This window comes from Pipra filicauda, unplaced genomic scaffold (genome assembly GCF_003945595.2).
Source record: "Pipra filicauda isolate LSUMZ 115617 unplaced genomic scaffold, ASM394559v2 scaffold552_size545530_pilon, whole genome shotgun sequence".
In the NCBI taxonomy this organism is placed as follows: Eukaryota; Metazoa; Chordata; class Aves; order Passeriformes; family Pipridae; genus Pipra; species Pipra filicauda.
In genome coordinates this window covers 240,398-528,755 of record NW_024104701.1, presented here as the reverse complement: position 1 = coordinate 528,755, position 288,358 = coordinate 240,398, and the positions used below count along the sequence as shown (strand labels likewise).

The following is a 288,358-nucleotide window of genomic DNA, read 5'->3' as shown; positions in this document are numbered from 1 at the left end:
AGACACAGTGAAAAGAAAAGAAATCTCTTTTTCCTTCAGGACTGTAGAACTTGAAGACAACAGTGCTGGGATAAAGAATATTGGAAGTGACTGTATGGGAGTGAAGAGGGAATGTGGGAAAATGAGGATTTTAGCATCCTGCAAAACGGCAGGGCAGAAATAGTAAGGGCTGATCTCTCCTAATGGCTGGTGGGGTAGAAAAGACCAATCCCTGCTCTGTAACTATTGTCTTATGAATTCACACTGCCTTTTTCCTCAACAAAATGTGTTCAAAAACATTTCAAGAATCTTCTAAGTAGTGGTTTGGATCTAATCAATTAATTTGGTTTGAGAGTCAAGTCTTCTTGCCTTATGAGAACAGTCGAAGTACTCACCCTGCAGTCCAAGAGTTTTACTCTAATGCAAACCCTGTGACTGATTGGACTGACCCTGTATTTCATCCACTGAATGTTCTCCTGTTCCACATTTGTCCTAAATCCATCTTTTGCAGTCCACTCCAAAAATTCTTTTTAATTCAACAGGGACTGGACAAAATTTCTCCTGCCATATTTGTTGTTTTCTGACCAGTATTTCACCACACAAATAGCAAACTCAAACTAATGTGGTAACAGAGCAAAAACTGGGACCTTCTGGGTTGGTTTCCCATCGTGTTCAGTTCCCAGCTGGAAATTCATGGCATCTTCCTTGCAGCTGCTCTGTGACTGCTTTAGCTTTTGGAGTGGGGGGGGTGAGATGGTGGTGAGAGGGGAACAAAGAGGGCAGCCAGTGGCACAGAACCTGAATATTTCCTTCCTACAGCTTGTTTCATGTGAACTGTAAACTTCATTTTATGGCTAGAAATGGTTGCAAACAGGTAGTCATAGATAAAGCAGTGTATTTGTTCAGCTCAAATACCAAGATAGGTCTGTGTGGATGGGCCCAACATTTAACTCAAGGGACTAAGGCAGAAGAGATGAGCCCTTATTTTGGAGAAGTTCTCCCTCGAAGGACAAATACATCACAGAATTAATGATTACAGAGCTTTTCCTTAAAGACAGTGCAAGGTTGATACACTAAAGGAACTGGGCAATTTTCTGTGAGCCCTGCCCCTCCATCTGGTTTAACTGATAATAAAAGGATAATAATCCAGCTGAGGAATATTTAAAATCCTTCTGGATTTCGTGTGACTAATTGCTTGCTGAATGTTGCACATGAAGGCTTCTTTACAAACAGCTCACTCCTGCAGCTAATAAGGGAATAATAATAGTGCTAATAAGGGAATCTCTACAAGAGTGTGAAAACTCACAGCCTGGGCTTGAATTCACGTCCTCAAACACTGTAAGTGGATCCTTCTATATAATAAGGGCTTTTACAAATCATCTCCTTCCTCTTGGGAAAAGGAGGAATATGAGAAAACCCTCAGCTACCACCACTGCTAAGCACACACTTCAGTTTGCTTTCCAACAGGGAAGGATTTGAGGATCTGCCTTCTCTTCCACACAAATTAATTATCATCTCTTTTATCTCTGAGCAAACTTAGAATAGACCCAAGGAGAAGGACAGAAATATTGTACTGCAAAGGCAATATTGACCTAATTATTAAAGCTGTAAAAGTCAAGCCATGTGGAATGAAGGTGGAAAAAGCTGTCTTTACCTCATCAATCAGACACAGGGATTTGCAGCAGCACCTCCTGCCTGCAAAAGGAGGGGTGAGGAACAACAGCTCTCACTCAGACTCATGATGTGTTACATTTTGGGGGGGTTGGTTTTAATTCCTCTTCTTTTCTGCTACAGTGAAAGGTATTAAACTGTGCCTAGTTCAAGTCCCTTTCCTCTTGCACCCTTTATCCAGGTATGTAGTGACAGGCAGTTAAATCAGCAATATCTTTGTGAACAACAATAATCACATACATTTCCTACCACACACATTCATTTCAGGTGTGTGCATGAGCACACTGGAAGAACAAGTGTCCCACTTCTTCAAAATTTAGCTCAACCTTGAAAATTTGACACCAAACAGAAAACATCGAGTTTTGCAGCAGGTGTTTTTAGCCCACACCAAGGATTTGGGCAGTTCAGTACTTCAGGAAGATTAGGTGCAGCATGGGAGGCATCAGAAATTAAGTTCAGGTATTATTAGGTTTGTTACAGACCTTTTACCCTTTAAGGTTTAGGATCAAGGCCACAGGCTGGGAAACAGAGGTGCCTGACCTGTTTGGGTTGCTAAGCTGGAGAGTCCTCAGCTCTGGGAATTTAAATTGGGAATTTAAATGCAGAAGAGAGTGGGGAGAAGCAGGTTGAGGCTTAGTCTTTCTGAATTTGGGGGAAGGAGGGTTAGCATGTATAATAATTATATCATTAACTTACCTCTCCTTGTAAGGGCTCTGCTCAACACAGGAGTTTTAAAGTTCCCCAGTCTTCCAGCCTTAACTGAGCCAAGCCAAGCTGCTTTGTAGCTGCAATGAAAGCTCATGTGAGTATGGGTTTGGTTCTCAGGTCCCTTTATACTGTTTTTAATGTTTGCTTTCTGTTCTTCCCAGAACCTAAAACAGAAGGGATTTTTCTCTGCTCATCTCTTTGGGGACAACAAAGCAACCTAAGCCAAGGAAATTTGGGGACAGGGGGTTGTAAGCAGTAACCTGTGGTATTTTTTTTTCCTTAGGAAGCTGAGGGGGTTTTGAACAATTGGTGTATAGGATGAGATGTCAGTTTGACAGGATAAGGGGACACAGCCCCAAGCTGTGCCAGGGGAGGCTCAGGTTGGCCAGGAGGAGGAATTTGCTGCTGGAAAGGGTGTTCAGGTCTTGTCAGAGGCTGCCCAGGGAGGTTTGGAGTGCCCAGCCCTGGAGGTGTCCCAGGAAGGCCTGGCCGTGGCACTCAGTGCTCTGGGCTGGGGGACAAGGTGGGGATGGGGCACAGGGGGGATCCATGGGCTGGGAGGGCTTTTCCAACCTCACTGATTATGGGATTTTAAGTAAATACACTTTACTAAGAAGTGTACTTAAAAATCTTGTTTCCTGCAGATCATCCCTGTGGTGACTCCATGTAGTAAACGCAGTTCTGCCGCTGCCTTTCTTATGCTGGAAGCATTCCAGGGTCAGTTTTCTCTCTGCCTGGCTGCTTATTTTCATAAAATGCTTAGAAATATCATATCTCAGAAGCTTCTGCTCCCTCAAGTGAGGCTGAAGTTGGCTGATGAGTCCAGAATTAACCTTCAGTGTGTATTTTCAAACATGGTCCCAACTGCTCTGCTCTGCTCTGGGGGAGAAGCAACATCCAGGTCGTGGGTTTGTCCTGAGCAATGATCTAACAGGCAATGCTTGCCAGAGACAAATGCAGCTTTATTGATGGCATTTGCTATTTCAATCATATAATTATGTATATGACTCAGGAACTGAGATGCCCTTGTGTCCTGATTTTCTGTAAGTACTGAGGACTTGTGAAGGAAGTTTGGTTATTGCTTAAAAAAAGAGAAATACAGCCTGAGCAGAGAAGAAAGGCACGGTGATCCCTCAGAGGCTTACTTTTGTATTGGGTTTGCCTCTATTATAAAAATGCTGACATATTCTCTCCCTCCCATGGAAGTGTAACAGCAATGTTAAAGCCAGTTTTGCAGTTTTCATCCTGTACCTAAATCCTCCCCCATCCTGCTCGCTTCTCAGAGCAGACTTTTTCTGCCTGACCTTTCATGCAGTATACATTACTCCTCTCTAGCTCTCCCTCACAAATAAACACCCCACACCTGCGAGTGGAATTTCATCTGGGCAGGAAAAGTGGAAACTTTCTCCTCCTGGAGGAGGGTTTGTGCTTGTCTGGCTGTGCCACCGCGGCTCTGAGTGGGCACTGCTGCAGGAGGGCAGGGAGCTGAGCACCACCAAGGTGTTAAATTGAATAAATTGAATAAATTGAATAGCCTGCACTGGCAGAGAGCTCGGAAAATAATGCAGTGGGGTTCAGGTTACTGCACCAGCACTTCCCTCCAGCAGAAATGTAAACCACTGGATCTTAATAAGGTGGATGTTCCCTTTCACTGGCTGCTGTAATAACTGGAGAGAGGTTTTTTGCAGTTTTTTGTGGCTGGAGAGTGTGAACTTAATACCCTCATTTCTTGAGTTGCCTTGCTAATTACAGCTCACTTCATCACTGCATTGTAAAGGTGGGTTTTACCCCAGCACCTAAATGAGAGGGGGAAAAACTCTCACGAGGGCAGCACAACCCAAACCTGCAGAAGGAGCAGACTCACAGCACCTGCTCCTGCTCTCTGTGAATTAATAACTTCTTGGGCTTTATTACAGGCTGGCTCTGTTTAGGTTAGTACTTGGCAGAGATGTGTTCAATATGTACTCAAGAGTGTGTGAACCAGCTTTCTGGATCCTTTCAAGCAGTTTCTGCTGGTCAGAACTGTCTGCACTCGCCCAAAAGCTAGGAAGGCTCCAAGAAACTTTGGCAACATGTGATGTGAACAGAACAAGAAAACGCTCTCCAAAAACCCCAAAGTCTGAGCAGAAATAAGGTAAATGCCGTGTGGCAATTACTGTAAAATGAAACTTTGCACATCTGGGCATCTTTGGCCTGATTTTTCGTTTGGATGTGGAGGACCCTGTGCTATTTTTATTATTGTTATTCTTTAAAAAACCTGAGCCTTTCACAGCTGGAACTGAAACTCAGTGTAAACTCCTGATGTTGACTTGTGCAGCCGTGGAAGGGAAGCTGTTTAGAAGCAATCAGCAAGGTACCAAAAAATGTCTTTGGCTGGTGCTATTTAGTTACAAACAACAGGAACAGGGCCAAACATCTAAAACAGCCCTCTGTGTTCACAGCGGGCTTGAATAGACGCTGGTTTGCCTCAGGTGAAAATAAAACATCTTAAAATCGCTCCCCTCCCTCCTTCCCTGAAGTTTCATACCTTCTAAAAACACGGTGTTGCCCCAATTTTTTCCCCCCAGTTACTGGGAGGAGAGGAACCTCCGTTTGAAGCAGCACTAAATAAACATCCCACTCTTGCAAACTCAAACCGGTGCGGGAGGTGGGATTTTTTTTAAACCCCTGGCAGATTAAAAAAAAGTCGAGCTTTCATATTTCATTCTGCAAATAATCAGCTTTATGTGCCTCGCTCAGGAAAACACGACAAGAAGGCTTTTTTAAAAATCCATTCTCCGTTTGTTATCCATTCTCTCCCGCCCGCGCGTTTCGTAGGAAAGACAAGAAGCGCCTGTTCTCCACTTACTCTCTCTGTGCAGCCCTCTGACATCCCAGACCTGGCCTCTGGTGCTTCAGAAGCATCAGCACAGCAGCTCGTGGTGGCAATCCCTGCTGGGTTACGAGAGCTAAGGAGTGACACCATCACAAGCCTGGTTAGAGCTGAGACTTCCCGTGTCGCCAAGGGAGACAGAAAATCCGCGGCTGCGGAGCCACGGACAGGGAATGAGTTGCTCACCCCCAGCATAGGACTGTCCTGCTGCGTGATAGGGGAAGAGCAGATCCACTCTCTGCATCAGCTGGTTTCCTACAGGACTCTCACAGCATCTGACATGGATCCCTAGGAGATGACATGGATCCCTAGGAGATGACACGGATCAGTAGTTGATGCCACGGAAGACAAGCCCAACAGCCCCCAGAGGACAAACCCAGCAGCTCCCAGAGGACAAGCCCAGCAGCTCCCAGAGGGCAACGGTCAAGGAGACCTTGAAAGCAGGAATTAGAAATGCATCTTCCCACCTCTAAATGCTCCGGGCAGATCCTTTGCTGAGGAGGAGTCTTGTGTCAGCGACCAGCTGGTGGGACACGACCCGAGCTGCCTTAATTTGTCATGGCAGGGGAGGTGTCGGAAAGCAGAGCGTGCCTGAGGGTTTGGTGGAGGATGCAGGGATGGAAAATGGAGCATCAGGTTCAGCTGACTATTTACAGTCTCCTGGAGACGAGGAGCCTGGGAGTTTTGGAGCGATGGTCAGCGAAATGGAGACAACAGTGCAGCTGGGCATGACTGGCTAAAATGGGGTCCTTTCAGTCCAACACACATCATCAGCTCCCTTTTTATCTCCAGCATCATGCTTTACACAGAGACCTCAGCCTGCAGGGTCAGACCAGGATGAGTAATTAGTTTTCCTATCCCACTCCCCCTCAAACCCAACACCAGAGCCCCTGGTTTTTTTGTAACATGAACTTGGAGGGATGTAGCTGAACTATGGAAGAAAGTCATATCATAAGTATGTATCTGAAAGTATTTTGCCTCCATTTTTCCTTGTCCCTTTCTCTTGCTACATTCCTCTCCAGGGAGTCAATTCCTTTTGCAGGAAGATATGTTGGGATGTTTATAACCTTTGGAGTTGTCTTTTCCCTCTCAGACCCTAAATGGGTATTTGTTGCCCGTACCTGAAAAGTAGGTGGGAACTGTGGCCAAAATAGAGATGGGACAAGGAAGAGGCTCATCTTTCCCTCTGTTAATGCCAGAGCTGTTGGAGAAACAGTCCAGCTTTGGGAAGTTTAAATATTCTTCTCCTTGAGAGCTGGATGTGGGATGGAGTGGGAGGAGGAGAAAGGCTGCAAAAGGAGGCACAGGGCAAACTTCTTCTCTTTGGGAGCTGCTTCTGTGGGAAACTGTGGTGAAAGTGAACTTCATTGGCACTTAGGAAAAATTATGGGTATAGGAACAAGAGATGTTGGCTTTAAGCTGGCAGAGAATAGGGTTAGATGGGATATTGGGAAGGAATTCTTCCCTGTGAGGGTGGGGAGGCCCTGACACAGGTTGCCCAGAGAAGCTGTGGCTGCCCCTGGATCCCTGGAAGTGTCCAAGACCAGGTTGGATGGAGCTCTGAGCAACCTGGAATAGTGGAAGGTGTCCCTGCCCATGGCAGGAGGTTGGAACTGGATGATATTTTAGGCCCTTTCCAACCCAAACCCTTCCATGAATTCTATGATAGTGATAAGTGTCCTTGGTTTTCTTTTCTTCTAACTCCCAGTCCTTAAATATGTGCTTTAAATGAAAGAAGACAAAATCACCTGTGTTGTAGTGTTGAACTTTGGAGAACACATCAACTCCCAACCCAGAAAGCCTTGGAGGGCTCTGAGGAGCTGTGGTTCCTTGCAGACACCATTTCATCAGGGAATCAGAGAATCAAACTTCCCTTTCCCATAAGGAATACTTTGCAACTTTTATTTGTTGAGACTTGAAAGGCAAACCGGTGGGGAGGAATGTGCTATGGGAATTTTATCTGCACTCAAACACATGTGAGGTTAGAGGTGGATGCCCTCTTGTCAAGCATCCCAGAGTGGGAGCAGGAAAGCCAAGTGTCTCAGCAGAGCCCTCAAGAGCCCTTTTCATTGAATCATGGAATGGTTTGGAAAGGACCTTAAAGATACCCAATTCCAACGCCCTGCCATGGGCAGGGACACCTTCCACCAGCCCAGGTTGCTCCAAGCCCCGTCCAACCTGGCCTTGGACATTTCCAGGGATGGGGCAGACACGTGTTCAGAGCTCTCCCCGATGGCTGAAAACGAGCGAGCTGCAAAGCGCTTCTGTGTCATTTTTTTTTTTGAGGGGGGATTGTGGCAAGCACGGGGGACAACCGAGCACTTTCCCAAAATCCCACTAGATGTCAGTGTGCTCTGCCGGTTCTCGTGCCCCCGATCCCGCCGCCCGCATCCCGCATCCCGCATCCCGCCCGGCCCCGGGAGCGCCCCCGGGATCGGGACTGCGGCTGGGGCCGGACCGCGGGGAGATGCCCCAGGGCTGAGCTCTCCTGCCGCCGAACCTCTCCAGTTTTCCGGGAAAGAAGCTTGGGCGGCTGTTGCGTTATTGCCTTCGGGAATCACGGAACCACCGAGGTTGGAAGAGCCCCTCCAGGATCATCCAGTGCCACCCTCACCCTGCACCACCACAATCATCCCTCATCCATGGCCCCAAGGGACACATCCAGACACTTCTGGGACACTCCCAGACACAGGGACTCCATCACCTCCCTGGGACACTTATTCCAAGGCCTGACCACTCCTGCAGGGAGAAATTGTTTCTAGTCTGAACCTCATCTGACCCTGCCCTGGTGCAGTTTGAGGCCATTTCCTCTCCTCCTTTCCCTCGGGACATGGCAGCAGAGCCCGACCCCCCTCCCTGCCCCCTCCTGTCAGGGAGTTGGGGAGAGCAATGAGGTCCCCCCTGAGCCTCCTCTTCTCCAGATAACCCCCCCCCAGCTCCCTCAGCTGCTCCTCACAGGACATGTTCTCCAGACCCTTCAGCCCCTCCATGTCCTTTTGGAAGTGAGGGGCCCAGAACTGGACACAGGAGTGGAGGTGCAGTGTCGAGTATAGTGGGAATGGGCACTTGGGGCTGTTGGATGGATGAGTTCAGATTTGGGGATGCCTTTGGCAGGCTGAGTCTTGTAGATGCCCACCCCTTCCTAAAAAAAATGGGGTTGAATTGTTAGATTGCCTTGGGGACCTTGAAGACATCAATATCTGAATTAGAAACTGGTTTATTTACCACCAGGCTGCATCAACAACAAGCATTTATTAAATGACTTACCCGATATGTTTATTGAACAAGAAGCCCTAAATTTTCACTCGGTTTTGTGAATGCTGTCACTGGCAAAGGTCCTTTAGGAAGTGCCAAGCCTGCAAAAGGCAGATCTCTGCATCAGCCTTTAAGCTCCCTCTTCCCTTGCCTCTCTGGAAAGGTCATGGATGTTTCAGCCTGATGCCTTTGGTGCCAATCACTCCAAAGAGAAGAACTGGCCCAACATTGAATCCAGATGTGGTCTCAGAGTCACCCAGCCCCTCTGTCCGTGCTCACACGTGTTGGAGGTTTCCTCATCCCGTGTTCTGGGCCTGTCTCAATCGCACACATTTCACTCTTGATTTATTTTTTTTTAAAAATAAAAAAAATCCTGCTGCCAGTATATCATCAAGTCCTGACAGATCTATAAAAATCTACTTGTTGTACTGTTTCAAGGGACTGTCTCCCAAATAATATTAATATTCCTGAGGTTTAGTATTTAACCAAAAAAATGTGGAACAAGCCCTTGCAGGTGATGAGGCAAGAGAGAATCTCCCCCTCAGATGTTTGATACACATCTGAACTGGAAGTCTGGCAGAGCCTTCACAAAGCCTGAACAAGCAGGTCAGGTATTTGAGCATTTTTCTGTTTTATTTATTCTGTGATGGATGTACAGGGCTTTCCCCTCAGCTTTTCTCTAAGGGAAGAGTAGTGCTGTTCAATGTAAAGGGGATTGGAGGATGTAAATTAAAACTGAAATGCATTGCATCAGGGGACCCAGCAACAGCCTTTATTATGGCAAGCCAGATATCCACCCTATTGATCTCATCATTACATCAAACGTTATTAGGAAAAATTCCTTAGCTGGCCAGTCTTGCTGAACTGTGCAAGGGTCTCCCCAGGGCGATGATGGTGCAGCAGGTCCCACTGCCTGACAAACCAGCAACAAATTTGGGGGACAGATCTGGGTTGGCAGAGGATGAACCAAATGATCTAATAGTCTTTTTTTTTTTTATGTCTCTAAATTTAGGTTGAAATTCTTTCTGTTTCAGCAAACAGCACATAAGTATGTGACCAACTATTTCTAGAATGGTACAATGATTGTACTCTGAAGTGAGAGAGACGTTAGAAAATAATAATTATTTAACATATCTCATTAAAACCTGGTCCTTCCACAAGGCACAGAAGTCTTCTTCTGTCCATCAGAAGATGGATATGTTCATTTCTTTGAACCCTGAAACCCTTTTCCAGAATCACAGAATCACTGAGGTTGGAAAAGAGCTCCAAGACCATCCAGTCCACCCTGTGCCCAATGCCCACCTTGTCCCCCAGCCCAGAGCACTGAGTGCCACATCCAGTCCTTCCTTGGACACCTCCAGGGGTGGTGGTTACCCACAACAATTGCAGTTTTGTTGCTGTACAATTACTACAACACAGTAATAGTTCTTGTTCCTGGTGTTGCTGTGACAGGATTTTCCTCTGGGGGGGGATTTTCCTGCAAGGGAATCCTGTGAACTGTAGAGGCTACAGGTGCTGACTTACAGCAGATATCGAAATACTTATGAATAATTATAATTTTAATTAGAAAATCAGACTTGTGAGTAAGGTCAAGAGTGGACAAAGTCAAGCAGAAGAAAGCACAGCAGTATTTTCATTATGTGAAAGGACTAAAGCTTTTGTGACCTAAGGCAAATTGTCTGCTCTGGCTCCCTAAACCTTGGTACGTGGTCATAGCTCAGCTGACTTCTCATTAATTGCCCTGGGGTAGCTGCCAAAACAAAATGTTCTGCTTCTGAAAACAAATTCCAAGAGTGGAGGTTAAAATGGAGAAGGGAGGAATTTTGCAGCCCCGTGGAGTGTCAATCAGCCAGGGATGGGGCTGCTCAGGAAAATGCTGCTCAGGAAGACGATGGGGCTGCTGGAAGGCAGAGGATCCTCGAGAGGCTCAAGCACAAATATGTGGATTCTGGGCCTGAGGAAACTCTCTTTGAGACTCTTTGGCCTGAACCTCTGAGTGGATGAAGTGCTCTCCTGGAGGAGCTCGGACGTTGCACCAGAGCAGGACTCTCACGTGGTACCTGCAGTTTATCTGTTTTAAATCTTAATTATAGCTTGGGAAAGTGGAAATCAGCTGAAACCAAGTGGTTTGCCTGAGGACCATGGCTGGGAGACAGCTGTTCATCCTCACCTTGAAGGCTTGTGCCTTAGCCAGGGAGCTCCAGTTGAGTGTTGTCTGCAACTGTGGAATTTGGGAAGGGAGAGAGGGAACAGCTGCCCTTAAAAATCTCTGAACTAACTATTTTTGGGAAAGACATACAACATGCTGAATGACATCAGCAGGGAAGAAGAGAGAAAGAAATGGAGCAGACCTCACCCATACAAAAGGCATGTTCTACTCATGTCCTCAGGATCCATCCAGGATTTAACTCCCTACAAGGAGCTGAGAGGTTTAATTTCCCCCAGGCTTTTCTACCTTCCAATTTGGAGTCATTTTACTTTAAAATGGGCAGCTGGGGCATCAGGACTGACCTCCCCCTGTTTTCCCTGAAATGCTTCTTGGAACTAGTGAGAAACTTGGGATCTGCCCATCAAGAAACTTAGAAAGGGCAAGTTGGACAAGCCTTGTTTCAATCTGCTCCTGCCAACCACCACTGCAGGTAGTTCAAGAAGGTTTGAAAAATCCTTGCTGACATGAATCCCAGGTGAAGAGCCCCAAATTCTCACACATGTGCAGACAAAAATGGGAGAGGTGTGCATGTTTTGTTTGTTGGTTTTTTGGTTTTTTTTAATGCTGTATCCAGTGGCAAAGCAGACAAGCTCAGAGAGGTTTGTAGCACAGAGGTTTGAATCTTCAGGTAATGAAGGGAGGAGTGGAAATGTCTGTATTCACTCTGAGGTGTCTCTCTTGCCTTAGAACAGCCAAACAAACTTCACAGCTGCCTCATGGTCGACTCCTTCCAAATCTTTGTGGTTTTTCTACAAGCACTACTTGCAAACAAGTTCTTAATGTCACCCCTTGCCCTCATTTGATCAAGTTATTAATGCACACCTACTTTTAGTTAGGTAAAAGAAAAGAGTCTTGTGATAGGTTCAGCAGAAGTTAAAAATGACATTTTGCTAACTGGGTGAATGAAACCCTTTTTAGTCTATGATACCAACCCATGTGTGTGACCTCTGTTTGCCCTTTCACATCCCTGCTTTCCTGCAGACTTGCTCATCTTCCCCACAAAAGATCCTGCTCATCTTCCCCACTTAATCCCTCACAGAACTCCTCTGGGGTGTTGCTTATGCCCCCTGTAGTCCACATTTATGTGATAAGCTCTGCACACTTTGTTACCAGATATATTTTGTTGCAAAAAGTGGATTTTTAAGATGTGCCATTAGTGGCTTGTGACCACGCCTGGCCTTGGCCATGCTGCCTTGTCACAGTCAAGTAGCTGAGCTGGAATATCCCTTTGGTCAGTTTGTGTCACCTCTCCTGGTCGTGTCCCCTCCCAACCTCCCACACCCCCCAACTTCCTCACCAACGTGGCAGTAGGAAAAGCAGAAAAGGCCTTGGCTCTGTCTGAGCCCTGCTCAGCAACAACAAAAACATCTCTGTATTATCAACCCTGTGCTCAGCACAAATACAAAACTCAGCCCCCTACCAGCCACTGGGAAGAAAATCAACTCTACCCCAGCCAAACCCAGCAGAGATGCTAATAATGACAGTTCCAAGTTCTGGGATCCAAGGGGGGTTTACAGATTATAGTCCATATTTAGTCACCTGGTAACTATGACACAGATTTCCCCTGAGAATTGTCAGACTTGACTATTAGCCAGCTCTTAGTAAAATAGCTTTTATATCACTAAGAGTTGTCTCAGGGTATCAAACCTATGAAGAAATCTGTAGGTGGAGATCTTATAGATGTATTTTTTAAATAATTTAATCTCCTTGCAGGTTATTTGAAAAGTAAAACCAAGAGTTTCTGATTTACTTTCTGAATGGTACCTGGTCAATAAGGTTTGTTATATCACCAGTCCCAGAAGTCAATATGCCTGTTAAGGTTGGCAGTGCCTGTTAAATACACATTTGGTCAAGCTCTATCACCCAGAAACAAGAGAGAATAAAGCTGGTCCTGGCCTCAATTTCAGTTCTAAGAACTGCAGCATTCATGGTCTTCTGTATTATCCTAACAGGCACCAACCTGGTTACACGTTGGGATCAGGGTTATGCAGAAATCTCCTCAGTAAAGCAATTTCTGAGCCAAAAATTCCGTTCTTGTTCGGGTTATTCTTAAAGGTTATTGGATAATTTTGAAGTGTAGTCCCAGCTTTAACATCAGACCAATGGTCCACAAAGAGATATAGGCACATGTGAGGGTAATGAATGTAATGATTCCATCCCAGAGCCTAAAATTCATGGAATCATAGAATGCTTCGGGTTGGAAGGGACCTTAAGAATCATCTAGTTCCAACCCCCTGCCATGGACAGGGAACGTTCCACTGGAGCAGGTTTCTCCAAGCCCTGTCCAACGTGTCCATTTTCTGAGGATCTTGCACAGAAACTTTCCAGCTTGTTGTTGAGGACAGGCCTGTGCAGTCTGGCTAAAAATTGCTGAGGATGGAGGAAGAAAGGGAGCAAAAGTAGCTACAGAATCAACTCCTCTGATTGACAGGGTCTCACTCCTGCTTTTCAGCAATCCACGTGCCAGTGGAGGAGAAGTCACAAAAAGAAAACCTCTCTCTGAGGTATAGCCAATAATCCTCACATTACATGCTGAAACTGAGGCTGGTTTATTGTGATCCTAATCTCAGTCCTCTGCTTCCACATCCAAACCCTGTCTGCAGAGTCCAACCAAGGGCCAGGACTGCAGCAGACACACTGTGAGCTTGTTTCAGCTGTTTTAACCTATTATCTTCATTTTTTCTGTCTTTTTCTTTTCGTGCTTTAGAGCTTGAGTCTCAACCTCAGCAGCTATTCAGACTGTTGGTGCAGTTTGAAGGTTCCTCAGAGGGTTCCTCCTTTACAAAGGCCGTATTACAAACATAAAATCTGTAATTATATACAAAATTAGTTGCTGGGCACAAAGCCTATCTCTAAATCAAACTGGCGTGAGGCAGGGTGGTGTTACTGGAACAGGCTCAAAATCAAGTTATGAACCATGACTTGGCTCAAATTCTCTTCCTCGTCCTCAGTCATTAGGTTTGATATATACAGGAATTTTGCAAGGACACACTGGAATTTCCAATTTATTTTTGATCAAAGCACTCATAGAACGGGACAGGAAAGTTTTGGCAATTCAGAGACAAGCTCTATTATCGCCGAGATCTTCTCAGCCCCACAAATACAACTATTTCAATTAAATTTGCTAATAAATTAGGAAACACGAATTCAAACCTTCCCGGTGGATCAGGCTGACACTTAATTAGGGTGCAGCTACTTTTGTGATCTCCTGATCATTGCCACTTACCACGCTTTGGCTCAGAGCACAGAGCAGCCCCTGAGTACACAAACTGGTTTCCTTTTGGATTAAATGAAACCAGACAATGCGCCCCAGTGTTGCTCTTAATGCTCTCCAATTATTTCTACATGTTCAGTCCACGGGCCCAGACTAAAACCCGCCTGAAGTCAACTCCCTTGAACATGTATCATCTGCACATCAGATACTCAGCACCGTTTTTTCACTCCATAAATCCACCCTTATCAGCCTGATGTAGATGTAGCCTTGGATTTGCAGTTTGTTTAACAAAAGTCACTCGGAGAATATTCCTGAGAGGTCCTCAGACTCCAGGGGACGAAGCCCTTGGCCACGGAACCGTCCCCCTGCGCGAGCATTTTGGGTTTAAAAGCTGCCTTTTGAAACACTCGTGCCGTGGCATTTGTTGTTGGAACTTGCCAAAGGCTGAAGGAAGCGGGTCTGAAGTCTGAGAGTGCGAATTTGCAAGTTGTCTCCTTTTGACAATTGATAACGAATTAGCATCTAACGATTCCTGCTCTGCCACTGGCGCCTGGGAAGCACAGCGGGATTTCAGGATGTAAACGAAGCTTAAAGGCTTGGATGGAAAAGGATAAATGTCCAAAAATAGAGGCTGTGTTGTGCAAGTGGTCGCATCTGAGTGTACAGCAGTTGGATTTCTAAAACTTCTGGTGTTCTTGTAACATCAAAATTATAAGGGAAAGAGATGATTTGTCAAAATATCCAAACCTTTTGTTTTTTAATGGACGGGGAAAGACAGTAGGGGAGAGGAGCAGGGGAAGAAAGTGGGCAAAAATGAGGGAAGTAAGCACTTGTGATGAACTTGCTGAAGGGAACAGGGACAAAATAGAATCATTGAATGGCTTGGGTTGGAAGGGACCTTAAAGATCACCCAGTTCCAATCCCCTGCCATGGGCAGGGACACCTTCCACTAGTCCAGGTTGCTCAGAGCTCCATCCAACCTGGCCTGGAACACTTCCAAGGATGGGGCAGCCACAGATTCTCTGGGCAAATAAAGACCAGAGGGTAAAAACAACACTTTGCTCCTTTTTTGTGTGTTTGAGAGCAAACAGCAGTAACACCCCTCGCCCTGTCCTGTTTTTGTTAGCAAACATTTGAGGGAATTAAGAGTCAAGTCTAAGTGTGGCACCAGGTACAGAAGCTTTCAGACAAATCACTCAGTCAAATCTTTCTGCCTGTGTGACTAAACATCATCTTGAACTCTTGTATATGTCCCATTCCCTGGTTTATGAATGAAGCAAACTCAGTAAAACAGTGGGTAGTTCACACATTGAGTCTTTCACTTCATATCACCCAAAACTTTTGTGTTCTCCCCGTCTCATATTTAGCCACAGTCAAATTATTTGCCAGGGAAGTGCAAAGGGTGTTTCCTAAACACATTACTCTGGTGTTTAGATGCTGTTTGGAAATGCCAACTGCCCCCTGGGAGCTGGCTTGCCTGGTGGGATGCTCCTACATGCTCAGGGTCCATGTTCAAAGCCTTTCTGCAGTTCCTCACTCTCTTGTACATGAGTCCCTGAACAACAACTTACATCCAACACAAACCTGGAGGAAGCTTTCTCCTGAATTGAAGTATCCAAAACAGAAGCCATTCCCAAACCATCTGTACATGCAGCTGGTATTTGTTCTGAGTTTAATAGAAAAATACGTCTAAAGGAATTCCAGGATTTGCTCACTTGTACATTGAGTAGTGGCTTAGTTACATTAAGGAGTGGCTTGAGAATCGTAGAATCATGGAATATCTGAGTTGGAAGGAACCCACCAGGTCATCCAGTCCAAGCCCTGGCCCTGCCCAGGACACCCCAACAATCTTCAGATTTACCACCTGATTTGCTGTTCACTGGACAGTTTTTAACCTTTTCATGTCAACTTGCTCTGAAATAAATAAAGCCCAAATGCGCCTTTTCCTTCAGATGGCTCTTTTGTGAAAGGCTTTGGGGAATCACCACAAGGGGTTGCACAATGAAATTTTTTCCTCTGTGTAACAATAACAAGTCGTCTTCAATTTGGCAAACACTGAATTTCAACCACTTGTCTGGGCAGTAAATTCAGTTCAGACTTAAAAAAAAAAAAAAAGAAAAAAGGGCCTTTGTTTTTGTACAAGTTCTTGTTAAAGTGACTCCAACAATTACTACTGTAATTGTGCAAAGCTTGGCTGTTCATCACAGATGTGATAATGTCACAGACCTGGACCACCCCGTCGGCTTGTCAGCTTTAAAATATTACTCCTGGAATAATGAAAAATTGCCAGTTTCTCAGTGTGGCTTTATGATTTATGGGCAGCTCCTCAGAGGTTGATTAGTTGTTTTGTTTCGTTACCTGGAATGAATGATGAATATTTTAAAAAACACTTAATGCTGGATCTGGTGCAAATGAGATAATTGTACAGTGACTTGTTCAGTTGTTTCCAGAATAACTGGACATTATTACCTGCCCACCATGCGTGAACTATAGGTCTCTGGAGGGGTTAAATTGCTTCAGTTGATGTTTCCTTAATATTTCCATGTAGTTCATCTGCACTGTTCATACAGGAGCTTTCCCCAGATGCTTCCCCAGCCCCGTAATGACATTTCCCATTTCCCACCTATTACCAGTGGAAAATGGTGCAATTCCATTTGCTGCTCAGTGTAACTTTTGACTGGCTCACTTGTGTCCCTGCCCCAAAAAATCATGTCCAAGTGTCCCAGGGAGGTTAAATTGAAGGGGAGTTTGCTGTTACCTGGAGTGGGATCAGTACTGACATCCACAACACTGGAGCAAAGAAGTCGCTCTCTTTTTAACCATTTAAGAACAAACTGGGGTTTCTAAGGCTTTTCCTGGCATGATTTGGCAAATAAGGCAGTTGGGCACCTGCCTTGAGAGTAATTTTTTAAAAATTCATGAAGAATCCACTATGATTTGAAACCACTCCTGGGAGACAACCAGGAACAGAGGTTGTCTCTTAGTGCTTTTCGTGCAGGGAGGATTCGAGGGCAATACATAATCCAAATTTTTATCTCCCCTGGGCAAGGAAATGGCCACTTTTAAGAAGATATTCAGAAAACTGCTGTTTCAAACCATAATCCTGCCTGGGTGCTGTTCGGAGGTTGCACACCTGGAGCTGGATCTGAAGACAAACAGGACTGTCCTCTGCTCCTGCTCTCCTTGTTGTTCTCCTTTGAAGCAACACTCCCTTAAATTCTTCCATTTTGGAAGGGCGTCATCCTGTTGGAGTGAGTCCAGAGAAGACACAAAGACGATCAGAGGGATGGAGCAGCTCTGCTATGGGAGAACTGGGATTGTTCAGCTTGGAGAAGAGAAGATTTGGGGTGACCTAACTGTGGCCTTCCAGGACTTAAAGGGAGCTCCAAGAAAGATGGAGAGAGACTATTTCCAAGGGCTGGAGTGACAGAATAAGGGGGAATGGGTTCACACTGACAGAGGGCAGGGTTAGATGGGATATTGGGAAGAAATTCTTCCCTTTAGGGGCTGGGATAGAATTCCCAGAGAAACTGTGGCTGCCCCTGGATCCCTGGAAGTGTCCAAGGCCGGGTTGGATGGGGCTTGGAGCAACCTGGGCTGGTGGAAGGTGTCCCTGCCCATGGAAGGGGGGTGGAACAGATGATCTTTAAGGTCCCTTCCAACCCAAACCATTCCATAATTCTCTGATTCTGTCTCAACACCATTTCCAGTTTGACCTTGTTTTTCCTCCTCTGGGCTATTCACGTTGGTTGGAGGCTCCCACACCCCTGTTTGTTCTATACCACTCCAGGTTTGCAGACTCTTGTCTTCCCTATTTGATCTCCATCCCCTGTCAGAGTGAAGAAAAATGTCATTGCAGGAACCTGCAGCCTTTGCTCTGTTGGTAGCAGCTCTGAGGAGACTCCTGGGATCAGAGAGCCCAATCTCCTACTTGTAGGAACAAGCAGGAAACAGGTACTTGGTCTGGAAGGCCAAATAAAAAAAAATACTCAAGCCCCAAAATATTTCTCAGGATACCTTAAAAAACTCCATATGTAAACACAAGAGACCTGGAGCAGCTTCAGCTCTTACAGCGTGTCCCAAGAAGAGAATTGACTTAAGACACTGCCCTAAGAGAAAGAATTCCATAATTTGAAGAAGTGGACCATGTATTGAGCTGGAAAAGGAGGGAACAGGAGGAAGACTTCCTCACTTTCTGGAGCTTGCCCAGACTTGTTGGGGTGCCTGAAAAAGTCTCCACTTTTTAGTGACCTGATTGTACAAAACCCTTTCGTTCCAGCATTTCTTCCCTGGTTAATGCCCACTTTGCTGCTTGACAAAGTGGGTTACACTTCTCTCCAGTTTTCTTTCTTTGCTCAGGAGCTGTCTGGCCTCTTAAAATCTTCTTGACTGGAATCTTCGGGGTCTCTCTGAACTCAACTGCCCGTAGGAGTCTTTCTGATAAATGTATATGCTGGGAAATCATTCTGTTCCGATGGCAAGGAAACGGGTGCGGGGTGAATGCTGCTGATTATTTGAATTGTGCTACTTTATTGGGTTGGTCTGTTTTATTTCCATCCCTGTCTTGTCCTTTTAGGCAATTTGGGGCCATGACTACCTACTTATTGTGTGTGCTTTCCCAAATGCCTCACTGGAGTCTCTAAGTGTTGCTGAAGTCTGTTATGAAAGTTTGACATGGTAAAAATCAAAGAGAGGAGAAGATCATATTCAGAGTTGCACCATATTATTTTGATGTCGGAAAATCAAACTGAAAGACCCTTTTTCCACTTTTCTGAAAGGAAAAAAAAAAAGAAAAAGAAAAACTCATTTTTATTCATAAAAGAGGCTGCTTCTTTAGCTGGAAAGAATTTTTCCCCTCTCACTAGGAATATAAATAATGCAAGCAGAAGAGAACAGAGAAGCCACATTAATCATCCATGTATGGATATATTTTATTTCAAAATTATTTTCTTAAATCTAAAAAACATTCATGACTGTCTCATTCAAATACAGTAGTTTTCATAATATAGTGGACATATATAAGTATTTATTTCTTTCCTTAGAGACTTGGGGTTTTAAAACATTTTTCTTTTTAATATCCAAAATTCATGTAAGGTTTAGGATTGACTTAGGCTGAAGCCATAATTCTTAAAACGCTTGTGCATATGCCTGACTTCAGGAATGTAAGTCCCTTTCAGTTCAATAGAACAACTTTGTCTAAGTTATATGCTTAAAGAAGATCAAAGCCCCAGCCTAACTTTCCAAATACAAGTTATGAACATTAGTTATAATGATCTAAGCCATGAAAAAAAATAAAAAAAAATAAAAATAGCCTTTTTAAAAGCCACTGCAGTTTCAAACATGACAGGATAAACTGTAGGTGAGAGGCGGAGCCTGGTCCTGTGTTATCCCTGCATGAAAACCAGCTTTTGCAGGAGAACTGGGGGGCAAAACTGGGCAATGGAACTGGAGAGATGGCAGAGAATGGCAAAGGGCTGAGCATGGTGAGGGCTCAGAGAGTTTCCAGCTCTTTCTGCAGAAAGAGGCAGAGAACCACCCATAACCCTCCTGACTGGGACTTTCTTCACCAGCCCAGCCTCCTCCCCATGCTTGTGAAAACTTCAGCAAAGAGCCCGTTGCACCCCTTGAGTGTTGGTAAATATTTATTTTGACTTGAGAAAATTCCAAGGGCTGCACAGCCACGGTTGGGACACACACAGTGCCTCGCTCTGCACCTCGGCTCCAAGCAAAGCGAGACGGCCGCGGAGCCTCTGTGGTGTCTCTGTGGTGAGCAGGGAGGAGGCTTTCCAGGAGGAATTCAGCAGACAGCGAATTTTAGAGAGGCATCCTCTCCTCTTTGTGCTGGTCAGAATATTTTCCATCTGCCTTTTCCACGCTGAGGTTATCAGAGAGTTCATGTGGCCGCTAAAGGGAGTCGAGGGCTGATTTAAGGGAGGGGCGTGCTGGAAACTTTGAAAAAATATTAATTTCCTGTCGAAATATGTTTTGTGCCTTGGTGAAATACCAGGACCTGAACACACACTTCTGCTTTTAATAAAAATGTTTAGGGCTTGGTTTTTTGTCTACAAAGCGTCTCCTCCGTGTGAGGGAGCAGATGGGAGGGTTTGGATTCCCAGATGGCGGGCAGGGATTTTGCAGGAGTGGACGGTCATTCCCGCTGCTCCCCCGTGGAGATCTGAGCTGTACACGAGGGAGGGAAGGAAAAGCTCCAGGAGCAGCTACCGAGCGCCGTGTGAGGCGACGGAAACGGGGAGGAAGGAAGAGCCGAGCGAGGCAGCGAAGGCCGGAGGAAGAGGAAGAGGGAACATCTCCAAAGTCATGCAGCAGCAGGAAGAGCATCTGAAGGAGTGGAGATGAGATCACACACAGCCCAACAGACCCTCTCTGGGATGCCAGTGAAACCCCGGAATGGTGGCTCTTACCCAAAAAAGTGTTCTTGTATTTGTCTCGTCACTGACTTTATGCACATATATTTGTGCAGGGAGAGAGACAGTTATTACAGCATCTCCTCGAAGCACACCAGGAAATATTTTCTCCACAGTCTTTATAATATGCAGAGAGCCTTGGTATAGGTGAGGGTGATGTGCTCATTTACCATTGTCTTGCAGGGGACTCTGGGATGGGTTTTTGCTCAGCCCTTCCTCCACTGCCACTAAATTGCATTTATTTGCTACTGAAACCCCTTTTTTCGTTCTTAAATATTTGCAACCTAACATGGGTGGTAAAAGATTTTTAATGCAGTGCTGTGCTTAACAGGAGGACTGGTTTCTTAGTTCTTTATTAGAAATAAACCAAATAAAATGAGGGAAAATGTACTGAGTTTATCAGCTTTCCTGGTTCCTGAACACCCCTTAGCAATTTGTAATTACTTAACACCTTCTTGTTTTAATATTTTAGTCCTTCTTGCAGTCTTTCTCTTGAAGTGTTTCTTGAAGAGTTTGATGTAAACTTTCAGTACTTCACATTCAAAATCTGAAGTCTAAGCTGTGACTTAGCACCTACATAAATATATATTCTCTATTACACCACCAAATAAGTGCAGTTTTTCAGCTTGGGGTGGAGGAATGAAGAACTTGATGCCTCTGAAGGTTTCCCCCAAGAATTTCTTTGAGTTTTCTTTAAGAATAAGTAGCAAAAAAACCCTGAGAGAGGCACATGCTGACCTAGATTTAAAGATAACAAGCACAAGCCATTTTGTTTTATACCTTTTAGAGGTTTAGTTACAAGGGTCACTGTAAGACTTGTCTGAAAAAATGGACTTTCAGCATATTTGCAGGAAAAGAGTGTGTGACAGGAGTATCTTGGCTATGCAAGTTATGGAACATCATCTACAGGGTGGAAGCTCGAATGTGCAGAGCAGATTTTCAGCTGTTTTGAACTGTTGTGGTGCCAGCAAAATAAAGTTTTGACAGTGAGAAATAGCTGCGTCTGAGCTCCTGTTTTGAGGCAGAAAATTTAGGAATGCCAAAGAGCAGCAGCGAGGAAGATGAGGGAATATCTGTACAGCAACTTGTTGCAAAGTTCATCTGGGCACAGAAATAGATGAGTTTTATTTTTAAAGTGTGGTAGTGCCCCAAAAAACCTACAGCCAGCAGGTCAAGGGAGGGGATTGTGCCCCTCTGCTCCCTCAGGGGAGACCTCCCTGCAGAGCTGCTCCAGCCCTGGGGAACAGCCCAGCAAGGACATGGAGCTGCTGGAGAGAGGCCAGAGCAGGAACCAAGAGGATCCCAGGGCTGGAGCAGCTCTGCTGGGAGGAAAGGCTGGGAGAGCTGGGATTGTTCAGCCTGGAGAAGCTTTGGGGTGACCTGATTGTGGCCTTGCAGGACTTAAAGGAAGTGACAAGAAAAATGGAGAGAGACTAATTCCAAGGGCTGGAGTGACAGGATAAGGGAGAATGGGTTCACACTGACAGAGGGCAGGGCTAGATGGGATATTGGGAAGAAATTCTTCCCTGTGAGGGTGGGGAGGGCTTGGGATAGAATTCCCAGAGAAGCTGTGACTGCCCCTGGATCCCTGGAAGTGTCCAAGGCCAGGTTGGACGGGGCTTGGAGCAACCTGGGCTAGTGGAAGGTGTCCCTGCTCATGGCAGGGGGTGGCACTGGGTGATCTTTAAGGTCCCTTCCAACCCAAACCATTCCATAATTCCAGCCCAAACAGGTGCCTGTTCCTACCCTGTATCTGGAGCTTCTCAAAGAGACATCCTTTGCCTCCAAGAGTCTGCGGTTTAAATATAAGACAAAAGATAAGACTCAGAGACAGAGTGAGGCACAGCAATTTCCCCCCCTTTTTTCCAGCAGATCAGCATCAACACCAAAGTGGAACCTGGTCTTTAGGCTGCTGGAGCCCTCAGTGTCATGCTGTGACTGAGGCTGAACTGCCCATTGGGACACAGATGCAAAAATACTCAGGTAATTGTATTTTAGATCCTTCCTGTCATTAAAATGACGTTATCTGGGGACACGAGGGAGCAGAGAATCGAAATCCTTTACCTGAAGGATGGTTTTGTTTTACTTCATTGCTGCAGTGCTCAATAATTCCGAAAATACCAGTTAATGCATCGCGGACACGTCGAGATCCTGCAGTGGTAGAATTGTGTTTTAAACGCTGCAAAATGAGAAAGATGTATTTGGTGTTGAAATACAAATGGAAGAGAAAAATCTCTGACTTCCAGTCCTCAAAATAAGGCGGGATAACTTTACCAACTGGAGGGGTAGATCCCAAATAAATGGTTCCTGCAGGTGTTCTGCCAGGGATTCCTTTCCCCGAGGTGGAAGCAGTCTGACAACACACTTGCCAAACCATTGATGCAGCAACATGTATTTGTTCTTCAGGGACATTTTGGTTTTTGCTCCTCGTTTGCAAACTGAGGAAGAAATTCTTGAACACGCCCCTAAATAAATTGTAACCACCTGAATAATCTCCTGTGGAATTTTTGTGGCAGAGCAGAGCAGTGTCCGTGCTCACCCTGAGCGTGGCCACAATGGAGGAGCTGCAAAATATTCCAGCTCAAGCTGTTGGTGTAAAAACAGCTCCTAATTACTTAGGCCTTGGCTTAGTACCCTGATGTACAAGGCTTTAGACACCTTCCAAAATGCACAAGTCCTCACCAATGCACCTCTGGCTGGTTTTATTACTCATATAAATCACAAGTGACATGATGAATGGAGAAAAAAAAAACCAACAAAGTGAACTACTCTAAATGATGAGCAAGTTTAAAAGTGAAAAGAAAGTGGATGAATGAACCAGGGTTGTGTAGGAACTGTTTTGTGAGCCACTGTTTTTTTTTCCTGAAAGGATGAAGTGTATCATTATGAGGGGAAGAGACTGAACTGAGAATGCAGGAAAGAAAATGGGGTTTATAAAGTGTAAAGAACGGCAGTAACTGTATTTTGACACTGTGTTTTCTTCTAGTAGAAATTATCCTATTATGTTAGGAAAGGTCATCATTGTAACACCACTGCTCTATTTATTATGAGCAGCAAGCCAATCCACGTGTTAAACAGCTATTTTGATAATTTTAAAAAATTTTTGATTTTTTTTTTTTTTTTTAAATCATAAAAAAAAGGGAAAGTGCTGCTGTCCTGAAAATATCCAAGATTCGCTAATGGCAAAAAATAAGATAAATGATAAAGTTACTGCATTCATCAGTCAACCACCCCAAAACATTTGCAACCGATTATATATTTCAAAACTTGGCTGGGACTCATGAGGTTCCTTGTAAGCAACTTCTTGTACTGTGCCAAATGTAGGAAAACTAGAAGGTACTTCTGAAACATGTGCTGAGAAAAATACGTTCCTGTTGTTCCTGCTGTAGTAGTAATAGCAGCAACAATTATAATTATAATAGGACAGAAGCACAGGAATAGGTTTTGATTAGTAATAAGAAGACTGCAAAGTTATAAAAACTAAGACCATAATAAAAATGTCTCATGTACGCACCATTTCCTATTTTATTGTCTATGAGTTGCTATTAAACCGTGCTCAGGTTGTGTCTCTTCCTGCTTTTGCTGGAATATTTATCATGAGAATGAGGTGCCAGAACCTGAAGGATTGTCCTGGGAGAGGGAATTGTCAGTCGGGGTTTATTGCAAGAGTCTCCACAAATGGTGGTCTTCAAGTTAATCGTGTTTTTCTTCCTCCTCTTTCCTCTCTGTGACTCATGTCTGGTGCGTCCTGGCTTTTTAAAAAGGTTTGTTACCCCACACACTGGACATCACTCATTCCTTTCCCACTCTGTTACACCTTTTTTTCCCCCCTTCCTTCCCCTCACTGTTGCTCTTTCAGGAATGTCAGACTCCCACCCAGACTTTGTTCCATCAGGTCTTTGTTCTTTCTTCCTGACAGTTGGTTGTATTGACACCAGGGATGGAAGGAGAGAGCTGATCCCCTTGGACAACAGCCCTGTGTATGGCTCACCACAGCATTTCTTGGTCACTGGGACCTGGGATGATGCTTTTTTCTGTCCTTTTTCAATGAACGAAAAAATTTAAATTACTGGTACTTCTTAGGTTGCACCCTTCCCATCCTGTGTTGTTCCTAATTGATGCTGCCATTTCTAGTCCAGGAGGGTGGGATGATCTTGGGACACACTTCACTATCACAGCTGCACAGAATATTTTGAATAATATGCAGAAGATCATCTGTGTGTGGGAAATATGTGGGACTTGCACGTGCAGTGGTTTCCGAGTAATTACGACTCAACTTTTATTACCTGTGATATTTTTTTTTCCTATAATTCTCTGCATCAAATGCATCTTTTAAAACTCAAGGCAAGGCTTTGTCTATTATAATATAGACTTTGTTGCTGTCTACTTTGAACAAGTGTCATTAGATTGGTATTCTGACCCTGTGACAATTTACTGTCACTGTTTTTGCTGTTTTCTCCCCTCTGCTCAGGTCCTCCTGCTACATTAAGGGCTCTCCAAACCTCTACTTGCTGTCTATTACCTCTGGTTCCAATCAAATTCCCATCACAGCCTACAGAAGTATTTTCAGCAATATCAGAGGGGTTGGAATTGAGCCCCAACCGAGAGCAAGGCAGACATTAGTGAGCTAAGAACTATGTCAAATATTGGCTCATGGAAGTCACAGTCCGTGCAAGAACAACCCAGGAAAGAAGGGGTTTGCAGCTTTCAGCTCCTTGGTGCTTTGTGCTGAGATAGTCAGGGCACCTGTTTGGTTATGGGGTTTTTTTTAAATGTGTGTTTTATGTTCCCCTCTATATTGGGCAGCTGGTTTCACTTGAAACTTCACTGACTTGTGGTCACACCTTCATACTCCTCTCATCCTACCTGGAGGAGCAGGGAAGGCAGCAAGCTGGAGACCTGGTGGATATTCTTTTTCCACTGTGTAGTTGCTCCCACTGTTCATCTGGAATCTGTCCCTGGAGAAAAGGAGGCTCAGGGGGGACCTTCTGGCTCTGCAACCCCCTGACAGCAGGGGAGAGCCGAGGGGGGGTCGGGCTCTGCTGCCAGGGAACAAGGGACAGGAGGAGAGGGAACGGCCTCCAGCTGTGCCAGGAGAGGCTCAGGTGGGACAGGAGGAGGAATTTCCAGCTGGAAAGGGTGGTGAGGCCTTGGCAGGGGCTGCCCAGGGAGGTTTGGAGTGCCCAGCCCTGGAGGTGTCCCAGGAAGGCCTGGCCGTGGCACTCAGTGCTCTGGGCTGGGGGACAAGGTGGGGATGGGGCACAGGGTGGGCTCAATGGTCTTGGAAGCCTTTTCCAACCTGATTCTATGACCCCTATTTTTAAACCAAACCACTGTCCTGGCCTCGAGGGAGGGAAGCTTCAGGGAAAAGCAATGGTTGGCACCAAGTCTGGGCAGAGCTCACCTGCTCACGGCACCTGAGTGGAACATGGGCCACGTTTTGCGTGGACGATGCAACTTGTTGCCTCACTGAGTTCATTAACCATTAATAAAGAAAAAAATTAACAAGCCCAAGTGCTGCACTAGGCCATCATCTATATTACAATTAAAACTTGTGGGCAGAAATAGTCTGGAAGGCAATGAAGAGGAAGCTGTTCCTGAGGGAACCTCTGCTCCTGCTCTGTTATGTCAAAGATTTCTTCAAGTCCCCTAGTGCTGACTTCTGCAGTATTCATTAAAACTGGTTTAAATTAATGGTCAAAATTACAGGGGACATCACAAGCCACATGTAAAATGAGGAGAATATATTGGCTTGTGTTACTTTTTGAAAAAAAAAAAAAAAAGTCTATGTGAAAACCTTTCTAGTTTTCTAAAATCCACCCAAACCGAATGTAATTCCTGAGTCATGACAACTAGATACTAATCCCAAATATCTTATATCCTGTTTCTAAGAGAGTTTGGTTTAGACAATACGTAAGCTGTGCTGTCACCTATGTTGAATGGCTTCCTAGGCTTGGTTGTTGTGTCTTTAAGGCAAGTTCAGCAGCAAAAATGCAGATAAATGCAATTTAATGGCCATCATACCTATTGGCTGGAACAAAGAGCCCCAGAAACAGATGCTTCCAGCTTCCTCATATGCATTCTGGGGGATTTTTTTTCTTGCACTGCATCTTATAGGTGCTGAACTTGAGGAACAGGATATGGAACATAAGGCCATCATTCTTCCTAACGTGATCACAAAAATCTTATTGTATTAGCAGCATTCCAGCTTTACTTACAGAGTGCTTAACTGAATTAGGGAGTTTTATTCTCATGTGAGATTCTATCATTGTTTAACCCTGTAATTTGCTATGAAATCCTTATTGCTTTTGCCACAGGAGCTTTATGATCATTTTTCTTAATGATAAGAGTCGCCTTTGCACCAAGGAAGTTTGAGGTTGGGTTGTTTTGGTTGTTTTGTTTTTTTTTTTATTTAACCGTGGCCTTAAGAGATTTGAAACTTCAGGGATTAATAAAGCATCCCCCAAATCATAAAGCAAATCACAGCATACCAAATCATTTCTCCTTTGAGACCAGAGCCAAGCATTTTCCGTGGTGTTCCAGTGAAACTGGACACTTCCAGCTCAGTGGCCAGTAAAGTCAGCAAAGGGGGGGGGGGAAATAAAAAAAAGGGAGGCACTATGTGACCAAACTTTTATTTTCGGTGCATAGCTGGAATTTCAGCCTCTCTGCACAAGCCCCTGCCATTACAATTTATTAGATGTTTTATGTAGCAGATTTTATTGAATGATTTAGGTAGCCCTGACTTGATCCTTTCCAAATGTGTCGGACGCTATTCTGCTACATGGAAAAAGTGTTTTTGTATTCTCGCTTTCGTGCAACCAAACCTCTGAAATCTAAAGTTACCAGCCTGATGCATGGGTTGTTTTGCTTTCAGAATTCATTTGGAAAAGCCCCTGTACGGCCCTGGACTCTGCAGGCCTTTTGGGAAGATTTAGGATTATAAATCAGACTGTCCCTCGGCATTCCGGCCCGGAAGAAGAAGGGCACTGGAACCCACCAAGCTGACTCAGAGCTGTGAAGCTCCTGGGACTGGGAAGGTCAGGATAAAAGGAAATGGAGAATATTAAAGACGCAGGGAACTACATTTTCCAGAGCATCTCTTGATTCCGCGGTGTATTGATCCGAAGTCCTGGGTTTTGTCAGAGGTAATACCTCATCTTCGAGGAGCTCATGGAAAACGCCACGGGAACGAGGGAGACAGCCCCAAGTATTTGCTCTCCACAAAACCCTGGGAATGGCTCTGCTTCTGTGCTAAGTGTGGAATACAAATGTTTTGATTTGCATTCACGCTGCAGCAGGATTTATAATCTTTGTTCCGAAGGGAAAGAAGAAGCTTTCTTCTCCTAAATCACCTTTTAACCATAATTCCTCTGGAAAAACAGTTTTTATGAGATGTAGAATCCTCTATGGCAGGCTTTATGTACTTGTTTTGAGAGTCATCAGTGGCAGATCAGAGGATATTTAAAAAGAAATAAATAAAAAGCTTCAAAATATAGGAATGCCAATTAATGTATTTTCAGGTGTTATGAATCCCTTATCTAATGGTAACTCCCAAATTTTAATCCATACTTTGAATTATTTTCTTGTCATTCACACATATAAACTAATTAACTTTATATGTACACAGTGCAAATGCACACCCCTGCACATATTCTATAGGTCAATTTGAAACAACATGACACTATTTGGTGAGTTAGATCTCTCTGAAAATTTAATACCCTTTTTTCTTCCTACCACGTCTGATTTAAGCCTTAATTTTTAACTTTAACCAGAGCATCTTTCTGATTTTCAGTATAATGAGTTAAATTGCCCAGAGAAATTGTGGATGTCCCATCCCTGGAAGTGTCCAAGGCCAGGTTGGATGGGGCTTGGAGCAACCTGGAATAGTGGAAGGTGTCCCTGCCCATGGCAGGGGGTTGGATTAGATGATCTTTAAGGTTCTTCCAACCCAAACCATTCTGTGATTCTTTATTTCTATGATTCTATGATTTTATGATTCTAATCACATTATGCTCCTGTAGCAGTTCCAGATGGCATAAAGAATGATACTAAATACCAAAAGATTTCATTCATAAAGCCAGTTCTGGTAGGAATGAGCAACAATCTGAAATAAGCTTCACTTTCCCTACTTGATTACTCTTCAGCAACAACACCTGACGAACAATAAGCAAATTAAATATCAAAATAACTTGTAAAACCCTTGGATTTTGAAGCTGTGTATGGTCACCACTGTGATTTAAAGGTGACTTGAAGCACAGGAAGGTCTTGAAAGTATAGAGTCTGTAATTCCAAAACCCTTCCAGGCATTTGGAAGATTGCAAAAGACCTTTGAGGGGATGGAAATGGTCTCCCTCAGTAGCATGTCATTTGCAAATACTTTCACCAGCTATGTCTGTCCTGTTCTCACCTCCTTTATTTCACTACAAACATTTCTTATCAGCATATTTCCAAAACACTTACTAATTATTTTTGGTTGCTAGTGCCTTGTATTCTAATTTATTTCACTTACCTGACTTCTGGAAGAAAAAAAAAATCAAAATAATAAAAAAAAAAATCTCCGTTTTCAGCTATTTTGGAGCTCTGCCTGAAGGGATGCAAAGTGAAAGGGGTAAATGTCAGGTTCATCAGAAACACCTCCCTTCCCAGTTGAACTGCAAGCCTTGCCAAATGTTTCCAGTATTTCTTGTCTTGCACTAAATCTACGCATCATTCACTTTTACAATTTCGTTACGTTTCAGTAAATTGCATCTTTTTTTTTTTTTTTTTAATGTGTGTGTGTGTGTGTTTGAACCATTCCAGGTCAGGCATGGAAAGCTGAGGGCTTAATGTGGATGTGGCAGGGGGATATTTCTGGAAAAATCAGTGACATTGTCTTCTTCAGGGCCAGTGCTGCAACCTCATTTGTGGTATATTTTCTGTTAGACCCTGTATGCCAGGTCAGCTTATTTATCCTCCTATTCCATTTTATTTTGTGATGGAAGGGATGAAAGAGAGAGAGAAAGAGCAGTTTAGAGGCTTCATTATTGCTGTTATTGTAATGAGGTGTTTAAATGAAGTGCTGGCCCTTTTAAGGTCCCATTTTCAGCCACATAAACTCAAATGATCCTTGTGCTGGGTTACAACCGTCACAAAGAGCGCTCTCAAACGATCATTTAAAATAAATGTGTAATCTTTTAATCACTCTGAGGTTTATATACAAGAGTAATTGCTCTGGCATGAATCCAAGTCGTCCCTATCAAGGCACGTAATTAATACACTAATTGGAGTAGCTGGAACACCCCCGTGGATTGGTAGGACTCCATGGGCTAAGCCCAGGAGAAATGTGGGCTCTGTGCCATGGAATTCTTTCCCAGTCTGGAATAAGACATTGCATTCAGGTCTAACACACAAAGTTAGATTTCTCAGAAGCAAGGCAATAGTCTGAACTCTTCATACCAGCAGTAAACTTAATTCTGAGACAACCTGATGATCCTCCCCATACTCCACTGTCAGATTTGCACACGGGGCTTCTCTTTCATTGCAATTAGTGATTTCTTTGGCCTGTGGAAAGTATTAAGAGCAAAGACTGTTTCAGACTCCCTAAAAATATCATTACAGTGTGTATTTTTAATTTCTGAATTATTTCACACCGGGCTGTCTCGCTGAGGTGTTTGTGTTGGAAAGCAGAGCATCTTCTGCATGACTGAAAAACAGAGATCACTTAGATCAGAGATCTGTCTTCTCTCCTGGAAATGGCTTCAAACTGAAAGAGGGCAGGGTTGGATGGGATATTGGGAAGAAATTCTTCCCTGTGGGGGTGAGGAGGCCCTGGCACAGGTTCCAGAGAAGCTGTGGCTGCCCCTGGATTTCTGGAAGTGTCCAAGGCCAGGTTGGACAGGACTTGGAGCAACCTGGGCTGGTGGAAGGTGTCCCTGCCCATGGCAGGAGATGGAACTGGATGATCTTTAAGATTCCAACCCAAACCATTCTATGACTCTACATGGAATAGAAGAGGATCTCCTGTATTTCCAGCCCTGCCTGTATCAAACTATCCAGGTTTATTCCTGCAGATTTCATCAAGTGCCTCCTTATGGGATTGAAATGGTCCCAGTTCTAATAGGATTCAGAAAGATCCTAAATCTGCTAAACCACCTGAATCACTAAACTTTGTCTTCATCTGCTGAAATGTTACAAACTTGGAAGCACAGATTTAACAGAGAGGACCCTCCTGAGCACTGGGTCTCCCTTCAACCCACAACTACAGCAGTTCCTTCTCGTGATCTGGGGACCCTGTTCAGCTTTGCTGCTTAGATGGAGGAGAATCTGTTTCAGTAGCTGCACACTGCCTTTCCAAAGCACAGAATCCCAGAATCCCAGGATCACTGAGGTTGGAAAAGACTTCCAAGATCATGGAGTCCACCCTGTGCCTGATGCCCACCTTGTCCCCCAGCCCAGAGCTCTGAGTGCCACAGCCAGGCCTTCCTTGGACACCTCCAGGGATGGGCACTCCAAACCTCCCCGAGCAGCCCTTCCCAATGCTTGGCAAAGCATGCACCTTAAAACAAAATAAAATTAAAGAAAAAGTCTCTTTTGCTCTCAGACAGCCCCAGTTCCCCACTGGAGTGACAGTGATGGACAATTATTTGGCTGTGAGTAGATCGAAAATCCGAAGCACCAGTCAAGTCCATGTCACACCAGGGGCACCAACAGGCCTTGGGTGTTTGCAGTGGTAGAACCTGAACTTGCTGAACATCCCTCAGGTGCTGTTGGGGAAGTTGGGAATATTTTCCTTGACTCTCAGGAGTGCTGTGAGACCAAATATGTCAAAGCTTCCCCAGCAACTTGCCTGTTTCTTCGAAGATAATTTAAACATTCGATGTACCATGAGTTTAACTTTGTTTTAAGGCTCTGTCATTTGGCTGATAACAAAAGATTTTCTCTCTCTGTTGCTCAATTTCTTCTCTTTACCCATCAGTTTTCAATAAAAAGAATCTTTAGCACTTACTCCTCCCAAAACACAGGATGTTTTGCTCTGTGGTACCAACCCAGTTTAAAGCTCCACTTCTGGAATGTTCTGTCCCTCCTGTGTGTTGACAATGCCCACTGACATTTTGGTGTAGTTCCTACTTTCTGTGAGATAATTACTTGTATGAATAAAGAATTCTTTAAAGAATTATCCTGGTAGTTTCCTTCTGGCTTGATGCTTGTTTTCATTGCAATGTGGTTTTGTCTCTCTGGCAGATAATTCTTTACTTCATTTCCATATTCGAATTCATCCCCCTCTTTTCTACTTCCTAAAGGTCACCCATTTATCAACGTGTTTTATACCTTTCCAAGGCCAGCCAGAGCAGATATAATAGGCTTGTTTTATCTAAAATATCAGTTATCAGAGTTTAAAAGTCTGACACCATCTATAAAATGAACCCTTTTCACGTATTTTTATGTCCCGTTGTACTTATTTCTTATTGAAATGAGGCCACTGGACTCAAAGATGCCCCTGCTCTGCCATCTCTTATAAAATATAGATGCCACTTGGTACAACCCCATGGTTTTGTGGTCCCACTCCTTCATTTGATCAATTTGATAAAATTTCTTCACTGAAATTCCAATTTAATTTTCAAGGCCATTTCCATTTTTACAGACACCTTCCCATCTGGCCTCTCATTATCAACAACAGCATGTTTCTCAGAAGATGAGGAAAGATATTAAAGTTCATTTGAATCTCAAATGAATGATCTTTAGTGCTTGACTTATTCCCACTGGCTGTGGGGTGTTTTTTTTTTTTCTTTTATGGATATTCTGGATGAATCTGTTGCTACTTGTTTGGGGGTTTTTTCCCCCCAAAAAAATTTTTCCTCAGCTTGACGCTTGGAAAAATCTCACTTTATAATTAGACTTTCCTACTCAGAACACAATTCCCAACCTTTTTTTCCCCCTTGCTCTTTGCAATCCATCCTTGCATCCATTTCCATCTACTCTCTTTTTGTAAATAAATTTTATTTATTTATCCATTTGGTCTGACGACCTTCCTTAAGAAAATTTTCTCTTTCACTAGGATAGCCTTGGGCCACTTTTTTTTGTACCTTTGCTTTAAAGAAATTTAAAGCCTCCTCCACCCTGAAGTTCCAGAGATCTCCAGCTGAAATGCCTTCACTGAATACTCTCAGATCAGTCACTTTGAATAACTGATCCTTTAAGTAGCCAAGATCTCCATTATTTTCCCGAGGGTTTCTATCCCATATTTCAGCTTTCCCTCCCTATGGAACAAGAAGCACATGGAATTGTTTCCACATCTCAGTGTGTCACCATCCCATTTCAGAACTGGGTGTGTTTATCTCCTTTTTTTTTTTTTTTTTCCTATGGAATTCAACTACAGACATCTTGATTTTTGTTCCTAACTAGTTCTTGAAGCACTGATTCTGCAGGAATCACAGTAATTTAATTTTTTTAACTGGTTTTCTCAGAGTGCTCATCTCACCCCAGCCTGCCTGGGGTTAGATTAGTGCAGAGCACTTCTAAATCTTCTGGGTTTAGCTTTTTATATAACAGAGTCAAGGCTTTTAGCTTTATATATAACAGAGTCAATGTTTTAACCTGGAAAGCACTGGAGTAAAACCCCCGAAAGATGGAAATATTGATGGAACACAAATATAGATGCTTTACAGCTCCCAGGTATCCTCAGTGCTGATAGGAAACATGTGCAAGTTCTGTGTGTTGCACAATATGCGACTTTTAATGACTGTTTTATGTGCATGGGGAGAAGGGAAGGTTTGAATTGCACTTTGTTTCATTTATTCATTTATCAGCAGATTCGTTTCCATGTGCACATAAGCAATGGGTGCTATATATACACACATATATCTATATTCATGATGGAAACCCCCCAAAGAGGCAGGTTTAGAGCATCATCCCCTTTCCACACAAAGGGGAAAATCTGCAGTTTAGAAACAAACCCCTGTCATAACAAAGTGGTTTAATTTTAGTTACAGCCCGAGCTTAAAACAGACCCAATCCAGGGCAAAGCCCAGCTCTGAAGTGCACAGCCTGAGGCAAATTGATACATTCATTCCCAGACTTCTCTGACACTGATTACTGGTCTCTACTAACAGTGTTTGCAGGAGGGCTTATCTATTCTCCTCTTCTATAAGAGACACTGTTCAAAGAGCTTGAAACACAGCTGCCTCTTTACAGGCTTTACCTAGTGCTGAAAAGCAGGGGCATCACGTGGCTGGGGGGTGGATGCCACAGCAATAGAAAATCTAAATTAATCTGCCTAGAAAGTGGGGAGCCTTGTTTGGATCCATCAGAAAAGGAAAGCACTTGTAGGTGAAATCTTCTTAAGACCAAAGTGAAAACTTTTGGAGGGAACCCTGTGAAAAACGCTGGGCTGGGGGGCTTCCTGGGCATTTTGGACAAAGGAAATTAGCTCTGGGGATAAAAGGTGCCCTGGGTGAAATGGGAAAAGGGAAATTTTCACCATGAAGAGGCAGTGCAGCGCTGAAAGTCTGAGCAAGCTGGGAGTTTAATGTCGAGCCTCTGTGCCGGCAAAAAAACCCTCCTCTTCCTCTCCCTTTCCTTCAGAGCAGGAGCTGTGACATCAAACACGCATTCTCTTCATCCTGCCGAGGAAACAAGTGGTGGGTTTAAGCATATCCTGACCTCTGTGGGTGATATTTCAATAACTTCCAGCTTTTGAACGATGATTTTGGTCAGCTGGGCAAGCACAAGGCTGGAAAATATGTCACAGGGACACCTTTTCCAGTGTTTCTATCTCAGTCCTATTTCTTACCAGTGTGAGAAGGCTGTGCTGTGGCAGGAGGGAGGGTCTGGTGCTGTCTGACACGTTTAGGATGTCTGACACGTTTAGGATCTTGCAGACCACCCTCGGTCTGGGAAGCACAGCACTCATCCCTCTCACCCTGGCCAGTGCTTCCCTGTACTCCAAGAAAAGGAGCAGCAACAGACTGGAGTGGGATGACCAAAGTCTGGGGAAAGAAACATCCAAGTAAGAACAGGAGAAGGTGAGGAAGAGGGTCTTGCAAAAAGGAACAGCATCTTCATATTAACACATAACCCAAAGGTGTGGTTTAGTGAAGACCAACAACTTTTGCCTTCCATTTTAATGGACTTCCATGGGATCAAATAATACTCCTTTTCTTTGTGCAAGACTTGGGAGAGCACAGAGCTCTTCCCACACGCTGCTGTTGTTTGCAGTCTGACCTTCCCTGTTGCTCAAGTATATGTAAGAGAAGAGAAATTTTTCTTTTTCTTCTTTATAGAGCTCTGCTAACTGAGCGTTTTTGGTATCTGAGGCACTTGCAAGATGTAAAAACCCACTGAACCAAAATCACCACAGGTTTTTAGTGCAAAACATACCATAAATTTTCTAATAATGTAATTCACCTTTGATTTACCATCACTTGTTTTTCCTCAGCCTGTTGGAGAAACAAACTTACTGATGGATGAACCAACTTCTGGCCCGGGCAGCACTGGATGTAAAATCCATTGGCTTTTCCAAACTGACCAACACTTGTTCTTCCCATTCTTGGGAAGTGTAATATCCCACTGGAAAAATTCATGCAGCTGTTTCTTGTTCTAAAATGTTAATTCACTCGAACTTGGAGATCTGGAGTGTAAAAGTGGGTGAAAAGGAGGTGATGTACCCATAACCCTGGGATAAATCTGTTACAACAAGGCTGTGGCTCGTCCTGCTTTTAAAAAAAAAGCAACTGTTTTGCAATATCTGGAATTAAGTGTACTACAGACATAACTATCTGCATTTCTAATAAGCGAAGAGAGTCTTAGATATTCTTATTTTCCATCCAAACACTTTGTGTGTGCGTGTGTTTGTAGCAGCAGAGTTGCTCCCAAAATACGAGGTTTCTGTGTGCAAAGCTCAACACCTGAGAGAGTGAGGTTTGCTTTCTTTTTTCGTGCTGGTTTTCATTTCAAAAGCAGGTCTCTGGTGAGAAGGAAAACAGCAGAACTTGTGATATGAGTGGGGCCCACAGATTAGTGTGCAAGTTCCCCCGGGGTTTTCCGTGTTCCAGTTTTGCACCTCAACAGGCCTCAGGCAGCAGAAGTTGTCAGAGTCTGGTTTTTCTTCGATGATGTGCAAGATGTGCAACCCAACCTTCCTGTAAAAGGCACCCAACACCCAAGCTCACGTGATTCCCCCATCCCAGGGAATTTGCTTTTATGGAGACTGGCCTAATGTGTGAAATCAGACATTAATGACCCTTTGCCCAAAACTCCCAAGTGCTGGTCTCGAGTATTCCTAAAGTCCAGTGGATGTGGCTGCAAGCAAAGCAACTTCCCACCTCCAAGTATAATCCATTTCCCCAGCATTATTACAGCAAAATCTCACTGTGTTTTTGGAAGCAAGACCACCCAGGTCCACCTCTGAAATTATTCACCTCTAAATTACTTGAGTAGTTTAATACAAGGTCAACGATTCTGACTTCTTTAATTATTTCGTTTTCCCTATTTATTGCATCTCTTCTTCCTTCCTCCCATTTCCTAATTGTGGAAAAAAACCCAATTTGACTTCAAACTGCAATCCCACCCAATATTCTTCTTTGCACAAGGCAAAAGAAGAAATTGTTCACTCAGGGAATGAAAATGCTTATGAGTAGCAGTTTTATGTGGTCTTTGACTTGTTTTAAGTACCTGATATTTTAAAATGTGCCATCTTCACTCTGTTTCTGGTCTTTGCAGAGGGAGCAGCATTTTTGGCCAGGGTCTCTGCCAGTAGATGCTTTTTCTCACTGGACTCAATAGAAATCTTTCTTATGGCTGTAAAGGCAACCTGACTGAATATAAATTATCAGGCATGGGGGATTAGCTGCTGCAATAAATGGAAGTAATGATCACAGGTAAAAGAAATATTTTTGTAAGTAAATTCTTTTCTGGAAAGATTTTTAAAAAAAAAAACAACAAAAACAAGCAATTAAGATAAATGAATGATTAATTCAAATACTTCTTCAAAGGATGAAAGGGATTAATACTTTCTCCTGCACAGAAATTCATTGAATGGGCAATTATCAAATGCAGCATTTAGTGCGTGGAGCCCAGACAAATTACTGAATTCAGTGGCAGCCTTTTTAACTTTCATTTCCTACACAAGAGGAGAACCAGCCTGTGGGACTGGAGAAAGAGAAGATTAATAAACGGTAGAATGAAAGAAGAAAAGGAATAATTGTATTATTTTGACTGCAAGACATTCCTCAGCTGCTTGGTCCCACTGCTGATTCTCACAAGGAACATTTTAAGAGACTTTTGCCACGTTCAACACTCAGCTTGGATCTGTCCCTGCAGCCACGTGGAGCACAAGGATTCACAGGGAAATCCATCCCAAACCCCACAGCCCTCAAATCCATCCCTCAGAGGGTGTGCTCTGTAAGGCTGCTCTTCCAGGACCCTATTTTCCTCCTTACTGCAATCCCCCTTTAAAAATCACAATATCCTTGGCTTCCCCAAAGGCTGTGGGGTGTTGGAAATTCCGTGCTGATCCCGATGGTATTTTCTGCTGGAAAAAATCCTACACTGTGCTGCTTCTGGGCCATAGTGCCACACACAGAGACCAGTTTCTTCTTGGCCAAAGAAGACACTTGTCAGGACACTTGATGGTCCTTCTGGGTCCCTCCCAAGCCAGGATATTCTATGATTCTATGATTAGAGGGCAAATCCCAGGATGTACTAAAATCCACACGGATTTTGTTGTTTTTCCCCCTAAGTCTCTTTAAATTAGAAGGTATAAATGTTATTTAAAAACAGCTTCAAGCTTCAAAATAGCTTTAAATGCTATTTTCTTTTATAAAAAAATATCTCTCTATCTTCTTCTCTTGCAATGACAGTATTTTGCCTTTATTTTTTGCAGAGCTCACCTGCTTTTTATTTCCACTGAATAGCCCTAGTGGAGCACTTGGCAGCTATTGAGCACAAAGATATCCTGCTACTTTTGTGTTTCCATCCATCACCTTCCTCCTCTCCCTCTTCCATCCAAATGTTTTGTCTCCATCACCTGTCCCAACACTTTGGGGCCACGAGTCCTTTGTCGCAGCCCGTCTGTCAGCCCGTGTTTGCACAGGAGCACCCAGCCCTGGGCGAGGCCTCTCACATGGAATAAACTGTGACCCACACAGGAGAAATCTGTTTTTACAGAGGGTTAATCCTCACACATCCTCCCGTGGGGTGGGCACAGCTCTGGCCTTGCAGGAAGAAGGATCGTCTGAGCTCAGAGGTGCTGGTCCTAAAACCAAGGTGCCGGGTGGAATCACTGCCCCGGGACAGAATCCATCATGTTTGGTGTTGGCATTTGCAACTTCACCCCCCCCAAAATTTCCCTCCAGGGTCTGTGTTGGGACCAGTGTTATGTAAAGTCTTCACTAATGGCCCAGATGAAGGGACTGAGTGCACCCTCAGCACATTTGCAGGTGACACCAAGCTGGGGTTGCAGGGACACTCCTGAAGGTCGGGGCCATCCAGAGGGACCTGGGCAAGCTCCAGGAGCGGCCCTTGGGAGTCTCATGAGGTTTAACAAGACCAAGTGCTGGTGCTGCACTTGGGTTGGGACATCCCTGAGATCAATCCAGGCTGGGGATGAGCAGATGGAGCAGCCCTGGGAGAAGGCCCTGGGGTAGAGGCTGGACATGGCCCAGCCCAGACCCCCCCGTGCCCTGGGCTGATCCCCCAGCGTGGGCAGAGGGCAGGGGGGGATTGTGCCCCTCTGTCCCCTCAGGTGAGACCCCCCTGCAGAGCTGCTCCAGCCCTGGGGAACAGCCCAGCAAGGACATGGAGCTGCTGGAGAGAGGCCAGAGCAGGAACCAAGAGGATCCCAGGGCTGGAGCAGCTCTGCTGGGAGGAAAGGCTGGGAGAGCTGGGATTGTTCAGCCTGGAGAAGAGAAGCTTTGGGGTGACCTGATTGTGGCCTTGCAGGGCCTGAAGGAGCTCCAGGAAAGATGGAGAGAGACTATTTCCAAGGGCTGGAGGGACAGGACAAGGGGGAATGGTTTCAAATTGAAAGCCAGTAGGGTTAGATGGGATATTGGGAAGAAATTCTTCCCTCTGGGGGTGGTGAGACCCTGGCCCAGGTTACCCAGAGAAGCTGTGGCTGCCCCTGGATCCCTGGAAGTGTCCAAGGCCAGGTTGGACAGGGTTTGGAACAACCTGGGCTAGTGGAAGGTGTCCCTGCCCGTGGCAGGGTTTGGAATGAGAAGATCTTTGAGGTCCCTTCCAGCCCAAACCATTCTGTGATTCTAAGATTGAAGATCATGCACAAAAATCTTGCACATCATCTGTAGAAGAAAAATTATGGTTTCAGATTTTAATTAAGAAATTATTTCCAGTGAATATTTGTCCAGCAAACTCAAGTTTCATCCAGTCATTTGCATGGGTATCCAAAGAAATTTCATAAAAATAAAATGAAAATATGCTGGTTTAATTCAGCCATGTGCTTTAACACATACTTAAACTCATCCATTAACACATTTGAGTGTGAAATAAATCCCCTGTGGTATTTAAAGCTTGGAGTATTTTTGTGGTCCTCTGCAGTAAGAGGGAAAAAATATTCCATATATTAGATAACAACACTTTAATTTTCTTTAAAAAAAATTAAAGAGTATTGATGACTATGATATAGAGAATTTTTTTGGGGGTGAGCAGGCACCAACAAGGAACTTGCTTTATTGTTATTAAGCAGGACTTAAGTTCCCCCTCCTGCAGGAACAGTCAAGCATTTTGGATATCCTATTGATGCCAACGTATTTTCCCCTCCTATTTTAACTTCAGCTCTGATGATAAAAAAAAGGGAGCACATTTTTTGCATGGTAATTGAAAATGAAACAGTCTCTGCCTTTACAGCAAACTGGAGACAACCTTGGACCCTTGGTTGCATCTCTTTGAAGAAATGCTCTTTCAGCTCAGCTTTCGTACAAATAAACTGTGAAAGTTCGATGAGAGACGTAAAGACAACACTTTAAAATTTCAGTGCTTGCTGAGAAGGGTGGAGAATTGTTTTTTCTTAGACAAAAGCCACATTGAACAAAATCAGAGTGTGGCATAACTCAGTTTCTCTTTTGGCCTCTACCTAAGTCCTGAAAGAGCTCAGGCATTAACCGGATAAGCCACTAAATATGACTCAGCTCATTCACACAAACTGCCAAGAAATCTTTATTTATTTAAAGAAAACTCTCTAACAATAGCCCTACCTGCTTCAGCAGGCCAGCCTGGCTGTTAGGTAATGCTGGGCTGTAGAAAGTATTATTTTTAATGCAGGATTTCCCCTCTTGCTGATGTTTGAACAGATGGTTTTGTGGCAACACCTCTACACCTCTTTATGTTATTATTATTTTGTTTTAATACTAAACTTGTTTGAACCATAGGAGGCAAGCTAATAAAAGTAGCAGAGTACCAGGCCTCAAAGTATCATCTCAGTGTGACACTCAAAAGGATCTAATAAAATTCTGAGGGAATGATCAGCAGCCATCCCAGTATTCTCTCTGCCTGTGCCAGCATTGGAAATGCCAGGAGCAGATGTAAAACTGGGATACTGGCCTGAGAAAAATTATACAGCTGTGTACACAGATGGAGCTGGATTGCCTTGAATTTGAGGGGAGGAGATGGAGAGGGAAGGAAAGTGCAGGTAGAGAGGAACCTTTTGGAGTGAGTTGGTGACAAGTGGACTGTTCAAATATACAGAGGGAGGAGGTGAAGAGGGTTGTTTTCCACGTAAATAAGCACAAGTGGTTGTCACAGTCCCGAAACACCAAACCTGAAGAATCCCACAACCTTTTCTATAGGGACAGCAGCAGCCAGTGTCCCCTTAGGAGGGACACTGTCCATTTTGGGGGGTCCTTTGGTCCCCCCATAGCAATTACTTTGAGTAACATCACTGCAATCATGGAGCTTCATGTTTTGGATTCAGTCACATCCAGCTCTGCTCCTCCTCCTCCTCGCCTGTGTTGGACTCCCTGCTTTAGCTCTGCTCCTCAGGGATGCTGCTCCAAGGCTGGGCTCTGCAACATTCCCCCATCCCTGGCTCCTGCAGCTCCGAGTCACCCGGCTCAGGTCCAGGTATCATCCCTGCATGATTGGAGGAATTTACTCACTGTGCGGTCACCATGGAGAACTGGATCATCAGGACAGGGCTTTCAGGCACTGCCATATATTTTGGAGGAGCTTAGGTTTGCCTTCTTGCCCATTGAGTCACCCTCTGCAGCTTTTGGAAGGTCCCCAAGCCGTTGGAAGCCCTGTCGCTCCGAGTGAAGGTGGGAAGGAGGTTGGGAAAGTAGCCCTGGTCTATGAATGACCCATTCTTTGGTAGCAAAGGTTATTCATGTGCTTTATATAAGAAAAAGAGGTGGGTTAGTTGGCCCAGATTCAACATGGATATAAAGTGAAATAAATCTGGTAGGTTGGGGGGAAGATATTGAAGCAGGAGCAGACACAGCATTTAAAATCCTGCTCCAGTTGTAGCCAAATTCCCATTGGTTTTTTGCAGCTCCGAGTCTGTATTGTCTGCAGCCACTATCTGGATTTAAATCACCACAAATTTTGAGAAAAATACATGCTTAAATCCCCCAAATTTGTTTTACATCAAATTTAACTCTTTTAGGGTTTTTCATAATCTGACTAGAGCTCTACTAAATCTGAAAAACTGTATTTCTGCTTACGATGATTAACAAAGAAGATAAACCCAATTTAACTTCAAGGCTGTGTCTTCAGGCCTAGAAATTGTGCAAACAGTGGCGGCTATAGCATAGAAAACAGAAATGAATTCCCAATAGCACCTCTCCTTACAACATCATTGTGGGCTTTGTTGACTTTAGACTGGCTTTTTTTTTTTTTTTTTTCAGTGGATGCCATGGAATTTGAGATGACTTGAAACATTCAAACGAACACATTTAAATGTGTGTGTTTATGGGCGAGGGAGGGGGATTCACACTTTAAATCCTAAGTGCTGGAATTAGCTCCAACAAAGCCCGAGTGTGTTGACTTTCAAATGTATTCAGCTGATGGAGCAGAAATTTGTGGGCTGGCTTCAAGGGCTATCTACTAATTCCACCCCCTCTGGAGAACAACTTTGCCAGTTATCTTGGAATAACAAAGTGCAGTATGTTTAAACATGAAATTTTGGCTACAGAGTGGTGGGGCCTTGGAGTTCCACTGCTGGCCTTCAGGTTCCTTTTCTCAGTGTAATTTGGTGAGTCTTGGACTGCTCTTGCTTTGCAAATGCAGAGCTCTCCATCCACCCTCAGTCCTAAATCCTGCACTCAGGGGAGCTGGGACAGGGAGACTTTGGCAAATCCTGCCACAGAAAATGAAGATATTAAGCAGGGTGTCCACATGCGGTGTCAGGTCAGCGTAAGCAAAAACTGCAAAGCCATTTCCCTCCTCCCCTTTTGCAGAACATGATTACCTGGGATGGAATTCTGTGATCCTGTGATTCTGTGAAATGGGGATGGGCGGCTGGGGATGTCACCTGGAGCTAAAGTCTGAAAGTTCATCTGTTGGAACCAGAACTAAACTGAATATTACAGGGGGCAGCTCACGTGTTGTTGAAGGTCTCTTTAGACCATTTGTGTCAATCACAGGAGTTGTTTAAATTGCTGCAGATTGAATCTGAAAAAAACTCAGCAAGGTAGGTTTGTGTGGTGTAAGAGAATAAATCTCTTCAACCACCTGGCCAAGCCTCTGCATCACCTGTTACAATTATTTTTGCAGAATTGTGTCAGCCCTGGCTCTCCTCTTTCCTATGGATGGTGGAAATGCTGGTATTGCAGATGGATCCTGTGGAAGGGCAAGGATTGAGCTTGTAGGAAGAATCCAGTTGATCCTTGTAATTCAGTAGGAGAACTGAGCTGCCTTGAGGGGCTCAGGCAAGGGCTTCTCAGGAGGCTTCTCCATCACACACTGACATTTTGGTCACCAGAATATGAAAGAAAGACAATTCTGCAAAGATCAATATTCCTTGCATCACTCCTGGCAGAATTCCTGCAGCCCCTGGCACTTGCTGGGGAAAAATAAAATCACAGCTGCACTTCCCCCTTCCTTCATGAGGATCACACATACAGCCTGTGCCTAGTTTTTGTTTTATGGATACAGTGTGGGATCCGTTTATTTATTTATCCATCTGTATGATGGAGGCAACTGTACTTTAATTTAACCCACTGTCTACCACACCACAAAACCACTGAAACAGGATGATTCACAGCACAGTTTGAAACACGGTGCACACACACACAGAGTTCAGGATGGATCACAGGGGTTCGGTGCAGAATTCTCTTTCTGCAACAGAAAAAAAAAAAAAAAAAAGGAACATATAATGCAAACATTGTGTGCCTGACATATTTTTATAACAGAGTACTAAGAAAATACTTGCTACCTGAAATATTTCTGTAAGTCACTGGAGCGAGCAATCCAACATGTGGGTTACATTACACTCAGAGCTGATCTTAGTTCTGTAACACACACTAAACAGCAGTATGTAGGAGGCTCAGGTTTAATAAAACTAAAACTTTCGGTGCTGCATACAGCCAATAAAGATTTAAGCATGCTGGGCATGATCAGCATACTAATTGCTGCATTAATAAATCCTGAAGCCTGGTTTGTTTTGAAAGGCAAATAAAAATATTGTAGAAACCTGGAAGAGCATTTACTTAGGAAAGTTAGCGTGTGTGTGTGTGTATGAGATTTGTGTGAATGCAGAATATCAGGGATAACACTGATCAGATGGTTTTTTCTCCCTCTGCTCTGTACAACCAGGACTTCACATCTCATGTTAAGTTGCTCTGCCCCTGTGGTTGCTGACAGAACATCACCAAACCCATTCATGTTCAATATAACAATAATTATATATAATATATTGTCATTACTATGCAGTTTAATAATAATGCAGTTGTATGTAATGTATAACTGTAAGTTATCTATTATATATAATATAATATATGAAATAATAATGCAGTTTATCTTTCATTTTCACTACTGCATTGAAGTAGTCATGGTGTACCAACAAAGGGATCCCAAAGAACAGGGCTGGACAGAGATATGTCTTCCATTCCAGCATTTCAGACCACAATCACAAGCGGGAGGGAACAGGAAGGCCATAAAAAATTATCTCAGGGTTCTGTTTCACGAAGTGCAGCATTTCCTGGGAGGGCAGGGAAACCCTGAGGTCTCTTCTTGTGTGGAGACACAACCACAAGTGGGTCTGAACTGCTGTGAAGTGCTGTGGGCCAGCACCCAAAGCCTTGTCCAGCTGTCAGCAAGAAGTTCTCTCCTCTCATTTCTGCTCCCCAGGATCCCCCCAAGCTCTTCCCCAGAGAGAAAAACGCTGCCCACCTCATGCAGAAATGTCTGCATGACAGCAAGGGGTTTTCAGCTTAGAGAGAGGACAAGCCTGCAAAGGTGAAAAGAAAGAGTGAAAAATTAGCCCTGAGAGTTTACAGGAGTGGAAAGCACTCGGTGCATTTCCAGAGCTGGGGATGGAAGAAAGATGGCTTTACAGGCCAAAAAAAAAATGGCAAATAACTGTTTTATTTTCAGACGGGAGCTCCCTTGCCTGGGCCGTTCTCTTTACTTCTCAAATAAAAATTGTTTATTAAAAAGTTTGGGATTTCTTTTTTTTTTTTTTAACGAACGCCAAGATTAATGAGCCGTGCTCAGGCAGCAATGATTCCTGCCAGCTTGTGCATTAGTCAGCTATTAACATACTTCTTGGGTAATTTGAAGGCATTTTTTTCATAGTGCATTGGAAATCACAAAAGACTCGTTGAGCTCAACGAGGGATCCTTGCTCCCAGTTGGTTTTGCCTGGTGGCTGTGGCTGTCCTGATGCATCTTGGCATTTTTCTCAGTGGCATCAGTACATTTGGTAGGTAAAATCAGCAACTATTTTGGGGTGAAAGGGGGTTTCTTTTGAAGACACCTCATTTTTAGCACCGCAGTAGTCCGAAGCCTCTCTCTTTCTCCTTTTCCTGCTACTATTACACAGATTTTAAGAACAGGGGATCTGGAGGCGGAGAAGATGAAATAAAAATAAAGATTTAAAAACAAAGATTGCATCTTTTTCCCCATAAACTTTTGTTTGACACAGATAAGAAATGGGTGTTGGAGCTCTGAGTGCTGGATCTTGAGCAGAGTGTTTCCAACACGGAGTGTTTCCAAGCGCGGTGCACGATACTCCCGTTGGGAGAAAGGGATGAGCAAAACGTGGTTTGTTGTTGCAGTGTCAAAAGGAAGAGCCAGGTTGGAGAAGCTGTGGTTTCTACTGAAAATCAGGGCTGAAATATGAATAAATAAAAAAAAAAATGCATGTTGAGGCAGCCGTTTTGGCAGTGGGACCTCAGACTTCCACCAAGAAGTTTCAGTGGAGGAGGAAACAAGGAAGTGGGATTATATTTAAGGATCTGGCCCTGGATTTCAGACACCAGACACAGTTTTCAAGTCTGCAGCAGATTCTGTAAAAGATATGGATTGAACTAATCCTCCTCTGCCTTAATTTTTCTGTTGGAAAGTGGGGACATCAGGAACACTTTGGTTTTTTGTCTTGTTTTTTTCTGGTATCTTTTGTCTACTTTGGTGGCTCCCCTTGGAAGAGAATGAACATCTTCTTCTGACCATTTCTACTGTGGCCAGCAGGGCTTGGCCCCAGCTAGGTCTGGTGGTTGCTAATCTCATGGAATCACAGAATATCCTGAGTTGGAAGAGACCCACAAGGATCACACAAGTCCAGCTCCTGGCCCCAGACTAGACAATCTTTGATTTTGGATTGCACACGAATCGAACTCTATGTTTGCAGTGTCTTGGGTCCTGAGTCAATGGCAGAAGTTCTCAGGGTGCTGTTTCCTGACACTTTACATACCTAAGTCCCTTTTTCCCCTGGATTGCCTCCTTTTGGAACAGCTACTCTAACAGGCAGAGGTTTATTGGCCTCCAGCTCAGAACTCAGGCTTCCAATCTTAAATTCCAGGAGAAATCTGCAGCCCCTCAAGGTACCTTTCCCTCCTTTCTTCTGCCTGAGTGTCCAATAAAATGCTCCTGAGGACATCACAGCAAAGGTTAAATGGGATTCATGAAGAAACAGCAGACCTGTTTCAATCCAGCCTTCTAAGGATAGTGGTATCCTCCCAAAAACCCTGCCTGGGGACCAGATTTTGCTGCACTGTGGAGAAATGCCCCTTTCTCTGTTGGGAATCTCAAAGACCTAGAGCAAGAACTACTATTCCCATAAGGAATGTGGGAATACTTGGCCTGTCACTGCACTGCCTGCACAGCAGCTGCTGGAGATCCTTTAATGCATCAACTCTCCACGTCCCAGTGCAGAAATGCCCTCACTGTTACAAGCCTTTCCTTTTTGATGCTTTCACAGAGCATATTTAAATAGATCTGACTCTTTCCAAAATCTGGATGCCAGATCTGGAGGAAAGTGTTCCACACGTGTTTCCAAAGCATGCTCCCATTGTCTTAGAAAATATCACATAATCAGAGGACCACTGAGGTTTGAAAAGCCTTCCAAGACCATCAAGTCCAACGTGCCCCATCCCCACCTTGTCCCCCAGCCCAGAGCACTCAGTGCCACGGCCAGGCCTTCCTGGGACACCTCCAGGGCTGGGCACTCCAGATCTCCCTGGGCAAGCCCCTTCCAATGCTTTACAACCCTTTCCATGGAGGAATTCCTCTTGATGCCCCACATAAACCTCCCCTGGCAAGCAGAATTCACTCCTCCTCCCGTTGCAACCGTGTGTCATCGTAATAAAAGAAGCTTAGGAGTTATTTTTTTTCTTCTTCAAATAGGAATTGTACAGTTTATGGTGCTTCTCACCCCGCTGCTGCACCCTGACCCTCGTTGCCACCACGATGCCGCTGCTGAACCCCACGTTTGAGCTCGGTTTGGCAAATTTTGGGCAAGCAGAAGCTAAGATTCAGGCAAGTACGAGTTAAATTGTTACCTGAGGTAGAAACTGGAACAAAACAAGGTCATAACTGAGCTCCTGGTTTTCGAGTTTTGGTTTCATTTGAACTTCAGACTCAAAACTGAAGATTGCAAGATGGTTTGGAAGCCACGCCTGCATTTGCAACACAAACCCTGGGTCAGGCTCAGCCCAAGTGATGAGTGAATCTTAATAAATTAATTCTGTTTATTCAGACCTCAAACCACTAGAAGTAAACTGGAAATCTTGTTGCCCAGAGTGATTTACTGGAAATACCACGAAAACGTTCTCTTTTACTGTACCTGTTTTATCACTCGTGACCTTTCTCAAACCCAGAAATCCAAAATTGTTGGGCTGAAATGACAGACGACATTTTTAAAGCTTGCTAATCTCAAGTTTTATTGTTTGGCATAAGTTTCTAGGTTCATTTTTATTCCATTAAAGTTAGTTAAAAGAAAAAAAAAAAAAAAGAGGGGAGCATGGAAATTGCTCCAGACCAGAAGTCCCATCATGGGGGAAGATTCCAAAATATAAACCCACCCTGTACTATGACTCTGGCAGAAGTTGAAACACACTTACCAGGGGGTTTTAACTGCTTGCCAGCTTCATTAGGCATTACATGTATAATTAGAAAATACAATAAATGCTGATCAGTTAAAAAACTGCACTGATTTAAAATAAAATGATGTCCAGTCCTCTCAGTTTACGCTCTACAACAACAAAATATCGCCAGTAACTTCCTTTAAATAAATTCTTTTAAAATATCAATGTTCATATGATATACCAAATGTAATACAGAATATAAACATTTTACTTTTATGTTTTTGCTGTTCTGTAAATGAGGCATCTAAAAGTAACTATTCACCATTAATCTGTACTTATTGACTGGTGATAACCAGCTTCTCTTGGGATGTTTGATGCTGCAGCTCCTCCCATATTTATCTGGGTGCTCTGTCCCCCACAAGAATACATTCTTAAGGTATGAAAAGTGGAAATTTTAAAAAAATACATATATTGTGGAGTGATTGTAGAAAAACTAAGGAAACATGCCCTTATTATAACCCAGCAGTAAAGAGTAAATTAGAAGCCATGAGGACTTTTGAAACAAAATATGGATTTAAAATGTCCCAAACCAGTGCATTTCCACATCTGCAGGGGCTGATTTTCTGCTGCTTGTGCTTAAGTGACAAGGTAGCACAGTTACTCTACAGCGATGCCAACCCGGGCTGCACAAAGTAAGAAATTCTAAATAATCACCAGGGAGAAAAAGAGCATTAGTAATCCCTCAGGTTGGATCCAAGATATTGAATCTGTGCCCCCTGCAGCCCTCCCTGTCTAAACAGGGAGTCTCTGTATCCGATGTGCTCTTTTCTCGGGGAGGAAGATGAATTACGTGGCTCAGCCCCGTTGGCAAGAAAACATACAGCCCCCACATGTCAGCAGAAGTATCCTCATCACCACTCATGTAAAATCTAATCCCTGCCTGTCATGACAGTCTCCAAAACAAGGAGTGTTCTCTGAACCACGGCCAATTCTTCGGTCATTCGGTGCGGCAGGAGCAGCAGTCACTGTTCTCTGTGTGTGTGTGTGTGTGTGTATTATGCCTTAACATATAAACACACATTTTTAACGCAGCTATTTTAAAATTGAGAGGGGGTGGAAATGGGTGGAAATGCCCAAGTGATTTCTTTTTTTGAGGGCTGATACCTGAAACCCCGAAGTTTCATTCACAACAATACGGAAAGACCTCGACGCGCCTCTCTTCGGGGAATTCCTCGCCGATGAACGTTTTCCCCGGTCCTGTTTCATAAAGTGTGAGTGAAATACAGTACACAATAGATTGATAGGGGCCGTTTTAAAGAAGCCTTTGTCAAAAAAAAAATAAATATATTCCTGCCTGCCTGACCTGTTCCTTCGGTAGTAAGTCCTACCAGAAATGCAATCTGGCTGCACGGTGAGCGGGACAAATGTGGCTTGGCATAAGCAGCTGCAGGTCTGCAGACGTGTGCCATGACGGGAGGTGAGTGCTGGCTGAGTTGCTGCTCTGCTGAAAAGGCACCTGTTGAAATAAAATACAGTTAAAGAGCAAGAGAGGCTGTGCTGCAGTGGCAAACCTTGGTAGCAACGGGGAGGTAAGACCACATACTGCGTGAAGCAAAACGGGAGCAGTTGGGTCCCCACCAGGGTTGGGGGAGCACAGAGTCCAAGGCAAGACATTGATTCTCTTCAGGATGAAAGGATAAAGCCCCCAAGCTGCTCCAGAGGAGGTGCAGGTTGGACAGGAGGAGGAATTTCTCCCTGGAAAGGGTGGTCAGGCCTTGGAAGGGGCTGCCCAGGGAGGTTTGGAGTCCTCACCCCTGGAGGTGTCCGAGGAAGGACTGGATGTGGCACTCAGTGCTCTGGGCTGGGGGACAAGGTGGGGATGGGGCACAGGTTGATGATCTTGAAGGTCTTTTCCAGCCTCAGTGATTCTGTGACAGAACCTGGATTATCCAAACGCTACTGGATAAACGTGTGGACTGTGCACTACAAGGCGGTGTTTTGTCGCCTTGATCGAGTTTCAGATTATTTGAGCAGGCAAGCAAGACTTTTTGTGAGGTATCTGGAAACCTGATGGAAACCTCAACGTGGTCATTTTGGCATCTCCTCTTCCACTCATGGCTGGAAAATTTGCAGAGCCCGTGAAAAACCTGTGCACGTTGGTGCACTTACAGAGTGGAAGGATCAATGATTTTATTCTTTGCCCAACAGGTAGAGGGCAGATTTCTGAGGGTGATTCAGCACTGCTTAAAAAGAAGATTGTCCCATCAGTGATTTGCACTGAACGTGACTTTCATGGCTCTCTCATCATTGAGGACTCTTGTTTTGCACCAGAGCCACCTTCTCTTCCTCCTCCATTGGCTGTACATTAACACATAAACTCACCAAAAGCTTCAGGAAAACAGATTATCTGGTATTAAGCAGGTACCACTTAGTAAGAGGCTAAAGCAGAAGGAAAAAGAAGTGAACACCATGCTGTGATACAAGTTTTTACTTCTTAGTGTTAATCTTCCTCTTGAAGGAAAACTGAGGTTGGATCTTGCTCAGCAGGGCAGAGAGCAGAGGCAAAAAATATTGACTAAAGTGTGATTTGTGGGCAATATTTTTTGTGTAGAGTGTCAGAGATTTAAGATTGCCATGCCATTGCATTTCTCTTTGTTATTATCTTAATTGCTATGATTATTATCTTAACGGTTGCTGCTACTGATAATAATAATAATAACAATAGTACCTTAGTTTCTAAAATCAGAGAACCACCCAGAAAAGCAAATCTTGACAATAGTTTGTTGTCCCACAATTTTACAATTTCTTTATGGAAAAACTTTTTAAGAGCTGATGATCAGAGACACCATCTGTAACTCAAAGCAGCTTGCTGTTTATATCCACATATTTAGGTCCATATTTACAATACACATTTACCATGCATTTAAAATATTTTGTTCCATAAATCAAACACTATTTCACTTAGATAAATAAAGCATCACTAGAGTCACAGTGAGATTACAAATACAGCAATTGTTGGTGTCAACCAAGCTGATCCCACAAATGCCGTGTCAGAAGTTCTGCCTTGCCTAGTCCAAACCCATTTCAAGCCAACAACACCCACGCCAGAGGGGAAAATTTTCTGACTGCTGTTGCATTGTTCTTCAAGGAAAAGAAGAAGGAAATAGGCCCAAAACTATATTGTAACTGCTTCAGCAGACAACAAGTCAGATCTTGCAAATAGGAAACAATTACTTGTGTGGGTAATTATTGGTTTAGTCTGAATGTCTGTTAGCTAATATTTACTTTTCAACCAGGAGATTTGGCTGCTTGCAAGAGGACAAGAGAAATTTGCTGTGGGCTCCTACATTTATAAATAACCTGCATTTTTATAACTCTTAATGTGGTCGTGAAGCTGAATTTATTTTGTACATTAATGTTGGGTTTGCATCTCAGCATATCTCACAGTGGGTTTTTTTCCCAAATGGAAAATACAGCATCTTTAGCATTTAGGTCAGGTTGGAAGGGGCTTGGAGCAACCTGGGATAGTGGGAGGAGTCCCTGCCAGTGGAAGGGAATTGGAAATGGATGATCTTTAAGGTCCCTTCCAACCCAAACCATTCTATGATTCCACGATTCCAACCCTTGTGAGTCTGGCTGGACAATCTCCAGGCAGCACCAAACCTTCTGCAGGAATCTCCTTGGGTGAGGCCACTGAAATGTCACAGCTTGAGAGGAGTTTTGAGGAGATTTATCAATGGGGTTTGAAGCTGTGCATTAGAGGAAAAAGATCCAGCTTCCCAGAACGCTTGGGAATGACAAAGAAATACATTTATCCTTGAAAACAAAAAAATCACTCTGCAATCAGGGAGGTCCGCAGGTGGGTGAGACAATGGGTTTGGGTCAGGCTTTTGCAAGACCAGGCAACTTTTAAGATTAACAGGGGAGTTTTTAAGCACAAAGAGATGACACAGTGTGTGATTCATACAGGTAAGGACAGAAGAGGCAAACAAGTTGCTGTAAAGACTAGAAATATATAACATTATTATGAACTGCCAGAGGTCTGGTGGCGTTTGTTAGTCAGTGAGAAGGAACAGTTCCAAAGCAGGGTCATAATGCACACATAGCCATGAATCAGACTTTTTCCAATAGTAAAAAACCCATATAATCACTATTTGTGTTTTATATACATTCAGCTCTTGGTTTTTTTCATTATTATTTCTTAAAATGCCACAGGACAAACAGGGTATTTAATCCACCCTAGAAAACCCCTGTATCTAATCTCAGCCTGGCTGTTGCCATGAGGGCTGTGCAAACAGTAAAAAAAAAAGAAAACAGTAATTTTAGGATAAGCAAAACAGGAAATTGGAGGTTGCTGATGATGAAACCGATATCCAGCCGGTAATCCGAGCAACGGAGTCACTAAACCCTTCCTGCACTATAAATTTGATTTCCTGGGACGTTATTTAATGTTTTTGTTAGATTCCTCGGATAGTACACACCAGGTATTTTTAGCTGAGAGTCATCACCATCCTTTTGTCCAGCTGCCTCGACATAAGTGGCGTGTTAAAAGCATAATATGGGAGCAGAAAACTCGTGTGATGGTGTCAGCATTTCCCTACGACGGGGGGCCTGTTGTGTTGGTGGCATCCAAGTGCCAAAAGGGGGAGGGGGTTTGAGCAGTGCACGATCTTTACAAAGGCTGCTTAGTAACCAGCGTAGCATTGCTGCACTGGAAGCTTCATGTTTGTTCAGGCTGTTCCATTAAAAAGCAGCAAAGAGCCCTCCGGGAGGGTGGAGAGGAGGGAGACTCGGAGAGCAGTGGCCAGAGCAGGAGAAGTGTAATTACAGCCCACCGAAGCTTTGCCTCAAAATGGAGACAGCAGAAGGTTCAGATGTTTTGTGAGCTGCTGTTAATCCTTGAGGCTGTGCTGGCAAAGCCTCTGGGTGCAGATCATTTATTTATTGTTTATTATGTGCTAAAATCCAGTGATTTCTCAGAGACAGATCATCTCATCAGTCAAGGCAGCTATGAAGTCCTGGTGGCTTTAATGAACTTATTCACAGTATCTTGCCCAAATCACAGAATCCCAGAATCACTGAGGCTGGAAAACACCTCCCAGACCATGGAGTCCAAGCTGTGCCCCATCCCCACCTTGTCCCCCAGCCCAGAGCACTGAGTGCCACGGCCAGGCCTTCCTGGGACACCTCCAGGGATGGGCACTCCAAACCTCCCTGGGCAGCCCCTGCCAAGGCCTCACCACCCTTTCCAGTGAGAAATTCCTCCTAATGTCCAATCTTCACAAACACTACTGGACCTCTCTGTAGGCATTGGTTTAGTGATCACATGTTGTTTGGTTCCCTTACAAATGATGTCTTTAATCCCTTCAGACTAAGGAGAGAACTATATTCTGGAAGTCTTGTTCTCCTGCATCTCTGAGAGGCAGAGTCAGGACCCAGATGGTGGGCTGGGATTTTCCAAATTCACTGCAGTGAGGAGGGAATGCAGGCTGGGAATGACACCTGGCACAGGGGATGCTTACTAGGGGAATGTCACTGGAGGCAAATTAGAGAGCAGCAGGAGGAAGGAGCAGGATGAAAGTTAATTACAACATGAGAGCATTAACAGCACAGTGTAGGAAGTTTGTATCCCAAAGGAAGTGAGTGATGTCTTCAGTGGCATCAGTAAAGAACAGTAATTCCATAACAGAATTTATGTGTGTATTATATAATTGGATAAATAATACGAATTAGTCAACCTCAAAGGATTGGATGTGAGTGTCCCCTGGATGTGGAGGTTATTCTTTCATTCCAATAGCAGACAAACCAGTTAGGGGACAGGGCAGTGGAAAAGAAAAAGTCACAGAATCATAGAATGGTTTGGGTTGGAAGGCACAGCACAAGTTGCCCAGAGAAGCTGTGGCTCCCTCATCCCTGGAAGTGTCCAAGGCCAGGTTGGACAGAACTTGGAGCAACCTGGGCTAGTGGAAGGTGTCCCTGCCCATGGCAGGAGGTGGAACTGGATGATCTTTAAGGCCCCTCCCTACCCAAACCATTCTATGTTTCTGTGATTTCAGTGGTCAGAGGCTTTACAGGACCAATATCCCAGAAAACTGGATCGAGGCAGTGGGAAGGTTCATTAGGGAAATGTTATTATAAACCAAAGGAATGGAAAAATGGCACAGAGGAGACCCACAAGGCTAAACTGTGAGTTCTTTTCATGGGTCTGAAACACAAGGAGAGAGTGTACAGAAGTTAGAAACTAAATCAGGTACTCCCAGATGAGCACAAAAGCACAGCATGACTATGCAGTGGGGAAGTCAGAGATTCCAAGGCATGAAATGAAGGCAGTTTACATTGGACAGCAAGAATATTGGATGCAGAAAAACATGGACAGGGAAGAATCACTTGGATCCCTGTCCTGAGGCAGATGTCCAGTCTGAAAGAGCACATGGAGTATTGGTTTGCTGCACCAACCTTAAGACACTAAATTATAGCCAAAACTCTGTAAAACAACCCAGATTCTCTTGCCAAAACCTCTCAGTGCTGCAGGAAGAGGGCAGAAGAGGATCAAACATGCTGCCTCTGCCCCAGGGCCCTGCCAGAGCACAAAACGCCTCAGAACTCCCAGAACATCATCCAAAAATGCCTCATGTTGAGAGCAGAGAAGAGATGGTCCTGGGTGGCCTCATCTCTTCCCACCCAAAACTGGCAGTGAGGGTGGGAGCAGGGAGTGGGAGGCAGCAAAGGTGCTGCTTGAGTAGCAAAGAGAAGGTCATGGAACATAATGGGAAAGTTTTTGACAGAAGACTTTGGGGAAGACCATTGGTGTCCCAGAAGACTGGAAAAGGAAAAAATAAAGGTGTCTGGGGCACTGCTCCTGGGCAGTAGCTGTCAGTGGTCACTAATGGCATGGGATGCTCTGGTGAGCAGGGTTTTGCAGCAGTTTGTCCTGGATCTGCTACTGGTCAATATTTTCATTACTGACTTGAATAAGCAACCAGCTGATCACGTTTGCAGATGACTCCAGTTTGGGAAGACACGTAAATAGAATTAAATTTAATTCTACAGTATGGCTACAGAACTGAGAAAGAGCATTTTGTAGTCATAGAAGCACAGAATGGTTTGGGTTGGAAGGGTCTTTAAAGATCATCCAATGCCACCCCCTGACATGGGCAGGGACACCTTCCACTAGCCCAGGTTGTTCCAAACCCTGTCCAACCTGGCCTTGGACACTTCAGGGATCCAGGGGCAGCCACAGTTTCTCTGGGCAACCTTGACCAGGGCCTCCCCACCCTCACAGCCAAGAATTTCTTCTCAGTATCCCATCTAACCCTACTGGCTTTCAGTTTGAAGCCATTCCCCCTTGTCCTGTCACCCTTGGAAATAGTCTCTCTCCATCTTTCTTGCGGCTCCTTCAGGCCCTGCAAGACCACAATCAGGTCACCCCAAAGCTTCTCCTCTCCAGGCTGAACAATCCCAGCTCTCCCAGCCTTTCCTCCCAGCAGAGCTGCTCCAGCCCTGGGATCCTCTTGGTTCCTGCTCTGGCCTCTCTCCAGCAGCTCCATGTCCTTGCTGGGCTGTTCCCCAGGGCTGGAGCAGCTCTGCAGGGGGGTCTCACCTGAGGGGGCAGAGGGGCACAATCCTCCCCTGCCCTGCTGCCCATGTTGTGTGTGATGCAACCCAGGACACAGTTAGATTTATTTATATACTATAAAATCAGTATTTACATATGTACAATTTTTCTTACATTTTATTTTCAGTCAGAACGAGGGCAAATTACTGTGTAGGGAATTCCATAGACACAGGGCAGGGAACAATCTGAGAGATGGTAACTCTGTAAGAAGAGACCTCCTTGTCATAGCAGGTCATTAGATGAGCCACAGTCCACCCTGCTAAGATTGAATGACATCCAGGGGTTGGGCAGGAGCAGAGCCTGGAGGTGCCAACTGGAGTCAATTGGAGGGAATTCAGAAAAAAATAAAGAATGTCAATAACCAGACGTACAAAAAGTAGAGTGCGTGAAGAAAATTTTGAATGAATGGGAGAATAAAGCCTGGAAATAAAATCTAGGGTGGGAAATAGAATAAACAGAATAATCTGTTAAATATTTCAGGGGTTTAACTCATTTACGCCAGGCCTGTTAACACTAATAGGAATTGGGGGTTTATTTCCAAATAATTTTGTTTTTTAAACTTGTAGCAGCTGCATTTGTCCTGATTGGGGGAGCTTTAAAAAAAATTGAGAGGAAGACTTTGGTCCATCTCCTCTGAAAGTTCCTTGAAAGAGAATGAGTTGTTTTTGAAAAACATGCCTTTCACAAGAACCTGTAAAGCTGTGAGGGGACATGAGATCTTATTCCTGTCTGTCCTTCTGCAGTGAAGTTACCAGAATGCATTTGCACCAAAACTGAGCCCAGCCCGGGTATCAAACAACACCTGAGCTGGGCCTTTGGGTGCACAGAGGGGTGGAAATGCTGTTGTGTGTCCTGCCTTGGGGCTCAGGCTGACACTTGGCTCCCCTGTTCACCGTCTGGGACCTGCTGAGTGGGAGTGAAAAACGCTTTAAGGAGCAGCCTGCCTTGCATTCGTCTCCTTCTGGAGGTTTAGGCTCTTAACCCAGCCCGTTGTTCCTTTCGAGAGGTCACTCCCCTCCTTTATCACCCGGGCTCAAAAAAAGAGCAAGAGGTTTCGGTGGCCACAATGACCTTTTGTCCCCCAGTTCAGCAGCTGAAGCACTTCTCAGGACACAGGTTGTCCGAGGCTCTCACGAGACGGTGCCCTGGTGACAGAGCTGCTGGTGGGGCTGGGCACTGCTCTGTTTGCTGGGTCACACACACACAAAGAGCCCTCGAGGGTCATTGTGTGCAGAAGGACAGTGATGTTCTAATCAGGTGCTCCTCGAGCAGGAAGGCAGGGACAGGGACTGAGGCCGGCCCTTAGGCTTTGCTCATCCATTATACATGATGTCTGCAGTGGAGAAGATTATTCAGTGGCTCCCAGGAAGGGCCTGGACCTGCACAGCTCTGGGGGGGTTTGCAGCCACTCTGGGCTGTTTGCAGATGAAGGGATTTAAGGGCCTGAAAAACTTCACGCGCCTAAAAATTGATGTGAAGGAGAACCTGATGTTATCCAGTCTCTACACGAGCTTGTTCCTCACCTTTGGATGACGTGGGTGATCCTGTTCTGTGCAAGAACTTCTACAGAAAAAAGGAGCAAACAATCTCCACAGTCTCCAAAACACATTCTCTGCTTCACCAAGCAAATCTCCAGCATTGTCCATGGATAGACTGCAAGACAATCCTTCCGATCAAAACAGTAATTACAAGAAATACATCTGTTTATGAACTTATTCCTGATTGTTCTTATTTATGAGCACCGAGTGCCCGACCAAGCTTTCAAAAAATAAAGAAAAAAATAAGATTGTATGAACGGGTTTGGGTGCCATCCACCCCTTTGCCACCTGCCCAACGTACTGAAGTGGCATTCAGGACTCTCCTAAGGGTTTTGTTTTCAGGGCTCAGTCCCACAAATGCTGGTTTATGTCGTGAGGCACCGAGGCTGTCAGAGAGGTAAATAAATGTCATGTCTATTAGTGAGTGCCAACAGCAACTCGATTGCAACAAAGCCCCAGTTGTTGAATTATTTATGAATATCAAAGTTATTCATTTTGCTCCTGGAATCCTGGCATCTCTTCTGTTTTGTTTATGCACATGCACACACGTCATATATGTAATACATAGGGAAAGCACCAAGAGGAGAAAGCTGGGATATTTCCCTCTGCAGTGGGATGGAGTTCAACTCACTCAACAGCTGCAGGACCTGCTGCTTGTGAAGCCCTCGTGCTCCTCATTTCCCAGCAGGATGCCTGGGGGAAGTCACCAAGAGATGATTGATTGGAGCATTTTCACGTGGCAGCATTTTAAACCCTTAAATGTGGGCAATTGCAAAAGAGAGAACTTTGTGTGAGAGAACATTTTTTCTTCCCTTTTAAACATTTGTATCCCTTTTCTTTGTTTCCTTTTACAGGAAATCTTCTTCATTATAAAGCACCAGAGTGCTCCACAGTGGATGAGGCAGTTCTGAGCCTTCATTTAAATTTGTGGTTTAGGAACTGTCAGTATTCTGGTCATGGAACTCCAGAGCTTCAATTCCATATTTTGGGCATCCTCTGCAGGTGTAGAAAGAGTGTCTTGGATTTTTTTCTGCAGTCAGTTCTTGATCATGAGTGAATATTTCCTACATTATGACTGTAAGCTCAGGTGTTAGAACACCACGAGCCATCTTCAAGGAACTTGCCATCCATGACACAAAATATCTGAGGGCATTTTGCTGCCATTTCTGTGCTTTCAGCCCTTTTTCCTTTGTGTTTGATGAGAGTTTCATGTCCTGTTTGGAGCAACACCTCCCACTGGAGTCAATGAATGCCTTCATTGTGAGCCAGGCAGGCCCATGGAGGAGCTGTTCCATGATTCATGTTTCCATATGTTCATACTTACAGGGAAGACTTGCTAATGGGATTTTATGTGACCTACCCAGCTTTCCCCAGCTCCTGATGGAGAGCCCCTCCAGCCCTTTTGCTGTGCAGTGCTTTGGACTCTCTTGGAATGCCTCCCTTGGAAAAGTCACGCCTGACTTTGTGCTCAAAGACTCCCATTTGTTTATTAAAATGTTGCTCTCCAGTCAATATTCTGTAAGCATGGAAAACCCAGCCAGGATTTTCCTGTAACCTATTGGCATTATGTTCAATAGCATGATCCTCACAACAGATTTATTGCAACGTTTAACACCATGTCAGCATCTCTCCTTTAGGTCAAATCCTGATTTTAGTGCAATTAAAGGGCAAAATTCACCCTCGGACAAGAACATTTCACCCTTTTTGCCCCCTTGTTCCTCTTTCTTGAGGCTCAGCACAGTTTGCACAGACACTTTCCATCCAGTTCACCTGGTTTTCTGCCTGTGTTTGCTTTTCCATTCAGGCATGTCCACCTGCTCCCAAAAATTGTGGGGTTTCTGTACGTTGGGGAAGGAAGACACCCCTTGAGTTGTGTGACAACCAAACACACAGCCCCACAACTAATATTTGGCTCTGTTGGGTTAAGATAAATGGCATCTTGAAAAGTTCCATCCTGTACAGTAATCATTATGATCATGTGGGCAGCCCCTTCCTCAGTTTCTTTAGTCATGACTTTTGCCCTTTTTTCTTGATTGATAGGTGACAGCTTTGCATTGTGGACCTTGAAATATATATTTACAGTAGTCTAAGAAATTTGTCCTTAATCAAAGGAGGCTTGACTTGCCAGCACATCTTTAGAATATTATTGAGTAACTCATTAAAATGTTAATAGCTTCTGTCAGGATTTATTGATCCTGATGTCAGCTTTTCTCAGAATAAGAAATAAAGCTGATTTTTATCTTATCTCCAGGCCATGCTGAGTGATCAGTACTTAAATAGAATAATGAGAAGTACTTGAGCAGAATAATCAGCATCTATCTAGTACGTGTACCAGTGCTGAATACAGACAGAGCCCTCCAGACATATGAGTGGATTTTATGTGTGAAATACTGTGTAATATAAGGAAAATGAAGATGACACTTTATCTGGGTGATTTTGACAAATAATTTCTTCTGCTGAAGCAAATAGAGGGGATACAACCACATCAAATATTTTCTCTTGGGAGAAAACAGATTTTTTTTTAAGCAGCTTAGTAAAATAAAAGCATGAGCGACCCTGTTGTTTGATACACCTTTGGTTATGCAAGTTAAATAATGACAAAACTCTGTTCAGCTGAATTTCCAGAAGGCAAGCATTTGATACAGAATGTTTTCTGCTATTGTCAACACTGTTTGGGTTATTTGTGGAACTGAACAAAAGACTGACAGACCCCCTGAAGGAGAGGGAGGGAAAGGTATTTGTTTTCCAAAGGCAGCTGTTAATCTCAGAATCTTTCCCACCAGGAGCAATGTTGTCCAACAAGAGTAAAACAGCAAATCCCATGCTGACCCCAGCAGAGGCAGGATTGTCAAGTGTCAAGATGAATGAAAGAAATAAGAGAGAAGAATCTGTCTTTTATATCTTGCTTTAAAATTATGAAGTCGACCTCAGCCAGGACACTCCTTTGAAGAACATCAGTGAGTATTTCATGGCGTGATCAGGAGTTTTTTGGTGGGTACAATGCTGGGAGACTTTGCTAATTCAAAAGGGCACAGCATACAAAAATCTGTGCCTTAAAGATTTATTGAAATATCTGCCTACAAGGCAATTCCCCCTGAGCCTGGCACGTAAAAATCACTGTTTCCTTTGTAAATAACACTGTCACCTTGTACCTGGCTAAAGGATTTGAGCATTGAAATGGGATAAAAACTTACCTGGCTGCATTTACACTGCACTGTGGTCAGGCTGTGGAAAGGCTCCAAAATGCAAAGGTCTGCAACAAAAAAGGCTCAGCCTTCTTATGCAAGAGATGCTTTTAAATCCTGTGCTCTTGCAGCTTAGAATTAGGGGAAAAAGGGTGGGTTGTTTAGTAGTTTATGTATAAAAGAAGGGCAGCAGCCAGAAGGGTGATGAGTGCTGTAAAACTTTAAATAATAATAATAATTTTAGGGCGTCCTGTTTCCTAAATCAGAATGCCTTGCCTGGATATTGAGTCGAGTCTGCAGCCAGGGAGAATTTATAGGAGTTATAGTTATGAGTGATATTCTTATGGACTTGGTCAACTCACCTTTTCAGCAGATTAGTCATCATAATAGGACTATGAAATCTGGCAAAGCAGCCAGATGTCATCACATGCTTAGTGGATTTTAATCTGGCACTTACAGTATTCGAGAATAAAATGTGAAAAACCCTAAGTGATGCCTACTTTATGTGACTTGCAGTTCTGATTTTCATTAAGACTTCCCTTGTGACAGTTGCCAATAAATCCTGGAATTACTTGCATTCCTTAGGAAAGGATGGAGGCAACAGCTGTGAGGATGCAGACAAGAAAAATTATTTAGTATATGATAAATAGCATGAAAGCAGGTTGAATCCTTAATTTAGCATGTTAATTGTTTGTGTATGAAGTCCAGACTTAATAATATTTGTCCAGAGTGACACTTGCAGATTAAGATCTTTAATATACCTATGGGTAATCACACATTTATGTGTAATCCTGTTGAATATGCAATATAAAGTTGCTCATATTTGTAAGTGACTGTAGGATCAAGGTCAGGGTTTATAGAGTGATTTGAGATTCCTCAGGATAAAAATGCCATCTAAATGTAAAGATACTGTTTCTTAGGCATTAGTGCTTTACAGACAGTTTAATTTAATGGGCCTGATTTTCATTCACCTTTACAGTCAGATGAGGGATCTATTTTGGAAAAGTCACCACTGTGGGGAAAGAAAAACAATAGCCAGGAAATTGCTAATGTTAATGTGATGTAAAGTCAAGCAACCATTTCGAATCTCGTTTAAACTTTGATTCAGGAAGGGACTGAAACCTGTGCTTAATTTTAATCATGTCAGCAGTCCCAGCAGCCAGGGAGACCACTTAAAATTAGGAGTGTTCTGCCTGCACAGAGACCTCAGTCAACAGACTACAAAATACATTAGCATTTCTGGTCCCAACTGCCTGTGCCCAGCCCTTAATGGATGGATGGTCTTCTCCCAAAACACGGTGACAGAATAGATATTTAATGGAGCAGGAAACCTCCTCTGCTGAAGAGAAGTGAGGAGAGAAAGGGTTTTATCCCTGGGAGAGGACTGGGACAGAAGCTCAAGCAAAATCCCTCGGGTAGGTGCTCTGAGGAGTCACGATGTGCCCTGGATGGCACACGCTGGGTACCCACACTCCAGCTTTAACTGTCTGAGCTAAACATCCAAAAAAAAAAGAGGCCACAAATGTTTTCCAGAGAGGTTTATCTGTCTCCTGCTACCCCCAGGGAGATGTCCCGTGTCGTATCACTCATCTGTGTCGGCAATAAATAATTTTATCAAAGAATTCCCCACCACTGTGCAAAGCCAAAGTCCCCTCCGGAGCTGCCTCCCTCTCAATGGTGCTATTCAAATTATCTGTATTATTCTTCCTTTTAAGAGTTAATCTTTCAAGAGAGCTCCTTTGAGTGTCTGCTTAAAACAATGTCCCCTTGTGCCTCGAATTTAAAAATAAAGTGCACATTCTGGCTTTTTGAAGCACATATTTATAAATAAGACACGGTCACAGTCCATATTTTGCACTTTCATTTTTAAGCGCTGCGTGATCTAGAATTTGATGGGGTTTGGGTTTTTTCCCAAACACAGGGATCAGAAAGAGCCATTTATGCTGTTTCTAAAGTAATGATGTGCAACTCGGGTGTTCTGCATGACAATTCCTGTGTGTATTTCAACATATGCACGTGTAGAGATATTTTTATACTTTGCGAATGTGTGTTTATCCTTCAATCTTTAAAAGCTTGCTCACAACAGGAAATATTTGCACCATTCTTCAGGCATCTTTTGGGGAAATCATTAAAATAAATTTTCCTCTGGCACTCAGGGGCTTCCAGAACCGTTAGTGTGTTTTGGGGTCTTTTTTAAACTTTTTTAGAATTCCTAAAATTGGTAAAATGTATTTAATTATCCCATGTATATTTAATTACCCTATGTGTATACATTCTTCTTCAAGGCCAAAAGGTATTGCATGTGCAAATAAGAATAAATACATATTATAAGTAAATAATAGTTATAAAAAGAATAAACATATAAGATATAAGAAACACACCTTGGAGCTTTTGGATCCATGTGCTATGGATCTACACATCCAAGTTCACTTTAAAGTAGCTGGAAAATTATCATATTCCTTAGGAAAAGTTGTCTCAGTCCCAGATGGAACATGGATATGATCCTTCAGTATGACAGACAAGGAGCCTCCCTGGGATGACACTTTCTCACAGCCCATTTCCAGCAACTGGGGGAACTAAAAGGCTTTGGGAATTCAGTTGTTATTCCAAGTCTTGGATCTGCTGCAAGTTTGTGATCCCAGCCTGATGGATTCTTTTTTTCATAAGGATTTTCAAAATCAGAGGTGACATCTCCTGCAGCTGTAGGAAACATATTTAATTCTAATTTACCAGAGTACAGAATAGTTAAATAAAATATACAAAGCTCATATACAAAGTTTATGTACAAGTATATAGACAAGAATGCAGGACTATTTCAGACCAGGTTATTTTCCATTGTTCCCAGGCTTTCACATAAAAGGTTCACTGTCTTTTCACTGTCTTAATTCACAGTTTTCATCACTGTCTTTTCAGTGTCTTAATCCACAGTTTAAAGCAGCTTTTGGAATATCTGGTTAGAAGCAGTGACAGTTTTTCTTCAGGATATTATTGATGTAGGAGGTTGCTCCAGTATCCTCACCACCACTGCAGAAATTTCTACCCTTGCCAACTGCCAAGGTCAGGAATGTCCACGAAAACAGAATTAAAGAAGCTCCTCAGTTGAAATTTTAAAACCAACTTTCAATTTTCATTTAGTAATGTACTTATCTTGATCCTCCTGAGGATCTATATATGAATCTTACCCACAAAAGGCTTGAGCAACCACACAAGCAACAAAAATGCTGCTGATAAATATTCAGCTGACCATGGCATGGCCCATGTGGCTTGGCAATCATTCACTCCTCAAACTCAACTTCACAGCCAACAAATAATTCTGAAAGGGAATTTAAAAATAGTTTACCAGTGAAGACCACGAGTGCTGGAATTTCACGGAACGTAATTAGAGAAGTGAAAATATTCCATGACAAAAATATTCCATGACAAAAATATTGCAAGGAACCTTTTTTTATTATTCCATCTCCTTTAGCTTTAATTTACCTCAAAAGTTTCCACTTTCCCTCTAATCCAAAAGGTTGGGTTTTAAAGTGATTTCCCAACAACAATACCATGTTTAAAGGGGCAGGGGAAAGAGACCTACTCGGGGAGAACAAAATCCTTGACAAAAGCAGGCATTTCTCTTTGGAGGGGGACATTTCCCAGCGTCCGTGGGGTGAGCGCTTATCCTGTAAAGATTCCTGGAAAAGCCTGTGGAACACAACTGGATCCGTCCTGGGAAAGATGTCGATGACTTGGACAGAGGGCAGAGCGTCAAGTGCTTTGTGTCCTTGAAAACGCTTGAGATGATGTGCCCATGACCTTGAGTATCTCAGACCAAACCCCTGAGACAGAGCATTCCTAACAGGACGCCCCATCCCTGGAAACACTCAGGTCGGGCTGGATGGGGCTCTGAGCCACCTGGTCTGGTTGAAGATGTCCTTGCTCACTGCAGTGACCTTCAAAGGTCATTTCCAACCCAAAGTATTCCACGATTCCATGATGTGTCACTAATAACACCACCCAGTGATCCATCCAAGCCACTTGGTCATTTAATAACCTGTTCCTCTGTCTCTTCCCGTTGCACGGACGAGGTGGGACTCAAAGCCAGCCACGCTTCTTGCAGCATCCAAGCAGAGAAAAACCCAGTGCTGGGGGGGGGGGAAATAAACTGATGGGTTTATTTTCCCCTCTGTGCCGTAAAAAAGTGGGAACTGACACTTTTAATGCATGACATGTTGCATTCCTTCATAACGCCGCTGTAATTGAACCCACGTGAAGCCGCGGCGCTCGGGGGTGACCCCGGAGTGTGCCACACACCTGGAAGCAGTGAAGTCCAATTAATATGTCATTGCTACTAATACCAGCTACCAGTGAGAACCTCCAGCCAGTTGCTGCACCGGAGGAAACAGCAATCCTTGTCTTTAGGCAGATAAAATACAGTAAACACCAAGGAGCCGTCGTTTACGTGCGGCGCTGCTTTGCACCAGCGCTTCAAATCTTGCTCTCCCAGCAACTTGATTTTTCGACCAATTCCTCCTTTTAATTTCCCCCTGCCCTGCATTTGTGGGCAAAAAAAAATTTGCAGCTACTAAAATAAAATCAGCTGAGAGCCATTAGTAGGCTGGACCAAACAGTACCGAGACAAAGGGTTGGTGCAATAAAAAGAGGGCATAAATCACGCGCTCGCACAGGAATAAAAGAAACGACAGCAAAATGGCCTTAAGGATTTGATTTAATCTGTCAAAACCCTGGAAATTTAGAGCTGAGAGTTGAGATTCCTTCAGTTACTTGCTTCATTGTTAAATTCAAGTTATCATAAGTCCTACATGAAGTATGTGCATAAATAGATGGGCCTACACAACAGTCTGAATATTCTCTACAAATAAATGTTCATACACAAACAGTCTGGATATTCTCTTAATTTAATTTATAAACATAGAGGACCTCAAAACTGAGTGTAAATCTGTGGTGGCCCAGTAAAGAGGTTGAAGTTCTCCTCTTCATTATTTTAGCATCAGGTCTGATTTCACTAAACATCAGGCTCTTGAGACAATCCATGTGTCCTAAGTGCTGAACCTGGGAAATTATTAAACCATTTAACCAAAAGCTCAAAGGGAGTCAAAGACTGATGAGGATCTGAACAACCTGGTTGAGTGGAAAGTGTCCCTGTCGTGGCAGGGGAGTCAGAGCTGGATGATCTTTGAGTTCCCTTCCAACCCAAACCATTCCACAAGTCTGTGATTGCTCCAGCACAGCCTGAACCCACAACATCTCTGTCCTCCCTGGGATTACGGGGTGGGATATGGACTTACAAACATGACATCATCTGAAAAAGCCTCCTGTGACTGAAATCCACGTCGATCCTGAAGACCACGATGGTGATCCAGGAGGAGTTTGGCGTCTTCACAGAAACCCCGTTTGCGGTATCAGACCTGTGCGTTTTCACTGGTGTTGAGACAAACCCCAGAGGAGCTGTAGTTTCTGGCTGAGTGATCCCTGGAGACAAAGCTTCTTATTGAAAATGGGTTTGAGTTCTTGCAGAGCTTCACTCCTCCTCCAGCAGCTATCACCACCACATCTATTTTACTCCCCCAGTCGTGCTGCTCCGTCATCTCAGATTTGACTTAGATTTATCCATCAAATTTATCTCCCCCTAAATTCGTTTCAGCTCTCTGGCTGATTCTACCAGGCACTCATGATAAATAATATTCTCTGTGTTCTTCGTGCCCCTGTTTCCCCTCACTTTGCTTTTATGTGTCTCAGTTTAAAGTCCATTCTTTTTACCTGACTGAAATCCCACGAGTTTATGGATTGAGAGTACGAACTTCCTCAGCAATGGGTCTGTGATAGGCAGTAAAACACCAGCTAGGCAACAGAGACAATAATTATTTAATATTAATTGCACAAATTCAGCTCAGTTTAAGATCCCCTCTGGTTTTTTTTGGACTATCTGGTCCATTCTGCACATCCAGAGGGCCAGAGGCATCGGTGTAATCAATCCCACTGTGGGTATTTGCACTGCCCTACACTTGCAATCTGTTCAGGGTAAACACTTGTCTGCCAATCCCCACTGCAGGAAGCTTTCCCAAGATATGCTAATAGTGCTGGAGAAACCCCAGAGCAGAGAAATCTTGGAAGGGGGGGTGTGGAAATAAATGCAGAGAAGGCTCTGAGTTCTAAAGGAAGGAAAGAGGAGAAAGGCACATTTGGAATTTGTCTTTTACCAGGAGATGAAGAAATAAAAGCTTTTCTGAAACCACTCAAGTGACAAAAGGAGGGTTTGGAGACAACAATACGTACCAGCTTTTGTTAATACTGTTTTCTTCTCTCAGAAAATAACTGCATGGTTGGAAATTCAAGAAAATTCTATACAGGTTTGAGGGGAAGAAGAGGTGGAGGGGGGGTGTCTTTATTTTTTCCATTGCTGCCTGGTAGCCACCTTTTGGGAGACTTAAAGCCAAGAATTTTGTTTAGCTGAAGCTGATTGTATGTTCTCTATATGAGAACAAATGATTTCAGGAATGTTCAGAAACTCCTTATAAATATAATTACGTATATTTCTCTATAGCAACATAGAAGTTTTCTTTTCCTTTCCTTTCTTTCTTTCTTTCTTTCTTTCCTTTCTTTCTTTCTTTCTTTCTTTCTTTCTTTCTCTCTTTCTTTCTCTCTTTCTTTCTTTCTTTTTCTTTCTTTCTTTCTTTCTTTCTCTCTTTCTTTCTTTCTTTCTTTCTTTTTTCCTTTCTTCCTTCCTTTCTTCCTTCCTTCCTTCCTTCCTTCCTTCTTTTGAGTTGGGTTTTTGGAGGGTTGGTTTGTTTGTTTATTTGTTTGGGGGGTTCTGGTTTTTTTGTTTGTTTTTTTTGTTTGGTTGGTTTTTTGGTGTTGTTTTTTTTTTTAAGATAGGAAAATATCAAAAAATTATTTTTGAGACATAAAGCAAGGTTTTGCAGTTCCTCATAAATAATCCAAATAACAACATCATTTCCAAACTCATAAACTACTCTGGGACTGGGTTTTTCCAAGGAGAATGCATAAAAAAGCTGGGCAGTAAAATAGGTAAGCAGTTCCCTGACCGGAATTTTCTTCTAACCTTTCCATTTTGCTTTAGTTGAAGTTTGGGTTTTAGGGGGTTTTTTTCCCTTTCTTTGGTTAGATTTGGGATTTTAAGGAAAAAAAAGCAAAAGAAAACACTTTTAAGACCAAAATCTGGAGGTAAAACATCATTTTTCCTCATCTTCCTGCCATTCCACAGAGTGACCCTAAACTGATGAAATAAGGGGAAAGTTCAACTGCCTTTGAGGAAGTTCAACCTTTAATCTCCATCTTTTCAACAAGAAAAGGATGCAAACAGGGCTGAGACTTGCAGTCCCTGCTATTCAAACTGGGCTGCTCTGCCTAGAAAAACTAAAGGAAAGGGAAGGAAAAAGAATGGGATCTTGGCCTGCCTGGAGGACAGAAGAGAGTCCTGCACCTCATCCTATTCCAAAGCCTTTCAATGCATTTGTGTGCAATGGCTGTTCCCAAAAAATACACATTTAAAAAAAACACACACACCAAAAAAACTTAGAAAAGGCATCAAAGCTTTATCTCTTCCCCACAAAACTTGATTTTCCCGTGTATAATAAAGTCAATTCAGTAGGAAAGGACTCCCCTCACACACAGTGGGATGGACAATGATGGGATACCTCGAACAGGGTCTTCGTAGGGAAGTGATTTGGGTTTGTGTGGAAAGAGTGGGGGCTGCAGGGGTGGGTTCTGGAAGCTTCCCCCAAGCCCAGCAGGGCAGTGCCAGCCGGGTCCAGGACGGAGCAAGGCCGAGCCCAGCAGAGACGGCAGTGACGCCTCCGGGAGAACGGACTGGAGAGGGGAAAATAAAGTCCTGGCACAGATGGAATTGTGCTCTGAGAAGTGAGGAGTGAGAGCAGGGGAGAGGAAGAGCCCTGCAGAGCCCAGGGCAGGGCAGAAGGAGGGGCAGGAGGGGCTCCAGGCACCGGGGCTGAGCTTCCCCTGCAGCCCGTGGGCAGCCCGTGGTGGGGCAGCCGTGTCCCTGCAGCCCCTGGAGGGTCACGGGGAGCAGAGACCCACCTGCAGCCCCCGGAGGAGCCCCCTGGAGCAGGGGGATGTCCAAAGGAGGCTGTGACCCTCTGGGAAGCCCATCCTGGAGCAGGGGCCTGGCAGGAGCTGTGGATCCGTGGAGAGAGGAGCCCAGGCTGGAGCAGGTCTGGTGGCAGGACTTGTGACTCTGCAGGGGACCCACAGGGAGCAGTTCCTGAAGGACTGACCCCATGGAAGGGACCCACATTAGAGCAGTTCCTGAAGGACTGACCCCATGGAAGGGACCCACATTAGAACAATTCCTGAAGGACTGACCCCATGGAAGGACCCACATTAGAGCAGTTCCTGAAGGACTGACCCCATGGAAGGGACCCAAGCTGCAGCAGCTCCTGAAGAAGTGCAGCCCACAGGAAGAGCTCAGGTTGGAAAAGTTCCTGGAGGATTGTCTCCCATGGGAGGGACACCACACTGGAGCATGGGAAGAGGGTGAGGAGTCCTCCCTCTGAGGAGGAAGGAGCAGCAGAAGCAATGTGGGATGGACTGACCACAGCCCCCATTCCCGTCCCCCTGCACCACTGGAAGGAAGGAGGAAGAGAAAATTGAGAGCAAAGCTGAGCCCAGGAAGAAGAGAGGGGATGAAATGTGACTGAGTAGGTATTTGGGGAGCTGAAATGGTGAAAACTGGGCTTTAGATATATCCATAATTATCTGTAAATAAGTGAAAGTGCTCAGCATTCCCATTTTAGACTTCAACATCTGCACTCTTCCCAAGTCCCTTTCTGGATCTGGCCTTGAGCTCCAAAACTGGGAGCACATTCAAGTGGCATCCAGTGGCTGAACCATCTAATTCTTTATTATTGGAGGGTCTTGGGGATCAAATTTCCCCAAGGATCCGTGTCCAAGGGTCAAATAGATCATTTTAGAGGGCAGTATTTTCTGGGTGTCTTTCCTAAGACGGAACTTAGGTCATCCTTGTTCAGTTAAGATCAGGTACATCCCAAGTTCCCACAATAAAGGATGGAAACCCAGATATTTTGATCCCTGAGGAGAGGAAGAAGGTGTGCAAAGTTACAGGCAAAGCTGGAAATAATAATGAAGGTGAGGAACACACATTTCTGCCTTGGGTGAGGTCAGCTCGTGTGGGCTCCTTACACATTTCCATGGCCTTGACTTTGCAAAGATAAAGATTGGGAGACTTGTAACCCATTTCAAACAAGACACTATGCATGGAGTGAGGCTGTTCTCTGAGCTGCCTTTGGAACCAGGTTGGACGGGGCTTGGAGCAACCTGGGATAGTGGAAGGTGTCCCTGCCCATGGAAGGGGGGGTGGAACTGGATGATCTTGAAGGTCCCTTCCAACCCAAACATTTCTGTGATTCTATAAACCAAAAGGGATCACATCCATTGAATCCACACCAACAGGTCCCCAAGAGCTGAGCTGGTGAATCCTCACTTTTCTCATGCCCATGCCAGTCCTTCCCAACCAGCTTGATGACACCAGCAAGGAGACAGACCCTCTCTGTCCCACTTTGTGTTTTTCCATGCCTTGCTGCAGCTCCAAGATTGTGGGTATTCCAACCCCTGGCCCTGCCCAGGACACCCCAACACTCCCCCCCTGTCCCTCAGAGCGTTGTCCAAACCCTCCTGGAGCTCTGGCAGCCTTGGGGCCGTGCCCACTGCCCTGGGGAGCCTGGGCAGTACCCACCACCCTGTGGGGGAAGAACCTTGTCCTGAGATCCACCCTGACCTGCCCTGTCCCAGCTCCAGCCCTGCCCTGGGTCCTGTCCCTGCTCACACCGAGCCGAAATCGGAGCTGTCCCTCTGCTGCCCCTCCTGTTCCAGCCCCATGTGAACACATCATTCTTCACTTAAATTTCTCTGCCTGTACACGGTAAAATACCTATTTATAAATCAAAGGCACAGTGGATAATGAGGGCACATACATTTGCTTATGAATGTGCTTAGAACATAGTAAAACATCACATAATTATGTATAAATAGCGTTTTCCATTCATCATTTCTAAATCATGACTAAAGTATTTATAAACTTCACTACCAAAGTTCTTCTGACAGCCATTATATAATATATTGAATGCCAAGAAGCATAAAATACCACCAAAAAAAAAAGGAGAGAGATGGTTTTGAATCAGAATTCCTCTATTCCTCACAGATCCATTATTCATCTCCACTCGATTAGTCACACTATTCATACAAGCCAAGGACCACTGAGAAAACAAGTCACTGAACGTAACTTTAAAAAAAGTAAATAAAAATACTTACACTGACTTTCATAACGTTCAAAGGATTTCAGACAGATAGAGTAAAAATGATCCACTGTGTGCTTTTCCTACTAGGTTTTTCCAATTTCTACAGCCTGGAAGCTTCCTCTCTCTGACTGATACACTCCCTCTCCTATTCCCAAGGACAGCTTTTGCCTTTTAAACTACTGTAGCTAAAAGAAATATGGTTTGCAGCTTGTATTAGCAGAAGCAAATGTTTGGACATGAAAGTTTGGGTATCATAATTAATATCAATTATCTGATTTTTATGAAAATGCTTTCAGAAAATTCATCAAATTCCATGTCCAGTTGGGTGGGTGGGGTGGGGGGAAACCCGAAGTTGACCTTAACAAAACAACTTTATTCTCCTTAGAAAACTGAAATTGAAAACCTGACCCGAACATGAGCACTCAGAGTATTTAACTTAGACATATTTTTTGCAAATATCATCCATTTGGATCAGTCCATCAACTCTGACAGCTCCTGCAGTGTTGCACGCCTATATTATCACTTTACATTTTGTACATTGCTCACACCGTGTACCCTATTTTACACCGTGTACAGAAAAACAACAAACAAACCAATTTACAAGTTCTAAGGGGGGTAAAAAAATCACCCAAACAACCTTTATTTCACTTTTAAACAGCCGTATTTTTTCTGGATAGTTAACTCAGGGCGCTTTTGACAAACTCCCTGAGTAACAAGCAAGAGCACTGAGATTTCCTCCCCTCCACTCTGATTAGAAATGGGATCCATGCCCCAGCTGGATATTTCCAGTTCATGCCCAGTAGAAATAATTTTCTGTCCTATTGCCAAGCGCGGTCCCATGTGGGCAGCAAAGGTTTGGACAATGGCAGCGATACAGCTCCCAGTAAAGAGCTGAAAACGATCCCCTGCAACCGGAGGCCTCGATTCTGCATAGTTCAATAATTCGGGCACCAAGATTTAACTTCCTTTTTTCCCCTTTCAAGTGTTCAGTGCAAATTAAACGCGTTGCCAGTGCTTGCAGTTTCCTACCTTGCTTGTTTGTAGGGACATGTCCGAGTGGCACCCTAGAAGGTTGATCCCGTGGTCCTACACACTTCACCAGTAATCCTCGTGCACACCAGTAACCCCACCGAATATCAACACGAGATGGTGGTGCCGGGGAAAGTTAAACAAATCCCGACGAATCTGTTTTATTAGCATTTATAGGATTTGTGTGTGTGAGCGGGTGTGTGTGTACATCCACGCTTGGGAACAGTAGTTACAGGGGAAAACAAAATACGGGGGATTCCTCCGGGGACGATAAGCACCGCTGGCTCTTGAGCTCGTAGCAGCGCCGCTGATGTTGCAGGCTGCGAATGTTAAAATATCTGACGATGTTTTCTTTCCTGTGGAGCTCGGTGGTATTTCTCACAGTTAATACTTCAGCTAAGCACATCGGACTAAAGTTAAGACCGGCGCTGCGCTTGGCCCCGCAGCCCCGATTCCCCGAGCCTCGACCCATCCACCACCGCGGGTGTTTTATGGTACGGGATCAGCAGAGCGAGAAAAGCAGGAAAACTCCGGGAACGCCAAAGCCACGGCCCTGCAAAGGTGTTTGTGCCAAGAGTTGGAAGCGTGGCGCTCCGGGACAACTTCCACGGACACGAGTGGACGGCAACCCCCGTCCTGCCGCCTGCCCCTGCCTGGGCCCTTCCTCCCCACCGAAACGCGCCGAGTCCTGCAAAGCTCGGCGGGAGCGCCCCTGGAATTCTCCCGGTTCCCGGCAGGGCAGGAGAAGGGAGGGGAGCGCTGGTGGGGCTGTCCACCCCACTGCCCACGGGACGGGAGTCCCGCGTGTGCCCCCCATTCCGCAAGGTGCTGTTGGCAGCATTGCCAGAAAAAACAAGGCGTTGTACCCCCTCTCTTTGAGCCTTTCCTTAGGGAATTCCCCTCCTCGCACCGGCGCAGAATAAGCCCCTCGGGCTTGTGCCCAGCGTGGGGTGCCGGGCGGTGCTCAAGGAGTTTGTTTTGGGGGTGCTGGGGAGTTATTCTCACGCCTCGTTTTCCTCTCTATTTCCCTCCCTGGGAAGGGAAAGGAAGGAGAAATATTCCCCTGCAACGCAGCTCACCTTGGACAGAAACGCTTTCCCTTTATCTCCCACCCGGTGAAGTTTTCCCCTCCAACCCAGGGGGAAATGCTGTTAAATGACAGCGGGGTTTGCTCGTGCCCGATTTATCATTCAACAATAACGCACCAGCGAAAACATGGTCCGAATATTAAAATAATTTATTGTTTTATTTATTCTCCTTATTTATTTTCGTCCCTGGCGTGGAGTTTTTTATTCAAACGGTCGGGGGGGAAGCCCTTGCCGGAAGGTCCCTGCAGCCACCTCCGACTCACCGAGTTCCACACCGCGAATCCACCTCCATAGGTTCGGGCCACCCTTGTAGCAACATGATTTTTCTTTTTTCTGCCGGGATTATGTTGAAAACATTCCCAAACCTGCCCTTTCTCCAAACCACCGTAATTTGTTAGAAACGGAACATGCTCCACTCACGCTTTCTTTTGCCACCCAGTCGCTCGTTCCTATATTTTGTTTACAGGACGCAGAAATGTCCCATATAGTTTCCTTCTTGGGGTCAGCGACCGCAGAGCTCGTTGTATCGGACCCCTTAGGACCTGCCTTGATATACAGCTAATTTTCCACACACACACACACACACACATATATAATATATATATAATATATTTCCCCCGTATATATTTTTTACCTCTGTTAACGCGTCCAGTTTCGGCGGTGGGCGGAGGTTACATTGAATTTTGAGAATTTCCCCGTAAGGCTGAAGTTTCTTTTCGACGGGCGTTTTACTTTTGGTTCTGGGGGTATTTTTTCCCCCCTAGATTAATTTAGGTTTGTTTTGCTCGGCGAAAAGTCTCAGCCGGAACACGCTTCCGTAAAAAGAAAAATACAGCGGCGGGTTTAATCGCCGGCTACATCTGCCGTCACCAAACCTGCTCCAAGAGTGCCCAGGAGAGAGGTTACCCCCGAGAGAGGGGTAGGGCGCTGTTCCTATTTTGCGGGTGAAAAGGGCAGTGCAGGAGGGTAGAACGGGTCACATCGCCCCGTGCTCGCCGGTGCAAGGGTTTCGCTCAGGTTTCCTTGACCTGGAACCAGTTCGAGCCTAAATCCCAGCCAGGACGGCGGGGCAGGGAGCCCGTTCCCGGGGCCCGCGGTCCTCCCTACAAAAGCCGCGTCAGCCGAGGGACGAAACCGGGCACCTGAGCCAGGAGGGGACGGGTTTGGGACGGGGCAAGAGGTCGGACGGGCAGGGCCCGCTCACCCTCTCCTTGCCCCACATTTCAAGCCGGGAAGGCAGAAGGTGACCGAATCTCCCTGCTCGCCATCCCCCGGGGAGCGGTGGCCCAGACGGGGAGAGCCGGGGCAGGGGTGCCGGCGGCGGGGAGGTTAAAGAGCGTGGCCTTTCCCTCGGCACAGCCGGGCCGGGCTCTTTCTGGTGTAATAGGATAATTACGGAGGGGCGGGCGAGCTTAAGCAAACACACTCACCCGCCGGCCAGGCCTCTCCCGGGGATTAATATTAAGGACCGGTGCATTGTGTTTTGCAAACGGGCGATCCCATCCCCCTGGGCACCCTCCCTGTGTCCGAGATGGTGGAGCCGCGTCTCGCCCGACGCTCTGCTGGTCCCTCCTTCTCTCCTTTCCTCCCTGCTTTAATCCCCGGCCTCATCCCTGCTCCCCCCGCACGCTGGATGCTGGAGCCACGCGTGTCCCAGGGTGTTGCGAGGGGCGCGGGCAGGGTCTGTTCCCCCTGGGATGAGTGTGTGTGCCCCGTGGAGCGGGACAGGGACACGCAAGTGCGGGTGTGTGTCCCCCTCGGCAGTGCCGAGATGCCCCCGGAGCGCGAAGGGCTCCCATCGGGTCGGGGCCGTGTCAAAGCCCGGCTCAGTCCTGCCCAGGCTGGGGTTAATTCCGCCACTCAGGACATGACTCTGGCGGCGAGGGGACACCGGGCATCGCTCTGTGACAACCCCTGCCAAGGTGGCCCCGAGCCCTGCGGTTACAGCCCCGGGAGCTCCGCGGGACCGCCTGGACGGAGGGGGCTCGGGGGGCCCCGGCAAAGCCTGGGCTCTCCGGGAGTTGCTTCACTGTCCCCCCGAGAGCTGTTTCGGCAGCTCCGGGGTTAAGCCCCGGTCACCGGCGGCCCGCCGGGCAGCGCGGAGTCACGTCGGGGGCTGAGGAGCAGCGGCTGTCGGCGGGGAGGGCACGGGGTGGCCCCTCGGCTGCTCCCACCGCCTCCCCCGGAGCTCGACCCCCCTTCCACCGCATGTCCGAGGGGCCACGTGCAAATATATAAATAAAAAATACGTGTGTGTGTAAAAATATATGTGTATGTGCAAATATATATGCGTGTGTTTAAGTATAAATGCGTGTGTATGCGCGTCTGTGCATGTTCTCCTGTGCATATATTTATATATATTTATATATATCCGTACTTACGCACGCGTATAATGTATATGCAAAATGTGCATATACAGTATAAATGAACGCGGGATATACGTGTTTGTGAACAGAGGAGCCACACATACCTGTGGGTGAGCAGGTACGTTTTAACCAGAGCCAAAAGAACGGGGGAAAGGGCTTGGGGTGACTTCATGGAGCTGCCGTGGGTCTGGGAAGGGGGTCCCACACACACCCGGGGAGGGTTCGAGGGGCTCCCTCGGCGCTGCGGGGTCACGGCCAAGCACCAAGCGAGGGCAGGGTACGGGGCAAGGGGGTCCTGGGGCTCCGCCGGCCGCTCGCGGAGGTCGGGGGGAGCGGGCTCGGGCTGCCACAGCAAAGGGCCTCCGCCCCCGGCTCCCCCCGGCCCGGCCCCCCGTCCCATCGCAAGTGCTAATTGCGGCTCTTTTCTGGCTCCTCTGCATTTGGGTCCCTCGGAGGGCGCTGCGCGGGAGGACACGTCACGGATGCATTATCCCCTCCCCTCTTGAGGCTCTCCTGGCTTTCCGCAGCCTTTGCTAAAGAATTAACCGAGAGGTCCACTTCAGAGCTGCTTCTGCCCCTGGAAAATAAATAAATAAATAAAAAAAGGCAAAGAAAGAAAAGAGGAAAAAAAAAAAGCGGAGATATCGGTGCTTTCAGGCGAGGAGCGTGGCAGCTATGATTTCCGAGAGGAGGGGAATTTTACCTTCGATCCTTGCCGTATGGTGAGGATCGCTGCTCCTTGCGGGAGGTGAATGTAGCAAACCCTCCCCTTGCTTTTGAAAGGCATGTCTATGCCAAAGAGCCACCGCTTTGCTCTTTAAATAAGTGACGAATAAAAAAAAAAGGGGGGGGATAAAAAAAGAAAAAAGAAACTATTTCTGATTTAGCAAATTCTTTTTCTTTAAAAGGAGGAAAAAGGAGATAAAAAAAAAAAAAGGCAACAATAAATAAAAGCAACAAAATCAATCCCGCGCCTTTGCCAGCGCTCGGACTTGTTTGGAAAGAGACAACGCTGAAGTGGCACTGGTCCCGAGGAAAACGGATCCTTTAATTTGACTCCGCATGAGAACCACATTTGGAGCTGGGCGCAGCGGCCGGAGCGGCAGGAGCAGCCCCGCAGCCCCCCGTGCCCGCAGCCCCGCCGCCCGCTCGGCCCCGCCGCCCGCGGGGCTCGGAGCCCCCCGAGCCCCGGCGCTGGAGGAGCCCCTCGGGCCCGGGGGAAGCGCCCTTCGGCCGCAGGACCAGCCCGCCGAGAGGGAAGCGTCCGAGGGAAATGCGAGCTCGTGATTTCGGAGCGCTCCAGCCATCAGCTCCCTCCGCACCGCCTTTGACTTTCGCTTAGCGAGGGGCTCGTCGTCTCCTCGGCATCTCGGGCTCCGGGACCAGATCATTTTGCACTTCGTTCAACGAGCAGCGCGGTCCTTCCGTTTTCTTTCTTTCTTTTTTTTTTTTTTTTTAAGAGACAAAATGTCCAAAAAAAGTTCAGCCTGCTTAGCTCAATGATTTCTTGCATGGACGCTCTACTTTTAATATATATATATATTTTTTAATTATTATTTTTGGACGGGGAAGGATTGAGTAGAAGAAATCCTTCAGTGAACGGAACCCAGTGATTTGCTCCCCGTTGAGGAGAAGATCCGATTCCCAGCTGCAGGCAGAGGACGGAGATTCGCGTGGGTCTTTCTGTCTGGGTTTCGAAGCTCTCGCTACTGCAGGGCCAGAGCAGAACTGCCTTCTCCGAGCGGCTTTCCTATCCCGGTTGTGGCTCAGAGATCGCCTCCCCCCTCCTCGCACCATTTCTGTTGGTGTTGTTTTTGTTTGGTTGGTTTGGCTTTTTTTTTTTTCCCCTCCCTTTTTTGTCTTTTTATTCCCTCTATCCCTTTATTATTATTACTATTATTATAATAATTTGATTTGATTTGATTTGATTTGGGTGAGCTCTCTCCCTTCCTCAAACGAAAACACTAACTCTGACGCCGAAATCCATGCCCCCTGCAACTCGGAGGAATCGGGTCTAATATGCCAGTGACATCCTCGCCTTGCAGTAGTCGCGATGAAGGAAAAATCCAAGAACGCGGCAAAGACTAGACGGGAAAAAGAAAATGGAGAATTCTACGAACTGGCCAAACTCCTGCCCTTGCCCTCGGCCATCACCTCCCAGCTGGACAAGGCGTCCATCATCCGCCTCACCACCAGCTACCTGAAAATGCGAGCCGTCTTCCCCGAAGGTAAAACCCCGCCGGGGCTCTCACGGGAGGGACGGGGGACAGCGAGGACCGAAAAAGAGCGGGGAGGGGGTGGTGGGGTGGGCACACACCCCGAGACGAGCCCGCATCGCCTCAGAGTCCTGGGAGGAGGGGGAGATGCCTGCAGGGGTCCCAGAACCGGGTGGCAAGCGAGGGGTGACCGAGGGAAAAGCCGCCCTGGGTGGAAAGGAGCCCGCCTGCCTCGGGAGAGGAGGCAGAGCTGTGCTGCCCAAAAACCGGCTGTGGCGGGGGCCAGACCCGCCCGGTTAATCCCCCTCCCTTCTCCCCCTCCTCTTTTGCTGCCGGTTCAGCTCCGTTTGCTCGGGGGGACCGTCCCGAGGGGAGCGGGCTCGGCTCGGCTCGGCCCCATCGGCGCCTGCAGCCCCGGGAGGAGCCCGGGCGGCCCCCGGGGATGGCCCCTCGGCTCGGCGTCCAGGCACGGCCTCGGGGAAAAAAAACTAGTGTGGCTGTTATTATTATTTTGTTTTGGTTGGAGTTTTCTGGAGGTAGGGAAGCAGGCTGGGAAATAAGGCGCGGCGGCTTCTCAGCGAGGCCCTCCGCCTTCTCCCGGGGCCGAGGAGAGAAGGGAAGGAGGGTCCGAGCCCAGCCTGGCCCCGAGCGGGGCCGGGACCCCGCTGCTCCCCGGCCGTGAGCCCGCGGCTCCGGTGGCTCTTCTCGGAGACACCCAGCAGCGAGACCTGGCACGGCTCTCTCCTTCCCCGGGGGTTTGGCGAAAACCAGCCTCGCACCGTCCCCCCGAGCGCCTTCGGGACCTCCTTTGGGGCGAGGGGAGGCAGCGGGCCGGCACCCGTGGGGAGCCGTCGGCCGCCCGTCCTGTCCGTGCCTCCTCCGAGCTGATGGGAGACGTGAAATGAAAGGCCGGTTAAGTGGCTGCGGGCGGCTAAATAAAGCCCGGCTCCCCGCCTTTGTCATTTGTTTGTGCCCCTCCGGACTAGGAGGAGGGTGAAGGAATTAGTGAATTCCGGAGTGGAAGGTCTGCTCTCCGTCGCGGTTTGGAAGGAGCTTTATTAAAAGGTTGAGGGGGGAAAAAAGAAAAAGGGGGGGAAGGGAGTGGGGGGAGGAATAAAACCCCCCTCCCAACCCGAGCAAAGCTTACCGTTATGGCCATCTAATTCAGAAATTTCGGGAGCAAGGACTAGCCGTGCTAGGGAAAGCCAGGGCTCCTTCAGCGTGCGCTCCCGAGGCACGCCGAGCTAGCGGAGCAAAGGGAAGCGAGGCGCTGCTCCGCTGCATTTTCCAGCCATTATCCCCCATCGGGAAATTTCCCGATGAGAAACAGAGCGTCGTAATTTCGGGGGGTCGCTCGCCGGCCCTGCCCCGGGGAACGTGCCCCCGAACGCCTTTGATTTAAGAGGGAAGAAAAGTGGCACGTTTCGAGACGCTGCTGGATGTGTCCCGGCTTTTCCAGCCCTACTGTTCCTCAAGAGCAACGAGACGACCCCGAGAGCAGGTTTATACCCACGGCTCGGGTGTGTTTTATGTGTCTGTCTTCCTTAAACAGGCCGGGCGTGCGCTTCCGCACACTCTGCTTATTAAGGGCAACGTTTAAATGCATACAGCGAATTCCTGATCTTTCATCGTCTTAACTACGGGTGGAAATACATTTAAAACCAAAGCTTTGCATCCAGGGATGACAGGCCGGGGGAATAAGCGCCTCCGGTCCCCGAGCCGAGCGTTTAGTGCCTGGGAGGGTGGAGGGGAGAAGGGGGAGGCGGGGAAAGGCGGCTGCGGGCAGTGCCCGCACCCCAAGGGCTGGAATAGGGCGCTTTTTGGGGGGGAGCTGCTCGATGGCAGAGTCCCGCGTCACCCCAACTTCCCTCTCCCTCGGGATTTGCCTGTGGAAGGAGGGGAGAGGGGTCACCATTCGTCCGTCCATCCGTCGTCCCTCCCCTCCTCATACGCGGCTACTGGTTTCCAGTTGGCTTTACTGGGAGGTGGAACGGGGAGTCCGACAGCCCGGAAAGGCTTCTCGGTACAGCGTCTTAAATCCTGGGGCACTGAGACCTGGGGAAAGAGCCCCTTTGAGAGCACTGGACCCCATGGGTGGGGGGCACCGAGATTCTGGGGCTTGAAATAAAGGTGGGCACGTAACAGGCTCCCTCTGGGCCTCTGCTCCCGGGGCAGTGGAGCCGCAGTGCCCGCGCTCCCACAGGAATTGCCCCCAAGAGTGGGGGCACCCTGGCCCTCACCGTGACATCACCCCTGTAAGGCTTAAGGGGGTGTCAGGGTGGGGGGGACAGGCCTGAGAGGCCACCAGCTTGTGTGGATTAGCTGAGGTCAGAGCCATCGGAAACGTTGTCCAGCTACAAACCCGGTTCCAGCTCTGTCTAGACTGGAGGGAAAGAGAGAGAGAGAGAGAGAGAGAGGGCTGTGCTTTTAAAAAACCTCGATGGTTTCCCCCCTTATTTCCAGAGCGAGCCGAAACATAATTTAGGAAAAGTTTGAGCCCCTCAGCGAGGTGATAGATCCCAGCGCTTCGACAGGGTTTGCAAAATGGTTCAGGCAGGTCTCCTGCTCACCCCGGCCAGGCTTTTCCAGAAGATGCACATTATGGAGTGAACTCTCAGATCCTCCCGCAGAGGCGCCCGATCGGACTCCAAGGAGAGAGAGAGAAAGGGAATTTCTACCCCAGCTCCTTTCACCCCTCAGAGTGCGAGACTTGCAAGGCACAATTTCGTGCTCTGATATCACAGTTTGTGCCCTGCGGTATCGCTCCGACCTTGAGATTGAGGAGTTAAAGTCAGGAGACACAACCTACAGCCTCCCCCGCGCTCCCGCTCTGCGACACCGTCTTCTCTCGGGTTTTGGTTTTTTTCTATTTTTTTTTTCCTAAGGCATTTGTTGCTGTAGAACAAAAATACACCACGGAATTTCTTCTGTCTTGACTGTCAGCGTTTTTTATTTTTATTGTTTTCCCCTGAAAATGAGTTAATGAAAGAAAGAGGCGAGAATAACTCGCGTTTAAAATCCGCGATTCTCTGCCCTCCGGTTATGGCAGACTGGCTAAATAGTCACCCTCTCCCTCCCCCACCCCCGACGCAGTATCCAAAACTGATTATAAAATCGGACATTATGGTTGTTTAAACCGGACGAGAGAGAGTTAATTAATATGTGACCCAAAAGATAATTTGCGCTATACAAAATAATCTGAATAAAGTGACTGAGCGGTAGATCTTAGACTTTTCGTATTCCGAGACGCAGACAATAGAAATTATTAGGAACATACAGAGTTTTCTGTTCTCATTTAACTCATGAATGTGTATTTTAAGGAAATCGAGGCGAATCGCAGCTGTTTCGTCTGATTTTCATACCCACTATGAAGAGGTTCGTTAATGAATTAAATAAATAAATAAAGCCCGAGGAGTGAGCAATCCCTTTTCGAAAGCGAGTGTCTATTGCACTAACGGCCAATAGTGACATTAAAGGTCTTACTAAAACAAAAGTGCTTTTTTAGGGCTTCCCCGGAGCTGCGCGGCCGTTCCCGGGCGGCAGCAACCGGCGGCCCTGCGGGGACGGGCGGCGGGGTCGGTCCGGCCTCTCCCTCCCGGCGGGGAGGGAAGGAGGGAGGACAGGAGGGAGGACAGGAGGGAGGACAGGAGGGAGGGCGGGGGTCACTGCCGTGGGACCTGCGGGTCCACCCGGGACGTCGCTGCCTGTAGTACCCCTACTTTGGGGCCTGTTATCACGATCTGGTGTTTTTGGTTCGGCGGGAAGAGCCGGGTCTGGGATTGTCCGGGCGTCCTGGAGAGCAGTTTTGACGTGTTTGGTTTTTTTTTTTTGGTTTTTCCTCTTTATTTTTTTGTAATTTTTTTTTTTTACATGACCTGACCTTGTTTTGTTCCTTAAAAAAAAAAAAAATAATAACATTAAAGTCCTGATCTTGACGTCCGCCCTTCCCACCGTCCCAACCCTCGGGCGCCTTCCCAGCCGGTGACACTGATGCCCGCAGAGCGCCCGGCACATCCCTGCCGAGCTTAGACTAAACCAACCCTGTTCCTTCCCAAAGCCACCCCGACCTGGGAGCTTCCCCTCTGCTCGCAGAGGTTATTCCCGCCGGAATTCCAGCCGATTCCTGTCGGCTCCAGAGCCGTCCCGGCCCCTCGGGTCCAGCGATGCCACCCTCAGTGCCGTCGGGGCTGAGATACCTCGCGCCCCGCTGCTTAAAGCAAAGTGTCATCTGTGTCCCCCGCCCCGCTGCCTCCCCCACACCACGGGATGACACGAGAGCCCAATCCAACCTTGGACCTCGACTAAAAGAGGGAGACAAAGCTCGGTATAAACTAGGGGCCGCCCCCGCCGTGATTCTTCTTTCCCGGCCCAGCGAGGCACAACCGCGCTGGGGAAAAAATAAAACCCCAAAACCCAGGAGAGGCGGCGAACCCCCGGAGCTTGTAGTTGACCCAAGGTTCCCTGTGAAGGATGGCGATTGAATAAGGCGGGGGGAGCCGGGGAACAGCCCAGCAGACACAAAGGAAATACTCCAAGTTACAGGGCAACCCGATACTTAACATAATACATCGCGAAGTAATTCTTTTAGCAGAATCCCGAGCAGGAAAGCTACCGGGCTTTCAAATGTGTGCGCGCACGAATTTATGTATGCGGAGAGCAAAGGTGGGAGTTGTTCCCAAGTATTTCTAGCTCTTATTACGGTTAAACTCACTCTCCCTCCTTCCCTGGAAACTGGGAAATGGTACAAAGTGAATGTTGAGGTATTTTGAAAAAGAGTCACAGGTGGCAAAAGACGAAGAGGGTAGAGGGGGGATCGTGCCCCGGTTTGCCAAAGGGAGGGGGGCGCGTTCGTATGAGAACCCTCGTCTTTCAACGGCAAAAGCAACACGAACTTTGGGGTGTTGGGGCAAACCCCCCTCTCTGTGCCCGGGACGGCGTTGTCGGAGCCGAACCTGTCGCCTGGAGGGGGCTGACGGGCACAATTGCGTTTAGGGCCGGTTATTTCCCCTGCCAGGCATCCCACTGTGCCCGTCCTGCCCTCCCAGCACGGCCCTGGTCCCGGCGGGGACAGACACCAGTACAGACACCAGTAAAAGCAGGGTAAAGAGGGAGAGAGGCTCCTCTCATCCATGTTTGCCGCCGGCGGGATGCCAGGAAAGAGAAGGCTGAGACTGGAACTGGCGAGTCACCCTCCCCCGGCCGTGCCAGCCCCGCCGGCCGGCGCGGGCTCTGCCACTGAACCCGGCTTAGGCTTTCCGGGCTTTTCTCTGCCGGCAGCGCCCGGAATCGCCCCAAACCGCTGGATTTAGGCGATCCCTTACCCTTCTAGCACCGTAAAGGGGTTGCACCCTGGGGCCAAGCCACCCCCGCGCGTGTTCCCAGCATTCGCAGGAAGGATGCTCCAGCCGCTCGCTTGCAGGGAAATCGCTTTCTGGGCCGGGGCAGCGCTTAATTCGGGCATTTTTAAACATTTCCTCCGAAACGAATGCGCGGCGCGGGTTGCAAAGCCATGTCGGACCCCCGGCAGCCCGCCCCGACGGGGGTCCCCTCCCGGCCGGGGTCAGCCCAGCAAAGTCCCCCAGAGATGGAGCGATGTGGGAAAGGCTCGCTGTGTATCGGCAGCAATTTTGGCCTCGCTCCAGGCCAGTGAGCGAAAATGTGCGTTATTTACTGGCTGGGCAGGAGGCTATTGCATCCATATGTTTACAGGACGCAACGCGGCGCGTTTGCAAATCTCTCGGAAGACGAGTTAATGGGCGTCAGCCCTTTATTTGAACGTCAGGTTTTATTCGTTTCATTTCCACCTTTAAAGAGATCTGCTGGGTGGATTAAATGATAAAATCGTCGGCTCTAAAATAAGCTTAGACGAATGCCAGGCTGATCCACCAAACGTGTTTACGTTTGATGCGAGTTCGCAATCGCAACTCCAATTTAAAATTCCGAAGTGACTCTTTTTTTGTTTGTTTGTTTTTAGTCCGGGCTAGGAAAGAACCTCAAAACTAGCGCAGGTTTGGGGGGATGCTATGAAATGGTACCTGTCCTGCCGTGACGGACAGGACGCAGGGAGTTGCCACGCACGTGTGAGGCAGAAACACGGCTCGTTCTCGGTGAGCTTCGTGAGTGGCCAAAGGAATAAATCTGCTTCGTCCATGGGAAAGGGAGAGCTCGTCTCCAGACAGTTTTTATTTCATCAGGTGTGACCCCCTTTTTCAGTGTTGCAACCCTGTGCTTTGTGATTGGTAATTAGTAAATCGAAATAAGGGCACCTGGACAGGCTCTGCCGTTTGTATTTGTTACAGTCTCGGGAAAGAAATCGCAGGATGACTCTGCGATCCCCAAACTTTCCTCCTCAGAGGAAGCAGCTTTTCAGCACAAAGAACGTTTTGACGCGTCTCTGGAAATTCGGGAGCCTTCTCCTGAAGGAGAATTGGGAAGCGCCGTAGAAAAGCGCGAGTTTTCGTTTGGCTCTTCCAAGCAAATTTCCCAGTGCAGAGGGAAGGTGTCCTTCCCCTGCCCACAGGGAAGCGCAGCCACGCACTGAGAACTCCAGGGCTTTGGAGAGATCCGCCGACACGGGATGGGGATGCAGACGCCACTTCTTGGGAATGACCCTGGCTGCTGCTACCGCCTTGAGACGGCGGAGCGGAGGTGTCAGGGCCGGCCAAGGTTCCCTGGGGTTCCCTGCTTGGCTTCAGAGGCTCCTTTGTGCTTGCCCGGAGGGAGCGGGACACGGGGCCAGGCTCGGCTGACACAGGGAAGGGCGGCAAAACTCGGGGGGAAGCGCAGCTTTGCGGCGCATCCTCCCCATGTTCCTCCAGCGGGAGATCCTGTCCATCCCAAGGGACTCCCCGAGAGCGGAGAGAAAGCCTCCCATCATTTCTAGATCAGGTCTAAATGGCCAAAGCACACGCGGGTCCGTGAGGGCTTCAGAATCACGCAGGGATTTCTGCCCGGGTGCCAAATTCTGCTGAGATCCCGCCGCAGCCGCCTTTGCCCCCGCCAGTGTCTGAGGGGAGGTTTCTTTGGAAGCCCCTGGGCGGCGAGAGGGCACGGGAGGAAAACACGGCGCTCCGTTTCGCGGCGACACATGGGTTTGAAGCGACCCTGGAGGTTGAGGGGCGCAGGGCCGAGGGGTGCAGGGCTGCGCATCCATCGCACGCATGTGCGCTCCAGACGGGACCCCCCGGGCGATCGTGGAATTCACGGTCCCGCCGGGCTGGCAGCACCGAATCTCTCTCTCTCACCCTCTTCCGCAGCGCCCTGAGGGCTCCGTGGCCTCGCAGCAGCCGTGCTGTTCTTTCTCCCCAAAAAAGGAGGCACTAAAAGGATGCGGTCGCGTCCCTCCCTTCCCCTCCGTCTGTGCGCCTTTTGCGGGCAGTGGCACGTCTGCCATCAGGTGCCAACGTGAGTACCCAGCTCTTCGGCTGGCACTCTGTGAACCTCCTAAACTAGTTAATTCATTTCACTGGATGGTGGTCTCAGCTCCAGCGGGGAGTTGGTGTAAGCCTTCTTTGCACGGAGGAAATGAAAAACAAACAAAAACCCGGTCAACCAACAAAAAAACCCAACCCCGTCCCAGCCCCTCTCCTCGCCCCAAGCGCTCCCAAACCAGCTCCATCAATGACTTTTCGCTGTCACCGAGGCTGTGCCGGGCGCCGGGCTCCCCCTAATCGGGTCGGGCTGTGGGGTCAGAGGGGTCGGGGCTCGACGGGGCCGTGGGGGTGAAGTTGTGCCAATGGGTCGGTCCCGTCCGTGCGCAGGTGAAGGGCCCGTCGGGGCAGTTTCTCTCCGACCCCTTTGATCTCCTCAACCCCTTCCCCAGCCGGGACTCGCCTTGGCCGGCGTGGGGGTCGCCGGTCATAACGCCGCGGGGAGGGGGGACGGGCACGGTGCTGCTGGAAGGACGATGGGAAGCGGTGGGGGCCGTAGCCTCCCTGGGGATCGAGGGCTCTCCGGGGAGGGAGAAAGGGCGTCCGAAGGGGTACCCTTGCCCGGAAAAAGAGCAATTCCCTTCCCACGTGTGCGTGGAGAAGGGATTCAGCCCTACCAACCTTCTTAATCCCCCCCGTCGCTGCCTGGACGGCGGGGGAATGGGGGGAACGGGCGGACTGGGGGCAGCGCAGTCCCGACGGGGCTGGGGGACGGGCTCCTCGCTCTAACCAGCTCCTTGCTTCCCTTGCAGGTCTGGGCGACGCCTGGGGACAGCCGAGCAGGATAGGGCCCTTGGATAACGTGGCAATGGAGCTCGGATCCCACTTGCTTCAGGTAGTGGACGCCTCCCTCCTCCCGTACGCGCCGCGCACCGGGAACCTGGTGTGGTGGTGGGATCTGCCTCCCACCCCTCCTCCTCCTCCTCCTCCGCTTATTCCTCACCCCCGCACCGCCACAGGAGCCTGGGTGAAGCCTTCACCTTATTCCCGAGCTTCGTTGGGCTGGGGGGAGAGGAAAACCGAGACATCGACCACTTCTGTCATTATAATTATTATTATTACTATTATTATTATTATTATTATTATTATTATTATTATTACTACTACTACTTTTGATGTTAGCAGAACCCACTCCTCCGTGAACGCAAAGTGTCTCCCAGCCCTAAAAGCGTTAATCAGGCACCTCAAATCTGCTGGGAATGCCTCCAGGCAGGTCCCGGCCAGCGCCGACGGGGTTTGTCTGGAGAGGCGCCGGACACCGGGAATTTCGGGAGGGGAAACCTGGAAGCGAGCGCAGGGCTCCAGAGGGAGGGAAACACCTGGATCGGATCTCCCGCGGACGTTAGCACCTGAAAATACCGTTGTTCACAATCCCGTTGATCTGCTCTGGAATTCCTCTGAACTCCAGGAGAGTTTAGGAAGTCGTAGCTGGGGCGAGCGTTCCAGCAGGAGGGGGAAGGAAAAAAAAATAAATTGCGTTTAGCTCCATATTTTTTATTTTTATTTATTTATTTTTTTTAATATATGTGGACTTAATGCAGCGCGGTTTTGTTTTTCTTTTTTTCTGCCCCGATTTTAAAGAGCCGGCAAACCGTAATCATTTAACGGCCGGTTTTATTGTGGGAGGTTAATTCCTGGTCACAGAGCTGGAGCTGTTTTAACCGTTCGCTCGGCTGGGGGATAAAAAAACCTCAACAGAAAAACTCTGTTCGGGCTCCCTGGGTCTGCCCACCCCATTGTGTCCTTGTCCCCAGGCTCGAGCTGTGGCGAGGTGGGAGAGCTGGGAATGCTGCGCCAGGTCCCCCGACCTTGGAAATGACGCGCGCGGTTGTTTATTTGCCACCCCAGCCCCTGCAAAACATCCCTCCTGCGGGGAAGAGGGAGAGCGTTTTGGGGAGGCTGATTGGAAGGGTGAGGTGCTGGCCACGTACAGGGAATGGGGATGGACAGAGCTCAGAATGACCTCCTGGGGAGGCATTTCTAGCCTTGGAAATTTTGTTCTAAGTAGGTGATGCCCTCCCAGGTGTTCCAGCATCGCCAGTACACCTAGGAAATATATATCTAGTTATGTATATTATTATATATGCATAATATAACATATAGATTAAAATACATATCTAGTCATACAAACCATTGTTACACTTGCTCCTCCTCCCTGCTGGCCATTCCACGTTTTGTCTGGCTTTAATTGAACTTATAATTAATTATGTGCTGTTCACCTGTGATACCCATTTTACAGTTCAGTTATTGCTGGATGACGTATTCTTCACATTTTAATAAACCCCCATTTACTGTAAACCTTTTTATTTTATTTCCTAACCTTTTCATTTCATTCTTAGAATGAAACTTTCCATGTGAAGTTTCAGCTTCAGTGTGCTTTTCTGCACAGGAAATTTTGGGACCTGCTGCACCACATGGTGCAGTGACAGCAGCACTGACACTGGTTTAGTTGCGACACTGGGTAGAGCCATTGCAAGATGACACCGTTTAAAAACAAAGTTATGGCTAAGGGTGCAGTAATTTGTTTCCCATTATGATGCTTCAACAAAATTTAATTTATGTTCAAAAAAAAAAAAAGGGGGGGAAAATAAAGGCAAAGAGTAATCTGGTTTCAATTACATGCTGTAGAATCGTTAGTAGGCCAGGGAATAATTTGGGATATTTTCTTATTGGGGTGGCACTATAAGAGCAAGAAGCATACAGGATTTTATTGCTTCTCTTCTGGTCCAGTAACTTCAAATGAATTAAAATAAGTGGTTCTTTTATCTGCGAGCTGTAAAAATGATTTTTCTCTTCCAAATGTATTTTCCTGTGACGTTCATAGGTATGTGCTGATCAAAGCTTTCTACACCAGTGGAGACTGTTTGACTGAGAATATCAGATACTTTTGAAAAAATGTCTCAAATCGGGCACTAAAATATCAAAGTCTCCCCAAACTGAGAGTTAATGTGTCCAAATCATGGTCATTTTGGCTGAGCTGCACCACTTGCCATCACTTTTCTTTTTCTTATATGACTGATACACCGCTAAATTACACTTCACTTTTTACTCACACAAGTAATATTTACCTTCCAGCCAATATCCCATCAATAAGAATTTGTAGGATTGGGTTGGATTCACTGAAAATTCCATTGGTCAACGCGCCCAGACTGCAAGGATATAACTTCATCAGCACAAACACCTCTCTTCGAGTGTGATAAAGTTTTGAAAGCTGATTTACTCTGCTTCCTTTTTGGAAGTTCACGTAGTCAGGGAGCAGACAGCTCTTGTTCAGAAACACACTTTGGAAAACACAGTCAGACTTAAAGCTTTGCTTGCAGCACCACGAAATATGTTGCAAACAGCAGTGGGCTGTGTCTGCCAATTATGCCATAAAAAATGGCTCACGTAGTGTTGGACTTCCCCCTAAGCACCACATAGCTCAGGATTTGTGCTAAGCACTAAAATAGCCTGAATCAACAGGAGAATGTTCACTGAAAGTGCAGCAGTGAAGCTGTGTCTGCAGGGGAATGAGTTGGGTCTCACAACCAATGTTTGAAGGAGCAGCATCAGAGAAAGGTTTCCATTCCTTTAATTTTGCTGCTCTTGGTGGAAATCTTCCTTGGTTTTCTTTTATTTTCGCTGTAAATGCTTTAACCAGGGTGCTTGTCTCTTACCCTCCATCTTTCCCTTTATTTCAGACTTTGGATGGCTTTGTTTTCGTGGTAGCATCAGATGGCAAAATAATGTACATCTCTGAAACAGCATCTGTGCATCTTGGCTTGTCTCAGGTATGAGTGATGTGTTAAATCAGCTGTTAAATAAAAATTTTGAACCTAACACTGGTATCCTGCCATTATACAATATCATTTTTTTTAGGGGTATTTCAAGGTTTGGCTTTTTTCCTCTGAAAGTGCCCCTAGTAAAATATCCAAGTTCCCTTTGCTCACAGCCACATCATGACTGTCTTTATATCTTTTCTTGTTCATTGTATTTTACTCCTCATTACCTTTTAAGGAGGGCAATAAATAATATGATATTGCAAATTGCAGATCTATACAGGGCTTGAAACCCAACCCTCCTGCCTGCCGTGGTAACTCAATCACTCTGAAATAAAGCTCAGAACTCGAGTCTGTAGGTTTTAGATTGTGTAAGATATTGAGGCTCGCTATGAAATGGAGAGGAAATCTGATGTGGAACACGAGTTTTATGGTAAATGTGCTTTAGGAAAAAGAAAAAAAAATAAGAAAAAAAAAAGGAAAGAAAAGGGGGGCAGATTTATGAGTGCTCACATGGAATTCAGGGTAGTTTTGCCTGAGTTTTTCCAGCTCAGTGGTCTTTTCAGTAAAGCGTTTTATATGGTCGTGATAGAACTCATAAAACTCGGTTTACTACTGTTCTGCACAAGGAGCATAAGGGTTTTTTATTGTTTTTTTTTCTTAGATGGACATTTCTAATTTTTTCTTTTTTTTTTTTTTTTTTTTTTTTTTTTGGCCTTCTTGGGATAGGCACAAGGGCAACCAGCCCGAATTTATTGCAGAAGGCAAGTTTCCATACCTTTGTCTGTAAATGTATTACAGAAATTCCTTGGTAGCACCTGACCCAAAGCTTGCTGAAAGCCAGCAGAAAAATTCCCAATTAATTTCACCGGGCCCTGGATGAGACTTTCAAGAAGCAGATGTGTTTCAGCACAAATTCAGTGTGTCAAACACTTATCAGAGCTAAGCAGAGTGAAATAAAGACTAAATAGAAGAGGGAAGAAGAATGAGGAGATGAAGGTGAGGGGAGAGCAGGATGTTCTGAAAATACCTGGGGAATATGCCCTGTGGTTATTTCAATAAACAGGGAGGGGGCTTGACTGGTGGGGATTACATGTGTGCTTAACCTTGGTAGGAACTAATATTTTTAATTGAAAAAATGTGGAGCTCTTTGAATGTGTGTTTACAACCGTGATATTTGAATTAGTAGCCGGGAGAGAAAATAGAACTCTGAAGGGCGAGAAAAAGCAAATATATAAACTCATAAACACCATTTCCAAGCCCCCGTTTCTCTAACATCTTTAGAAAAAGTAGTTTTGAAAATAAATAGTCAGTGTAGGTATTTTTTTTTTTTCATGCCAGCTTTAAAAATGTGAGGAGGAAACTTCCTCAGTTCTTTCTTTCGGGGGAATATCAAGTCATCAGATCTCCCAGGTCTCAGTATTATCCCATTTAAAGAACTATGGGATCAGTGGGACACTAAAGAGACTTTGCCACACTCAAGGAGAGGGGACTGAGAGCATCACACAGGCTTTAGTCCTATTTATCCCTCCTGGCCATCTGCACTGACTGAATTCCACGTGCATGGAAATATCTGTAACCCCTCAGTTTTCCAAGAGGAAAACTGGAGGATTTGGTCACGTTGCTTTTGGAAGTTCAAGTTTCACGAGCAAAATCCCAAACCTTTCCCTTCAGTAGACACTTATAAACAAACGAGCTGTATCCTTGAAAGTTTGGTATTTATAAATAAATGAGCTGCGTCCTGGAAAGGATCGAGAGATGTGAAATTTAAGGGCATATTTTAGACTCTCAAAACACACAATTTCACAGGGCACAGGGGTTTATTTATATAAATAAGACCCCCCCCTCAGATAAATAAGGCAGTGATTCCCCCTCCCTCCTCTTTCCTCATGCTGATTTATCATCTAATCTGTTCTTGCTGTGTGTCAATATTTTATTTTTGAGGGGATAATTTTGCTCTCAGTAACGTTAACATTAATATTAATATTAACTCACTAGGATATTAATACATTAACACTGGGATATTCCTGCAAGCTTCCCAGGGCTCTAAATGAGTTCTTGTTCCTGCTTCTCTGGAAATCACTGGGAATTTTGCCACTGACATCAACAAGAATGAGATTGGTCAGGGAGAAGTAAATTCTGCGAGTTATAATCCCACACTGTATTTTCAACAAGTGCTCTTACAGAGCTCCAGCCAATACAAGCTGAGAGCAGAGTGATGGTGATTGTAGAAAATCTTTTAGAGTGGGCACAGAAAGGCCTTTTTATTGAATAATTTGACAATTAACTAGTCCACACGTCTAATTTCCAGTTAAATTGCAATTTGTTTAAAATATATGTATATTTAAACCAAATAAAAAAGGCCATTTCAAAATATTTTTGCAGGATATTTTTGGAGGCCAGTGACAGCCGCCTTTATCTTCTGGTTGATCTCGAATTTTTTTTTTCTCCAGCGGAGAGAAATTAGAGTTTCTGAAAAATTAGAGCTTCGCTGGCTGGTGTGGTGAAACTGGTCATGCCTTTCAAAACAACACCGAGGATTGTTTTACAGCAGGACCTTGCTCAGTTCTCTGCCTGCAGATGATCAGAAACAGGATTTCTGAAGAATCTACATCTTCATTTTGGGGGCCTGCCACTTAGCTTGTGGCTTTGGGTTTTGATTTGCCCTCAAGTGTAACAGTAAATATTGTAAATACTGATGATTAGGACCCCCCTCTTCCATCTAATTCCAGCTGGCCTCAGACCACTGATGAACTGACTTTGTGCTGGTTGAGGCAGCCAATTCCTTGCCTCTTTTTTTCCGTGGATAACAAATAGGTTTCAAATTCCCCAAATATTTTTTCCCCTTAGAGTCCAAAGACACGAAATGGAGAGAAAAATCCTCTTAGGAAACAATGGTGAACGATGTATTTTTATTTTATTTTGAAGGTCTGGAGTTTATTCCACCCATTTTCTGGACCCACGAGGGAGCCAAGCTTATCTTTGCCTTTTGATAAATCTTGAAATATTTAACCACAAACATCTGAACTTTTCCAGGGGTTTGTTTTACCTCCATCAAATCAGTATCTGAAAGGCAAAACATGTAATTATTTGCTCTAGAATCCACCCACTTAGTCCTCTGTGTTTATTATGGATCATTCCTGGGCAGGAAAAAAAAAATATACAGCTGAGTTACACATAAAAACCCTCTTAGTAGGAAATGGTGATATTTGGTAGTAAGCAGGTATTTACAGACATTAAAAAGCTGCATCAAGGTTTAATAAGCCCAAGGCATGGGATTTTAGAAGGTTTATGAATCGAACCATATAATTTGTGTATTTATTTCTTTTTATTTTTTTGGGCAAAGTTTTCAGCGTTTCATTGCAGGCTTTAAAACGGCCTGAAATGGGCCCTTGCAGAGCGGGAGCTTGTGGTGGGTTTCCAAATTATGGATCCATATTTGGGTTATTTGACTCTCACATGGTCCCACCCCCCATCTCCTCGCTGGTGGCTTTTGTGTTTCCACTCCCAATTTTTTACAGTCAATTTTGGTTTTCGGGCGTCGAACGTTTCACCTCCCGCTGGTTTCCCCCCCTCCCAGGGGGTTCCAAACACGCCCCTCGAGCCAAAAATGTTCCTCTGTGTGTGTGTAACGAGGAAAAACCGGTCGTTTACTCGGATAAAACATTCTGGGGTTGAATTTTAAATATCAAATTATACCAGAATATAAATTACGCTTTCGGATAAAACCGGGACCTTCGAGTCCCGTGTGTGTTTCCTTTTCAAATTAGGTGATGATTTTGGGGAAAAGCAAGAGAGATGCCCATGAGTTACAGTTTTTAAGAGCTTGTGTGGTCGTGATTATAGTTGGTAACAGCAGAGATGCAACAGGATCTTTTTGCTTTGCTGCAGTTGATGTGTCTGGTCAGGTTGATTGGTGGTTTTTTTTGGGTAAGAAAGTCTTTATATTGAAGGGAGAGATTGTTCAGACAGAGCCACCCACGAGTTTTTACTTTTTGGGAGGTAAATTCTCTTTGATGGAAGTGTTTTAATTTCAAGGGTAAAACTTTCAGAAGAAAAATCACTATTAGCCAAAGACAAAATGATAAGAGCAGGGTCATAAGTGATGCTCCTTTTGCTTTAAACACTGACCTCAGCTGTGCATTTTTTTAATGGGAATTTTTTTCATGTTTTGACCATTGAAGTGTTTATCCCCATAAGAATAATCAGAATTTTTTAACGAGTCCATAGGTTAAAAAATGGACGTTTACAGTATGTTTTTCCCCCTTGTAATTATAAAGAAAGAGAAGCATTGCCAAGCATGATTCACAGTGAGATGTGTGTGTTCTCCTTCCTCCCCTGCCACTAAAACTTGAATATGGGTTGTCACTGTAACAAGTCCCCACCTGTTTCTGTCCTGAAAAGGAGCAGCCAGTGCTTTTTAAGGAGAACTTTTAGAGAAAATTATATAAATGGAGCAACATAGATAATATCCTTTTCCTCTTTTTCTTTTCCCCTTCCCCTCTCCCTCTTTCCTCTTTCTTTCTTTCCTTCTTTCCTTCTTTCTTTTTCTTTCTTTTTCTTTCTTTCTCTTTCTTTCTTTATCTCCTTTCTTTCTTTCTTTTTCTTTCTCTCTTTCTTTCTCTCTCTCTTCCTCTTCTTCTTTCTTTCTTTTTCTTTCTCCTTTTCTTTCTTTCCTTCCTCTCTTTCTTTTATCTTTCTGTCTTTCTTTTATCTTTCTTTCTTTCTTTTATCTTTCTTTCTTTCTTTTATCTTTCTTTTCTCTTTCTTTTTCTCTTTCCTTTCTCTTTCCCTTCCACTTTTTTTCCCCCTTACTCAGTGAAGTTTTAGTCTGGTTCAAACATCAAATCAGTGTTGGTGTTTTTGTTTTTGCAGGGAGGGGCTGTTGGAAAGGAGCAGTGGGGAATAAAAAAAAGTTAGTTTGCATAGCCCTGGGAAGAGACATTCCATGAATAATGCAGAAAATGGAAGGATGAGAAACATTTTCAGAAAAAGATTGCTTTGTGGGGCAGACAACTTCATTTATTCCGAAGAAAAGGCAACTCACACATCTCAGCAAAGCAGCAGGATTGGCTCAGAATAATGGGTTAAATTACTTCACCTCTCAGCTGCCTCTGATCTTGGGGGCCCAAGGCACATCAGGCCACTCAGAACAATTGGGCAGCCTGACACTAATTTAAAACACAGGCTCAAAGTATTGGTTGGCTCCTTAAATCAATTACTGCCTCTATCTGGAGACTTCTGTGGGTGGGTTTTAGACGTGGCAAACGGGAGTCGCGGAGAGGCCGCGCCCGCCGCTCGTTTGATCGTGTGTGCCACAGCTCTTAGGTGGGAAAGGCAGAAATCCATCCCTGCCCCAGCAAAGTTCGAGGGAGAAGAGGGAATATTTCAGGCAGATCTAGTCTTTACCCCCCCATGTCTGCCTAGAGCAGTGAAAATCCGGGGAAGTCTGCCTTTTGAATTCCCCGGCTGCGGATGGAGCGCGGCCGATGGGCTTTGAAAAGGCACAAAGGGATTGTGTGAGTGGGGTGGTTTTGGCTCAGAGAGCTCAGCTGCCAGCTGAGCGCAGGTGAGAGTTTCTGGGAACCTGCAGAAACGTTATTTTTTAAATATCTGCCCCCTTGAGGGACATTAAGGCCGTCCCCGGAGGTTTTCACCCCGTTTCGTGGCGATCAAACATTTCTACAGCTGCTCCAGTTTATCATTTCATTCCCAGGTCTCTCCAGCAGCAGCTCTTCTGCCTCTGGTGCACCACCAGAAATTCCCATAACAATATTAACTGGTGCTGAAGAAGAGGTGAATTCAGTTTAATGGGTGTAATTTGGAAGATGGGTTTGATACATCAACCTCCTGCTCTAAAACTGGTGTGTGGTCACCCAGCTGCAGGGCTTGGGTTGCTTAAGGACAAAAAAAAATGAACCAGCTGCTTGTGTTACGTGTCCCCTCCACAGGTGGAGCTCACTGGAAACAGCATTTACGAGTACATCCACCCTTCTGATCACGATGAGATGACAGCTGTCCTTACTGCTCACCAGCCTCTCCATCCTCACCTCTTGCAAGGTACCTGTGATCGAACCACAAGTGAAAAAGTATAAAAAAAAAAAAATAGAAGTGAAAATTTCCAACCCAAAGCATTCTGTGATTCCTTAAGTTCGTATTTATCCCGTTTGAAGGTGTCCACAAAGGGAGGAGGAGGAGGAGGAACACGAACCTGAAACCACAGTGCAGGATTTTGGGTTGCTGCACTAAAAGGAATCAGCTCCCCCAGATTAAATAATGCCTCTCATGCCGTGCAGCCCGTGCAGTTTTAAACAGCTTTTTAGATTTTGCCCAGTGGCCATTTCGTCTCTGTTGTTTTGTCATCACTGCTGAGGTTGCAGAAGTGTTGTTGGCCTAACTGGGCACAGCTGAAGCTACATGGTCTTAGTGGAAAAAAATCCCACCAAAGCATCAGGCAATTGGTAGATAGGAGGATATTTTTAATATTTTTGAAACAACTGTTAAATTTGAAGCTTGGACAAAAAGCCAGACCTAATGCTCCCCACTGTAGGAAGAGTGGAATTGGGTTTGTAAATGATTTGAATTGTAGAAACTCATTTAAAAAAGAGTTTTCTCCAGGAAAATAAAGTTCTCTTGCCCTGCTGTCACCCTGGCTGTGCTCATAAATATGGACACAACCCTTTTTGTGCTGTTACTTCAGTGCAATAACTACTATATATAACTGCTATAGAACTATGATAATAAGTCATTCTCATCTTTGCACCACCTTCTTCAGTAGCTTTTGTTTCACTGGGGGCAATTCTCTGAATTTTAAAATATCAGCCATAATCTGGCTCCATCCAACGTGCTTTCACATATATTTCATAATTGCTGAATCACTTAGACCTCCCACCCTGCTAGTTTATCCCAGTCTAAAAACACGAGGCATTTTGGGTTCACACCCACAATTCTATTTAGGATCAGTCATTTTTTTCCCACAGTTCTGGTGCCTCTGCATTTTCTGTGCTTGGTTCTGACTCCTGTGATTCCATCAGGGCAGAGCCACGTTCCCTCTGGATCCAGGGAAGTCTGGTGTGCCTGGAAGCACATTTACTGCTCTGAGAGGTGCTAATGGAAGAATTATCTCAGCCTCCTCCTCTTTTCTTCCTCCCCAGACAGGTTGTCTTGGAAAACAAACTCCCTTTGGGGGGGTCTTGGAAAACAAACTCTTATTTTTCTGGGCCTCTCCTAGCTTGACTATTTCATAGTTACTTGACTATTTCACAGTTTGCTCAGGTTATTTTTTAAGTTTGACATTTTTTAAGACAGGATTTTTTTCCCCCTTTTTTCCTACCTTACTGATAAGCAGAGGAGATACCCCCTGATATAAATGGTTTAGGGGTGATTTTGGTGGTGTTGGGTTGATGGTGGAACTGGATGATCTTGAAGGTCTCTTCCAGCCTTGCTGATCCTGTGAAATCCATGATTTTCATGCAGTTTTTCTGGTATCCAAAATTGCTAGTAGGATATTCTTATCCCTACTGCCTTGCCAATGCCAATAGCCTCCTGTTTTTCTTAAAATACACATATATATTAATTTATTATTGGAGATTTTTACAGATTTAAAGTCACAAGGGTCTGGTTGGAATGAAGCAAATAATCCCACAGCTCTTCCTGTTCTTCCCAAATATATCCCTCATTCTCCATACCTTTCTTTTCCTCCCCCTGTATAGATGCTGTTTAGTTATCAAAATCAGGCTCTGGTTTCTCATTAGTGCAAAGTTAAAGGAAAATTCCCTTGGAATTGTGATCCATTTGGGGTATATTTGGTATAAAATTTTGTGTAGCAGAGGAGAGTGATAAAAACCTCCAAACAACAGGATCTTATTTGGATTCTTAGACCTGGAGAAGATAAATAAGGGAGTTCAGCTGTGTCCTGGTTTGTACAGAGATTATTTTATGGAAATATGGAATATTTTATGGAAATCTCTTCCCCATAAAACACATGGAGTGGGTGTATTAAAAAAAACAGAATCTACAGTTAAATCTTCCTAAAATTGACAGAGTGAACAAATATTTATATTTTTTTTGCCTCCCCTGTGCCAGTAATTCCCTCTTCTGCAGTGTTTTATACGTATGTATCTTGAGAGATAAATCTTAATTATATCTTTAAGATATAATTTTAAACTACAAAATGCTACTATAATTTTTAAACTACACAAATCAAAGCAGGTTTCCTATTTTAATCCAGTGAAGACCTGAAACCTATTTAATAAATGGCAGGAATGAAGCAACTTCCATCTGTATCTGAGTAGATATTTTCAATATTTAGGCAAAAGATGGAGTTCCAACAATAACTTAGGACAGAGGGCAGTTGAGTGGAAGTGGCTTTATTTTAAAAAAAAAAAAGGAGGAAAATAGATTTTTTAAAGAGAATTTTTTGTCATTTCAGTTTCTTTTTATATCTTTTAATATTCTAAAACACGGCTGAATCATCAAGTCAAATAAAAACATTCCTTTTATACCTTTATTACGTTATAGATTGCTCCAATCTGGGGCATTACTTAGGTGTAAAATCAATATTCCACTGCAGACATGGATTTTTATATCAGAAATTTACAGCTTGGCTCACATAAAGTGCCCAGATATTTGGATACATGTTTAGTTCAGGTGTTATTTCAGCAGTTGTAGCTGGATAAGATCTGTTCTGAGAGGAATAAAATCACAAATGTCAACAGACATATCTACACTTTGTGGTATTCTGTTACTGGTATTAAATAACACCGAGTACAGATTATTTTTGACCTCCAGTTTTATGGTCTTTGTAAATTTGGATTTGACCTCTATTTATTTCGCAGGGAAATTCAAATTACTGCATAAAATCAAAGGTAGTAGGAAGTTCTTTATATAATCCTGTCACGTTGTTTTTCTTCAGATAACTCACCTCGGTGTAAGAAAAAATTATATATTAGTTTAAAAGGCATGAACCTTCTTAAATTATTACATTTTAAGTTCGCCCTGGACTTCCTCATGTTTCAGGTAGAACAAGGCACACCCCAAATATGGCAGGTACATAATTTTGTTTTTCTAAAAGACAGTGGAAATACTTGAATAATCACATACTTCCAGAAGCTGGGACTTCATAGCTAGATTAAAGGTAATAAGTTCTGGTAATATGGATGCTGGTGAACTGTGAGGGTGGGGAGGGCCTGGAGTAGGTTTTCCAGAGAAGCTGTGGCTGCCCCTGGATCCCTGGAAGTGTCCAAGACCACGTTGGATGGGCCCTGGAGCAACCTGAGCTAGTGGAAGGTGTCCCTGCCCATGGCAGGGGGTTGGAACAGGATGATCTTTAAGGTCCTTTCCAATCCAAACCATTCTATCATTCTATGATCTGTTTGGTTTATCAGAAAGAAGGTTGGGATTGATTGATTACTGTGTGTACATATTTCCGAGGAAAGAAAACACTGGGAACCAAAGGGCTGGTTTAGAAGTAAAAACGTATCAAGGAGCAACTTCTGTGCACTGAAACCACAAAAACTCGAGTTGGAATAATGCATTCATTCATAGCTGGGAGTCTGATTAACCACAAGAAGAAAACACTGAGGGAAGCAGTGATTTCTTCCAGTTTTGATGCCTTCAGCCCAAGGCTGCGTGTCAGAGAAGACAGAATTCAGGCAAAAAGAAGCTCAGCACGGGGGCATCAGGCTGAATTTTAATGGCCTGCACCGCCCAGGTCACAACTGAGAGCTCATGCTCCTTTTTTTAAGTCTACAAGCCATGACTCAATGAAAGCCATAAGCCCCATGATCTGGGGGGGCTTTGGAGAATTTCAGCTCTGACTTAACAAAGTCTTTGAGCTGCCTTTTTACTTACGTGGCCAGGGGTGAAAATGCAAAGCAATATGAGCTTTGCTACGAGAGAAGCCAACAGCTGGACTCTCTTTCTGAGGGTGGCTGGGGTGGGAAAAAAAGAATAATCTCCCTCACATACATATTAAAAGCAGAATATGGCCCAGTGAATCACCTCACCTGCGAGTCTTCAGGCCGACTTTGCACCAATTGTAATGAAATAAATCCATTATATTTGACTGGGGTGAGTTAGCAGAAAGAAAAAGAAAGAAATAAAAGAGGAAAAAATATTTCGATATCGATTCCAAATTATGTGTCCTGGCTGTGCTCACATTTCAGATGACTTCCCTGGCCCTTCACACCTTTGCAGATATTGCTGACTGTGTTTCTGGTCTGCAGCACTGTAGTGTGCTTTGGCTTAGTTTTGTACCTGTGAAGGCTTGCACCTCAGTTTTGCACGCCCTGTGCCACCTGTATTTGTTGTAAAGGCTGGTATCAGCATTCCTGGGCCTCTCTCCCAGGAAATGACAGGGCAGTAGTAGTTTTTGAGTCCTGGATACCTGCAAAGTTTTGTTTCAGACTGACTGTAGAGACTTGGTGAGTGTTGCAGATCTCCCCTCCTTAGTGTAGGAGAACTATTAGGTGTTGGTTGTGGTGCCAGGCCAAATTCTGCCTAGTCATTGAATCCCAGAATACCCTGAGTTAGAAGGGACCCACCAGGATCATCCAGTCCAAGCCCTGGCCCTGCCCAGGACACCTCAACACTCCCCCCTGTCCCTCAGAGCGTTGTCCAAACCCTCCTGGAGCTCTGGCAGCCTTGGGGCCGTGCCCACTGCCCTGGGGAGCCTGGGCAGTGCCCACCAGCCTCTGGGGGAAGAACCTTGTCCTGAGATCCACCCTGACCTGCCCTGTCCCAGCTCCAGCCCTTCCCTGGGTCCTGTCCCTGCTCCCAGAGGTCGGAGCTGCCCCTGGGGAGGAGCTGCAGCCCCCGCTGAGCTCTGCCCTGGGGCTCCTCTGCTCCAGCTGCACCAGCCAAGTGCCCTCAGCTGCTCCTCCTGCCACCCCTCTAAACCCTTCACCATCTTTGTATCCATCCTTTGGACACCCCCTAAGAGCTTTAGATCTTGTATTGTGGTGCCCAAAATTGCCCCCAGGCTCGAGGTGAGGCCACCCCAGCCCAGAGCAGAGCTGGTGATGAACAGCAGCTCCAGAACTTCCTGCAGGCAGGGGAGGAGTTTGCCCCTTTCCTCACCTCATGTGGAGCTTAAACCTAAATGTCCACCTGGCCAGTAAGTCTAAGTAGCCACAGCTCAGCAGCAAAGCATTTTGGTACTGGCAGGATGGGGGGACAGTGCTGGCAGAGGTTTGGGAGGTGATGTCACCAAGTGCCCTCTCCAGAGGTGATAACGTGTCCAAAACAGTGGCTGGATATCAGGGACTGAATGCTGAGGATTGCTCCAGGATTACTGACCTCCAAAGCACAATCTTTGGAGGGAACAATGTGCCAGCACAAGCTGGGCTGCAATCAGGACCTTATGCCCTCAAATGATGTTACTTTTAAAATGTTTTTGTTGCTGAACTGTCTCTACTCGCTGTGTCTGCAGGAAGTTTTCTCTCACAGTTCACAGCACGGAGTGGAGGGCCTGTAGCAGGGCAGTAACACTAAACCATCCATCTCTTGAGACTGCAGCTGACACAAGCAAGAAAACAAGCAAAATAAAAGATATTTGCGGGTTCACCAAGACAAGGAATTAAACAATGCTGAGAGGGATTCAAGGAATTAATCAATGCTGAGAAGGTTTCAGCATTTTGTGCTACTCTTCAGTGTGTGTTTCCAGCCAGGCATTTTGTGTCTCTTGTTGGTTTCAATTGCTTTTTCTGAGATTTTAAACCTCTAAAACATCTACAGCGCCCCAAATTTTGCTGACTCACACCAAGGCACGGTGCACTAAAAGCTGTTTATTAACATTCCCCAGAGCAGGGAAAGGGAAAAAGAAACGTGGTAGTTGCTGCAGACATTCCAGTTGTCTGCTAACAACTGGATAATTCCTATATGATTAGTTATAAGCCTAATGTGAGTTCCACAAGGACTGTGGAATACATTAGGTCAGGCTTTCTCCACTCCAGCTGATGCTTTAAGGGCACCATTTCACTCAGCCCAGAAGCAAATCCCACACTTTTCCTCTCAGGGAAGAACTTCTTCCCTCCACACATAAAGTTTGACATCAAAAGAAGGGGATAGAAAATTTGACATCTCTTTTACACTGAGTTGTAAAGAATTTTTTTTTTCTAGCAGCACGTGTGCAAAAGACAAACACTGGCAGGGATTTTAGTTTTCATTAATTTAAAAATATTTTACAGGAGAACCATTGCTGAATGATAATGGTTTAACATGATCCTGTTGCCACTGTTTGTTAGGGTTACTTTAAACTTGAGGAACATAGAAAATAGAATTTTTGATGGACAAAAGTGGAAAAGAGGGTTGCTGACAAGCCACTGAAACATCATTTTAATATAAAAAGAGTACAATATACCAAAAAGAGCAGAGTCTCACTGTAAATCCTGTTGTTCCCCTTTCTGCCTAGTGCTCTGTTGAGATTTTTCTCCAAGGAAAGTTTGGAAGTATCACTTACAGGAAAAAGGGAAAATTTGGGTAAATGCAAGTAAACAGCTCAGTTTGGATGGCAGGAATGATAACAGAGACAATTTACCCCCTGCCAGGCTTCTGAATATAATCAGGACACAGAACAAACTGTCTAAAAGGGGAGGAGATCCTGGGTAATTTGTTCAAGTTTGGAACTCTAGGACAGGCCAACAGCAGAACTGATCCCTTTCCTACCACAGCTGGAGCATTACCAGGGAAAACCAAGGGAAAACCAGGGAAAACCAACCCACTTCTGTTGGTCAATCCCAAATTCCCAGCTTGAGGACTGTCTTAAAACTGTGTGTGCTGCTGTGGAAGCATCTTTTCTCTAGGTGTCTACAGTGTTTTCACTTCTTTTTTGGTTTAGAAGGTGGTGTCACCCTCATCCAGGATTAAGGGATACAGGTTGTGGCATTCTGTCTCCTGTTCAGCTCGGAGAAGAGAAGGCTCCAGGGAGATCTTAGAGCCTCTTCCAGTGCCTAAAGGGGCTCCAGGAAAGCTGGAGAGGAACTTTGGACAAGGGAAAGGACAAGGGGGAATGGCTTTAAGCTGAAGGAGGGCAGGGTTAGATGGGATATTGGGAAGGAATCCTTCCCTGTGAGGGTGGGGAGGTCCTGGCACAGGTTACCCAGAGCATCTGTGGCTGCCCCTGGATCCCTGGAAGTGTCCAAGGCCAGGTTGGACGGGGCTTGGAGCAACCTGGTCTGGTGGAAGGTGTCCCTGCCCATGGCACTGGATGATCTTTGAGGTCCCTTCCAACCCAAACCATTCTGTGATTCTGTGATTCTGTGTCTCACACAAATCTAGAGCCTTGTTGTGCTCACAAGAGTCAAGCCAAGATCCTCACATCCTATTTTATCAGCACTGTGCTGTGTGGGACCCAGATGCCTTGCAGACCACACAAGAATAAGAGTAGAACACGTGTGACTTTTGAGAACAGAGGAGGTAAGATGGAAATAACCACTGAATAACAACCAAAAGGGAAAAAAATACGCAGACTGCTTGGGGGATGGGCAGAAAAGTGTCATCCACACATGAACTTGTGGTATCTGTGTTTCCACCTGTAGAACAGTCCAGCAGGGACATGGATGGAGCTTATCCCACCTGTGCCTTGTCTCCAGAGGATGCAGGTGTGTGTCTCCACACAAGGTGGCCATGAGGGAAGGCAGAATCTGGTGACCTGCTCTAAAAGTGCCCCTTGAGAACAGTTTTGGCCTCCTGCACTGGAGCTGAAATCTGACCCATCAGTTGTGTTTGGAGTTCCCAATTTTAATGCTGCTTCACAGTTTTCTTGGAGTGACAGACGGGATGCACACTCCTAAAACAGCTCTTGGTGCAGCACTGTGCACTTTGCATCCCCGTTTATGTTCATTTACAAAGCGATTCTGCAACGAAACGATGTCATATTTTGCTCATGTCAAAACTTGAGAGCTTTGGAAACGGGGTGTAAAATAGCAGCTTTTACCTTAGGGAAAATAAAGGCACGAGAGGTGAAACTGTGGGAAAAAGTCACGAGGAACTGTTTTCTGAGTCCACTGTGCAACCACAGAATTGTGTGACTGCCTTCTTTCAAAATAGATGAAAGATGGAGTTGAAAGCAAAGATGAATTTCATAGTTGCTCCTCTAGGGATGGACAATTCTGGCTTCCATAAAGCTAACCATAATTTCACAGAAAGGCTTGGAGAATCCTGCTTGGCAGTCGTGCAACAGGAATGAACAAATGCACAGATTCTTCATCCGAAATAGCAAAGGCTCATTTCCTTTACCACGACATTTATTCTGTTTATGACAGCGTGAAAATACAAATCTGTAGAATATAAACAGGCTGTTTTATTCTTGCCCAGTGCTTGAAGTCAAACTGTGTTGCATGATGGACGAGCTAAGGAAAAAAAAAAGCGATTATTGGAGAGGACACACTTTGTAGAAATGGGACTTTGTGCCCTGAGAGAGAAATACATCTTCTGTTTGTCCATAGCCAGCAGGGTTTTTCTATGTTCTCGTTCATGGATTGCTGTGTTTCAGCTCTGTGGGGATGTAGGGAAAAGTTTGGGCTGAGATTTAAATGAAGCCATTTATTTTCTGCCTCATTTATGGCTTTTATTGGATCTACTAAACTCCATCATAACAGAGCTTGAGGGAGGGAGCTTTGTGAGCTGGCCAGGAAATGTAGGAATAATTAGTAGAATAGAAATACTCCTAATAACCTGATGTGGGAAACGTGGAGTTTGGTAAAAAAATCAACAGTGGTGGAGTTGAAATGGACATCTTGGACATGGATACGGATTCTGAGTCCACAGAATCATGGAATCATAGAACAGTTGGGTTGGAAAGGACCTTAAGGATGTCTGCAACCTGTTGGTCTCACCTTTTCTCTGTGATGAACAGAAATAGTTTATACATTGATTTTTGAACATTTTCTTAACACTTAAAGATGTGTCAACATCCCTTACACGAATACATTTACATAGATTATATATACAAATAATTAAATGCAGTGGTTAAACTTCAGTTATTAGGTGCTATGAATATTCTCTACTAATTAAGAAGGCCATTTTCCTTCAGTATTATTTATATTCTGGCTCAGTCATGACATTTTATTAATCATAACATTTTCCTAGTCATTATTCTCTCTCTCAAGTTTCATATCTATGTGCTTAATCCGCAGATCCCTTGATCTTTAGTTACTTAAGAACTGGCAGCACTTCACTGGTATCTTTTCTGTTTCAAACCTTCTTGATAGCCCAAGGATTCTCTCTGTGCTCACAGCTTTGCTTGAAAGAACACCAGTGATATCAATAATTGCATTAGTAGGCCAAGATGCTTTATGCTGTTGTTTTTTCCCAGTTTTTCAAAACTTCATTCCGATTGATAAACTCACAACTTTTCAGAATAATTGATTACATTCACCTCTTATTTAAGCCTGAAGTGCTTATTTTATATTTGCCAGTTTTGTGCCTTCCCTAATTTGAGACTTTTGCTCCATCCCATGACATCCCTGTTCTGTTTTTAGAGCAGGTACTCACTATTTGTGCCACAGGCTTTCTTTCCCCTGCTTTATCCTGAGTTTCCACGTCTCCTATTCCTCACAATTTTGTGATTAACCTCTGCAGCAGGACAGCTGCCTCAGTAATCACTCTGCTCAGAACTCATCTGATTTCTCCTGTTTGAATATTCAGTGCCTCCCTCTCTGCTGGCTAAACCTTTAAGTACCTCATTTTCTTTCCACATCCTCTTCATCAGAGCAGATGATCTTAATTACATCAGGTACAGCCTGGATGTGATATTTGAAGTTCTGCATTATACTGATGGCTGTGTTATCATCCAGCAGGATACCAGGGCTTTTATTTCTCAGCTTTACAACTGCAAATTTAATTCAGTTCTTTTTTACTTTTCTGCCCACTCCTTCTACTTTCGAGAGTACTGAAGGAGTCACACTGGTGAAGGTACCAGTTAATACGAAGACTAATTTTATATGAACACTAATTCACACCCTTCACGGTCTTGCACATCCAATTTTTTATGTGAGGGGTTTGGTCTTGTTGCTCCTTCGTATTTTACAACCTTTCCATCAGGCCTGGAGATGGTTTTATTCCCAGTAGGCACACACAGGTACACAGAGCCCACCAGGGACAGATCACCACGGACAGCAGAGCTTTGACAGCCACCACAAACACACTGACAGCTCTCAGATCACCAGGGACAACATCCATGTCCTGCTCCTGCTTGTAGCCAGCTGGGGATCAGTCTCTTCTTCCAGGAAATGGCCTCAAAGTGTGCCAGGGGAGGCTCAGGTTGGACATCAGGAGGAATTTCCTCCTGGAAAGGGTGGTCAGGCCTTGTCAGGGGCTGCCCAGGGAGGTTTGGAGTGCCCAGCCCTGGAGGTGTCCCAGGAAGGCCTGGCCGTGGCACTCAGTGCTCTGGGCTGGGGGACAAGGTGGGGATGGGGCACAGGGGGGATCCATGGGCTGGGAGGGCTTTTCCAACCCAAATGATTCTGGGATTCTGCTTTCCCTTGCCAGTGAGTCAGTCTCAAAGTTTGGCCGTAGATTTTATGCCCTCACTCAAACATACTCACAAGGATCTCACTGTGGTGGCTTTTGTGTTCTCTGGCTCCAACCCTGCAAACCAGATTCCATGGAGCACCTGCACATTATTCACTGGGCACCTTGACACAGAATCACACAATGGGGAGGGTTGGAAGGGCCCACAACCTCCCTGCTCCAGCAGGGTCATCCCAGAGCACATGGCACAGGATTGTGTCCAGATGGTTCTGGAATATCTCCAGTGAGGAGACTCCACACCCTCTCTGGTCTCTGTTCAGTGCTGGGTCACTGCCCAGCAAAGAAGTTCTTCCTCCTGTCCAGGTGGAACTTCCTGGGCATCAGTTCCTGCCCGTTCCTCTTGTGCCATTGCTGGGCCCCCCCGAGCAGAGCCTGGTCCATCCTCTGCCCCCTCCCTGCAGCCCCTCCAGACCTGGGGGAGGTCCCCTCTCAGTGTCTGCTCTGGAGGCTGAACAGCCCCAGCTCCCTCAGCCTTTCCTGCTCCCAGAGATGCTCCATCCCTTTGGCATCTCTGCAGCCTCTGCTGGACCCACTCCAGGAGCTCCATATCCCTCCTGTCCTGGTGTGAGGTCATCCCTATTGAAGCCATGAGCTTCACTGATGTTCCCAATGTCCAGATCCATTCTTTCCTCATGAGATCAGGTTTCAGCAGTAACAATCTGTACCCTGTGCCTTCCTCTCATCAAACAGTCTAAGTTTATATTTAAAACTTCACATCAGGTGTGTCAATTCATTCAAGTACCTGTTTTTCCCCATAAGGATCTAATTTGAATTAGGGAGATAAATGGAAAATTCAAATACTCAGGAAGTGTTTCTTTTTCCTCCCTTCTAAATCCATTTTCTGTGGTTGTATCTTCAGACTTTTAAACTCAGAACTTATTATAGAGAGGGAGTTGGTTTCCAGGTAGTGGTGTGAGGCTCAAACCAGTGCAGGTGTGTGGCCAAGAGGGGGTTCACTGGGTGATGGATGCACAAAAATCAGGAATACAACTGAGCAGTTAAATCACAGCAAGGCTCCAACTGATGACAGTGGGAACTTTATGGGGAGTTAGGAGGAAACACACACTGCAACAAAGCTGGGAACTCTTCTGTTTCCCTGATTTTCCTGCTCAGAGATGTACCAGATGAGTTCTCTTTCTTGTCTTTATATAGTTGTGTTCTGCCAAAATGCATTTTCAGTAAAAAAAAAAAACAGCTCAGAACTATTTATGGTGTCTGAAACTGTTAAGGGGAATAATTAACATTACAGATAACAGTAACATACTCCTGGCAGAAAATATGTGCCTACCTGAGCTATAAAAAATACTGAAACATTTCTGGAGGTTATCCATTACAATATCAGTTTAAAAATAACTTACTAAAATGGTTTTGGAAGTCAGTGAAACAGGTAATAACGCTGCATATGGAGGCCAGAAGGTCTGGGCATGACCAGCTACGTACACTCAATTTATTCCAAACCCACTGAATTGTCTTGCTTCCCACTCTGTTATTATTTTGGAGAGTATCTTCATTTATCTACACTTCAAAGGACACTCCTCCTTCCCTTTACCAACAGGGACTGGTATTAGATGTTCAAAACCAAGGTGCCTTGTGAAGGGTGGCAAAACCAGAATTTTGGAGACATTATCATGTTGACTTGTCCAACTTTCACAGGGAATTCTAACACAAAGGTGAAATAAATCCTGAGGGCAGAGATGGAGTGGGGAAGCAGAAGGGCTGAGGCTGAGACATAAACACCTCAGTGAACTCATCGAGGGGAATGTTATAGGCAGTTTGGAAATCCCCAGTAATAAATAAGCAGTGTGGTTTATCCTTTCAGAATATGAAATCGAGAGATCATTTTTCCTGAGGATGAAGTGTGTCCTAGCCAAGAGGAATGCAGGATTGACGTGCAGTGGATACAAGGTAATGTATATAAACTTTTTGTTCCACCCCTCAATTGTTCAACAGTTGACAAGTTTATTTATTTAGTTGTGTTTGTTTGGTTTTTTTACATATATGTAGATGAGAGCGAAATCTGTGATGACAAGAATCAGTAAAGATCCAAAAAATCCCGCTCCTGATTGCAGATCCCCTTAGTAATGGAAGTCTAAACTCTCTCACAGTGAGCTGGAGTTTGCTCTGTGGCACATTCCCACGTCTTGATCTCTTCCAGGCTGGGGAATTAGCTGGAGCCCAGCCACGGAGCTGCAAGGAGAGCACACAGCTAGGTCTTATTCCCCTGTGGAACTGGAGGCAGGTGAGGCAGGAACCCAGAAACAGGAATTTGGAGCCTTTCCACATCCCTCAGCCTCTGGCTGAGCCGCCACCCGGTTGCACAAGTCACCTCGTTGGCCTCCACATGAATGTTATTCCAAACAACCAGGGCCATCACCCCAGGGCTGAATTGTACTAAACCACTAAGTCTGTTTGGAAATCTCGCTGTTTGTATTATTTTTTCTCTTTATGACATGAAATCAGAGGCCACAGCGAATGCTGAGGTTTTAGGAGAGCAGCTGCCCCTCAGGTAGTTTTTATTTTCAGCTTTGCAGGTAGTTTTTATCCCGAGCTTTGCAGTGTGTGTTTGCTGCTCTTGGAGCCACACAGAATAATTCTATCTCCATCAGGGAAGGTAATTCACATGCAGCCTGGTGAGCATTCTTTTTGTTTGAGTTATTCCAAACCAAAAAGAAAAGCTTGCAAGAGAAGCAGAGCTCCTTAAAGGAATGTGTTCAAAGTGCAGCCATATGTCTGTTTATTTACCTACCTGGTTGGACTGATAATTCTTCATTACATGAACCCTGTTTGCTCAGCTGCTTCCCAGCAAAAATGATCCTGTCCCAGAGCTGAATGTGAAATCAGGTAAAAGAGTAGAGCTTGTAGTGGTGGTATCTCTGTATTTTAATTTCCATTTACCTCTTCTAGTCAGAGACATCACCTTCTTTTGCTCTCTATTACAAGTTTGCACAGTAAAACATTAAAGGATTCATTTATCTAGAGAGTAGTTTACCTAAATTTATTCCCTTTGACTGTACTCAGAGTCAGGACTTAATTTTTTAAAAAATCACCTTATAAGGTGAAGCACAGGAAAAACTCATGGACTAAGTGATCTGGGAATTCAGATCTGTTGAGAGATCTTAAAGAAGATTTTCTTGTTATTGTACTTTTGCTAAATATATTAATCACTTAGTGATTGGAAAGGAGGAAGGAAGGTTATACAGGAGGAGCCTATTTACAGGTTTAATGGGTTGTTCAGGAATAGTAAATAGAGTGAAAATTAATTTCTTTCCATTAGACACAGTTAAAAGTCAAACAAACAGATAAATTAAGCTAAAGGATGTGTGTGTGTATTCCTGATGCTTGCAGTAGAAAATTGCCAGGAGCACCAATGATTTCCAAACACCAGCACTACATAAATTCCATCTTATGTTCTGGAATAGTCCCCAGGTTACATTTTCCCCTCCTCTTTAGCTGACATCGTGAATTTTTACAGCCTAACACTGACATTATCACCTCTGTGATTAGGAATTGTATACAGGGATTCCGAAATCTGATCTCAGGGCTTGGGCGTGTGTCAGGAGAATATCATCTGAACATGACCAGAGAACTTAAAACTCATTTCTTGTGCATTTACCTATACAACAGCCAAGCCTTATAAATAGGATGCATTAATATGCACTGGATTTTTAAAGTGTTTGGTTTTTACCAGAATAACTCCTCGGAATGTAAATGTTTTTATGTGTGTGTGAGAGATGGTCATTTCAAAAAAGCAGCTTTCAGATTTTTTATCAATGAACATGAGTTCTGTCTGTACCTACAAGAAAAAATTAACTAGAAATCAGTTAGATAGTCCCCCAAGAGCATGTACTTTAACACTGGATTAACCATGTGGGCAATAAACACAGATTTTGTGTTTACTGTGTTTGGATCTCCATTTATGAATCCACCGCAACCCCGAAGCTTTAACAGACTAAGCAGAATTTAGTGTTTTAAGGGTGTGTGGCTTTATGAAATCATTGAAAATGAGTTGTTGGCTGCCTTGCCATCAGAAATTGTGTTTTCTTCCCCTTCCAGGTGATCCACTGCAGTGGCTACTTGAAGATCCGCCAGTACATGCTTGATATGTCTCTGTACGACTCCTGCTACCAAATCGTTGGGCTGGTGGCTGTAGGTCAGTCTTTACCTCCCAGTGCAATCACCGAGATCAAACTTCACAGCAACATGTTTATGTTCAGAGCAAGCTTGGACTTAAAGCTGATATTCCTGGATTCCAGGTAAGCAGCTCTTCCGTTTCGAGCATCAAAACCTTTTCAAGGTCGAGCGTTAACGCGAGCCACGGCGGTTTCCAAACACGTCAAAACATCCATGAAAAAATAAAGCAGGCCAAAATAGATCTGGACCTCAAAGGCCATGTGAGTCTTCAAAGTCTTTCAGGCAGCTGGATAGACCATGCTTTGTCTTGAATGCCAAGAAATAGGAGCCTGGACAATTTAACCTGGAGTTACCTACGGTTGCAGAGAGTCTGAAGCCTTCTTGCAGTGAGTTTTCATCACATGAGCAGTGACACATTTTTACCTTAAAGGACACAGATTTTAACATACAAAGCTGGCAGAAGGAATGAGGGTGTACCAGAAAAAAACACCCCACGACTGGAACACTGAGGTCAAATGACTTGCTGGTGTCACCCAGAAAGCTTTTGACAGAGTAGTAAGAAAAGAGAGTCTCGTGCACTTTGCTGTGCCTTAGCCATGAGACCAGTGCTCTTGATGGGGTTGTGGGCATGACAATTAATTCCATTTTCTACTGCATGGAAACATGGCCTTCACAAACAAAATTTGGGGAGAACAGCTATTGCTGAGGAAAGACAACTGGGCCTTCACTCTCAGCTGGTAGGAGAAGAGCCCAGAACCAGAACTAAAATGATTGATTTCTCTGGTTTTGAAGCAGAGTAATTCGTAACACACAATGGTACTTTGTACAGTGCAGTTCAAGATACCTGAGGGGAAAAGCCCAATACACACAATATTGACAAGATGATTATCCTTCAAAAATCCCTGCCTGTGGAGTGTGTGTCCCATATTTCCCTGGCAGGCTGGGTTTGCAAGTAGCAGAAATTATATTTGTGTGCAGCAGTGACAAAGAATCTGTATCCAAGACAGTGGGGAAGTCTGGCATGGCAGGCCAACCATGCAGGAACATGCTCCTTCTCCGTGCTGAGTCCATGGGACAGTGGGCCATCAGCTGCTAAAATACAAAGAACTTCTTGTTTCTGGGATAATTCCTATTTTTTTGGCGCATGTTAGTTAATGTAACAGCTACAGAGAAGCACGAGGGGGTTTAGCAACATGTCTTTGCATGTGGGAAAAAAAAAGAAAAAAGGAAATGATGTGCCTGAGAGGAACTGCCTGGAGACATAAGTGTCTTCAAAGGAGCCAGAACAACCAGAGGTGTTGACAGGAGCAAGGAGAGACCCTGAGCTGTGTTTGCCAAAGAGCAGATGGGTGTCATCCACACACGGGGCAATCGGGGGTATTAAGCATTGCCAAAACCTCCTGCTCTCCCAGCTGAGCAAACCAAGCTCTGTTTGCTCAGAGCAGGGACATGTTGGGAATAAGACTAAACTGTTTTCAGGCTTGGTTCTGGTGGTATCCACGGGAGGGAAAGTGGTGCTGGATCTTCAGAGGTAACAGTCACAGCAGAGAGTGTGAAAGCCATGGGAAGGAGCAGCTCAATAACCTTTTCTAGGCACTGATATAACATGAAACACCCAAAAGTCCATTCATTGAGGGCACTGGAAAAAGGATCATGGAGTCCAGCTCTTAACCCTGCACAGGACCATCCCCAAGAGTCACACCATGTGCCTGAGAGGATCATTGCCGTGTGGTTAATAAGGCTTTAAAGAATTCTAGAGGCCAAAACTGATCCTTGGGGCAAACCCTCCTCCCTGTCACCCTGTCAAAGAACAACCTTGAGATCCCAGGCTCCCTACAGTGCCCTGTTGAGGGGTGGATTTTGTGCTGAGGAAATAAAACAGATGAGTTTGTATCCAGACCCAAACTTTTTAAAACTTCAAAGTGAGACAGGGCCCTTTGGAAAAATGAACACCTGGCTTAGGTTGGTGGTGTCTCGTTTGGGTTTGGATGAGCTGCTTCTGAGCTCGCCAAGCCACCCTCGTTTCAATTGCACTGGAATCAGAAGGAGCACTGGGACCTGAGCAGGACCTTTCACCAGCATGGTGCTGGTAGGGTGAGGTGAGAATTTGGGACCAGAACACACTGCAGAGGAGAAACAGAGGCAAAAATTCCCATATCCTCCTGCAGAAAGACACCACACGTGCTCACTGCTCATTAGCTTAGTCCCTGGCTGAGGCAAAGGCATGCAGGACTTTCCCAGAAGGCGGCATAGCTAGGGAAGTATGGATGTATTTGTACCCTATTTATAATAAATCAGTACTCAAAAGCATTTTTATGTTGTTGTTTTTCTGATTTCCCTCAGAAGAATCCAAACACCCAACACTTTCCCAAGCAGAATGTCAAGTGCCCAGTCTCTGTGGGGTCCCCAGGGCTGGTTAGAGACAGAGTAAGAGTAGAGAAGGTGCATAATAATTACAAAAGAAACAAAAAACTAATAAAAATTTGCATCATCTGCATCCCCCATTGACAAATGTTGCTTGAGAGCCTGTATTCATTTCTGTGGATATTACTGTGTTAGTCTCTGGTGCAGAGCATCCTCATCAGTGCTTGAGTTCAGACCAGGGACATCCTTTTGAAGCCAAAGAACACTGCAGTTCATGCCACAAAGAGACCTTAGGCTTTTAAACTGGATTCCTTCAGTCCAAACTGGAGGACAACCTCCAAGGGCAAGCCCAGGGCACTCCAGCTGTTACAAAGCTTTCAGTCCACAGGCCTAGACTAGAGCTAGTCCTAAGTAAAAGTCCTGAAATTAAACATGCAGCTGCATCTGCTGGTGCAGCAGATCCTCGGCAATAACAATTTTACTCTCTGAAACATGCAGTTTGACTCTTCAGGCCTGACCCAATGCCTGATCTGTGCATCTGGTTCTTTAACATCTACAGAGACGTTGCTGTTTCAAATTCCTCCAGTTTTTCTACTTCTCATCACGTGAGGGTGTTTTTCTGAAGTCAAGCTTCAGCCTTCCTTTCCTTTACCTTGTGGTCTTCACACCTCCTTGTGTTTCCACGTTCTCAGCTGGGATAAGCTCCTGCTTCCTCCTCCTGTTGGGCACCAGTCTGAATTAATTCACAGACCACGATCACAGCTCCTGTGGACTAACACACGTGTTACACTTGTATGTTTGCAAAGGCAAATGGAAATGTCTCAGCAGCCCACCGGAGTGGTTTTATTGTTTCATGAACAGCTCCTCGACCAGAACTCTATGCAAAAGGTCTTGCATGGCAGTGGCAAAAGCTCGAGGTGGAAATAAGTAAAAGAGCTCTTTTTCCTGCCTGTGTGTACCAGGGAAAAGCTGCACCTTGCTTTGGCAGGGTTGAGAGGGTTTATTTTCTTATAAGGGTGAGGATTCCGTTTCCAAAACTAACATTTTTGTCCCGCAGCTTTAAGGCACCTGATTTGTTGGCACAGTCGAATGTTAGGTTAATGAAATGGAATATTCCCGGAGTTTTTTGTTTATTATGGATTGTTCCTTTTCCAGGGTCACTGAATTAACTGGATATGAACCCCAAGACCTGATAGAAAAAACCCTCTACCACCATGTCCACGGCTGCGACGTGTTCCACCTCCGATATGCTCATCACCTGTGTAAGTACAGGGAATGGGGGCTGGAAGCACAGCAAGGACTTAGACCTGTTGGATCAAGCCCAGAGGAGGCTCCAAAAGGATCCCAGGGATGGAGCAGCTCTGCTGGGAGGAAAGGCTGGGAGAGCTGGGATTGTTCAGCCTGGAGAGGAGAAGCTTTGGGGTGACCTGATTGTGGCCTTGCAGGACCTGAAGGGGCTCCAGGAAAGATGGAGAGAGACTATTTCCAAGGGCTGGAGGGACAGGACAAGGGGGAATGGCTTCAGAGAGTAGGGTTAGATGGGATATTAGGAAGAAATTGTTGGCTGTGAGGGTGGAGAGGCCCTGGCCCAGGTTGTCCAGAGAAGCTGTGGCTGCCCCTGGATCCCTGGAAGTGTCCAAGGCCAGGTTGGACGGGGCTTGGAGCAACTTGGGCTGGTGGAAAGTGTCCCTGCCAGTGGCAGAGGGTGGAATGAGATGATCTCTAAGGTTCCTTCCAACCCAAACCATTCTGTGATTCCACATTTCTAGGAAATACATGGAGTAGAGTGAGAAGTTCTGCAGACAACAAGCACTGTGAAGGAAAGCAGAAAAAACTTTCCAAATCTTGATTGGAGACAGATTTTCAAAAGTACTTGGCTATCACTTAAGGAAACCATTAATTCGGCAAATAAGCTCAATACTCAATACTGCTTCTGAAAAAAAAAAATACTTATCTGGCCAGTTTTATCTTTGTATTTAGGAGGTCTGGGCTCTTTTGAAAATTTGGACTTGGTTCTGCATGGCTGAAGGAAAAAAAAACCCAAAAGAGCAAGTGAGTGAGTGAGAGGGCAGGATCTGAACTTTACTAGCTTCTGTTGTTAAAATAAAAACTCTGCAACAGCTCCCCGTTCCTCTGAAATATGTTAGTAATAATCATCCCGTGTTTGAAGTGAATGCAAACCCAAAAAAGTCCTTAGAGGAACATTCATTATTAGCATGTGGATGAGGTTTGGGGAATGGATTGTCAGAAAAAAAAAATAATTGCATTTAATAATTTTCCCATCTTCCAACAGAGACAGCACTCATATCTTCAAACATCTGGATCTGGGAATTAGTTCATTCAGTAGCACATTAATTTGAAAAGCAAATTGAGGGAATAGCTGAACTCTGGATTTGGCTCAGTCTGCTGCAACCCATACGATGCAAAGATGACATCCAAAAACCAATGGCAGTGAATTTTTTTCCAGATTGCTCCTGTAGGCTGGAAGCAGCCAGAGTCAAATCCTCCTTTTAGGCTTCCTGAAGGAGAAACTAGTCAATTCTTCACATTAATATCTGCTATTCATGAGGATCTGGAATATGAAGGATGTTGTAAGGGTGTTTGGCAAGTCAGCACTGAAATTCCAAGTGCTGAGTTCTGTTGGTGGCAGGGAAAGTTCCAGCTGATCTTTACAGCAAGGTCATATTTACCAAAACACTATTGAATACTCTGGGCCATTGAAAGTTAAAAACTAGAATGACCAGGGTACATGGAAAAGTCCTGTCAGGGCATCATCCTCTTTGCAAAAGAGTTACCATCTGGAAGTGACTGTTGACCTGCACAAAACATCCCTCCTTATTTTCACAAGACAGTTTGAAATCCTTTTATCAACCAGCGTGGAGAGGACACCACAGTAGCCACAATCACCTCTGAAAAACAGTTTTCCCCCTTAGAGCAGAGTGATGGATAATTCTGTGTGTGTGGTGGATTTGTACTTTGGCTGCCAGTTTGATCTGTGTATGCCTGGAGTTTGAAACGAAGAGACAAATCATTACTGAATTACCCACCACATCCTCCACAAGGAAAAAAAACCAACCCAGACCTCAGCCAAACAGAATAACCAAGAGCAGTTCTGTAGATTAAAGATAAGTTATTTTAAAGTTTAAAACCAGAAGAAAAATGTGAGACATGAACAGGAATTTATGAAAGTTTCGAAGCAAATGAATCCCAAGAAGCAAAAAACAATGACAAATTCTTGGGCAACTGTGCAGGATCATTGTTAGAATACCAAGTAATGGGAATTATTAAAACAGATGTAAAGTGTACAAACTCCCCCTGGGGAGCATGGTTAGAGCTCCCCCACAATCCATCAGTAAATGTCTTAGGAACATGATCAGCAGAAGGTTGGCAGGTTTGAGGTACCATTCTCTAAAGCAATCTGATGATGAAGTGTCATCTGATGAAGAAAGCCAGAGAGAAACATCTTACACCTAATAAGGGTATTAAGAAAAGAATAAGTAACCCTAAACTGGGGTGATCATTTGCTTTTTCAGAGAGGAAAAAAAAAAATTATCCCAAGCTGCAGACCTAAAGCAACTGAACTCCAAGTCAGGCAGCACAGAGAATAAAACAAAGGGAACAGTGAGGAGAACAAGTTAGAAGGGATGTAACAAGAACATCAAGCTGAGAGGGAAGTGGAGATGTGGATGTTTGCCTAAGGTGTGCTGGCAGCAAACAGGGTTTCCTGTTTTAAACTCTTGATTGGCTTCCAGCTACATGAAAACACTCGTGGCCTTTGAACTGGTGTTATTTATTTCTGTAGCCCCATTAATACCCACAGTGTTCCCTGCAACCAGGGAAGTGTGGCCACACAAATAACGAGGATCTTGCTTTCTAAAACACGGGATGGAGAGGCTGTTCCAGCCCAGACAAAATATCTTTGTGCCCTCAGAGAAATCCCTTCACTTGTACCTGTGAGGGGGATTGTGTGCTGTGACATCATTGCTCTTCCCACGTAAACTTTAAGAGGATTCACATCTCTGTCCCTTGGCAGGGCATCTGCCCCGGCTGATGTCGTCACCAAACAATTCTCCTGCCTCCTGGAAGTCAAACTTTGCATTTATAGAACTTATGTTGCAGCAGAGCACAGTTTCACTGTCGCTGCTCCCTCAGCAACCAAACCTCCTGGCAGAGCAGCACTGGGTTTTAAGAGGTCCAAAGGACTGCAGAGTCTGCTGGGCACCATCCCCTGCCCACGCTGCCCAGGGGAAGACAAAACAGGACCTGCTCCCAGCACGGAACCAAGCAACCCATTTCTCTTGGTGGCATCCTGAAGGACAGGCTGGGAACTCCCAGCCACACGCCCAGGAGCCCGATGGAACCTTTTAAAATAGTCGTCTCTGACAGACCAGAAGGACCAGCCCAGCCAGCCCAGTGCCTTTTTCAGCTCCTCTGCTAAACCAGGAGGGAGCCACAACAGTGGAACACCCAGTTCCAAATGGCACATCCCAGAGCCAAGGCTGAAGCCACGGAATCCTCCCCGTTGGGTTGCAGCGGAGGCCACCAAGAAGTCTGAGCCTGCACAGACTGTCTTGGTAGTGGATTGACCTCGCTCCCATTTCTGAGGTTTCCCATTCAGCATCAAACAGGGCAATTTAACACAGAGCCAGATGGAAGATGACCTCATTTACTGTCTCAGAACCACAGCTACTGTCCCCCAGCCAAGGTCAGACTTTCCCCAGATTTTGCTAAAAATGCAGGAGGCATGGAGTCCTCCCCCATCCCAGGAGAAATATTGGTTTATCCATATAATTACGAAGAAAAGCTGAACACTGTAGCCCTCAGTGGTTTTCACATCTTTTAAAATACTGTCTTAACTGCAGAGCTAAAACAGGGATTTAGAAAAAAGTATCAGTGAGAGAGAAAGGAAGCCAAAACTAGTCCCAAAGCACAGGAAAGAACTTTGTTATAACTAGTGATCCGTGACAGCATTAATTTCTCTTTCAGCAGACTGAGTAGCAAGGCATTTTGAACTCAAGGAAAACGTGCCCATTAAAATAGCACAAAGACTTAGTTCTGAAAAGCCTCGACCGCACGCCAAAAACTATCTGTTAGATGATCTGGGATAATGTGTAAGCATCATTTCCTGGAATGGGACCATCTGGATTATGGAATGAATCACAAAATCATAGAATCACAGAATGGCTTGGGTTGGAAGGGATCTTAGAGATCATCCAGTTCCAACCCTCCTGCCATGGGCAGGGACAACTTCTACTGTCTCAGGTTGCTCCAACCTGGCCTTGGACACTTCCAGGGATGGGACAACTATAGAACATCATTCACAACTAATAGAAAAACAAGAAATAGCGAACCCATGGCATACAGCTGATTATTAACATATATTTTTTAGAACAGACTTACTTGGCACTGAATCTTTGAGCAGCAGCTACAGGACCTTTACCTTGGAGTGATAAATTACACTTAAAGATTACGTCTTTATATTTTGTGGGTGTGTTTTCATGCTTACACACACAGTTCTCATGATTATCTTAAATGTCTCACATCTGCACACCTCTACCCCACAGAGCATTCCAGGTAGAAATGCAGGAGTGAGGAAGGACACTGTCAAGGATGGGGCAAAAAAAGCTGAGAGAGACTTCAAGCCATAAATAACAGTGACCTGATACCAGTGAGGGTGGGGTTTTGAATATCCTGCAAGATCATAGAATCATAGAGTATCCTGAGTTGGGAGGGACCCCCAAGGATCATCCAGTCCAAGCCCTGGCCCTGCCCAGGACACCCCAACAATCCCCCCTGTCCCTCAGAGTGTTGTCCAAACCCTCCTGGAGCTCTGGCAGCCTTGGGGCCGTGCCCACTGCCCTGGGGAGCCTGGTCAGTGCCCACCACCCTCTGGGGGAAGAACCTTGTCCTGAGATCCCCCCTGAGCCTGCCCTGTCCCAGCTCCAGCCCTTCCCTGGGTCCTGTCCCTCCTCCCAGAGGTCGGAGCTGCCCCTCGGGAGGAAGTTGTAGATGTTCTTGTTCATCTTGTTGCTTTCTGAACAAGTGGTACCTTATCCTGACATGACAGGTCCAGAAAGACCTGTCTACAGGTATTTTCTAAGAGCCTGATTTTCTAAGGGAGATCATCTGGATTTGGAAGAAAGTTTATGTATGTTGTCACTTGTGAGGATGGATGGGAGAGTCAGAAGTTCAAAGAGATGGTTTATATACTCCAGACTTTGGGGAGACCTCACTGAGGCCTTCCAGTACCTTAAGAGGACTTATGAAAAGGAGGGAGAGGGACTTTTTGTCTGGACAGATAATGACAGAATAAGGGGCAATGGCTTTAAACTGAGAGAGGGTAGGTTTGGATTAAATATTGAGAAGAAATCCTTCCCTGTGAGGGTGGTGAGACCCTGGCTCAGGTTACCCAGAGAAGCTGTGGCTGCCCCTGGATCCCTGGAAGTGTCCAAGGCCAGGTTGGATTGGATTCCATCACTGTCCATGGCAGGGGGTAGGAACTGGATGATCTTTGAGGTCCCTTCCAACCCAAACCATCTATGATTCTATGACTGACTTAGAGGACATTTTAGCAAGAACAAGAACCCCTTGCTCTTCTACTTCTGTCAGTCTTACATCAGAATTTTCACATTATTCACATTAATGTGGTCCCTGTTTGGTATTGAAATTACAACCCCCTACTCCCTTATGTAACAACTGAACCAAAAAAGCCAACCCCAGCAATGACTGATAGCAGCACAATTAATTACCAAACAGCGATCAACCCATCAAATATTATCTCTTTAACTCTTATTAACTCTTTAGTTCCCAGTTTAATATTAAATGCTCTCCTTGACAGAAAGATCCTTGATGAATACAAATTGTAAGGCCAAGTATTTTCCTTTCTATCAGGGATTTGCTCTCCTAGAGTTGTCTGAAAGAGAAATCTGCTTCTCATCCTCCTTATCATTTATCTGCTTCTGCACCAAACATGTGCAAGGAGAGCACAAAATGACACTGAGCTTTGCTATTGTGTTCAGTCTAGTCCAAGCCCTGCATTTGCAAGCAGTAATTCCATTTCTTAATCATTTATTATATAAAGGAATTGCTGCTATTGGTCACTTTTTTTGAACAGAATTTGTGCAGCGAGCTCAGCCCGTGGTTTCCTAATTTACAATAAATAAGTGATTGTATGGAAGAGTAAGAAGGGGGAGTTCCCTGAAGGAATGATGCAGAGCCACACAAGAAAAGAATCACCTTAGAAGGCTGGGCATCATCTTCTAGTGAATCATTAGATAAATGCCTGGCACTGAACCAGAAATATTTGTGGCTGGACCAAATGTTTAGAGATGTTGCACAGCTCCTGTTATAGCACAGTCTCATGTCAAAACATCCTTGTCCACAGAGGATCCAAAATAGTTTAGAGAGGATTACATGTGTAGTGAAAGATATCAGATAACTGATTCACCTCTCTGTCTTTGTCTTTATTTGGATGCTTCACAACCAATTAACATTTTAATTTTAGCCTTTTAAATCACCCTTCAAGATGTAGAGCTCACAGAGGAAAAAAACCCACCAATCATAGCATAAAATACATTGTAAAATGCACAATAATCTATCAAGCTATGAATGACAGAAGTGCTTCCAAATACACTGGAAAAAAAATCACAGAATCCCAGGATCATCAAGGCTGGAAGAGACCTTCAGGATCATCCAGTGCCACCCTCACCCAGCACCACCACAATCACCCCAAATCCCTGTCCCCAAGGGCCACATCCAGACACCTCTGGAGCACTCCCAGACACAGGGACTCCACCACCTCCCTGGGACACTTATTCCAAGGCCTGAGCACTCCTGAAGGGAAGTTTTTTTCCCTAATATCTCATTTGAACCTTAACTTAAGCCCATTTCCTCTTCTCCTTCCAAACTTGCCGTGTCCCCTTCGAGATACTTTTACTGCCTTGAGCTTTTCTTTTGCCAGAAGAGAAGGAGGACAAACCTTAGGAGTTTTCAACGTATTATATGAAAATAATAACGTGACATTATGAATCTACATAAAGGAGCTGCACAGATCCGTTTGCAGGGGGTTTGGTGGGAGGAGAAGGAGTTTTCAGGGAAGCGAAGGAGGAAAAAAAAAGCCCTTGCCTTGTGAATAAGTCTTTCCAGGAAGCGCTCGCGAGTCCAAGAAACGGGAATTTTTTTGTTTTAATTATTTATTTTTTTTTTGTTATTATTGTATTTACAGTGTTGGTGAAAGGCCAAGTCACAACCAAGTACTACAGGCTGCTGTCCAAGCACGGAGGCTGGGTGTGGGTGCAGAGCTATGCCACCATTGTGCACAACAGCCGTTCGTCACGGCCTCACTGCATAGTGAGTGTCAATTATGTCCTTACGTAAGTCAAAATACTTTGTACCATTCCATGTCGTCAGTAATCGATTCATTACTGGTTAAATACTTGCGGTTTTCTTTGTATCTTTCTGTGCTTGCCTGTTACAGCCCCTTTCTCTGTTCACATCCCCCCCTTTTTAGGTGCTGTCAGCTGAAAGGAGTTGATGTTCCTCACTGCTGTATAAATCCTCATCGTGTGCAGGGAGGGGCAGTGGAGCTGGGGATGGGTCTAGAAATCATGTCTTATGAGGGAGCTGGGGGGGTTTATCTGGGGAAGAGGAGGCTCAGGGGGGACCTTATTGCTCTCCCCAACTCCCTGACAGGAGGGGGCAGGGAGGGGGGTCGGGCTCTGCTGCCATGTCCAAGGGAAAGGAGGAGAGGAAATGGCCTTAAATTGCACCAGGACAGGGTCAGATTGGAGATTAGAATTATTTTTTTTCTCTAAAAGAATAGTCAGGCCTTGGAATAAGTGTCCCAGGGAGGTGGTGGAGTCCCTGTCTGTGGGAGTGTCCCAGAGGTGTCTGGATGTGTCCCTTGGGGACATGGATTAGGGGTGATTCTGTTGGTGCTGGGAGAGGGTGGGACTGGATGATCTTGAAAGTCTTTTCCAGCCTTGATGATGCTGTGATTCTGTGATCAGAAGGTAAAAAACACTGCAGCTCACGTGGTGTAGTTACAAGCACACGATGCTGACGGGAGAGGAACGTTGCTCGTTTTCCTTTCCTCGGGGCTGATTGTGAGAGCCAGGGCAGAGACCAGTTCCTGACTGAGCAGGAGAAAAATTAATTGATCTGTGTCTTTCTATCTGCTGATTCCAAACCTCAGGGTGCCCATGGGGGGCTGAGAGAAGTTGGCACAGCTTGGGTTCAGAAACAAAGACGTTAACGTGGTTCTCAGTGTTCTGATTTTGTCAGAATGTTTGTGATAGACTGGCGTGGGGATGAGGTCAGACCATAAGATTTCTTGCCTGTTGACATTCCCAGACTCAGGAAAAATCTTGGAAGAATGAAAATTAAACCACTATGAAATCTAATATGTGTTTTCACAGGAGCTCTTTTGGGTTTGTGTGGCCTGTTAGAGGATGTAATTCATTGGACTGTTCTTTTGCAGAGATATTGAGTATAAGGAACTTCAGCTGTCACTGGACCAGGTTACCATTTCCAAGTCACAGTTTTCATGCAGAAACTCAGTACCTACCTCGCAGGAAACAAGGAAAATAGTCAAACCCAAAAGTAATAAAATGAAGGCAAAACTCAGAACAACACCTTACCCACAACAGGTAACTTTTTCTGGCAACATTTGTTTACCAATTTTTGTCATAGAGTGTTTGGGGCAGGATAAAGATCATCCAGGACTGAATTTACTATAACACTGACATGTTCTGCCTCAGGAAATCCCTCATAAACCAGATTACAATTAGATCCTTTTGTTCCTGGGGTGGACAGCACAGGTAGTACAAACCGCTCTAGCAAATGATGCAAAAGCTTTTAGATGTGACATATCTGAAGCACTGAAAAAAAAAACAATGCCTTTTCTTGGCAAAAAGATGAAAAAAACCCTACTAAGAATAGCTGTGTTGTGAAAATTTGTGCTGGTGTAGAATGAGTCTCGTTCCCTGCTGCCACGTGGGGTCTTTGATGTCACATAGATATTACTTCATTCCCAACAGTGAGATCCCAAAAAGCATTAGGAGGCTGGAGAGAATGATGAGGGAGAGAGTGGGAAGAGAAAAATATTGTGAAAGAAGCTGATGCAAAGGACAGATTTGGTCTTTCTACCATTCTAAAGCTTGATATGCTAAACCTTTTTCATGGTCTAGTACTGACAGTACTTTAGAACAAACTTCTGCCCTCTGGTACTTACAACTGCCTACTCTCAGTTTGGCTGTGTCCAGTTCTGGAACCTCATGGAAGAGAGACATGGAGGGGCTGGAGCGTGTGCAGGGAAGGGAACGGAGCTGGGGAAGGGGCTGGAGCAGCAGGAGGGGCTGAGGGAGCTGGGGGGGCTCAGCCTGGAGAAAAGGAGGCTCAGGGGGGACCTTCTGGCTCTGCAACTCCCTGACAGGAGGGGGGAGCCGGGGGGGGTCGGGCTCTGCTGCCAGGGAACAAGGGACAGGAGGAGAGGGAACGGCCTCCAGCTGTACCAGGAAGGGTCAGTTTGGACATCAGGAGGAATTTCCTGCTGGAAAGGGTGGTGAGGCCTTGGCAGGGGCTGCCCAGGGAGGTTTGGAGTGCCCAGCCCTGGAGGTGTCCCAGGAAGGCCTGGCCGTGGCACTCAGTGCTCTGGGCTGGGGGACAAAGTGGGGATGGGGCACAGGGTGGATTTGATGATCTCGGAGCTCTTTTTCAACCTCAATGATTCTGGGATTCTGTGAAACCAAAACTATCAAGTAAACACTTAACATTAAGAGGACAAAGCAGTTTTTTTGTCCCCACGTTAAGTGAAAGCAAAGTCATCATGAAGACAAGGAACTTCACCCTCCCCGGTGAGTCGGTCCCTGTAGCCCCTGAGATCGCAGGCAAAGGAGGCCCAGCCCGGGCTGCCTGTATGATACATTCTACAGTTCCATATAAAAATTTAACTCTCTTTCCCCCCTCCCTCTCTTTTTTTTTCTTCTCTTTCCCCCAGCAATACAGCTCGTTCCAAACAGACAAACTGGAATGCAGCCAGGTGGGAAGCTGGCGATCCAGCCCCGCCGTGAACGCCGCCGCCATTCAGGAACAAACCTTCCATTCAGAAAACAGCGAACTTTTATACGCCCCACCGTACAGCCTGCCCTTCTCCTACCATTATGGACACTTCCCTGTGGATTCCCACGTCTTCAGTGGCAAAAAACAAATGCTGCCTGCAAAGTTCGGGCAGGCTCAAGGAGCACCTTGTGAAGTGGCGCGGCTCTTCCTGAGCACGCTGCAGACCAACGGGGAGTGCCAGTGGCACTACACCAACCCCTTGGTACCCAACAGCCAGTCACCGTCCAAAAGCCTTCCTGAGCAGCCAGTGAACATCATCAGGCATAACCTTGCACAGAGTTATGAAGGTGGGTGTCGCTTCGAGGAAAGATAAAAGGCTGTGGGGGTGTCCGGGAATGATCTGTGTCTTGAAAGCAGGGATTTAGGAAACACAGAAAATCAGAGGCAGTGAAAGGTAACAACCACTGTGTTTACAGCATTCACATGTTGATCCTTCTTCCCATTACCATCAGCACTTGATTGGGAATATTATCAATATTCACCAATTCACCTGGTGGAATGGATTCACCAGGATCGCTTTTAGAACAGCACAGAGATATCACCTCCTTCAATACTGGCACAGTTCGCCCTCATGTTTTGCACTCTCAGAGTTCTTTAGGGGAATTGCTCAGGTAAGTCATTGCTGAAGTCAGATTGAACCAAAATGTACTTCAGCTCACACACAGGGATTAAAATAAACATGATCTGTTTCCATAAAAATTGAAGGTTGTCCTTTCTGAGCACAAAGCCATTAGGAATGTCTTCACCTTACAGTTACTACAGGGCAATAATTCTGCTTTATTTGATAATAATTCTGAATTTGAAAATGTCTTTAGTGCTCCTCCCCACTATCCATCTCCCAGTACAGATGGCCAACTCAAATGCTTTGAAGGAAGCACTGAAGACATTGACTCCTTTGAGGTGGTAACCTGTAAAAATAACCTTGAAAAGTTATGAAGTAACCAAATGTGAAGCAGCTCAAAATACACTCTAATCACAGAATCACAGAAGGGACCTCTGGAGATCATCTAGTCCAACCCATTAATTTTTTTCCCTGTATCCAACAATAATAGGGTTTATTGCAGTGGTTTTGGCAGAGCTTGATCTCTCATTATAAACACTCCTGGGCTCACAGCTGGGCCAACTGGAAAATGAAAGTTGAGTCAAGCTGTGATGTTTTCTCCTCCAACATAGGCAAGGAACAATGTTAATTATCTAAAGAAATAAAAATAGTAGGACAAACCAGACTCTGGCAAATTAGACTGTTTCAGGATGGTGTCAAGAGTATCTTCAGCTCAAGTAACAGCATTAAATACTCCCCTCATTCACCTTCCTCTCACACAACTCTAAATATAATTGCTTTGATGAAATAATTGCTTTCATGAATGAGCCTCAAAGCCAAGTTCTGCTGAGATTTCAGGTTGCTGCTCATTTTAGCAAAAATAGCCTTAGTTGGCCTAGATTCCCCCCCTCCCCACAGACTTTACTTTCAGTAACTGTGAGTTGTACAAAAACCTGTTACAGAGAGATGCAAAGTAAAATTACATATAAAACCCCACCACAGACTAGTTTGAACAGTCACATTAATTACTTTTTTGTGAGTTAAGATGTATCTGAAACTGTCAGAGAACATCAGCAAGTGCAGAATTCAGATCAGCTCTGTAACAGAATGCACAGGGCTGGAAACCTGCTGAATTTAGAAGAATTCCTTTAGGCAGCACTCTGGTTTATCCCTTCCCAATCCAGAGCCAACCCTTAGATCTCACCTGCACCCTATTTTGATCAGTTTAAAATCACTGATGAGGATGGACTGGTGGACATCTGTTATAAAGTTGGGTGGAAACACTCCTTTCTTCCTGCATGGTGAGGTTGGAATGAAAGGAGAACTAGAAAAATTTAATATAAAAAAAATTAGAAAAGGTAGGCTCAAGACAGTTTTTTGAGTACCAGAAACAAGAATTTATTCACTCAGGGACACTACATTAGATAGCCAAGACCTTGAAGTGAATATCAGCAGATGTTTAAGGGCTGAGCTTCCTCATCAGACAGCATCAGACACTGAATGTGTCCCCCACAGAGGAGCAAATAACTTCTCCCCAGGGCTTTGTCCTTCACAGGACTGTTTGACCTCACCCAGCTGATGGACCTCACCTCACTGACCGTGGCATTTCACTTCACTCTTCTGTGTTTAGGTTGAAAATGAGCAAGGCTGAAGCTCTTCTTACAGCCAAGAGCAGGTTAAATGCTTTTCCTGAGCTCATGCTCCTCTAATTTGCTCGTTTCCTTTGGTTGCTGTTGTGGGAAAAGGAAGAATTTTAGACCAAAAATAAGAAATGGCTTTGTCTTTAAGGAAAAAAAAAGAAAATAAAAGAATAAGAAAAAGTTACGTTTTTTGAGGATAAGGATAAAGATTGAAGTGAATTCTGCAGTAAGGATAGCATAGAGCTACTCTAAGTGTAGAGAAATCAGCCCAGCTCTTCTTCTCTGCTTCCAGACCAACACTAAGAATGGATGTGGAAAGAAGAGCTTGTTCACAGAACAGACTCTAAAACTTGCCATAACATTTGTCAGCAAAGCCCAGTGAGCAGAGCAGCAGATGAGCAATTGGTGTGGGCAGGTAGCTCCTAGTAAATATATTCCATCAGAAGGTTTCCACAGGAATACTGTTAAATATGTCAGGATAAAAAAAAAAAAAACCCTCCCCAAAAAAACCTGCAAGTAACTCCTGGTATTTGTCAGCCTCATCACACTTGCCTCATGATGAGGAAACACATCTTTCTCATGATGAGGAAACACATTTTTCTCATGATGAGGAAACACATTTTCCTCGTGATGAGGAAAATGGACCTGCAATACCAGTGGTTCTTATTTCTGGTTCTATTCCTACTTAAGGTTTTCTTGCTCAAGTTGGAATGTGTGGGTTCTTTTTTGAGCACAGATGGATTTTAGCAGATATTTGATGAAAACTGACTTGGTACAATTAATTCCTTTCAGAAGCACTGACAGTTGTGCTGTTTAGGAGGGAAAAAAAGAATACGGTCAAACATGGGCCTGGTCTGAGATCATGGCTTGACACATAGTGTTGTAAGAAGCAAAAGAAAAACAGAGGCTCCACTGCAGACAGGATTTATATCTAATTGTTCCAGCCTTGTTTCCTCCTGAAGTTGAGTCAGTGCTGCTGCACTTTTGAGGCTGGTGGCAGAAGCGAAATCCGAACCTTTGGGAGCCACTTTTTTTGCTGTAAAAGGGGGCGTCTGATCTCCCTTACCCTGTCAACTGCTGCTTTTTCCAGTGGCTCCCTGAAAAACTGACAGCCAGGGAGCTTCAAAGCAAGGGAGGATCTGCTCAGCATCATTGTCTCCCATCCATCCAAAGGCGATGCCAAATATGACATCTGGCAACCGGGTTGGATGCGAGGGCTATTCCACATCACATCCACGGGAGCGCCTGCCAAGAGCGCCGTGGGCCAAAGACATTTTTCTCCATGGAAAATAGCTTCTTTGGGAGAGATCAGAGATTGGAAGACGATCATGCCAAGCCATCAAAGCTCTGAAAAGGCACGTAGCAGATACAAGTGCCTGCAAATCAGATGTTTCTGCCTCAGAATCTGAATCTGGTTTTGAAGCTTCTTCCACTTTTTTTTTTTTTTCTCCCCCAGCTGGCCTAGTCATCAGAAAAGAAGCTCATTTCAGTGAAGGCAACCGTATTCTTAGTGAGGGAAGTTTCCTTTGTACACTCAAATGGATAAATTGCTACTGTGGATACCACAGGACCCACTTCTCCTTCAGTTTGTGCTGTTGGCCAGCCTGTGCTCTCTGTGGGAGGCTCAGTGCTATTAATCATGTCCAAAGTCAGGGAATTAGGAAGAACACTGAGAAAACCCATGAAAAAGCTCCAGGTTTATCTTCCTCCTGAAAGAAATAAGTGACATTTTTGCAAAGTGTACTTCACTAGAGACAAAGAGGTCTGGAAGATCATGTTATCTTATCTTTGGTTTTGGAGGGAGAGTAATAGAGAACATCAACCCATGTCTCGGATGACTTACAAGTAGGATTTAGACCAGGACACAGCACAGAGTTAATCTAAAAAGTGTCTTTCTCATGGGCATGGACAGTATTAAGACCTGTTGTATCTTTGCTTTGTTTGACACAGAGGGATAAAAAAGAAGGAGAGGGACTTTTTATATAGGCAGATAATGACAGAACAAGGGGAAATGGTTTTAAATTGAGAGAGGGTAGGGTTGGATTAGATATTGAGAAGAAATCCTTCCCTGTGAGGGTGGGGAGGCCCTGGCACAGGTTGCCCAGAGAGGCTGTGGCTGCCCCTGGATCCCTGGAAGTGTCCAAGGCCAGGTTGGATGGGACTTGGAGCAACCTGGGCTAGTGGGAGGTGTCCCTGCCCATGGCAGGGGGTGGCACTGGTTGATCTTTAAGGTCCCCTCCAACCCAAACCTTTCCATGATTGTATGATATAGAACCTTAGGTGTGCAGTGTATCCAGCTCACCTGACACAGCTGAGTTGCTCTGGCACAAGAGTGGCCTGAAAAGCATCCTGAAGTCATGCACTGACTTCAGTGACCATAAGGTGTTTATACCCATAGAATCACAGAATCACCAAGGTTGGAAGAAACCTTCATGATCATCCAGTGCCACCCTCACCCAGCACCACCACAATCACCCCTAATCCATGGCCCCAAGGGCCACATCCAGGCACCTCTGGAACACTCCCAGAGAAGTGCAGGATGTGAGGGATCCCTGTGCACCTGCCAGGGCAGGTTCTCTGGCAACTGCTCACGTGGAAGTGACCCTGGGGGTGCTGCCCTTCCACAGCAACACAAAGCAGCTGCTCAGCTTTCTGTGAACCTCTGCATGAAAAGCTCCCCAGGAGGAGTCCCAGGATGTCCCAGGGCATCCTCAGGTTTCTGCCTGCAAAGGAAGACAAAAGCAGTTTTAAGTCCAGTAACTCTTCTGAATGTGAGCAGACAAAAAGGCCCGTAGTCTTGCACTGCAGACACGACTTAAAATCATGTGACAGAATCACAGAATATCCTGAGCTGGAAGGACCCAAAAGGATCATCCAGTCCAAGCCCTGGCCCTGCCCAGGACACCCCAACAATCCCCTCCTGTCCCTCAGAGCGTTGTCCAAACCCTCCTGGAGCTCTGGCAGCCTTGGGGCCGTGCCCACTGCCCTGGGGAGCCTGGGCAGTGCCCACCACCCTCTGGGGGAAGAACCTTGTCCTGAGATCCACCCTGAGCCTGCCCTGTCCCAGCTCCAGCCCTTCCCTGGGTCCTGTCCCTGCTCACACCGAGCAGAAGTCGGGGCCTGACTAACTCCTCTCTCTGCTCTGACTCCACAAACGTGCTGACAACTTCAGTGGAAGCCTGCAAACAATTAACCAGACTTTTACCTTCTTCCTCAGGAAAAGAGATGAAAACCACATTTGGGAGACAGGATAGAACAGAATGGATTGTATCCTGCACATCTCCCAAGTATGCAAATTACTCATTGGAGCCAAAAAGGCAGCCACGAGCCCAGCAGAACCTGAGATTACAGAAAGGAAGATAACAAGACAGGGGCCAGCTGGTTGCTGTGTTGCTTCAGCTTCTTCCAAGTTCTCTTAGTCTCTAAAAATGGAAAAGGACAACATTTCGTTCAGAGATTAGAGGAGAGCCATAAAGTGAGAATACTCCACACTGCAGTAAGGAGACAAACCCATCGCCCCTGGGGAAGTCAAAACCAGAATATCAGATTAGTTACACCAGATTAATTACATGTCAGTAGTTCTCAGCATCTACACTTATTCGTAGTAAAAATATCACATGTGGAGTTAAAATTGGTGTCACTACACAGGTGAAATTTCCAAGTTATACTCAAGCACGTGGCCGAATCCTGGTTTGATTTGTGATCTAAAAAGGCCATTTTTCAACAGCTGCTGAGTATTTCAGTTTAGTTCAGCATGTACTTCTTGGTAAAAAATATATCCATGGAAACGAAAAAGAATAACTTGAAAGGTTATTGTTTCTAAGAGGGTGGTGTGTTGATCAAGAAGAAATTGGAACCAGATTTCTGTTTAAATTCTGGTGTTAATTATGTGGTGCAACTCCCTCTGAAATTAATGGAGTTCTGCATATAAAAAAAAAAGGGGGGACAATTGAGCTGTTTCTGCTTCCTCTGTTATACATGAAGGCTTTGCCAGTCTACTACAGCACAGGGAATATTTAATTATTAGAGGCTACAGTTACATCACCAACCACTACAGAGGAACTCCAAAACCTTTAGGATGTTGAATAAAATCGCTAGAAAAACAGCAAATCCCTTTTACAAAAGGTACTTAAGTGTCCAGGGCTTTCAGTGAAGGCAACACAAAATTGAGTTTAACTTGAGAAATTTGCTCAGGGCCTTGTTTTTCCTTTAACATAAAACTTCCAAAAATGCCTTGGAGGAGTAGTTTAAATGACAATGTTGTAACCTTCATTTATAATGTTATATAATAATATATATAAAAATAATAATATATATAAATATATAATATATATTATATATAATTATATATGTTTATATATAATATATATAATATATATAATATTTATATATATTGTTACATGATAGTATCTTAAAAGCAGAAATACAGCATTACTCAAGGGGCATTTAGGTTGCTTTCCTATAGATTTTTTTAATACCTGATATTAGTTTTTCAAAGAGAAAGAGCAAAGTCTTTAATGTGACACAATCCAGATATCACATATACCACAAAGAGGTATCACAAATTAGACACTGACACGTCACCTTCTAATATCTACCTAGGTATTACATATACCACAAATAGATATCATGAATTAGATGTTCTCCTCACAAGGATGTGTCCAATACACTCCCACAGTGACAGGAAGAATAAATTCTGTTTTACTCTAACCATGGGATCATTGATATGTAATAATGTCGCCCAGCCTTTGGTAAATCCTTTGATAAATCTCTGCAAGGAGCTTCTTTAAGGTCAACATTTTTTGACAGGTCACATTTCCAAGTATTTCTCTGGTTTAATTTCCCAGATTTAACTATATTAATAATGTCAATGATGCAATTATTCAGTCAAGTAAGTAAATGGGCATTTCACATATAAAAGCTTTTCAGGATGGTTCAACTCTTCTGAAGAGGTTGGGTGGATTTTTTTTTTTAACTTTCCAGCCCTGTCTTAAAGAGATTTATCCAAAGCCACTGAGGTGAACGGGAATGTCTCTAATGTCTTCACTGGGACCTGGATCTGGCCCAACCCAAATGGGTGTTAAAGTTCAGGCATAAAGTGTTGAGTCTGACTCTTACAGGGGTTGTGGTCAGTAACTAATGTGTTTTCTCTTTCCTGCAAGTCCCCATATCCAACAGGAGATACAGCCAGGACGCTCTCCCCGACAACTTCACGAGCTGCACCGCGCCCATGGCAGGCAGCAGGTACAAAGAAGAGATTTATGATTCCACCATCATGAAACACAACAAAATAGAACCCAGGATCCAGCCACCTCCCCACCTCATTAAAGAGGAGAACAAGTTGGCCTTCAACAGAGACCTCCAAGAAAAAATGAGCATTAACGAAAGTTCTTTTTCAAACTCCATTGCCAGCTCCCTGCTGCCAAAATCGGAATGTTTCCAGTCCAAAGCTATAGGACAACTAAGTCACCTCCTGCCAATGCCCTCGGTGTACGAGCAGACAAGAAGGATTTGTGTGAAAGAACCCAAGTACGGGCACATTGGTCACCACCCTGCAAACCTGGAGGAACTGGACGGCGAGGAGAGAATGACTGTAAAGCTCGACCACGACTCCGAGAGCGAGCGTGTGATGGATGTGAGACCCTCGGGACAAGTCCCGTTCGTGCTCCTCAATTACCACCACGTTCTGGCCAAGCACGGCGCGTTCCAAACCTCGTCCTGCACGGCCACGGGCCACGCGGGGGAAAGCTATGGATACAATTCCGAGGAAGTAAATACGTTTCTTTACAAAAACCAAAGCCCCTCCTCGGCTTCCTCTCCAGAAACCCACAAGGAATCTGCACTACCCCATTATATCGGAACTTCTGTAATAATTGCCAACGGGAGGTGACGGTAACAGGAGTATTTACCTTTAATTAAGAAGCCAAACTGTAATGATTTGCCAAAAAAAAAAGCATGAGAAAACACGGTTACATTTACTGAGAGCAGCTGAGGGTCGGTGAGGGACAGGCTCGTGTGACAGTGGTCAGGAAAAACCCCCTCCATCCAGCTTCCCACGCTTCGTTGTCCCAGACTGAGCTCTGGTGCCAGTGGGAAGACACGTTACAGATCTTATTTTTGTTATTTTATAGTGTGCAACAAAAAGAAATGATAGGTGTTATATGCAGAGATTTATATGGAGAACATTTTTTTTTTTTCCTTAACCCCCTCCTTCTCAAAATACATTCAAGATTTTTTTTTTTTTTATCATTAACTATACACTCTAGTTTAGTTTTTTTTTTGGACAAATTGTGTGAAAACTTTACATCATCTTTCCACCCCACACCCTGACAAATGAACTTTGTTGAGAGATTGGTGATTTTTAGTGGCCACAATACAGCTGTACTAACCAAACAGAATTCGTGTTTGGGAAAAAAAAAAAAAAAGCTTATTTATTAATTACCCAAAACGTTTTAAACTAAATAAATCAAACCTAAATTTGATTTATTTAACGTAGATTTCAGTGTTCTGAGATTGTTACCACCACCATTCATCTTGACAAGGGACAATACAACAAATTAATACGTATCACAGGGTTACAGGTCTTGTCATGGCAAATTGGGACAAACTGCGTAGCAGGAACTAACAACTATTCCCCATAAAGTGTTGTAATAAGAAAAAGAAACTTCTCAATCATGTGTTTCATTGGGAATTCTGGGAGAACTGTGCAGATTTTAACCCCAGCTACTCAAAAATGCATCTTAATAACAGCACCAGAAATGTTTTCTTTATAGTCAAGAGAATAAAGAACGTTTATGCTTTATTTCAAACTTGCCAGAATTGTGAACTTTGAAAGGTTCAGCTTTCAACACACTGAACTTCCTTAAGGATAAATCTTGTTGTCAGCACAAAGGTAGGACTGGGGTCTGACTGACTCGTGCACTTCACAAATCCCAAATTGCACAAACGCTCCCATTTTGTCCAGCCAGTTAGGAAGAGATTTTCACCCCCTTTATTTTTACTTCTTTGTGAAGTTTACAAACGAGGAGACACGTGGGTCTGTGTGTGTTTAACTGACAACAGTCAGTCCACTGTGGTTTTGAACCACTTCCCAAACTTCCTCAGTTCTTTTCTTGACAAAACAACGAACGACTCCCTAAACAAGAGCCATAAAAAACAACAACAAATGTTGCTGTAGATCCGAGTCAACTCTGCTTTTTAGTCCAATTCAAGGCTAATTCAGACTTTTCAAAGTCTCTCTCTTATCCCTCTAAAAGACCTTCACTGAAGGAAACAACCTGGTCTAGTGGAAGGTGTCCCTGCCCATGGCAGGGGGTTGGAACTGGGTGATCTTTAAGGTCCCTTCCAACCCAAACCATTCTGTGATTCTATTGCTGCACATAAAGGATGGAGAACATGTAATTTTTTTAAGTGTCTATTCCCTTATGGTTTTATCTGACAAGGTGCAATCCATGAGCAAGAGTTTTTTCCATATTGCACCAGCCACATAAATACTTTCTCAAAGGATCTCAGAATGGTTTGGGTTGGAAGGGACCTTAAAGATCATCCAGTTCCAACCCCCTGCCACAGAGAGTGAACCTTCCACCAGAATACAACAATAAAGTCACTTCCTTCTAGGTATGAATATTTATTGCTACGAGTACACAAAAAATACTTTTAAATCATAGGTTTGAAAACAATTTTTAGTATTTGCATTGCTTAAAAATTAAAAGGTTAACAGAGAAGGCTTTATTATAAAGTGATGTTCACTTGGGAGCTCTCACTTGTCTGATGTTTTCAGTTGCATGAAAATTATATTTCGTGCTAAATATAACAAAAAATACCTAATCAGTGATTTCCAGAACAGTGACTTAAAAAAAACCACAACCAAAAGCAGAACCAAACCAGCATAAATCAGTGCAACTGTGCTCCTTGGTTTGTTTAATGCTGGAGAAGTTGCAAGTCTCCAGAAAAGCTGTAAAAATGTAAATTATTATCACTCTGACTTTATAAATCAAAGGGATGAGACACAAGCTGGTTTTACAGTGGCTGTGGTTAAGAGCCTTCCCAGCCAGTGGTGCTGACAAATGACCCCAACTCCTTAAAAGACGCAATTATGCAGATGTTAATTTTGTTAAATTAAACCCATGCCCTGGAAAGGAGGAACTGGCATTGTTTGCATCATTAAAAAGAAACCTGATGCACAACTCTCACACTGCACTTGGTACCTCATTAATGGCATTGCTGCACCCAAAATCTTCTGCGTTTTTGCCGTTCTTCCGAGTCCTTCTCGCTATAAAAACACGGTTTTGGGAACGTACAAATTAGGCTTTGGTTAAAAGACACCATTGATATTTCTCAGCAAAACACCACAAAATGTTTCTCCAGCCTCTACCCTGTTATTCACACTTCCAGGCTTTATTCAGGGAGCCTGAGCAGAGGAGGTGTTCCATCATTCTCCCCCAGATGTTTTATGGGACGCGACACTCGGGCACCGGAACTTTCCCCTATTAGGCAAAAATGAACCAATTACACGTTCACAGATGATAATACAGGGGAAGGTTTTTAGGAAAGACCTGTGATTACAAAAGCAAACGCGTGGAATGTTTTTTCCTGCCATTCCAAAACCAGAAAACAGCATTTTTGTGTTCACAGCTGGGACGGGAGTCAATTATATCAGGAGAAAAATATGACTTTTAATCAGTTAAACTACAGATGTTCTCAGCACACTCGAGGTGCACAACAGGGCACAGCCACCACAGTGGCAGTGGTTTTAATAACGGGGAAAAATTATGACACTGAAGAGGAGTGTGAATTGGAATATATTATGAAAAACAACCTCATTTCTCCCTTTGAGCCACTGCAGACGCCTTTGTCATGGGGCTTCACAGGATTTTAACCCTTGGGGGGGGTTCAGATCTGGCAAGAAAATGATATGGAGAGTGAGAGAGGGAATATTCCATCAAAATCAAAGAATCATAGAACGGTTTGGGTTGGAAGGGACTTTAAAGATCATCCACTTCCAACCCCCATGGACAGGGAACCTTCCACCAGACCGGTGTAAAGTCGGAAAAGTCAATCCCACGTGAAGTTTTTACCCTCTTAATTGAAAGAGTGCAATGTAAATAAGGTGATAAGGGAACAGACTCATCTCCAGGTCTCTGCAGGCCCGTGATTTGAAAAAGGGCATAAAAGTAATTTAAGGGAATTAAGCACAGTGGATGTAAAATTGGAGAATATATCACTGAAAGTGCAAACGAACGGGAAATCTGCCAGAATTTCTCTAAAAAAATCTCAAAACAGGACACAAATGGTTTTCTCAACACTTCAGTCACGCTTCAAAAGCAACACAGAGAAAATGTTATTATTCCGTTTCTTTTCCTGAACTTTAGATTTTGCTTTTTTTTTTTTTTTTTTTTTAATATGATGCAGGTAAAAAGCTATTTGGCAAGTGTAGGTGAAGAAGCACGCAAACCAAACAACCTATTAATGCTCAGAATTATATATGTATTCCCTAAAAAAATGTAAAGCATTTTTGCTTATTTATTATGTAAAACAAAACCGTTAAAATGTTAATAAAAATCCTGTAGCCAAAGGAAAATCGAGCTGGAGTCCTCTTTTTCTTTTTAACCACAAAACATAGGGTTTCACAAATAATGGTGCATATTTGAAAATTTATTCCCATCGTGGTTTATATTTGACAGTTAACGTACTATAAAATACAAAGATTTTTTTTTTATTTAAATTTATTGTATTTTAGCCACGTTGTGTTTCAAAGGAAGACACTTGGGGGACTGCAAATAACACAGAATCACTAATGAGCTACTCAAGCACGACATCAGTTTGCAATTCTTCCCTGCAGTTCTCTTTTCTCCATCATTTTTTGACCTCTGGTCCTTCCTCAGCCCAGATTTAATTTCTTTGGTGTCTGATCAGGGCAGTGCATCACTGCTGCCACTTACACATGCAAATGCTTTTATTAAACCAGTCGCCCCCAGGAATCAGCTCTTTGCAGCACAATGGCAGACATTTTTTATACATATAAAGCTCCTGCATGTTCCAAAGGAGTTGCACAGAGTAATTTTTTAAACTGCTGATGCAGCTGAATCAGGAAAAAGCAAAGAAATAAATTTTTGTACAATGAAGCAGCAGCATAAAGGATTAAACGCTTTAATATTATTTCCAGGTAATAGCCCCTTGATTTGTTGGATATATTTAAAAAATAAAAAAGCTCTGAAGTCTTATAAACCTTTTACTAGAAGCGAGATGTGCTGCTTGAGCTCTTAAACGTTAAGCACATTATTACTTTTTCAAATCTTTGGAAGCAGCTTTGTTGCTGACTGGGCACAACCTGCTCGCCTCCCTCTGAACACACACACGTGCCAACACGCCCAGCAGAAGTTTTCCTATCAATAAACAACCTCCACAAATGTTTTCACAATGAGAAACGTTATAACAGGGTCCAGGAGGGGGGAAAAAAAAAAAAATGAAGTCACAGAAATATGGACGTCGTAATAAATGGGGTTTTTTTGAAAGCACTTCATCAAGAAAATAGTTTAAGATATGACATCAGCCCCACAATGGAAGAGGTGTTTTACTAATCCAGACAGTTGAACGAAATGAAACATTTTCAGTGCATTACTCCTGGGTCTGGAGTTGTCTGATTCTCTCCATACCGATGTCCAGAGACACTCTGCACCACATTTGTCTGAGAACAAGAATAACAACCATTTTCCTACAAAAATGTTGTGGCTTTCTGGGCGTGCCAAGTTTGGCACAGGAGGAGTCAGACTCCTGGCTGGGCTTCCCATCTACCTGACAGAGGCTCCTGGGCTTCTCCACAGGAGTAGCTGCTCCTCACAAGGACCTTACTCCAGGAATTCTCCCTGTCTTTGGTTCTTCTGAAGGGGAAGCAACAAGCCCTTCATCCAAAGTCCAGGTAGTTTCCTCAAGAACCACAGGTAAGTTTTAGACACCAGAAGAGGCCACTAAAAAGGCCAAGTGATATTCCCAGAGCACCCAATCTGTGCTCTGGCACATCCAGACTCAAAGATCTTGCTTGTGGAAAGGAAGTTCAATGCTAAGTGTCTTCCTAATGCAAAAATTTTTGGAATAACCTTAAAAATCAAAGTGAGAATAGAACCAGCTCACCATTAAGGCTGTCAGAAAGGAATCCAGAAAGGAACAACAGCAACTAGGAAATGCTGCAGCATTTTACTCTTAAAAAATCCCTCAGCCACTGAAGGTTTGCAAGTCCATTCTTCCCTCCACACAGGAGCATGTTTTATCCTTTTCCCCTGTCATTCTTTGTCCCTTGTGAAGGGAGAACGAGTTTTAAGGAAGCCATGCAAGCATGACCTGGTTGTTAAATCTCTACAGGCACTTCTCAGTCTCCCTGGAATACGAGTAAAATCCAAGGTGCTTCCCACAGGCACATCCTGCAGCGTCAAAGCCAAAGCAGAGACAGTGTTTTAGCTACAAATATTGGATTAAGGTAAAGTTTTGTAAACCTGTGTGGTTGGAAAACCAGTACCAGAGCTCTGCTTTCCCCAGCTGACATTGCTCACAAGCTGCTTGAAGGAAAAGGTAGAAAATGAGTGAAGATGCACAGGATGTGAGTGTGCATGTGCACACACACACACTTTTTATGTATGTACATATATGTAGTTTCTTCTTTTTTATTTAAACTGTATTAAGTCAGACTCGAATTTCACATGATTACAACATGCATCAATATTTAATTCTGAAATAAAGGTAGCTGCCAGAAAATTCTCAGCCCAAAGCAGTTTCGAAAGCCTCTGGTGGGAAAAAGCAAAATCAGGTGTTGGTGTGTACCATTTTAATTATGCCAATTAACAGCTGTCTACACTCCACTGGACAGTTCCATCTAATACTGGTGTGCAGCCTCACATGATCTGGATCATGGGGGAAAACAAACCAGCAGGGACACAAGACAAATCTACTGTGATGTGGTGCATAAAATCCTAAATGTAACAGGGACAACTTAATTTCTTGCACTTGCTGCAATATGTGAGGATTGGTCAAAACTACCATTACAGACCAGTTTCCTGATTTTAAGACTTCTTGGCTTTGTAACTGAAACAATCTCCTAACATGTTCAGGTTGTTTATGAGGCGAACTTTAACCCCAAACCCCCGTTTCTGGCGTGTAGGCCGTAATTTCCTTTGTGGAAACCAATTTGGCTGATCCACCTCCAGCAGGGACGAGGGAATGGAACAAGCAGTGCTGCCTACTTGAGGAAATGAGACTTGAGGAAACATCACACCCAGGACAAACTTATTTTGCACAGAGTTGTCTGAAGAGCTGTGGTGGCCAAGTCTTGGTGTGAAGGCCCGGGAGAAAAACCCGCCGAGCCGCCGCCGTCGCACGGAAACTCCCACAGGGATGCTCCAGGATGCTTCCCAGTCATGAACAAGGTGTTGCAACCCACCTGGAACTGGGCAGGCAGCCCCCAAAATGAGCTACTTTCAAGTCAGTTCCTGCTTTTGATGGTTAGCAGCAAACCCAGACGCTCTGCTTTGGGAAAGGGGGTGACCACGGAAGCTGTGGAAGAGAATTCGGACACGGGTGGATGGGGTGTTTTCTCTTTCTCACTGGAGTAGTTCCTTACAGCAGAGAACCTCTCATTTCTTCACTTAATTTCACTGAGATCACAATATAACTACTATCAAATTTTAAGGTAATCAGAGGTTCCCTCTCCTGACTGGGATTCCACAACAACCTTGGTGAGACACTACTCCAGTGGGCTTTTCTTACAGGGGCTAAATCCTCTTGGAAAACTATGATTCAAAGGACACATGAGATGATTTACTCGGATCCAATTGCCTAAGAAGAGCAGAGTGCCAGGAATTTGGATAACCAACCACAGTTCTTAAGTGCTGATGGAATACTCTCCAAAAAACTCAAGGCAGCCACCAGAGTTGTAGACCTGGGACCAAAGCACAGGTTGGTAAATTGTTGCACAGGCCCACATGGAGAAGAACCAAATCAGCAAGGATCTCCACTTAGACCTGAAGTTAAGCACAGTGGTAATCCCAGTAAGTCAGAAATGTATGACGTCCCAGGTGTTTTTAGTGCAGACAACACATAAACCAGAATGTAGTTTAAAAAAACAGAGTAAAAAAAAAAGTAAATATTGTCCTGCACTTTGCTAAAGTACAATAAAAACAGAGAGACACAAAAAGGAACTATTCAGCCACTTCAGTTTCTCCAATACAGTGTGTAAGTGAAGAGAAAGTTCTGTTCATTGCAAGGGGTTCCTTTGCAACCAGACTCCTCACAAAGAATAGACACTTACAAAGAACGGCAACGTCAGTGTGTTTTAAAGTTAATACAAAAGAATAAAGGCCTTCAGCTATGAGATCACCACCTCTTTTTGAACTGTTGAAGTTATCCACTTCAAAAACCAAAGACAGCAGAAAATCAGAAGGGAAAAAAAAAATGAAGCTGCCAACTCCCCTTCCCACCTCTGAGCGGGTTTAGCTGACGGTGCCAAACACTAAAGAGTCTCCCCTGGTGCTGTGAGCTCGGGGGACAGTTAATGCTTTGGGACTATGAGGTTTCTCAGCATGTCAAAGGAGTTGCCATCTGGGTGCACAGAATCGATCCCTTTGCCTTCTTGGTGGACTTGCAGGTATCCATAGTCGTCTATCCCGACGATCCAGGCGGTCGGCCCGTCCTCGCTGTGCAGACGGACCTGCTTCCCGCTGGGAACAGGGAGAACCAGGCTGTCAGTGAGGAATGGTGGGCACTGCACAATTCAAAACACCTCAGAGGACTAATCACAGAATGAATCACAGAATGGATTGGGATCTTAGAGATCATCCCATTCCAAACCCCCTGCCATGTGCAGGGACACCTTCCACCACACCAGGTTGCTCAGAGCTCCATCCAGCCTGGCCTTGGACATTTCCAGGGATCCAGGGGCAGCCACAGCTTCTCTGGGCAACCTGTGCCAGGGCCTCACCACCCTCACAGGGAAGGCTTCACCCTCCAGCAGATTATTTTTATTTCCCACTTCACTGGTTCTTTACAGAAAGTGATTTTCAGCAGCATTTTCTATCTGTTTTAATTTCCTTTTGTGGAATGAACAGAGTTGGAGTTAATCCAAACAGTCTATTTTTTTTTGTAGAAGTACAGCAGCTTCATCAATCTCAAAACAAATAATTTTCAACTCCTTTGTTTGGAGATGATACAAGTAAAATACCTGGGAGCATTCTTGAACTCATGCTAGTCTGTTGATTTTTGGGGTGCTACTTTTATTCTCCCTTAAAAATGTACATCCTGCTTGGGAGTACATTTTAATTAATTTACTTGTATTAAAGGAAATTTAGTAGAAAAAGTAGAAAATGACAAAATATCCAGCAGTTCTTCTACCAACTTGCTTAAAAGAAAGTCTGAGAAGAACATTATTCTTACCTGTGTACCCAGTACTTGTAGTAACGGGGAAGAATTCCATTGGGCCCCTTCTCCTGAAAAATATCTATGAGCCTCTCCAGCACAGTGACAGTCCTTGCAATGAGACAGTCTGCAGTTAAAGGCTTCAGCTTTGTCCCCTCTTCCTTATTAAATTTCATGATGAGATCATTGATGCATATGGTGGGGTTGCTGTTATTCACATTAAATCCAAAGCCTGAAGAAGACAAACGAGAAGGATCAAAGGGATGAACACTTTGTTACCACCAGAGTCACTACTTTATTCAGCTACTCAATACAATTATCCCTAGGGATGTTTCCAGTAGCTGATTTTTTCAGTCTCTTACACCTTCTTACTCTTGTAGTTACGATTCTCAGTTCAGATTTTACTTGTTCCTTGCCCTCAAAATGCTCTTTAGAATTACAGAAGCTAATCCAGCACAGTCTTTCAACACCACACCATCCTATCAATGAGGGGTGGGACGATGGTAACTGGCACCTTGGTTACAGCAACATCAAAGTGAGAAATTCTTCCATGTCATCAGCCAACTCACAGTGAACCCCCAATCATACTCTGAGATGGAGTTTCATCTTTCAGTCTAAAATGTAATTCAGAGACCTCTGTGTTTACTACAGTTGGCTGATTGCATTTTCTGGAAACCAAACCTTTTTCACTCAGCTGATAAGCCTTGTTTGGCTTGCTCTGGGAAGCCCAGAAGATTTAACTTTAACTTTGTAAGACTCCAGTTTGCTTAATCTATCTCACCACAGCATATCCTTTAGAAGCCTCAAGTGTCTCGCTGAGATTTCTCCAGCTGGAATAACGTTGGCAGAACGCCTTTCTTGTTTAAATATGGCTCTTGGGGCCTTTTCTGCTGCCTGCTGGAACAGGCTTCGAGGGATGTAGAGAAATATATTGTATTACCTGTTTATTTTTTTCTCCTAATAATTTGGGTTTTTTTCTCTCCTCAGACATTTGGGATAAAACCCATTGTCTGTCAATCAGTTTTAGACACCATGCTCCTCCATCTGCAAGAAGGTGCAGATGGCCTTGTTTTGTAAATTTGCTATAAATGAGACCATTCATACATGGAAGTAATTTGTGTTAACTGTGAGGAGAAGGATCTCTTCAGTGAAAAGGAGTTTTTGATTTTTAACTAGTTCAGAGAATGCACACAAACAGGGCCCAGTGATACCAGTACCAACACACTGATCCCGTGGAAATGAGCTGAAATGTATTATTGGAAAGAGATGAAGGAAAATGAACTGGAAAATACTTTGTGCCATGGCAGCAAATCCCAACTCAGCTGTTTCCACTCAACTACAGCACGAGGGAAGAGAGTGCCTGTGGTCCTCAAGCTGTGATTGGTGTCGTGAGGGGGCATGACGGGGTTTTGGGGTCCATCAGCAGGTCAGGCTTCAACCACTGCTCAGCAACTCAAAAACTGAGACACAAGAGACACCTTGAGGTGACAAGCTCAGCTGAGGCACAAGCACCTGGGGATAAACATGGTGGCAAAACACAGCCAGCGAGTTTGAGGCATATGAGGCGCTCAGGGCCTTTAGGGGCATCTCTGCGGTGTCCAAGCGAGAAGAGGGAAAAATAACCATTCAGCACCGCCCAGCAGTGTGCTGATGTGGCTGATATATCTTCCAGTGATCGAGCCATCAGCATCTGTGCACTGTTTGGACATGCCTTAGCTGAGGCAGAGGCAGACAGAGGAGTGTCTGCAGGTCACGCACGTTGGCCGTCCCTTGCATTCCACTTGTGCTTGGCTGCCTGCGCCTGCTCCCGGTCTGGCCCTCGCACTCATGGAGTATATTCTTCTGCACAGCTCTCCTCCTGAAAAGTCCTGCCACCCTTAAAGTTCTTAATTTTTTAATTTTCCAATTAAAAAAAAAAATGATTTGGTTTGTTTGGTTTTTTTTTTTTGAACCAGGTTTAAAAGTAGGAACGCGAAGCGCGTCCTCTGCGAGGCCTTGAGCGCCGGTACAGCTGCAAAGGCAGGTTTGTCTTTGGCCTTGTTCTTCTGAGGTAATTCTCAGACAAGTGAAGATTTGAAGAGCTCTGATTTTTATCATGGTCCTCACATGTGGGATATTCTTCATGCGTGCCATGGAAAGAGTGAGTTCAACGACTCACTCAGCGAGTCTCTGCGCTGGGTGACAAGGTGGGGATCGGGCACAAGGCTGGACTTGATAGTCTTGGAGATCTTTTCCAACCTCGATGATTCAGTGATTCTGTCTAGGTAAGGAATCTGCATGACTGTAGAAAAGGGATGCTGCATCTGGTTTACCTTTCCTGTTGTGGAAGTTGGATCTACCACCACTGCTAACATAAGAACTTAGATGCCATGAATCTCCTCAACTGCTCTCAATGACACATCACTGAAAAAAAGCTCCTTGGATACATATGTAGTAACTAAGTTTTAATTTTAGAAGCTTCTAGGTGAAAGTAAACTGATGAACAGGTACATCTTTTGTCTATGCCCCCCCAAGATAACTCCTATGGATATGAGAGAGAACAGATGCAGAAGGCTTTAATTTGAATTTAATGGTTTGGTGTTTAGGGTAAGAAATAAAAGGTCCAAACCAAATATTTGCATAAGAGATATTCGATATATTGAAATATTTTTTGATCCATTTCTGCTTTTCCTCTGTTAACCAGAACAGGCTCTAGAAAAACATGGAAGCAATAAATGATTAATGGGGCACAGAGAGACTTCTTAAGTGTCTTGGTGTAACTTTCATTCTGTTCATGTGGATTATTTAAAAAATGAGGATATAATTGAATAGAAAATGTAATGCCTGGGTATGTTTCACAGAAGGAGGTGATCACTTCAACTGTTTTGCTTGTTTGCACCTCTAAAATTACAGCAGCTTGACAAAAAACACAGATATCATGACCACACTCCCTTTCCAAGACATTTTCCTTATGTTACATTCAAATACAACCCAAATGTTACCATCTTCTTTAACCTTTTAGACTTGCTAAGGAATTTTTCAGACATAGCAGAGACAATTATTTTTGGAACCAGAACCTGGAGCTCTGCTGGCAGGTTTCTAAGCATGTCTGACAGATCTGTGATGCTGTTGGTGAGGGGAAAAACTTCCTTAGCAAACAGCAGGATGATTATCAGACTTGAGATGATAAAAACATCTCAATGGTTAAAAAGATGAAAAACATTACTATGTGTACATAGCTCTTTCTCTCCTGATTTAAAAGGCATGTTCTTTATTTAACTATCTGTCATGTCATAAAAAAAAGCAAATAGAAAAAAAAAAGGATACAGTTTTTAGCATATTCTACTAGTTTTGCATTAAATCAAGGACAATTTCCCTCTGTTCTGTAATGCTCTTTCTTTGAACTCTACTACATCAGCCCAAATGCTTGTATTTATGTTTTCCTTGTCAAGCATATGGAATTATTAAGAAGAATGAAAACATTTACTTTTTCTGCTTCCTTTTGATTTAATATTGTGCTTTATTTCCTAATGCCTGCTGTCATTATTTGTTCTCGTCGTTACCATGTGAACTTATACAGACATTAATAACAAATTTCTTCAGAAAAAAAGCAGTATAGAAAAGCTTGAAAAGCTTGAAAATAGACATTTACCAATCAGTATATGAAATGTTGTTTCCATAAGTGTTGAGTTTACCAGAACTCCACCAAGCTTCATAAGGTCACTGTAGTAAATATCATTTGGCCATTTTACTCGCAGCTCAATATCCTGAAAAAACAAAACCACATAATTAGAAATGTTTTGCTCTTCAATACTCATTATAAGAACATGGCTCATTCATCATTCCATGGTTTATATGGAATCACAGAATGTTTGGGTTAAGAGGGAACTTAAAGATCATTCAGACTCACACCCTGCCATGGGCAGGGACACCTTCCACCAGCCCAAGTTGCTCCAAGCCCCTTCCAGCCTGGCCTTGGACACTTCCAGGGATCCAGGGGCAGCCACAGCTTCTCTGGGCAACCTGGGCCAGGGCCTCACCACCTTCACAGCCAAAAATTCCTTCCCAATATCCCATCTAACCTTACTCTCTGGTAGTTTGAAGCCATTCCCCTTGTCCTGTCACTCCAGACCCTTGGAAACAGTCTCTGTTGGCTCTTTCAGGCCCTGCAAGGCCACAATCAGGTCACCCCAAAGCTTCTCCTCTCCAGGCTGAACAATCCCAGCTCTCCCAGCCTTTCCTCCCAGCAGAGCTGCTCCAGCCCTGGGATCCTCTTGGTTCCTGCTCTGGCCTCTCTCCAGCAGCTCCATGTCCTTGCTGGGCTGTTCCCCAGGGCTGGAGCAGCTCTGCAGGGGGGTCTTACCTGAGGGGCAGAAGGGCAGAATTTTCTCTACCTCTTTGCCACACCAAATGTGATACTGTGAACTGCTCTTCATAATGAGAATCTATTTAAGTGCTCCACAAATGTTACTGAAAACATCATAGTACCATGGTGACACAATTAACAAAGGAGGATGGCAGCTGTCAGGGAAAACTTTCACTAAAAAAATTAAAAAAAAAAAATATATATAAGATAAAAAATTCTTAGAGTGACCAAAGGGGGGGACTAAAGATACTAGAGGCTGTCAGTCTCAAAATGGTGAGGTTTTATAGAATAATTTCCTTCATTCATGAGAGCTTATTAAAGATTTAAAAGATTTACTCAAGAAAGATGCAAACTGAGGCTCGGTGCTGATAAACAACCGGGGGAAGCCCCAAATAACATCCCCACTCTCCTTGAGGACCCTTCCAGACTCCAAAGAGACAATGACATCCTGAATTTCCGAAAGGAAATTTAGCAGACAGGAGAAATTCCAGTTCACAACCGGATAAATAACTCCACTAATGTCCTAAATATACTCAGGCTTTCGGCAGCTCGAGCTGGAAACACAAACCGTGCTGTGTGACACCGTTCCAGCCCAATAGAGAAGGTTTTGTTGAAACCACAGAAACTGAGCTGAACTTTGCACTGGCTACTTAAACACAGAAAGAAAGCAAATGTGCTTCCTGCAGCTTGAAAAACTGCACGACTGTGTCCCCAGGGGCAAATTATGGGAGGTGCTCCAGGACTACAAGAGTCGCGTTCCCTCCTATTGTAGATTACGAAATCCCTTTACAGGATGTGTGAAAACTGCACCTGGGTCCATGTCTACGTTCCTGACAGATTTAAAGGCCAGAGAGGAGTCCATTACACGTTCATTGACAGGAAATACTACCTGATTTTGCTATCAAAGCAGTCTCAGGTTCGCCATGGAAAACGACTTGACTCCCCGCGCTGGGAAAAGGTTTATAGAAGACTCCCGAGACACGTGAAGTATGACACAGTTAAATGGTATTATCAGTGATAAAAGGTCTTCTGTAGAGCTACCCAGTAGATCTGACTCGAGGAAAACATAACACCTGTAAGACACCACTGTGACTGAAGTGACAACAAGCAGGAAGAAGAGCCGAGTCAGCCGGGTGTTCTCAGGGTGTCCATCACACAGCAGGGACTTCGCCCCAGAATGGATTCCCAAGGTACCACACGATGGTAAAGAAATGATGGATGTCACAAAATACGCTGGAAACGGAGCATGTTCTTATCTTCACTCACTAGAGAGATGTCTGCTGTCCTCAGAATGGGAAAGCAAAGCTTTCTCTTGATGTGAGGCCCATTTGGATCTGCAGCATAAACATCCCACAGTGAAACTTCCAACCGAGCCATCAGAAATGCTCTGTGAGGACACAGAACAAAGGCCTCAGGTGCTGCTTCTTTAGCAGAGTCAATAATCCTGGCGATCCTAAAAATGATGCCTGGCTGATAAACTGAGATGTGGTAACTCGGGTTTTTGAATGGAAATCCTCAAATGGACTTTGAGGAGAGTGAAGGACATTAAAGTGTGTTAATGTGTTATTAAGATTCTGACATACTCCAGCAGAGGGATGGAAATTTGGAGGAGAGAATGAAGCCTCTGGGGTCCTCAGCACAGCAAGGACATGGAGCTGTTGGAGAGAGCCCAGAGGAGGCACCAGGATGATCAGAGGGATGGAGCAGCTCTGCTGGGAGGAAAGGCTGGGGGAGCTGGGAAGGCTTTGGGGTGACCTGATTGTGGCCTTCCAGGACCTGAAGGAGCTCCAGGAAAGAGGGAGAGAGACTATTTCCAAAGGCCTGGAGTGACAGGATGAGGGAGAATGGCTTCACACTGACAGAGAGTAGGGTTAGATGGGATACTGGGAAGGAATTCTTGGCTGTGAGGGTGGTGAGGCCCTGGCCCGGGTTGCCCAGAGAAGCTGTGGCTGTCCCTGGATCCTCGAAAGTGTCTGGCTGGATGGAGCTCTGAGCAACCTGGTCTAGTGGAAGGTGTCCCTGCCCATGGCAGGGAATGGAACTGGATGATCTTTAATGTCCCTTCCAACCCAAACCACTCTATGATTCCACAACTCTGTGGATCAGCTCGTTTTTTGCAGCGACTGCAGTTGGCACGACATGGGCACAGAGAAAAGCCCTGCCCAACCTACACCCAAAGAGGAAATTTAAGCACTGAGATTCTGATAAATTTTTGAATTTCCTTGCATTAATTTGAGTCCTGTCCCCTAACATTAGTTTCACCCATTGCTGATGTCCTTTCAAGTTCAGTACTTCTCTCCTGGTCACAGCTCTTGCTGTGCCCATATTGTAGGTACAGTACATGCATTACTGCCACATACTATTTTTACATCCATATTTAGTACTTCAGTCACCCTTCTCCTCTTGAATGGAACAAAGTTAAAAATGCCACAGCACACCAGGGTAGGCATACAGAAGCAAAACCACCTCCATTCATAAATTAGCTCCTTCCCCAGCCAGCCTCATGCTTTATAAAACTAACTCTTGTCCCCCCTATTTTAAATGGTTAAAGTGTTCACTCTAAGCAAATATTTTATATTGCAAATTTTAGCCTGAAGCATTTTGTTTTTATGGTCAGGTTATGAAGCACTGAAGTTAGAAGGTTTTAATAGAAAGGCTGACAGACCCTAAACTACAGCAAAGCTACTGGGTGCCACTATAATAAAGTTCATGTGTAAATGTGTATAAGTCATTGATTTTCTGTAATATAGGAAACATATGCTTTAGTTAACTACTTCTGTAAAATACCAAAGTTTTATAGTTAGCAAATATTAGGAAATGGTAACATTAAAAAGGAGATATATGAGGTGATGAAGAAGACTGGTTCTTCATTTTAATACTGATGACAGGACACTTGATTCCCTCTCGAGAGCAATACTCCTAAGTTCTTGCCTTAGAAATCAGTTTTCAACCTTAAACAAGGGTTGGAAAAATCCTTTAAAAGGGATAAAGTGACCACTGAAACAGCACAAAGAAAAAAAGGCAGCAAAGGATTTGTCAGTTTTATTCATTTTTCCCTCCTCCTTCTTCCCCAACCCCTTCAAAATCAAACCAAATTAACTCGAAATTGTTGGGCAAACAAAATGGATTTTTTTCTTTACTGCTGAGGACTGAGGCTTAAGTTTCATAAGATTATGAGTGAAATGAGTGGAGTGCACTTAATCAGCTCAGCAAAAGACACATGTACACTAGATTTCTGAAAACATACAAATAATCAAATGTTATCAAGGTTAAGTTTGTCACTATGTTAGTGCTGAAGAACTATACTCTGCATTCAATCTATTCTACACATAGAAGACACAGTTAAATCCTGAATTCAGTGGAAAGAGGAATTTTGAGATAAATTAGAATGACATACCTCATATCCTGGTATTGATCTAACTGACTCCACCACTGCCAGAGACACCAGGTGCTGAATAAAAGGAATTCTCTGGCCTAGGTTGGAATGCAGGGGAATGGTGATATGCAGAGTGGACAGAGCACAGCCCATGGGACTGAGCCAAACATTCCCACCACGACCTGGGGAGGGAGACAGAAAAAGGGAACTTCAACTCAAGAAAAGAGTATTTTAAAAAAATCCATCACTCTGTGAATGTAGGGAAGGATTCAACAGTATCCATCCAAGAATCTCCCATAAGTCCTGCAATGAGTTTACAAACTGATTTTGAAAGAAGAAGGGTTAAAGTGCAAAGCTTTTTCCTCAAAAAAACCAGCAGTTTGTTTAATGTTCTCATCCTTGGAAGTGTCCAAGGTCAGGTTGGATGGAGTTCTAGTGGAAGGTGTCCCTGCCCATGGTAGGGGTGGAACAAGATGATCTCTAAGGTCTGTTCCAACCCAGGCCATGCCAGGATTCTCTCCTATGATTCTAATGTACAAGTAGCTGCTCCACTTCCCAGTATGTCCTAAATGACTTGCTTCCAGGGTTTCCCTGGTCTCTGGTGCCACACACATTTAATAAAATCTTGCCTTGTTGAAGTGAAGAAGCATTTGTGAAGCTGCTCTGAGTGCCCCTAGAAACCCACCCACACTGGGAATGAACTCCACACGAGCCAGACCTGCCCTGAGAGCCAGGTGAGCATCTTGACACAGATCTGTGCTCAGAAAAGCTTATCAGGCCAGAAACTGTGGTCTTCTGATAAAAGAAATGTGGCTTTTAAAGAAATGCTAGAAGCTTTCTGGGCAAGAAACAGGACTTGCCTACATCTTCTGCAAAAGACTGTTCAGGCAGGTCCTGCAGACTCAAGAAAACTCTCAGAGCAAGTCAAGACCAAGTCTTGTTCCAGTTAAATCAAAAAGGAGTTCTGCTGTGGAACTCTGACTTGGATTACACTAAATGTACTGATGGCAGTTTCCATGACTGGGGAGACTTTTTGGCAGCAACTAGGAGACCACTAAATCATCTCTGCAGAAGCCACCAAGCATCCTGAAAATGTTTATTTTGGTCTCTGTGTACTTAGGTTTTGAGTTTGAATCCTCAGTTCAAGCAGGAGGAGAAGAAGACACGATTATCCTGTAGATTACATTATCAAAAATAATCTTTGAGGCAGCTAGATGACATTAAGATGCCCTATTTCATCTATTTAATACACGTTTTTTAGCACTAGAAGGGAACTTACCTTTCCCTTGTGTTTGTCGAACAGCAACTGCTATTAAACCCATCTCCTCAGGCAAGTCCAACATTAACCTGCCAATTAGGAAAAAAAAAAACACACTCATGTGCTTATCAGCTGCAACACTAAGCTACATTCATGAAAATCTAAGGCTTAAATATCAGGTAATATTTTATGTTAACATTGCACCACCATTTATCCGCTTTCGGGTAACATCTACTCTCGACCAAAACCCATTAGAATATTAAAAACTGATTAACTGAAAAATGATAATGTAAAGCATTGCTGCATCCATCACACTTCAGAGCCATAGTTCATTTAAGGTGCCTTCTGATAACACACGTTTTGTATTTCTTCACATTTTCCTGGAGTGTTCATTTTTTTTTTTTTTTTGCTGTCGTATCTTCAGGAAGTGACAACCAGCAATTCCAGACATTTGTTTCTACTTACAGCAAATTTTTGTTCATACTACAAAATATAAGAGCAGCAGTTTCTGATTATTTAGAAAACCAATATGGTGGCAATAAAGCAGTTTAAAAGATACACTATCCCCTGAGAACTAATTATGATTTAACTACAGTAAATAAATCTACACCTTCTGAGAACTCTAGAGAACACTGGCTTATTTTAGGCTTGTGTTCTGCTTTTAAAATAGTTTCACTTAAAAGAATACTAACTTTCCTCTGGGGATAAGTAGAAAGTGCACTTTAACACCACCAAATGAGTCAATGCTAGACTTGAAAAAAAAAAGAAAAGAAGAAAAAACCCTACTGTGAGAACTTCATTCAAGCCACTTTAAACCAGATCTGAACTGTACCCACGATCCTCCTCCATTTCACATTTTCAGGAAGGGTTATTTAACAGATAAAACATATTCAACATATTCCCTCTTAATTTCTGATCCGTATGAGAGGTGTTTTAGGGTCTGGAATCAAGCAAGGACCTGCTGTGAGCAGAAGTGTCCCCCCACTGCCCACAGACATGTCTTTGTGCAGGTGACAAGCTGAGGAACCATCCATCCCTCCCCCTCCACACGCTCTAAAATGGGGCATCAGTAACTCGTGGAGGTGCCAAAACACAAGAAACCCCAAGGTTTCAGAATATCTTTCAAAGGACTGACCTGCCTGCACGATGATCAAAGCGGTTATTGGAGGGCCCAAGCAAAGCCTGGACCACAAATGCCTCTGCTAATTACAAATCACAGGATCATGGGGTGGTTTGGGTTGGAAGGGACCTTAAAGATCAGCTTGTTGCCACCCCCTGCCCTGGGCAGGGACACACAAACCAACAGAAGCTGTGACAGGCTCCACAATGTTGTGTCTCTATAACTTCTGGCCTCTGAACCATCACTGGAGTGGATCAAATGACTCAAGAAGAGAAATTCAAACAATGCTGGAGTTTAGCTTGACAAGGCCAAGTACAGGTAAAACTCAAGGCTCAGACAGCAGTGGTACATCTTCTATTCCTTCAGTAAATCCACCACAGGGAGATGATTCTCCTGCACACAAAATTCCCACCAGTAGTGACAGAATCACAGAATCATCAAGGCTGAAAGAGCCCTTCAGGGTCACCCAGTCCCACCCTTACCCAGCACCACCACAATCATCCCTAATCCATGGCCCCAGGGGCCACATCCAGACACTTCCAGACACAGGGACTCCACCACCTCCCTGGGACACTTATTCCAAGGTCTGACCACTCCTGCAGGGAAAAATTGTTTCTAATCTCCAACCTGACCCTGCCCTGGTGCAGTTTGAGGCCATTTCCTCTCCTCCTTTCCCTTGGGACATGGCAGCAGAGCCCGACCCCCCTCCCTGCCCCCTCCTGTCAGGGAGTTGGGGAGAGCAATGAGGTCCCCCCTGAGCCTCCTCTTCTCCAGATAACCCCCCCCAGCTCCCTCAGCTGCTCCTCACAGGACATGTTCTCCGGGCCCTTCCCCAGCTCCGTTTCTTTTCCCTGGACACGCTCCAGGCCCTCAAGGAGAAAATCCCCCAAAGCTCACGAGGCTTCATCCCTGTCTTCTGGGAACAGCCTGATTTCAGTCACAACACCAAGTTCATGGTTTTGCAACATGAAAATCTGATTTAAATTTGGAAGCACAGTTAGGAAGAGATTACAGGCTTTGTCGAAACACACTGATGTCTGTTACTTCTCCATTCACTTATCTGTCTTTAAATAGGAGGGGAAAAAAAAGAAAAAGCCATGTGCTGCCATGATGGGAGGAAAACAAACAGAGCAGGAAAAAAGTTAATTAGGAATCCAAAACACAGGCTCTACACCAAAGAGATATGATTAACAGAACACATGAATGCAGCTATTAAAGGCTTGGCAGCAGGTAACAACATATTAAATGGAGAGACTGAGGTTGTACTTTCAAGGACCATGAAGAAATTCTTTAAAGGACACAACATGGGGAAGTTGTTAATACCCAGACTGATACAGCAAGAGACAGATAGATTTAGTTTTACTACTTCCTGAGATTGTGCTGGAATTACTGTGAAGCCTCTGATAATAAAAATCTCCACACAACCACCCTCTGCTCCCCCCAAACTTCAGAGCTTTGGAAATTGTGTGTGTTTTTTTTTTTTCCTGGGGAGAAACAACTTTGATTTCCCTTACCAGCAAGATTAACTGTACGTGCACTTTTTTACATATTGACTTCCCTTCTTCTCTTTCAACTTAATCAGTTGCAGCTTTAACAATTTAGTTTTTCTGCAGTGACTTAATCACAGTGCTCACCACATTTTCTCCCCAAAAACTTTTTCCTTCGAGAAACTCTCTGGTTTGTTTTTTTTTTTTTTTTGTTTGTTTTTTCTGTGCTCATTAACTTGCTCTACATATTAAGTCAAAAGACCACACTGAGACACAAGAGCAGGGAAACATGAAATATCTGAAGGCAAATTTACCCATCAGCAAGAATATCAGATGGCACTTATATGATGGTTGAAGATGATACTGGAATTTTATGTAAATTCTTCTTTTCTGCTTTGAACATTTTTGTGGTGTTTTCCAAAATGTGGGCAAGGCACTTTCGGTATTCAAGGATATTAAACCAGCTGAAAAATTAAGACAGAGATTCAAATTTTTCAAACAAATACCCTCCTCCCCACCCTGCAGTGCACACTGAGAATGCTGTCAAGAGTAATAAACAATACTTAATTGTTTTATAGACATTTCAAGTGTAAGGAGGACTCCTGGCCAGTCAACACAATGAACTTTCATCCTACAAGAACGTAAAGTGGGAATTGAAACCACAAAAACCTATGTTTGAATAATGTTAACGGCCTGACAACCATAAATTTCATTGATGTTGTGGGTTTAAGATTGAAACTCTCATTAATGCATCCTGCTGTGTTACAGTATTGCAGAGGTATTCCAACAGGCAGCATTGCATTCCAGATGTTCAAATACCTGGGCACCAGAGGGGGGGGAGTTATGACCAGATTTCTCCCTCCCCTTCAAGTTCCTTGTCTGAAAATCTCACTCTCAAATAGCTTGTTTATAGAATATTATAAAAGCAACACACACACACACAAATCCTTTCAATTTTTAGTCAAATTGAGCTGAGTTACTCAAGGCTTTCTTTGCCTTGATCTTCACCAACAAGGTCTTCCAGGCCTTTCCACGCACAGACAGGGTTCAGGGAGAAGAGGAAACACCAACAGCGGGAAAGGACCGATCCCAAAAATCTCCTTTCAAGGGAAATCTTGACTCATTCAGGCCCATGAGAGCAGATGGGATGGATCTGGGAGTGCTGGCTGAGGGCACATCAAGCTCTTCCATCACCAGGGTCATGGACATCCGGGGAAGTCCCACATGAACGGAGAAGGGGAAACATCTTCAAGAAGTTCTTTCACAGCACCCTTGTATCCCAGTCCAACCACTGTGGTCCAGATGGATGAACCACCAGACGAGCAAAGAGTGTTTGGATTCTGGGATTGAAAAGCAATGGTTTGTGCTCCACCTCTAGGCTGGAGACAACTGCAGTTCCTCGGGGGCTTACCCTAAGGCTGGTCCTATCTAATGTCTTAATTAGGATAAAAAGGAAATTAAGACAAAAGGAAATGAGGAAATATAGGAGGAAATGGGATGAACTTCAATCAAATTTGTGAATAACATTGAACTGTGAGGATAACTAGACACTGGAAGAGGATGCCCAGAGAGGCTGTGGAGGTTCTAAAGTTTCTGTCTGGAAAAAGCCCTGAGCAAGTCAGTTTGAATTAATTGTTGACCCTGCTTAAAAGAAGGAAGTTGGTCCAGAGACCTCCAGGGATCCTTTCCAATCTGAGTGATCCTTTAATTCCAGAAAATGTACAGAAACTTGTTATCTCTGGTGTTTCCAGTAGTCATTTAGGTTTGGTTGAAACCAGTCAGAACCAGCCACTAACTACTAATTACTAAAATAGCAATTTAGCCCCAAGGCTGTTCACTGGAATCCCATACCCCAGGCAGGATCCTGAAGTCATTTTCACACTCTCTTACTAGCCTAAATATTTAAATTTATTCATCTTCCACTTTCCATGAAGCATTTTATACACGCCCAGGTGCAACCTGAAGGCTCCCAGAAGATTGACCCCCCCAGGTGAGACAAGTAGAACACCTAAACTGTTAATCCTACTGAGTTTTATTTCAATGATAGGAATCTCCCCATTCCACACTTAAAACCGTGCCTATATCCAGCAGGAAAAATATATGCCAGAACACACTGTGCCATGAATGCACTCTTCTGTTCCATTGCAAAAATTCTGAGCTTCTTTGCACTTTCTAGTGGGGTCCCCTATAGAAATGTTAGTACAGAAAGGGCCATTTAGTGTCAAATTCTCCTTGAACTCCTTGGATATGCCAAAGTCCTGCATCAGTGAGAAAAAAGCATTAAGGGATTACAATGTCCCAGCCATGGGGAAAAGTAAAAAATTACAAAAAAAAATAATAAAAATAAGGAGTGGAACCTTGGACACCTGGTTTCTTGTACCTTCCCTTCAAGAAATCCTACAAAAAGAAGATTGTCCTGTACTAGACACGACATTCTCAGCAAGGAATTACAGATGAGCAACTTCTAGGTGGTTAAATCTCTGGGAGCAGTGCAGTAACAACAACACAGTTCCAAGGAAAGTGCAGGATGTAGGAAGCCTGGGAGGAGGGCAAAGTTGTGGGAGTTATTTTTCAGCTGGACCGACGCTCTGATCTGGCTCACCATAAATGAACTCTGCTGCTGGCAAAAGGGAAACAACACTAAAAGATGCCAGTGGATGGAAGGGAAGACTAAACCACCTCTTTCTTCCCACCCATGTACTTCTGCTTGATTTAAATCACAATATTTTGGCCTTGGAATAGCCCATGCTTTGCTTGTGGAATTGCTTTGACAATCAGGCCTCCTGCACAGGCAGGAGAGTAGAACTCTACCATTAAACCCTCATTTTTTCCTGCTCACTGCATTTTTCAGCTGGTAATTTTCTTCTCTCTCTATTTTCACACCAGATATTTTATAATTAGTCCTTTGTGTATGTTTATAGGCTTTTCCTCTTTTAAAAAAAAAGGAAGAAAAAAAGAGAATTTTAAAACAGTACCATACAGCCAAAGGTGTCAGGAAACATACCCAAATAAGAAAGGACTCCAAAAAATTAGTTTGCCAACAAAATGCCAGTAAAATTTGAAACCTTGGTTCAGACACACTGGTAATGTTCCAAAACTGCAAACTTAAAGAACTTCTTTATTCAGTAAATCAGCTTCTCTGTGAATATCATCAAGACCACAAAGTTACAGTAAAAAGGGGAGTTTCCAAGGGAGATGTGAAGAGAGTTTAGGAGTTTAAGTTTCAATTTGTAATTTGAAAAGTAAAAACTTCTGCTGTTTTGAGCAGTTTATTTCATTTTTTTCCCTATTATAAGCAATCTTTTCAATTCATGGCCTTATTTTACTTGAAAAAGCTACCTGAAGCATCTCCCAAAATGGGATAAATGGAAAAGAAAGAGATAAGAAATAGGATTCCAGAGCCAAGATTTAAGAAATAGAATAGTTACGGGGAATGCAGAGAAACGTATTTATCATAACATGGTAAGAGTAGAATCTTCAGACTGGAATTAAGATTTATAAACATTTTGACGAAAAGCAGATCTAACCCCTCTTGTCCAAAGTGAAACACGGTAAGGATGCTATGAAGGATTTCAAACATGCCCATCAGTGCAGGCCGTGGTGGTGCCACTTTTAGCAGAGATCTCATCACACTTCACTGGAGCCACGAGCCCAGGACTGGGCCAAGAGCAAGGTCCTGACCCTGGGATCAATCCAGGCTGGGGATGAGCAGATGGAGCAGCCCTGGGAGAAGGCCCTGGGGGTGCTGGTGGGGGAGAGGCTGGACATGGACCAGCCCAGACCCCCCTGTGCCCTGGGCTGATCCTCCAGCGTGGGCAGCAGGGCAGGGGGGGATTGTGCCTCTCTGAGACCCCCCTGCAGAGCTGCTCCAACCCTGGAAACAGCCCAGCAAGGACATGGAGCTGCTGGAGAGAGGCCAGAGCAGGAACCAAGAGGATCCCAGGGCTGGAGCAGCTCTGCTGGGAGGAAAGGCTGGGAGAGCTGGGATTGTTCAGCCTGGAGAAGAGAAGCTTTGGGGTGACCTGATTGTGGCCTTGCAGGACCTGAAGGAGACAATAAGAAACATGGAGAGAGACTATTTCCAAGGGCCTGGAGTGACAGGACAAGGGGGAATGGCTTCAAACTGACAGAGGGTAGACTTAGACTGGATATAAGGAAGACACTTCTTACAATGAGGGTGGGGAGGCCCTGGCACAGGTTGGCCAGAGAAGCTGTGACTGCCCCCGGATCCCTGGAAGTGTCCAAGGCCAGGTTGGACAGGGCTTGGAGCAACCTGGGCTGGTGGAAGGTGTCCCTGCCCATGGCAGGGGGTGGAATTGGATTAACTTTAAGGTCCCTTCCAATCCAAGCTATGATTCTATGTCATACCTGCCCCATCCCTGGAAGCATTGAAGGTCAGGTTGGATGGGGCTCTGAGCAGCCTGGTCTAGTTGATGTCCCTGCCCATGGACATGGAGGTACCACAAACATCAGGATCTCAAAAATAATCCACTGTCATTGTGAATTTATACAATATTACCTACAGTCCCCTCTCAGATGAAAAAGCAAACCGAGAGCTTTTAGCACACAGAGCGATTTTAACGGGATATTCGGGCCAACTTCTACTCTGGGTAATTACATTCCCTTATGAAAATTTCTCTGCAATTTACTAAGACATCACTTCATTTCCTGTCTTAAATCATAGAGGGTGTTAAAAAGTTGCCGTGTTTCACCACAGAAGTGATGGAGTTATTCCCAAATAGCCACTCAGACAGGGTTAATGTCGGACAAAAGACACGGGACTTATCGTGGAAACCAAAGGGAGCACGAGAAGGAATTCCGTGTGAGCAGAATTAGGCGCCCTTTCCACATCCTTCACAGAGTTTTCCACTGCAAAATGGGGAAAATCAAAGCATTTCAACTAAAAAAAAAATCCATTCCTTGATAAGCAACCGTGGAAGACCTAAAAAATGAGCAATAACATTTGTTTTCCTCACATTAACAATTTTTTCCTTTATCCTATTACCATTGCAAGTTTCATCAAGACTTAAAATCACAGAAATAATTTATAGTTACGAAAATACTCTAAAAGGTTTTCCATTTTCTTCCGCAATTTGCTTTAGTTTCTTTTATTTTATGCCTGCAACAAATTTAGGCCTCGGTGGTTTATGACAATGGCAATGTGGCTGTTGCTATAAACCCAGGGATGCAGTAAATACCCGGCCTTTCTAATCTAATCCTACCTGAGAAACAAGTTTTAATTTTAAAAACTTTTAATTAAGTCCTCACTTTTAATTTTTCTCCTCCTTCAGAAGACACGTGCGACCCGTTTTAACTAAAATTTCGGGCAAATTTCTTCATTTCCGCTGTTTGCCTTGGGCGAGCCCCAATTTTAAAATCTTCATCTCCCACCACAGAATTTAAAAATACACACAGAACTTCCTGTAAGTTCCAAATGTTTGTTCATACCCTTGATTTCTACGCCACGGGCTACGTTGTGTGTTACAAACATCACCACGAAGGTGGGAATTTAACACGTTACTTGGCATTAAATCAAATCTTCCCAATTTTGCCCAGGTGTTACAACCATTATAAACCGACTTCATAAAGTGGCAGGTAAAACACAATTATTTCACTTGCGTGGTTTCTTTTTCCATTAAGCACTGGGATACGTGAAATCTTTGAAAAAAAAAGTATTTATTAACGTTTTGCTGTGCAAAAGCAATCAAAATGCCCCATTCCTTGTCAACAAGCCCGGAATTTAATTTAAAAACTCCCACAGACAAAAAAGCAATTTTTTTTCTCGCCTTCTCTTTTAAAAATTAGGTGTGCAACACTGAGAAATTCCTTAGTGCGCAATGTAAATAATGTGAATGTAAAGTATAAAGTAAGAGATTAATACATAAAGATAAATTTAATGCAAATTGAGGCAAAAAAGGTATTTTTTTTTTTCAAAGTGTTTCAGTGAGAGCCATTTTTAAAGTAGCTTCTTAGAAAATGATAATTGAGCTCTAAAATGGCAGTTATCATTTGAAATATTTTGTTTAGCGAGTTTAGAGTATTATTTTTTAAAGGTATTATCAGATATTTACCGTATACATAATTTTTCAAAGAAAATACAGATTCAGAAATTTGCTGTTCTCTAAGAGGAGAAATTAATTTATCTGAAACAATGTCATTTTTCCTTTTCAAACACTTAAATGCACGTTACACTTCAACATCCCTAAATAGAATTTCCCTGTGACTTCTTGTTCCCTGAGTGAAGAAAGATGATACTTTCTGATTTCAAGTTGCAGATCATGTTAAGAGATAGCAATCCCGAAAAATTATGGCTTTTTTTATGGCAGATTAAAAAAGGCAATAAACACAATAGCTGAACTCAGCTGGCTCCACATTCATGTGCCCGATAATTAAAACACAAAAAATGCTCTCATCAAGTACCAAGAGCCCTCTCCCTCCCTCCCAGTGCCAACAGCAACCACAAGATTTCTAAATCCAGTATTAAAGCCCACAGCACTTTTCTCCTGCAAGAGCCAACATTCAAACACATATAAATAAAGAACAGAAAACTTCTGTTTCCAAATATGTTGCTAAATATTTTTAAAACCCTTGGCCGTGCCAACTTGAAGGCAGACTCCAATAGTTCATTTCATGGGTGATTAAGAATGGATTTCAAAATAAGGAAGTTACTTTCTGCTGGCCACAGCATCCTCTGTAAACTCCAGAACAGTCATCAAAATGTAGATTTGAACTACCAGACTCAACTCAAAAAGTAGCTGATACTCAACCCCCCAAATACTGGATTTTCTTTGTCGGGGAGGGCAGGAGAAAACCCAGATGTAACCTGGTTATTGCAAATTATTCGCGGGCAAGAAAAGCAGGAACTTCCTACTCCTGAAAAGCTGAAAAATGCCCAGTTTAAAATAATAAAATATGTACAAATAGGTCACACCATGAGAGGTGGGTGGATGGGTAACCAGAGAGTCATGGAATGGTTTGGGTAGGATGGGACATTAAAGCTCATCCAGTGCCACCCCCTGCCATGGGCAGGGACACCTTCCACCAGCCCAGGTTGCTCCAAGCCCCGTCCAACCTGGCCTTGGACACTTCCAGGGATCCAGGAACAGCCACAGCTTCTCTGGGCAACCTGTGCCAGGGGCTCCCCACCCTCACAGCCAGGAATTCCTTCCCAATATCCCATCTAACCCTGTTCTCTGTCAGTCTGAATCCATTCCCCCTTGTCCTGTCACTCCAGGCCCTTGGAAATAGCCTCTCTCCATCTTTCTTGTTGGCTCCTTCAGGTAAATTTTCCTTGAGGAAAAAATTACTGTATCTGCATTTCTGCATTGAAACGTTGTCCCACACCCTCTGAAAATGGAGAAATGTTTTTCCTCCTCTTCCCATACCACGGACTAGAGCACAGGTTTCTTTACACCATCTTTGTCTTCTTTTGATGAAAGAAACATAATTCTTTTCTATCCCACTCTCCCCATCGAAGGAGTCGTGTTTCCTAGAGCCTGAGTTATTCCCTTTTCCCTGCTTTGTTCCGTGCCCAGCAAATCCACACCTTTTGAAGCCTGGTGCTGAAAACTGGACCAATAACTCCAGTTAAGCCCTCCCAGTGCTGAGTAGAACTGGAAGGATTACCCTGCACATTTCACATGCAGCACATTTTTAAGCACTTCTGTATGAATTTCAGTCTCAATCCTCACTCCCTTTGTTACAACAGTAATTTATTTTTAACCTGTTTTCCATTTCTCACTCAAAGTTCCAGAACCTCTTGAAAAATTATATCCAACCACTTCATTTGGTGATTTACAGCTGATTATTACTCTGTGTCACACTTATCCATGAAGAGCTGCATCCTGATTATTTAAAGCCACACTTTGATTCACGAAGTTTTAAACCTACCTTCTTACAAACTTGTAGTTTCTCCCTACAATGTGTAGTTTTTGATAAGGAAAGCCTCAATACTCTGATCTAAATTATTAATGGAAATGACTGAGTTGTGCTAAAGGAGTGGAAGATACGAAGCTTCAGCAGTCTGAATAAATTGATTTTTAGGGAACTACTTCTCACACTCTCTGAGTGCCATGGGAAACACACCATTCCTAGGCAAAGCACTTGGAATTTGGAAATGTCTGACTTGGAAAAGTCAGACTTATTTACCAAGTTCTAATCCAACAGGCAACTGTATTCTGTAAATAATCATGGATTTTGGATAAAACCAGATCCAATTGGTCACAACCCACTTTAAGAGCTGGAAGATCTCTGGCAACGCTCACTCCACATGGATCTTAGATTTAAGGATGGCATTTAAACACTTCAGCTGTGGCATGAAGAGTTAAAACATCTAAAAGGAGAAAGATCACTTAAGAAAGAATGATCACCTTCCATTTTCTCCACTGACAGAAGTTTAACAAGAAAGTCTTCACAGAATGAATAAAGTTGCAGTTGTAAATGTCAAGTATTTGCAGCTGTCTCTCTGCTCCACCTTATACAATATATTTAGCACTGAATATAACTGGGAATGAGTAAGGTGAGGAAATACTTTTCCTTTCAGGTCTTTTTCAACAAGCACTCCATAAATAATTTTGACTCTTCAACCATGGACATTAGACTACCACAAAAGAGCACTCTATTACCTGTAAAATTCATTTTCCTATCATCCTTGTTTCCCTTTATGGGATAACTTCTCCACTGCAGCAAATCTAAGCTCCTTGTGTTCACCTTTGAGACCCTCTTCACATCCATGGTCATCCTGCCCCTGGAGGTCTTTTTCTCACTCACAGTGTGCAAGCTCTGGGTCAGTTTGTGTCTCTATAACTTCTGGCCTCTGAACCATCACTGGGGGGGCTCACATGACTCAAGAAGAGAAAATTAGAGAGTTTAGCTTGACAAGGTCAAGTACAGGTAAAACTCAAGGCTCAGACAGCAGTGGCACATCTTCTATTCCTTCAGTAAATCCACCACAGGGAGACAATTCTCCTGCACACAAAATTCCCACCAGTAGTGACAGAATCACAGAATCATCAAGGCTGAAAGAGCCCTTCAGGATCACCCAGTGCCACCCTCACCCAGCACCACCACAATCATCCCTAATCCATGTCCCCAGGGGCCACATCCAGATACCTCTGGAACACTCCCAGACACAGGGACTCCACCACCTCCCTGGGACACTTATTCCAAGGCCTGACCACTCCTGCAAGGAAAAATTGTTTCTAATCTCTGATCTGACCCTGCCCTGGTGCAGTTTGAGGCCATTCCCTCTCCTCCTTTCCCTCGGGACATGGCAGCAGAGCCCGACCCCCCCTCCCTACCCCCTCCTGTCAGGGAGTTGGGGAGAGCAATGAGGTCCCCCCTGAGCCTCCTCTTCTCCAGATAACCCCCCCCAGCTCCCTCAGCTGCTCCTCACAGGACATGTTCTCCAGCCCCTTCTCCAGCTCCGTTGCCTTCCCTGCACATCAAGAACTGACTTTAGAGACCAGTAAATTAATTTACTATCAGATAATACACAGGTTCTTATCACGAACATGTTCAGATCCCAAACACACAGGTTTTTGGGAATTCTGGCGGCATTTCCCACGTCTGGGGACTGCTCTGTGTCAGGGATTGAGTTGCAGGAGTGTTACATTAATTCCACGGCTCTACATCAGAGCATAAGCAGAGCTCAGCTTTACTAACAGGCAAGAGATCTGCTGAGGGCTTAACTCAGGGCACTCTCCACACCAGATACCCTTGTGCAGCAAGAAATGGCAAATTCACTCCAAAATCAAACACAGACACGATCAATTAGACCTCTGTCAATACTCAGGGTGGGACCCAGTTCTCCAGTGGGGTTTTTCCTCCTACAGATCCTGAAAACTGAGACACAAACTGAGACACAAGCCAAGGGCAACGAAAGGAGCACAGCTCTCACACCGGCACATATTCACAGGGCGACACTACCTGGGAATTCTCAGTGGTTTAGCAACAAGAAAAGATGAAAAGGTAATTTTTTTAGTCAGCCAAAACCTTTGCATCCAATGGAGCAACTGAATGGTTGGATGCTGTCGAGTTGCATCTGCTTATTGCTTATTAGTGTGTTTTTATTTTGAAATAAATTATGTATTTGACTGTCCCTTTTGAAAAGCTGCAGTAGGATCTTTCTAACAGCAAAAAGAATTCTTCCCCCATTTTATTATAAAACTTAAATTCCAATATAATATTCCAACTCATATATAATATCATTATTATTCCAACTTATTATTATTATTCTCACATATAATATTCCAACTTATATTATTATATTGCAATATCAGACAAAGCAAAGTGGCTTCCAAAACCACGAAATGCATTGTCAAGTTCTCAATTTTAAATGCTATTTTTAAACCCTACTGTCAAGAAAATTTCTTGGAAGTTAACATAAAATACATCTTGGTTTCTTTATCAAACTCAATCTCTCCCTCTGACAGGAACAATTCTTTTTGTTATTGAAGAGTTCCCATAATTGAATTTCCTTGTATTCATTAGCTTTTAGGATACTTCCAAAAAGAAAACATGACCGAATTCGAGAAAGGAGATCAGAAAATATAAAATGTGACAGCAGAAAAATGCTTTATTTCTTTGCCCATTAAGCAAAATTACTATAACTTCAGCAGTTCCTTCCAGGTAGAACAGGCACTGTGAGGTGTGTCCAACTCCAAATGGTGCTTGTAATATTAAACACATAAAAATTAACTCATTCTACCCACTGAAAGAAATATTTACAGTCAAAATTAAATTACTCCCTTAGCCCCCCCCTTTTGTTGCCAGTGCAATAAAATCCCACAAGCCTTTTCTAGGGAAAAAAAAAATGTGATAATCCAGTGTAATACTGGAAAGTGAAGGACTTGGAAGAAGTAACACTATTACAATGTGCCTTCCCATAGAAACACAGAGCTCTCTGATGGCTGGCTGACATCTCTGCACTATATTTTAATCTATATTTTAATGGGTTTGGTTGTCTTGCAGCTCAGTGCAAACACTCCCTGCAAGGCACTTTGCCACGAGGCCTCCTGGAACGCAGCTGTTCCCATGGCTGCCCCTTTCCCAGACAAACTGGGATTAAATTTCTGCTGCTGCACAAGCTCTGCAGTCCTGAGGAGCATTCCTGGATCCCAGGGTTAGGGCTGGGGATTGGGATACCCTACGAGGATGGCGTGGGGTAAACACCAGGTTCAGGTCAGACATCACTTACACAAGCAGAGAAAATAATAAAATACTTTTTCATTATCATTTTAATCACAGAAAAGAGACAGGAACCCGAATAGGATAAACTATCAGTTATCAGTCTGTATTTTGATAAGAAAAACTTCATATCACTCAAATCTGGGGGGAATAACACAGAAATTTTGATTGAAGTCCCCCTTTTCTAGTAGTTTTGAATCTGCCCCATCCTTGGAAGTGTCCAAGGGCAGGTTGGATAGGGCTTGGAGCAACCTGGGATAGTGGAAGGTTCTCTGTGCATGGCAGGAGGTTGAAATAAGATGATCTATAAGGCCCCTTCCAAACCAAACCATTCTGGGATTCTGGGATTCAAGCCTGCATCCAAGGAATGGTTAAAACTGGGTTTAGTCTACTAATATTAGATAAACTCAGTTTGATTTGTTTAGACAGTCACTTCTTGCTATTCAACCCTTTGACAGAATGGGATCTTCCCACACACGATTTTTCACGTGTGCCTTTATGTGATCCAAGGCAAAAATCATCACTTTGGTGGTTCTGCTTCCCCATGTTTGTAGGAGGAAACTACTTCTCATCACTATTTCTCTACAGTGTTTCTAGGATATTTTGGAAAGATAAATGGTAACTATTGGCAAAATACTTCCAAATCCACAGAGGGATGATGCTATAAAAGCACAAAAAAAAAATCACAGAATCACAGGATGGTTTGGGTTGGAAGGGACATTAAAGATCATCCAGTGCCACCCCCTGCCATGGGCAGGGACACCTTCCACTAGCCCAGGTTGCTCCAAGCCCCGTCCAACCTGGCCTTGGACACTTCCAGGGATCCAGGAGCAGCCACAGCTTCTCTGGGAACTCTATCCCAGCCCCTCAGCACCCTCACAGGGAACAATTACTTCCTAATATCCCATCTAACCCTGCTCTCTGGCAGTTTGAAGCCAGTCCCCCTTGTCCTGTCATTCCAGGCCCTTGCAAATAGTCTCTCCAGCTTTTTGGAGCCCCTTTAGGTACTAGAATTATTATTATTATTATTATTATTATTATTATTATTTCTAATCCCATGAGTGACACAGCTCAGTAACATAGATTTCTAAAATCAGAGAAAACATCACAATGGTCTGAGTTGTAACAACCACATTTATCCCACACCCCAGGGCTGGGGGTGAAAGCACGAGGGTGACAGAGAAACAAATCCAACAGCAGATGTGCAAATGGCTGCAAAATTATTATAGGAAGAGGTTTTATGTCAAACCTCTCATTCCCCCTCAACCACAGGCATCAAGTGCCAGAAACCTGACCCTGCAGCCAAACCCGCCGTGCCTTTGCCTTGGAGCACAAACAGGGTCTGACAGTGGCTCCAACCACAAACTCATCTCCTGCCCCACGTTGGAAGTGCTGTTGGAACAACTTCAGGGCACTCACAAATTACAACCTCTTGTTCTAGGCCTCTGCCACCTGGGCTTTCATTTTCTGCCCATCTACTGGGTGTCAACTGATGTTTCACTGGTCGTGCAACAGTGGCATGAAATGAGGGCATTTGTTATGTCCCATAATGCAAGGCAAGGTACACGGGGAATTTTGGAAGGTTCTCACCTGCAGGTGATGCCTCTGCAACACCCAGATCTCACATCCTTGCATTAGACACCCAAGACTGGTCACAGCAAACCAACTTAAGCTAAAATCCACATTAAATGACCTACAAGCCCAAAAGAAATGATCGACTCCGTTGCGCCTTCCCACCTTTAAACGCATTTCATTTGGGAGTTGGTTGCTAAACAAATGTATCAAACATTTCCTTCAGGCTGAAAGACCAAACCAGCGAACTTCCAGGACAGTTTTTCCTTTTTAAAACACGATGCTCATCAAATCAGGCTTAGAAGAATTATTTTGACTTCTTCTGCTCGCAGTGACGCAAATGAGACCGAGCACATCTGCAACCACCCCAGATATTCCAAGCGCATTCCAAGACACACGACCCACTCCCAACATCCTGATGAAAAAAACATGTGCAAAAAAAAAAAAAAAAACCAAAAAATGCTTAAATCTCCCTCCAGTCTGGGAAATGACAGACACGACTGAACAGAGGTTTATCTCTGTGCACAGCTATAAGATACATTCAGGTCTCGAAGTTTTAATTAGTTCGTGAATCGTCGGCATGACAGAGTGAAAATAAAATTTGAAGTAATTAGTGCTAAACTGCATTGAAATATACAGATTATTCTATTTTTATTCTATGAAATAATTGATTTATGGTATTACAGGACAGTTAGACCAAGTTCCCGGCTAAATGCCGACTGTGTAATTACTTTCTGCCTATCTAAAAATGGCATTTAATGATGGCAACGGGCATGTTCCATCCTGAACCATTTCCTGGCTCTGCTTCTCTTTAAGGAATACCCTCACTCATTTTAGAAATGGAGGCATCTCACTTTGTTTAATGAGAATAAATTGAGAATAAATTGAGAAATTTGCACATTCAGCATCTTAATTTTCAAAGGTCCATGGATATAAAACCACGCAAACACCGGAATTCAGAACTAGGAAACAAAGTTCTTTACACATCACAATTCTCATGATTATATGAAATCACCTCAGCAACAAACTGCAGCAGCTGTTTGTCAGGAAAACACAGCATTACCTTGCTCTTTGCAGCAAGGAATTTGGAAAAGATTTTCCAACGGGGAACGAAGCCAGAAGAGACTTTCCAAGAGATTGAGAGGAAAAAGTGTCAAAACTCAACATCATGTCCAGTCACAGCACCCAAAATATTACATGTAAATTTATATGATATTTTTTATCTTAAATCACAAGATGCACTTTAAAAATTCTTTTTTTTCTTACTCCTTCCTTTTTTTTTTTTTTTTTTTTTGGTAGATTAGTTAACCCACAGAACACTGAACATAATTAAGAAAACCACGCTGCCTCAGGAAATGATAAACTCTTTTTTCTTGCCACCTTCTACTGAATCTAGACTTCAGTTTTTGGGCTTGACATCTGAAATCCTGTATTTCATGAAGGATTATTATCCTAATTTCATTGTCCTAGCCTACAACGACAGGAAAAGAGAGAAAACAAAATGAATATCATGATTGTAAGACTGGTGTAGATGCAACTAAGTTAAACCAAATATAAATATAAATATTCAGTATAAATCAAAATATGTGGATCTTTGGGATCTGGCTCAAGCACAACTTTGTTTGCTTGTTTTATTTATTTTTATTTCAGCTCCTGATTGCCACTGAAATGGCAAACAAGCAGTTTCAGCAGTTCAAGTGATCTTGAACTTCAAGTTTTCTTGAGCTTCATCATTAATGACATTTATTATCACAGACATTCTGCCATTTGCTGTGTCTTATTTCAAAAATTTTATTTGATGGACCCCTCAGAGCTGGTTTGAGTAACCAACTATTTATCCTGGGCTCCTTGTGCATGTGATATTTATCCTCAGTCTACAAAACACTTCACTACATATGGAAGCATTGAATATTTATAACTTAAATATAATAATTAGCAACTTCTCAAGGAATCCCTCGGCTTGCACTTTACATCCTGAGCCCTGGGTTACAGCTCCTGGCCTCCAAAGCTCCCCTCCAACAACCTGGGGATGTGCATTAGTAGTTAAATATTCAAATATCTCAATGATGAGCACAAAGAATGCACCGTGAAGCATCACTGGCTTCTCTTTTTAGTTTTGTAGACGAGCAAATTTCCTACAAAACAACTGGGACAACCTTTCCCACACCAGACTCAAGCCACAGAAAGCCTAGGAATTTTCATATCCTTCAGTGTCACGAGGAGAAATATTTTTCCCTCAAAAAAAAAAAAACCCACGGAGTGGAAACACACCTATTCCCCTTCAAAAAAAAATAAAAAATTAAATTTTACCCTACCGACAGCTCCCAAGTGCAGATTGTGCCTTGCCTCTAGAAACCAAGGATGTTTTTTAAAAAAAAAAAACCAAGATTTGGGGTCGGTTCTTGGGTGCTTTGCAGCGCATCAGGAAGGAACATGACCTGCCCGGCTCCGCGGCACGTTAAGGAGGCTGATTGAACATTGCTGCTAATTAAGAGCTCTCGTTGTTTGGCAGGACCACCAGAGAACCTCGTGCACTTGTTCATGCCAGCAGCACCTCCTGCAGAAATTAACTCTTGATGAGAGCAGACAGGGGGCCCAGCTGGTCCTCCCAAATCCCCCAACCGCGCAAATGAAGCGTAATAGGAACACTGGTGGCGAAAGGCTATTCGTGACCTCTTTTTAAAAAGCAGAGTATACTTTGGCATCGACTTAATTTTCCACGCCGGGGCTGGATAATGCGAGGAGAACCGAAAACCACCGGGGAGAGGACTGAAAATCAAAATTATCATCGGCGGATAATTCCGCGAGAAATATTTTATCAGGCGAGGCTAAAAAAAAAAACAAACCCCGCGGTTTGGTTCGAAAATCAATAAACGCCACTCGGTTATTCAGAGAGTTTCACCACCAAAGGGGGAGGGCGGGAGGGGCCTCGTGAAAAAAGCAGGTTTATTAAAAGCGATTTGATGTTTTGTTGCTGAATCTTTAGGACGTGTCCGGGAGTTTGGCTTGGTAACGTTCAAAATGAATGTTCCGCGCAGGTGGAAGCAGCACAGGTTACCTTATAAAAGGCAAAGGAGAGCACAGGTTACCTTATAAAATACACAGCTAAAACACACGACCCGCTCCCATTCAGTGGGAATGTTGCAGCATTCGGTGCTGCCTGACAAATTCCTGACACCTCTGCTGCCATTTCTGCAGGTGACCATGACTTTGCCCACCCGAGGAGGTGCTCCCTGAAGATTTGGCACGAAGGCCATCAGAGGAGCAACGGCAGGGTCTGTCAGCCTCAACCTGGATGTTAAGAACTGAAGCATATGGAGAATCACAGAAAAATTACTAATGTTTTAAAATATCCACGTCAGTACGGCCTGTTATAGAATCATAGAATTAAGTTGGAAAAGAGTTCCAAGGTCATCCAGTCCCCCCTGTGCCCCATCCCCACCTTGTCCCCCAGCCCAGAGCACTGAGTGCCACGGCCAGGCCTTCCTGGGACACCTCCAGGGCTGGGCACTCCAAACCTCCCTGGGCAGCCCCTGCCAAGGCCTCACCACCCTTTCCATGAGCAACAAATTCCTTCTCATGTCCAACCTGAGCCTCCCCTGGCACAGCTGGAGGCCGTTCCCTCTCCTCCTGTCCCTTGTTCCCTGGCAGCAGAGCCCGACCCCCCCCCCGCTCCCCCCTCCTGTCAGGGGGTTGCAGAGCCAGAAGGTCCCCCCTGAGCCTCCTTTTCTCCAGGCTGAGCCCCCCCAGCTCCCTCAGCCCCTCCTGCTGCTCCAGCCCCTTCCCAGTTCCACTCCCTTCCCTGCACACGCTCCAGCCCCTCCACGTCCTTGCTGAAGTCCCAAAACTGGACACATCACTCGAGGTGCTGAGCACAGAGGAACAACCACTTCCCTCGTCCTGCCAATCACTTCCCTATTCCTTAATTTCTAATTAAGCAGCAATTGGAAATAATTACACACAGAAACAATTACCTATGCAAAGTGCTTGACTGCACCCTCCAGTGCCAGACACTATCAATCAGATATGGCAAAAGAATGTGCAAAAGCTGTGATGAATGGAAACAATCATTTCCCTTGGTTAAAAAAGTGCATTTTCAAACAATTCAGTCCTTGTATTTCTCTTCCCCTCCACTCCCACCATTGGTTACATCTTGGATGAAGCCTTAATTTCGAGGTAACTGCGTTAGAAAAATCTGAGAGAGGGCAAAAACATATTTGCTTACTTTAAAAAGAAGTGAGAATATCATAAGAACAGTAGGGAAATGTTTTCATAAAGTGCCTGAGGAAAGACATCTTTACACGTGGTTCACTGGCATTACAAATACCACCAGAAACAAACACTTGGGCACACGAAATGCAAACTTCACATGTTCTATGGGACTGAAAAGTTCATAATATACATCCTCACTTCATTATTATTTGATTTTTTTCCTTCCAAGATGATTTCTACTTCAGAAAAGTAACCAAACCTTCAACCTGAACTAAGATTAAGGATGTCTCCCTCTGTATTCAGCATACAGAGAGGATCCAGATAAATCACAATATTCATCTTTCAGTACAAGGTTTTCCACTGGATTAAGTAGCTGCTCTCTATCACATTTATATCCCAACTCTGTAACATGGAATATTTTTACCTTAGTTTCCCCATAAACCTCTTCAGCTTATAGGATGTCATGATTACTACTGAAGTCCTGAGTAACTGTAGTTTAAGGCTGCACATAAATCACCTTTCAACAAGTAACTTCCATTCATACCCTTTCCGCTTCCCACCACAGTTTTAGGAAACAGTTCCTATTTCTTAGGAATCCTGTTCTGTTGAATGATCTCTCCACCTTTTCTGGTGGATGGGCAAAAAGCTGCCCCTTGAATCTCAGGCCTTCAGGAGCATAATTACGTGTTGCAGTGGGCTTCAGGTCTCCTCAGACACGCCCTTTTTCCAAACTCACCAATTGGGAAGTGCTCAAAACCTCCAGTAAAGGTATCATCAAGCCGCCTGCTGTTTGGGCAAGAGGGCAAATCAAGGCTCCCCGTACAACCAGTAACTCTTTTTGCGATGGGGAACAGCTGGATCCTGGCCAAAAGAAGGTACATCCCACAACCTGGAAGTGTTAAAAAGACAGAACAGACTTCAAGCAGGATTTCTGAACAAACATAAGAGGAAGGGAATGGTGGAAGGAAAAATTCAGGCTCTGGTTGGAATGGCAGACATTGCAAGGACGGCTCCAGGAGGGGATTGAAAAATGCCTCTGATTCCAAAGAGCATTCCAGATGAAACCGTGGCACTCCACCTCATGCCACCTGTTGGAGCATCATCCTGTACTTGGCACGCACCTTCCAGAGTCAAAATGCCACATTAAATAATAATTTCAGCTACAGTTCATCAGTGAATTTTCCACCAGGAGGGATGTCTGACAAAACCAAGGCAAAACCGACAGCTCTTAACTGCCAGTGGGCAAACCCAGTGTGGATACCTGCAAATGAACTTCCAGAAGTATCTCTCCAAAATTCAGGGAGGATTTTTTTTTTTTCCTTCAATAATTCATTGTGAAAAAAAATAAAAAAAAATAAAAGAAACTCCGAGGGAAAATTTTCCTACAGAATCTTGTTGCCCGGCGGTAACAACGTAGTTAAAGGACCAGGTTCTGTCCTGACTGGGGAAAGGGAGACATTTTAATTCCTACATCAAAGGCAGTGTCTTTCCATATAACAATCCTTGATGGATTTCTTTCCAGTGAACTCATCTGTGCAGAGTGATTTTATTGCATTTAAGGAGTGACTTTTACATCTTTACGCGCTCTGTCGCTGGAAAAGGTATATTTTATATTCACACAATGTTCATTACAAATCTTCCATTTCTTGTTTGAAGCTGGTTTCTTTCACACACCAACAGTCACAGAGTGGTTTGGGTTGGAAAGGACATTAAAGCTTATCTTGTTCCAATCCCCCTGCCATGGGCAGGGACACCTTCCACTAGCCCAGGTTGCTCCAAGCCCTGTCCAACCCGGCCTTGGACACTTCCAGGGATCCAGGGGCAGCCACAGCTTCTCTGGGCAACCTGTGCCAGGGCCTTATGATAATTTGCCATTATTATAAATAGTCTAATTGTTTTATTCAATTATGTTTTATTCAATTATGTTTTATTCAATTATGTTTTTTCAAAGAGACTTTAAGTTGCAAAAGAAAAAGGGAGTTAAAGACAATGAATCGAGAGCTGAGAAAAAGCTGCCCAACAGCCAAAACAACAGATACTTCCTACCCTAAAACTGCAGAGTGCTGGTGGCCATCCCCCAGGAAAAGGGATGGATGCAGGAAGAAGCTCAAGAATAGATGGTCTAACATGAGATTCTACCTTTCTTTTCATGCCTAACTTAAGTATGTGGCCATCACAGCTCAGTACTGGAACAGTATTACACATTATTTTTCTATACTAAAGTTATCTTCAAGACACCTTGGTTTTCGTCAGGTTACATCACAGAATCCCAGAATTATTAAGGTTGGAAAAGCTCTCCCAGTCCATGGATCCCCCCTGTGCCCCATCCCCACCTTGTCCCCCAGCCCAGAGCACTGAGTGCCACAGCCAGGCCTTCCTGGGACACCTCCAGGGCTGGGCACTCCAAACCTCCCTGGGCAGCCCCTGCCAAGGCCTGACCACCCTTTCCAGCAGGAAATTCCTCCTCCTGTCCAACCTGAGCCTCTCCTGGCACAGCTTGAGGGCACTTCCTCTTGTCCTGACAGCTCAAACACCTACATCAAAATCATATATTCAAATTATACATATATACAGTTGGAATCATAAGGTTCTATCCACACAAGGCAAGTTTTCAGAAAGGAAAACCTCCAAACTTGGAGCACATCTGAACTCCATAAAAGACTTCCCTACTCTTTCAGGGAGCAATGCAGACAAATTTAAGATATTTATAGGCTTTGGGGGACAAATTTTACCTGAAACGGTTTGAACTCTTGCAACTCAAACATGAACCCAAATTTTTTATTCTTGTGAAGTCGTTATGTGGATACTGCACTCATGAAAGTTAGTTAAATTGTGAAAAACTGTAAAATATTTAATTTCCTGGTGGTTTTAATTGGGATGGTTTAATGAATCTACAAGTCAAAACTGGATTACAATTAAAACTTCTCTATATTTTAATATAGAAAGTATATATTTTAATCTAATCCACACAGTAAAATACAATCCATTTTTGTGCTTGACTCTGAAATCTTCCACAGTGTGTTGTTAAATACCAAAAGCTATAACCAAACCATCAGAGCCATTTGTTTTCAAATTAAAAGAATCACTTCAGCAACTTGCAGCTGCCAAACTCACTCTTTCCCAGTATTTGTAATATTTTCTTTTACTAAATGTCCCTATTCTGCTCTTGTTATAATATTTTACTGTTTAAGTCCCCTTGCTCTTTTTTGTAGTCCAAACGAAGTGAAAATAACAAAATAATATAACAAAACGAAAATAAAAATAATAAAATAAATGAATAATAAATAAATTTATTCTAAACAAATAAGAAAGTGACACTAAGATATTATTTATCTATAAAGGTCCCACAAAGGAGAGGTTATTCCACGTGTATTTATTTTGCTTTAGCAACGCCGAAAATTCTAAAAACACGGGGAAAAACAAAAAAGAGAGAAAAAAATTAAAATTCTGCGATCCTGGAATTTTTTTTTTGTTGTACTGCAATCGCAAGCTGCAATTGGTTAACGAAGCTAAATTTAATTAGCTCAACTTCCTTGCAGATCCCATCAAACACCCCCCATTTGATGCATTCTGCCGAGCCCCCTCCAGCTGGCCGAGTGCCACAAAGAAAAGGCAGCTCTGCTCGTTGCTGGGAACCGAAATGAGCTGTTTTAAGTGGAGCTTTTCTTCCATTTTTCTGAGGCTGCACCGCTCTGACCTTCCCCGAATCAATCCCGGGCGGATTAACATGTAAAGCAGCGTCGCATTAATTTCAGAAAAGCGAATATGAGCTCGGGCCCTGGGATCCGACAAAACACCCACCTCCTAAACACGCTAATGCTTCAATGGGGAGCTGTCAATAAAAAGAGGGAGGGGGGTGGTTAGGAGGATTTGGAGCGTGGAGCAATCTATCAGGCTGGTTAGAGCTCTCCCTGCCCCTGTGGCATGGCTAATGCATTCCTCTGGAAGTTAATCCCATTTCCAAAGGCCCTCCCGCGAGGAGCGCGGAGGCCGCGCCGGAGGAGGACGAAGACGCATTAAAATTCTCGGCCACGTCACCAAAAGGCACCGAAAGGGGACATTCTGGGGGCTCACAATGAGGTGGTTCATTAGAAGGGCAAGGTCTCAAAGAACCCCACTTTCGTTGGGCGGAGAAACGCCCGATGGCCCCTTTTTCTGGTGCACCTGCGAACGGCATCACCTCCTAAAAACTGCTAAAAACGCCCCAAAAAAATAAAAATAAACTTATAGTAACGCTGCCACTGCAAACAGAAACTGTCACAGTGCCCATGACATTGCAAATCCACTATAAAAGAGGATGTTGAGCCTCCCTGAAGCAAATATTTACATGCAAGACTTACTTGGTACCTGTTACAGTGACACGACAGATGCAAATATTTTTAAGTATGTTTGCTTGTACAGCAAAAAGAAATAATTTTATTAAAATAAATGATTATAAAGAATTTCTACTATAATGTTATATTTTATGTTATATAAAATATAACATAAATATGTTATATTTCTGTTATATATTATATAAATATATAATATATACTATATAAACATGCAATCATCTATATTATATATAAATATGTGGGTGTATAATAGATAATTGTATATAATTTTATATATATTATATAATTATATATATAAATATATAATATATATAATTATATCTAATATATTATATATAATTATATATAACATGTAATTATATAATATATAATATATAATATATAATATATAATATATAATATTAATATACCTATAATATATAATATACAATTATATAGTTCATATTTATACTTCATACAATATATATAAATATATGTATGGATTGTATAGAGAAATACATAACATATTCTAAAATTATCTTAAATAAAAAAGAAATAAAAATTTGTTTCTTTTTTCTTTTCTAAAATATTAGAAATAAAACCTCAGGTTATTACCTCAGAATGTGGAACTTCTAGCACACCAATGTCAAGTTTTAAAAATTTCAATGATGTTGTCAAATCCGCTTTCAGTCTGTGTGTCATGACACAGATATTAAATTTTCAGATTTTTTAACTGAATCTTGTATGTAAGTCGGTAATTTAAGAAATAAATTTTAAGAACTAAAGTAAGGAAGCCTTTGAACAGGTTAAATATCATCTGGGTACCTTTTTCTCTGCAGGCAGCAACACCAAAATCTCAAAGGTCAAAATCAGAATCCTTATTCAGCAGTAAAGACAGAGAATAAAAGAAAATGGGGAGCAAGAGAAAAGAGACAGTTCACACCATAAGGCAAATTTTCTTAGTAATTATCAGAGGTGGCACTACATTATCTGAATATAGATGATATTAATTTTTATGAAGCAAAATGATCCATTTCAAGATGAAGGGGACATGAAAAGGCAACACAAACTTGTCTGTTGCCAGGAGGTTGAAGTGAGACTGGGGAGAACCAAAAACCAAACCCTTTGCCTGGTGTAGATCCCAGAACCTTTTGGTGTTTTTCAGCTTGTAAAATACAATAAAAGCAGGTTAAAGTGTGCACCAAAATTTAAGGATTAAGCAGGAACCTTGACGAAATCACGCTGTGCACGGAAATTTTTAAAGAAATGTATCAAAACCATACATTTTTCTATTGGTTTTCTGCTCCTCGAAGTTTGGGAAGCTCCGGAGTAAAGGACACACGTCATAAAATCTACTGCTAAAAGTGAATTATACTTCTTGATTATCAGACCCCAGGTTGAATCCTACGGTACGAAAGGTCCTGTTTCATTTACAACCTGCTAAAACCTGACAGGGGATAAATGAAGAAACACCAGTGGAGCTGAGTGTCCTTCCCAAAAACCGCCCCGGGATCCCTCATCGGATGCATCCGCGATTCCGACGGGCTGCGATTTTGCTGGAGTTCCACCGCCCTGGACTCAGCAAAGGAAAGGAATTCACATTTTTAGGCCAAAAAGACTCTGGCAAAAAGAACTTCAGGGCTGAGATCATACTTGATGGAGCTGGTTTTCAGTCAACATTATCCACCGAAAAGCCTCGTCGGCGTCTCCGTGTCAACAAACTCCGAACACGACCCGCGAGTGATTCCCGCCCGGGGCGGGAGAAGGGATTTGTGCCACCACATTTTGCTAAGCCCTCACACAACTGGGTCTGCTTTTGTGATATAATCCTGCAATCAGCACACAAGCACCATCCTGGAGACACTTTAAGAGAAGATGGAAAATCCAAACTGATATTTTCCGCTGTTTTCTCGCTACCGCAAACTGACCTACTTAAAAGATGAAAAAAAAAAAAAAAAAAGAAAGGGTTTTAATGCATTTTTTTTCCCCTTTCAACAAAAGTGATGGCCATTCAGTCCTTTCAAAAAGGGAACTGGAGGGCTAGAGAGAGATTGCAATGTTGACATTAAAATGTCTCATGCTCTAAAATCACAGGAAATGAACCAAACTCAGAATTTCCACAAGGCAATGGACTGGCCTAAGTTCACCTGAGTTTAATGGGATAAAGCCTCTGCTGCCAGAATTAACTGAATCAGGAGGAACAGCTACAAAAAAAAGGCCCTTAAGAACAACTAAGCAAAAAGTGCAAATTAAGTGAAAAGTTAATTTAGGATTCAGTGTTGCAATTAAAAAGTAAGGGCTGGTTTTGCACTGAAAATCCTACAGCTTTCCACTGAAAATCCTGTGGCTGAGTAGCTCTTAACACATCCTTCCACCCAGAAAATAAGGTAAAGGCTTTCTCATATTATTCAGAACAGCAGAACTTTTAAAAAGTTGTAAAAGTGACAGAATTCTGGGCATTTTTAACAATTTATTCCAGAATCCTAAAGACAATTTAGTGAAGGCAATAAAAATAATACTGCAAGCCCAACTCACCACTACTTGTGCTGTAGGTGGTTTTGTGGCAGTATTTATATTCATATAGATCTATTCATGTTTATCCACATATTTTATGTGTCTCAGTCTTCCAGAATTCCCAGATTCCATCCTCAATATTTTGACAGAAGAATTAAAAAAAAAAAAAAAAGATATTACTGACCAAAAGCAAATGGAAGCAATAAAATTGGACAGCAGAGCAAACATGCACTGCTTTTACTTAAAATACTCCTAAAAAAAGGAAGCTGGTAAGAATTTGGCTCTGCAAAATCTTTTGTATCAATTTCTCTCCATAAAAGACACCCGAGCTGGAAACTAAAACTTCTATGGGATGTAATTGTGAAAGTGAGAAAACCCGAAAAAACTGGCCAGAAGAAAAGATGGAAACCTCCCAAAATGAAATAAAGCTTCGGTGAGAAGATAATAATTGAAAATGAGGAGCCTTTCAGTCTAAAGTTTGAAGTAAAGAGGAAAAAAAAAGGAGGAGAAAACGTGCTTTTTGAAAAATGCTGTTTTTTCTGAACTTGATTTTTAAGTGAGAGGCAGAGAAGCAGGAAGGGGAGCAGCATTTTAAATCAGACATTTAAATAAGGTGGGAATTACACTGTGCACTTTGAGATAAGTCTGATCTTCCACCAAAACTACACCATGTCCTTGGAAAGGGAGCTCATGGGGAATGCCTTATTTCCTCACAGCCTAAAAGCCACGCACAAAAGGTGAAAATATTCCTGCACTTACAAAATATATTATTAAGTTATAAAATCAGGTTGTCGTGCGGAAAAATCAGTGGACTGAAAACTAGATTTCTAAGGGAATTTTCCCTCTGCTGGGAAGCTGAGAGTGCTTCCAGTTGCTAAACTAACAATGTATTTTAATGTCCTCACTGTTGGGACTGAATGGAACCAGGAATGAAAAGGTTCTGCTGCTACTTGGTAAGTAAAAACTACACTGACCAACAATATAGAGTTTGTCTAGAAGGCACTGCCAAGAATAATCCACCACAGAAAAAGTCATGGATATACAGAATGACTCTGATATTTAATGGAAAATGCTTTTCAGGCAATCTTATTGTCAAAAAGATATATATACACAGATATAGAAAAGCAACATAATTTCATTTTTTTCACCTTTCTACTATTTCAGGGAAATTTAAGTCTATCCTTTAAAAAGTCTGTAGATGATAATGATATCATCATTTTCCAGACTCATCTTTTGGCATTGCCTGCCATTTTGCACTTATCTTTCCCATGCTAAAATATCAATTATTATCAGGTTATGAAGATAAGCCAGTTACAGGAAATAAACTGCTCCTTTCACCAGGGAGAAGAGGGTCAGCACATCCCACAAAGGGTAACTTATTGAGCTGCACTTGGTAAAAGCTGCTCCCAATTACAGGAGGTATCAGATGAGTGAATGAAGGCACTTTGTTGATGCCATGCCCAGCAAAAATGCTCCTGATTTCACACAATCATGGAATGACTGGGTGGGAAGGGACATTAAAGATCATCCAGTTCCAACCCCCTGACATGGGCAGGGACACCTTCCACCAGCCCAGGTTGCTCCAAGCCCCGTCCAACCTGGTCTTGGACACTTCCAGGGATCCAGGGGCAGCCACAGCTTCTCTGGGCAACCTGGGCCAGGGCCTCCTCACCCTCACAGCCAACAATTTCTTCCTAATATCTAATGTAAACCTGCCCTCTGGCAGTTTAAAACTATTGCCCTTTGTTCTGTCACTCTCTGCCTGTATAAAAAGTCCCTCTCTCTCCTTTTTATAAGCCCCTTTAGGACCTGGAAGGGGCTATAAGGTCACCCCAAAGCTTCTCTTCTCCAGGTTGAACAATCCCAGCTCTCCCAGCCTTTCCTCCCAGCAGAGCTGCTCCAGCCCTGGGCTCCTCTTGGTTCCTGCTCTGGCCTCTCTCCAGCAGCTCCATGTCCTTGCTGGGCTGTTCCCCAGGGCTGGAGCAGCTCTGCAGGGGGGTCTCCCCTGAGGGGGCAGAGGGGCACAATCCCCTCTCCAGACCTGCTGCCCACTCCTCTCTGGATGCAGCCCAGGATCTGTTGGATGTCAGAGCTGCCAACACACACTTCTGGCTCATGTCCAGCTTTTCATACACTCCCCAAGTCCTTCTCCCCAGGGCTGCTCTCAGGGAATTCTTCTCCCAGTCCGTGCTCAGGGCTGGGATTGCCCCGACCCAGGGGCAGCCCCAGCTCTGGGACTGGTTGAACTTCCTGAGGTTCTCGTGGGCATCTTCTCAAATCTCTGCTGCATTTCTGAGCTGCAGACAAGAGCCTGTTCCTATATAAGCCTGACAAGCAGTTCAACCCAATGGATTGCATATTCCCAAGGATCCCCACGTGGCCCTGGGGATCTGACACTGAACAGAAAGGCAGGATCTGTGCAAAACATCCCCCAGTCCTGAGCTGTGCCAGCCCACAGCCACATGTGCACTCACACTGTGCCACAATGACCCTACTCCTTCGCTGCCCCAAACCTGCCCAAACAGGTATTAAACACCTTTATATATAAACTCATTTAATCCCCTTGTAAACATTTGCTATTTTGAAGGATTGGGTGCTAAATCAAGCAGGTTTTTGCTCCGCTGTAAGAGCTGGAGCTGCAGGATGGATTTAATTCAGTGGAAGTGTCAGACTCCTGATGAATTGGATAAATGTTGCCAGACAAAGCAGCTGGTTGGTGCTCAGTTATTAAAAAGCAACATGGCCAAGTAATAAAAATGTGATACCATTTTGATATGGTTTATGTTATTGGATGAAAAAAGCCTTTTATGAGTGTTGTTTAAAGTAGATAAGACTTGAATGTGCCAAACACATGGTCAGAACAATCCCTCCAGAACAGCTTAACTCTGGTGATCAGGAGCAGATTCTCCCTGAAGTGTCTGCTGGTTTTTAATGACATACTTGTCAACATGTAACCTTAGAATATAGACACCATGGTAACAGTTTTAACACAGTCTCTCTAAAGAGAATAATTGTGTGAAGCACAAATAGAAACATCTTGACTCTTGTAGTCTTTTAATCCACTTAGAGAAATGCTTTTCAAGTCATCAAGCAGCATTTTCTGGATCTTGTTGAACATCTGTCTGTCTTGAAATGACTTGGAACAAAAGTCTAAGTGGGTCCTGCCACGCTGTGTTTGCTGCAGATTTTAAAATAAGCATTTAGACATTTAGCATTTTGATATTAGATTCGACCTGAAGAAGATGAAAAAGAAAGAATTGTGAGATTCACTTGGCTATATAATAATAAAATCATGTTGCAAGTGTTCCTGTACACTGAAATACTCGAGTGTGTGCATCCTTTTAGGGTGTGAGTGGCTCAGGTGATGGAATCTCGTAAAATTCATTCACTGAGGTGCAGGAATTCACTTCTGTGCATTCTAACACACCTTTGCTGTGTTACAGAATGGTTTGGGTTGGAAGAGACCTTAAAGATCATCCAGTTCCAACCCCCTGACATGGGTAGGGACACTTTCCACCACACCAGGTTGCTCCAAGTCTATCCAGCCTGGCCTTGGACACTTCCAGGGATCCAGGGGCAGCCACAGCTTCTCTGGGCAACCTGAGCCAGGACCTCCCCACCCTCCCAGGGAAGAATTTCTTCCTAATATCTAATCTGGCCCTGCCTCCTTCAGCTTTAGGCCATTCCTCCTCATCCTGTCACTCCACGACCTTGAGAAAAGTCCCTCTCCAGCTCTCCTGGAGCCCCTTTAGGCACTGGAAGGGGCCTTAAGGTCTCTCCAGACCCTTCTTTTCTCCAGGCTCAACACCCCCAGCTCTCCCAGCCTGACTCCAGAGCAGAGGGGCTGAAGCCACTCAGTGGCATCCCAACAGGCCAACAACAACCAGAATCCCAGGATCACCAAGGCTGGCAGAGACCTTCAAGCTCTTCCAGTGCCACCCTCACCCAGCACCACCAGGATCACCCCCAATCCCTGTCCCCAAGGGCCACATCCAGACACCTCTGGAGCACTCCCAGAGACAGTGTCTCCACCACCTCCCTGGGTCACTTATTCCAAATCCTGACCACTTTTGCAGGGAAAAATTGTTTCTAATATCTCATCTGAACCTGCCTTGGCACGACTTAGGGATGTTTTGCTCCCTGTTTGCTAAATCATGGCAGAGTTTTTTAGCAATAACAATACCCACGACTACGGTGGAGTTTTTGCTGCGTCTCGAGCGTTCGTCTGCTAGAGAGATTTTCTGTTTAACACATTAAAAGTGGGTAAAGAAATAATTTATTTTATTTAATTCTAAAAAAATACTGTGTTTCGCTTAAGGGAATTAGTGCCTTAAGCAATAAACACAAGTATGCAATAAATGGCATATGTGGGATCTATTAACCCAAGGGCTTGACTCCACCGTCTAAATAATCCCCTTTTAGAGCTGAAGATTTAAAAGTTTGTATGTAAATGATTGCTAAGAAAGTTTATTTATATACATATAAAAAAAAAGAAACTAGAATAGACTGTGGATCTACCAGCATGCTGCAGCTTTAGTGGTGATGCTGGTCTAAGGTTGAATCCCCTCAAAATTCATTTTCCCACCCTCAGAAAAATTACTGGGAGTATGAGAAAGTGTCAGCAGATGAACTGTCAGATAAAGAACATGCTAAAAGCTCCTGCACAACCTATTTCTAGTTTATGTGAGTTTTCTGACTCACCCTCTCCTCTTCTGTGTTTCTTCCATAAGTTTTGCCATAATAATTAATTTTGCCCTGCAGTCCATACAATACATCCAGACAGAGGGAGTAATTCCCATCAGAACATTACAGAACTGCAATGGCTTACAGTGATCTCCCTGATTAAAATAAGAATAAATTCAGCCCTAAACATTAAATATTGTATTACCTTTCCCATATCTATTAAATCTCTGTATAAAATATAATACCTGAGATCCTAATATAACTCTAACTATGATGTCAAACATTCCTTAGCTGGGAGCATCTCCAATTACATACAGAAAATTAATAGTTTGGTTTTGTCCTTTTCTTCCTTAATGGATAAAAAAGTATTTTTCAGCACCTCAAAAAAAAAAAAGGAAAAATCAAATGAGCAGGGATTATACCAACAAGCATCAATGTTAATTCAGAAATGGATTAACAATTAAAGATTTGAAGCATGTTAGTATTGATCTCCAGCATGAAATAGTTGTGATCAATAAGCTAATCTGTAAATTTGATTAATTGAGTAAATCCTGTTTACTAAAGTATTCCATAAGCATAATTTACAAATACAAGAAGATGAAAATCCTGCTCTTAGTAAAAAAAAAAAAAAAAAAAAAAAAAAAGTTCAAAACTATCATATCAGTGTTTAGACAGGAATGGAAAAACAGGATTTTCATAAACAAACCAAGAAATGTCATTTTGAGACCCCAGAAATGGGATTGACACACATAAAAAATACAGGAAAGGGCAATAACCTCTTCTGGGTTTGCATTTTGGGTTTTTTTTTTTCCCTAAGATGTTGTCCATAGCCAAAGTTGTACTGCCAGACAGGAAAGGGAAACAAGAAAAATTGGGGGAAATATATCCTCAGACCTATTTAACTCTATTTATTCTGGGATTTGTATCAATACAACTACACTGGTTAAAAAAAAAAAAAATAAACCATCCCCCTGAGTGACAGGTTTAAATAGTGTAACACTGTTTAGATCAAACCTTAGCACTGAATGTGAGACTTGAAACTGTGCTGGTAAGTGCTGCTAATTGACAATAATTGAAGCATGGAAATGACAGGGAGAGAAGGATGGTATTTCATTTTTAAAAAATGGCATTTAAATGGTAGTTAGAAAATATGGTATTTTTTTTTTTAAAAAGGAGATTTAATTAAGAATAAAATGATCTTTTTTTTTTTTGTAGCTGTAGGGAACAAGGTTTTACTAAGTTAAAGGGATGCAAACTTTCATTTTCACCTGCAATTCTAAGTTTTGTGATGGAAGTTGAAATGGTTCTACTTCAAAACTTAGGGAATAAAATAACCTTAATGAAGGCAGCTCAGAGAATGGCACTAATGTAAGGAAATTTAGAATAACTCAATGTACTTTGCACGGAAATCATTCCAATTCTTTTGTTCTCTGAACCCCAGCTGGGAGAAAACACTTGATTTTCCTATAAATGTTTTTTCTTTAGTGATTTTTCATTTCTACAAACCCCCAAATAATGGAACTGACAGGCTTTGAGATGCAACAGATCCTACACTACAAAAAAACCAGCAAAAAACCACCTTGTCATGACATTTGAGATCCTCACACACGGTGAAAAATGGGAATACATGGAAAAAAGATCCTTTGTCGTTGGCTTCATGAAAAGAAACCAGTTAGGATAGCAAAACTTACCAAAAACTGACATAAATAAAAACAGTATTCAGACTGATAAATATTTATTTATTAATAAATATTTATTATTATTAAATTTTTAATAAATAATTATTATTTATATCATTATTTATATTAATTATTTATATTATTTATTTGTATTAATTATATTATATATTTATTTATTAATAAATATTTATTAATAAACATTTATTTATTTATCAATAAATATTTATTTATTTATTATATAAGCTTTTACTCTAAATATTTATTTATTCATCCAGCTTTAACTCAGTTTAAAGGCTCCCTAAAAGAAATCTCCAAAAATTGGGCATTTTTCAGCACCACCTGTAGTAAGGGAAGGCCCTGTCAGAGGTGGGGAAGTTTTATTTTAGTCCAGCCCCAGAGAAATCAACCTCTGACGTGAATAACTCCCATTTTTTCACACCTTTAACCCAAAATTCAGGGTGAATTTATAAAGATGCTCACTGCTGGCATCTCCAGCTTTAAATGCAGTTCGAGGGACGGAGTTTTAGAGTTTTCCCAAAGATTTGTGCAAGAAACTGGAATTGAATTTTACCTCAACAATCCCCCCTCAAAATCCCTGCCAGCAAATAAACTGGTTTTTAAGTCCCACTTTTCCTCCCAGCAAAACCAGAACACGTGAGAATAACTAAGAGTTACTGAGCTGGACAGAGGTCAGAACTAAAGCAACGAATGGGAATTTTTTTTTTTACACGTTGCAAGAGCTGTTTTCTCACAGAAGTGCAATTTTAGAGAAATTTGCGAGTCAACTGCAATCACAGGCATTTTGTCGAGGTCCATAATGAATGCTACTGTTTTCCACAGAGCCCACATGAAATTCTATACAGTCACTGAGACTTTGGACACTCAAAATTGCTGGTTATTCCCTTTTCACAGCATTTCCTCTTTTTTTTTAATTTTTTTTTTTTTTTTTTTAAAAAAGCAGCATATAAATTAGAAAAAAAAAATAAATTATCCCTTAAAAACTAAAAGGTATTTTCAACTATAATAAATATATGCTGTTTACTGATGTATTTAACCATCTCCCAGCTTTTAAAAATAATATCTCCCCTCACAATTAGTTTTGGAGGGAAAGTTCAGGTTATTAGTTGGTGCCACCTGATTTGATGTATTTTAAATTTATAAAGGTGAGCTGATGGGACTGCAACATCTCAGAATAAAAGTAAGTGTCCAGAGCTCCAGATTTTACTTATCAGACAATTAAAACCAGGAAGAGCTTTAAGTCTGGCCTAACCTTTTTCTGGGGGTTTGGTTTGGTTGGGTTTGGTTTGGTTGGGGGTTTTTAGGGCTCTTCCTTATAACCAAAATGCCCAAGTGAATTCATAAATTGGATTTACATCATTCCAGATTGACCATGTGGGGAATTTTCTATCCCAAAAGGAGCTGAATGTTAAGATTTGGTACTGGAAATATATATTATCAATAACACTCTTACTATGAAGGAAACCCATAAAAAGTCTTATCTAAAACAAAAATTATCAGTGTCTTATATTATTGCAAATTTAACGGGTTCCTCTTTGTTATTTTTCTGGCAACAACAACTCTATTTCTGAATGTTTAAACAGTTCCACACTTCTTACACTCAAAATATTTTTGAGTGATTTTAATAATTATTTGGAGTAATTTTTGAATCATTTTAGAACCTGCATCCAATAGTTTTTTCCTTAAAAATAAGGAACATGGTAAATTCCTCTTCAGTGCCCACAGAAACTAGACGTGAAGAAAAAAAAGTATATAAAAATATATTTTATATATATAAATATATAAAATATATAAATATATGTGTATATATAAATATGTAAAAATATACAAAATATATAAGTATATATGTATCTTCTTACTAAATGTATAAATAAATAAATATACTATTACCCTGGTAGAATCTTTAGCATCCTACACGATGCTCACAGTGATGTTCTGACCATTTCTCACTGGTTTTTCAGGTTCTAGAAAGAGCTGTTTGAGATCATCAATAATTTCAGATGGCTGATCAGCAATCTAACAAAAATAAAGCTTAAATATAAAAAAAATCTGATTTTCCTTCAGGTTAAATGGAGGAAATGGGTTGAAAGGGTGAATATCTGATCTAAAGGTTATATTTACTATGTATTTTATATTTTTATTTTTTATATTTTTTTTCTATTTAGATTATACACTTTATGTATTTGTTCACATCGAGAAAAAAATGCAATTTTTGAAATTAAAACTTGGTACATACATGGAGTGTGATCACTTATGGACAGTGTTTATCAAATCAGTTTAATACTCAGAGATATTATATTACCTTAAAAAGAAAAATAAAAAGAATAAAAAGAAAAATAAAAAGAATAAAAAAAAAAAAGAAGAGAAGAATTTACTCCATGAATTAATTCCTTTGGCATTAGCACAGCACAAGTTTCCATTTATTAATGGCATTTGTGCAAACTAAGCAAGGAAACATTTGATAAATCTTCGTGGAACTCTAAAGAATATTTCCGTGTGTTGTTCCCTGTCTTAAAACCTGATGATCTTTACAGAAAACTGACATTTAGAATGACTTTCATGGTGAAGTCACAGGTGCCAAACACACTCAAATAAATGCAAAATATCAACTGCCAAACAGTTTTCCCAAGAATTCCTGTGATTTGAGTCTGAATTTATTGAGGATTTATCCTCCTACATCCCCTGGGCACGTCCCCCCTCAAAAGCACTGTATAAACACCACATTGAATTCAAATTTGGCCCCTCAAAAAAAAATAAATCTTTGGGGTTTTCACAATAGGAATATCTCTGGTCTTATTTTAGGTAGTAGAGTATTTTTACATGACAATTTTGATTAGATTTAGATCAACACAGACAAAAAGAGAAGGCTGACAAAACCAAGTAAGGAAAAAGTGAGGTTTTTTTCCAATGAGACGGTGAAAAAGAATTGTTTGGAAAGCTGAACTGCCCATATTCACCTAGAGAATAGTAACTCAACTGCTTACTTTGAAGAGATATTTTAATTAAGAATGAGAGACACTGGAAATACAGTAGTAAAAAAAAGTGCCTCTGTCTATCAGCTGGTTTTCATAACAATGTTCTCTATTTTTACATTTGTCTATATAAGTCATGAACAAATGTCTCTCCTGCAATAAATCAAATATATTTCCTTTTGGCTTCCTGAGAGAAAACCTGTTTCATTACCATCCACATGACTGCAGGTCCACCAAAAAAAGAGGAGGAAATAAGCTGGTTTATATTTTGCCCTTGGAAGGAAAACGGGACTTGAGAGATGGATTATTCAGGTTTAATGTACCATTAAACAGCAATGGTGCATCTGCACAGCCATTACAGCAACTGAACACAGAAAACCTGCTCGTGGAAAATCAGTTTTTGGGAAAAACAAACACTCCAGGACATTCCTGGGAATGGTGCTGGGAGCAGAAAACGAGGAACAGGGACTTGGGTTCTCGTCTCGATTGGTTACGCGGACAAAGATCTCAGGGAAGGGAAGATGTAAAAAGTTCCTTTAAATCTTTTTTTTTTCAATCCAGGAACAGTAAAGGGCTATCATTAATGGCAGCCCTGGATATTCCTTGGATGGAAAAGGCAACAGAGGTCAGACTCCTTCTACATCTGGATATTGCCCAAAGGAGCTGCCCCATCCCTGGAAGTGTCCAAGGCCAGGTTGGAGCAACCTGGGCTAGTGGAAGGTGTCCCTGCCCATGGCAGGAGCTTGGAACTGGATGATCTTTAAGGTCCCTTCCAACCCAAACCATTCTATGATCCTGCAAACCCTCCACGGACTGTGGGACTGTGAGCCCCAAACCTTTTCCTACCTGTATGTGTCTAAAAAAAAATCTCTCCCATTCATCTTGTTCCTTCTTATAACCGTAGAAAATCATGGTCAAAACCCTACATTTTAGTCCTAGAGCTGCCCCATGAGTCAGACAAGTGCCCTGCTGAGTTTGATAATGCCAATCTAAGCACTAATTCAATATTTAAGGAAGCAAAAGACACTGGGACACGTCTCCAACAAGGTCCCTGCACCTCGACTTGCATTTCACACAACGCAGTCTTCGCTTCCCAGGTCTGAAAAGACATGGGGGATGATTGTGGATTTGTAAAGCCCAGCAGCTCTTCTGGGAGCAAACAGAGCATTCCCAGTAAGATCCTTCCCTTTGGAAAAAGGGGCAATTCCTCCGTCGGTGACTTTATCTCCCAGCGAAACCCGCCTGGAAACGACCAGAGTGGAAACTTTACCGGCAGCTTTGCACGGCCTTCCCCCGGCTGCATTTCCCATATTCCATTTTAGAAAGTAGGAGTTTCTTGAAGAATAACCTCCAAATTGCAGTTTATTTAAAAAAAAAACCCAAAACAAACCAACCCTGAAGGCTGGCAACCACCATGAGGTTAGAGCCGAACCTTTCCCCCTCGCCCACTGTCATAACGATCCCTCGGAAAGGAGCCTGATCTAAACTGAACAAGCAGACAGGTTTTTGTGTTCTCACACAAATGGAAACTATGTCATATAAAAGGACTTTAACGGGCAAACGACACCGGGTTTTGGGTTGGTTTTTTTCTTTTTTTTTCTTCCTTTCATTTTCCCCTTTTTTTTTTTTCCACTCCAAACACACATTCTGTCATGCATCCGAGCGGCACCGATGGACGAGCCTCCCCAAAAGTTTCAGCTGCACACAGTATTTCATGGAGGTTGTTTTTTTCCCCCCATCTGCTGTATTTGCTCTGGTGTGACTGGATGTGCAGGCACTGCAAGGCATTTTTTTTTTTTTAAAGACTTCACAGGGGGAAAAAAAAAAAACCCTCTTCCATTACTCTGCATTGGGTGGAAAATACTCGCCTCCTCACAAAAGAGATGTTGTAGAATTTATGAAAACAAAAGTGCCAATAAGATTTTTTTTGCTTTAATACCCGGGGGAGAAACATGATCATCTGCACCAATAAGAAAAAGATGCAGGCACTGGGTGCTCCACTAATTACAGCTGCTTTGGTGGGCAATATCACTGGTGAAACAGATGTTAGGGACCTATTAACAAAAGTTTTTTCAAACATCTGCTTACAATTTTAAGGCAATTGTAAATACAGCACAGAAGGTCAATTGGGCTCATTAAGGTCTATGTGCAAATCTACTGCTGCAGGTTTCTTTTTTAGCCAATACTGACTTTTTTTAACACAGGAAATAGAGTTTAATAGCAACTTGTGTCAATTTTGATTGTGATTTCATACAACAACAAACAACAATCGCATGCCCTGTGCTTCACCAAATAACCCATTTTCCTTCCTCTTTTTCCACCCTACCTACAGCACAGTGCCACAGTTCCAGGAGGGGAGGCACAAGGTAAAGGAAAGGTTGTAAATTGGGCAATTACGGAGAAATGATTGATTTTACTTTTAAACACCAATTATGAATCTTGTTAGGAAATCTTCAGTTGTTGAACCCAAGACAAATGAGTTTTGATTCCAGCGCACGGCTACGATACAAAAATTGTTCTTTTAAGTGTCAGAACAAGAACACAGATGTTCAGAGGGTCTAAAACACTGGAAATCATGGAATAGTTTGGGTTGGAAGGGACCTTAAAGATCATCCAGTTCCAAGCTCCTGCCATGGGCAGGGACACCTTCCACTAGCCTGGGTTGCTCCAAGCCCTGTCCAACCTGGCCTTGGACACTTCCAGGGATCCAGGAGCAACCTGGTCTAGTGGAAAGTTCCCTGCCCACAGCAGGAGCTTGGAACTGGATAATCTTCCAACCCAAACCATTCCATGATTCTGTGACTTTGCATTAAACCACATCTGTAGTAGCTGGACACCGAGCAAAGGGCCCAGTCGTGAGGAACAACGTGCAGCTCCAAGGCTTCCTGAACCAATTCAGTTCCATTCCCAACAACCTGTTTTCCACCTGGAACTACACTGGCTATACATGGGAAAAGCTCTTTGTAATACACAAGCCTTAAAGGTTTTATCCCATGGAAGACATTCATGGAAAGGAGAAGGAGAAATGCTGTGATGTAGGGAAAATCCCAGTATTAAAATCACACTCTTCATCCTCACAATGAAGTTCATCCATTTGATGGCAAATGCTGACCTGTTAAAAATCAGAATTACTTTGCAAAATAAATTACAAGACATTTAAAAAGACAATTGTATCACTGCCTGGTAGAGTTCACTACAGGAAAATTGACAATTTTACAGCGTCTAAAAGCTTCTGAATGCTGTGGTTTGCACCAAATGTGAAGAAGATTCTATTGTAAGCAATTTGCTGCACATTTGAAAGCAAACCCAGCTTGGGAAATAAACACTAAACAGCACCTTTTATTATCACTAGTAGTACACAGTTGAAACGACTAAAAATTAGTTATAATATAGACGAAAGTGTAAAATCTGTAAAAAGTTCTTTACATCTGCAACCTTGAATCTGTGTTCATATAGATCTGAAAAAGTCATATGAGTCCTCCTTGTCCAAACAACAGCTAAATCTGAAGGCAAACATCAGAGCTTTCAGAAAACATTCCCATCAATAAAGACTTGTCTTTACTCAGCTTGGCCCAATATTGCCTGCTTTAAAAACTTATCACCCAATCCATCTTCTCTGGGACTTACTAGAAAGGATATTTTCAATGTCTTATGAGATTTTTTCCTTCAGCCAGCAATTAAAAGAGTCTAAATGGACTGTGGAATTCTTTATTTCTCGTAAAGGAAGCTGGTAACTTAATTTTGCAGGGCTGAGGAGTCTGAGATCACCCTGGGTAATCTGCAAACTCAGCTTTTTGATTCCTGTGGGTTTTATCTTCAAGTTAAACTCAGCTGAGCAGAATCATACACGTTAATTACATACTTGACACTGAGTAAAGCAGTAGAATGAACATTATTCTTCGTTTTTAAAAACCTACAACTCCATTGTGGCAATTCCAGAGGCTCCACTTCACACCAGAAAGGGGACAGATTGGTGACAAAAATTACCCCACCTCCAACCTCCCCCTCTGAATTCAAACCATTTAAAAAATAAGTTTGCATTCACGGCACAAAACTGATTTTATTGGTCTCACCTGCTTTTACTGAACTGAGTGGGGTATTTTTCTTGCCTGAGGAAGTGAGAGAGAAGAGAGGGAAAGGAATAATATTTCATAAGGAAAACAGAACTAGGAGCACCTACACATGAAGACTTAGAAGTAAAACTATCATTACCACTTCCACCCACTTTTAAAATTTCCCATTTCCATACTGATCCAACTTCCCTTATGCAACTTAAATCAGAGAAGGTAAAGTCCTTACATTTTATTAGGAGCTAAATGAAAAACGTGTCCCTTCATTATTCCACTTAAATTCACTGGATATTACTCAGTACCACTTAATTGAAAAAAAAAAAAAAAAGGCATATCCTCCCAAATCGAATCCCAGAAATCCCAAAGAAACTGGATGTGGGAAATGCAAGGATCTAACAAGCAAAAAAACCAGCACAAAGGTAACGGGGACGATGAAAGGATTTGCTTTAGCTGGGGAGGACATAAAAGATGAAGTTCTACAAAGCCCATTAAGTGTTCACCAGCTCACTGCAAATTACACTAAACACTTGGTTAAGGAATATTTGGCAGATGTCAGCACTGGGGAAGCCAAACATGTTCCTTACATTGAAGGATAATGTAACTACAGAGAGGGTTTGTTTTGGAACGAGCTCCACAGCCCAGAAATAATCTGGCCTCGTCCCCTGGCAGGGCTGGGACTCACCGAGGAAGAAATAAGAGAGAACCATGACTACTTATGTGTCAAACCCACAGTTCTGCCATTTACACACAAAATATCACTCCTGAAACGAGATACTGTACACAAATTTGGATAATAAAACATTAGGTTCGAAAAAAAGGACCGCGACAGATCTTTAAAAACTCAAATATTTACGTAACCTCTTGTTTTCACAAGTGTTGTATATACAGCCCTGCAGACACACAACTGCTTGCTGAAGTTAAAATCTTCCATCTTGTGGATTCTGCCATCCCACCACTATCTCCTGCAGTTTTGAAACCGCATTCCTGAGTGGGATTTGCAAAGTTCAACCAGCATCTAACCCCAGTGAAATCTGTGGGATCATCTCAACCTCCCAGCTAGGAAGAAGATTTTTGCAGGAGCCCACACATTCACCCCCCCCAGTTCTGAGAAAGGTTGACTTGGACATTTATAGTTATAAATTTATATTTATATAGTTATAAATTTGTATTTATATAGTTATAAATTTGTATTTATATAGTTATAAATTTGTATTTATATAGTTATAATTAATGTTCTGCGAGGTTCCACTTTAGGAAAACTATGCTTCAAGATGAGACAGAAAGAAAGGCATCTGTTCACAATTAAAAAAATATATCCTTGGCATAACTGACCAGGCAGATAAAGCATTTCCTCGTGTTGGCATTTTTGAGTGGGCATCTTTTTATTTCTCTTCTCCTGCTGTTACACACGTTTGAAATCCCCAGTTCTTTTGTTTTTTCCCCCCCTTCTCTCCTCTCAGCAAGGCATCATTTGCATCAGCACACATTCAATATGAACTAAATCGACAGATTTTAAAATAGAACATTCTCAATAAAGGCATAATAAAGGTTTGCTCTGTTTCAAATTCTTGAAATAAAACGACTGAATTTTTAAATTGTTGAGTTCTCCAGTACTGTCACCCTCACAGCTACCAGGTTTTATGCAGTTTGCTGGGACATGTGATGAAAATGGTATTGAGTTATATATTCTTTTTACCATTTTTAAAACAACGTGGCTCTAATCCAAGGAAAAGAAATCATCTCGACAGCTCTGGTCCTCTGATAATTACACGGTTACAAGAGTGGCAGCTTCTTGAATAAAACTTTACAACATCAGTTATCTGGAACTAATGTAAGGCAAATTTCTACTGTCATATAGAGTGACAGAATGGTTTGGGTTGGAAGGGATCTTAAAGATCATCCAGTTCCACCCCCTGCCATGGGCAGGGACACCTTCCACCAACCCAGGTTGCTCCAAGCCCCGTCCAACCTGGCCTTGGACACTTCCAGTGATCCAGGGACAGCCACAGCTTCTCTGGACAACCTGGGCCAGGGCCTCCCCACCCTCACAGGGGAGAATTTCATCCTAATACCCAATCTAACCCTCCTCTCAGTTTGAACCCATTCCCCCTTGTCCTGTCATTACAGTTCCTGATGAAAAGTTCCTCTCTGGATCCCTTGCAGCCCCTGCAGGTACTGGAAGGTGCTGTGAGGTGTCCACTCCACCTTTTCTTCTCCAATATACAAACCTTTGCACCAACTCACAAACATGGGAGATACAAAGGGCAGCTAAAACTGTGGTGCTTGAACAACCACAGACATTTGTGGTTGCTGGAGAAAAGGGAAATATCCTCAGGCTTTGGCCCACATACACAACATACACATACAGTCCTGAGCCTATGGAACACAGAGTCCTTCACTCTCACATTAACTCAATGTCTGTTCAAGTTCTGGTTCAAATTTCCCTGGACAAACTCATCTGAGAACAAGACAACCGAGTTCCTTCCCATCAGCTGAAAATGTAACTCTTGCTGAGTCTGACTGAAACCAAGGGGTGAAAGTCCCCACAGCTGATCAGCTGGACTCCCAGCCAGGTATCCTGACGTGTTCAGAAGCTCAGGCAAAGACAGAATAGAATCACTAAGGCTGGAAAAGACCTCCAAGATCACCGAATCCAAGCTTTGCCAATCAAGGTGAGCTGTTCAAACAACTGAACTGAAATGACAGCCCACGAAATCTCCACGGGGGAAAGGTCAGCAAGTGGCCACAACATCTCCCCAACAGAAACCAGCTTCTCCTGAGAAGCACATCTCATTTAAGATCACGAAACCAGAGTTTTAACTCCTTACCCCAGCTGTTCATTTTGCCTCTAGAAATGTCTGACCTCCTCCTATCCCAGGGCAGCTGAATTTCTCTGGATTAGCTCCTCTCAGACATCATTTCAAAAGCGTCAGTTCTACGTATGTACCCACAAAAAAGGTACGTTGGCTGTGTCTGACACTTAAAAGAGTTTTCTGTTCGGTTAGCTGAGCTTTCCCAGAGAACCAGACAGGTGGTTTCCTTGGCAATCCACAGATTTTTCCCACTGGGAAGTGCTTCAAAGTGGTGGCCCTCACCTGCGACGTTCCCTCCTAAAAAGGGACACGCGCTGGTCACGTCACAGCAAACAAGCAGGAGCTGTCACACATCAAACTTTAAACTGTCTCAAACATCAACCTTTAGATTGTCCCACACATCAACCTTTAAATTGTCCATCAGGATTGGCAGTGCCTGAAAAGGAAACATTGCAACCCTACCAAAACAAACTGCCGAGCCACCCACGTGAGCCGGCGCTTCCCCGCCGCGGTGCGAGCGGTCACCAAACCACAGCAAGGAAACGTGGCTTCCTCGGAGGAATTCCCTCCCAGGGTCTCTGTTTAGGCACTTCATACTTCCACAATTCCGTCAGGAGGACTTTGGCAGAAGCTGTAACACAAACACAAGGAATGGCAACCCTTCCCAAACGGCGGGCTCCGAAATTTGGGGCCTCCAGAGACATCCCTTTCACGCAGCGGTTTTCCAACGCGCAGGGATGTGTCCAAGTGGAGCTGAAAGCTGAAAGCACAGTAGCTGCTGACTGTATTCCTAATTCCAGGCAATGCTGCTATTTGGGCACATTTCAGGGGATGTTATAATAAAGTAGAAACATTTCAGGCACCATTTCACGATGGAAGACCTGTCACCCTTCCCCTCACCAGAATGTCCACGGTGTTGTCTTGCCTGACTTGACTCACCAGGGATTTAGGGGATAATTTCTGACCAGAATTTTAATGCTGATGAAACCAGACCCACCCACGTTCTACATTTCAAAAAGATACTTGGAATGGCCAAAGACACATACAGGATACCTTAGGAAAGTTTTATTTATTGCTGCATGCATAAGCAGGCAGAGGGACTGCAGGAACAGCCCCAGCAGCAGCAGTTTTGTGTGACACGGTGTGGAATTAAATTAGAAACTGTTACCAGAAAACCCACTTCAATTAGGAGGGGAGAGGGTCAAAGGGTGTGATTTGTATTCCTGGCTAAGCTTTCAAGGCTTTCAACACAAATATTCCATTTCTGTCAACAGTGCCATGATCTTTTGGCAGCCACTTAAGGCAACTAATCAAAATTCCTACATTACAAATCAAAAATTACCTGCTTTAAATCCTGAATCCACAGAACTGCAGGTCTACAAAGTACAGATCACACTGTGTCCTACTAAGAAAAATTCAATATAACCCAATTTTCACCATCTTCTGCAGAGTTATTCCCTTCACATTCACATAAACTTCTTGTTTCCACAGGGACCATGTTTGTTACTTACAGAATTCCTCTTCTACATGTGCAGCATCACAACAGAAATACAACTTCAAGATGCTTCCTGACCACTGCATTCAAATGTAAAAGGATGTTCCTCTGCCTTTCCAACTCCATCCTCTCTCTGTGACATGACACCATCCAAGAAATTACTTTTTTTAACCACAGACATTTATGCTGGGGCTTATTTTGCAACTTTTATTCAACATCCTATAACATATAACATAAAATCTCCCACAGAGAAGGCAGCTCATCTGACAGAAGAAGCAAAATTCATTTTAGTTCTATTTTAGTTAATTTTGGAAACAAAGCCTAACAATTCAAGTCCTCCTAAGTGTTGAAATAAAATGTTATTTTGTAATTTATTGAATTGTGTTCTGTCAATACAACAAGAGAGGGCTCCCACAACAAAATTTCAATTTTTGCCTCCCTGGTTGAACCAGTGATGCACAGAGTCATGGGAGCTAAAGGATGAGGAACAAAGTACATTTGATTATTCTTGGATATGTTAGAATGCAATTTTACTGGAAAGTTGTAATTTGTGTTTGAAAGCACACAGCATAAGAGTTGAATGTTAAAAAAGGCTGGGGGTGACCTTTAAAAAGTATTTGAGCTCATTTCCAAGGAAAGGACTAAAGCTGCTCAAATCTCAAACTAAAGAAATCAGATTGCAAACTTTTTTATCAACTTAGTCCTATAAATGTGTGAAAGAGATGCCTTAAAATATTACAAAACTACTTCAAATATTAAATTTTATCCTATAAAAGGCTAGAGGTAGATGCTTCCTTTCAGAACTCTTGACATGCTTAAGTTTTTAAATCTCTCAACTACAAATACATTTCACATATCCAAGAGCACCTGAGCATATCCTAAACCAAAATTCTTCTGCCAGTTGTACCTGTTAAAAATACAACATCTAGAAAATGAAAATAAATGCATTCAAAGGGCTGTTGGTTTTTAGTCTGGAAGCGAATTTACGACGTGGACAAAAAAATAAGAAATTGCTCCAGAAAAACCCAAGCAGGACTGTTAAATTCCCACATTAGGGAAGGTCAAATTATACTTTCAGTTAAAGTTTGTCGTTTTGATTTGAGTACTTAAAGCCTGCTGAAAACAATTGTACATTGAAGGAAATAAAGTTGGGAAATGGCATAAATATGACAGGCAAATTTAAAGCCCCCCCTCCTGCACCGAGTTCTACTTTATGAGAATCCTTAAAACCACACAGAGACTCCACAAAAAGTTATGGGGTTCAATATTCGAGTGAAAACACCAGCAAATCAGTCTGGAAGCAGCAGCAGGGATATTGCAGGGAAAATATTATACCAAGGACTTTATGGCCAGTGCTATTTCTGGCCTTAATTTATCAGCCCATTTCCATGCAGAAATGTGGTACCACCTTAAAAAGAGGGTTTTAAATTATGATATGCAGAGAGATGGGGGGAAAAAAGAAGAGGGGAGGGTAAGGCAAGGAAGGTCTAATTTCAGAAGCAAACCAAAAAAAATTCAAAGCCAAGAAGGCCAGGACAAGGGCTGCTGTTTTTAGAGGACCAGATCACTTGTGCCATTTATTTACACAAGCTTTAGAAGACCAAAAAACCATAGTCTGGACTGCTGAATAATCAAAATAATAAAGGATTGTAAAAACAATAATAATAAACACAGGGAAGAGCAAAACAAAACACAAACACACCAGAATTTCTTGCAGGTAGTGGTAGAATTTGGAGTTGATAGAGATGAAGAAGCAGAAGAGAATTCCTTTCCCACTGTACTCACCAACTGTGGCCTGGCAGAAGAGCAGCAGCACAGAGAAGAGGGGAAATTTAAGGAGGGAAACAGGTTCTAGTCAGGAGAATTTTGACCAAAGGCTGCAACAATTATGGATTGGCTGAATCTGGAGGAGAAAAAATCTGTAGCAGAAGCAAAGGAGGTACCCTGAGAATTTCTTAATTCTGCTTGAAGCACAAAAGCTCGGTGTGAGCATCTGCCACGCAGCTGGGGCTTGAAAACAGCCACAGGTAAAACCAGGGAGGACATAAAACTCCCTCACATTTTCTGAAAGCAAACCCAACTCAGGTCACTGGCAAATAATGCAGACACCACAACATGCCAGTAACACGAATATCAGTGTATCAAAACCACCCTCCAGAACGTTTTTTTCACACAGAAAAAAAACAAACAACCCAACAAAACCCTACATGTAAATGTAAGTAATGCAAGGAAGACCTAAATACCCCCTGAAATATGGTGCAGAAATCCAGGCACAAATGGCACACACACCAATAATCACCTACTTAGGGAAAACCACATCTAGGGATCAGATTCCTGCCCTTCTTGTAACGAGGTGGGTGTGAGCCACTGGGATGGAGAGATGGTTAATGCAGTTTGAAACCTGAAAAGCAGAACGAAGCACCTCAGATTTACCAGGACACATAAAACTGAAAACACAGAGGAGGCAAAGAGTCGTGCCTTGCAGCGTGTTCCCTCGGTGACATTAATATCACAGGATAAAAAAAGACCTTCAGAAATACTGGAGCAGCATGATAAACTCAAAACAAAACTATCAGTCTGTGATTTTTTAAAAAAAAAAATTAAAGGGCAGTTCGTGATACACAACCTTAATCAAGTTTTTTTTAATAGTTACGTGGTTGGTGTTTGGACAGACATTCATAAGTTGATGTTTTTAGAATTTGGTGTTTAATGGTTGGGTTAAATACAGGAATAAACCACCCTGGTTTGCTGAGGAGCAGCTCCTTTGTGTCACCCAGCACTGGTGCTGGCTGTGACATCCCCCTGGCTCTACATCCAGCCAGGATGGCCGAGCATTCCCAGCAGGATGGCCCACAAAGCTGCCTGGCATCTCCTCTGGGAAGTCCACAGCAGGGTGCCTGGAGCACTGCTGTAAAAAAACCTCCCAATTTTCTCTTCCCCCAGCTGAATATGTGAAGTCTGCCATGCCAGCATCCAGCAGATACAGAGGACAGATAAAAACACACATAAAAAAACTCATCTGGATCATCTCACGGTACAAGGGAAAATGAAGAAGAAATTAGAGCACAGTTGGACTCTCGGTGTTGGTTTTTTTTATATTTTAGTCATCTCTGAGCTAATACTTTGTAATTCAAATTTAGCTTAGGCTTTCCTTGTATAGTTACCATCAGTGTTAAAAAAAACCAAAAAACCAAACTTTCCCTATTTCCAAAAAGTTTTTGGTAGATATCAGATAAATGCAGCTGCAAATATAGCCAAGAAATTAAAAGAACCTGGTTCTGGATCCAGTAAACCCAACTTCCATTTCTACATTTCTTTTTTTTTTTAACACCACCTAGAGGTATTTTTGTAAAGAACTGAATAAAGTGTGTTTAAAATGCAGGGAAAAATTCTGCAGAGGATTTTAATTCAAAAGCTCCACTGCTAGAAAAACCTCCCCGACGTGAGCGAGAGAACAGCTAAATAAAAGGAAAATTTACATCCAAAACTCTTGAAAAAATCTAAGGTTACCACACTTTATGAGCCATGTCTAATTTGTATGTGGCACATCTGGTGTAACAGATATGATCTATAAGCAGGCAAATATTGGAAGCCAGAAGCGTTTCCCAGTGTTAAAATAAACACCTCAGCACTTCGAGCTTTTTGCTCAGCAGGTTGTTGGGGTTTTTTTTTTATTCCTCACTGGGAGGGGAAGCAGGGAAGGAAGGAAGGAAGGTACTTATCTCCTGCTCCTGCTCCACCACTTAGGAATTGTCACTCACTCCCCGGGATCGGGGGTTTCAGCTCCAAGTGGAAAGCATTCCATTCCACTTGGTTCATGCTCGCAGTGTTTCACTGCTTAGCTTGGCAAAACATCAAAATAAGAACATTTTCACCCTCCTTAACCCCTCCTGTTGGCACACCAGCTTGTTAAGCCAAGGCCTCGCAGCAAATTACCATTTTCCCTCTAAACCAGTATAATTCTGTTGTCATCAACACCCTGTGTTACAGCTCCAGCCAACTGGAGAACATTCCCTCTTTCCTCACAGGTAAAAGGGCTACAGTTTCTACCCAGTTGTTCCCCAGTCAGTGGTGGAATATAAACCATCAGTGAAGAATTTGATCTGTTCTGATGAGCACTGAGTGCTGGAACCTCCAAATACCACGTTAGACAAAAAACCAGGTTCTATCTGGTAGGATCCCGATATTCCAATTATCACTTCCAAAAACTCCAACCACACATTCTGTGCCCAGACCACGTTGGAATAAAAACCAGAGGAGCCTGGAACAGCAACTCACCTTCAGCAAGGAGCCACTGCTGACCTGCAGACATTCTCCCAGACTGAATTATTGGATAACACATCCAATATGGAACAGCACCTGCTTATTGACTGACCTTCACAACGAAGGAAACTCCGATTTTACTCCCAGTTTATATGTATCTCCCTTTTCCTCCCATCCTTCTCCCAAAAATCTGTCTGTCTTGCACTAAAAATCTTCACAGTGAAAGGTTTCTCTGTTCCCTTTACTCTGGTTTCCACAGAATTCCAGGTTGAGTTTTCTGGGGAGTTAATTAAGATTAAGTTTACAGTTATTCTATAGTTACAGCTATTCTTGCAGATGTCCCAAAAAGACATTTATGTCCATCTCTTCTCATCTCCTCCTATTTCTGCATAAGAAAAAACCTCCCCATAAATTGATATTTCTGGAACCCACAGCTGTGTAAAAGGGTTTTTTCCTAGCATAGAGCAGGTCAAGATCTGAGTTTCTAAATGAAACATGATTGATTTCTCCTAATTTTTTTTCTTATAAGCCAGCAACTATCAGAATTATTTTAACAAGAAATTATTTTTTTTTTAAAGAAAGACGTAAGTTCTGCGATTTCTAGTTTTAATAATTGATGTTAATAAATTAAACTGTAACAACATTAAGTTACACTTGATCCATCTCTCCATCTCAACCACGAAAACAAACAAAAAAAAAAGGAAATAAAAATTACTGATAGCAGCAAAACACTGGGAATGTGTGGGGGAAAATACTGGTAAGAGAAATTAACATAATATAAGCAGAAATCTTCTTTTTATTGTCCCCAAAAGATAAATATTAATTGGCAAAACTCGTCTATAACAGAGATTAAGAAAAGAATAAATTTGCCTGCAAGATTTTAACGTGTTTTATGTACCTAAAGCTTTAAGTACTTAGATAAATTACCAGATTAAATTAAGGCCATTTTTATGATATCATTTATAGTGCTGTGAAGGCCACATTTGCTTTTTTAAAATAATTCCTCATCTTGCTCCATCAGGAGGTTTCAAAAAAAACCCCCTCAGGACCACGGGATGCAGCGAAATAACCTCCCACAACATATTCCCCTGAGCAAAAATGCCAGCTGCTTTTCAAAAAACCTCGGCAAAAGGTGATTTATTTCACTTCTCCCCTTTTCAAACAGATGGATAAACTGTGATGGAAAATATTAAACATTCCACGAGTCCTAACCTGCCATGGTCTGCTAACTTTAAATTACTCCCCATCACGTGAATTCTACATGACATCAGCTACCACACAAGATCTGAAATGTGCATTAAAGCAGGTGGCCACCAGCAATTTCTTTTATCTCTGACATCTGGTACCATAATCCATATAAAACACACACGTTATCTTTTGCTAACAAATCCCAGAATCAGAGAATCGTGGAATGGTTTGGGTTGGAAGGGACCTTAAAGATCATCTGAACTCTGAGGCTTTCCCACTGTCACTTAATTTAGTGAATTATCCACAAAAAGTGCAATGTACTGCATTTTTAAAAGCATGAAATACAAGCAATTCGTGGGATTCAGATGAAGTGTTCAAAACATTATTAGGGCTGTAGGAAATATAAAGAGGATGACTAAAAATAAACCAGCAGAGAGGGAATACATCATCTGCAGATTCGGCTGCGACCACAAGCAAAGTTATTATTTAGTGTCAGCAAAATAAAGTGCTCCCCTTTCCTCATACTCCCTAATTTTCAACCAAAACAGAAAAATTAGAGCTGGAATCACCATGTACTTAAGTGGAAGCCTTACCAGCCTTTATAACTTCAGAAAAATCAAACCCAAACACTAAATAAATTACCTTTCACAGACAATTTTCCATTTGAACAAGGGTGTTTTGGGCTTCTGATCATTAATTGGTTTGATCAGAACTCTGACAATGTGTAGATTTTTCCCCAATTAATACTGCCATCTCCTTACATCCTTACATACTTATTTTACTTTAATCCTGGAGTATTTGCTAAATAAAGATTTGTTTCCCTTGAATGCCATGTTTTTATTTCCTCTTTCCTCACCTCCTCCTTCCCACTTTTTTTTTTCCTCCTCCAGTTTTCTCTTCATTATCCCTCTTCATCTTCCTCCGTGGATGGACAGCCTGATGATCCATTTGAACACAAACCAAACCAAAAACATCCAGGGGACAGTTTATTGCTGGATCCCACAAGTCCTTAATGCAACATCCATAAAAGCTTGGTGTTTGCAAAGAATCCTTTAAAACACTTCTGGGTTTTGGGTTGTTGTTTTTTTTTTTTTTATATATAAGATCATACCATCAGTAAAAATAGTGTCAGTTCAAGTTTACCAAAAAAAAACCAAACCCCTTTGGAAGTCCATCCACGTTTAACAGTTAAGCAACAAGAACAATGCCAGCAAATTCTTTGGAGAGCAACAGGAGGTTCAGGATTTTATGGCAATCCTGGGGATCACAAACCTGCAGTGGGGGAACCTCACTTTTTTTTTTATACACACCATTCTCCAGGCCATGACATTTCAGGCTAAATGATACGAGGTGTGATAAATGCAAGCCCTAGTTTGAATACAAACAGATTCTTAAAATATTTTAACTAGGACTATAAGTGAAAATAAATTAGGCCGGTGGGATTTAGGTCAAGAATTCAGATTCGGTGGGATTTTCTTGGTTTACTGCTTAGAGTTAGAAAAGACACAAGCCTGCAAAGTTTTTGGCTCTGGGAACAATCACAGGGAATCGTTCTGAAATTAAATCACTATCTTCTGACTGGCAGCATAAAACCAAACAAAAATCAGTGTATTTATTCTTAAGAACACGAGAACAGGTGCTGTCTAAACTCCCCCAAAGCAGCCATGCTTTAAGTTTCCTAGTTCCTACTTAGCTTCCATACTGCTGGAAATCCAACCTCCTCCTTTTTTTTTTTTTTTTTTTCTAACAAGGGTAAAGAGATGGAGATGTGCAAAATGGAAACTGGAAGCAAACTTTGAGCTTCTAACAAATCTGATTATTCTCTTCTCCCTGTGTAGTCACAACGAGACACTGAAACCTCCAGGGAATCATTCAGACTTTGTGTGACTGCATTTAGTTGTGGTTCAGTGTTGAGATCTTTCACAGAATGGTTTGGGTTGGAAGAGACCTTAAGGATCATCCCATCCCACCCCCTGCCATGGGCAGGGACACCTTCCACCAGCCCAGGTTGCTCCAACCCCGTCCAACCTGGCCTTGGACACTTCCAGGGATCCAGGGGCAGCCACAGCTTCTCTGGGCAACCTGGGCCAGGGCCTCCAAACCCTCCCAGAGAAGAACTTCTTCCCAATATCCCATCTAACCCTGCCCTCTGGCAGTTTAAGGCCATTCCCCCTTGTGCTGTCACTCCAGGTCAGGATCACCAAGGCTGGGAGAGCCCTTCAGGATCACCCAGTGCCACTCTCACCCAGCACCACCACAATCATCCCTAATCCATGTCCCCAAGGGCCACATCCAGACACCTCTGAAACTCCCAGTGACAGTGACTCCACTTGGACACCAAACCATTATTCTGTTTTATCTGAATGCAACACCTTCAATTTATTCCTTTATCAATCTGATGATCATAACAATTACAACACGAGGGTGTTGGGGGAGAAATGCAGATCCACGACTTGTCCAAGCCCTGAGTTGCTCAATAAAGTTAATTAGGGACAGGGTGGGTGGGGGAGGTTGTTTTATCTGACCACATTATCAGTGCTGAGGCCCTGGCCCAGGTTGCCCAGAGAAGCTGTGGCTGCCCCTGGATCCCTGGAAGTGTCCAAGGCCAGGTTGGACGGGGCTTGGAGCAACCTGGGCTGGTGGAAGGTGTCCCTGCCCATGGCAGGGGGTGGCACTGGATGATCTTTAAGGTCCTTTCCAATCCAAACCATTCTATGAATATTAACAAACCTAGTTTTTCTATGTTGTACCCTCCCATTTTTAAGGCATGGCTCATGTCCTACACTGATTTATGCCTTTGAGGTTTTTAATTTATTACTATAAGCACATGACTTTATTTAAGGCTATTTTGTGATCTGAGCTCATGTTGGGGACAATGAGGTGATTATGTGATGGACACAAGGATATCTTTCTCAACGAGGTGCAAATATTAATCCCTAAGTCCTTCTGGGCAGTTTAAACTTAAGGCAACACTTCTTTTTACTAAATAAAATTAAAATTCAAAGCCAGAATTGACAGCCATGGAGTCAGCAAACCAACAGCAACAATACACACATAATATGCTACAATTAATATTCTATATATTAATGTTGCATATACATATTTGAGATATATATATATATATATATGCTGCAATATATTACATATAACAAGATATTATATCCATTATGGCATATTGTATTCTATTACATATATTCCATACTCCAAGTTAATCCTCTTGTTGAAAAAAACCCACGATTTGTAACTTCAGCGCTGAATTTTTTCACTTTAATACAAAAAAATCTGTTTTAAAACACGAGCATGAAAACAGCCCCATGTAAAACAAACCAAGTGTTACTGAATCCCTGCCACTTCCATCCTTCAACTCTTGTGCAGCCTTCCAGGGCTTCCTCTCATATTTAACCAAGGAGGAGAGTTCCAAGGCTGTGTGTGTGTGTATTCCTAGGATGACATGGATTCAGGAACTTCCAGCAGCAGGGAAATACAATATACTACGAGTTCAACATGGGTTAATTGCTCTGCAAAACGAGTACCTTTTTTTTTTTATGGCTCAATTCCCTCTGGGAACGCCAAACCTCCCTCTGCACCGACAGAAACCCTGCGAGTGGGGGGCCCACTTTCATGGAGAGGAAGAAAATCTACTGATTTTACAGAACAAGAAGAGAAAGAGGGGCACATTTTGCCTTCAGTGCCATGAAAAATCCCACACACAAGGTGCGTGACAGGAAAATAGGGACGGGATTGTTCGGAGCCCTCAGGAACCGCTCGCGACAGGTGGGAAGAAAGGCCCGGAAAATCGACTCAAAGGCGACGACAAATCCCAACAGAGAAACCCTTCAGGCAGCATGTCACGAAAAATGGGATGGCAGAGGAGGGGCTGGGAATGGCACAGGACCAAAGCAGTGCCAAAAAACCTTCTCGAATTCCTCCCGTCCTACGGGCGGGGAAGGGAACGGACTCTCGGCTGCGGAATTCCCGCGGGATCTTTTGTTATCGGCTTTCTCCAAGGCTGGAGGATGCAAATCACTACCAAGAAGTGAATGGAAGGGGGAAGTGTGAAATATTATACGTTTAAAACTAAATTAGCAAAAGCTACTGCTGAAATTAATTTGGTTTCATTTGAGGGAAACAAACTCATTCTGCTACTTGAGCTGATTTTTAGCACCCAAGGAAGGGCCAAAATATCAAATATATAAAAAAAACCTTAAGGAAAAAAAGCATCTAAGTAGGTGTTCAATGCATTAACTTTCTTCTTTTGAGGATAAAAAGCCTTTCAATCCTATAAATTAAAAAAAAAAATAGGAAGTTTAAAAGTTAGCGACCCCAACGATGTAAAGAGTGAAGGAAGATGATCTTATACCAAGGAAAGTAAGATTAAAGAGCAGGTCTACTGCCATCAGTAGCTAACTTTGGGGTTTTGGTTAGACATTCACCATGCAAAGCATTCCTTCCCACCCTAAAGTTTAACACACAAACAAAGTCAAGGGATCTAAACTTTTAAAGGCAATATAAATATTTCGAGGGCTCTCCGCACTCTTTATCCAAACAGACAAAATATTTTGGGTTATGTGGCTGTAGAAGAGATTAAGTATAAAATATGTAGAGTGTTCAAATGCAACTGACCCATTGGTCAGCACCTGTTTTTTAAATATTCAGTGCCTATTTCCTGAGAGAAAGGGACCTTTCCATCAAGGAAGAATCCTTCCTGCACACCATGGAATTCTCCAGCTCCCTGACCAGAATTCTTGAGGGTGAAGGGTGTAAGGGGTTAATTTATACGAACTGTTAAAATTAAAACACTCATTTCAGCAGACTATTAATGTACTTGGATGGTCTGACCACGCTAAAATACAAATATTATCAAAGAATCATGGAATGGTTTGGGTTGGAAGGGACCTTAAAGATCATTTTCTATCCCCCTGCCATGGGCAGGGACACCTTCCACTAGCCCAGGTTGCTCCAACCTGGCCTTGGACACTTCCAGGGATCCAGGGGCATCCAAAACTTCTCTGGGCAACCTGTGCCAGGGTCTCCCCACTCTCAGAGCCAGGAATGATTTTAAATTTGTTCTTTAAAAAATAGGGTTTAAACAGAAAATAAGGGAGATCACCGAGGTGCCCGGAATGACTGAGCACAGGGCCCAGTGTTTACACAGAATTAAACATCACAAGGATTTGAAAAACAAATTAAAAATCACCCAGCACATAACAGAGTTTGTCAACCTCAGCTTGTTTGCTTCTGCCTCTGGAGTGCCATTCCAATCTCCTTCAATTATACCCTATTTTTACTTAACCCAGACCTGCATTAGCAGCATCTGTATTTCAATAAAACAAGAGTTTTAAAATAAAATGAGTCCTAATGCCCACCTGCCAAAATTAGAGCCATAGTTTAATTTTTCAAAGTCCAACAATACGAAGCCAGAAAAGTAAAAGGGCACTGATGATGTAAAGGATTTTCTTTTTTTTTTTTTTTTCAAAGATTTTAACTGTTTGGAAATTGTTTATTCTAAGCTGACATTTTATTTAAATATCCTATTCAGCAATTATGAAAGCAACCTCATTCCACATTTCACTTCCACTAAAATTCACCGGTTTTGTGTCAAACTCTTCCTAACAACAGCACTTTGTCCTTCTTAAATATTGGGGAAAGGGGATCCACAATAGCATTTCATAGAGAATATATCACATGCTGGCTTAATCATGTATAAATCAAATTTTCTGCCAACTAAAATATTGAAACGGGATAGAAGATACAGAATAAAACTGAAATTTATATCTAATGAATTTATTTTTTAATGAAATGCTTGTGAAGCCATTCCAGCCAATTAGAGCGGGCAGAAAGACTGGAAATAGAAATATTTCTGTATTAATCTCCAGCCTTGTGAGTGGAATGTCTGTGCAATGGAACTCTTGTATCACTTTACCAGACACAGCCTCGAAAACAAGGGTTTCATCCTAAAATCCACAATCCCAGGGGTGCCCTGAGGAGAGGAGACACAGAGAGAGGCAAGATCAACCTGCTCAGGTGGCATTAGGATAAATACCTGGGAAGAAAAGGGCTCTGAAAGTTGCAGAAAGAATTTCCTTACAAAGAAAAAAAAAAAATGCCAAGGTTCTAATCTTTTTTAATTTGGAAGAACTGTAGCTTGAAAGCGAAAAAGACTTCCTCTCCTTTTTCTCCTGGACTCTTTGTGGAAGAAAAGGAGAGACTTATCTAATGTAGTGGCAAGAGGACTTTTCTCTTTTTCTTCTTGGACTCTTGTTGAAGGAAAAAGAGAAATTTAATCTATTGTAAATATATTATTTCATTGTAGAAGTGATAGCTAAGTTGTTACCTATATGTACATGTATGTAAATAAACCTTGTATTTTCCCTTTCCCCCAGTGCTGAGTAGCTGTGTTTTGTCTGAAAACCCTCCTCACACCGGGGCAAATTGTGGGAAGGGGGCTTGAACTTGGAAATTTAGATTTCTGAGGGTCTCAAGCCACCACATTGAGCCTTTAAAACCAGATGACACTGAAACAAATTTTTAATTGACAACGAAGCGGATGCCATTTAATTTTTGGGGTACCTCCAGGTGAATTCCCAGTTTGTTGTCACCTCAGGACACCCAAATCCAGGCCAGGGATAGTACAGTTAATACTCAAACCACCCCGACCTGCCATCTGGAGAGCTAATGAACAATCAAGGGCTCCCAAATTAAACGACAGAATTTTTTTCCCTTAGAATCTTTAGGACAACACTGTCAAGTCCAATCTATTCCCTGGGCCTCCAGAATCAATTTTTCAAACTTTATGACAGGTCTAATAGTTCCCACCTGTTTCTCCTGCTTGACTTTTGACTGGCACGTTACCAGCCAGGGTGGAAACGCAGACAAAGACCCCTATTAGGCTCCGGCTGTTTCTCTACTGTGAGGTTGCTCAGCCATAAAATTAGTTCCAGCCCCCTTTTCTCCTTCCATCTCTTCATTTTTTTTTTTTTTTTTGGGGGGGGAGCACGAAGGTTTTTGGGGGAGTGGAAAGGGAGGCAGGAGTTTGGCACCCGGTCGGTGGAAGGAAAATCCACCGAATTTTTTTTATCACGTTTAATGCCGAATTTTTTTATCGTCTACTAAGCAATTTCTTAGCTAAATTTATGACAAATCACATTCATTAAGTTCTTGAGGTGTCTCTGTATCATATTTTTAACCCTCAAAACTTGGCCAAATTTGAGAGTCTCTCATGCAATATATGATTACATAAAGGCAGTGCTGCAATTTTTGGGGGGGAATTGCGAAGGATCGACGGGTAACTTGAGTTTTTACTCAAGCAAACAGTATCTTTTTTTCCTGAAATACGTTTTCCTTTCACTCAGAACTGCCAGTTAGACACAAGTGTCATGCACACATCCTAACGAATTCAGAGGGGTTCATTTGGAAGCACCTTAAAAACCTGACCACTTTTTGCTTTAATGAAAATTATCTGGAGGTACCTTAAAAACCTGACAACTTTTTTTTCTGAATAAAAATTATCCAATAGGTCTCTGCATCGATTTCTAGTGAAATATTTTCATCTAAGATATTCGTATTTATGAAATATTTACGAAATATTATCATCTAAGACTCAAGGGTCTTCACTGACCTGCAAATCACATGGATTCCATTATTCTATTATTCATGACAACCAAGTATTTACAATAACATCGACCACAATACTTAAGACAAATACCTTAACTTATTAAAACAAAGGTCTTTCTGTAAGATAAATTTAATATAAATTATTAATAAATTAATAATTCTAATTCCAATTATAATCTGCCTGGGACCATCTTCCCAGTATAAACTACTTAGAGCCAGGACTTCTGGTTTCCAACTTACCTGAAAACCAACTATTCAAGCCTCACCATGATGGGGAAAATCTTGAAGACCTACATCTGCAAGCACTTCGTTATATTTGGAAAACTTAATGTGAAAAAGCAACCTTTAAATACGTGACAGTAAAGGTTCTGCAGTCACTGAAAAATCAGGACCACTTCTCTTGCTTTCCTTGGTAATTAATTGCACATAAATTGGTCAGATGTGGCCCTATTTAGCTGCTGATATTTAAAACTGCCCTGTCTGTATCTCTCCAAAAGCCACTGCAAAACCAGCTGCAGGATGAGGATGTAGATGAGGGGAAGGGGATTGGTAGAATTTGACAGCAACAATATTTAATGTGTGCCTCTAAATTGCAGTATTTTAGCACAAATTATCATTTGTAATTTCTGCAAGACTACAAACTAATTTAATTAAATACTCTTATAACTCCTTCACAGATGTTGTGTGCCTATATTACAAAACACCTTTATTACTTGCAAGAAGGCATATTCTGCAACTTATATCAGCCTCACAGTTCAGGTTCTCAGTCTGAGAACTAAAGCCATTATTGCTGGTTAACTCATCAGTTAAAATAACAATCAAGGTGATTTAACCAATGATACTATTAAAGAAAAAAAAACCCAACCCAAAATCCCCGGGGTTATTATTTTTCACCAGTAAAATTCATCTGCAATTTCTGCCAATGTATTGATACTCAAAAGCAACTGCCAGGAGAAGTTACAGGTAGAAACACTCATGGAATAATCTGTCCTGAAGAGCAACAACTTCCCAAAGACAGGTTTTTCCATCAGAGTTCCATGAAACACAACAGTGCAGCCTTTGTACACAGCCTCCAGCCTGAGATTTAGTAGCTGTGATTTTCATATCACTTAATCCCATTTAAACTCTAAAGAACAACCTTCTCAAAGGTATCCCACAACTCATTCACAAGGGTCATCTGTGTGATGATGAAAGAACTTCTTCCATATCCCCTAATCCACGTTTTAAAAACCCAAACGAACCACTGAAGTTTTAGTGACATTTTCAGCAAAAGAGAGAAAACAGTAATGCTAAAATTAAGGACAAAATCTCCTTGGTACTACTTTTGTCAAATAGTTAGCTTAGACAATAACTTGCACCAGAAAATAACTTGTAGTAGAAAATAACTTGTGCCAGGAAATGCATTTAAACTTCCAAACGTGCTTATTTATCACCTCGAACTTTCCCAGTGATGTTCATGCTTTGCAAGAAGAATAAAGATTAAACTCCACTCCCAAACACGAAGTTGTCATGCTCAGATCTTCCCACCCTTTATGGCTCAGTATTTTATACATCACAAATCAATATTTTGTGAACACAAAGGTTTCATTTTGCGTCCAGTTTCTTTCTGAACGTCGCGCGTTACCATAACTGGGAATTCCTGACGGCAAAGCCAATTTGGGACGGTCTAGATCTCTCTCTTACCCATCCAGAAGGTTCATTGTGCTGGTGGTAACCTCACTGAAAAGCAGAATCTTGCCCAGCTTCTTGGTTTGAAGGTTCTGCTGATACGTCTTCAGGCTGAAATGTTCCGAGGAGAAACTTCCCATCTCCGTGACCACCGGCATGAGAGACGGAGTCACCTCCGCTTCGGAGTCACAGGACGACACGAATTTAAGGGACACCTTGCTGGACGCCCTTAATCCTTCAGCATCTACATTTCCCTCCAGCCACTTCAGGAAAGCAAGGTGGATTTCCTGCGGGGGAGGGAAACAAAGTGAGAAATACAGATTTCCCCCCACGTGGAGACGTAGAAACATTTTTCCGAGAACGTTTTTATTCAAGCAATCGTTTCCTACTTCCAAACAGGAAAATTAACCCCCTTTCAGCTTCAAAGATCAAGTTCTGCTGCTTGTTCTAGTCCAGCCTGGTCTGACTACTTGGTGTTGTCCTCCTAGGTTTGAGATCATGCTCGTTTGCAGGTTAATTAAGCTTAATTTTTCCCTATAAGAGGGTTTGTAGTGGTTTTCCTGGAGCCTGGAGTGCACACATTCATCTGTATCATGCAGGTTTTTCAGTATGCTGAGATTCTTTGCTGGAAGAAGCCCTTCAGTCCATCACCAAAGCTGGATATGAAGGATAAAGCAGCAGGTAAGAAAAGCATTTACTGACTCCTCAGCAGAACATCTGCTCAAATGGCTCACACCTTCAGCTAATGGATGGTTTACTACAATTATTACCTTGGTAGTGGCAACCCAGAAACAACTGTCACACATTCACAGAACTCCTTCTGGAGATAAATAATTCTACTTTGATAAATTTGATGTGAAATGTTTACCCTGTCTTTGGAAACTGTAAATTTAAGAGCCCACAAACACAGACGCTGGGACTTCTTGTAGCTTAAATTTCGGAGAGCTGTCCTAGGGTCAAAGTTGTCCTTTACTGTGATCAGTGAAACCATTAAAAAAACCCATGGTTTCAATTCCACTGAAAATAATTCACTAAGGATTTCTGCCCTCAGAATTTTAAGGGGAAAACCTGTGACTTTTAAATAAAAAAGTTCTAAGCAAACACATTCCCCTCCTTCCCATTTAGGGTCGTATCTGGGAACCGGAATATGAGCATTCCCTCCGTGAGCGCTGAGGACAGAACTGAGCTCTCCTGCCCCTGAATGAGATGCCTCAGAGCTCCAGCCCAACTCTTTCAAACCCACAAACCACAAACTAAGAGCAAACTTCCTCCAAACAGTTATCTATCCAAGGAATGACTCCGATTTTCCACATCCCGCTGTTACACCTGAGGAAGGAATGAGAGAAGCAAGTCCTGCTCTTAACACCTTTCTACGGATTTTTCCACCCTCAGGAGCTGCATATTCTCAAATTTCACAGGGACTGTTTCTGCTCCTGTGATGTTCTTTGTGTGCTGAGTGTCAGCAGAGGGGTTGCTTTGCAGCACAAGTAGTCGAGAAGGATACAAAGAAAGGAAGGTTCTCTTCCCAAATTCCATCACTTCTAAGCCCCAGGACAACCTCAGAGTGACTCAGTAACTAAACTGTAATTATAGAGAAACTACTTCTCATTTCTTGGTTTTCTAAAGCTCCCTCTGAACTCCAACTTTTTAAATAAAATATGCTTTAAATATTTTCTTCCCTTCCCTTTTTTTGCATATCCATCATAAATGATGATGTGATAATAATTAAAGGTTTTGTGAGCATTCCTTTGACTTGATTTGCCTGAAGCACTTGTTCCTTCCCTCAGTGTAACACCAGAGCTTTGACAGACTGCTGACAAGTTCTTCACACGTTATCCTACTTGTTTCACATACACACAGCAACTTATTGGCTGTAATATCCCATATTTAGAAAAATTACAGCTTTCGTTTTTTGTCAGGGAAAAACCACTTAATCAGAAAATGCCTGTTTTTCAAATCCAGAAATTCTCTCAGCAGAAAATAATTTCTTAAAAGAGCAAATAATTTCTTAAAAGAGCAAAAGAGCATCTATTTATGTGTGATGTTACATTAGTACAAATATGCCACTTATGACTGCATATATGGTTGAAATTGTGTGGCATATTTGTACTTATATATATATATACACATATATATATATACACACTTTACTATATTCTTTCAAGTGATCACTTTCAAGTGATTTTTCCTCATAGTTTTTAGGCTTACTCCTTGATTTAATTTTCTTGCTTCTAACACGTACTGAACCATTTAAGAATTGTTATATGTGTATAACTATCAAGCTAATTTTTTCCCCACAACGTCCACGTGCTTACTGAGCTGAGCAAAAATACAAACACGAGGAATTCGTAATCAAGGACAGGGATTTTTAAAAATTGTTAAGAAAATAGGGGTTTACATTTTCAACAAAGCAAAGTTTCAAGTGCTGGTCAAATACACACCAGAAAAATTAATTTTTACTGTAAGAACTTCCTTCACAACACGGATGGGTTGTAGTCCCCACAGTTATAGCACACAGAAGAGTACATTATTACTCAATGAAATCAATTTATATAAGAAACAGGGTTAACCTCTGCTTCAACTCCACTGAAAAGGAATAAATTCATGTCAGAACCTGAACTGTGTGATTTTTTTAAACTGAGGATTCAGCTGGAATTCCAAAACCTCTCCTACTCCAAACGGCATCCGCCGTTCTGCAGCAACCTCTGGTGGCCACTCCAACGAGAAGTGTTGGGTCAGGAACCTTCTGGGACCAGCCCAGGTGTGTCCAGGCAGGCAAGAAAACACCCAAATTCCTGTCCACTGCTTTCCCTGAAAATCCAGAATTATCTAAACCCTGAAAGATGCAGTACAAGCTTTACATGATCGTGGAATCCAAGAAGCTGCAGCTCTTTTGTGTCCAAATACTGACAGTGAGTGCAGCTACTCACACACACAATCCTATAAAATCTGTGTTATGCATCCCATCGCTTTCAATCTTTGTAAATACAATAACTACACTTGTTTTAGGGTGGCACAAATACCTTCTGAAATTGTTATTCATCAGTTTGGGGTGGGAGAACTAAAGTCAAGCCAAATTTAATTTCACAGAATAACAGAATCATGGAATGGTTTGGGTTGGAAGGGACCTTAAAGATCATCTTTTTCCATCTCCCTGCCATGGGCAGGGACACCTTCCACCAGCCCAGGTTGCTCCAAGCCCCGTCCAACCTGGCCTTGGACACTTCCAGGGATTCAGGGGCAGCCACAGCTTCTCTGGGCAACCTGGGCCAGGGCCTCCCCACCCTCCCAAGGAAGAATTTCTTCCCAATATCCCATCTAACCCTGCCCTCCTTCAGGTTAAGACCATTATTTCCTATAAAACTGTAGTTGGGGTTTTTTTTCAAACCACACTTTTTTCATGTACATTCCCAAAGGCAAAGACTTTCCCCTTCTTTCTCAAAGCAAGAATGAAATTTGACATGTCAACCAAACAACTTGGATACAGGAGAGTTAATCAGCTTCTCACAGCTAAAAATATTCAACCAGAAGTTTAATATTCACCATGAGAAAATGTTTCTACCCCTATTTTAAATGGTAAAAGCACAATGTAGTTTCAATAGCTTCACAGACACAGAAAATTAAGCCACTACCCACCCTCAGCTCCTCCAGCACAAATTGGTCAGTGTGGTAATTGTAACATAAAGAAGGAAGAGTAAAAGCTGTATTTTGTTTATGATTTAACATCTGCTTGCTGTGATTTTAAGAGCTTGGTCAGGTGTGTGAAGAAACTGCTCCAGAGCAGCAGAAGTTTTCTTTTGCTGTTTAAAATTCTTTTTAATTTCATAATCATTAGTTTCGCTTTTCCCTCACTCAGGGTTGAGATTGAACAAGGAGGAGAAAAGAGGGAGACATGGGAGACAAAACCCAGCTGCCTGTGAACCTTTCTCTGTTGTAGTATAAAATAACACCAAATTACAGCTCCTCATGGAGAAGATTTTATTTGCACCTGGGCTCTATCAAACAATGAGACTTATGCACCAAGCACACAAAATTCCAGTTATAATGGTGGAAAATAAGCCCAAACCCAAGACTTTATTCTTACAATCTGTTTGTGTACATAGGATTTTGATGTATTTTCTTATTTTTATCTGTATGTTCAGATCCACATAAAGATAAATGCAAAGTTCTCTCTCACTGGGCACGTTTAGGAGCTGCTCTTTCCTACCAAACTCTGATGGGTCTTAAACTCTGTATCAATGGAATTCTTTGTTAAGACAAAATTCAGGCACAGCCTAAATTCATTTGGTTTCCATTAAAAACGTGGAGGCAAAACTAAATGAAAGCTAAAAATATAGTGCCATAAAACAAACATTAGACATCAGCTCTCCCCTTTCTTGGGAGGGAAAAGGAGACAGTTTTAACTACTCATGCTCTACTTGAAGACTCCATATTGTGATTATAAGGTAATACTTCACTTTAGCTGTGCTTGTTGAGTAAGTGAGGCCAAGTATGCACTTGCTGGGTACATATCTAGAACACAATTGAACAACTTTTCTCCTTCCTTGGCATAAAATGTAATAATTTCCAACGAATTACCTCCAGTTTTGCTTCATTGTACTTGAGAAAAGTTTGCAGGTGATGCACTGGTTCATATATTACCAGTTGATGGACTGATTAAATCACATGGAAAATTAAATCCACATTAAAATATGGAAAAACACTAAAAGTAAATAAACATTTCACATCACCAAAAAAACCTTCCTGCAAATGTACAGGAGATGCAGGAAAAATGTGATGTTCTATACAATCCTCATTCATGTTGAACCCTACATGTCTATATAACCCTTTACTGAGGCTTTGTAAAACATTCTATAAGTGTTAAATTTACTACAATCATTCATTGAAAGGCATTATTTTGTTTTAAAAGCAAGGGAGACCCAGTACAGTGTCTTTCTCTTCAGGAAAAGACTATAGGAATGGGGAAAAAAAAAACCACAAAAACTTGATAGATCAGAGGAGGAAAGAAAATCATCTCTAGGTGATCACAGAGGAACTGAAAGAAGATGAAGAACAGATATTAGATATTACTACATATCTAATATCACAAAATTACAGATATTATAGATAGATATAATAGTTTCAATGCTGTTCAGATGTCATCAATATGTAATAACGTTGCCAAACTATACATTCACACCCTGAGCCCTGAATAATTCCTCTTCTAGACTTAAGTGTAAGCTTGAAGATGGATTTTGTAACAACTGAAACAACTAGAATAAATAGATCTTCTGACCACAAAACTCACTTACAGCACATTCAAAATCTGCTTTGAAACACGTGAAGGACTAGAACTTATTCTCAGAAAACATATAAAAAACTCTTTTAACATTAACTGCCTACAATTAACTTCAAAGTTCAGTCCTTGTCCAAGGAAATGGATAAAAATTGAGTTTCCCTCCACAGTCCCACTGGTTGATTTTAATCCGTCTTCAGACTATTTATAATATTTTCACTTGGTTTGCATATTTTGTTACAAGGAAGACGTTTTAGCTGAGAAGCAGCTCAGGGGGAGAAGCTGTGAGCCTCTTACTCCATTCAGAGGGCCATTATTCTCACGACTGGTGTTTTTAGTTGCCAGTATAAAAAAATCTTGGGAAGCAGAGAAACCCCCAGTTCTCCACTCCCTCCTTTCCCCATCGCCCAAAGAACTTCATAAAGATTTTACTGTCCTACAACCGAGGCACGTTCCCATTTCATGTTCTCAGGAACTGATACTTGCTGTGCACTCTCAAGATACTGCACAGCTTGGAAATCTGTTTCAGTTTACTAATAATATTTTTATATTTCCTACACTGAGATATAGTGCAAAACACGGAAGGGGAGGGTTTGGTAACTTTTTTTATATTCACGACCAACCAGATTTTTAGGAGTCCCTTGTGGTCTGGGTGGTTGCTTTAGTCTGTGATGTACTTTCTCAAGAGAGGCAGAAAAAGCTCATCATAGCTGAAAGATTATTCCAGAGACTTATTCAAGAGCCTTATTTTTGTCTCCACACCTCAGTGTGTTTTTAAAAACAAGTATTGCATTACATAAACACAGCGCATCATCTCAGCACTACAGGGAGTAGAAACAGCCCCAGACAGAAGTGGATCCGTTTTCCCAAGTGATATACGGAATAATTCATCCAAAAAAAGGGGAAATATCTTTAACAAAGTGCTGCAAAGTATCCTTATCCTTTTCATTGCAGTTCCATTCCTTTCAACTTGAAGCGTCTTGGATTTCAACCCACTCCCAAACTACATGTCCAGCAACCGCTCACAAATCCGTGCCTAAACCTGAATCCAAAATCAAATTTAGCTTTAAAAAAGCACTCTATGGAGGCAGAAAACTAATTTCTCCAACGTGCAGCAGCCCATTCTAGGAACAGGCTGCAGGGCCCAGGTCAGAATCCACCGAGTGACGAAAAACAAGTCAAGACGTTGCTTTCTGAAGAGAAAATAATGCTGTCAACAGGTTAAAAATAATAGAGAAAGAAATCAATTGTGGTCTGTTTTTTAAATATCTGTATCTCTCTTGGCTCTAGCAGAGTGTTCCACTTGGGAACTGGGTTTCCAGGAGGCACAAGGAGGGCAGGAATAGGTGCCGACGGCCCCCGTGCTCGGCGCTCAACGCGAAGCGGAGCCGAGCGGAGGAACGAGGAGGACGCCGTAAGGTGCATCCCGGATTTTCCTTCCCTTCCCTTCCTCAGCTGCAGCAGAACAGTCTGGAAGCAATCTTCCCAGCAGCTGCTCTCATCAACAAACTGTTTATTGTAAGAAAGTGCCTGGGTCAAAGGCTAAACGTCATCCAGAGCTGAAAGCGTATCTGTGAAAAAAACCCGGGGCCGTCCATGGCTGTGGAAAAAAAACCCATGACATAGGAAAGGGAACCATGTTCCATCCCAAAAGGCCAGGGGTTCTACTTAAACAAAAACTCCCTAATTTGATGAAGCAGCATTCTATAACGTTGCACTAATTCCTCGTGGCTCGCGCTGATTTTTGAGACCTGCTCGAGGTTTCTAAGAAAAACAGAAAGTTCTTTAAAATTCAGCTCGTGTTTTATGGTTAAAAAAACCCCAAAATCTCCGAAGAGTTATATTAAAATGTTCTTAAATATTTTATTAACTCTAAGTTAGACCCATATTCACCTACATTACAAATGCACCCTCGACGTGTTACACGAGTCGAAAAAGCAGGTTTAGGCTCCGAGTCAGTAAATCCCTAATAAAGTTTTTAGGTTGAAGCAAAGGACACTAAAAATCACAGGACGAAATCTCATTTACCACAGTCTGTAGCTTTCAATCTCAGGAATTAAACAGCACATGAGCACCTATGAGAGCTGAGCTGGTCCCACACCAGCCCAGTAATTGGGGCACGTTTGCTGCCCCGGACTATAAATCTGACTGGGAGGGTAAAGGATCAAGAAGAACAAGGTCCACCTTTGACATAACATCACGACGTAACACTTCTCCAAAAGGCTGATAAATCAGAGGGGCTGGGAGGTGTTGATTTATCCTACCAGAAAAAGGTGTGATAAATTACAGTTCAAGCCTTTAATTCTTCGGGACACCTACTTTGTAACGAAATTGTTGTTGTTTTTTTGAAGGAAAGCGCACAGCAAATTGTGCAACTGGGCTAAAAATAAGCCTGGAGAAACCAGGCAGAAAGGAAAAGACATTCCACTTCTGCACTAAAATCTGGGCATTATGCATATTAAAGTGTTTTTTTTTTAAAAAAATTATATAATCAAAGTCATGTTTGAAAGAATAAATTAAGATATAAATCTAACCCTAAATGCTGTACACACATATATTAAATTACTCTCAAAAGTATTCTGTATTGACTAGGAAAAAAATACAGAAGAATTTTGTTCTCAGCTAATAGGGCAATAAATTAGATGCAATATATTCAGCTGGTAAAGCTGGCTCTGTATAACAGCTATCACATAATAGTATTTTTATTTGGTACCAAACTTTTTTTTTTCACCCTCAACTGAGAATAAAATTGTTTGTTGAAAATCTTGGAATTAGTAGTAGAATGAGTTAAGTAAATAAAACCTAAGAAAAACATTTTTTCTTAGCACTGATAATACACAATTCTTAGCTGAAGGTTTTCCATCAGGTTTGTTTTGCCTCTCAACAGGGTCATACACATCAAATGTGAATGAATTTAGTGTTCATGAATATGAAACAGCAGAACAGGAGCCAAAGATTCTCCTCTCAGCGCTGCAAAACACGCTTTAAACTCCAAGCTTTCAGCTGTACCTCGTTTTTTGCCTCTTCTGAGAAAGAACTCCCAACTCTGTCACAACTGGAGGGGTTTTCTGAGCTAAAGAAACGTCTGTGAAATATTAAGGTGAAACCACAACACGTTTTCACATGTCCCACGACTCGGGGATTACAACACAGCCCTGTCCCCAAAGCTGCACAGCTGATGTTCAACACGTACCATAAATTTTATAATCCTTTACTAAAACATACTCAGGTTGACATAATAGTTTATAAATTACAAAAAGATGCCAAAAGGAACATCTTAGAAAGGCAGGATTTCTTGAGAACACTCATTTTATACACTATAATGGCAAGAACATACTTGGTGTGTTATTTATAGTACACCCACTCCGAAGACAAAAACCAGTATTAAGCTAAACACCTACTAACTTTCACTTAAGACCTCCTTGCTAACCAAGGGTCCTAAAAAAAATTAACCTGACAGTATGGGATTGTTTAAAAAAAAAAGTAAAAAAAACCCAAAAGTAAATCACTGCTTTTTATTTAGCAGAGTATCAGAAAAGTTAAGCTTCGTGCTTCAAAAATACTTCCTACACAGCAGAGTAAAACTTAGATATCACACAGAGAACTCTGAAAGAAGCTTCAATAATACTCAGTTTATCAGAAAATTAATAAATATTTCTTACAAAACATAGGGAAAAGTACTAAAACCCATGGGGGTGATACAAACCACACCTACAGTTATCCCAGTCGCGTGGTTTTTAACCCGTTGCAATTCTTCTCTCCCTTTTTCAGCCTTCTCAGATTTAACACTTTTTTTCTGCTGGGATGGAAAAAAATCGTTCAGAGCAAAAGAGGAAAAAGTTTTTCCTCGAGGGGGGAGGGAGGGAAAAACCCAAGAGGATGATGAGTCAATGCTACACCACACCTTAGGTAGTTCTAGGGGTCCTGAGGCACAGGCAGCTCCAAGAAGGAGCTCCCAAAAGCATTTGTCCAACTGTCAGGGAGAAAGGGGGGAAAATAATACCCCAAATTTAATTTGTTAATTTATGTTCATGAAGAAATTATTAATTAATTTAATTTACGTCCTTTTAAGGTGGATATAGAACATGTTTCACCCTCACAGGAATAAGGCGGAACTTTATCGAGACGAACCCTCGCTGGGGTTTGACGCCGGGGTTTTACTCGAGTCACAAACGCCACGAGTTTCTGCTCCACAAGACCACTTTTGAGCACCAGTGCTGCAGAAAGCACAGCAGAAGTCAAAGCTCATGACTAAAATTCAGGGATTTTGGAGTGACTTTGGGAAACGGGGCGCTCAAAGACGCAAACGAACGCGACCCGAGGCCGAGGCAGCGCCTGAGAATTGGTCACCGGGCTCAAACAGGGGCATTTCTGACAATGGCACATTCTTCATTCCCAAGGACTTTGGAGTCTCCTGACTCGTTCCTGAGGACAACCACCTGTTTCTGTCCTCAGAGACATTCGTGCTCTCCTGCTTTCAAACAGTAAGTTCGTACCAATGACGACGCTTCACGGAGAACAAGACAACACTCGTTTAACAAAATCTAACCACAATGCCCAGAAACTTGGGTTTTTGCGTTTTTTTTTTTAAAGACCCAAGTGAATAAAACACCTGAAAAAGGTGACTTTTCCCACTAAAATTTAGTATTAATCCAGGCAAGGAAATAAAAGCTTTCAAAGCTTCATTCTGGCCAGGTTCTTAAGAAATCTAGTCTGAATAGTTGTCATCTTAGCCCTCATTTTTTTAAGACTCTCTTGACCAGACCTTGGCTATTTTTCTTTTTAGTGTTACAACAGGTTCGAAATTTTCAGCTCTACCACCCAGTCACTCCAAAGATGAACTTTTAACTGATTAAATATGAAACACCTTCGCTGAAGGCCCTTAATTAACAGCCCCAAACCGAAGGGTTAACTTTTAAAAACAAATTATCTTGAGGGGAAAAAGTGTCAGGGATTATTTCAATCAGTACTAAAATGCAAAAAAAAAAAAAAAAAAAAAAGAGTTTAAAATGCATTTCCAGAATAGTTCCACACAAACTACAAAACAGATAAAATACGTATCAATCTGTGACATCTAGTGATTAATTTATCCTTGGTTAAATAAGAACAATTTGGGTCTGTTTCTTGAAAATAATAGCTGGGGAAATAGAAAACTGAGAGCAAAGTAATCAATTTTGATTTTATTAATTAATATTGAATTTAAAGTCTGATATGTGCTTTCCCTTTGTCAAACTAGTGGAAAAAAAAATCAGGAATTTGACAGTGGCTGTGACAATAACATTTTACCAGGAAATTATTAAGTACTTCTAAGAGGAAGAAACATCCTGAACAGATAGAGAAATTGTTTTGTGTGGAGCAATAAGGGTGGCAATAATCATATTAAGGTTTACTGCAGTTCAAAAATGTCTAATCTGCTATTCCTGGACTGCTAATTAGAAAAAGTGGATCATGTAGGACAGGGAAAAGCTTGGAAATATTTAGAGTAGAAGCTCCCTTCCACCTCCAAAAGAAAACTGCTGCAGAGATAACAAAAGTACATCCTTATCCTTTCTGTCTATTCATACACCCCATTGGACTGAAACAGCAAATCCAACCTTTTTTCCTTCCCAGATGTTACCTATGGCTGAAAGAGGCAGAAGGAAAAGCTTCCCATGATTGCAAAATGCCCCCGATACCAACTCGCAAAGGCTCGTTTAAAATAGTGACAGAAGGATTCTAAAACCAGGAAGTTCAGCTTTAAATTGTTTTCAGGGATCTGTAACAAAACCTCGGGAACTCAAATAAGCAATTCAAATATTCATAATAATTTGCAGCCCATACTGCTCATGGTAACTTTGGGAAAGTGCCCCTCTCTCTGTATAGGGAGCAGAAAAATAAGAGTAAGAACTTGCTTTCAGTCACTGTATTTTCTTTTCCATCACCCAGTGCATTGTACTAAGATACCAACACGTAAAACACAGTCAAAAAAATTGGAAATCTAACTAGATAAAAGTTCTCTCTGCAGCTGCTGCTCCTGTCAAGTAGCTGTGGTACATGCACTGGTCGTAACACCAACAATTCCATATTGGAAAGAAGCAAAGCATGTCTTCCAGCCCAGAAAAATGCATGGGTAATTGCTTGCTTCATGTAAGGAGTTCTAAAGTCAAAACATGCCATATGTGATTTCTTATTCAGATCTTGACAATCGTGCATCGAAATACAATTATTTTTCCTTATCTCGCAAAAGAATCTCAGAAAAACCTCCTGGAATTCATTTGCATCCATTTTGGCTCCATGGAAATGCCGAGACGTGTTTCCACAAAACAGTTCTCTCCAGCTTATTTAACTTATATATCCTTCAGTTCCTAAAACTTGGTTTTATAAAACAGGCAGAAAGAATCCAGGCACAGTTCTTTAAAGCACAGGGTGATACACTTTCTCCAGTTCTGAATGTTGCTCTTCCTTTCAAATAATTTTTATGAGAATAATATAAATTTTTCCACTTATGACCTGCCTTCATCAGCTGAATGGTAAGTTACAAAGAAATCATGAGCAATTCCTTTGTTGCAACTGTAACATCAAAAAACTATATGACAAAAAAAAAAAAAGGAGCCATAAGTAAACTGTTCAGTAATAAACTTTCTATCCATAATCTCCCTTCCCTTAGCAAATGAAAATGGCCTTATCTTTATTTAGATTCTCTCTCTGAAGTTGCTCAGACATGGAATTCACTTTAGAGTAAGTCTACATTGAAGGGCAAAAAGCTGGTTAAAAATGTAGATGTGGGTTGTTTGTTGAATGAATATTTTGAGACTCAGTGCAGGGACCCACTTCTAAAGACTCTGGTTATTATATGATCTAAACTTAAAAGTTTAGTTCTCAACATATGCAAAAATAAATGAATTTATTATAATTCTGTTCTTAAACTGCAGTAGAGATTCTTATCCATGTTAAATCAAGTAGGGACAGACTGTACTAATTTCCTTAATACTGAGCCTGCTAAAGCTTGGCTTTAACAATTGTTTTAATTATATATTGATTTGTTTTTACAGATTAAAAAGTATATTCTGCAATGTTCTCTGAAGCAGTTCTTAAAACATTTCTTAAATAAGTTCAACAGCCCAATTTAGGACATACTTGAGAAAGAATACACACTAGATAAGGAAAATGATTCTCAATAAAAAAAGCTGTAAAAATCCAGTGTTGTCTCATATCTTACATCCTAGTGAAACAGGCAGCCCAAAGCAGCACAGATTTTACAGCTAAAATTACTAGATATGTATCATAACAACCAGAAGCTGTAGGGAATGCTAGAAAATGCAGCAAAATCAAGTTGTTTTCTCTATGTTCAAGCCTTGCTCCTTACCTCTGCCTCTTCAGCTGTTGCCCCACTCCCCTCTCTCCTCCTCCCACACAGTCTCTGTCTGCTTTTTCATCTGGTATCAGACCAGATCCACCAGCTCTTCCTCCTGCATTTTTCCTCTCCCCCCCCCCCCCCAAAAAAAAAAAAAAAAAAAAAGTTCTTATCCCCATCAGTCAAGGAGCATGCTCTGATTTACACACTCCATGGATAACTCTCATCCCAACTTTTCTCCGGGCTGGGGTTCCTCTCCAGGGCCAGTCGTGTCCTCCAGGCCTGGGGCACTTGCATAATTTATATTACCTTGTGCATTTGTTAAGAAAGGGGTAAAGAAAGAAGATAATTTCTGAAACTTGAGGTTGCCAGTGTGGCTAATACAGTAAAATTATATACAGATTTTTAAAAAATACAGATATTAACACACATATACACAGACTTACACAAATGTGTGTCTAGAATTATGTAAGTATAGAGATGTAGTACCAAACTTCATCCCTGCTGTGGATCCTCTAGTGTCTGCAGTCGGAAATGCTGGCAGAGATAAAACCAGCTGAAATTCTTAAAATCAAATCATGTCATCCTGTGAAGAACAGCTCATTAGAATCTAGCTAAGAACACAGGTTGCCCTGATGGAGTTTTACAGAGGATACTTTATGTGGCAGGAGAAAAACACACATATCATGAAAACAGACAGAACAAGATAACAAGATGTATTGTGATTTCTTTTTTTTTTTTTCTGATTCTGAGAAAAACCTTGCCTGGATATTCATGTAAACCCTTTGTCATTAATGTCACCAGCACAAGTGCCAAGTAAGCACAGTGATTTATTAAACTGGAACATGCTCTGCTCGTGAACGCCGACTGCAACCCAAAGAAAAAGGGCTCTCACAGAAAAGTTTCAGTAGAAACTACAACAAACTTTCTGATTTAAGCTAACAGCTGTTCTTTAATCAGCTTTTCACTATAAGAACTGCACAACGTCAGCCAGATAGTCACATGCCAGATTCCATTCCCTCTGCACCTGGAATTTCCTGATTTCTTCAACTTGTCAGAAATCATTTCTTAAAATGAACTGTCAAATGATAAACACACCAGAATCTCTCAGTCAGTCCCTTCCCCATCAACTGCTGATACAAATCATACCTGACAATTTTTTTTTTTAAATCTTTAGCTTCTTCGGTGACAAACTCTGAGAACACCATAATGTCTTTTAAACCCATAAAAACTCCCATCTCAATTGTCCAGAATAAATGCAGCTTGAGTAACTTAAATAGTGAGCTTTGTGTTGTTTTTTCTGATAACAGAACTGCATACCTGAATTGTCAAAAGTTAAAAAATATATATTTAGAAGCCCTCAGTGTTGTAAATGCATTTTTCAAGAGCAGCTAAAGTTGGCAGTTTTATCGTTTTTGAAGAGCAATGTAAGAAGACGCTTCTATTTCCTCTTCGGTTACATATTTTTATTCAACTTTTCCCTTTAATTAAAATATAGATAATCAAGTCATCTGGCCACCATTTGCCTACAAGCAGGGCTACAAAAAGAAGCCCTAATGAAATTGTTAGACAAACCATCATAACAATTTCCCATTGTGGAAACGTCTCGTCATTTCTGAGCAATGGTAACCCGATAGCATCTCGCAGGGCTCCAGCTGATGCCAAGCCTGCTCTCATTCTCCCAGTCTCACTTCCATAAATTAGCTGCAGGCCCCACCGACAGTCAGGGAACCTCGAGGGTTTTTTTTTTTTTTCTCTGCTTGGAAATCCTCCACTTTTGTCAGATCTTTGCCGGTGAGGTCATCGCGAAGGGGCCGGAGCCAAACGGCCGCGGGATGGCCGGAGCGCCTGTCACAACTCAGGGATTCCTGCTCCCTAAAATCACCCATCTGCTCCACGGAGCCCCGAGCCCAAAGGGTTCAGCAGTCACAGCTCTGGAGCCCTGAAACAAAACCCACCTCAATCACGGCCTTCACGCAGGGGCAGAGCGTGACACGGAGCCAGGGGGAGTTTGGGTTACTCTGACTTTTTAAAATTGAGATTCCGACTGCAAACTCCAAGATAAACTGAAACTAAGAAAACTCGGCCTCACACTCTGGCCAGCAACGCTGTGCTGAGTAACCCACACTCCAGAAATACTCAGCCCTGATGCTTGTTCTCTGTCGTTTCGAGAGCGAGAAGTCAGCAGAAGACGCGAACGCCGAGATCACAAACGTTTTAAATATATATTACATAAGCCATTCTGGATGGATAATAAAATTTTCCATTCTCTACAGCACAGGAGGAACATGCCTAGTGAAGAAAGTGGTTGTGAAGTATCATGCACGCTGACTCGAAGCCAGCCTTGAAACATGAGAGAATCCAATTCCATGAGTGGCACTTTGGGCAGAGGCCAGCACATAATAATTTCATATCAGAGGCAGCTCTGCACCAAGATTAAATGCTGCTCGGTACAAAAGGCATTAACTTTTAGTTCTCACAGCAGCATAAAGACCCTTTTTATGGAGATTGCTATAAACAAGATATTTTCTTTCAGTCCTCAAAGCTTCCTGCGTTTTCCAAATGATCCTCAGAAACATTTATTGAATCAATACACGGCCAAAAAGTTGTTTACAAACCATAATGCAACCTAAGAATGCTATTCATTATTATGTGCCTACAAATGTGCTTTATGGTTGTTTAACAGAAACAGCACATTTGCTGCTATTATGAAAGAAGGAAAACACAGTTTTAAGCAGAGCAATGTAAAATAAAGGGAATATTTGCCAGATTTCTCTTTCCCTCTCCCCCAAATAAATGGTTAATATTCCCTGAATGTAAACAACAAAAAAAAAAGCAAAAGGTATCTTTAGCAACCACCTGGAATTACTTGGCTCCACATTTGGAGGTCCCTTCATCTCTGATCAAGATTTCTTAACTGGAAATGTTTTACTGTATCCTGACACTACATGCCATCGATTCCTGTGGAATTTCAAAGGCCATTTTAAAATTGAGGGAAATATTAGACAGGGCAGTTGCTGCAAACATGCAAAGATATTTTAATGCAAATCTATATACAACACACTATGCATAAAATGTTTTCCATCCCTTCCTCAGTTTTTCTCTTGAAATCCAGCTCAGAAGTGTCCCCTGGTGGCAAAAACCTTCCACTCACTAAAGGAGTTGCAGGAAAAGCCACGGCTGCATCCAGATTTTGGGAGCAACAGAGATTCCCGGTGATTTTAATATAATGCCACGAAGGTTGCCCAGAGAAGCTGTGGCTGCCCCTGGATCCCTGGAAGTGTCCAAGGCCAGGTTGGACGGGGCTTGGAGCAACCTGGCATAGAGGAAGATGTCCCTGCCCATGGCAGGGGGTGGCACTGGATGATCTTTCAAGTCCCTTCCAACCCAAACCATTCTGTGATTCTGTGATCTCCCACATCTTCTCTTCTCTCTCTCTCTCTCCCTTCTCAACTGGACCAGTTAAATGCTTCTCAGCAGCACAGGCAGAAGTTTTTTTCAGAACCAAACCAATTTTTCAAGGCAAGGTGTCCATTTAATGACCCTCACTGATCCAAGCAAGCTCCTGGTATCTGAAGAGAGTCAAGAAAAGAATAATTTAAAAAAGGACTTTTTGGTGCTGGAGCATGTCCAGAGAAGGACAATAGAGCTGGGGAAGGGGCTGGAGAACATGTCTTGTGAGGAGCAGCTGAGGGAGCTGGGGGGGTTTATCTGGAGAAGAGGAGGCTCAGGGGGGACCTCATTGCTCTCCCCAACTCCCTGACAGGAGGGGGCAGGGAGGGGGGTCGGGCTCTGCTGCCATGTCCAAGGGAAAGGAGGAGAGGGAATGGCCTCAAACTGCACCAGGGGAGGCTCAGATTGGAGATTAGAAACAATTTTTCCCTGCAGGAGTGGTCAGGCCTTGGAATAAGTGTCCCAGAGAGGTGGTGGAGTCCCTGTGTCTGGGAGTGTCCCAGAGGTGTCTGGATGTGGCCCCTGGGGACATGGATTGGGGGTGATTGTGGTGGTGCTGGGTGAGAGTGGGACTGGATCATCTTGAAGGTCTCTTCCAACCTCGATGATTCCATGATCCTGTGATTCTGATTCTTTATTGCCAGGGAATACTGACAGGCTGCCTTGGCACAGAACTACCTGTGAAAATCATCCTGTGTCACAAAACTGTTCACTGAGGTACAAGAGGAAATATCACTGAGATACAAGAACCAGGCCAAGAGAGCTCTGAACTGTTAAATTAGGAGACAATCCCTCCATAATTTCATTATTTTAGTGGCTATAGACTTGTCAAAAACCATCCCCTCAGAGAACAATTCCTTTCAGAACCACAAAGAACACCAGCAAACAGCAGGGGCTATTATTAGAATAATTAGAATTATTAGAATCCAGACCTTGACACAAAGAGCTTTTCCATGAATGGCAACATTTAAATCAGTTTAGTTTATGATTTCTGATTTCTGTGACTCTTCTGGGCTTGCAAATTTTTGTTATAAAGAAACAAAAGTCAAGTTGAGCAGGGGAAGGGAGAAGAACACAAAACAAGCCAATGCAAACCCACCCTTGCTGCTCACACACAGGCAGCTCAAAGCCTTGCAAGCCAACAAATAACTCGGGATTTATCAAGGAAAAACCCCTAAATCCCTGGAGTTAAATCACATATATTTTAAATTGATAGCACTGTCATCAATCCTTGACTTAAGGTAAAGGTAAATTCTACAGAAAGCCACTTAAGAGAAGCATCATCCTACCTGTGGCAGTGGCTTCCCAAATGCACAACCAGCTTGGTAGAAACACAGCTTTTAACCCAAAAAGAGCTCTTCACGTGTCACACATTAAATCCACTTCCCAAAAACAAAAAGGTGCTTCAGCAAATACCCATTTTTACTGGTACAGATGCACCTTCATTGCTGTATCTACTTTTTTTTCCCCCCTGTGAAGCAACTTTGCCATAATTTTCATACCTAGCTAAGAGACAAACTGGGAAAAGCTTTCAAGCACAGATAAAGATTTCTGGCACTGTTCATCTCAAATAATAAATAGAATACATTAACAAAAGTAAAAAAAAAAAATGTTAGACACAAACTATCAGTGATTTATTCAGATCTCTCACAGGGTCTATTTTTCATTCAAGGTTTTTCTCAGCTCTTAAGTGACTTCTGAGCCAGAGCAAAGAGCAAATCTCCTCTCTGGAGTAAATATTCCAAAGGGCTCTTGCTTTTTGTCCTACTGGCTAAAAAAGGCAGGGATGATGCTTATGCTTTGAGGATGGTATAAGAGAAAACAAGCAAACCTCCTATTTATTTTTTTTTTTTAGATTATACATTTTTGGTTCACTTGTAAACAAAAAAAACTTGGACAGCAATAAAAAGAATTGGGGAATTTTTAAAAAAAAAATTTAAAGTTTCCCAAGTTGAATCCCAAGTTCTACAATACACACGAATAGAAATATTCCAATACAGTATTTGTATGTACTGGAATATTGTATATTGTATTATTGTATATTGGAATATCATATATTCCAATACAATACACATGCATGGAAATATTTCAGAGAGAATTGTCTCCAAATGCACCCTGAAATGTGGGTCCCATTGCAGTGTTGGCTGAGAGTTCAGATTTCCCATCCTCAAAGGAAGATTTATTCAGGATAAAGTAACTTTGGACTCTCTTGGCTGACACAATGGACTTGGAATTTAAGAACAGAATCAAACTGCAGCTCAAGACAAGTAAATCTGCTCCCACTGAGCTCTGATTGTGCTGCAGCTACTGAGTTACTCAAAAAACCAGTGAATTTGGAGCCTCAGGAGTTCACAGTCAAGTTTTAAGATGCTTCAGACGAGCAAAATGTGTGGAAATAATCACAATTGTGCCAAACTCCTCCTGTTCTTCAGGGAGGCAAATCCTGGTTTTGAAACCTAGAAGATGTTCTGCTGAAACTCAGGGCAATAAAACCCAATCCTGGCGTTTATGTCTGAAAAATTATCCTTTAAGGTGGCTGAAAGAAGCAAATATTGGAGTGTTTAAAAGGCAAAGCTGCATTAAAAATCAGATCTCTATGGTTGAAGCTGCCACTGAACATATGGATGCCAGACAACAGGATTTGGGATCCCCTTTGGGTTTCAACACTCGGGTTCAGCCTCCACCACAGTGACACAGAATTTCCTTTCCCCAGCACTGGGCAAGTCTAAAATCTGCTCAACTGCTTTACACCAGAGCAAGGGAAGAAGAAAAGAAAAAGGAGCTGTGTTTCCATATCAATACTCACCTCTAAAATTACATTTAACAGCAAGTGGTGCAGATTTAATTAAAATTTTAACCAGCAAGTAACCTGCCTTTCTTACATAATATATACATAATTATATAATGTGTAATTCTATATTTGTATATATATAATAATATATATATTTCATTATATATATTTTAATATATGATATTAATCATATATATAATTATATATAACTATATATATACAAATATATGATACATATTATATACACCTGCCTTTCTTATATTTTATACATATAACTATATTATATTTTTATATATATATATATATATTGCTTTATATTGATTCAAACACTGCCTCTATTGTTGTGTATGGTAAGATCTAAATCTCTCAGAGATGGACATGACCATCCCTTATTCAGATAACTTTAGTTGAATTCAAATAATAATAATAATAATAATAATAATAATAATAATAATAATAATAATAATAATAATAATGTTATTCTTTTATTTTTATTATTATTCTGCCCATATTTGGTTGGTTTTTTTTAAATCCACGCAGCAGGACTAGGATTTTAACCCATAAACTGGAAAAGAAAACCTATAAACTGGAAATAAATAATTGCTCAACTGCTTTACACCAGAGCAAGGGAAGAAGAAAAGAAAAAGGAGCTGTGTTTCCATATCAATACTTGCCTCTAAAATTACATTTAACATCAAGTTGTGCAGATTTAACTCAACTTTTCACCATCTGAAAACCTGCTTTTCTTATACCTATATATATATATACACCATATATATATACCATATATATATATATATAAAATGATATAATATATAATTATATATTTGGAGATGAATAAATTATATATTATATATATTACATTTTATATATATATCAAAATACATAAGATTTATATTATATATACTGTCTTTCTTATATGTCTAATTAAATATTATATATTGCTTTATATTGATTTATATTGCTTTATATATATTAAATCATATATATATCCAAATGTATAAGATATATATTATATATACTGCCTTTCTTATATTATATATATATAATTATATATTATATATTGCTTTATATTGATTCACACACTGCCTCTGTTGTGTCATAATTCCACATGGTAAGATCTAAACCTCCTAAAGATGGACATGACCATCCCTAACTCAGATAATTTTATTTGACTTCAAAGCTATAATAATAATAATAATAATAATAATAATAATAATAATAATAATAATAATAATAATAATACCAGTGCTGTCCATATTTGGTTGGGTTTTTTTAATCCACATAGCAGGACTGGGATTTTAACCTATAAACTGGGAATGAAACCATATAAACTGAAAATTAATAATAGTTTTTGCTATATCTAGCAAAATAACCCTAGAAACTGGAAACTAAAACTTCAAAATGTGCATCCTAAGGAGAAAAAGAAAAAAAAAAATTCCAATTCACCCCTCAGAAGCAGCTAAAAATTATATTGTAAAAGGCACCACCCAAGACATCAAGACAGGAAGATCTGAAACTCTTAATAATCAGATTTTTATCAATCAGCATCACAGATTGGATGGGATCAATAACAGCATCACAATGATGCAAAAGGACACAGATTTTCCAGGAACTTTAGGCAGAGGAAAAGACAGGAGAAGCTTCTTGTTCACAAAATCCAGTTGAGAAAGTTGTATTTGATGTTCACAACGTAGATCTGATGGAAATTCTGAAGTGATAAAAGGGGAAACAGGGCAGGGAAGGGGAAGAACCACCAAGGAAACCACACAGAGCTCTGCAGTAAAATGAAGTTTAAAGTCAAAAAAGAAAAAAACCTCACCAACCTAAGCACCTTAAGTTCAAAGAATTTAGAAATTACAAAAACCCCCTCCTCAATATTTAGCATTTTTTCTTAATGGAATAAAAAAAAATCAGAGCAAAATCCATTTTTATTTCTTCCACATGTGCAAAAAAAAGCCTTGTAGTGTGTAAAATCAATTAGAAAAATGTGACAAGGTGAGGTCTAACAGCAGTTTTTAAATAAAATAATGGTGCAGGTGGAAACTCCAGTTTGGGGGTGAGGAATCATTCATGAACTGCCAAGTCTTAGAGACAATATAATATAATATAATATATGGTATAATTTATATAATATCCAAACCAGTGAGCTGTACTGGACAAGCTTTCCATACAAATAGTATTTCCAATACTGCTGACTCTCTCTGTTCTTAAAAAAATTAAGTATTTCCACAAATTATTCTCCTCTCAGGTACCTTTCTGGTATCTCCTGTCTCTCTAGGAAAGCAAGGAGATCTATGGAGAACAGGATGTGTGGAGAAAAATATATAATTTGTGAGAAAGCTAAACTATTACACCTCCCTTATTTATTTTAATCAAAGTTACCATCAAAAATGTGAAAAAAAATCCACAATAAAAATCACATTCTCGCATTGAAAAATGTGAATAAAATTTTAAAAAACCTTATTTTGGTATAAACTTGAACTACATAGTTAAAACATCTTTATTAGATGGCCTGCAACCCTGGGATGTGCCACTAGATGGCAAGTTTGGATAAAAATTTAGCCAAATTTTAACTCGTGGCACGTTTGAAAATTCCAAGGGCATAGGAAAGAAACGATCAGGAAAAAGAAGAGAAGAATAAAAAACTGAAGAGTTCAATGAACTACAAACCTCGTGCACATTTAATATTAGTCAAAAAAGGTTAAATGGGCTTTAGTTTTGTTGCCACATCTGCCACACAAATAGATGATCAATTCTTGGGAATTTCCAGGAAATATTCCAATTATCCTCAGGAATAAAGCTCTGGGTTGTGTAATTACACACTTTTCTCTATTCACTCCAGACTTTTCTCCACCTCTTGCATTTGATTTTTGTCACCAGACCACACAGAACTTTCTGCCTGGTTTTAAAAGAAAACCAGATCCTGCCTTTTAAATCAGTTCTTTCAGTAGCTCAGTAAAAAGCCTTGTGTTTTTATATTGCAGAAGCATTAAAAGGTTCTTAACTGAAATGCAGCAAATAAAAATACAGCAATAGATAGAAATATAGCAAATATAGCTGAAAAATGAATTTCCCCCATGGTGAAATTCAGAACTATAAGCAACAGGTAATGAAACAGAGTAGAAATTAAACTTTTTGCTTACCTGTAATACCTGCACAAACCTCTCCAAACAAAAATACCACGAGGTGGGTTTAGGAGAACACTGAATTTGTCTTGTAGGGTAAATCTCAGGCAATTGAACTAAGCAGAACTTACCTCATCAGGAGAGAGAAGGTAAAGAGGTGTCAAGGTGGGAAGTTCACTCAGTTCACAGCTCAGGCCAAGAGACACCAGGATCTCCTTGAGAACTTCACATCTCTTGGTGTTGCTCATCTTCAGTAAATTAAAATCCTCTTCGGTTTGGACATCCATGGAATTGCTGTCCAGCTCCAAGTGGGCCTGGCAAAGGGAATAAAAAAAATCAGTTTGCAGTTCAAAGATCACAGCTGACAACCCACTACAATCTTCTGTGAAATCTATCCAAAACACCCCTTCTTAATAAACTGGGGTTTTCCTGGAGATGCTCAAACTTGTATTTATTCATGAAGTTTATCCTTCTACTTTTCACGTCTGCCAGAACCAACAGGAAGATGGGTCATATTCTGGCTTGTACCAGAGAAAGAATTACATTAAAATTGAAAGAGCTTTACCAGAGGTTGTAGAAGATCTGAAGAACTCAGAGAAGTCCTTACTGTGTCACATGAATTAAGGTGAAATCAGTGCAGATCAAGAAATGCTTCTGTCTAAAAAAAATGACTTTCTCACCTGGTAGAGAATCACTCCTCAGAGCTGCAGCAGGTGCTTAAAAGCAGAAATGAAATAAAACAGGAAAAAGAAATCCTTTATAGACCTCCTTTTTTCTGGCTTTCTTTTGTTTGGTGGTTTTTGTGAGGTTTTTTTTTGGTTGGTTTTTTAAATAACTGTTCCAAGATATTTAGAAGACCTCATACTCTCCTACGTGCAGATTCATTGAATGAAAATCACAAGCCATTCTTTGTTCGTTTCTTCAATTTTGCACGGTTTAATGATGCTCTTCATGTTCCCTATATGATCTGCTTTATTGAAATTCAGGGAAATGAATGACAGTGGCTGCCCCTGGATCCCTGGAAGTGTCCAAGGCCAGGTTGGATGGGGCTTGGAGCAACCTGGGCTGGTGGAAGGTGTCCCTGCCCATGGCAGGAGGTGAAACTGGGTGATATTAAAGGTCCCTTCCCACCCAAACCATTCCATGACTATAGAAAATGGAAATGGGGGCAGGACACACACACCAGAAGAGTATAAAACCAAGGGGAATATTTCTGTGACAGAATATTTACTGGCTGATGTCACTGCCTGTCCCCTGAAGAGAAAACAATAAGGCTTTTCAAATCCACACTGGAAGTCATTTAGGATTATAAAATGACACGCTAATCCTCTTAATCTGATTTTTGAAGCTGTGCTGTAATGCCCTTTTTCTCTGGTGGTGGGGGGGAAACCTGTGCAGTATTAAGTTTTACTACAGTAGAAGGGTCAGTTTAAAGGCTGCAGCAGGGCAGGTTTTACCCTGGAGCTTGCAGAAACAGTTTCTAATTGATTTTCTAGTCCAAGCACCCAGCACAGGGGTGGCAAAGCTGCCTACCAAAAAAAAGAAAGCTCTAAACATGCTACTACATCTAACAGTTTCCAAAAACCGAGCAGATTTAACCTGATAAACTGGTAAGAGATGGAAACAGTTCTAAGAAAGCCCAGGAATGTTTCTGAACTACATAATTGCTGGAAAAGTATTGATACCTGATCCGTGAGCAGTGAAATTTGAGTGCTCTGGGCTCCTGAGAAAGTTCTCCTCTACCTAAAATATTGGTAAAAACACAACCTTTCATAAAGCTGTGTCTCTACTATATTCCTTAATTTAATTTACTTAAACACTGGTAAATAAATCTTGCTCTGCTTTTCTCAATGTGCTTGGTAGATTCATACTTCCAGGGCATGCACTTATTTTCTAAACTTGGTGGTACTTCTTCTCAACCTTTCCATCACTCAAAACTTATATTTGTGAATATCTAAATAATCAGTGACCAACATTTACCTTTAACACACCCATTATCCACAGAGAGTAACATTAACAAAAAACATTTATGAACACTTGAATTTCTCTGTTGTTTAATTTTTTGAGGGTTTTGTTTGGTTGTTGGGTTTTCTCTTTTACCAGAGATCACAACACCCTAACACTGGAGAGGCATCTCTTTGCTGGGATATTGTTTCTAAGTGGAATGAGTAAGATTTTGGCTCATTCACTCCCCCAGGTGCTCTGAGCTATTTGATAAGTAAAAGAAAGTTAAACATTTAAAACTTTAAAGCCTGAAGACAGACTTGGGAAATATAAAAGCAAGTTTCCAGCAGGGTTTATTTTACACTCTCTGCTTCATCACAGTTCATGTTTTAGTAAGAATGACTCTTTTTTATTTTGCCAGTATGAGCTTTCACCCCAAGCCTGTTACAATTTCACTCTTCCTGTTCCCGCCTCCCAAAATCTGCAGAATTCCCGCCTCTGTCACTGCACAACCTCCAGCAGGCAGAAAAGGAAAGCTCTGCTCTTGAGGATCACAGAATCCCACAATAGCTGGAGTGGGAAAGGACCTCTGGAGATCACCCAGCCCAACTCTCTGCCAAGGCACCTGGAGCAGGTGCCACAGGAACACATCCAGGGGGTTTGGGATGTCTCCAGAGAGGGAGACTCCACACCCTCCCTGGGCCGCTGTTCCAGGGCTCTGCCACCCTCCATGGAAAGCCTCATGTTGAGGTGGAAGTTGTTGTGTTTTAGTTGATGGCCACTGCTCCTTGTCCTGACCACTGGAAAGAATTTGGCACCACCTTCTTGGCAGCCACCTTGGAGATATTTGCATGGATTGATAAGTAAGACTCTTGCTTACTATGCAAACCTGCTCTTTCTTCCACCACCCTCTGATCTTTCCTGATGTCCGCCTGCCTGGCTCTGTGGTGAAAACAAGGAAGTGGAACAGCAGTGGCATTCTTTAAGATCAAAAGAAAACCATTCTGCAGTCAGAGCCCTTGTACCTCCACCAACACATCCATCTGCACCTCAGGGGGTGGGGAGGCCCTGGTACAGGTTGCCCAGAGAAGCTGTGGCTGCCCCTGGATCCCTGAGAGTGTCCAAGGCCAGGTTGGACAGGGCTTGGAGCAACCTGGGCTAGTGGAAGGTGTCCCTGTCCATGGCAGGGGCTGGAACTGGATGATCTTTAAAGTCCCTCCCAACCCAAACCATTTCACACTTCTCTCCTTGACAGGAATCCCCAAGATCATGCAGTGGGAAGAAGTGAACTTTTCCCATGTAGCAATGTGAAAATTAATCCTTCCACATGCACAGTACCTGGCAAAGAATGGCTTCTCCTCCAGCGTCCCCGTGAGTCAGATGAACAATAACCGGGTCTTTCTCAGCATTATTTAACCGACACAACGTCTTCACTTTGCCAGTGTCTTCCTTCCTTCCTTCCTCAAAAACACAGCCACTGACCATGAGATCCAGCTTTATTTCAGGGCTGTCCTTTTTAGAGACCACCAGCTCGTGGACAGTCCTCCTCAGCTTGTTCTTCCGCTTTATCCGAACGCCGCCAAAAGCGAAGGACGAAGAAAGCCCGAGAATCTTCCCGCCTTTAGATAAAAATTTCATGAACTGCTTGTGGTTCCCCTCAGAAATAGGCTCCTCTGTGGCAATGACCAGCAGCAGGGAGTTGTCAATCCAGGGATCTCTCAGCACTTGCTCCTGGTGCAGCTGGTAGATGGTGTAGCTCTCGGCACCGACGCATTCCTGAAGGATTGATCTGACCTGCTCAAATTTCCCTTTGGCCCTTTCAGAGCCAAGGTAAATCAACACATTGGGGGGCTTCCCAGCGAGGTTCACCCTCTTCATCCCTTTTTCTAGACAGTCATCCTTCTCCTCTTCCAGCTTGCTGCTGGAATCATCAGGAAGCTCTGGAATGTTTTCTGCAGAGGCAAATTTAACTGATTCAATGGTGCTGTTTTCCAGCTGGAGGCACTCGTGGCAGCTGGAAAGATGCAAGTGGTGATGTTCTCCAGACAGATTGTTGGGCTCATCCTCGTGATCACCTTCCTCCTCTGGCTTGGATTTCTCCTCTTCACTTTGTCCTCCCAGTCCTGATTTAACAGCAGTCCCAGCAGGAGTTACTTCATCCATTTGTGTGCTTTGCTCTTTCACGGGTGGTGCCTCCTGTGCCAGCTCCTTCAGAGCAGATTCCTGTAAATGGACAGCTGGGAAAGGTAAAGGATACAAAAACAGGGGTTAGAAAAATGGTATTAAAAGAGCTGTTACAAATATTACTAACAGAGCAGGATTTCATTGAATTTCAGCACAAATCACCTACAACAGCATAAATTTCACTTGTTTGACACCAAATCCTATGTCCCCCCCAAGAAGAAAATAAATTTCGACTTACAACACAAGTCTAATGGCTCTTTGTTTCAAAGGACAAAATGAAGCAAATGAAACACCTTGGGAAAAGTACTGATCTTTTAAGGAGAGCAGGGTGGAAAGTCACTTGCTGCTCTTTTGAAATAAACTGTTTTGAAATAAACTATTTTGAAATAAGCTAATAAAGCGATGATGTTGGGCAAGAGTGAGATATTGAACATTGCTGAAGGCTGCAGATAAAGGTTTGGCACAAGCAAAGGGAGTAAAAAAAGAACTGAACTGCTTTCAGGCTGCAGAAAGGGAGAGAGAACCACCACCAGCAAGATCTGGGAGCAAAGAATCCAAGGAAATAAGAAGCAAATACGAAGAATTGTTAAACCTTCCCTTTTCTCCCCCTGAAAACAACAGAATGGCAAAGATAAACAATTTATAGCAAACACAAGTAAGAAAAAAGGAGCAAAGGTGATTATTGTCAGCATGAAACTTGCAGAACAAACTAATTACGAAAGAGGAGAGAAAAATACTCTTCAAAAGGGAGGGTTTTTTCAGCTGCTGAGCCACGAAAAGATTTCAAGTTTTAGTCTGAAAAAATTTACTGAATCCTTTTCCACTCATACAAGACCAAATAAACTCACTGTGCTTTTAATTCAATGAGAAACTCGCTTAACAAAGTTTTGTTACAATACACCAGATGCAAGTTCAATCCCTTTCTTCACTTAACAACACTTGCATTCCCTTGAAACTATATCCCCTTTGGAGTAAGAAGCTTGAAGCAAGGTTGCTTGATATCCCAAGAGAATTTCCCAGCTCCCAGCATCCATGTTATTCCATCACCAGCCCCCACCAGCCCCATTCTCCTGGATCTACATTAAAAAAAACCAAAAAAAACCCCAAAAAACCAGCAAAGCAAGCAAAAAAAAAATACACCAAATTGTTCTCAACCCACGTTTAGCTTTTAATACACTTCTGTTTCAAATATGAAAAAGAAGAGAACACCTGCCTCAAAACTTCTGGGTTTGGTTTTTGGGTGGGTTTTTTTTTTTTCCAGACACATTTGTTAATGTAACAGCCAAGATCTACAGAAACAATATCTTTTAACTTCACCTTTGTGACAGTCACACAATCACGCACTTGCAAATGGTTAAACACCACCTTGGGTACTTGGAGATCTCATCATACTGAGGTTAATTATTGGTAGTAGCTTATGAGGCTTTAAACAAAAAGGGGAGGGGGTTATTCCAAAAATATTCAGATCCACTTTGCTGCTATTTCTGTTATTGCTTTTGTAAAACATTCTGCATAGAGGGAAGGTGTTCAGCTTTACAAGGATCTCTATATTTGACAATATTCAGTATAAAATGGAGGCAATTCTTCCCTGTGAGGGCGGGGAGGCCCTGGCACAGGTTGCCCAGAGAAGCTGTGGCTGCCCCTGGATCCCTGGAAGTGTCCAAGGCCAGGTTGGACAGGGCTTGGAGCAACCTGGGTTAGTGGAAGGTGTCCCTGCCCATGGCAGGGGGTGGAATGGGATGACCTTTAGGTCCCTTCCAACCCAAACCATCCTGTGAAAACACAGTCGAGCTACAGAGTCATCAACTGCCTCAAGAAAGCACTGAGCCAAAATAAAATGCAAGTTTTTATAAGCAGGTATAAAGACTATATGCAAAGTCCTCAAATAACCACGAAAACAGTCCTGTTCTGCTTTTAAAAACCATCATGAAATACTCACAAACAATCTTGTGTGGCACCATTCCATTATCCATTTGAAGCCTGTCTTCCAAGAACGCTATTCCAAGGCTACTGAAATTATCTACACTTGCTTCAGCAATGAACTTAAAAGGTTCACCAGGTTTATAGGCCAACGGTGAACAATAGTCTGACCACTTCACGACCTAGAATAAAGCATAGGAACCTTTTTCAGTTTGAAAAGGTTACAGAAAAACATCCAAATATCAGCAATATTATGAGTTTTCAGGGTGAACTGCACAAGATTCGAATACAACCCAAAGAACCTGCTGAGGAAGGGTCATTTATGCAGCAAAACCTGCTACAAGATTCAGCCCTGACACGAGAAAACAACAGCAACATCCACACCAAGTATTCATAGCAAATTGGGAGTACAAATAAATCATTCCCCAAGCCCAAGGCTATGAAAGTTTCAAGTAACACAGAAAATTCCAGCGGAGCATTAATCACATTCTATGAAAAACAAATTCTATTTGTATTTATTTCCTTCAGCACAAATTCTAAAGGAGAATGCTGATCAAAAGAACAAAAGTGAACTGCAAGGGTTTAATCAAAGTACACAGTGATTATTAGAAGTATTAACTAAACCCTGAGGGTTCAAGCTACTTATCTACAGCAAAAATCCCTTTCTCCAGGAAATAATCATTATGCAACTGGGATACACACTCAGACACACAAACCAGTTGTTCTGTGAAGGTGTTTCTAGAGACAATGAAGCACCACCTTGTTTTCACGACCTACAAAAAATTAGCCTTTGCCACATAATATATTCCAGTTACTGGGAGACTAAGTGCAATCCCCACACAGCAACTCCAGAACTTTGACATTGCCAACTCCAAAACACTTCCATGAAGTTCACCCTTTTATCACCACACAGAAGATGTAATACATTGATTAAAGACAGTGAGGAAAAACACTTAATTTGAATGCACAAAATGAGGGTGAGCTCTTGGGTATTTTACTTGTCAATATGTGATTATCAGCTAAATTTACCTTTTCACCAATTGCAGTGAAGTGGTTTGCACAATATTCAAAAGAACCCAGCTCCAACTTTTGCCTTTGGAGTATTTCCCAAGGGAACAAGAAGAAAGAAGGAACAGAGAGTTCATCCAATCTAAATGGTTGTGTCTCCTTTCCAAGTCATTCTCAAAGCCAGTCTCTGACTGGCACAACCCAGGTGAGACCATTCAGTCATGGAATCATGGAATGGTTCAGGTGGGAAGGGACCTTGAAGATCATCCAGTGCCACCCCCCTGCCATGGGCAGGGACACTTTTCCCTATCCCAGGTTGCTCCAAGCCCCATCCAACCTGGCCTTGGACACTTCCAGGGATCCAGGGGCAGCCACAGCTTCTCTGGGCAACCTGGGACAGGGCCTCCCCACCCTCACAGCCAACAATTCCTTCCCAATATCCCATCTAACTCTGTCACTTTGAAGCCATTCCTCCCTGTCCTGTCACTCTACCCCCTGGAAATAGTCTCTCTCCATCTTTCTTGCAGCTCCTTCAGGTCCTGGAAGGCCACAATTGTCACCCCAAAGCTTCTCCTCTCCAGGCTGAACAATCCCAGCTCTCCCAGCCTTTCCTCCCAGCAGAGCTGCTCCAGCCCTGGGATCCTCTTGGTTCCTGCTCTGGACTCTCTCCAGCAGCTCCATGTCCTTGCTGGGCTGTTCCCCAGGGCTGGAGGCAGCAGATGGGGGTCTCAATCCATACTCATATTGGTGGCCTTTGGATATCTAACAAGAAAACTGGCTGGGGACCATCTGGTACATTACTTATCCTGACCCTTAGTGAAAAAATCCCATTTCCAAAAGGAAAAGGAGAACAGTGTGTAGGTGTTCCCCACAAGATCAGCAGCATGTCTTTAAGTTCTGGGTCAAACTTCAGCTCTGTAACAAAAGAGCAAGTCACAAGTTCAAGCCAAAACACACAGTTGGTGAGAACCAGCCCTCAAATCCGTGGCAGATGGGTCCTGAACTCCTGGGAATAACAACCACCCACTCCAACGGCGAGCTTCCACCTCCAGGGCTTTCTGAAAGCTCATCAGCACGACTGTACCACAAAGCAGTGCCAGCCCTGGAGTTATAGGGTATATTTTGGAACAAAATGTCCTCCTGGAAAGCAGCTACACCAGACCACGATCCGTTGGAATCCCTGGAGTCGGAGCCAGTCAGGCCTCACCCCACTGTCACTGGGGATGTGTGTGACCAAGTCTGTGAAATATCTTTATTGATGATTTAGATGAGGGCATTGAGTCCATCATCAGCAAATTTGCAGATGACACCAAGCTGGGGGGGAGTGTTGATCAGCTGGAAGGCAGGAGGGCTCTGCAGAGGGACCTGGATGGGTTGGAGAGTTGGGCTGATTCCAATGGATGAGGTTCAACCAGGCCAAGGGCCGGGTCCTGCCCTTTGGCCACAACAACCCCCGGCAGCTCCAGGCTGGGCCAGAGGGGCTGGAGAGCAGCCAGGCAGGAAGGGAGCTGGGAGTGGGGATGGACAGGGAGCTGAACAGGAGCCAGAGGGTGCCCAGGGGGACAAGAGGGCCAATGGATCCTGGCCTGGCTCAGGAACAGGGTGGCCAACAGGGCCAGGGAAGTGATTCTGCCCCTGGACTCAGCGCTGGTGAGGCCACCCCTGGAGTGCTGTGTCCAGTTCTGGGCCCTCAGCTCAGGAAGGACATGGAGGGGCTGGAGCAGGTCCAGAGGAGAGCAACGAGGCTGGGGAAGGGACTGGAGCACAAGTGCTGTGAGGAGAGGCTGAGGGAGCTGGGGGGGCTCAGCCTGGAGAAGAGGAGGCTCAGGGGAGACCTCCTCACTCTCTGCAACTCCCTGACAGGAGGGGGGAGCCAGGGGGGGGTTGGTCTCTTTTCCCAGGCAACCATCAGCAAGACAAGAGGGCTGGGTCTCAAGTTGTGCCAGGGGAGGTTTAGGTTGGATATTAGAAAGAATTTCTTTACAGAGAGGGTGCTCAGCCATTGGAATGGGCTGCCCAGGGAGGGGGTGGATTGTCTGTCCCTGGAGATTTTTAAAAAGAGACTGGATGTGGCATCAGTGCCACAGCGGGGTTGGATCCAGGGTTGGACTTGATGATCTTGGAGGTCCCTTCCAACCCAGCTGATTCTATGATTCTAAGTCAGCCAGAACTGCCCCAACCAACTGCCTGGACAACACTTCCCAGAGGGAAAGGACTCCCAGCTGGGGTTAATTTATTGGTACAACACCCACAGCTGGGAAAGGAAGTCTCCAGTTGTAATCCCAAGGTGGAAAACTCTGAGGGCCTGCTGCTAATGTGGGAATTCACAATGACCAGTGACAAACATTAATGATGCAGGACACAGACTTCCTTCTCCATTCTCCTCAGGATATGACTCTGGGCTACTGTGGTGGAGGGTAAGAAACTCAGATGATATTTAGATATCCTTTCTTACCCAGACAACAGGCACAAGCAGGTGACACCCACAGGTCACCTGGAAGGTATGAGGAAAATATATTGATGCTCTTGGGTTTTTTTTTCAGGGCACCAAGTGAAATATCAGATCTAAAATGTAGTTATTGCTGTGTGGTGCAAATAAAGTGAACACACAGAAGTGCCTCACAAAGCAAAGCCTTCTTAAAGGGATATTAGGAAGAAATTCTTTACTGTCAGGGTTGATGAGGACCTGGCACACCAAAACATATGACTTGTAATCCTTGATAAGGCAACAATCCTTTTTCTTCACAGCAGAACAAAAATCCTCGGGGAATATTTTTTTAATTATTTTTTCTGTTTATGTTTTCTGGGTCCACCTCATTTTCAACAAAAACCAGTCACAGATCCCTGACAGTCCTACAAGGAATGGCTTTTCTGGCTAGAAATTCTCACAGGAGCAACATTCCCTGGCTCTGGTGACATCTGGCTGCCAGAGGTACCAGAATTAAGAGCACTTCACTACAAGTGACATGGACACAGAAGAATAATAAACAAAATACAACAGCAGTCCTTTTCCTCTTCAGTTTTGGTCTTGTGCCTGGACTATCCCTTTTGAGCTTTGTAAATCAAATAAATTATTAATGGCCACATTAGAATGGAAAATATTTGCATTCTTAAGAAAACGCAAACGAAAGCAAGAAGATTAAAAAAATCTCTGCTGAACAATAAAACCCAAAAGAATAAATAATTAGAGCTTCAATGCAGATGTTTTTGTGGATCTTTCTGCTACAAAAAAGTACCAAAAAAAAATTAAAAACTGTGTCTGAATTGGCCCAGCACTGTTCCCAACCTGCCCTCCTATTCCTGCACTCAGGTTAGACAAGTCTATTTACCAACCCCTCTGCTCTCAGTGTTCACCCCAGCAGAGGATTGCTGGAATATCTCTTGGAATAAGTGACCTGGAAAACACATGATCCTCATCCAGGGCAGCAGACAGGCCACAAACACCTGTGTGTGTGGCTGTAACTCCAAGCAGGAGCCTGAAACCTGATGCCAGGAAACAAGGATGACAGATGGGCCCTTTAGGGTGCTGAGCAGGGACCGGTCAGGACAACACCTGATCCATGGCCCTGGGTGGTGATCCCAGCTTGTGGCAGAGCCTGTTCCATGGAAGAGCTCTGGAACCCCAGCAAACAGGCCAGATGTTTTACTGCTGCCTACCCAGAGATATCCCAGCTTGCACATCTTCCCATTCCTGCTCTTTCCTGGAGGCAATGAGGTCCATTCTGTTCTCTCCAGTACCTAAAGGGGACTTAAAAGAAGCAGGAGAGGGATTTTCCACAAGGGCCTGGAGTGACAGGACAAGGGGAAATGGCTTCAAACTGCCAGAGAGTAGGGTTAGATGGGATTTTGGGAAGAAATTCTTGGCTATGAGGGTGGGGAGGCCCTGGCACAGGTTGCCCAGAGAAGCTGTGGCTGCCTCTGGATCCCTGGAAGTGTCCAAGGCCAGGCTGGATGGGGCTTGGAGCAACCTGGGCTGGTGGAAGGTGTCCCTGCCCATGGCAGGGAGTCGGATTGAGATGATCTTTAAGGTCCCTTCCAACCCAAACCTTCCTGTGATTCTGTGACTCTTCACCAAGGAAAGCACAGAGCACACACAACATGGGAGAGCCTTAGGAAGGAACAAGAAGAACCTGGACTGCTTGGAAGATTTTTCCTCCCTGCATGTTAAGTTTATTTTTTGCTCTGGGTCACAACCTTTCTCCCCCTTCAGACCTGCATCTAAACTGAGTTATGAGATATTACATCACCAAAATAATCAAGGCTGGAAGAGACCTTCAGATCATCCAGTCCCACCCTCACCCAGCAGCACCACAATCACCCCTAATTCATGTCCCCAAGGGCCACAGCCAGGTGCCAATTCAATTATATATTCAGTAATTCAAGTGTTAGAACACCATCTTCTAAATCCACATCTTGAATTTTCAGTACAGTAGTGGAGAAGGCACTGCTCAGATTTCTAAGGATCTAGAACTTGAACACTTTGTAAGTATGCTTGCCATAAAGATTTCAGTACTAGCTGAATTTATATCTCTGGATGCCTCAAAACACTTTATAGGTATTGCATTTATAAATTACGTTTGCACTAAAAGGCAATCACAATTTTTTAAAATTCCAACCAAGTAGCAGTTTCCTGCTGCATTCCAGAGAAAAGCAAAGAGATTAAAAGCTGGATTTTGGTTTCACTTCTGCAGACTGACAAAATAATCCAAATGCATAAAACTTTAACTGGTACTTATAAAATCATAATGAAAGGAAGACTCCAAGACAGACTTTTATTTCATAGAATCTGAGGGTGGTTTGGGTTGGAAGGGACCTTAAAGATTACCCAGTTCCAACCCCCTGCCATGGGCAGGGACACCTTCTACCAGCCCAGGTTGCTCCAAGCCCCGTCCAACCTGGCCTTGGACACTTCCAGGGATCCAGGGGCAGCCACAGCTTCTCTGGGCAACCTGGGCCAGGGCCTCCCCACCCTCCCAGCCAGGAATTCCTTCCCAAAATCCCATCTATCCCTGCCCTCTGGCAGTTTGAAGCCATTCCCCCTTGTCCTGTCCCTCCATCCCTTGTCCCAAGTCCCTCTCCAGCTCTCCTGGAGCCTCTTTAGGCACTGGAAAGGTCTCCCTGGAGCCTCCTCTTCTCCAGAGTGAACAATCCCAGCTTTCCCAGCCTGGCTCCAGAGCAGAGGTGCAGTTCCCACCCACAGCTGGAGAAACATGCTCCCAAAAAACCTCATTGAGATATCTGTGGGTCTAATTGAAGCATAAAATAGAACTAAATCATTAACAGTGATAAATCTTAACGAAGAGATTACCTTTTTATTCCTAATAACATTACAACCCACCTGTTCTGCTTTCTGTGTAAGAAACAGGAAGAACCACTCACCTCTTTGGAAGAGTCAGGAGCTCTCTGCAAGTTCTCTGTCTGAGCAGAAATGCTTTCTGTCACAAAAGCTATATGTTCTGCATTAAGTAACTTCTCAGGATAAATAAAGGGAGAAATGAGGAGGAGACTCCACCTGTTTAAGTCATCAAGGAACTGAAAGAAGCAGAAAAGAAAAGTAAGTCTGTTTAGGGAGCAGCTGATTTAAGAATTCATTTTTCAATTAAGCCCAGCCTAAATTCAAATGTGAGCCTTCAGCCTTGCATGAAAGGTAGTGACTATTTCACACTCCCCATGAGGGAAAAAAAAAGGAGTAAAATACTGAACCATTACCCAGGAACGCATCAAAAATGAAACTAAAAGTGACAACCCACGTTTTTTAAGCCAATTCAAACTCCAGCTTTCAGTTTTACAGGAAGAGTGGAAAAGAGTGAGCCACAAAACCCACTGTGCCATTGGCACTGGGACCCTTGTGGGCCATTTGCCACTGGCAACATTCCTCATCCAACCTGATCCTGCTCTCCCGTTCCCACTGCATATTAAATCCTTCTGCATTTGCATCAGAATCCCTCCTTCACCACGTAACTCATAAAATATAAATAAATAACTCATTCAAAATCAATTTGTCCCTAAGTTGTTCTATCCACTTATCAGACCACTGGATGAATTTTTTATTCATTAAATTTTAAAAATGGTTCTCTCTCTTGTCCCTCACCAAGGAGCAAATAAAGCTCAAAATAAAGCTCAAAAAAGCTGGAACCAGTAGACCAGTGAACAGGTCTGAGTTCTCCCCACACCAAATGTTGTTTCAAGTGAGGAAAACCAGATGAAAAATGAAAACCATGTTTTATGCAAATGGGCAGTGGAAAAGGAGGGTGGGGGTGGCTCATGACAGGGGAAAAAAAAATCTCAAAGCTTCACAATAATCTGTTCTTTTAAAATATTACCTCAATTTCTAAGCAGATGCTGCACTGAGCTTAATTTTCTGACATATTTTAAAAATGGCAAACATTAGAAACACATGTATTTTGCTACTACCGTGCTAGGAACACACACCTTCAGTCATTTTATGTAGAAAGAGAAGAGAATTTCCCCACAGCACACTGAAAACACGTTCATCCTCCACTTCTCAGGTGAAACCCCAGAATATTAAGTCTGTTGGTTGAGTTCAGTGCTCCAACCAGGCTTTAGTGAGCACAGAAGCTGCAAGAGCAAACACTATTATCTTCCAGGGAAAGGGAACTGAACTCAGGAAGCTTTATAGTACCTTGAACATCCCATCTGGCTGAAGATCAAACAAAAAGCCTTTACAGGTTATGATTTATGACTTGCTGGTATCTCAAGCAAATCACTGCTCGCAGTCCAGAGTCAGTTCTACCTACTCAGAGAGCAAAGGAGCTTTGTTGGCTGCCCAGAAGCCAAAAAACCATCCAAGTTAACCTTTTATCTGCTCACAGACGATGCAAAGAGCTGCACAGTGATGCTGCCTCTGCCTTTAACTCAAGGTCAGAGCCCTCGTGTGCCACACACCTGCCCCAGGGATTCTCAGAGAGGGAACTGCCAAGAATTTATTTTTAAGAGACAAAAACATATTGAATAACAGCCCTGACTTCATGCCAAACTTCATGCCAAGCTACAGCTCCCCAGAGGGCTTCTCAGCTCCCAATAAACTGAGCAGCTTATAAAATCAGTCTGCATGAATAACATTGCAGACAGAAAAAAATGTGCTTACTGTGCAAGGACTGAGGAGAAGCTGCTTCAGAAACCAGCAGAAGTGGAGCAAAGAACGTCAGAAATCAGTTGAAATACCTTCTACAAAACAATAATAATCCAGGGCAACTGAGGCAAAACACATAGTCAACTTTGGTTTGTTTTTATTGAAATATGAATTAGGTATTTAACTTTGCTGTGAGAGATTCTGGGATTGCCACCATCGCTTTTAAGGCTGAAACAATCTGCTCATTAAATAGCAAAAAGGCTGGTTTTAAATGGAACAAGCTCCATCAGCATTTCTGATCTTGTTTTCCCTCGCTGAAAACATTCTCTTTACCCACTGAACTTGTGGAAAGCTTCTCTGCTTCTTAAAGAACTGCACTCAGCCAGTGACACGGTTCATAAATCCATCTCAGTAATGCCTGTAACAAGGGAAATAATTCCCACCAACACACACATAAACACCAGCAGAGATCAACAATTCTGGTATTTAGTGACAAATGCAGACAAATCCAACGTTCATTTAAATAATTCAGACTATTCTGGGCAGTGCCAGGGGAGTTCCACTTCTAAGCCTGAAAGTCAAGCAAGCTTAGTTTCAGTTTTGCTTCCTGCAATTCCAAGTGGAACTGGTTCAGGCACTGGATTTTTCCACTGTCCTGGGCTGCCACAGCCTCCCCCCCACCCTCCTCTCCCACTGCCCATTTGCAGAAAACAAGATTTTCATTTTTCATCTCGTTTTCCTCACTTGAAACAACGTTTCGTCTGGGGAGAAGCTGCAAGTTCTCTGTAACCAAAGGCTCAGCTCAGACGCCACGACAGATCCAGCGACGTTTTAAACCTCTGACACAAATCTTGAACCACAAACACAGCTTATATTTTTAGACTAAAACCTTATATGTACTCAAAGTGTGTTGCTGATATGGAAGGAGGCTTTTCACAAGGGCCTGGAGTGACAGCACAAGGGGGAATGGCCTTAAAGTGAGAGAGAGTGGGGTTGGATTAGATATTAGGAAGCAATTCTTCCCTGTGAGGGTGGGGAGGCCCTGGCCCAGGTTGCCCAGAGAAGCTGTGGCTGCCTCTGGATCCCTGGAAGTGTCCAAGGCCAGGTTGGATGGGGCTTGGAGCAACCTGGGCTGGTGGAAGGTGTCCCTGCCCATGGCTGGGGGTGGGATGGGATGATCTTTAAGGTCCCTTCCAACTCAAACCATTCTGTGACTCTTTAAAATACCATCAAGCTCTGCCAGCCAAGCTCTTCCATAACCACAGCTGTCCTTACAAAGCTGCACCTAATACACACACACACACATATATATAGACACATAGACATATATATAGACATATAGACATATATATAGACATATATACATACATATTTATATATATATACACATATATACATATATTTATATATATACACATATACATATTATATATATACACACATTTTTATATATGTTATATATTTTATATGTATATACACACGTATATATACATATACACATATACATGCACAGCACATACAGCACCCCTCAGCCCACACCCCAGCTCAACAACCTCTAGCAAGCAGCGAGCAGAGGTAACTACACCTGCACTAACATTCCCTGCCGCGGCACCCCCTGGCTCTCCCTTCATCCATCCCTTGGCTGCGACAGCACAGAAGACGCTCCAGGCGTTGTTCCCCCCAATCCCAAACCCCTAAAGACAAAACCACGGCACCACTGTCGCACCCGCAGCTCCCCGGGGGGCGCGGATGCGCATCCCCGTTGCCGTGGCAACGCGGGGACACGCCGCATCCCCGTCACCGCGGTAACGGCGGACACACACCCCCAGCCCCCCCGCCCGCCTCGGCGCGCCTCCCCGCGGCTTTTACCTGCGCCTCGCCGGTGAAGAACACCTTGCCGCCGACCCTGAGGCAGACGCGCTCCTCGGGGTGCGGCTGCCGGGCGCAGAAGGTGAAGGAGCAGCGGGAGCGGTGCAGGCTCCGCACGGTGCCGCGGACGAGCGCGGCCGCGCGCGGCCCCCGGCGCGCCCACAGGTACAGGTAGCACAGCGTGATCAGCATGGCGGGCGCGCGCCCCCCCCCGCCCCGCCCCGCCCCCGCGCCGCGGCCAATCGCAGAGCGGGGCGTCACCCGGGCGGCGAGACCCGGAGCTCTGATTGGCTGCCGGCGCCTGGCGCGCCGAGCGCCCCGCCCCTTTCGTGCCGTCGCCCCGCCCCCTCCTCGGCGCTCAGTCGTGAGGCGGCGGTGCCGCGGTTCGCCTCGGAGCGTTTCCCGTCGGAGCGCAGTTGTGTGGTGAAAGGACGTGTAAAATTAATAAAAGCCGTCAAAAATCATTAAACGTGGCTTGCGGCGTTGTGTTTGCACCGGGATAGTTGTCCCCGTGCTCTGGAGGAGGAAGAGGAGGGAGGAGCAAGTGATGAACTCTCGCCCCGAGCGCCGCGATCCGGCGCCTCAGGGAATGGCGGAATGGTTTGGGTTGGAAAGGACTTAAAAGATGATTTTGTTCCAGCCCCCTGCCATGGGCGGGGACACCTTCCACTAGCCCAGGTTGCTCCAAGCCCTGTCCAACCTGGCCTTGGACACTTCCAGGGATCCAGGGGCAGCCACAGCTTCTCTGGGCAACCTGGGCCAGGGCCTCCCCACCCTCACAGCCAAGAATTAATTCCCAATATCCAATCTAACCTTGCCTTCCTTTAGCTTAAGGCCATTCCCCCTTGTCCTGTCACTACCTTTCCCTTGTCCAAAGTCCCTCTCCAGCTCTCTTGTAGCTCCCTTTAGGCCCTGGAAGGGGCTTTGAGGTCTTCCCAGAGCCTTCCCTTCTCCAGGCTGAACAATCCCAGCTCTCCCAGCCTTTCCTCCCAGCAGAGCTGCTCCAGCCCTGGGATCCTCTTGGTTCCTGCTCTGGCCTCTCTCCAGCAGCTCCATGTCCTTGCTGGGCTGTTCCCCAGGGCTGGAGCAGCTCTGCAGGGGGGTCTCCCCTGAGGGGGCAGAGGGGCAGAATCACCTCCCTCACCTGCTGGTTACTCCTATTTTAATGCAGCCCTGGATAAATCCTGCAGCTTCTGCTCTCCAAACCATAGAATCACAGAATCATGGAATTGTTTGGTTTGGAAGGGACTTCAAAGATAATCTCATTCCAACCCCCTGCCATGGGCAGGGACACCTTCCACTAGCCCAGGTTGCTCAGAGCTCCATCCAACCTGGCCTTGGACACTTCCAGGGATGGGACATAACGTTGATTTCCACAGCGCATGGCAGAAACAGGTGACTATAATTTGGAGGGTCAAATAGTTTAAGTATTTCTTCTTCTCTACCTCAAGCTTAAGAAATTCCAGCCTAGTGCTGCTGCCACATCCTTTACTACAGAGAGAGGAACAAGGTCTCCAGTGGTCCTAACCTGGACCTAACGTCAGACACTGCTCCTTTGTGTGACTTTATCTCATGCAGGAAGGCAAAATACTTACCTTGGGCACATCAAAGGAAAGAAAACAAACAAAGTATACAACCTGCAAAGAAAGCTCTCAGCTTTGGAATTCACTTTCTCCCTTTTAGTTCAACAGCACATGCATTGCTGACCCTCAGAGAGCACCACGAAGCACAACTGTTTGTGTAACCTTTGCACGATGAGGAACTTGCTTTGCTTTATCCTGTGTTGGGATTGAACACAGTTCACTACAGTTTTTCAGGTTCCCTTACCCTGGAAAAGTTCATGAGTAAATGAGAAAACTGAATCAAAACTTCACCTTGCAAGGGAATCTAAAGCAGAACAGTATACAGGCAAAAAACAACCCAATTTTAATACAAGTTTTGACATATGTTGGCACATAATTAATTTGGACCCATTACCTTGTTGTAGGTTTTCTAGTTTTTATTATGGTGTAGCTTAGACTTAATCATGACAAGCTTTGATTAAAGGGTTAAGAATTTTAGATTGGGAATCAGATGATGATGTAAGAGTTGAGTCTGTCCAAGTTATTCTCAGGTGATGTCAGAGGTCTGAAAGGTACTCCTGGCTTTTTGGGAAAATGGATGAGCAACATAACAGAACCAGTGTCTTCTGATCCTGTGAAGTGTTCCTCACCAAATATTAAAGTTAAGCACCTTATATTAAAATTAAATGTATCAAAAAGTAAAACAGTTCTTAAAATTATGCAGCTGTGACCGGCCCAACTGCAGCGTTTTTTATTCTGCTGCCACAAACCATTTTCTACAGCTCTGCAACCTTGAGCTTATGATTCCCATGAAAATGCCAATTAAAGTGGTGTGGTTTGATTAATTAGTACTATAATGTAATATTGACTCACATTTTTTCTACAGTGTTACACATCATTATATTAGATTACATTACAGCTTCATCAATGAAATTATATTTTCAATAATTTTGTAATAAATTTGGTCTTTATCAACAGGTTTAATTGAGAATAACTTTGCATCTTCTGGAGAGTTAGAAGTAAATAGTTCAGGCTTTAGTCCTGCACTATTATCCATGTTGGTAGATTCCATCCAGAGGTATAAATCAATTATCCTCACATACAGATCAGGACCATAAACATGAGTTGTGTAATGCAAACTTCCCTTTCAACTATCAGGTTAAATCAGGATTAAATAAAACTAAGCTGCTGATATTGTATATGTGTATTTAAGAGTGTAATTTAGCAAGGTATTTAATTGCAATTTAAGTTACTTAAGAAGTTTGCCAGTTTCTCCTCAGGACCTGTGCTGCTATTTAATATATATTTTGTAATTTGAACATTATTCATTTATTTTTCATTCCAATAATTGTACTGATCTTGATACATAAATATTTAAAGTGATTGAGACTGTGCACATATTTTCTTTTCTTTGAGTTATAGCACTATTTACTTATAACTTCACAGATACCACAAGGTATTTAAACATGGTTGAGAGTAGATTTAGACAGAAGGTACCTAATTCATAATAAATAATCAACGAGCACTCCATGCTCAGTAAATGAAATTATTTTTCCCTCTCCAGAAAGTTCACGTGAGAAACCCAAGTTGATTTCTATTCAGTCTTAAAGCATATATGGGAAGAAAAAAGAATATATTGGGAAGAAATTCTTCCCTGTGAGGGTGCTGAGGGGCTGGGATAGAATTCCCAGAGAAGCTGTGGCTGCCCCTGGATCCCTGGAAGTGTCCAAGGCCAGGCTGGATGGGGCTTGGAGCAACCTGGGCTGGTGGAAGGTGTCCCTGCCCGTGGCAGGGGGTGGCACTGGATCATCTTTATGGTCCCTCCAAAGTCAAACCATTCTGTGATTCTCTATTTTACACTTTGAAATCAAAGATTCCTCAAACAATGCCACTCATAACCCTTGTTCTTTGGTGGACAAAGCAATCCTTGGCATAATCTTTCTCCATCCCTCAAATAGGAATTTAATCAAAGGAACAACCCTGTAGTCCTGAGGGAGTCACCTGGCCTGTCTTTAAATCCTCTTACTTTCACTATTTTTGGTTTTTTTTTCTCTTTTAAAGCCAGGAAGTGAAAAATACTTCAGCCATTAAAAATATTACTTCACATTTAAAATTCTCTTTACGCCCCTTTTTTTTTTTAGGAGAGGGTCTGGATGAGCTTCTCCAAGCTCGTGCAAAAAGTGTATTTACGTCATATATTTCATATGGAGCAAGTAGAGATTCCATAAAACACAACAGAAGGATAAAGGGCATTACATCCCATGGGATTTGCTAACAAAAACCTTTTGTTTCCCTGGGAGTGCCCTCCTAGGACAGCCAAGGTGGGAGCCCATCCTACCTTTGAACTCTCAGGGGGAGCAGAAAAAAAAAACCTCATTAAGGACATTTCCCTCCTTTTACCTGAGGCCGTGTTTGTTTTAGGTGAGTTTATTTGTTTTAGGTGAGTTTCTGGGGCAGTTCAGATAAAGGAGGGGCTCAAAGCCCAGCCTGGCCCAGGCTTTAGAGCATCCAAGGCCATGGAAGGTGCAGCCACGAGCCTCCCGCTCCGGGATCCGGCAGGACACGTCCATCCCCATTCCCGGGGCTCCTGGAAGCTCCAGCAGCACCTGCCTCGGCTCAGGGAGCACCAGGAGAGGTAAGGAAGGCACAGGGAGAGCCTTTTCCAGCAGCATTCCTTGGGAAAATCCAGCTGTAAGAATCATTTGAATGTCACTGTTTCCGGCGGAAAACATTTTTCAGCTTCGTATCGTAAAAAAACGCGTCTGAAAATGTTTCTTGTTAAACGTTTGATAGGTTAATTTTGTTCAGGTTTTGGGGTTTTTTTTTAACTTTATCCTTGTTAGTCAGATATTACTTAGAAATGAAAATTAAGGTTGTGATCACCGATTTATTATTAATATTATTTTTACATTTATTTGCCTTTCATAGCAGAAAGCGCTTTTTCCATTTCCCCACCTGGATCCTGCACAGCAGCAGAGATGGAAAATACTGTGGAAAAGAGCATCCTCCCCCCCCAAAAAAAAAAAAAGGCAGATGCAGCACCTACCACTCCATGTGCTCTCTTGGTCTAATTAGATTAGATTAATTCTGGATTCTGTCTGATTAATTCTGGAATTGCTGATTCAATAAATAACCAGCCTCTCAATGACAACATGGAATGTGTATTCAGACACCCTGGCAGAGGGGGAGGGAGGGGTAGTTTTTCTTCTGAAATAAAAAGATTTCATCATCATTTAGATCATTTTGAGTTCACTGCAGACACTTGGAGCTGGGAAATCCTGAAGGGAAAAAAAAAGGAGATCTTCGGGAAAAACGAGCGAGAGATCGTGTGGTTTGTTTAATCACTTGGGAGGCAGAAGACAAAATATTGCCCTAGAACTCAGATTCACCAAATCAAAATGCTTTCAGGGGCGTGGTGGGACTGTTGGGGCTGTGCAGGGCCAGGAGTTGGACTGGATGATCCCTGGGGGTCCCTTCCAGCTCGGGATATTCCGTGATTATTGTATCTTAACCTTGCAGCAGCCCTGCTTTGTGGAGGCCCTGGACACTCCCAGCAAGGGATGGGGAGACCACAGAGAATCAGCAACCGGTGAGGCTGAATTCTGGAGCAAAATAATCCCTCTGGAAAACCAGGGCAGGGATTGGACATGGGAAACGGGACTTGGTCATTCCTTCATTTGTTCTTTCAAGCATTTTTTTTTTCAGTTTTAGGAAACACAGTTCCAGTGACACTGTCCTGGACCTGGGGATGGTTAAGAGTATCTCTAATTTTGTGTCAGATATAGAATCATTATCAGCTCTTAAAGAGCTGCAGAAACAGTTGCTTACTCCACACAACCCTTATTTTAACAGCAGTTCATATTTGCTTATTTATATATATAAAAACCTCCTCCTTTTGAAATCTCCAGGCCTAGTATGGATGTGATGCTTTGTGTAGAGAGGGAGGGAAAATGACTTTAAGGTGAAATGTAAAAAATATACTTTCAGGTGCACAGTCTTATTTATTGGGGGTTTTTTTAGGGGGGAGGGATGTTGCTGTAGCTAAACCACCCAGGAAATGAAGAGAAAATTGAATTTTAAAGTAACTCTTACTGCCTCTGAGATGTACTGTGATTATTAATTTTACTTCCTCAGGTGGGAAGATTTGTTGGGCTCCAAGAACAAAAATAATTAAGCACAATCAACACAGGTCCTGCTGTCTTATTCTCACGAGAATTCTCACTCTTACAGTGATGATTTCAAGAAACTGTTTGTGACATCAGGAAATTGTGATTTCTGCAAAAACATGATGTTTTTGCTGAAAATTTTATCCAACCAGCTCAAGTTTTAATTCACACTCGGGCTTCTGCCCACTTGTGTGAGGAGAACAAAGCACACATGAAGTTACAAATCAGAGTTGGTTTCAATTTTTAAAATATTAAAGTATTTTAAAATTTAAAATTTTTAAATTTTTAAATAAAATTTAACATTTAATAATGTCCTTCCAGAAGCTTCTCAGATCCTTCTTATCCAAACTTTCTGCTCCATCCACACACCTGCAGCATCTGAGATGCCTCTGTAGTGTGGGATATAATGAGGGCTGAAGGATCAGGAGATGCTCCAAACACTGGAGAGTAAAGCAAATTAAAGTTTTAATATCCTCTGTGTAGCTAAAAAAAAACCCCTCAAACAACAATTTAGGAATTTACACGTAAGAATCCAACCTGACAAATTGAAAGACGCAGAGAAAAGCCCCCAAAAATAAAAAGCACTGGTGAAAAATATTAAACTAATAACTTCACCTCTATTGCCAAGAACATGTGTAACAATACACCTTAAAGCTACCTATACAAAATATGCTTTTCCTCTTATAACAAGTAACACTTTTCCAACTAAATATAAATATACTGTTATTTATGTCCAAAGAAAAGCCATGAGAAGTGATTTCCCTGCCCATGGAAGGGGGTTAGAACTTTATGGTCCCAAACTATTCTGTGACTCTACAGTTTAAAGTTACTATTGCCAGAACTGCAATAAAATATAAATTAAGAGTGGACATTTTCTGCTGTGTACAAACTGAGGATGATTTTCCATTTAATTGGCTTTTATCAGAGCTGCTTTTCAAAAGTGTTGTCTGATAGTCTGAAAAGAAAAAGTATGTAATGTGTGTTTAATCAATCCCTGCTATTATTTATATGATTATTTCAAAATAATACTTATTCCAAAGAGAAAACAGTAGAAACTACAGGTAAAGAAAGATACAAAAGACTAATTTTAATGTAAGTGTGAAAGGAGCTTTTTTAATGCTGTTTGCACTGAAATATGAGATGCCAGTTGTGTCTTGATTTTGCTGTTTGGGCCCTTAATGTGCTTTTTGTGATCTTTTATCCCAATTAAGCTTTTGATTAGTGTTGGTAAAGAGGTATTTTATAACACTCTGTTGGGGTTTAACCCCAGCTGGCAACTCAGTATTACACAGCCAGGAAAACCCAGTCCTTAAACTGATTGAAAATCCTATTTTTTTCCCAATCACTGAACTCCCATTTGGTGGTGTTATCAGCCCACTACAGATATTCCATAAGAACTAAAGTAAAATGTACAATTCCCTGGCTTTGTGGCTCATAAAACGGACAAACTTTGTTAAATGTGCAACTTTTGGCACACAAATTCTCCAAAGTCCACTTAGTCAGGGGAAACCAAGGTGCAGCAGAGCAGAGAAATCAACATTACTGGGGAATTTTACGGAAGAAAATAAGTGAAATCTTCATTTTTAGCCTATTCTAAATCATATATATATATAAAATAAATAATAAAAAAAATATAAAATAAATAATCTCTCTTTACAGTCAGAACTGGATGGTCAATTAATAAACTGCAGATCAAAAGGAGCCCTGGGGTTTCAACATCCAGTGAGGTGAGTTAAATCTTATCACTTGATACAGGAAAAGTGACACTTTCCAAAATGAGACATATTCCTTCTCAGGAGAAGAATCACTTTGCCTCTGCAACATCCCTTTTTAGTAAAGCAGTTTAATTACTCATTAAACTGCCCAGGTTTTTATCCCTCCACGAGGAAAGATGCCCAGGCTGAACAGACCCTGAAACAACACAAAAATAAGGAAAAAGTAACCCTAAAAAAACCCAATGTTTTTCTGCCTCATCTCGTTTATTTTTATATTTATTAATATGATAATGAGCTCACAAAGCCCAAATAATCAATGGGAAGAGCTGCCAATGGAATGTGTTACAGATCTGGGTCTGGAGGTTGCTTAGATTGGTTTAAAATTAATTCCAGGTAAAGCTTTTCCTGTGCTTGGGGGGACTAACAAAGGTTTTCACCAACATTTGGATTCTTTAGGGTTTAATGATGTAGAAACTCCTGATTGGGACTTTCCTTTAGAGGGGGAAAATTAATAGAATATCCCCTTTCTTTACAAGCACCCAACCCCAATCTAACCCTGGTACCCTAATCTTAACTCCAGAATTAATTATTTCATTTCCAGAAAATCAGTTTTAATCTTCCAGCCAGCTCAGATGGACAAATGTCACAAGGTTTTACTTTTTTTTTCTCTTAAAATATATTTTTTTTCTTATTAGACTTTATTTGCCCAAGTCCAAATCCCAAAAGTTTCTTACTAACATGGGAGAGAAGGTTCTGGCGAGTTTTCCAGTCCAAGCTACAATTCACTTCTACAATGATGATGATGCCAACTCTGAGGAAGAGGAAGAAGAAATGGGTTCAGCCTGATAAAGAACAGTGGTCAGCCTTGAGAAACACAAAAATCAACCTTAAAAAGTCGAGAGGTAAAAAAAAAAAAAAAAGAACTGTCAGAAATACAGGGACAAACATCTGAGCAAACAGAGAAACACATCAAAGCTCAAAATATAAAACTATTTATAACCATCTTACCAAGGAGAATGAGTCAATGGAACTGGGAAATAAGAGGAAATCCTTTTGTGTCTGGAGAGACTTTGAAATAAAACCCTGAAGCTGAACAAAAAGATTGTGAGCTTTAAATCAAGTTGGTTTAAGTAACACAGATAAAGGACATCAAGAGCATTGTGCTTTATTACTCTTTTTTACATTGCAGTCCTGATAAAGTGAAAGTTGCATTGATTGTGAGACTGAATAACATAATGTACAGGCCCAAAATAACCCAAAGGCTTTGAAACATAATGAATTTGAGCAAGAAATTAGTTAAAATGCAAAGACTGTTGCTCATTAGCTCCATGGGGAATATTTATTCTGATATAAATCCTGAATGCCCGATTGAAATAATCCATTTCCAGTACAACCCACTGGCAGGACAAGTTCTAAATTAGAGTTGCAATATTTTCTGGGGTCCTGTCATTCTGTTATTATCAGATTTCCCCCCACCTGTAGTCAGAAAAGTGTTTTTTGCCAGTCAGAAAAAAGTCAGCCTTGATTAACAACTATGATTTCATTTAATGACACATTAAAACACACATTATGTGGTACCTTTTTTTTCCTTCACCACGGTATTGTGTGTGCTCAGAGAGTTTGTCAGTGCTTGCCTTGCCACCAGCAGTTTTTAATTAGCTCAAGGATTAATTATTTGGCCTCACTGTGTTTCAAATTTATTATGCTTCATGTCTCTTATCCCCAACCAAAACTGGCCTGGTTTCCCTGGAGACAAGGCAGAGGCAGAATTCCAGATCCTTGACCTTTTCTGCATCACTGTGGGTTGTGTAGACAAGGTCAGGCAGTTTTAAGAACCACTTAAAGTGTGTGTCAGATCTTCCTCTCAGTGATGTCCTGGCAAACAAAGCCCTGGTGTCACACATTTGAAGTCTGGCAAATTAGGATTCCAAATAAATTCATGCATTAAAATGAGGGATTTTTTTTGTTTTTTTAAATCTCCGCTTGCAAACTAAAAAGAGGATCTGTTAATTCAATTTTCACAAGGGGCCAGCAAATTATAATGTAGGGAATGACAAGAACCAGTTGAAATTTAAACCCTGAAGTTTAGATTAAATATGAAAACTCAGCTTTTACATCTCACCCGTTCACCATTTCCACATCTCCACTTCCAGACATATGGAACTAAAATACAGGCATTTTAAGGGTCTTTCCCAAGATACCCTGAAATTATTTATTCCCCACCTTCAGCATGATTCAGTCTGTGGCAAAAAGAAACAGAAAAGCATCCGAGATGACTTGACAGGTGTGTGATGACACATCACACACACACAGGATGCACTGGGACCCCTTCCCAGCCTGTCAATAATTAAGAGAAGCCTGGAAGTGAACTGATGCAGCATCTCTGATTTTATGATCTCTGTGATCCAACTGCTGTGAGCTTCCAGTTCCCAGTTCTGATTTGTTGCCTCATCTGCGAGTTGACCCTGCAAAGTTCACGGTGACCTTCCAACCCACCCGTCACTTACAGGAAAAAGATAACAAAGCATCCCCAAAGAACCAGTTTATCATGAGTTTGCTACTTCAAACACAGGCCCAGAAACAGCATTTCACACATGAAATGCTGGCTGGGGGCTCTGTTCCCCAAAACTTCCCTCGGTATTTCAACAGCTGCAACATTTCCAGCAAATGCTCCTTTTGATTCCCAGTCTCGAAAATGATGACAGGAAAAGGCAAGTTAATGTTCCACTGGTACAGGAATGCTGGAGAGGTGTCCACACAACAATTTTATATTTCTGTTGTATGTATTCATGTGAAAAATCATATTTAAGGTTTATCTTCATTGAACAGTCCTGAGTTCTGTTTCTGAGATATTTTAAGCCAAGCTCCTGAAGGTCACATAAATCCAAGGAAATCATATCCTCATACAAAACAGAAGTTTGCTGAGTGTTCTTTCTAACTATAATGCAGCAATAATTTGGATTAAGAGAAAAAAAAACTACAGTAGGAATTCTTTTTCCTAAGCTACATTTGCACTGAATGACAACAGCAGCAAAACCCAGAAAAGGCAGTATTCCCAATAACAGTTTTATGAGCTCCAGAGACAAAATCCATCCAATTCACTGAAACACTTCCTATTTAATTACACTCCATAGAATCATGATTTCCAGACTGGGTAATTCTATCAGCTGCTTTTAGCAGAAGGCTGAGAATTCAGTTGATCCATTAACTGCAGAGCACACCCCCAAGATTTCCTTTGGCAACCCCTCTGTAAGGGAACTTGGCAGAACAAAACCAAATCCTTCCAAAACTTTCTCCTCAGGAAACAGTTTAATTCATGAATAGAGGGAGAGATACAAAACCCCCCATTCATCTCAGTTGTTTGAAAGCTGCAGACTCTGCATTGAGCATTTTAGTGACTCAGACTCAAGGGCCCACGAAAAAGGTGCATTATGGAACAAAATGCATTTCCACAAAATCACCAATCAGCTCTTCTGTTTGTGAGGCAGAAATGCTTTATCATTTGCACTCACAAATGACACAGAAGCTGCCTGGTAACAAAATCAAGTATTTGAAAAGTTGTTTTTTTTTTTTTAAAAGAAGAAGAACTGAAAAGAGGTTTGAGTGGGGAGGGGTCGGGCTTTTCTGCCACGTCTCAAGGGAAAGGAGGAGAGGAAATGGCCTTAAATTGCACCAGGGCAGGTCCAGATGAGAGATTAGAAAATGTTTTCCCTGCAGGAGTGGTCAGGCATTGGAATGAGTGTCCCAGGGAGGTGGTGGAGTCCCTGTGTCTGGGAGTGTCCCAGAGGTGTCTGGATGTGGCCCTTGGGGCCATGGATTGGGGGTGATCCTGGTGGTGCTGGGTGAGGGTGGCACTGGATGATCCTGAAGGGCTCTTCCAACCTTGGTGGTTCTGTGCCTATTTAGATTGTCCCACCACTACCTCCAGTCTCATATTTCAGTTCTCTCAGAGATTAAACATTCACTATTTCTACAGTTATAATCTCTTAATTGAAGGACCTTTTAGGCCTAACTTTGCCTCATTTAATTTATAGAATCTAAAGGCCCACTAAAAAGAAAGTCAGTATTACTTTACCAACATCTTTCCTTGTACAGACTTCACTTGCCATTGGTGGTAAAGCTGCATTTTTAATGTTATAGATATATATATGTGTGTGTGTGTGTATATATATGTATATATATATTTTTATATATATATACAACCTAGCACAGATGTGTACCAGGATAAACATTTATTGCTTTTATTATTACAGCTTTCTCTTTTATATGAGAGCTTTTGATTGTCCCTACTCATATCTGGACCTTTGCCATAACAAAATCTAGACTAATGTGTTACTCACCTTTTAGCCCCAATCCCAAATAATGGTTATTCTACAGATGATCAAATCCAGCTGACAGCATTCCTCCTGTGCTCCAAATAGTTTTGGAATGGTCTGTACAATGCTTTAGGTAACAGCAAAAGTACACCTGCATAACTCAAGGTGAATCATGGAATGGTTTGGGTTGGAAGGGACCTTAAAGATCATCCAGTGCCACCCCCTGCCATGGGCAGGGACACCTTCCACTACCCCAGGTTATAGCAAGATGTGTAAAAAAAAAAACCCAACAGGGTAAAAACTGCAGGAGAATCCTAAAAAGGTGCATTTAAAAACAAGGCTGAAGGTTCATCACTTGGATTATCCCAGCAGGGACGAGGCAGTTGATCAAACCCTATTTAGTTCTGCTACAATAATGAAGTCAGAAGGGTGAAAACAAGGGCAAATTTAGGTTTGTGCCTTTATTTATTTAGTTCTTCCTCTGTCTTCTGTGAGAAGAATGGACACCTGATATCCAGCCTTTAACAGGTATGTTTTGTAAAGAAAGGCACTGCCAGCAACACTGTTCAATCATTCTAGGGTTTTGTTTTTCTCAATATCTAAGGTAAAAATCTATATAAATCCCACTAAACAGCTGTATATTTACAAAACCTCCTCTCCTCTTTGCTGGCATAGCTGCATCTTCTCCTTAATCACCATCACAGCCAAGACCTACAAATCCACACCAAGGAAATGATGGATCCCCACCCCCTGCAATCCCCTACAACACATTTATTAGCCCACAAAACACCACATTCCCTGACCACAAGAGGCCATTTCTGAAGTGTCAAACACGACCAAGTTGAAGAAAAGGTCACCCTGGTGCCTTTGAAGCACCAGTGACAGAAAAGCAAAGATTGAGTTTCGTCCCTGCAAGTTTTACTTAAACAAAAGGCCCCCCCCTTTCCCTCCTCACCCCGGTGCCTCTTGTTGGTTTTCCCATAATTGTGGGGTCTTGCAGGGAAATGAAATGGCAGATTCATCACTGATACAATCTTTGCCCAAGGTTTACAGTCCTTTAATTTGTGTGCTTTCAGGGCTTGAGGGCATTTTCCAGTAGCTTTGCTTTATCCCTGAAGGGATTTGGGTCTCCTTAACAGGGGACTAAATTAATCCTCCCATCAGATGAGACCAGAAACGTGGCCTTCAGTTGTTGTCAATTCAGAATTCCAAAGGAAATTGCTTTCTCACAAAGCAAGAGGAAAGTGGAACACAGGAAAAACACAGGGAAAAAAAAAATAAATGTCAGTCAATACTTCAATGTCTATAATGTGATTAGAGAAGTGACAAAATATATATCTTTGTGGCTGTTGATCATAAAATCTTCAATTCATTCTATGTATGGGTGTCTGAGCATGTCAATTAAAATTAACTGAAGGACAAAATTGTGGCAGGAGTGGGAAACAACAGTAAACTAAACCCAAAACTTCACTAACAAGTCCACAACTCCCAAACAAATCAACCTTGCACAGATTTACAGCCATTAGGCTGAGCTACAAACATTCTTGAGAGGCTCCTCCAAACAACAATATACCAAATATCTAACTCATTGCAGAGCAAAATGTTGAAAAGCACTTTTTCCTTCATTAAGGAGGTATTTTTCTCCTACCCATAATACTGAACATGGGAGTTTTTTCCCTTCCAAAGCAGGTTAAAAACCCAACCAACTACAGGTTTTATATTTATACCAAATTGTTACCAGGTGGTAAGACTTTCCAGATCAACTGATGGTCATTTTGCCTGCTTTCTAAAGAATTGGCATAAGATTTTTCACACAGACTTTCAAAAGTTTCTTATCTTTGAATGAAATAGTGAAGTTTTTAACTAAATTCTCTCTGCTTTGAAGTTGGCTTATAAACCTTATAAAGCCTAATAAACAATAATAGTCTATCCTCTGGTCTTTTTAACCAATCTAAATAACCCTGACTCCTGAAAATAACTGGGTTTATGGCTCTCTAAAGGAAAAAATACAGGAAAAATTCACTGTTTAAGAAACATCTGAACCACTTCCCTAATAACAACTTATTGTGCTTTGTGTTGTAACCTTGGGCTATAATAAGATGGACCTGCCTTTTCCTGTATTTCCAGATATTTCCTTGAACCGAGTGTTCAGTATTCTTAAAAATGCTTTAAAAAAGTTAATTTCAAGACTTGCTTCAGAAAATCTTCACAACTCACCTTTCTTGTTTCTGGTATTCCTGGTAATCCAATAATCCTGTCACTTTTGGGAGTGGGGCATCAACATATTTTGCTGAATAAAGAATTGTGTGAAGGAAAGTGGACCTTTACCCAGGAAAAAATAATACAGAACCACAGAAAAATGGTGAATTTGAACATGTAAAAGTGAGCTACACTTTATTAATATTTACAGAGGAAAGCTTTATATTTACAACATGAACAGTCCCAATTAACTTAATAAAAATAAATCCTCAACATTTGACCAGCAAAAGTATTTTCTCCCTGAATTTAAAGGGAAATAGAATTAAACTATGTCCAAAAGGAAAACAGAATTAAACCATGGCCAAAAAAAAGCTATTTCTCTCCCTCTCAGAGGGAAATGACAATAGAACACTTTTAAGTTCCCAAGACTGGCTTGAAAAATTAATGTGGTGTAACTCTCACACCGAGGCAGGTTGTGTAGGTACATCCAAATAATACCAGGTGTTAATATAAATTTAGTTAGGGATTAAAAAAAATAAACCCTTTGTTCTACAAGCTGAAAGTATTTTTTTTTTAGCTTGGAGAGGTTTTGACTGTCCTTACGCAACACTTCCATTAATCCTTTGTTCAAACAAACCTCAATAATGACTATCTGCTATTGCAGATTCCTTTTTCAGGAAGGAAGAACATTCTGTTTACTTCACTGATGGGAATGTCCCTCAACGCTGGAATTGCTTCCTCTTGGAATTTCTTCTGCTGCTGCTTTCTTGCATAGTTATCTACAAAAGACAACGAGAACGTTTCAGGTCTTCAAGACTCTTTTCTTTCAAGAGATGCTCTATAAAAAGGAACACTGTATAAATTTAGCTATTTAGGAAACCCCTCCCTGCTGAGATGGTCATCAAATGTGCTTTAAATCAACATTTATCAGCAGAGTCCCTGAAGAAATCATCCCCAAACTCCTGAAATCACTGGCTGGGATTTTGCTTGGTTTAAGGTGCATTTGAATTCCAGCCTTGATTGATTTTTTTTTTTCCTTAGGAGTCCAGTGGAATCTAATTCCATGTACACAGTTCAAACATTGAAAGTTCTTGGCAATAAAGAATTTTCTTGCCACATTTCACTGCCTTTTTTCCTACCAAAAACGGCCACCTGCAAATAGTGGTGGAATTCCTCGTGCAGAGGAAGACACAGATCCTCCTTTTATAGAATTCCAAAATGGTTTGGGCTGGAAGGGACCTGAAAGATCAACCAGGTCCAACCCCCAACACCTTCCACCAGCCCAGGTTGCTCCAAGCCCCATCCAAGGTGAATCATGGAATGGTTTGGGTTGGAAAGGACCTTAAAGATCATCCAGTCCCACCTCCCTGCCATGGGCAGGGACACTTTTCCCTATCCCAGGTTGCTCCAAGCCCCGTCCAACCTGGCCTTGGACACTTCCAGGGATCCAGGGGCAGCCACAGCTTCTCTGGGAATTCTATTCCAGCCCCTCCCCACCCTCACAGCCAACAATTCCTTCCCAATATCCCATCTAACCCTGTCAGTTTGAAGCCATTCCCCTTGTCCTGTCCCTCCAGCCCTTGGAAATAGTCTCTCTCCAGCTTTCCTGGAGCTCCTTCAGGCCCTGCAAGGCCACAATCAGGTCACCCCAAAGCTTCTCCTCTCCAGGCTGAACAATCCCAGCTCTCCCAGCCTTTCCTCCCAGCAGAGCTGCTCCAGCCCTGGGATCATCTTCCCACTTGTGCCAGTGCCAGGTGGGTGCTCCCACCTTCTCCACTGGTTTGTACATCAAGGTGAATTCCTGGGAGATCTTTATATGCTCTTTGTGGTCTGTTTTAGTAGCAAATTCCACCCCTCCAGTTGGAAAATGTCGCCATGAGGTGGCAAAGAGGGAAGAGTCAGGCTCGTGGTCATATTTTCACTCCAACACTTCATCACTTCCAAGAACTCAAACATTTAAAGGCTTAAAATTTGGTTTATATTCTATATGGCCACACATATAGACTTACAGAAACTATCAGCTAAGCATCAAAATCTGAAATAAAACCCCAATAAAATTACCTGTGACGGTGTGTGTGGAGTTCAGGGGAGCTGTGCTCATCATGTTAATCCCAAAAAGCAATATATAACCAATTCCTACAGCCACCAGGAGGTACACTGGCAAAGCAACTGCCCAGTACCTGAGGAAAAAGAGTTTAAAATTTACATATCATGATAACAAATGCCTAATGATGCAACAGTTTTCAGGTTGTTATTGCATCCAGCACAAACTGAGCCAGGAGGGAAAGAAATAACACCTCTGAATACAGACCTTCGTCTCTCCCAAGATTACTGACTGCAAAGACACTGCAGCTACTCTGGTATAAAGCACCACATAGATTCCTTACAGAAGGTGTTTATTTCTTAATTGTGGTCTCAAATTTACTATATTTTCATCAGGAAATTTCCTGAGAGCAAAACAAGACATTTATCATTAAAAAAGTCAAATACTATTTATTTCATTGCCTATTATCTACATAAAAAAAAAATGCTTTACAAAGATCACAGGCCTTTATCATGAGGGAAAAACTGATTTAATACAAGGCTGCTATTTAAAAAAAAAAAGCTTTTTAATTTTAAAATAATTAAGGGTGTCCCACAGTTACAAGTATTCAGGTTAAGAACTTACTTTTGAGGCCAGTATGTCAATCCCAAGGAGAACAGCCAAGTCTCAGGAATATATGCCCAGATAAGATATAAAACTGCACAAGGGAATCAAAAAGCCATAATAGTTAAGACTGATGCTGTTTTAGACTTCCTAAGTTTCACTTTTACACCATTTTAAACCAAAATAGCCCTACTAAAATGCTGTAAAATAAAATATAGACACCAAACACACCCAGTAAAGGGGCAATGTTTTGCAGCTGGTTATATGGGATCATTTTTATATTTGCTTTCACATTTAATTTCTGATTTCCTGTGGAGACAGACAAGAATTTATTCTGAGTTAAACTGCAGAACAAAAAAAAAAAAAATTAACAAATCCAAAACCTCAGTAAAAGGAGGCCAAAAGAATCTGAATGCAGATAAAAATAAAAGCAGAAAATGATCACACAGTGGGTCATTTAGTTGGAAAAAAAAAAGCTGGTGGAATTGCAGGGCCTGGATGGAACTGTTGTGAAAAAAAATCACTGAAGGTACTTTCTGATCCTTGGCAAGTTCATCATTTTCACCTCAGCAAAACCAATACCCAGAAATGTTGCTCCAGAACAACAAAAAACTCGAGGGGAGCAGGACAAGGAGCCAAAAAAAAAATAAGCCACGGGGGCTTCCTGTGAGAGGAACAGAAACCAGCTCACTTCCATTTCCAGTTACTGCCTCGGGGTCAGAAAGACTTGGAGCAGTGCTGCATTATTTAATGTTTCATTATTTGCCTCCAGAGCAATCTGCAGCACCTTTTCTTTTGCTGAAAAGGTGTTCTCAGCCTCACAAACCCTGGGCCTGTGTTGGCACCTCATGTCCCCAGTGAAATGCTGAACAGCAGTAGAGAAATGCTGGCATAACCCAAATTAATTCCCATTGCTGTTGACCAAATTGATTTTTCCCCGGTATTTATTTATTTATTTATTTTTATTTTATTTCATTTCAGTGGGGAAGGTAACACTACTACTATCTACAGTGGTCACTGTATGGTGAAAAAGTATTCCAGTAAAAATACTGAGAATGCAGAGAATTTTTCAAATAATTTGACTCTCTAATACCATTAAAGATCCTGTAATATGGTTAAAGACAGACAAAACATGAGGAAATCATGAAAATCAATGACAGACCTGACAGGTCTGGCAAGCAACACTCACTTAGTGCTCCATCACCTTCCCAACAGGTGCTGGAACACAAGTTTGATCCTTTTCAGGTGGTCTTATAGAACCATGGAATGCTTTGGGTTGGAAAGGACCTTAAGGCTCATCCATTCCCACCCCCTGCCATGGGCAGGGACACCTTCCACCAGCCCAGGTTGCTCCAAGCCCCATCCAACCTGGCCTTGGACACTTCCAGGGATCCAGGGGCAGCCACAGCTTCTCTGGGCAACCTGTGCCAGTCGGGAATAACGTCTGCCTCCTGAGCAAAGCAGTATTTTCGGGTGTATCAGTTCCCGGGATACTCACTGAAGCCAAACCACGATCCTAGAAAAAGGGCAAATCCATATATCGCCCTTTCTGGCAGCGGGGCCGGCGAGTTTTCAACCATCCTGGTGTCTTCCCTTTTCCCTTGGCGGGGAGGGCGGAGAGCAGCGTCAGGAAGCTGTTTTAGAGGTTTCCCGGGAAGTTCCTCTGGGAACGCGGGGGCGCGCCCAGGTACCCGCACCCCCGGGTCCGGGGGGATACTCCCTCCAGAACCCCGGATTAAGGGGATACTCCCTCCAGAACCCCGGATTAAGGGGATACTCCCTCCTGAGCTCCGGGTGAAGGGGATACTCCCTCCTGAGCCCCGGCTGAAGGGGATACTCCCTCCTGAGCTCCGGGTGAAGGGGATACTCCCTCTCTCCTTCCCTTCTCCCTCCCTTCCTTCCTTCCTTCCTTCCCTCCCTCCCTCCTTCCTTCCTTCCTTCGCACGCACCGCCCGCCCGCAGCTCCCCCGCGCCCGGCTGTGCCTCCTCCCTCTCCGGAGGGTGTCTAGGGAAGGCAAACGGCACCCAGGACGGCAGGAGAAAGAGGAAGAGAGAGGAGGAAGAGGATGAAGGATGAAGATGGTGGATCCCCTCCCATCTCATTCCTTTCTCCCCCCCCCCCACACCTCCCGCGGCTCCACGCGCGCGCAGGCGCGCGGCCCGCGGGTTGGCCGGCGCCCGTGACGTCATCGGCGCGGCGGGCCAATGGGCGGCGCGCCCGACGGGGCGGGGCGGGGCACGCGCGCGCGCCCGCGCGGAGGGGGGGGGGGAGGGCGGCGTCGGGAGCGGCGTCGGGGCCGCGCGGGCTGGAGCGGAGCGGGCGGTGAGCGCGGGCTGCGGGCAGGGATACGGGGATGGAGGGAGGGATACAGGGGATGGAGGGAGGGATACGGGAATGGAGGGAGCGATACAGGGGATGGAGGGAGCGGTGGGTGCTCCCCCCGCCCCGCCCGGCACTCGCTGCCCGTCGCGGTGCCGCCCGCCCCCGGCCCGCCCGAGGTTCGCAGCGCGGCACCGGGAGCCGCCGCGGAGCCTCTCCCGGGTCGCTGCCTCTCTCTTGGAGCTCCGGGCAGGGCTGTGCCGGCGGGAGGAGACACGTCAGCGGCGAGCGGAGGGCTTTCCGGGGTCCGATGACGGCCGGGGCGGGGCGGGGGCTGTCCCGGCGTGTTTGGCATCCCGGGATGCAGCGGCGATTCCGGGGATGCTGCTCCCTGACCCTGCGCTCTGCCAGGGGTGCGGCAGTGCCCTGGGGTCCTGCTGGAGGCGTAGAACACAGAGTTACCTGACATAACCAGCTCTTAGCTGGTGCTTTAGGTGGCTGTTTTCAACATTAACCTGTGCTCCGTAAGATATGTGTTTCTTCCGTGAAACCTCGGCAAAGTGTAAATTGTTGTGATCGTTTTAAGTGCTGCAAAGCACGCGTTATTTTCCTCTTACTTTCCTCTCCCGTGTTTCTCACCATCCTTCTCTTCCAGGGTCCTGTGCCATGGCTGATCCCTCGTCCACATCCGACCTTGCAACCCTGGCTCTGTGTCATGTCGATAGATCTTACTTAGAACTGGTGAGTAGCTTTGACGCTGCGTGGAGAACCTGCAGGATGTTCCAGTGGAGTTTATACCCAAATCTGGCACTGGCCCAGGTTGCCCAGAGAAGCTGTGGCTGCCCCTGGATCCCTGGAAGTGTCCAAGGCCAGGTTGGACGGGGCTTGGAGCAACCTGGGCTGGTGGAAGGTGTCCCTGCCCATGGCAGGGGGTAGAACTGGATGATCTTTAAGGTCCCTTCCAACCCAAATCGTTCTGTGATTCCATGATCTGATCTACAGAGTAGTTCCTAGTGTTGGTTAATTGAAACTGATGCAAAAGTAACTTCTACCATGTACATTATTCATTTGTAGAAGCACTGAATTGGGGCAGAACAGAGTCTCTGTGTCCTCTGTCAGGCAGGTTGGGGTGACTCTGTGTGTGCACAGCTGTCACAGCAGGCAGTGATGTGTAGATCCTCTCAGCAGAACTTGCCCAACCTGTTGGCTCTGCACCCAGACCATCCCTGGGATGATTCCTGGCAGATTCAGTTCCTTTCTTGGCAAAACAATCACCCCTTGGTTCATGGGATTTTAACTCTGCACTGGCTGCAGTGTTGGCCCCTTCTTTGTTCTTGTCATCTCTTCCAATTGCATCTATTTCTTCATGCCCAGTAAGGCTTTTACTTATTTAATCACAGAATCACAGAATGATTTGGGTTGGAAGGGACCTCAGAGATCATCCAGTGCCACCCCTTGCCATGGGCAGGGACATCTTCCACTAGACCAAGTTGCTCCAAGCCCCGTCCAACCTGGCCTTGGACACTTCCAGGGATCCAGGGACAGCCACAGCTTCTCTGGGAAACCTGGGACAGGGCCTCCTCACCCTCACAGCCAAGAATTCCTTCCCAATATCCCATCTAACCCTGCCCTCTGTCAATTTGAAGCCATTCCCCTTTGTCCTGTCACTACAATTCCTGTGAAGACTCCCTCTAAGTTATAAGTTGTGCCTTTTCTGAATAAACTCTTCTTAAATACTTCCAGGAGTGCTTTCCTTGGCTTTTATTTTCCCCTTCTCGTGCTCTTCTTCAGGAGAGTCAGAAACCCCTGGGAATGTTTGTGCTGCTTGGAGAGCTCAGTTAGGAGTTAACTTATCAGTTGTGTGGCTGTTGTGAAATGCAGGTTAACTGGCCTAATGTTCTTCCCATAAAAAGTATAGATAAATTGAATTTGTTATTTTGTAAAGCTGTGTCTTTACAAGGAGCTGGTCCCACCAGAGTAGTGATTCCCACTGGAATGTGTTTATATCAATAAAGGATGTTTTGGGCGGGTGCTGCTGCCAAAATCAAGTGCTTTTAAGAGTTGAGCCAGCAGAAGATAAGAGACATTTTATCTCTTAAATATCTTGTGTGCTGAGCAGTGGAATGAAAGCCCTGGGTTCTCTGCAAGTGCTAAATGTTGGTTTTCAAGTTTGCCTTGGTGGGAACACCCCCAGGAGCTCCCTGGGGGGGTGGGGGAAGTGGTTTGGTTTGCTTTTGAAATGTGGCAGCTTTTCCTCTGTGCAGGGAAGGAGCTGTGGAGTTGCAACCAGAGTTCATCTTTTTTTTTTTCCTCTTTCTTACTGAGGGTCCTGACCTGTCAAATACGTTGGTTTTATAATTCAGAACCGTTTTTTTTAAATGACACGTAAAAGTTTCTTAAAACAAGAGGCTTTGTAGGGATCTGTAAAACAGAACAAAGTCATTTATTCTTCAGCTTAAGGGGTTCATATGTTTAAACCCATTAAAGTACTAATAGATTCTGCTGCCCTGAAGCACTAAATCAACTATTCCACTTATTTTGATGTATATGAATTTATATAAATATACACACACTGTCAAAACTTAATTATTACTTTTTGAAAACCTGTGTTGTCTTCTTAAACACGTGTAGTCAGGTATTCTTGAACATTATTTTGCTGCCCAGTACCTGGTTTTGACTTACTGATTTCTAGAATACTGTTCTAGTGTGATTTAAAATATTGTTTAAATTAATAAAGGTTTTCCTGCCCATTCATAACCAGTAATCTGTGGACTTTTTTTTAATGGATATGTAGGTAAACATTTTTCATCTCATGAAACAGCCTCTACACCATTGTGTTAAATAACTCCAGCAAACATGCTTTTTGTTCCCTGTTTGTTTTGGTTTGCTTTATTTGCTTTTTTGGCTGTGCAATGTTAAAAAGTATGTTTGTCTTTAGGGTCATGGAACATTTGGTCAGACAGTGCTGCCTAATCCTAAAACAGGTATGTGAACTAAACCAATTTGCTTAAATTTTTAATGCACTTTTGTGCTGGTTTTGGTTCCTTTTTGATTTTTTTTTCCCTTATTTTGCTTAAATAAGTAGAATTCATTACCTGTGTTTTAACTGTAGCTGTGTTTTAGCTGTAGAGGTCCAAAGACAATTTCAAGTTGATTTTTTTTATAGGTGAGTTTTTGCAGTTATAACAAAAAAATTCAGAGGTGGCAGAAAAGCAGGTGGCTCCAAGAGTGTGTGAAGTTCTTCTAAACTGTTTTCACCACACAAGTGGTAACCTGGAATATGCAGGAGACTCACAGGGACACAGCCAGCTGTGTAAAATGAATTTTTCCATATATTCAGACCCCCACATGATGCTGGTTTTGCTCTGAGAGCACCTGATGCCACCTCAACAATCTGATTTACCTTTTAATTTACCTCAGAGCACAGGGTGCCACCCCAATAGTCTAATTTACCTTTTAATTTCCAGGCAGACTCTGAGGGAGGTGGGTTGTGTTTTTGAAAGGCCTCTGAGGCCAAAAAGAATATTGCTGATTTTTGTAGCTCTGGGTTTATTGTAGAAAACAATTCCAGGGGTGCAGGTAGAAGGGGCTCATGTTTTACCTGGAAAAGAGCATTTCCTTAGGGCCACTAAACTCACAGCATCACTTATTTAGAAGCATTTATTCATTTATAACTAATTCTGTCAGTACAATTTGGAACCCAGGCAATTCCTTGAGCGAGGAATGTAAAACCTGCCATGAGGTCCCTCTTCCTACCTCCATATAAATTCCCTCTCCCCCTTTAATTTATGATAAAACTCAAGTTTCCAGGTGTGTTTGGAGCGTTCAGGTCTCCTTGTTCAGGTTGGTTTGGACTTAGGAATAAAGTCTGGAAATAACTGACGGGGATGTTTGTTACAATTTGGAATTTTGAATTATTTCTTCCCCCTGCAATGCCTGGATGCTCCAATTCCCACCTGCTTTCCTGGAGGTGTTAATCCCTGTGAAGTTTGGTGCAATCAGCCTGTGGAGAGATTAAGAGAACATTGCAACGTGATTAAAATCCAGATGCTTTGGCCTCTTCTCTTCACCCAGGAAAGCATTTCTTTCCAAGAGGAATTTGGGTGAGTAACCACGTTTTCCAAGGGGTTTTTCTCCCCTTTTTCTTGTTCCCTGGGAAAGATCCTTGTGTGTTTTCAGTGGTGCCTAAACTGGCTGCAGGAATGTTGTTGTTAACAGTGGCTTTAACTTAGTTAAGGCCAAAAGTTCCTCAAGCCACAGAAGAAAATATTAAGGAGAGGTGTGTGGAGTTTGGAATTTAAAGAGTGTGTTTAAGTGCATGAATAGATGCCTGAGATTTCAAAAGCACCAAGAGCTTTGCAGCTTTTCCTTTTATTTGTTTGTTTATTTATTTATTTATTTATTTGTCCCTCCTCCTCTGTTTTAAAAATCTGAATTTGTAAACCTGCTTTTGCTTAGATCTAGTTTTTAATTATTATAATTATTATAATACCCTAATTATGAGTATAATATTTATATATAAGATAACTGTATATTGTATTAATATAATATTTATAGATAAGATTATTGCATATTATGTTAATATAATATATAAAATAACTGTATATTGCATTAATATAATATTTATATATAAGTATCTGCACATTATATTAATATAATATTTATAGATAAAATATCTGTATATTATATTAATATAATATTTATATAAAACCAATTTTATATTAATATAATATTTATATATAATGTTATATATATATAATAATAATTGTTAATGTGCTAAGAAGATGTTAATTAAATGTTAGCAATTAGGACCATGTACCACAGTGTTACTTCTCTCAGTAATAACTTGTGTTTTTAAACAGTTTGCTCTTTCAGGGGTGGCGTCTGTGGAAGACAATGTCTGAGTGTAATTTTGTGGAAGACCTTGCTGATTTAATTAAAAAAGTTGTTGTAAGTACTGTATTTTAACTTGGTGTAAGTTCTCAAGTGGAACAGGTTAATTAAATCTGTACCTTAAGCAGCTTGGGATTATATCTGAAATGAGACATTTCCTTTTGCTGGAGTGAATAAATTGGGTGATGGCTGAGTTGTAGCTTTCTAGAAAGAAAAAGCATCCTGGGCTTTATCACAGTTGGGATAACCTAGGAAATAATTGCAGTCAATAATGTGATTGATGGATGAATGACTTAAATACTTTATTTTTTCCCCCTCACTTATTTTTTTCTTGCTCAACAAATGGTATTTTGAATTTGCTGTTATTGCTGACTTAAAACACAAATGTAACAGTGCAGAGAAGGGTGTAAGAAATGCTCTCAGCAGCTGAAGGGGAGAGATTTGTTGTGGTTTTTAAATTCAGTTATGACACAGTTCTTTTTTTCATTTCTTGAAAGTCTGAGCTCAACCCCAAGCTCCACTTTTCCAGTCCGTGTTACTGCACCTCTGCTTCCCTCTTCTTCCTTCCTCAGCCTTTATCTCCTTCTCCATGTAAAACATTGTATATCCAACAGTAAAATTCATTTATTTTTCCACAAGAAATTTGCTCCTGATTAGAAGAATATTGCCTGAATTTTGGCAGTGGAGCACAGCAGCTCTCCCAGTGATGCTGCATTGAGGCAGAACAGAAAATGTTACTCAGATAAACCTGAGCAGACAGAAAAACTGAAGTGCTCAGCTCTTTAATAACTTGATTTTTGTTTGCTTTCTCTCTCCCTGTTCCAGAACATTCCGCACTTTATCAGTGGCATTTTGAGGATTGGCAATGGGATAGAAAATGTGAGTTTTTCCAGTTGTTTTTAAGTGATACCTGTTCAATCTGTGCATGGCAGAGGAAGAGTGTGGTTTGCACTCAATCCAATCCATAGCAGAACTATACTTTGACATTTTTCACCTTGTAAACTTTGTGAATTTCTCTTAATTTCCCTGTTTTCACCAGTTTTTTCCCCACTTGCTGGTGTCTGTTGCCTGCTGTGCGTGAGCTGCGAAAGCTGAAATAAAAACACAATATAAAAATAAAAACTAAAAGCATGAATGTAACGATAAAACAAATACAAAAAAAATAAAAAATATAAATATAAAAAGTGTATAGATAAAAGACAAAAGACAATCTCACAACAGGAGAAACAGAATAAATACAACTCTGTGTTACCCAGTTGCTGTAATTTGGGTGACATTTGTCTTTTAAGTCGCGTGGGTTTCGATCTTATTTCTCAGTAGTCGTCAGAAAGAAGTCTCTAAATCAAATCCTAAGGCTTTTATGTTGTTTTTCAAGAATTTCAGTCATCAAGAAGAAGTTTCTGAATCAAAAGCTAACATTTGAGTGCCTCCCCTGTCTCCTGTGGAAAGAACAACTGGTTGAGTTTTGTGACTCCGCTGTGCTTGAGGTATCCAGGTTATTTGTGAGCTGTTTTCTGCTTCTTTATTTTCCTTCTTTTTTTTTTTTTTTTCCCTCCACTGAAATAGGGTTTCTTTGACATCGAGGAGGCAGTGGATTGGATCAGGTGTGTGGGTGATGCCAACGTTCTGCAGGGCCTGGAGGAACTCAGGGATTTTCGCCGGCTTAAACTCGCCACTGTTTTTACTCAGTGTAAGTCTGAAAACTCCCCAAGAAACAGTGATGAGGAAAGTCATTTAATGTTAGTAACTGTGCAGTAGTTCATGTCCTTATATATTTCATTTTGGGCTCGCTCAATAATCAATTTATTACAGGGATTCTCAGTGGCAGATGATAAACCCTTCATGCCTTCGGTAGCTTTTTCACCCCCTGTATTTCTCTGAATTTTGTCACCAGGGGAACGTTCCATTGTTAAAGTTGCATTGGAAGATTGTGATTTAGTTGAAGAATTGAAAGCTCAGACCTGTGAGAGCTCCAGGAAGGTGAGAGAAGCTTTCAGAATGGGTTTTGTCCTTTTTTTAATTGGTTTTGGGGGGGGCTTCTAATGATCAAGGCTTATAAAAATGCCCAAATGATTAAAGAGAAAAGCTTCAAAAGTTTGAGTGTGTCACTGTCCTGAGGTAAATAATTACCTTTACTTCTCGTTGTTGAATTGAGTTTAGTCCCAGTTTCTGAATTTGTTTCTTTGTGGTTTCACAGGAGAGTGAATTTATGAAACAGAGAGGAAATGAAGTATTTTCCCGTGGAGCCTTTGTTCCTGCTATAATCTCATATACTAGAGCCATAGAGCTTTGGTAAGAACTGAACTGGTTAACTAGGTTGTGTTTTATATGTATGTAATATAATTTTTTATATATATTCAGCTTTTTCAGATTTATGCTCATTTTTCATAGTTTTGCATGAGCCACTCTACTTAGAGGCCAAAAGATTCCTAATTGGAAAAAAAAAAACAACTACATGACACGTTTCTTGTTTTATTTTGTTTCCCATTATTATTGTTTGGTTGTGCTTTTATTGCTCCAGGAGTCCTGTTAGGGTCTAAAGCTGATCTAAAGGGACTTAACAGCAAGTAAACCTGCAAGGAAATAAATTATTTGGTGTGAACAACCACTTTGGGTGTTGTCCCTCTAAATAGTCTTCCAGCAGAACAATGTGACCAAGTGTTGCAAATATTTATCACCTCAGCCGTGATGCAGAAAGAGTAAACAAGAACAAATATTTAAGTGTCCTTTCCTGGCAACTCTTAGGCTTATTTTTTTTTTAGCTCTTCTTTAATTTCTTCTCAAAAGGAATTTGCTGGAAGGCTTTGGAGACTTTTCTGGGCTCTGGAAAAAGGGAGGAAAAGATCAAATGAGAATTTTTTTTATCTGAGCATTCATAGAGCATTTTCCCCCTTCCAGTGGTCAGCAGGGTTGGTGTATTCACTGCTTGTATTACAGTCATGCCAATGCTGCTCTGACACCACCTGGTGTCTGTGAAATACTGGGAAATATAAAATCCCACCAGGTTGTTCAAACTGTTTGGAGTTTTCAGGTTCAAGTCTGGAGCTTTGTAATTGTGCAGTTGAAAGGATCAGCGTTTTGCTGATGTCTTGCTTCAGGTTTTGTGTCTTTTAAGGAGATTTCTGTGCCTGAGGTTTCCCCCAGCAGAGTCTCAGACATCTGATTTCAGGGAATAATTATTTATCAGTTGAGTGGTACAGGAACAGCTCGAGCTTGGGGCCTCCAGGAGGGGCTCAGACCAAAAAAATCCTTTGCAGTTTGGGGTCTTTTTGTGGTCTGGAGTCTTCTAACCCCTTCTTGGGTTCTTTCTCTGTGTTAACTTCTGGCTCAGACCAGCCTTGGGGCCCTTTTGTGTAAGTCAGGGACAAGCCTGACTTATCTTTACCCCCTGTTTTACCCATACCAAGGTCTCACTCCCTCTCTGTTGCCTTCAAGGTCCCTTTTACTTGAGCCCTCTTATCCCATGGGAAAAGTGGATCCAGCCTTCCTGTGTCCTCCCCTGCTCAGCCTTTCTTGCTGACAAAGAGTTAATTTGATTAATTTAAAGTTCACCTGCACTCAGGTTTGAGCAGGGCCCACCTAAACCCACTTGTGTGCAGTTAAACCCAACCCAAGTCACACAGTTTCTGATATTCTCTGAGCAAATGTCACGTGGCAGGAATACATTTTGGTCCCAAATTCCAGCTGATTTCAGCCTTTTTCCAGAGTTGAGTAAGGCTGACTTGTGTCAAGTGACTCAGGGGGAGCAAACCAAGAAGGCTTTGCTGGAGAAAGGGGGAGGGAGGAGCAGAATTGAGTGTGAGAGCAAAGGAAATCCTGTGGTTTGTGAAGAGCAAAGGAAGTCACATCATTCCCAGGAGCTGTAGAGCTGGGCTGGTTTTTTTTAAGGATGAGCTGAGAACAATTTGAATTGCTTGGAAGTTGCATCAGTGGGCCCAAATGTTACCAATTATTGCATAATTAAAATGAACATCCTCAGTGATTTAACTTGTAAATCCGTGGGATTTGAGGAAGCTGGGGTGTGTTGGTGCTAGAGAAGCCTGCAGGCAATTGTTGTGAAAATCCACTCTTTTTTTTTTTTTTCCTCCTTAGGATTTTCCAAAGTAATATATGGTACTAACTCTCCATAATATATATTTTTTTTAAGCCGTACAAACCACTTTCTGTATGGAAACAGAGCTCTTTGTTTCATTCTCACAGGAGACTACGAGTAAGTAACCCCTTTGTCATCTGAAATGTGGTGATCTGCACTTCAAAACAGGCACCCTGAATAAGAAAAAGAGTATTTTTAAAGCTGACATATAGAGTTATTTGTGACCCTATGATTAAAGTTATATGTGATTATAGTTATATGTGACTGTAGTTATTTGTCACTAGAGCTGCCCCATCCCTGGAAGTGTCCAAGGCCAGGTTGGAGCAGCCTGGGATAGTGGAAGGTGTCCCTGCCCGTGACAAGAGGTTGGAACTGGGTGATCTTTAAGGTCCCTTCCAACCCAACCCATTCCATGGATTTATTCCCTTTTGTTCCCTTGGTATTTTTATAGTGCCTTGGACACCAGCCTGTAGATTTTTCTGAATTGCAAATAATAAATTCCTCTTCTTTTTCCCCTCCCTTCCCCAAGGAGAGCTGTCGTTGATGGGAAAAGAGCCACTGTTTTGAAGCCTGATTGGCCAAAGGTCAGTTCCATATTTCCAAAAGTGAAATCTCGTTTCAAAATTGTCTTTTGTTGGTGTTGTAAAGCAAGATGAGAACCCAGGGGTGTCTTCTAATGACAGGACTAAGGACTAAGAATTCTGCCTCAGTCAGTCAAGTACACAGTTTGTATATTTATATTACAAGCACGTCAAATTAACATTTTTAAGTGTTGTTACAAGGTGTTCTGCCTGTTTAAAGGCAGAAGAAAACGTTTATTTTGTCGTGTACAGCTGTGTTATCACCTATTTAAAAGGAATATATGTAGCCCTTGCAATGAAAAAAACCCTGATTAATGTATTTCCCAATATTCTTGGCCTGAAGAAGAGTAAAAAAGGGATGAAAAGTAGCTGTTGAGATCAGGGGAAAGTGCAAATTTGCTCTTTCCCAAAGCCAGAGGTTACAAGCTGCTCCCAGCTGAAAACTGAATATTCATCCTTTGAGAGCAGTTAGACACAATTTCACTTTGTTTTGTCTTCTGCAGCTGGTTTTGGTGTAATTTTTTTTTTCTTTTTTGCCTTACCTGTGTGAATAAAAAGCTTGAAATCCCAACTCCTGTCCCTGTAGGGTCACCACCACTACTGCAAGGCCCTGGCCCTGCTGGGGAGGCACGAGCAGGCTCTGGAGGCAAACGAGAGAGCTCAGGAGCTCTGCAGGGACGTCCCCGACGGGCTCAAGGAACTTGTTCAACAGCATCACAGGCTGAAAAGGACCTTAGAAGAAATTAGTGGTAATTTCAAGATGTGCCTTGAACACAGCAAAATTCCTTTGGGGGTGATTTTTCCTTTTAAACCATTTATTTATTTATTTATTTATTTATTTATTTATTTATTTATTTATTTTTATTTCCCCCTTCTGAAATAATTTTATTTATTTATTTATTTATTTATTTATTTATTTTTAATTCGCCCTTCTGAAATAATTTTATTTATTTATTTATTTATTTATTTTTAATTTGCCCTTCTGAAATAATTTTATTTATTTATTTATTTATTTTTAATTCCCCCTTCTGAAATTATTTATTTATATTATATTTATTTCCCCCTTCTGAAATAATTTTTTATTTATTTATTTATTATTTATTTATAATTCCCCCTTCTGAAATAAATTTATTTATTTATTTATTTATTTATGTGTTTTTAATTCCCCCTTCTGAAATAAATTTATTTATTTATTTATTTATAGTTCCCCCTTCTGAAATTATTTATTTATTTATTTAATTATTTATTTATTTATTTATTTATTTATAATTCCCCCTTCTGAAATAATTTTCCACAGGTACTAAACAACGTAAACAGAAGGCAAAGAAGTCTCTGCTTGAGAAAAAGTGAGCAGTTGTCATGTTTTACCTTTTTTAATCAGCAATATAATATTGATTAATAATATTGCTCAATATAGTATTGATATAATTAATATTAATAACATCATTAATAATACACTATATTGATTAATATTATAAATATTATTAGTATTATAAACAATATTAATAATATACTATAATACTGTAATATAATACTATACTAAAATATAAAATATTTTTATATATTTAATAAAATATATTATATTTTATATATAATAAGTACTATTATACTATACTATAATAAAATATGCTATACTGTAATAATATTACACTAGAATAAAATATAAAATAATAAGTAATAAAAGTAATAATGCTCAATGCTTGATATCATTTAAGTAATGCATAACAAAATGTAGGCAATATCTGTGATATCTCTCAATAAATAAAAATGGAAGGATTAAATTTATAACAGCTGCAACCATTTACCTAATAAACCTGATAGAGGGCTCCTAGGAACTAAATAAACTATCTTGGGCTGCACCCAAAGCAGCAGGTGGTTATTAATCAGCATTATTAATTATTTAGTTTTTAAAAATATATAATTGTAATTCAATTCCTGTCCCTTTTGTAGAAAACTACTTTTTTTGTTGTTGCTGTTGCTGTATTTTTGCACAGCTTCAGGCTGTGCAATTTGAAGGTATAAAAAAATCAAATATCAAATCAAAATATCAAATCTTTTAAGTATGCTTATAGAGTTACACTTCTGTGAGGGGCAGACTCATTGTATTACTCCCTTTTTTTTATGTTACATGTATGGCAGAATAGGAATAAGAGTTCTCTCTTTTTATGTATCAGAGACTGCAGTTCTTCAAAATCTCACAGAGTAACCTCTCAGGAACAAAAAGAATTAGAAAAGATCAGAAAGAGAACTCAGGCTGATCCTAAAGGTCCTCAAAAACACGATCCCAAGGTGAGTTATGCTGGAATTACAGAATTAACAGTGCCTTGATTTTTTTTTTTTTCCACCAGCCTGGAACGTGTTACTCAGTGCTGTGGCTGGAATTCTGCAGGCTCTGAGTTTTTTAACAATTGTGCACTTTCCCTGTGACATTTGACTGCCAGGTCTGTGCTCAGAACTTGGGGTTTCAAGGAGATGGTTGCTGAAGATGTCCTATCTTTTACACTAATTGTTAATTTAAAGAGACATTTGTACTCTTTCTGATTATTTTTAAGATAATAAATTGTCATAATTGAGCCTACGAAGCGGGTCATTAAAAATAAGCCACCTAATGTAGAAAACGGTGATAAATAATGTGGATTAATAGCAAGGCCCAAACAATTCAACACACACACACGTGAAAAAACCCTCTGGGTTTTTTTTCCAGGAGAAGTGGGCAGGGACTTGATGACGTGGGAGTGGGGAAAACGAAACCCAAGTGGGAGGGCAAAGGGCAGGAAATGAAAGCTGGAGCCTGTTGGCAGAGAAAACAAGCTGCAGAAAGCACCAGAAGGGCTTAAAGTGCTTTTAGGATTTTTATTTTTTTTTTTTTTTAATTGCCTCACAAGAACTTTCATCTGCTTTCATGCCATGAAGACCTTTGTGATGTAGGTCTGTAAACTTGTCTTCCTTCAGGATGAGCATTTCTGTGAGAAAGGCTGGTGTTTGTCAGGCTGGTAGATAATATAAATTGATACAGATTTGGAGGGGGGAAAATCTAAACTGTACAACTGCACTTTGATTAATGAAACGATTTTTCTTTTACCTCTTGGTTGGGGACATAATATAGCACTTTATCATTGGGATTTCTCTGCTTAAATGCTGGTTGTTGAGGTTTTTTTCCCTTTGTTTAAATTCAGTGAGTGAGACTGATTTGGGTTTTGTTCTCTGATGTATTTGCCATTAGATGACTGACACCCAAAGACCAGAAAGCAAAGTTTCCACGCTGGAGTTGCCACAAAGTGAGTTTATTTTTATTATTTGTCAAGTCTGAGTCGTTTCTTCCTCTGCTATTGCCATAACTACTACTCCAAAGAGCATCTGATGTTATTTTCACAACAGGAAGAGATCGTGTTTCACGTCTTTTCCTGTTACTCAGATCCTTCTTCTCTTCTGTATTTCTGTCCTAATTCCCTCGTGCTTTTGTAGTTTGAATCTCCTTGATGTGGCTGAATTCAAAATCGAAACTGGAACTAAAAAGTGAAAACTGAGTCACGGGCTAGGAATGCTTTCCCTCCTCCTGAGGCAGGTTTGGGATCTGAAGGGATCTAAATTTAAGAGGAGTGTGTGGGTAGTTTCAATATTTACAATTCGTTTGCGATGGCTAAAGCTCTGTGTAGATCCATGAGAAAACAAGTCTGCAGTTGGAGGGGGAAAATATTTGTCAGAGCGGATTTTTAGCTGCAGAGTTAAAGTTGGTGTGATTTATCGTTTATGTTTGGGGTTTTTTCCATGAATAAATCATTTTATGGAGAGAATTCCAACCCCCCAAAACTCCCACAGTGCCAGAGTTTCACTTTTCTGGAGTGAAAGTGAAGTGCAAGAGGTTCTGAGCTTCAAAGTGAAATCTTTTCCTAAATTTTTAGTTAGGAAATAAAAGGTTTTTATCACCTGCTCTGAAGTCTTTGGTGCCTGCCTGTGCTGTTCTTTGGGCTTGGCAAACTGAAATTCGCACCTGAAGAGGTGCCAAAACGCAGAGCACTTGAAAATTTGATTTTTTAGGAAACCATCGAAGATCCATTACAAAATATAATATTTAAAACGAGCAGTAGGAGAAGTGATCTTGCTCTTGTGGGCTTTGGCTGCCCCTGGATCCCCTGGAAGTGTCCAAGGCCAGACTGGACTGGGCTTGGAGCATCCTGGGCTAGTGGAAGGTGTCCCTGCCCATGGCAGGGGGTGGCACTGGGTGATATTAAATGTTCCTTCCAAACCAAACCACTCTGTGATTCTGTGGCTCTACGAAGAAACCATGGAAGTGTTAAAGGAATTTGATGCAAAAAGCTTAAATTGGGGAAGGTTCTTAGAAAGGGGAAGTCAAGCTCTGGAAGACAAACCTGTTTTGGGGAACTACTCGTGGCACCAAACGCGAGATGGCACAGGGGAATTTTGGGGGGAGTTTGAAGGAAGTGACAAGTGAATCCAGGCATTTTGCTGAGCAAGAAGGTGTGGTCTGAATGCTGATGGAACCTGAGAATGTGTTATAAAACAGAGGTTTGTTGAGGCAGTGGAAGAGATGAGCAGCAAAGCGCCTGTGGCGGGACCCACCCAGTCAGTGATAACCACGGGATTATAAGGGATTCCCTGGCTCCAGGGAACTCCAGGGACATTTGGAGTTCTGCTCACCTGGCAGCAAGACCAGATCATGCCAATGCCTTTGGAATGTGGTAAGAGAGAGATCTGTGCATCCCCTTGGCTCTGCCAGCAATATGGAGGTTTGGGAGAACCCCCCTTGCTTTTCTAAATTCCTTCTCCAGGAGGAGTCTGGGGGCAGTTGGATCCAGCCTTAGTGACAGACCTGGACAATAGTTTATGTCTCAGGGTTTATAGAGGTGTAATTGGTCCTTTATACAACTTTGTCCCTCAGGATTAAGGATGGCAAACCAGATATATTTGTATGATTAATATAAATCCTGTATTTCAGTTGATGGTGATGATGGTTAGACTAAAGGACTTGAATCAGAGCTATCTGCTACACACTATAAATGGTTCTAACTGCTATTTTTTATTAAATCAATGAAAGCTAGCTAATAATTAAAATTTTCAGCCTGGAGAAGAGAAGGCTCCGGGGAGACCTTAAAGACCCCTTCCAGTGCCTAAAAGGGGCTTAACAGAAAGCTGGAGAGGGACTTTCCATAAAGGCAGGGCTAGATGACATATTTTGTTGACAAATACCTGGTGAGGCAGGTTTTTGGACCTTCCCTGCCCTCCTGCTGTGTGTTCTCTGGCCACTTGTACCAGAGAGCCCCAGCTGCTTGACCAGCAGCTGTTAATTCTTGGGCTATCTCCAACCAGGTTATCCCTGGTGGAGCACCCCTTCTTCTAGGTCTGGGGGTTGCCTTTAGCATAAACTTTTAGTGCATCAGGCAGGCCTTGGATTAAGACTGGAAATCTCTGTGGATCCGCCTCGTGTTCCACTGGGGAATTTCGTTGTGGGTCTAATAATTTTGTGTGCGTTAATTGGAGATGTGTGGTTTTTTGTACACTTTTTACAATGTGGCCAGTTGTGGGTGTTTTAATCGTGTGAGGATCTCCCCTTTCTCTGGGGTCTAACCCTCCTCCTGCCCAGTAGGCAGCTCTTTGGGTCAGGGACCACAGGGCTTGGTTATCCTCTGGATAACTTTGCTTAAGCTCTTCCAGTTCCCCGGAGGGGTACAGGGATTTGTTATCATCCACCGGTCTAGGATATTTTAAATTGATGTCCCGAAGTTCACAATTTTTCATTTCTAGTGCCTTTTTAAGCCTTTTATTTTTTTTCTTCCTCATCTTGCAGGACTGATCGAAATAACAAATTAATTTCCCTCTCCCCCCAACTGCCTCACGCTCAGCAGTTAAACTGCAAGTGTTCTTTTTCTAATTGCTCCTGTAATGCCTTCATTGACTCTTGAAGAGGTCTTATCACTTCACCTGTAGATTTCTGAATAGCCTCTTTTTCTAGCTGGTCCTGCAAAGCTCTCATTGAGTCTTAGAAAGATCTTATCACCTCACTTACAGATTTCTGAATAGCCAGTCTTTCCTTTCACACTGTTCTAAGGACAACGCCTAAAACAGCACCTACAAAAAGTAGTCCTAAACCAAGGACAGACAGCAGGAGGGAATAATCCCCACATAACTCACCCTGGGGTGTCATTCCTTTTGACTCAGTCACTAACCCAGGTTAATGTCTTTCTCCCCCTTAACCCTCTGAGGGCCAGCTTGACTCTCCCCTGGAAAACCTTTCAACAGGCCCAGGTACCAGAGAACCTTTCAACAGGTCCAGCCTACACCAGGAAACCTTTCAACAGGTCCAGCCTACACCAGGAAACCTTTCAGCAGGTCTGATGTGCCCGGGTCACACTGAGAGGAGAAAAATTCTCGCTATAATTTTACAACGAGGGGACAGTCACCATTTGACTCGCCCTCAGTATCAGTTTTGGACTACACCAATTACTCCACCACATCCAAAGGATCCTGTCCATGATGCCAAAAATGTTATGACCCACCCCAGAAAAAGGGGAGGGGGGTAACCCAGGTTCTTATCAATAATTCCCTTGGGGTGGATTAGAGTGAAACGACACGGAATAATTGGTGTCTGAAAACATACATAGGTAGGGTTTATTTTAGCAATTTTGTTTTAACGGGTATGTTAGCATTTTGAGTGTTGTCATCTGTATTATCTATCATAGGGATAATCCCCTGGGGGGGAAAATGCATAAGAGGAGAAAGGAAAGACAGGATAAGGGTAAGGGAAAGAAAAGCTGAGGGTGGAAAGATGTCTGTAGGCACTGCCCACGGGGTTCAGCGATGGAACTTGGTAGTTGCAGCTTCCATGTCTGTCAGTTGAAGTGGTGGCCTTGATCCATTGAGGGTGAAGGAGGGAAGCCCCCACACTCCAAGAAGTTATGAGTTATTATATCCATGGACAGTGTCCCAGGCCATGCCATGAGCCTCCATCTGTGTCAGATCTGTGTCCAGTTCTGGGCCCCTCAGCTCAGGAAGGACATGGAGGGGCTGGAGCAGGTCCAGAGGAGAGCAACGAGGCTGGGGAAGGGACTGGAGCACAAGTGCTGTGAGGAGAGGCTGAGGGAGCTGGGGGGGCTCAGCCTGGAGAAGAGGAGGCTCAGGGGAGACCTCCTCACTCTCTGCAACTCCCTGACAGGAGGGGGGAGCCAGGGGGGGTTGGTCTCTTTCCCCAGGCAACCATCAGCAAGACAAGAGGGCTGGGTCTGCAGCTGTGCCAGGGGAGGGTTAGGTTGGATATTAGGAAGAATTTCTTTGCAGAGAGGGTGCTCAGCCATTGGAATGGGCTGCCCAGGGAAGGGGTGGATTCTCCGTCCCTGGAGGTGTTTAAGGACAGACTGGATGTGGCATCAGTGCCATGGGCTGGGAACCACGGCGGGGTTGGATCAAGGGTTGGACTGGATGATCTCGGAGGTCCCTTCCAACCCAGCTGATTCCATGATTCTATGATCTCCTGGGTCTGGGTTGATTTTCCCTGAGGAGTCTGGCAAAAGGGTTTTTCCCACCTTTCAGGATTATCAGAGAGGCAGGGATGGGCTTCGATGGGCCATCAGAGGTCTAATGCAGAAGCCCTGCAGAAGCCTGCAAAAGTCCCTTGGCAATCCTAGGATGCATAAATCAGGAACCGTTCCAGTCTCTGACAGCAGGTAGTGGTGGGACAGGGGGGGATTGGCCTCGAGCTGGAGCAGGGCAGGGTTGGGTTGGATATTAGGAATAAATTCTTCCCTGTGTGGATGGTGATGCCCCAGAACAGGTCGCCCAGAGAGGCTGGAGGAGGGGCAGCGTGGCAGAAGGGATGGCTGGATTTTGGAGGAACTGGGGAGGGAAGAGGGATCATAAAAGGCAGGATGTTGGGAGAGAACCGACAACTCCTGGCTCAAGAAGAGATCAGAGGTCTGTGAGATGCGTTCAGTGTAGTGATTTCATCAAACTCCTGCGCGTTCCGTGTTTGGTTTTCTTTTTTTTTTTTTTTTACTTTCATTGCTTTATTTTCATTTTCTGTTTTTCCTTTCTCCTCCCCGTCGTTATGGGGAACAAAACACTTGATTTGAAGGGAGGAGTCAGGCTCCCAGGGACTGGCTGATCCCAGTCTGCTGCGGGTGGGAAGGAACAACTTTTTTTTTTTTTCTTTGCCTTTGTTCACTTAAAGGAGTTCACTTGCAGGAGTTTTAATGGAAGGGAACTTAATGTCACATTATCCTGTTTTAAAGTTACTGCTTTTTTTAACTCATTTTTCAGTTTATTTGGTACTTTCTGTCTTCATGACGTGTCTTTTTGAGCATGTGTATATTTTTGTCAAGTATCTCTGGTCCCTCCTAATGGAAAGTTCTAGTGAAAGTAATACAACTAATATTTTTAAATGTTTATGGGGTAAGTAAATCATGTTTGCTGTTGAATTGATATATCTCCTTAAGTGTTTTAGCTGTAAGTCATCAGGATTTGCTTGTTACCTTTTATTTAGAAGTTTTTCACTTAAAGTAGGATTTAAGTTGGGTGGTCTGTGGGAAGAGTTGTTTCTGTGGGAAATGTTTCTGAAATAATTTTAGCTGAATGGCATTTAAAATCAGACCATTCAAGGAAAAAATAGGGTTGATTAATTTCTTCTTTTGATGGTGAGATGGTTTCTTTTACCTCCACGAAGATTTTGTTGTGAATGATAGATTGGTTCCTTATGTATAATGAAGAAAAAAGTGATAAATCTCTATCTCTGAATGGTTAAATGATGATATGCTGGAAGTGTTTCCTGGCTTGCAAAAGGATTATTGTTTTCCATCTTTTAAATATCTCTATTATGAGGAATTTCTGGTGATTATTAGTGTAGCTTTGGAGTTTTAGTGTGTCTGAACTGTTTCAACAGACACCTCTTGGAGAAACGGTTCACAGACTTAAGTCTGGACATGTTCAGTCTTTGTGAGCCTCGAGTTTTGCTCTGATTCATTGAAATTTTATGTCATTAAGTTGTTTTTAATGAGCAATGACTACTGGCACGAGGTATTTAAGTGTGCATACATTTGATTTAACTTGAGGAATGGTTGTGTGAGACATCCCTCTGGCTGGAGGGAGGTCCCTCAAATGGGTGGATTTGTGCTTTTCCACGGTGTCTTCCAGGATTTTGCACCTAATGGTATAAAATACTTCTCTGAGGATCATAAAATAAGCATTTTTTTTTGAAGCGTAGACGGTCGCTAAAACTTCATGTGTAAAATTAATAACTCCTTTTTTCACGTTGGAGTTTCTGGTAGTTCGGCAGAAGCCTAATAATGAATCAAGCAAGATTTAAGGGTTTAGGGAGCTGCACCTCCTTTTTGGGTTCCAGGGCTTGAAAAGCTTCAATCCAGACTGGTATCTGTGTGGCTGGGTCCAATATGAGGAATATATGAAATCGAAATTAAAATGAAATAAAATTTAGCTGTGTTAATTTAGCTACGTTAAGTGTGACTTTGCAAAATGTAAAACTGCTTAAAAGTTTCTGCCCAAACTGTGGGCAAATTAAGATAAAAATAGCTCAGGGAACAGGGAAGGCTTTTTTAGCACGTAGAGAGGGGTGGGGAACCTAAAACTGCTTGAAATGATAAAACCCCATAATGGTAAGAATAGGAGGTAAAACTCAGTGTCTATTTAGATAAGGCAGACTGCAAAAAGAGCGTGTGTACAGATAATTTTAAACTTGCTACTTTCAAGCTGTATAAAAAGCTGTGGTATTCCTTTGCTCGGTGGAGTGCACTGGGGGAAAACATCTGCCCCTTTTGCATTCCCTTTTGCATTGTAATTATTACAATAATTACATTATTGTAATAAAAGTGCTTTTCAGATTGTTCAAAGGTTTCTTTTGAATCAGAGCTGCACCTCATTTTTGGGTTCCAGGGCTTGAAAAGCTTCAGTCCAGACTGCTGTCTGTGTGGCTGTGTCCAATATGAGGAATATATGTGCGTGTTTTCTCACTGTTGGGACTTAAAAAGTTGTTGAAAATGAAAAACCTTCTTGACTCAATCAGGAGCACATTCAGTGCCTGAGGTGTGGGGTTTGAATTCCGTGGGAAAGAGTGGAGAGAGGATTTTGCAGTTGCTGGTGTGGCTTCCTGGGTGTGACCATCACAATAAAGAATTAAGCCCTGTTTTCTACCTTGTTGCTCAGGAACTGTTTGCTCAGGAGCTGTTCAGTGACAGCGTTGAATCCCCGAAGCTGTGAAGTGTAAATTCGGTTTCAAGTCTTGTGTAAATTCGGTGTCAGGTCTTGGATGTGAAGTTCCAGGGTTGGAAATGGAGCTGCATCACGAGATCGCCCCTTTCTTGTCCTTGGGATCCAGGATTTCCAAATGTATTTCCATATATTTGCATTCCTGAGATTGGCAGGGGTTGGACTTGACTTCAGCTCTGGAGTTTTGAAGTTGCAAACTTCTTCCTGCAGAATTCCCCCGGTGGAACTTGAACTTCCACCAGGGATCTGTTATTCCCTGCGAAAATTTTGATTTCTGACTAATAAGGACTAATATCAACTCTAGTTCTGTAGAACAGGCTGATTTCTTTAGCCTGGAGTTTAATACTTATAATATAATATTGTGCAGTCAGATCAGATCTTGCAGAACTTTAAGATTCTTCTGTTTGTTTGAAATATCTTTCCCCTTTATGGGATTAATAAAATCCTACACTATTTAACAAAAATATCAGATTCATAGGATAATACTCAGGGGTGGCTTTTTGAAAAACTTGTTGGTTGTCTCAGTTTTCGATATTGTAAATTTTTAACATCTGTTTATAAAGGAAAATGTGAGTTCCAAGTGCTTTTTTTTTTTATATATTTCAAGTGATGATCATCTTGTTTAAAATCCTTTTTTCTCGTTACAGACCAAAGTCATCAAAACAAACGAAAGCAAAAACCCAAACCTGGTGACTCTGAAAAAATGAGGTAAAAAAATACTATTTATTTTGAAATTTTTGATTACTTTGAGTTATTTTATGTAGCACTTAGAAAGGACTTAATGTCCCTTGGACTTGCTGCTTTTTCTGTGTTTTTTTTACATACTGGTATCTGGGTGAAGTTCCCAAAATTCCAGTTTTCACAAAGAACCGGAGTTATAACTTGAAAATTAAATATATTCCCTAGCTGAGTTGAATTTTAGTCAATGAATGACTTTTACTTAGTCTTTAAGTTGTTTGCAACTTGAATTTTTCACTTAATTCAATAATTTCCCTTAAATCAATATCTAATTTCAAGCACATAAATACCCCTTGTAGGACATGCTGAATGTAAATGAGTGTGTTTGATGGTTTAGGGCCAAAATTAAATTAGTTGAGATAAGAAGCACTATAGATTTTTGTGGGTAAAATTTATGCTTCCACCTGTTAGGAGATTTAAAACAGGAGTTTTGGCAAAAGAAATCCATATTTCCAGTGATACTGGGGCCAAGGGGGAGCTGTGACTGCACTTTCTTCTTTTCTGCTTCTCCAGCTGGAGGTTTTTGGTTGTGTTTAGGGTGGTTATAAACACTTGGGGGTACAGCAGAACAAGGTGTTTACTTTGAAATAGGAAAATTTCCATTAAATGGTAATTTTTCAAGGCAGATTTCGCAGGTGGAAGAGTCCAAGCCTTTAGGAAAGGTTGGAGCTGAACCTGATTATTCCCAATCTTAATCTTAAGTGTGACCACAAATTCAGCTGCTTTTTAATCTGTGTTTATTACAGTACAATCCTGTTGTTTTCCCATAACTTTTGGAATGCCCCTTTAGCCAGGACAATGGAAACTTTGTCACTTTGTCATTTTTATTTCACTGAACTGGATTTCTCCTTTCACTTGAAGGGGGGGGAAATGTTATAATTTATTTTGGAACAAATCCTTCTTAAAGCAGCTGAACCATCTCCAAAATTACTTCTCTCTTGGGGAAGATGAGCAGACCTGTAAAAATCACGCTGTTGCTTGATAATAAGTTTATATTTAAAGGATGTTTATAAACTCTTGATTCCATTGTCCTGTTTTTTGTAGGGATCACCTTGAGTTGAAGAGAGAGTCTAAAGCCATGGAAGATAAAGGCCTCTGTGCTGTGCCACAGGTAACTGAAAATTCAGTGGGATATGGCCTTAAATGTGAATTATTTGGTGCCTTTTAGTAACACTGTGAAAAATCTCGGTTTATTCCTAAATTTAAGACTTTGTGCTGAGCATGACTTTGATCAGGAGGCAAAAATTCTGTGGTTACACTGATTTATTGCTGTCTTGTTGCTTCTCCTCCTGTAATCAGTGTAACAAAACTCAGTCTAGTCGTAGACTAGCTAAGCTAAAACCACGAGTTTACAACTCCCCTGTATGTTAATTTGTAAGAAAAAGGACAAAAATGACTGGGAATGGCTCAGGGATTTATGATACCCCTCCCAAAGCTCTGACTGAAAACAGGTTTTCTTGTGTTTGATAAATATGTTTGGAAATAATCAGGGAACATTTTGTTGGGTGGCTGTTTGAAACACGGTGCAATTCATATTTTGAGTGAGAATTTTCCTCCTCTGGTCCTACCAGCTGCCAAAATTATTGGAAGGAAATCGTGGGAATGCACATAATTAATCATTTGATATCTGTTAGTTTTGGGGGTGTAGACACCAAAAATCTCTACTCTGATTAATTACCTCACAAGACAAAACTGAATTCAGGAGAAGGTTCAAGTTCTGCCTGCACTAAGACCTTTTATTTCCTTCAAAATACCTATTTTTGTTTTGCCAGTGCATTACAAGTATCAAAAGGAGCGTTTTAATTGGCTTAATCAGCTTCTAATGTGGTGTAGCTTAACATCAAATTAATATAATTTGTCCTGTTTTATGACTGCATGCTCTTAACAGCATTAACTCAGTAGTTCTAGGAAATTAAAAATAAGTGTTAATTATTTAGTGTCCCTGCTGGAAATCCCTGCAGACTCCAGGAAATATCAATAGTGAAAACAAAATAACAAAATCACTCTGAAACCTTCTAGCAATGAACAGATTAACTGAGCTGGACAGAAAGTGTAGCAGAAGGAAACAGTTCTCAGGTTTTCCAAAGACGTTTGTGCACAAAATGGAGTGTAAAAGTGAGGAAAAAGCAGAAGTCTGGGTTGTGGTTTTGGGGTTCTTTTAACGTGTAAGCAAAATTAAAACGGTGCTTGAACTGAACTTGAAGCTTTGTGGAGAGAAAAGGATCTAAACTTAGAAGAAAAACTGTTTTTTTTTTTTTTTAATGGGATTAGCAGCAGTAGGTCCGTGGAAATCTAGAGATTTTAGAAGTAAAATTAAATATTTTGTAAAAGCAGTGCTCTAACAGTGGAATTGTGGTAAAACTGTAGGAAGTGGAGAATTTCCAGTTGTCTCTTGGATAAGTATTTTAGCAAATTGCTTGCTTTGACAAAAGAAAAAAAAACAAGGGAAATACTGTTTTCCTTTGGACTTACTGCCTTCCTAAATATTCCAGATGGATTTCAATACAGAAGATGTAAAAAACCCCAGGAACAAGGGATTTACAGCCTCCCTGGAGGAGTGTCCCAGTGATAAACCCATCCTTCTACCCACGTTGAGAGCTTTAGGTGCTGCAGAACGTGAGGTAAACTGGGAGAAATGATAATAATTGACCAGAATAATTCGAATTTGTGCATTCAGCAGCCCGTTTCCCCTCTCTTCTCCCCACCAAAATAGTGTTTGTTGTCGAGTTGTTGGCTGCAGGGCCAAGTGTTTCACTGATGATTGTGCCAAGGAGCTGAGAAATGAGAATAGAATTAAAATGAGAACAGAATTAGATGAAAACAGAATTAAAATGAAAAGAAAATTAAAATGAAAACAGTATTAAGATGAAAACAGAATTAAAATGAAAACAGAATTAAAATGAAAACAGAATTAAAATGAAAACAGAGTAGCACAGGGTGTATTTTTGGTGATCTTCAGCCTAAATGTGCATTTCTAAACACGACCTGAAAATATTTACTGACGTAATGTGCTTTTAAAAAGTTTAAAAAAAAATGGAAAACGTGGTTTTCTTGTGGATTTACTGTCTCCCCAGGTATTCCAGGTGGATTTTAATGCCTTGCCAGAAGGTGTTACATCCCTTGCTCGTGATGGTTGCACAGCCCTGATGGACCAGCAGTGTCACAGTGCAGAACAAGCCTTCTCACAGCTGCTCAGCATTCTGTATACTTCAGAATTTAGGGTAAACTCAGAGGAATAACTTGGTTTTTTTAGAGTAATTTTATTTAGAGTAATTATTTTAAGTAAGTTTAGATATTCAACACCCTGCTTCATTCTTTCCTTCCCTCAAAATTGTCTTTATTATTGAGTAGACCCCCCAGTAATTACATAGGATGTGTTTTTGATAATGTTCAACATAAGTGTGCATTTCTAGATGCAATGTAAAAAATACTTACCAAAATTGTATTTGTTTTTAGAGTATCATAAAGTACATTGACCAAATACTCTCGTTTTATAAAAAACCACAGTCTGTTGGTGGTTGGACTTGATGATCTTAAAGGTCTTTTCCAGCCTAAATAATTCTGTGATTGTCAGATTAACCTTTATCCTTAATGATGTAGGGTGAAAGTGATTTTTATTCTTCAAGTTGGATAACTCTTTGATGGCAAATACTGTGAAATTTGGTGTCTGTGTATCTATATCCAATCAGATAGTGACCCAATTGTCATCCTGGATTTCTTTAAATTAATATATAACAGTTTGCACAACGTTTTTGTTTGTGCTGCCACTATAATTTGACTTTTTTTTTTTTTTTTTTTTTTTTTGCAGTGTCTGAATATTCATAAAATTAATTATACCATAATCATCTATGGACATGCCACTGCCCTCCTGGGAATAGGACAACCTGAGGTAGGACACGACGCCTGGTTTTATCTATTTTATATTGAAATAGTGCTTTTATTTCGACCTCTAGCTCAGGCAGCTGCCCATCCATTTTTATCTCTTCCTAAGAGACAGAAAATGGGTGGGGAAGGAAACCTGGTGACACAATTTGGAATTGTATACTGGGACCAGATCCTTAATGACTTTGGATAAATTAAGCTACCAAATAAAATGTCTTTTTTTAAGCTTTCAAATGAGATTCTGGTGTTAAGAAAGTAATTATTATATATATATTACATTATATATATACATATTATTACATATAATATATATATAATTACATTATATTGTTATATATTATTATAATATATATATAATTCATATATGACTATTAAAATTGTTTTTTTTCTTCTACTTTGCAATGTGGATCTGCACCAGTGTTTTTAAGTCAAACATTCAGCTCCTAAAACAGGAGGCAGAGTTTGCTTTTTTTGTTCTGGAGAACACCAAAATACTTTGCTGTTTTCCAGAACCAAAGGCAAACTCTGGATTTGTTTTGGTTTGTTGTTTTGTTTTGTTTTGTTTTGTTTTCAAGTTGGTTTGGGGTTTTCTTCCTGCAGTGTTTTATAATATTCAGTGTCTTAAAATGAATTTAAAAACCAATTTAAAAGCCATTTAATTTCATTCTTTCAGAGGGGGTCTGTGTTTACAGAATAAGTTTCTTTTTTTTTTTAAAAAAGGGGAAGCTTTTTCTGTGATCATAAGATTGTGTAATTCCATTTACTGTTCATAAGACTAATCAAAGAATAGGGCACCCTGACCCACTGTAATGGGGAAAAAAAAAAAAGAGAGGAAAAGTGGAAAACTTATGGAAAAGCACCGTTTATTTGTGTCTTACATTTCTTTTGAAGGCATTGGCAAAAGCTGAAGACCAGTTTAAGAAAATAATTGAAGAATACCCAGAAGAAAGATGCTTTTGTTTGGCACACTATGGAATTGGGAGGGTTTACCTCAGGCAAAACAGGTTGGTGTGATGGAAAACTTCAAGATTTGGTAGGAGAAAAAAAAATCCTTTCCTTTGAGGAACGAGGCGTGGTGGGGTTTTAATTATTCTGTGTCAATCAGTGAATTCCTCCATCAGGCTGATTTAGTGTCA

The 288,358-nt window shown here is 42.8% G+C and overlaps 4 protein-coding genes and 1 long non-coding RNA gene across 11 annotated transcripts in view; 2 read left to right on the top strand and 3 right to left on the bottom strand.

Moving 5' to 3' along the window:
* Positions 1-74,009: 74,009 nt before the first annotated feature.
* LOC120324482 lies at positions 74,010-77,583 on the bottom strand. The gene is made up of 2 exons (XR_005565834.1): positions 77,268-77,583; positions 74,010-74,481 (listed from the first exon to the last, which is right to left on the bottom strand). It is a non-coding gene; the product is annotated as an uncharacterized LOC120324482 (long non-coding RNA).
* Positions 75,775-133,198, top strand: SIM2 (SIM bHLH transcription factor 2). Its single transcript, XM_027730059.2, has 11 exons — positions 75,775-76,132; positions 84,303-84,385; positions 87,231-87,320; positions 93,260-93,368; positions 105,661-105,746; positions 107,895-108,094; positions 111,492-111,598; positions 118,561-118,708; positions 119,815-119,983; positions 121,333-121,741; positions 128,798-133,198. The coding sequence occupies exons 1-11, from the start codon at positions 75,958-75,960 to the stop codon at positions 129,523-129,525; spliced, it is 2,304 nt and encodes a 767-aa protein (XP_027585860.1). The 5' UTR covers positions 75,775-75,957; the 3' UTR covers positions 129,526-133,198.
* On the bottom strand, positions 123,664-244,072 carry HLCS (holocarboxylase synthetase). 5 transcript variants are annotated; one of them, XM_039387310.1, is made up of 11 exons: positions 243,607-243,692; positions 240,298-240,450; positions 233,930-234,092; positions 231,145-232,043; positions 227,994-228,176; positions 205,898-206,169; positions 147,036-147,103; positions 145,778-145,938; positions 141,667-141,781; positions 138,054-138,267; positions 123,664-123,725 (listed from the first exon to the last, which is right to left on the bottom strand). In XM_039387310.1, exons 1-11 carry the CDS (start codon positions 243,640-243,642, stop codon positions 123,701-123,703), a joined length of 2,289 nt encoding a protein of 762 aa, XP_039243244.1. In that variant the 5' UTR covers positions 243,643-243,692; the 3' UTR covers positions 123,664-123,700. The 5 variants fall into 5 exon arrangements, with proteins under 5 accessions (XP_039243244.1, XP_027585857.1, XP_027585858.1 ...); XM_027730056.2 differs by lacking the exons at positions 123,664-123,725; positions 243,607-243,692 and adding exons at positions 133,214-137,341; positions 243,881-244,072; XM_027730057.2 differs by lacking the exon at positions 123,664-123,725 and adding an exon at positions 133,214-137,341 and having other exon boundaries at positions 243,607-243,691.
* Positions 244,073-258,002: 13,930 nt separating this feature from the next.
* LOC113992588 (phosphatidylinositol glycan anchor biosynthesis class P) lies at positions 258,003-262,517 on the bottom strand. Of its 3 annotated transcripts, none has more exons than XM_027730063.2 (5): positions 262,435-262,517; positions 261,984-262,119; positions 260,507-260,579; positions 259,900-260,018; positions 258,003-258,617 (listed from the first exon to the last, which is right to left on the bottom strand). In XM_027730063.2, exons 2-5 carry the CDS (start codon positions 262,063-262,065, stop codon positions 258,487-258,489), a joined length of 405 nt encoding a protein of 134 aa, XP_027585864.1. In that variant the 5' UTR covers positions 262,066-262,119; positions 262,435-262,517; the 3' UTR covers positions 258,003-258,486. The 3 variants fall into 3 exon arrangements, with proteins under 3 accessions (XP_027585864.1, XP_039243250.1, XP_027585863.1); XM_039387316.1 differs by lacking the exon at positions 262,435-262,517 and adding an exon at positions 262,245-262,317 and having other exon boundaries at positions 261,984-262,214; XM_027730062.2 differs by lacking the exon at positions 262,435-262,517 and having other exon boundaries at positions 261,984-262,314.
* The window catches only part of TTC3 (tetratricopeptide repeat domain 3), a 51,408-nt gene continuing 25,493 nt past the window's right edge, over positions 262,444-288,358 (top strand). The window contains exons 1-21 of the mRNA XM_039387317.1: positions 262,444-262,567; positions 263,461-263,546; positions 265,744-265,789; positions 266,776-266,908; positions 267,668-267,755; positions 268,524-268,577; positions 269,265-269,388; positions 269,593-269,678; positions 269,896-269,990; positions 271,846-271,908; positions 272,321-272,375; positions 272,959-273,121; positions 273,670-273,718; positions 274,547-274,661; positions 275,596-275,650; positions 283,250-283,310; positions 284,385-284,451; positions 285,833-285,961; positions 286,415-286,561; positions 287,149-287,229; positions 288,114-288,226. Coding sequence (XP_039243251.1) covers positions 262,552-262,567; positions 263,461-263,546; positions 265,744-265,789; positions 266,776-266,908; positions 267,668-267,755; positions 268,524-268,577; positions 269,265-269,388; positions 269,593-269,678; positions 269,896-269,990; positions 271,846-271,908; positions 272,321-272,375; positions 272,959-273,121; positions 273,670-273,718; positions 274,547-274,661; positions 275,596-275,650; positions 283,250-283,310; positions 284,385-284,451; positions 285,833-285,961; positions 286,415-286,561; positions 287,149-287,229; positions 288,114-288,226 — 1,826 coding nt within the window. The 5' untranslated portion in view covers positions 262,444-262,551. The remainder of the gene's footprint in view (positions 262,568-263,460; positions 263,547-265,743; positions 265,790-266,775; positions 266,909-267,667; positions 267,756-268,523; positions 268,578-269,264; positions 269,389-269,592; positions 269,679-269,895; positions 269,991-271,845; positions 271,909-272,320; positions 272,376-272,958; positions 273,122-273,669; positions 273,719-274,546; positions 274,662-275,595; positions 275,651-283,249; positions 283,311-284,384; positions 284,452-285,832; positions 285,962-286,414; positions 286,562-287,148; positions 287,230-288,113; positions 288,227-288,358) is intronic.

Coding starts and splice junctions, on each gene's coding strand:
- SIM2 (XM_027730059.2), top strand. CDS start 75,958: ATGAAGGAAAAATCCAAGAACGCGGCAAAGACTAGACGGGAAAAAGAA. Junction 76,133..84,302: donor GCGAGCCGTCTTCCCCGAAG/GTAAAACCCCGC, acceptor CTTCCCTTGCAG/GTCTGGGCGACGCCTGGGGA. Junction 118,709..119,814: donor AGTGTCAATTATGTCCTTAC/GTAAGTCAAAAT, acceptor GTTCTTTTGCAG/AGATATTGAGTATAAGGAAC.
- HLCS (XM_027730056.2), bottom strand. CDS start 244,072: ATGCTGATCACGCTGTGCTACCTGTACCTGTGGGCGCGCCGGGGGCCG. Junction 240,451..243,880: donor TCTTCACCGGCGAGGCGCAG/GTAAAAGCCGCG, acceptor TGCTTCTTTCAG/TTCCTTGATGACTTAAACAG. Junction 141,782..145,777: donor GATCAATACCAGGATATGAG/GTATGTCATTCT, acceptor TTGTTTTTTCAG/GATATTGAGCTGCGAGTAAA.
- LOC113992588 (XM_027730063.2), bottom strand. CDS start 262,065: ATGGTTGAAAACTCGCCGGCCCCGCTGCCAGAAAGGGCGATATATGGA. Junction 260,019..260,506: donor TTGACATACTGGCCTCAAAA/GTAAGTTCTTAA, acceptor CTTTTTCCTCAG/GTACTGGGCAGTTGCTTTGC. Junction 258,618..259,899: donor CTCCACACACACCGTCACAG/GTAATTTTATTG, acceptor TGTCTTTTGTAG/ATAACTATGCAAGAAAGCAG.